Raw genomic sequence first — 269,061 nt, forward strand, 5'->3', positions numbered from 1 at the left:
GGCGCCGAAGGCACTCAGCGCTGTGCGAGGTGGCGAGGGCACGCAGTGCTTTGGCAGGCGCCGAAGGCACTCAGCGCTTTGCCAGGCGCCGAAGGCACGCAGCGCTGTGCGAGGCGGTGAGGGCACACAGTGCTTTGGCAGGCACCGAAGGCACTCAGCGCTTTGCCAGGCGCCCAAGGACGCAGCGCTGTGCGAGGCGGCGAGGGCACGCAGCGCTTTGGCAGGCGCCGAAGGCACTCAGCGCTTTGCCAGGCGCCGAAGGCACGCAGCGCTGTGCGAGGCGGTGAGGGCACACAGTGCTTTGCTAGGCGGCGAGCCGACGTGGAGCTTTGCTAGGCGGCGAAGGCACGAGGCGATTGGGGAGGCGGCGAAGGCACACGGCGCTTTGCTAGGCGGCGAGGGCGAGAAGGCACGCAGCGCTCTCTTAGGCGGCGAGGCAGCGAAGGCACGCGCTGCTTTGCTAGGCGCCGAAGGCACGCAGCGCTTCCTTCGTTTGCGAGGCAGCGAAGAGATGGAGCGCTTTGCTTGTTGGCCAGGCAGCGAACAGGCGCTGTGCTTTGCTTTCTGCCACTCAGCGAATACACGCAGCGCTCTGCTTTTTGGCGAGGCACTGAACAGATGCAGCGTTTAGTTTGCGAGGCGGCCAAGACACGCGGCGCTTTGCATGCTGGCGAGGCGGCGAGCAGATCGAGTGGTTTGCTTTTTGGCGAGGCAGTGAACAGATGCAGCGTTTAGTTTGCGAGGCGGCCAAGAGACGCGGCGCTTTGCATGCTGGCGAGGCGGCGAGCAGATCGAGTGCTTTGCTTGTTGGCGAGGCAGCGAAGAGATTCAGCAGTCTCCTTGTTTGTGACACAGCCAACATGCACAGTGCTTGCTCCTTGTGCGAGGCAGCGAAGAGATGCAGCACTTTGCTTGTGCACCAGGTGGCGCAGTGGCATCGCGGATGGCTTTTTGGCGTGGAGGCGAAGCGAGGCAGCACTTTGCTAGTTGGCGAGGCAGCGAAGAGACGCAGCAGTCTGCTTGTTTGTGAGACAGCCAACATGCCCAGTGGTTAGCTACTGTGCGAGGCAGCGAATGACCGCCGAGCAAATGGCTTTGTGCGTTCGCCGCCTCGCTGCCTAGCAAAGCGTCGTCTGCCTTGGGCGCCTAGCAAAGCTGCGCGTGCCGTCGCCGTCAGGCAAAGCGCCGTGTTCCTTGGGCGCCTAGCAAGGAACTGCCTGCGTTCGGCGCCTCGCCGCATCGCAGCCTAGCAAAGCGCTGCGTGCCTTCGGCGGCTGGCAAAGCCGTGCGTGCCTTCGCCGCCTCACACACCGCGGCGTGCCTTCGCCGCCTGGCAGAGCAGCGCGTGCCTTCGCCGCCTCGCCGCCTGAGAAAGCGCTGCGTGCCTTCTCGCCCTCGCCGCCTAGCAAAGCGCCGTGTCCCTTCACCGCCTCGCCGCCTAGCAAAGCTGCGCGTGCCGTCGCCGCCTAGCAAAGCGCCGTGTTCCTTCGGCGCCTAGCAAAGCAGCGCGTGCCTTCGCCGCCTCGCCGCCTAAGAAAGCGCTGCGTCCCTTGGGCCCTCGCCGCCCAACAAAGCGCCCTGTCCCTTCACCGCCTCCCCAATCGCTTCGGCCCTTCGCCGCCTCGCCGCCCAGCAAAGCGCTGCTTGCCTTCGCCGCCTCACACACTGCTGCGTCCCTTCGCCGCCTCGCCGCTTAGCAAACGCCGTAGTAGCGCCGAAGGCACACGGCGCTTTTGTAGGCGCCCAAGGCACGTGGCGCTTTGCTAAGCACCGAGGCAGCGAAGGCACGCAGCGATCTGATCGTGGTGGACGGGCTAGGGCGCCTTGCTAGGCGGCGAGGCGGCGAAGGCACGCAGCGCTTTGCCAGGCGCCCAAGGACGCAGCGCTGTGCGAGGCGGCGAGGGCACGCAGTGCTTTGGCAGGCGCCGAAGGCACTCAGCGCTTTGCCAGGCGCCCAAGGACGCAGCGCTGTGCGAGGTGGCGAGGGCACGCAGCGCTTTGGCAGGCGCCGAAGGCACTCAGCGCTGTGCGAGGTGGCGAGGGCACGCAGTGCTTTGGCAGGCGCCGAAGGCACTCAGCGCTTTGCCAGGCGCCGAAGGCACGCAGCGCTGTGCGAGGCGGTGAGGGCACACAGCGCTGTGCTAGGCGGCGAGCCGACGTGGAGCTTTGCTAGGCAGCGAAGGCTGAGGACGCTTTGCTAGGCGCTTTGCTAGGCGGCGAAGGCACGAGGCGATTGGGGAGGCGGCGAAGGCACACGGCGCTTTGCTAGGCGGCGAGGGCGAGAAGGCACGCAGCGCTCTCTTAGGCGGCGAGGCAGCGAAGGCACGCGCTGCTTTGCTAGGCGCCGAAGGCACGCAGCGCTTCCTTCGTTTGCGAGGCAGCGAAGAGATGGAGCGGTTTGCTTGTTGGCCAGGCAGCGAACAGGCGCTGTGCTTTGCTTTCTGCCACTCAGCGAATACACGCAGCGCTCTGCTTTTTGGCGAGGCACTGAACAGATGCAGCGTTTAGTTTGCGAGGCGGCCAAGACACGCGGCGCTTTGCATGCTGGCGAGGCGGCGAGCAGATCGAGTGCTTTGCTTGTTGGTGAGGCAGCGAAGAGATGCAGCGGTTTGCTTGTTGGCGAGGCAGCGAAGAGATTCAGCAGTCTCCTTGTTTGTGACACAGCCAACATGCACAGTGCTTGCTCCTTGTGCGAGGCAGCGAAGAGATGCAGCACTTTGCTTGTGCACCAGGTGGCGCAGTGGCATCGCGGATGGCTTTTTGGCGTGGAGGCGAAGCGAGGCAGCACTTTGCTAGTTGGCGAGGCAGCGAAGAGACGCAGCAGGCTGCTTGTTTGTGAGACAGCCAACATGCCCAGTGGTTAGCTCTTGTGCGAGGCAGCGAATGACCGCCGAGCAAATGGCTTTGTGCGTTCGCCGCCTCGCTGCCTAGCAAAGCGTCGTCTGCCTTGGGCGCCTAGCAAAGCTGCGCGTGCCGTCGCCGTCAGGCAAAGCGCCGTGTTCCTTGGGCGCCTAGCAAGGAACTGCCTGCGTTGGGCGCCTCGCCGCATCGCAGCCTAGCAAAGCGCTGCGTGCCTTCGGCGGCTGGCAAAGCCGTGCGTGCCTTCGCCGCCTCACACACCGCGGCGTGCCTTCGCCGCCTCGCCGCCTGAGAAAGCGCTGCGTGCCTTCTCGCCCTCGCCGCCTAGCAAAGCGCCGTGTCCCTTCACCGCCTCGCCGCCTAGCAAAGCTGCGCGTGCCGTCGCCGCCTAGCAAAGCGCCGTGTTCCTTCGGCGCCTAGCAAAGCAGCGCGTGCCTTCGCCGCCTCGCCGCCTAAGAAAGCGCTGCGTCCCTTTCGCCCTCGCCGCCCAACAAAGCGCCCTGTCCCTTCACCGCCTCCCCAATCGCTTCGGCCCTTCGCCGCCTCGCCGCCCAGCAAAGCGCTGCTTGCCTTCGCCGCCTCACACACCGCTGCGTCCCTTCGCCGCCTCGCCGCTTAGCAAACGCCGTAGTAGCGCCGAAGGCACACGGCGCTTTTGTAGGCGCCCAAGGCACGTGGCGCTTTGCTAAGCAGCGAGGCAGCGAAGGCACGCAGCGATCTGATCGTGGTGGACGGGCTAGGGCGCCTTGCTAGGCGGCGAGGCGGCGAAGGCACGCAGCGCTTTGCCAGGCGCCGAAGGCACGCAGCGCTGTGCGAGGTGGCGAGGGCACGCAGTGCTTTGGCAGGCGCCGAAGGCACTCAGCGCTGTGCGAGGTCGCGAGGGCACGCAGTGCTTTGGCAGGCGCCGAAGGCACTCAGCGCTTTGCCAGGCGCCCAAGGACGCAGCGCTGTGCGAGGCGGTGAGGGCACACAGCGCTGTGCTAGGCGGCGAGCCGACGTGGAGCTTTGCTAGGCAGCGAAGGCTGAGGACGCTTTGCTAGGCGCTTTGCTAGGCGGCGAAGGCACGAGGCGATTGGGGAGGCGGCGAAGGCACACGGCGCTTTGCTAGGCGGCGAGGGCGAGAAGGCACGCAGCGCTCTCTTAGGCGGCGAGGCAGCGAAGGCACGCGCTGCTTTGCTAGGCGCCGAAGGCACGCAGCGCTTCCTTCGTTTGCGAGGCAGCGAAGAGATGGAGCGGTTTGCTTGTTGGCCAGGCAGCGAACAGGCGCTGTGCTTTGCTTTCTGCCACTCAGCGAATACACGCAGCGCTCTGCTTTTTGGCGAGGCACTGAACAGATGCAGCGTTTAGTTTGCGAGGCGGCCAAGACACGCGGCGCTTTGCATGCTGGCGAGGCGGCGAGCAGATCGAGTGGTTTGCTTTTTGGCGAGGCACTGAACAGATGCAGCGTTTAGTTTGCGAGGCGGCCAAGAGACGCGGCGCTTTGCATGCTGGCGAGGCGGCGAGCAGATCGAGTGTTTTGCTTGTTGGCGAGGCAGCGAAGAGATTCAGCAGTCTCCTTGTTTGTGACACAGCCATCATGCACAGTGCTTGCTCCTTGTGCGAGGCAGCGAAGAGATGCAGCACTTTGCTTGTGCACCAGGTGGCGCAGTGGCTTCGCGGATGGCTTTTTGGCGTGGAGGCGAAGCGAGGCAGCACTTTGCTAGTTGGCGAGGCAGCGAAGAGACGCAGCAGGCTGCTTGTTTGTGAGACAGCCAACATGCCCAGTGGTTAGCTCTTGTGCGAGGCAGCGAATGACCGCCGAGCAAATGGCTTTGTGCGTTCGCCGCCTCGCTGCCTAGCAAAGCGTCGTCTGCCTTGGGCGCCTAGCAAAGCTGCGCGTGCCGTCGCCGTCAGGCAAAGCGCCGTGTTCCTTGGGCGCCTAGCAAGGAACTGCCTGCGTTCGGCGCCTCGCCGCATCGCAGCCTAGCAAAGCGCTGCGTGCCTTCGGCGGCTGGCAAAGCCGTGCGTGCCTTCGCCGCCTCACACACCGCGGCGTGCCTTCGCCGCCTGGCAGAGCAGCGCGTGCCTTCGCCGCCTCGCCGCCTGAGAAAGCGCTGCGTGCCTTCTCGCCCTCGCCGCCTAGCAAAGCGCCGTGTCCCTTCACCGCCTCGCCGCCTAGCAAAGCTGCGCGTGCCGTCGCCGCCTAGCAAAGCGCCGTGTTCCTTCGGCGCCTAGCAAAGCAGCGCGTGCCTTCGCCGCCTCGCCGCCTAAGAAAGCGCTGCGTCCCTTTCGCCCTCGCCGCCCAACAAAGCGCCCTGTCCCTTCACCGCCTCCCCAATCGCTTCGGCCCTTCGCCGCCTCGCCGCCCAGCAAAGCGCTGCTTGCCTTCGCCGCCTCACACACCGCTGCGTCCCTTCGCCGCCTCGCCGCTTAGCAAACGCCGTAGTAGCGCCGAAGGCACACGGCGCTTTTGTAGGCGCCCAAGGCACGTGGCGCTTTGCTAAGCAGCGAGGCAGCGAAGGCACGCAGCGATCTGATCGTGGTGGACGGGCTAGGGCGCCTTGCTAGGCGGCGAGGCGGCGAAGGCACGCAGCGCTTTGCCAGGCGCCCAAGGACGCAGCGCTGTGCGAGGCGGCGAGGGCACGCAGTGCTTTGGCAGGCGCCGAAGGAACACGGCGCTTTGCCAGGCGCCCAAGGACGCAGCGCTGTGCGAGGTGGCGAGGGCACGCAGTGCTTTGGCAGGCGCCGAAGGCACTCAGCGCTGTGCGAGGTGGCGAGGGCACGCAGTGCTTTGGCAGGCGCCGAAGGCACTCAGCGCTTTGCCAGGCGCCGAAGGCACGCAGCGCTGTGCGAGGCGGTGAGGGCACACAGCGCTGTGCTAGGCGGCGAGCCGACGTGGAGCTTTGCTAGGCAGCGAAGGCTGAGGACGCTTTGCTAGGCGCTTTGCTAGGCGGCGAAGGCACGAGGCGATTGGGGAGGCGGCGAAGGCACACGGCGCTTTGCTAGGCGGCGAGGGCGAGAAGGCACGCAGCGCTCTCTTAGGCGGCGAGGCAGCGAAGGCACGCGCTGCTTTGCTAGGCGCCGAAGGCACGCAGCGCTTCCTTCGTTTGCGAGGCAGCGAAGAGATGGAGCGCTTTGCTTGTTGGCCAGGCAGCGAACAGGCGCTGTGCTTTGCTTTCTGCCACTCAGCGAATACACGCAGCGCTCTGCTTTTTGGCGAGGCACTGAACAGATGCAGCGTTTAGTTTGCGAGGCGGCCAAGACACGCGGCGCTTTGCATGCTGGCGAGGCGGCGAGCAGATCGAGTGGTTTGCTTGTTGGCGAGGCAGCGAAGAGATTCAGCAGTCTCCTTGTTTGTGACACAGCCAACATGCACAGTGCTTGCTCCTTGTGCGAGGCAGCGAAGAGATGCAGCACTTTGCTTGTGCACCAGGTGGCGCAGTGGCATCGCGGATGGCTTTTTGGCGTGGAGGCGAAGCGAGGCAGCACTTTGCTAGTTGGCGAGGCAGCGAAGAGACGCAGCAGTCTGCTTGTTTGTGAGACAGCCAACATTCCCAGTGGTTAGCTACTGTGCGAGGCAGCGAATGACCGCCGAGCAAATGGCTTTGTGCGTTCGCCGCCTCGCTGCCTAGCAAAGCGTCGTCTGCCTTGGGCGCCTAGCAAAGCTGCGCGTGCCGTCGCCGTCAGGCAAAGCGCCGTGTTCCTTGGGCGCCTAGCAAGGAACTGCCTGCGTTCGGCGCCTCGCCGCATCGCAGCCTAGCAAAGCGCTGCGTGCCTTCGGCGGCTGGCAAAGCCGTGCGTGCCTTCGCCGCCTCACACACCGCGGCGTGCCTTCGCCGCCTGGCAGAGCAGCGCGTGCCTTCGCCGCCTCGCCGCCTGAGAAAGCGCTGCGTGCCTTCTCGCCCTCGCCGCCTAGCAAAGCGCCGTGTCCCTTCACCGCCTCGCCGCCTAGCAAAGCTGCGCGTGCCGTCGCCGCCTAGCAAAGCGCCGTGTTCCTTCGGCGCCTAGCAAAGCAGCGCGTGCCTTCGCCGCCTCGCCGCCTAAGAAAGCGCTGCGTCCCTTTCGCCCTCGCCGCCCAACAAAGCGCCCTGTCCCTTCACCGCCTCCCCAATCGCTTCGGCCCTTCGCCGCCTCGCCGCCCAGCAAAGCGCTGCTTGCCTTCGCCGCCTCACACACTGCTGCGTCCCTTCGCCGCCTCGCCGCTTAGCAAACGCCGTAGTAGTGCCGAAGGCACACGGCGCTTTTGTAGGCGCCCAAGGCACGTGGCGCTTTGCTAAGCACCGAGGCAGCGAAGGCACGCAGCGATCTGATCGTGGTGGACGGGCTAGGGCGCCTTGCTAGGCGGCGAGGCGGCGAAGGCACGCAGCGCTTTGCCAGGCGCCCAAGGACGCAGCGCTGTGCGAGGCGGCGAGGGCACGCAGTGCTTTGGCAGGCGCCGAAGGCACTCAGCGCTTTGCCAGGCGCCCAAGGACGCAGCGCTGTGCGAGGTGGCGAGGGCACGCAGCGCTTTGGCAGGCGCCGAAGGCACTCAGCGCTGTGCGAGGTGGCGAGGGCACGCAGTGCTTTGGCAGGCGCCGAAGGCACTCAGCGCTTTGGCAGGCGCCCAAGGACGCAGCGCTGTGCGAGGCGGTGAGGGCACACAGCGCTGTGCTAGGCGGCGAGCCGACGTGGAGCTTTGCTAGGCAGCGAAGGCTGAGGACGCTTTGCTAGGCGCTTTGCTAGGCGGCGAAGGCACGAGGCGATTGGGGAGGCGGCGAAGGCACACGGCGCTTTGCTAGGCGGCGAGGGCGAGAAGGCACGCAGCGCTCTCTTAGGCGGCGAGGCAGCGAAGGCACGCGCTGCTTTGCTAGGCGCCGAAGGCACGCAGCGCTTCCTTCGTTTGCGAGGCAGCGAAGAGATGGAGCGCTTTGCTTGTTGGCCAGGCAGCGAACAGGCGCTGTGCTTTGCTTTCTGCCACTCAGCGAATACACGCAGCGCTCTGCTTTTTGGCGAGGCACTGAACAGATGCAGCGTTTAGTTTGCGAGGCGGCCAAGACACGCGGCGCTTTGCATGCTGGCGAGGCGGCGAGCAGATCGAGTGGTTTGCTTGTTGGCGAGGCAGCGAAGAGATTCAGCAGTCTCCTTGTTTGTGACACAGCCAACATGCACAGTGCTTGCTCCTTGTGCGAGGCAGCGAAGAGATGCAGCACTTTGCTTGTGCACCAGGTGGCGCAGTGGCATCGCGGATGGCTTTTTGGCGTGGAGGCGAAGCGAGGCAGCACTTTGCTAGTTGGCGAGGCAGCGAAGAGACGCAGCAGGCTGCTTGTTTGTGAGACAGCCAACATTCCCAGTGGTTAGCTACTGTGCGAGGCAGCGAATGACCGCCGAGCAAATGGCTTTGTGCGTTCGCCGCCTCGCTGCCTAGCAAAGCGTCGTCTGCCTTGGGCGCCTAGCAAAGCTGCGCGTGCCGTCGCCGTCAGGCAAAGCGCCGTGTTCCTTGGGCGCCTAGCAAGGAACTGCCTGCGTTCGGCGCCTCGCCGCATCGCAGCCTAGCAAAGCGCTGCGTGCCTTCGGCGGCTGGCAAAGCCGTGCGTGCCTTCGCCGCCTCACACACCGCGGCGTGCCTTCGCCGCCTGGCAGAGCAGCGCGTGCCTTCGCCGCCTCGCCGCCTGAGAAAGCGCTGCGTGCCTTCTCGCCCTCGCCGCCTAGCAAAGCACCGTGTCCCTTCACCGCCTCGCCGCCTAGCAAAGCTGCGCGTGCCGTCGCCGCCTAGCAAAGCGCCGTGTTCCTTCGGCGCCTAGCAAAGCAGCGCGTGCCTTCGCCGCCTCGCCGCCTAAGAAAGCGCTGCGTCCCTTTCGCCCTCGCCGCCCAACAAAGCGCCCTGTCCCTTCACCGCCTCCCCAATCGCTCCGGCCCTTCGCCGCCTCGCCGCCCAGCAAAGCGCTGCTTGCCTTCGCCGCCTCACACACTGCTGCGTCCCTTCGCCGCCTCGCCGCTTAGCAAACGCCGTAGTAGCGCCGAAGGCACACGGCGCTTTTGTAGGCGCCCAAGGCACGTGGCGCTTTGCTAAGCACCGAGGCAGCGAAGGCACGCAGCGATCTGATCGTGGTGGACGGGCTAGGGCGCCTTGCTAGGCGGCGAGGCGGCGAAGGCACGCAGCGCTTTGCCAGGCGCCCAAGGACGCAGCGCTGTGCGAGGCGGCGAGGGCACGCAGTGCTTTGGCAGGCGCCGAAGGCACTCAGCGCTTTGCCAGGCGCCCAAGGACGCAGCGCTGTGCGAGGTGGCGAGGGCACGCAGCGCTTTGGCAGGCGCCGAAGGCACTCAGCGCTGTGCGAGGTGGCGAGGGCACGCAGTGCTTTGGCAGGCGCCGAAGGCACTCAGCGCTTTGGCAGGCGCCCAAGGACGCAGCGCTGTGCGAGGCGGTGAGGGCACACAGCGCTGTGCTAGGCGGCGAGCCGACGTGGAGCTTTGCTAGGCAGCGAAGGCTGAGGACGCTTTGCTAGGCGCTTTGCTAGGCGGCGAAGGCACGAGGCGATTGGGGAGGCGGCGAAGGCACACGGCGCTTTGCTAGGCGGCGAGGGCGAGAAGGCACGCAGCGCTCTCTTAGGCGGCGAGGCAGCGAAGGCACGCGCTGCTTTGCTAGGCGCCGAAGGCACGCAGCGCTTCCTTCGTTTGCGAGGCAGCGAAGAGATGGAGCGCTTTGCTTGTTGGCCAGGCAGCGAACAGGCGCTGTGCTTTGCTTTCTGCCACTCAGCGAATACACGCAGCGCTCTGCTTTTTGGCGAGGCACTGAACAGATGCAGCGTTTAGTTTGCGAGGCGGCCAAGACACGCGGCGCTTTGCATGCTGGCGAGGCGGCGAGCAGATCGAGTGGTTTGCTTTTTGGCGAGGCACTGAACAGATGCAGCGTTTAGTTTGCGAGGCGGCCAAGAGACGCGGCGCTTTGCATGATGGCGAGGCGGCGAGCAGATCGAGTGGTTTGCTTGTTGGCGAGGCAGCGAAGAGATTCAGCAGTCTCCTTGTTTGTGACACAGCCAACATGCACAGTGCTTGCTCCTTGTGCGAGGCAGCGAAGAGATGCAGCACTTTGCTTGTGCACCAGGTGGCGCAGTGGCATCGCGGATGGCTTTTTGGCGTGGAGGCGAAGCGAGGCAGCACTTTGCTAGTTGGCGAGGCAGCGAAGAGACGCAGCAGGCTGCTTGTTTGTGAGACAGCCAACATGCCCAGTGGTTAGCTCTTGTGCGAGGCAGCGAATGACCGCCGAGCAAATGGCTTTGTGCGTTCGCCGCCTCGCTGCCTAGCAAAGCGTCGTCTGCCTTGGGCGCCTAGCAAAGCTGCGCGTGCCGTCGCCGTCAGGCAAAGCGCCGTGTTCCTTGGGCGCCTAGCAAGGAACTGCCTGCGTTGGGCGCCTCGCCGCATCGCAGCCTAGCAAAGCGCTGCGTGCCTTCGGCGGCTGGCAAAGCCGTGCGTGCCTTCGCCGCCTCACACACCGCGGCGTGCCTTCGCCGCCTGGCAGAGCAGCGCGTGCCTTCGCCGCCTCGCCGCCTGAGAAAGCGCTGCGTGCCTTCTCGCCCTCGCCGCCTAGCAAAGCGCCGTGTCCCTTCACCGCCTCGCCGCCTAGCAAAGCTGCGCGTGCCGTCGCCGCCTAGCAAAGCGCCGTGTTCCTTCGGCGCCTAGCAAAGCAGCGCGTGCCTTCGCCGCCTCGCCGCCTAAGAAAGCGCTGCGTCCCTTTCGCCCTCGCCGCCCAGCAAAGCGCCCTGTCCCTTCACCGCCTCCCCAATCGCTTCGGCCCTTCGCCGCCTCGCCGCCCAGCAAAGCGCTGCTTGCCTTCGCCGCCTCACACACCGCTGCGTCCCTTCGCCGCCTCGCCGCTTAGCAAACGCCGTAGTAGCGCCGAAGGCACACGGCGCTTTTGTAGGCGCCCAAGGCACGTGGCGCTTTGCTAAGCAGCGAGGCAGCGAAGGCACGCAGCGATCTGATGGTGGTGGACGGGCTAGGGCGCCTTGCTAGGCGGCGAGGCGGCGAAGGCACGCAGCGCTGTGCGAGGTGGCGAGGGCACGCAGTGCTTTGGCAGGCGCCGAAGGCACTCAGCGCTTTGCCAGGCGCCGAAGGCACGCAGCGCTGTGCGAGGCGGTGAGGGCACACAGCGCTGTGCTAGGCGGCGAGCCGACGTGGAGCTTTGCTAGGCAGCGAAGGCTGAGGACGCTTTGCTAGGCGCTTTGCTAGGCGGCGAAGGCACGAGGCGATTGGGGAGGCGGCGAAGGCACACGGCGCTTTGCTAGGCGGCGAGGGCGAGAAGGCACGCAGCGCTCTCTTAGGCGGCGAGGCAGCGAAGGCACGCGCTGCTTTGCTAGGCGCCGAAGGCACGCAGCGCTTCCTTCGTTTGCGAGGCAGCGAAGAGATGGAGCGGTTTGCTTGTTGGCCAGGCAGCGAACAGGCGCTGTGCTTTGCTTTCTGCCACTCAGCGAATACACGCAGCGCTCTGCTTTTTGGCGAGGCACTGAACAGATGCAGCGTTTAGTTTGCGAGGCGGCCAAGACACGCGGCGCTTTGCATGCTGGCGAGGCGGCGAGCAGATCGAGTGCTTTGCTTGTTGGTGAGGCAGCGAAGAGATGCAGCGGTTTGCTTGTTGGCGAGGCAGCGAAGAGATTCAGCAGTCTCCTTGTTTGTGACACAGCCAACATGCACAGTGCTTGCTCCTTGTGCGAGGCAGCGAAGAGATGCAGCACTTTGCTTGTGCACCAGGTGGCGCAGTGGCATCGCGGATGGCTTTTTGGCGTGGAGGCGAAGCGAGGCAGCACTTTGCTAGTTGGCGAGGCAGCGAAGAGACGCAGCAGGCTGCTTGTTTGTGAGACAGCCAACATGCCCAGTGGTTAGCTCTTGTGCGAGGCAGCGAATGACCGCCGAGCAAATGGCTTTGTGCGTTCGCCGCCTCGCTGCCTAGCAAAGCGTCGTCTGCCTTGGGCGCCTAGCAAAGCTGCGCGTGCCGTCGCCGTCAGGCAAAGCGCCGTGTTCCTTGGGCGCCTAGCAAGGAACTGCCTGCGTTCGGCGCCTCGCCGCATCGCAGCCTAGCAAAGCGCTGCGTGCCTTCGGCGGCTGGCAAAGCCATGCGTGCCTTCGCCGCCTCACACACCGCGGCGTGCCTTCGCCGCCTCGCCGCCTGAGAAAGCGCTGCGTGCCTTCTCGCCCTCGCCGCCTAGCAAAGCGCCGTGTCCCTTCACCGCCTCGCCGCCTAGCAAAGCTGCGCGTGCCGTCGCCGCCTAGCAAAGCGCCGTGTTCCTTCGGCGCCTAGCAAAGCAGCGCGTGCCTTCGCCGCCTCGCCGCCTAAGAAAGCGCTGCGTCCCTTTCGCCCTCGCCGCCCAACAAAGCGCCCTGTCCCTTCACCGCCTCCCCAATCGCTTCGGCCCTTCGCCGCCTCGCCGCCCAGCAAAGCGCTGCTTGCCTTCGCCGCCTCACACACCGCTGCGTCCCTTCGCCGCCTCGCCGCTTAGCAAACGCCGTAGTAGCGCCGAAGGCACACGGCGCTTTTGTAGGCGCCCAAGGCACGTGGCGCTTTGCTAAGCAGCGAGGCAGCGAAGGCACGCAGCGATCTGATCGTGGTGGACGGGCTAGGGCGCCTTGCTAGGCGGCGAGGCGGCGAAGGCACGCAGCGCTTTGCCAGGCGCCCAAGGACGCAGCGCTGTGCGAGGCGGTGAGGGCACACAGCGCTGTGCTAGGCGGCGAGCCGACGTGGAGCTTTGCTAGGCAGCGAAGGCTGAGGACGCTTTGCTAGGCGCTTTGCTAGGCGGCGAAGGCACGAGGCGATTGGGGAGGCGGCGAAGGCACACGGCGCTTTGCTAGGCGGCGAGGGCGAGAAGGCACGCAGCGCTCTCTTAGGCGGCGAGGCAGCGAAGGCACGCGCTGCTTTGCTAGGCGCCGAAGGCACGCAGCGCTTCCTTCGTTTGCGAGGCAGCGAAGAGATGGAGCGGTTTGCTTGTTGGCCAGGCAGCGAACAGGCGCTGTGCTTTGCTTTCTGCCACTCAGCGAATACACGCAGCGCTCTGCTTTTTGGCGAGGCACTGAACAGATGCAGCGTTTAGTTTGCGAGGCGGCCAAGACACGCGGCGCTTTGCATGCTGGCGAGGCGGCGAGCAGATCGAGTGGTTTGCTTTTTGGCGAGGCAGTGAACAGATGCAGCGTTTAGTTTGCGAGGCGGCCAAGAGACGCGGCGCTTTGCATGCTGGCGAGGCGGCGAGCAGATCGAGTGCTTTGCTTGTTGGCGAGGCAGCGAAGAGATTCAGCAGTCTCCTTGTTTGTGACACAGCCAACATGCACAGTGCTTGCTCCTTGTGCGAGGCAGCGAAGAGATGCAGCACTTTGCTTGTGCACCAGGTGGCGCAGTGGCATCGCGGATGGCTTTTTGGCGTGGAGGCGAAGCGAGGCAGCACTTTGCTAGTTGGCGAGGCAGCGAAGAGACGCAGCAGGCTGCTTGTTTGTGAGACAGCCAACATGCCCAGTGGTTAGCTCTTGTGCGAGGCAGCGAATGACCGCCGAGCAAATGGCTTTGTGCGTTCGCCGCCTCGCTGCCTAGCAAAGCGTCGTCTGCCTTGGGCGCCTAGCAAAGCTGCGCGTGCCGTCGCCGTCAGGCAAAGCGCCGTGTTCCTTGGGCGCCTAGCAAGGAACTGCCTGCGTTCGGCGCCTCGCCGCATCGCAGCCTAGCAAAGCGCTGCGTGCCTTCGGCGGCTGGCAAAGCCGTGCGTGCCTTCGCCGCCTCACACACCGCGGCGTGCCTTCGCCGCCTCGCCGCCTGAGAAAGCGCTGCGTGCCTTCTCGCCCTCGCCGCCTAGCAAAGCGCCGTGTCCCTTCACCGCCTCGCCGCCTAGCAAAGCTGCGCGTGCCGTCGCCGCCTAGCAAAGCGCCGTGTTCCTTCGGCGCCTAGCAAAGCAGCGCGTGCCTTCGCCGCCTCGCCGCCTAAGAAAGCGCTGCGTCCCTTTCGCCCTCGCCGCCCAACAAAGCGCCCTGTCCCTTCACCGCCTCCCCAATCGCTTCGGCCCTTCGCCGCCTCGCCGCCCAGCAAAGCGCTGCTTGCCTTCGCCGCCTCACACACCGCTGCGTCCCTTCGCCGCCTCGCCGCTTAGCAAACGCCGTAGTAGCGCCGAAGGCACACGGCGCTTTTGTAGGCGCCCAAGGCACGTGGCGCTTTGCTAAGCAGCGAGGCAGCGAAGGCACGCAGCGATCTGATCGTGGTGGACGGGCTAGGGCGCCTTGCTAGGCGGCGAGGCGGCGAAGGCACGCAGCGCTTTGCCAGGCGCCCAAGGACGCAGCGCTGTGCGAGGCGGCGAGGGCACGCAGTGCTTTGGCAGGCGCCGAAGGCACTCAGCGCTTTGCCAGGCGCCGAAGGCACGCAGCGCTGTGCGAGGTGGCGAGGGCACGCAGTGCTTTGGCAGGCGCCGAAGGCACTCAGCGCTGTGCGAGGTGGCGAGGGCACGCAGTGCTTTGGCAGGCGCCGAAGGCACTCAGCGCTTTGGCAGGCGCCGAAGGCACGCAGCGCTGTGCGAGGCGGTGAGGGCACACAGCGCTGTGCTAGGCGGCGAGCCGACGTGGAGCTTTGCTAGGCAGCGAAGGCTGAGGACGCTTTGCTAGGCGCTTTGCTAGGCGGCGAAGGCACGAGGCGATTGGGGAGGCGGCGAAGGCACACGGCGCTTTGCTAGGCGGCGAGGGCGAGAAGGCACGCAGCGCTCTCTTAGGCGGCGAGGCAGCGAAGGCACGCGCTGCTTTGCTAGGCGCCGAAGGCACGCAGCGCTTCCTTCGTTTGCGAGGCAGCGAAGAGATGGAGCGGTTTGCTTGTTGGCCAGGCAGCGAACAGGCGCTGTGCTTTGCTTTCTGCCACTCAGCGAATACACGCAGCGCTCTGCTTTTTGGCGAGGCACTGAACAGATGCAGCGTTTAGTTTGCGAGGCGGCCAAGACACGCGGCGCTTTGCATGCTGGCGAGGCGGCGAGCAGATCGAGTGCTTTGCTTGTTGGCGAGGCAGCGAAGAGATGCAGCGGTTTGCTTGTTGGCGAGGCAGCGAAGAGATTCAGCAGTCTCCTTGTTTGTGAGACAGCCAACATGCACAGTGCTTGCTCCTTGTGCGAGGCAGCGAAGAGATGCAGCACTTTGCTTGTGCACCAGGTGGCGCAGTGGCATCGCGGATGGCTTTTTGGCGTGGAGGCGAAGCGAGGCAGCACTTTGCTAGTTGGCGAGGCAGCGAAGAGACGCAGCAGGCTGCTTGTTTGTGAGACAGCCAACATGCCCAGTGGTTAGCTATTGTGCGAGGCAGCGAATGACCGCCGAGCAAATGGCTTTGTGCGTTCGCCGCCTCGCTGCCTAGCAAAGCGTCGTCTGCCTTGGGCGCCTAGCAAAGCTGCGCGTGCCGTCGCCGTCAGGCAAAGCGCCGTGTTCCTTGGGCGCCTAGCAAGGAACTGCCTGCGTTCGGCGCCTCGCCGCATCGCAGCCTAGCAAAGCGCTGCGTGCCTTCGGCGGCTGGCAAAGCCGTGCGTGCCTTCGCCGCCTCACACACCGCGGCGTGCCTTCGCCGCCTGGCAGAGCAGCGCGTGCCTTCGCCGCCTCGCCGCCTGAGAAAGCGCTGCGTGCCTTCTCGCCCTCGCCGCCTAGCAAAGCGCCCTGTCCCTTCACCGCCTCGCCGCCTAGCAAAGCTGCGCGTGCCGTCGCCGCCTAGCAAAGCGCCGTGTTCCTTCGGCGCCTAGCAAAGCAGCGCGTGCCTTCGCCGCCTCGCCGCCTAAGAAAGCGCTGCGTCCCTTTCGCCCTCGCCGCCCAACAAAGCGCCCTGTCCCTTCACCGCCTCCCCAATCGCTTCGGCCCTTCGCCGCCTCGCCGCCCAGCAAAGCGCTGCTTGCCTTCGCCGCCTCACACACCGCTGCGTCCCTTCGCCGCCTCGCCGCTTAGCAAACGCCGTAGTAGCGCCGAAGGCACACGGCGCTTTTGTAGGCGCCCAAGGCACGTGGCGCTTTGCTAAGCACCGAGGCAGCGAAGGCACGCAGCGATCTGATGGTGGTGGACGGGCTAGGGCGCCTTGCTAGGCGGCGAGGCGGCGAAGGCACGCAGCGCTGTGCGAGGTGGCGAGGGCACGCAGTGCTTTGGCAGGCGCCGAAGGCACTCAGCGCTTTGCCAGGCGCCCAAGGACGCAGCGCTGTGCGAGGCGGCGAGGGCACGCAGTGCTTTGGCAGGCGCCGAAGGCACTCAGCGCTTTGGCAGGCGCCGAAGGCACGCAGCGCTGTGCGAGGCGGTGAGGGCACACAGCGCTGTGCTAGGCGGCGAGCCGACGTGGAGCTTTGCTAGGCAGCGAAGGGTGAGGACGCTTTGCTAGGCGCTTTGCTAGGCGGCGAAGGCACGAGGCGATTGGGGAGGCGGCGAAGGCACACGGCGCTTTGCTAGGCGGCGAGGGCGAGAAGGCACGCAGCGCTCTCTTAGGCGGCGAGGCAGCGAAGGCACGCGCTGCTTTGCTAGGCGCCGAAGGCACGCAGCGCTTCCTTCGTTTGCGAGGCAGCGAAGAGATGGAGCGGTTTGCTTGTTGGCCAGGCAGCGAACAGGCGCTGTGCTTTGCTTTCTGCCACTCAGCGAATACACGCAGCGCTCTGCTTTTTGGCGAGGCACTGAACAGATGCAGCGTTTAGTTTGCGAGGCGGCCAAGACACGCGGCGCTTTGCATGCTGGCGAGGCGGCGAGCAGATCGAGTGGTTTGCTTGTTGGCGAGGCAGCGAAGAGATTCAGCAGTCTCCTTGTTTGTGACACAGCCAACATGCACAGTGCTTGCTCCTTGTGCGAGGCAGCGAAGAGATGCAGCACTTTGCTTGTGCACCAGGTGGCGCAGTGGCTTCGCGGATGGCTTTTTGGCGTGGAGGCGAAGCGAGGCAGCACTTTGCTAGTTGGCGAGGCAGCGAAGAGACGCAGCAGGCTGCTTGTTTGTGAGACAGCCAACATGCCCAGTGGTTAGCTCTTGTGCGAGGCAGCGAATGACCGCCGAGCAAATGGCTTTGTGCGTTCGCCGCCTCGCTGCCTAGCAAAGCGTCGTCTGCCTTGGGCGCCTAGCAAAGCTGCGCGTGCCGTCGCCGTCAGGCAAAGCGCCGTGTTCCTTGGGCGCCTAGCAAGGAACTGCCTGCGTTCGGCGCCTCGCCGCATCGCAGCCTAGCAAAGCGCTGCGTGCCTTCGGCGGCTGGCAAAGCCGTGCGTGCCTTCGCCGCCTCACACACCGCGGCGTGCCTTCGCCGCCTGGCAGAGCAGCGCGTGCCTTCGCCGCCTCGCCGCCTGAGAAAGCGCTGCGTGCCTTCTCGCCCTCGCCGCCTAGCAAAGCGCCGTGTCCCTTCACCGCCTCGCCGCCTAGCAAAGCTGCGCGTGCCGTCGCCGCCTAGCAAAGCGCCGTGTTCCTTCGGCGCCTAGCAAAGCAGCGCGTGCCTTCGCCGCCTCGCCGCCTAAGAAAGCGCTGCGTCCCTTGGGCCCTCGCCGCCCAACAAAGCGCCCTGTCCCTTCACCGCCTCCCCAATCGCTTCGGCCCTTCGCCGCCTCGCCGCCCAGCAAAGCGCTGCTTGCCTTCGCCGCCTCACACACCGCTGCGTCCCTTCGCCGCCTCGCCGCTTAGCAAACGCCGTAGTAGCGCCGAAGGCACACGGCGCTTTTGTAGGCGCCCAAGGCACGTGGCGCTTTGCTAAGCAGCGAGGCAGCGAAGGCACGCAGCGATCTGATGGTGGTGGACGGGCTAGGGCGCCTTGCTAGGCGGCGAGGCGGCGAAGGCACGCAGCGCTGTGCGAGGTGGCGAGGGCACGCAGTGCTTTGGCAGGCGCCGAAGGCACTCAGCGCTTTGCCAGGCGCCGAAGGCACGCAGCGCTGTGCGAGGCGGTGAGGGCACACAGCGCTGTGCTAGGCGGCGAGCCGACGTGGAGCTTTGCTAGGCAGCGAAGGGTGAGGACGCTTTGCTAGGCGCTTTGCTAGGCGGCGAAGGCACGAGGCGATTGGGGAGGCGGCGAAGGCACACGGCGCTTTGCTAGGCGGCGAGGGCGAGAAGGCACGCAGCGCTCTCTTAGGCGGCGAGGCAGCGAAGGCACGCGCTGCTTTGCTAGGCGCCGAAGGCACGCAGCGCTTCCTTCGTTTGCGAGGCAGCGAAGAGATGGAGCGCTTTGCTTGTTGGCCAGGCAGCGAACAGGCGCTGTGCTTTGCTTTCTGCCACTCAGCGAATACACGCAGCGCTCTGCTTTTTGGCGAGGCACTGAACAGATGCAGCGTTTAGTTTGCGAGGCGGCCAAGACACGCGGCGCTTTGCATGCTGGCGAGGCGGCGAGCAGATCGAGTGGTTTGCTTGTTGGCGAGGCAGCGAAGAGATTCAGCAGTCTCCTTGTTTGTGACACAGCCAACATGCACAGTGCTTGCTCCTTGTGCGAGGCAGCGAAGAGATGCAGCACTTTGCTTGTGCACCAGGTGGCGCAGTGGCATCGCGGATGGCTTTTTGGCGTGGAGGCGAAGCGAGGCAGCACTTTGCTAGTTGGCGAGGCAGCGAAGAGACGCAGCAGGCTGCTTGTTTGTGAGACAGCCAACATGCCCAGTGGTTAGCTCTTGTGCGAGGCAGCGAATGACCGCAGAGCAAATCGCTTTGTGCGTTCGCCGCCTCGCTGCCTAGGAAAGCGTCGTCTGCCTTGGGCGCCTAGCAAAGCTGCGCGTGCCGTCGCCGTCAGGCAAAGCGCCGTGTTCCTTGGGCGCCTAGCAAGGAACTGCCTGCGTTCGGCGCCTCGCCGCATCGCAGCCTAGCAAAGCGCTGCGTGCCTTCGGCGGCTGGCAAAGCCGTGCGTGCCTTCGCCGCCTCACACACCGCGGCGTGCCTTCGCCGCCTGGCAGAGCAGCGCGTGCCTTCGCCGCCTCGCCGCCTGAGAAAGCGCTGCGTGCCTTCTCGCCCTCGCCGCCTAGCAAAGCGCCGTGTCCCTTCACCGCCTCGCCGCCTAGCAAAGCTGCGCGTGCCGTCGCCGCCTAGCAAAGCGCCGTGTTCCTTCGGCGCCTAGCAAAGCAGCGCGTGCCTTCGCCGCCTCGCCGCCTAAGAAAGCGCTGCGTCCCTTTCGCCCTCGCCGCCCAACAAAGCGCCCTGTCCCTTCACCGCCTCCCCAATCGCTTCGGCCCTTCGCCGCCTCGCCGCCCAGCAAAGCGCTGCTTGCCTTCGCCGCCTCACACACCGCTGCGTCCCTTCGCCGCCTCGCCGCTTAGCAAACGCCGTAGTAGCGCCGAAGGCACACGGCGCTTTTGTAGGCGCCCAAGGCACGTGGCGCTTTGCTAAGCAGCGAGGCAGCGAAGGCACGCAGCGATCTGATGGTGGTGGACGGGCTAGGGCGCCTTGCTAGGCGGCGAGGCGGCGAAGGCACGCAGCGCTGTGCGAGGTGGCGAGGGCACGCAGTGCTTTGGCAGGCGCCGAAGGCACTCAGCGCTTTGCCAGGCGCCCAAGGACGCAGCGCTGTGCGAGGCGGCGAGGGCACGCAGCGCTTTGGCAGGCGCCGAAGGCACTCAGCGCTGTGCGAGGTGGCGAGGGCACGCAGTGCTTTGGCAGGCGCCGAAGGCACTCAGCGCTTTGCCAGGCGCCGAAGGCACGCAGCGCTGTGCGAGGCGGTGAGGGCACACAGTGCTTTGCTAGGCGGCGAGCCGACGTGGAGCTTTGCTAGGCGGCGAAGGCACGAGGCGATTGGGGAGGCGGCGAAGGCACACGGCGCTTTGCTAGGCGGCGAGGGCGAGAAGGCACGCAGCGCTCTCTTAGGCGGCGAGGCAGCGAAGGCACGCGCTGCTTTGCTAGGCGCCGAAGGCACGCAGCGCTTCCTTCGTTTGCGAGGCAGCGAAGAGATGGAGCGGTTTGCTTGTTGGCCAGGCAGCGAACAGGCGCTGTGCTTTGCTTTCTGCCACTCAGCGAATACACGCAGCGCTCTGCTTTTTGGCGAGGCACTGAACAGATGCAGCGTTTAGTTTGCGAGGCGGCCAAGACACGCGGCGCTTTGCATGCTGGCGAGGCGGCGAGCAGATCGAGTGGTTTGCTTTTTGGCGAGGCACTGAACAGATGCAGCGTTTAGTTTGCGAGGCGGCCAAGAGACGCGGCGCTTTGCATGCTGGCGAGGCGGCGAGCAGATCGAGTGCTTTGCTTGTTGGCGAGGCAGCGAAGAGATTCAGCAGTCTCCTTGTTTGTGACACAGCCAACATGCACAGTGCTTGCTCCTTGTGCGAGGCAGCGAAGAGATGCAGCACTTTGCTTGTGCACCAGGTGGCGCAGTGGCTTCGCGGATGGCTTTTTGGCGTGGAGGCGAAGCGAGGCAGCACTTTGCTAGTTGGCGAGGCAGCGAAGAGACGCAGCAGGCTGCTTGTTTGTGAGACAGCCAACATGCCCAGTGGTTAGCTCTTGTGCGAGGCAGCGAATGACCGCCGAGCAAATGGCTTTGTGCGTTCGCCGCCTCGCTGCCTAGCAAAGCGTCGTCTGCCTTGGGCGCCTAGCAAAGCTGCGCGTGCCGTCGCCGTCAGGCAAAGCGCCGTGTTCCTTGGGCGCCTAGCAAGGAACTGCCTGCGTTCGGCGCCTCGCCGCATCGCAGCCTAGCAAAGCGCTGCGTGCCTTCGGCGGCTGGCAAAGCCGTGCGTGCCTTCGCCGCCTCACACACCGCGGCGTGCCTTCGCCGCCTGGCAGAGCAGCGCGTGCCTTCGCCGCCTCGCCGCCTGAGAAAGCGCTGCGTGCCTTCTCGCCCTCGCCGCCTAGCAAAGCGCCGTGTCCCTTCACCGCCTCGCCGCCTAGCAAAGCTGCGCGTGCCGTCGCCGCCTAGCAAAGCGCCGTGTTCCTTCGGCGCCTAGCAAAGCAGCGCGTGCCTTCGCCGCCTCGCCGCCTAAGAAAGCGCTGCGTCCCTTTCGCCCTCGCCGCCCAACAAAGCGCCCTGTCCCTTCACCGCCTCCCCAATCGCTTCGGCCCTTCGCCGCCTCGCCGCCCAGCAAAGCGCTGCTTGCCTTCGCCGCCTCACACACCGCTGCGTCCCTTCGCCGCCTCGCCGCTTAGCAAACGCCGTAGTAGCGCCGAAGGCACACGGCGCTTTTGTAGGCGCCCAAGGCACGTGGCGCTTTGCTAAGCACCGAGGCAGCGAAGGCACGCAGCGATCTGATGGTGGTGGACGGGCTAGGGCGCCTTGCTAGGCGGCGAGGCGGCGAAGGCACGCAGCGCTGTGCGAGGTGGCGAGGGCACGCAGTGCTTTGGCAGGCGCCGAAGGCACTCAGCGCTTTGCCAGGCGCCCAAGGACGCAGCGCTGTGCGAGGCGGCGAGGGCACGCAGTGCTTTGGCAGGCGCCGAAGGCACTCAGCGCTTTGGCAGGCGCCGAAGGCACGCAGCGCTGTGCGAGGCGGTGAGGGCACACAGCGCTGTGCTAGGCGGCGAGCCGACGTGGAGCTTTGCTAGGCAGCGAAGGGTGAGGACGCTTTGCTAGGCGCTTTGCTAGGCGGCGAAGGCACGAGGCGATTGGGGAGGCGGCGAAGGCACACGGCGCTTTGCTAGGCGGCGAGGGCGAGAAGGCACGCAGCGCTCTCTTAGGCGGCGAGGCAGCGAAGGCACGCGCTGCTTTGCTAGGCGCCGAAGGCACGCAGCGCTTCCTTCGTTTGCGAGGCAGCGAAGAGATGGAGCGGTTTGCTTGTTGGCCAGGCAGCGAACAGGCGCTGTGCTTTGCTTTCTGCCACTCAGCGAATACACGCAGCGCTCTGCTTTTTGGCGAGGCACTGAACAGATGCAGCGTTTAGTTTGCGAGGCGGCCAAGACACGCGGCGCTTTGCATGCTGGCGAGGCGGCGAGCAGATCGAGTGGTTTGCTTGTTGGCGAGGCAGCAAAGAGATTCAGCAGTCTCCTTGTTTGTGACACAGCCAACATGCACAGTGCTTGCTCCTTGTGCGAGGCAGCGAAGAGATGCAGCACTTTGCTTGTGCACCAGGTGGCGCAGTGGCTTCGCGGATGGCTTTTTGGCGTGGAGGCGAAGCGAGGCAGCACTTTGCTAGTTGGCGAGGCAGCGAAGAGACGCAGCAGGCTGCTTGTTTGTGAGACAGCCAACATGCCCAGTGGTTAGCTCTTGTGCGAGGCAGCGAATGACCGCCGAGCAAATGGCTTTGTGCGTTCGCCGCCTCGCTGCCTAGCAAAGCGTCGTCTGCCTTGGGCGCCTAGCAAAGCTGCGCGTGCCGTCGCCGTCAGGCAAAGCGCCGTGTTCCTTGGGCGCCTAGCAAGGAACTGCCTGCGTTCGGCGCCTCGCCGCATCGCAGCCTAGCAAAGCGCTGCGTGCCTTCGGCGGCTGGCAAAGCCGTGCGTGCCTTCGCCGCCTCACACACCGCGGCGTGCCTTCGCCGCCTGGCAGAGCAGCGCGTGCCTTCGCCGCCTCGCCGCCTGAGAAAGCGCTGCGTGCCTTCTCGCCCTCGCCGCCTAGCAAAGCGCCGTGTCCCTTCACCGCCTCGCCGCCTAGCAAAGCTGCGCGTGCCGTCGCCGCCTAGCAAAGCGCCGTGTTCCTTCGGCGCCTAGCAAAGCAGCGCGTGCCTTCGCCGCCTCGCCGCCTAAGAAAGCGCTGCGTCCCTTGGGCCCTCGCCGCCCAACAAAGCGCCCTGTCCCTTCACCGCCTCCCCAATCGCTTCGGCCCTTCGCCGCCTCGCCGCCCAGCAAAGCGCTGCTTGCCTTCGCCGCCTCACACACCGCTGCGTCCCTTCGCCGCCTCGCCGCTTAGCAAACGCCGTAGTAGCGCCGAAGGCACACGGCGCTTTTGTAGGCGCCCAAGGCACGTGGCGCTTTGCTAAGCAGCGAGGCAGCGAAGGCACGCAGCGATCTGATGGTGGTGGACGGGCTAGGGCGCCTTGCTAGGCGGCGAGGCGGCGAAGGCACGCAGCGCTGTGCGAGGTGGCGAGGGCACGCAGTGCTTTGGCAGGCGCCGAAGGCACTCAGCGCTTTGCCAGGCGCCGAAGGCACGCAGCGCTGTGCGAGGCGGTGAGGGCACACAGCGCTGTGCTAGGCGGCGAGCCGACGTGGAGCTTTGCTAGGCAGCGAAGGGTGAGGACGCTTTGCTAGGCGCTTTGCTAGGCGGCGAAGGCACGAGGCGATTGGGGAGGCGGCGAAGGCACACGGCGCTTTGCTAGGCGGCGAGGGCGAGAAGGCACGCAGCGCTCTCTTAGGCGGCGAGGCAGCGAAGGCACGCGCTGCTTTGCTAGGCGCCGAAGGCACGCAGCGCTTCCTTCGTTTGCGAGGCAGCGAAGAGATGGAGCGCTTTGCTTGTTGGCCAGGCAGCGAACAGGCGCTGTGCTTTGCTTTCTGCCACTCAGCGAATACACGCAGCGCTCTGCTTTTTGGCGAGGCACTGAACAGATGCAGCGTTTAGTTTGCGAGGCGGCCAAGACACGCGGCGCTTTGCATGCTGGCGAGGCGGCGAGCAGATCGAGTGGTTTGCTTGTTGGCGAGGCAGCGAAGAGATTCAGCAGTCTCCTTGTTTGTGACACAGCCAACATGCACAGTGCTTGCTCCTTGTGCGAGGCAGCGAAGAGATGCAGCACTTTGCTTGTGCACCAGGTGGCGCAGTGGCATCGCGGATGGCTTTTTGGCGTGGAGGCGAAGCGAGGCAGCACTTTGCTAGTTGGCGAGGCAGCGAAGAGACGCAGCAGGCTGCTTGTTTGTGAGACAGCCAACATGCCCAGTGGTTAGCTCTTGTGCGAGGCAGCGAATGACCGCAGAGCAAATCGCTTTGTGCGTTCGCCGCCTCGCTGCCTAGGAAAGCGTCGTCTGCCTTGGGCGCCTAGCAAAGCTGCGCGTGCCGTCGCCGTCAGGCAAAGCGCCGTGTTCCTTGGGCGCCTAGCAAGGAACTGCCTGCGTTCGGCGCCTCGCCGCATCGCAGCCTAGCAAAGCGCTGCGTGCCTTCGGCGGCTGGCAAAGCCGTGCGTGCCTTCGCCGCCTCACACACCGCGGCGTGCCTTCGCCGCCTGGCAGAGCAGCGCGTGCCTTCGCCGCCTCGCCGCCTGAGAAAGCGCTGCGTGCCTTCTCGCCCTCGCCGCCTAGCAAAGCGCCGTGTCCCTTCACCGCCTCGCCGCCTAGCAAAGCTGCGCGTGCCGTCGCCGCCTAGCAAAGCGCCGTGTTCCTTCGGCGCCTAGCAAAGCAGCGCGTGCCTTCGCCGCCTCGCCGCCTAAGAAAGCGCTGCGTCCCTTTCGCCCTCGCCGCCCAACAAAGCGCCCTGTCCCTTCACCGCCTCCCCAATCGCTTCGGCCCTTCGCCGCCTCGCCGCCCAGCAAAGCGCTGCTTGCCTTCGCCGCCTCACACACCGCTGCGTCCCTTCGCCGCCTCGCCGCTTAGCAAACGCCGTAGTAGCGCCGAAGGCACACGGCGCTTTTGTAGGCGCCCAAGGCACGTGGCGCTTTGCTAAGCACCGAGGCAGCGAAGGCACGCAGCGATCTGATGGTGGTGGACGGGCTAGGGCGCCTTGCTAGGCGGCGAGGCGGCGAAGGCACGCAGCGCTGTGCGAGGTGGCGAGGGCACGCAGTGCTTTGGCAGGCGCCGAAGGCACTCAGCGCTTTGCCAGGCGCCCAAGGACGCAGCGCTGTGCGAGGCGGCGAGGGCACGCAGCGCTTTGGCAGGCGCCGAAGGCACTCAGCGCTGTGCGAGGTGGCGAGGGCACGCAGTGCTTTGGCAGGCGCCGAAGGCACTCAGCGCTTTGCCAGGCGCCGAAGGCACGCAGCGCTGTGCGAGGCGGTGAGGGCACACAGTGCTTTGCTAGGCGGCGAGCCGACGTGGAGCTTTGCTAGGCGGCGAAGGCACGAGGCGATTGGGGAGGCGGCGAAGGCACACGGCGCTTTGCTAGGCGGCGAGGGCGAGAAGGCACGCAGCGCTCTCTTAGGCGGCGAGGCAGCGAAGGCACGCGCTGCTTTGCTAGGCGCCGAAGGCACGCAGCGCTTCCTTCGTTTGCGAGGCAGCGAAGAGATGGAGCGGTTTGCTTGTTGGCCAGGCAGCGAACAGGCGCTGTGCTTTGCTTTCTGCCACTCAGCGAATACACGCAGCGCTCTGCTTTTTGGCGAGGCACTGAACAGATGCAGCGTTTAGTTTGCGAGGCGGCCAAGACACGCGGCGCTTTGCATGCTGGCGAGGCGGCGAGCAGATCGAGTGGTTTGCTTTTTGGCGAGGCACTGAACAGATGCAGCGTTTAGTTTGCGAGGCGGCCAAGAGACGCGGCGCTTTGCATGCTGGCGAGGCGGCGAGCAGATCGAGTGCTTTGCTTGTTGGCGAGGCAGCGAAGAGATTCAGCAGTCTCCTTGTTTGTGACACAGCCAACATGCACAGTGCTTGCTCCTTGTGCGAGGCAGCGAAGAGATGCAGCACTTTGCTTGTGCACCAGGTGGCGCAGTGGCTTCGCGGATGGCTTTTTGGCGTGGAGGCGAAGCGAGGCAGCACTTTGCTAGTTGGCGAGGCAGCGAAGAGACGCAGCAGGCTGCTTGTTTGTGAGACAGCCAACATGCCCAGTGGTTAGCTCTTGTGCGAGGCAGCGAATGACCGCCGAGCAAATGGCTTTGTGCGTTCGCCGCCTCGCTGCCTAGCAAAGCGTCGTCTGCCTTGGGCGCCTAGCAAAGCTGCGCGTGCCGTCGCCGTCAGGCAAAGCGCCGTGTTCCTTGGGCGCCTAGCAAGGAACTGCCTGCGTTCGGCGCCTCGCCGCATCGCAGCCTAGCAAAGCGCTGCGTGCCTTCGGCGGCTGGCAAAGCCGTGCGTGCCTTCGCCGCCTCACACACCGCGGCGTGCCTTCGCCGCCTGGCAGAGCAGCGCGTGCCTTCGCCGCCTCGCCGCCTGAGAAAGCGCTGCGTGCCTTCTCGCCCTCGCCGCCTAGCAAAGCGCCGTGTCCCTTCACCGCCTCGCCGCCTAGCAAAGCTGCGCGTGCCGTCGCCGCCTAGCAAAGCGCCGTGTTCCTTCGGCGCCTAGCAAAGCAGCGCGTGCCTTCGCCGCCTCGCCGCCTAAGAAAGCGCTGCGTCCCTTTCGCCCTCGCCGCCCAACAAAGCGCCCTGTCCCTTCACCGCCTCCCCAATCGCTTCGGCCCTTCGCCGCCTCGCCGCCCAGCAAAGCGCTGCTTGCCTTCGCCGCCTCACACACCGCTGCGTCCCTTCGCCGCCTCGCCGCTTAGCAAACGCCGTAGTAGCGCCGAAGGCACACGGCGCTTTTGTAGGCGCCCAAGGCACGTGGCGCTTTGCTAAGCAGCGAGGCAGCGAAGGCACGCAGCGATCTGATGGTGGTGGACGGGCTAGGGCGCCTTGCTAGGCGGCGAGGCGGCGAAGGCACGCAGCGCTGTGCGAGGTGGCGAGGGCACGCAGTGCTTTGGCAGGCGCCGAAGGCACTCAGCGCTTTGCCAGGCGCCGAAGGCACGCAGCGCTGTGCGAGGCGGTGAGGGCACACAGCGCTGTGCTAGGCGGCGAGCCGACGTGGAGCTTTGCTAGGCAGCGAAGGGTGAGGACGCTTTGCTAGGCGCTTTGCTAGGCGGCGAAGGCACGAGGCGATTGGGGAGGCGGCGAAGGCACACGGCGCTTTGCTAGGCGGCGAGGGCGAGAAGGCACGCAGCGCTCTCTTAGGCGGCGAGGCAGCGAAGGCACGCGCTGCTTTGCTAGGCGCCGAAGGCACGCAGCGCTTCCTTCGTTTGCGAGGCAGCGAAGAGATGGAGCGCTTTGCTTGTTGGCCAGGCAGCGAACAGGCGCTGTGCTTTGCTTTCTGCCACTCAGCGAATACACGCAGCGCTCTGCTTTTTGGCGAGGCACTGAACAGATGCAGCGTTTAGTTTGCGAGGCGGCCAAGACACGCGGCGCTTTGCATGCTGGCGAGGCGGCGAGCAGATCGAGTGGTTTGCTTGTTGGCGAGGCAGCGAAGAGATTCAGCAGTCTCCTTGTTTGTGACACAGCCAACATGCACAGTGCTTGCTCCTTGTGCGAGGCAGCGAAGAGATGCAGCACTTTGCTTGTGCACCAGGTGGCGCAGTGGCATCGCGGATGGCTTTTTGGCGTGGAGGCGAAGCGAGGCAGCACTTTGCTAGTTGGCGAGGCAGCGAAGAGACGCAGCAGGCTGCTTGTTTGTGAGACAGCCAACATGCCCAGTGGTTAGCTCTTGTGCGAGGCAGCGAATGACCGCAGAGCAAATCGCTTTGTGCGTTCGCCGCCTCGCTGCCTAGGAAAGCGTCGTCTGCCTTGGGCGCCTAGCAAAGCTGCGCGTGCCGTCGCCGTCAGGCAAAGCGCCGTGTTCCTTGGGCGCCTAGCAAGGAACTGCCTGCGTTCGGCGCCTCGCCGCATCGCAGCCTAGCAAAGCGCTGCGTGCCTTCGGCGGCTGGCAAAGCCGTGCGTGCCTTCGCCGCCTCACACACCGCGGCGTGCCTTCGCCGCCTGGCAGAGCAGCGCGTGCCTTCGCCGCCTCGCCGCCTGAGAAAGCGCTGCGTGCCTTCTCGCCCTCGCCGCCTAGCAAAGCGCCGTGTCCCTTCACCGCCTCGCCGCCTAGCAAAGCTGCGCGTGCCGTCGCCGCCTAGCAAAGCGCCGTGTTCCTTCGGCGCCTAGCAAAGCAGCGCGTGCCTTCGCCGCCTCGCCGCCTAAGAAAGCGCTGCGTCCCTTTCGCCCTCGCCGCCCAACAAAGCGCCCTGTCCCTTCACCGCCTCCCCAATCGCTTCGGCCCTTCGCCGCCTCGCCGCCCAGCAAAGCGCTGCTTGCCTTCGCCGCCTCACACACCGCTGCGTCCCTTCGCCGCCTCGCCGCTTAGCAAACGCCGTAGTAGCGCCGAAGGCACACGGCGCTTTTGTAGGCGCCCAAGGCACGTGGCGCTTTGCTAAGCACCGAGGCAGCGAAGGCACGCAGCGATCTGATGGTGGTGGACGGGCTAGGGCGCCTTGCTAGGCGGCGAGGCGGCGAAGGCACGCAGCGCTGTGCGAGGTGGCGAGGGCACGCAGTGCTTTGGCAGGCGCCGAAGGCACTCAGCGCTTTGCCAGGCGCCCAAGGACGCAGCGCTGTGCGAGGCGGCGAGGGCACGCAGCGCTTTGGCAGGCGCCGAAGGCACTCAGCGCTGTGCGAGGTGGCGAGGGCACGCAGTGCTTTGGCAGGCGCCGAAGGCACTCAGCGCTTTGCCAGGCGCCGAAGGCACGCAGCGCTGTGCGAGGCGGTGAGGGCACACAGTGCTTTGCTAGGCGGCGAGCCGACGTGGAGCTTTGCTAGGCGGCGAAGGCACGAGGCGATTTGGGAGGCGGCGAAGGCACACGGCGCTTTGCTAGGCGGCGAGGGCGAGAAGGCACGCAGCGCTCTCTTAGGCGGCGAGGCAGCGAAGGCACGCGCTGCTTTGCTAGGCGCCGAAGGCACGCAGCGCTTCCTTCGTTTGCGAGGCAGCGAAGAGATGGAGCGGTTTGCTTGTTGGCCAGGCAGCGAACAGGCGCTGTGCTTTGCTTTCTGCCACTCAGCGAATACACGCAGCGCTCTGCTTTTTGGCGAGGCACTGAACAGATGCAGCGTTTAGTTTGCGAGGCGGCCAAGACACGCGGCGCTTTGCATGCTGGCGAGGCGGCGAGCAGATCGAGTGGTTTGCTTTTTGGCGAGGCAGTGAACAGATGCAGCGTTTAGTTTGCGAGGCGGCCAAGAGACGCGGCGCTTTGCATGCTGGCGAGGCGGCGAGCAGATCGAGTGCTTTGCTTGTTGGCGAGGCAGCGAAGAGATTCAGCAGTCTCCTTGTTTGTGACACAGCCAACATGCACAGTGCTTGCTCCTTGTGCGAGGCAGCGAAGAGATGCAGCACTTTGCTTGTGCACCAGGTGGCGCAGTGGCTTCGCGGATGGCTTTTTGGCGTGGAGGCGAAGCGAGGCAGCACTTTGCTAGTTGGCGAGGCAGCGAAGAGACGCAGCAGGCTGCTTGTTTGTGAGACAGCCAACATGCCCAGTGGTTAGCTCTTGTGCGAGGCAGCGAATGACCGCCGAGCAAATGGCTTTGTGCGTTCGCCGCCTCGCTGCCTAGCAAAGCGTCGTCTGCCTTGGGCGCCTAGCAAAGCTGCGCGTGCCGTCGCCGTCAGGCAAAGCGCCGTGTTCCTTGGGCGCCTAGCAAGGAACTGCCTGCGTTCGGCGCCTCGCCGCATCGCAGCCTAGCAAAGCGCTGCGTGCCTTCGGCGGCTGGCAAAGCCGTGCGTGCCTTCGCCGCCTCACACACCGCGGCGTGCCTTCGCCGCCTGGCAGAGCAGCGCGTGCCTTCGCCGCCTCGCCGCCTGAGAAAGCGCTGCGTGCCTTCTCGCCCTCGCCGCCTAGCAAAGCGCCGTGTCCCTTCACCGCCTCGCCGCCTAGCAAAGCTGCGCGTGCCGTCGCCGCCTAGCAAAGCGCCGTGTTCCTTCGGCGCCTAGCAAAGCAGCGCGTGCCTTCGCCGCCTCGCCGCCTAAGAAAGCGCTGCGTCCCTTTCGCCCTCGCCGCCCAACAAAGCGCCCTGTCCCTTCACCGCCTCCCCAATCGCTTCGGCCCTTCGCCGCCTCGCCGCCCAGCAAAGCGCTGCTTGCCTTCGCCGCCTCACACACCGCTGCGTCCCTTCGCCGCCTCGCCGCTTAGCAAACGCCGTAGTAGCGCCGAAGGCACACGGCGCTTTTGTAGGCGCCCAAGGCACGTGGCGCTTTGCTAAGCAGCGAGGCAGCGAAGGCACGCAGCGATCTGATCGTGGTGGACGGGCTAGGGCGCCTTGCTAGGCGGCGAGGCGGCGAAGGCACGCAGCGCTTTGCCAGGCGCCCAAGGACGCAGCGCTGTGCGAGGCGGCGAGGGCACGCAGTGCTTTGGCAGGCGCCGAAGGCACTCAGCGCTTTGCCAGGCGCCGAAGGCACGCAGCGCTGTGCGAGGTGGCGAGGGCACGCAGTGCTTTGGCAGGCGCCGAAGGCACTCAGCGCTGTGCGAGGTCGCGAGGGCACGCAGTGCTTTGGCAGGCGCCGAAGGCACTCAGCGCTTTGCCAGGCGCCCAAGGACGCAGCGCTGTGCGAGGCGGTGAGGGCACACAGCGCTGTGCTAGGCGGCGAGCCGACGTGGAGCTTTGCTAGGCAGCGAAGGCTGAGGACGCTTTGCTAGGCGCTTTGCTAGGCGGCGAAGGCACGAGGCGATTGGGGAGGCGGCGAAGGCACACGGCGCTTTGCTAGGCGGCGAGGGCGAGAAGGCACGCAGCGCTCTCTTAGGCGGCGAGGCAGCGAAGGCACGCGCTGCTTTGCTAGGCGCCGAAGGCACGCAGCGCTTCCTTCGTTTGCGAGGCAGCGAAGAGATGGAGCGGTTTGCTTGTTGGCCAGGCAGCGAACAGGCGCTGTGCTTTGCTTTCTGCCACTCAGCGAATACACGCAGCGCTCTGCTTTTTGGCGAGGCACTGAACAGATGCAGCGTTTAGTTTGCGAGGCGGCCAAGACACGCGGCGCTTTGCATGCTGGCGAGGCGGCGAGCAGATCGAGTGGTTTGCTTTTTGGCGAGGCAGTGAACAGATGCAGCGTTTAGTTTGCGAGGCGGCCAAGAGACGCGGCGCTTTGCATGCTGGCGAGGCAGCGAGCAGATCGAGTGGTTTGCTTGTTGGCGAGGCAGCGAAGAGATTCAGCAGTCTCCTTGTTTGTGACACAGCCAACATGCACAGTGCTTGCTCCTTGTGCGAGGCAGCGAAGAGATGCAGCACTTTGCTTGTGCACCAGGTGGCGCAGTGGCATCGCGGATGGCTTTTTGGCGTGGAGGCGAAGCGAGGCAGCACTTTGCTAGTTGGCGAGGCAGCGAAGAGACGCAGCAGGCTGCTTGTTTGTGAGACAGCCAACATGCCCAGTGGTTAGCTCTTGTGCGAGGCAGCGAATGACCGCCGAGCAAATGGCTTTGTGCGTTCGCCGCCTCGCTGCCTAGCAAAGCGTCGTCTGCCTTGGGCGCCTAGCAAAGCTGCGCGTGCCGTCGCCGTCAGGCAAAGCGCCGTGTTCCTTGGGCGCCTAGCAAGGAACTGCCTGCGTTCGGCGCCTCGCCGCATCGCAGCCTAGCAAAGCGCTGCGTGCCTTCGGCGGCTGGCAAAGCCGTGCGTACCTTCGCCGCCTCACACAGCGCTGCGTGCCTTCGCCGCCTGGCAGAGCAGCGCGTGCCTTCGCCGCCTCGCCGCCTGAGAAAGCGCTGCGTGCCTTCTCGCCCTCGCCGCCTAGCAAAGCGCCGTGTCCCTTCACCGCCTCGCCGCCTAGCAAAGCTGCGCGTGCCGTCGCCGCCTAGCAAAGCGCCGTGTTCCTTCGGCGCCTAGCAAAGCAGCGCGTGCCTTCGCCGCCTCGCCGCCTAAGAAAGCGCTGCGTCCCTTTCGCCCTCGCCGCCCAACAAAGCGCCCTGTCCCTTCACCGCCTCCCCAATCGCTTCGGCCCTTCGCCGCCTCGCCGCCCAGCAAAGCGCTGCTTGCCTTCGCCGCCTCACACACCGCTGCGTCCCTTCGCCGCCTCGCCGCTTAGCAAACGCCGTAGTAGCGCCGAAGGCACACGGCGCTTTTGTAGGCGCCCAAGGCACGTGGCGCTTTGCTAAGCAGCGAGGCAGCGAAGGCACGCAGCGATCTGATCGTGGTGGACGGGCTAGGGCGCCTTGCTAGGCGGCGAGGCGGCGAAGGCACGCAGCGCTTTGCCAGGCGCCCAAGGACGCAGCGCTGTGCGAGGCGGCGAGGGCACGCAGTGCTTTGGCAGGCGCCGAAGGCACTCAGCGCTTTGCCAGGCGCCGAAGGCACGCAGCGCTGTGCGAGGTGGCGAGGGCACGCAGTGCTTTGGCAGGCGCCGAAGGCACTCAGCGCTGTGCGAGGTCGCGAGGGCACGCAGTGCTTTGGCAGGCGCCGAAGGCACTCAGCGCTTTGCCAGGCGCCCAAGGACGCAGCGCTGTGCGAGGTGGCGAGGGCACGCAGTGCTTTGGCAGGCGCCGAAGGCACTCAGCGCTGTGCGAGGTCGCGAGGGCACGCAGTGCTTTGGCAGGCGCCGAAGGCACTCAGCGCTTTGCCAGGCGCCGAAGGCACGCAGCGCTGTGCGAGGCGGTGAGGGCACACAGCGCTGTGCTAGGCGGCGAGCCGACGTGGAGCTTTGCTAGGCAGCGAAGGCTGAGGACGCTTTGCTAGGCGCTTTGCTAGGCGGCGAAGGCACGAGGCGATTGGGGAGGCGGCGAAGGCACACGGCGCTTTGCTAGGCGGCGAGGGCGAGAAGGCACGCAGCGCTCTCTTAGGCGGCGAGGCAGCGAAGGCACGCGCTGCTTTGCTAGGCGCCGAAGGCACGCAGCGCTTCCTTCGTTTGCGAGGCAGCGAAGAGATGGAGCGCTTTGCTTGTTGGCCAGGCAGCGAACAGGCGCTGTGCTTTGCTTTCTGCCACTCAGCGAATACACGCAGCGCTCTGCTTTTTGGCGAGGCACTGAACAGATGCAGCGTTTAGTTTGCGAGGCGGCCAAGAGACGCGGCGCTTTGCATGCTGGCGAGGCGGCGAGCAGATCGAGTGGTTTGCTTTTTGGCGAGGCACTGAACAGATGCAGCGTTTAGTTTGCGAGGCGGCCAAGAGACGCGGCGCTTTGCATGCTGGCGAGGCGGCGAGCAGATCGAGTGTTTTGCTTGTTGGCGAGGCAGCGAAGAGATTCAGCAGTCTCCTTGTTTGTGAGACAGCCAACATGCACAGTGCTTGCTCCTTGTGCGAGGCAGCGAAGAGATGCAGCACTTTGCTTGTGCACCAGGTGGCGCAGTGGCATCGCGGATGGCTTTTTGGCGTGGAGGCGAAGCGAGGCAGCACTTTGCTAGTTGGCGAGGCAGCGAAGAGACGCAGCAGGCTGCTTGTTTGTGAGACAGCCAACATGCCCAGTGGTTAGCTCTTGTGCGAGGCAGCGAATGACCGCCGAGCAAATGGCTTTGTGCGTTCGCCGCCTCGCTGCCTAGCAAAGCGTCGTCTGCCTTGGGCGCCTAGCAAAGCTGCGCGTGCCGTCGCCGTCAGGCAAAGCGCCGTGTTCCTTGGGCGCCTAGCAAGGAACTGCCTGCGTTCGGCGCCTCGCCGCATCGCAGCCTAGCAAAGCGCTGCGTGCCTTCGGCGGCTGGCAAAGCCGTGCGTGCCTTCGCCGCCTCACACACCGCGGCGTGCCTTCGCCGCCTGGCAGAGCAGCGCGTGCCTTCGCCGCCTCGCCGCCTGAGAAAGCGCTGCGTGCCTTCTCGCCCTCGCCGCCTAGCAAAGCGCCGTGTCCCTTCACCGCCTCGCCGCCTAGCAAAGCTGCGCGTGCCGTCGCCGCCTAGCAAAGCGCCGTGTTCCTTCGGCGCCTAGCAAAGCAGCGCGTGCCTTCGCCGCCTCGCCGCCTAAGAAAGCGCTGCGTCCCTTTCGCCCTCGCCGCCCAACAAAGCGCCCTGTCCCTTCACCGCCTCCCCAATCGCTTCGGCCCTTCGCCGCCTCGCCGCCCAGCAAAGCGCTGCTTGCCTTCGCCGCCTCACACACCGCTGCGTCCCTTCGCCGCCTCGCCGCTTAGCAAACGCCGTAGTAGCGCCGAAGGCACACGGCGCTTTTGTAGGCGCCCAAGGCACGTGGCGCTTTGCTAAGCAGCGAGGCAGCGAAGGCACGCAGCGATCTGATCGTGGTGGACGGGCTACGGCGCCTTGCTAGGCGGCGAAGGCACGCAGCGCTTTGCCAGGCGCCGAAGGCACGCAGCGCTGTGCGAGGCGGTGAGGGCACACAGCGCTGTGCTAGGCGGCGAGCCGACGTGGAGCTTTGCTAGGCAGCGAAGGCTGAGGACGCTTTGCTAGGCGCTTTGCTAGGCGGCGAAGGCACGAGGCGATTGGGGAGGCGGCGAAGGCACACGGCGCTTTGCTAGGCGGCGAGGGCGAGAAGGCACGCAGCGCTCTCTTAGGCGGCGAGGCAGCGAAGGCACGCGCTGCTTTGCTAGGCGCCGAAGGCACGCAGCGCTTCCTTCGTTTGCGAGGCAGCGAAGAGATGGAGCGCTTTGCTTGTTGGCCAGGCAGCGAACAGGCGCTGTGCTTTGCTTTCTGCCACTCAGCGAATACACGCAGCGCTCTGCTTTTTGGCGAGGCACTGAACAGATGCAGCGTTTAGTTTGCGAGGCGGCCAAGACACGCGGCGCTTTGCATGCTGGCGAGGCGGCGAGCAGATCGAGTGGTTTGCTTTTTGGCGAGGCAGTGAACAGATGCAGCGTTTAGTTTGCGAGGCGGCCAAGAGACGCGGCGCTTTGCATGCTGGCGAGGCAGCGAGCAGATCGAGTGGTTTGCTTGTTGGCGAGGCAGCGAAGAGATTCAGCAGTCTCCTTGTTTGTGAGACAGCCAACATGCACAGTGCTTGCTCCTTGTGCGAGGCAGCGAAGAGATGCAGCACTTTGCTTGTGCACCAGGTGGCGCAGTGGCATCGCGGATGGCTTTTTGGCGTGGAGGCGAAGCGAGGCAGCACTTTGCTAGTTGGCGAGGCAGCGAAGAGACGCAGCAGGCTGCTTGTTTGTGAGACAGCCAACATGCCCAGTGGTTAGCTATTGTGCGAGGCAGCGAATGACCGCCGAGCAAATGGCTTTGTGCGTTCGCCGCCTCGCTGCCTAGCAAAGCGTCGTCTGCCTTGGGCGCCTAGCAAAGCTGCGCGTGCCGTCGCCGTCAGGCAAAGCGCCGTGTTCCTTGGGCGCCTAGCAAGGAACTGCCTGCGTTCGGCGCCTCGCCGCATCGCAGCCTAGCAAAGCGCTGCGTGCCTTCGGCGGCTGGCAAAGCCGTGCGTACCTTCGCCGCCTCACACAGCGCTGCGTGCCTTCGCCGCCTGGCAGAGCAGCGCGTGCCTTCGCCGCCTCGCCGCCTGAGAAAGCGCTGCGTGCCTTCTCGCCCTCGCCGCCTAGCAAAGCGCCGTGTCCCTTCACCGCCTCGCCGCCTAGCAAAGCTGCGCGTGCCGTCGCCGCCTAGCAAAGCGCCGTGTTCCTTCGGCGCCTAGCAAAGCAGCGCGTGCCTTCGCCGCCTCGCCGCCTAAGAAAGCGCTGCGTCCCTTTCGCCCTCGCCGCCCAACAAAGCGCCCTGTCCCTTCACCGCCTCCCCAATCGCTTCGGCCCTTCGCCGCCTCGCCGCCCAGCAAAGCGCTGCTTGCCTTCGCCGCCTCACACACCGCTGCGTCCCTTCGCCGCCTCGCCGCTTAGCAAACGCCGTAGTAGCGCCGAAGGCACACGGCGCTTTTGTAGGCGCCCAAGGCACGTGGCGCTTTGCTAAGCAGCGAGGCAGCGAAGGCACGCAGCGATCTGATCGTGGTGGACGGGCTAGGGCGCCTTGCTAGGCGGCGAGGCGGCGAAGGCACGCAGCGCTTTGCCAGGCGCCCAAGGACGCAGCGCTGTGCGAGGCGGCGAGGGCACGCAGTGCTTTGGCAGGCGCCGAAGGCACTCAGCGCTTTGCCAGGCGCCCAAGGACGCAGCGCTGTGCGAGGTGGCGAGGGCACGCAGTGCTTTGGCAGGCGCCGAAGGCACTCAGCGCTGTGCGAGGTCGCGAGGGCACGCAGTGCTTTGGCAGGCGCCGAAGGCACTCAGCGCTTTGCCAGGCGCCGAAGGCACGCAGCGCTGTGCGAGGCGGTGAGGGCACACAGCGCTGTGCTAGGCGGCGAGCCGACGTGGAGCTTTGCTAGGCAGCGAAGGCTGAGGACGCTTTGCTAGGCGCTTTGCTAGGCGGCGAAGGCACGAGGCGATTGGGGAGGCGGCGAAGGCACACGGCGCTTTGCTAGGCGGCGAGGGCGAGAAGGCACGCAGCGCTCTCTTAGGCGGCGAGGCAGCGAAGGCACGCGCTGCTTTGCTAGGCGCCGAAGGCACGCAGCGCTTCCTTCGTTTGCGAGGCAGCGAAGAGATGGAGCGGTTTGCTTGTTGGCCAGGCAGCGAACAGGCGCTGTGCTTTGCTTTCTGCCACTCAGCGAATACACGCAGCGCTCTGCTTTTTGGCGAGGCACTGAACAGATGCAGCGTTTAGTTTGCGAGGCGGCCAAGAGACGCGGCGCTTTGCATGCTGGCGAGGCGGCGAGCAGATCGAGTGGTTTGCTTTTTGGCGAGGCACTGAACAGATGCAGCGTTTAGTTTGCGAGGCGGCCAAGAGACGCGGCGCTTTGCATGCTGGCGAGGCGGCGAGCAGATCGAGTGTTTTGCTTGTTGGCGAGGCAGCGAAGAGATTCAGCAGTCTCCTTGTTTGTGACACAGCCATCATGCACAGTGCTTGCTCCTTGTGCGAGGCAGCGAAGAGATGCAGCACTTTGCTTGTGCACCAGGTGGCGCAGTGGCTTCGCGGATGGCTTTTTGGCGTGGAGGCGAAGCGAGGCAGCACTTTGCTAGTTGGCGAGGCAGCGAAGAGACGCAGCAGGCTGCTTGTTTGTGAGACAGCCAACATGCCCAGTGGTTAGCTCTTGTGCGAGGCAGCGAATGACCGCCGAGCAAATGGCTTTGTGCGTTCGCCGCCTCGCTGCCTAGCAAAGCGTCGTCTGCCTTGGGCGCCTAGCAAAGCTGCGCGTGCCGTCGCCGTCAGGCAAAGCGCCGTGTTCCTTGGGCGCCTAGCAAGGAACTGCCTGCGTTCGGCGCCTCGCCGCATCGCAGCCTAGCAAAGCGCTGCGTGCCTTCGGCGGCTGGCAAAGCCGTGCGTGCCTTCGCCGCCTCACACACCGCGGCGTGCCTTCGCCGCCTGGCAGAGCAGCGCGTGCCTTCGCCGCCTCGCCGCCTGAGAAAGCGCTGCGTGCCTTCTCGCCCTCGCCGCCTAGCAAAGCGCCCTGTCCCTTCACCGCCTCGCCGCCTAGCAAAGCTGCGCGTGCCGTCGCCGCCTAGCAAAGCGCCGTGTTCCTTTGGCGCCTAGCAAAGCAGCGCGTGCCTTCGCCGCCTCGCCGCCTAAGAAAGCGCTGCGTCCCTTGGGCCCTCGCCGCCCAACAAAGCGCCCTGTCCCTTCACCGCCTCCCCAATCGCTTCGGCCCTTCGCCGCCTCGCCGCCCAGCAAAGCGCTGCTTGCCTTCGCCGCCTCACACACCGCTGCATCCCTTCGCCGCCTCGCCGCTTAGCAAACGCCGTAGTAGCGCCGAAGGCACACGGCGCTTTTGTAGGCGCCCAAGGCACGTGGCGCTTTGCTAAGCAGCGAGGCAGCGAAGGCACGCAGCGATCTGATCGTGGTGGACGGGCTAGGGCGCCTTGCTAGGCGGCGAGGCGGCGAAGGCACGCAGCGCTTTGCCAGGCGCCCAAGGACGCAGCGCTGTGCGAGGCGGCGAGGGCACGCAGTGCTTTGGCAGGCGCCGAAGGCACTCAGCGCTTTGCCAGGCGCCCAAGGACGCAGCGCTGTGCGAGGTGGCGAGGGCACGCAGCGCTTTGGCAGGCGCCGAAGGCACTCAGCGCTGTGCGAGGTGGCGAGGGCACGCAGTGCTTTGGCAGGCGCCGAAGGCACTCAGCCCTTTGGCAGGCGCCCAAGGACGCAGCGCTGTGCGAGGCGGTGAGGGCACACAGCGCTGTGCTAGGCGGCGAGCCGACGTGGAGCTTTGCTAGGCAGCGAAGGCTGAGGACGCTTTGCTAGGCGCTTTGCTAGGCGGCGAAGGCACGAGGCGATTGGGGAGGCGGCGAAGGCACACGGCGCTTTGCTAGGCGGCGAGGGCGAGAAGGCACGCAGCGCTCTCTTAGGCGGCGAGGCAGCGAAGGCACGCGCTGCTTTGCTAGGCGCCGAAGGCACGCAGCGCTTCCTTCGTTTGCGAGGCAGCGAAGAGATGGAGCGCTTTGCTTGTTGGCCAGGCAGCGAACAGGCGCTGTGCTTTGCTTTCTGCCACTCAGCGAATACACGCAGCGCTCTGCTTTTTGGCGAGGCACTGAACAGATGCAGCGTTTAGTTTGCGAGGCGGCCAAGAGACGCGGCGCTTTGCATGCTGGCGAGGCGGCGAGCAGATCGAGTGGTTTGCTTGTTGGCGAGGCACTGAACAGATGCAGCGTTTAGTTTGCGAGGCGGCCAAGAGACGCGGCGCTTTGCATGATGGCGAGGCGGCGAGCAGATCGAGTGGTTTGCTTGTTGGCGAGGCAGCGAAGAGATTCAGCAGTCTCCTTGTTTGTGACACAGCCAACATGCACAGTGCTTGCTCCTTGTGCGAGGCAGCGAAGAGATGCAGCACTTTGCTTGTGCACCAGGTGGCGCAGTGGCATCGCGGATGGCTTTTTGGCGTGGAGGCGAAGCGAGGCAGCACTTTGCTAGTTGGCGAGGCAGCGAAGAGACGCAGCAGGCTGCTTGTTTGTGAGACAGCCAACATGCCCAGTGGTTAGCTCTTGTGCGAGGCAGCGAATGACCGCCGAGCAAATGGCTTTGTGCGTTCGCCGCCTCGCTGCCTAGCAAAGCGTCGTCTGCCTTGGGCGCCTAGCAAAGCTGCGCGTGCCGTCGCCGTCAGGCAAAGCGCCGTGTTCCTTGGGCGCCTAGCAAGGAACTGCCTGCGTTGGGCGCCTCGCCGCATCGCAGCCTAGCAAAGCGCTGCGTGCCTTCGGCGGCTGGCAAAGCCGTGCGTGCCTTCGCCGCCTCACACACCGCGGCGTGCCTTCGCCGCCTGGCAGAGCAGCGCGTGCCTTCGCCGCCTCGCCGCCTGAGAAAGCGCTGCGTGCCTTCTCGCCCTCGCCGCCTAGCAAAGCGCCGTGTCCCTTCACCGCCTCGCCGCCTAGCAAAGCTGCGCGTGCCGTCGCCGCCTAGCAAAGCGCCGTGTTCCTTCGGCGCCTAGCAAAGCAGCGCGTGCCTTCGCCGCCTCGCCGCCTAAGAAAGCGCTGCGTCCCTTTCGCCCTCGCCGCCCAACAAAGCGCCCTGTCCCTTCACCGCCTCCCCAATCGCTTCGGCCCTTCGCCGCCTCGCCGCCCAGCAAAGCGCTGCTTGCCTTCGCCGCCTCACACACCGCTGCGTCCCTTCGCCGCCTCGCCGCTTAGCAAACGCCGTAGTAGCGCCGAAGGCACACGGCGCTTTTGTAGGCGCCCAAGGCACGTGGCGCTTTGCTAAGCAGCAAGGCAGCGAAGGCACGCAGCGATCTGATCGTGGTGGACGGGCTAGGGCGCCTTGCTAGGCGGCGAGGCGGCGAAGGCACGCAGCGCTGTGCGAGGTGGCGAGGGCACGCAGTGCTTTGGCAGGCGCCGAAGGCACTCAGCGCTTTGCCAGGCGCCGAAGGCACGCAGCGCTGTGCGAGGCGGTGAGGGCACACAGCGCTGTGCTAGGCGGCGAGCCGACGTGGAGCTTTGCTAGGCAGCGAAGGCTGAGGACGCTTTGCTAGGCGCTTTGCTAGGCGGCGAAGGCACGAGGCGATTGGGGAGGCGGCGAAGGCACACGGCGCTTTGCTAGGCGGCGAGGGCGAGAAGGCACGCAGCGCTCTCTTAGGCGGCGAGGCAGCGAAGGCACGCGCTGCTTTGCTAGGCGCCGAAGGCACGCAGCGCTTCCTTCGTTTGCGAGGCAGCGAAGAGATGGAGCGGTTTGCTTGTTGGCCAGGCAGCGAACAGGCGCTGTGCTTTGCTTTCTGCCACTCAGCGAATACACGCAGCGCTCTGCTTTTTGGCGAGGCACTGAACAGATGCAGCGTTTAGTTTGCGAGGCGGCCAAGACACGCGGCGCTTTGCATGCTGGCGAGGCGGCGAGCAGATCGAGTGGTTTGCTTTTTGGCGAGGCAGTGAACAGATGCAGCGTTTAGTTTGCGAGGCGGCCAAGAGACGCGGCGCTTTGCATGCTGGCGAGGCGGCGAGCAGATCGAGTGCTTTGCTTGTTGGCGAGGCAGCGAAGAGATTCAGCAGTCTCCTTGTTTGTGACACAGCCAACATGCACAGTGCTTGCTCCTTGTGCGAGGCAGCGAAGAGATGCAGCACTTTGCTTGTGCACCAGGTGGCGCAGTGGCATCGCGGATGGCTTTTTGGCGTGGAGGCGAAGCGAGGCAGCACTTTGCTAGTTGGCGAGGCAGCGAAGAGACGCAGCAGTCTGCTTGTTTGTGAGACAGCCAACATGCCCAGTGGTTAGCTACTGTGCGAGGCAGCGAATGACCGCCGAGCAAATGGCTTTGTGCGTTCGCCGCCTCGCTGCCTAGCAAAGCGTCGTCTGCCTTGGGCGCCTAGCAAAGCTGCGCGTGCCGTCGCCGTCAGGCAAAGCGCCGTGTTCCTTGGGCGCCTAGCAAGGAACTGCCTGCGTTCGGCGCCTCGCCGCATCGCAGCCTAGCAAAGCGCTGCGTGCCTTCGGCGGCTGGCAAAGCCGTGCGTGCCTTCGCCGCCTCACACACCGCGGCGTGCCTTCGCCGCCTGGCAGAGCAGCGCGTGCCTTCGCCGCCTCGCCGCCTGAGAAAGCGCTGCGTGCCTTCTCGCCCTCGCCGCCTAGCAAAGCGCCCTGTCCCTTCACCGCCTCGCCGCCTAGCAAAGCTGCGCGTGCCGTCGCCGCCTAGCAAAGCGCCGTGTTCCTTCGGCGCCTAGCAAAGCAGCGCGTGCCTTCGCCGCCTCGCCGCCTAAGAAAGCGCTGCGTCCCTTTCGCCCTCGCCGCCCAACAAAGCGCCCTGTCCCTTCACCGCCTCCCCAATCGCTTCGGCCCTTCGCCGCCTCGCCGCCCAGCAAAGCGCTGCTTGCCTTCGCCGCCTCACACACCGCTGCGTCCCTTCGCCGCCTCGCCGCTTAGCAAACGCCGTAGTAGCGCCGAAGGCACACGGCGCTTTTGTAGGCGCCCAAGGCACGTGGCGCTTTGCTAAGCAGCGAGGCAGCGAAGGCACGCAGCGATCTGATCGTGGTGGACGGGCTAGGGCGCCTTGCTAGGCGGCGAGGCGGCGAAGGCACGCAGCGCTTTGCCAGGCGCCCAAGGACGCAGCGCTGTGCGAGGCGGCGAGGGCACGCAGTGCTTTGGCAGGCGCCGAAGGCACTCAGCGCTTTGGCAGGCGCCGAAGGCACACAGCGCTGTGCGAGGTGGCGAGGGCACGCAGTGCTTTGGCAGGCGCCGAAGGCACTCAGCGCTGTGCGAGGTGGCGAGGGCACGCAGTGCTTTGGCAGGCGCCGAAGGCACTCAGCGCTTTGCCAGGCGCCCAAGGACGCAGCGCTGTGCGAGGCGGTGAGGGCACACAGCGCTGTGCTAGGCGGCGAGCCGACGTGGAGCTTTGCTAGGCAGCGAAGGCTGAGGACGCTTTGCTAGGCGCTTTGCTAGGCGGCGAAGGCACGAGGCGATTGGGGAGGCGGCGAAGGCACACGGCGCTTTGCTAGGCGGCGAGGGCGAGAAGGCACGCAGCGCTCTCTTAGGCGGCGAGGCAGCGAAGGCACGCGCTGCTTTGCTAGGCGCCGAAGGCACGCAGCGCTTCCTTCGTTTGCGAGGCAGCGAAGAGATGGAGCGCTTTGCTTGTTGGCCAGGCAGCGAACAGGCGCTGTGCTTTGCTTTCTGCCACTCAGCGAATACACGCAGCGCTCTGCTTTTTGGCGAGGCACTGAACAGATGCAGCGTTTAGTTTGCGAGGCGGCCAAGACACGCGGCGCTTTGCATGCTGGCGAGGCGGCGAGCAGATCGAGTGGTTTGCTTTTTGGCGAGGCAGTGAACAGATGCAGTGTTTAGTTTGCGAGGCGGCCAAGAGACGCGGCGCTTTGCATGCTGGCGAGGCAGCGAGCAGATCGAGTGGTTTGCTTGTTGGCGAGGCAGCGAAGAGATTCAGCAGTCTCCTTGTTTGTGACACAGCCAACATGCACAGTGCTTGCTCCTTGTGCGAGGCAGCGAAGAGATGCAGCACTTTGCTTGTGCACCAGGTGGCGCAGTGGCATCGCGGATGGCTTTTTGGCGTGGAGGCGAAGCGAGGCAGCACTTTGCTAGTTGGCGAGGCAGCGAAGAGACGCAGCAGGCTGCTTGTTTGTGAGACAGCCAACATGCCCAGTGGTTAGCTCTTGTGCGAGGCAGCGAATGACCGCCGAGCAAATGGCTTTGTGCGTTCGCCGCCTCGCTGCCTAGCAAAGCGTCGTCTGCCTTGGGCGCCTAGCAAAGCTGCGCGTGCCGTCGCCGTCAGGCAAAGCGCCGTGTTCCTTGGGCGCCTAGCAAGGAACTGCCTGCGTTGGGCGCCTCGCCGCATCGCAGCCTAGCAAAGCGCTGCATGCCTTCGGCGGCTGGCAAAGCCGTGCGTGCCTTCGCCGCCTCACACACCGCGGCGTGCCTTCGCCGCCTGGCAGAGCAGCGCGTGCCTTCGCCGCCTCGCCGCCTGAGAAAGCGCTGCGTGCCTTCTCGCCCTCGCCGCCTAGCAAAGCGCCGTGTCCCTTCACCGCCTCGCCGCCTAGCAAAGCTGCGCGTGCCGTCGCCGCCTAGCAAAGCGCCGTGTTCCTTCGGCGCCTAGCAAAGCAGCGCGTGCCTTCGCCGCCTCGCCGCCTAAGAAAGCGCTGCGTCCCTTTCGCCCTCGCCGCCCAACAAAGCGCCCTGTCCCTTCACCGCCTCCCCAATCGCTTCGGCCCTTCGCCGCCTCGCCGCCCAGCAAAGCGCTGCTTGCCTTCGCCGCCTCACACACCGCTGCGTCCCTTCGCCGCCTCGCCGCTTAGCAAACGCCGTAGTAGCGCCGAAGGCACACGGCGCTTTTGTAGGCGCCCAAGGCACGTGGCGCTTTGCTAAGCAGCGAGGCAGCGAAGGCACGCAGCGATCTGATCGTGGTGGACGGGCTAGGGCGCCTTGCTAGGCGGCGAGGCGGCGAAGGCACGCAGCGCTTTGCCAGGCGCCCAAGGACGCAGCGCTGTGCGAGGCGGCGAGGGCACGCAGTGCTTTGGCAGGCGCCGAAGGCACTCAGCGCTTTGCCAGGCGCCGAAGGCACGCAGCGCTGTGCGAGGTGGCGAGGGCACGCAGTGCTTTGGCAGGCGCCGAAGGCACTCAGCGCTGTGCGAGGTGGCGAGGGCACGCAGTGCTTTGGCAGGCGCCGAAGGCACTCAGCGCTTTGCCAGGCGCCCAAGGACGCAGCGCTGTGCGAGGCGGTGAGGGCACACAGCGCTGTGCTAGGCGGCGAGCCGACGTGGAGCTTTGCTAGGCAGCGAAGGCTGAGGACGCTTTGCTAGGCGCTTTGCTAGGCGGCGAAGGCACGAGGCGATTGGGGAGGCGGCGAAGGCACACGGCGCTTTGCTAGGCGGCGAGGGCGAGAAGGCACGCAGCGCTCTCTTAGGCGGCGAGGCAGCGAAGGCACGCGCTGCTTTGCTAGGCGCCGAAGGCACGCAGCGCTTCCTTCGTTTGCGAGGCAGCGAAGAGATGGAGCGCTTTGCTTGTTGGCCAGGCAGCGAACAGGCGCTGTGCTTTGCTTTCTGCCACTCAGCGAATACACGCAGCGCTCTGCTTTTTGGCGAGGCACTGAACAGATGCAGCGTTTAGTTTGCGAGGCGGCCAAGAGACGCGGCGCTTTGCATGCTGGCGAGGCGGCGAGCAGATCGAGTGGTTTGCTTTTTGGCGAGGCAGTGAACAGATGCAGCGTTTAGTTTGCGAGGCGGCCAAGAGACGCGGCGCTTTGCATGCTGGCGAGGCAGCGAGCAGATCGAGTGGTTTGCTTGTTGGCGAGGCAGCGAAGAGATTCAGCAGTCTCCTTGTTTGTGAGACAGCCAACATGCACAGTGCTTGCTCCTTGTGCGAGGCAGCGAAGAGATGCAGCACTTTGCTTGTGCACCAGGTGGCGCAGTGGCATCGCGGATGGCTTTTTGGCGTGGAGGCGAAGCGAGGCAGCACTTTGCTAGTTGGCGAGGCAGCGAAGAGACGCAGCAGGCTGCTTGTTTGTGAGACAGCCAACATGCCCAGTGGTTAGCTATTGTGCGAGGCAGCGAATGACCGCCGAGCAAATGGCTTTGTGCGTTCGCCGCCTCGCTGCCTAGCAAAGCGTCGTCTGCCTTGGGCGCCTAGCAAAGCTGCGCGTGCCGTCGCCGTCAGGCAAAGCGCCGTGTTCCTTGGGCGCCTAGCAAGGAACTGCCTGCGTTCGGCGCCTCGCCGCATCGCAGCCTAGCAAAGCGCTGCGTGCCTTCGGCGGCTGGCAAAGCCGTGCGTACCTTCGCCGCCTCACACAGCGCTGCGTGCCTTCGCCGCCTGGCAGAGCAGCGCGTGCCTTCGCCGCCTCGCCGCCTGAGAAAGCGCTGCGTGCCTTCTCGCCCTCGCCGCCTAGCAAAGCGCCGTGTCCCTTCACCGCCTCGCCGCCTAGCAAAGCTGCGCGTGCCGTCGCCGCCTAGCAAAGCGCCGTGTTCCTTCGGCGCCTAGCAAAGCAGCGCGTGCCTTCGCCGCCTCGCCGCCTAAGAAAGCGCTGCGTCCCTTTCGCCCTCGCCGCCCAACAAAGCGCCCTGTCCCTTCACCGCCTCCCCAATCGCTTCGGCCCTTCGCCGCCTCGCCGCCCAGCAAAGCGCTGCTTGCCTTCGCCGCCTCACACACCGCTGCGTCCCTTCGCCGCCTCGCCGCTTAGCAAACGCCGTAGTAGCGCCGAAGGCACACGGCGCTTTTGTAGGCGCCCAAGGCACGTGGCGCTTTGCTAAGCAGCGAGGCAGCGAAGGCACGCAGCGATCTGATCGTGGTGGACGGGCTAGGGCGCCTTGCTAGGCGGCGAGGCGGCGAAGGCACGCAGCGCTTTGCCAGGCGCCCAAGGACGCAGCGCTGTGCGAGGCGGCGAGGGCACGCAGTGCTTTGGCAGGCGCCGAAGGCACTCAGCGCTTTGCCAGGCGCCGAAGGCACGCAGCGCTGTGCGAGGTGGCGAGGGCACGCAGTGCTTTGGCAGGCGCCGAAGGCACTCAGCGCTGTGCGAGGTCGCGAGGGCACGCAGTGCTTTGGCAGGCGCCGAAGGCACTCAGCGCTTTGCCAGGCGCCGAAGGCACGCAGCGCTGTGCGAGGCGGTGAGGGCACACAGCGCTGTGCTAGGCGGCGAGCCGACGTGGAGCTTTGCTAGGCAGCGAAGGCTGAGGACGCTTTGCTAGGCGCTTTGCTAGGCGGCGAAGGCACGAGGCGATTGGGGAGGCGGCGAAGGCACACGGCGCTTTGCTAGGCGGCGAGGGCGAGAAGGCACGCAGCGCTCTCTTAGGCGGCGAGGCAGCGAAGGCACGCGCTGCTTTGCTAGGCGCCGAAGGCACGCAGCGCTTCCTTCGTTTGCGAGGCAGCGAAGAGATGGAGCGGTTTGCTTGTTGGCCAGGCAGCGAACAGGCGCTGTGCTTTGCTTTCTGCCACTCAGCGAATACACGCAGCGCTCTGCTTTTTGGCGAGGCACTGAACAGATGCAGCGTTTAGTTTGCGAGGCGGCCAAGAGACGCGGCGCTTTGCATGCTGGCGAGGCGGCGAGCAGATCGAGTGGTTTGCTTTTTGGCGAGGCACTGAACAGATGCAGCGTTTAGTTTGCGAGGCGGCCAAGAGACGCGGCGCTTTGCATGCTGGCGAGGCGGCGAGCAGATCGAGTGTTTTGCTTGTTGGCGAGGCAGCGAAGAGATTCAGCAGTCTCCTTGTTTGTGACACAGCCATCATGCACAGTGCTTGCTCCTTGTGCGAGGCAGCGAAGAGATGCAGCACTTTGCTTGTGCACCAGGTGGCGCAGTGGCTTCGCGGATGGCTTTTTGGCGTGGAGGCGAAGCGAGGCAGCACTTTGCTAGTTGGCGAGGCAGCGAAGAGACGCAGCAGGCTGCTTGTTTGTGAGACAGCCAACATGCCCAGTGGTTAGCTCTTGTGCGAGGCAGCGAATGACCGCCGAGCAAATGGCTTTGTGCGTTCGCCGCCTCGCTGCCTAGCAAAGCGTCGTCTGCCTTGGGCGCCTAGCAAAGCTGCGCGTGCCGTCGCCGTCAGGCAAAGCGCCGTGTTCCTTGGGCGCCTAGCAAGGAACTGCCTGCGTTCGGCGCCTCGCCGCATCGCAGCCTAGCAAAGCGCTGCGTGCCTTCGGCGGCTGGCAAAGCCGTGCGTGCCTTCGCCGCCTCACACACCGCGGCGTGCCTTCGCCGCCTGGCAGAGCAGCGCGTGCCTTCGCCGCCTCGCCGCCTGAGAAAGCGCTGCGTGCCTTCTCGCCCTCGCCGCCTAGCAAAGCGCCCTGTCCCTTCACCGCCTCGCCGCCTAGCAAAGCTGCGCGTGCCGTCGCCGCCTAGCAAAGCGCCGTGTTCCTTTGGCGCCTAGCAAAGCAGCGCGTGCCTTCGCCGCCTCGCCGCCTAAGAAAGCGCTGCGTCCCTTGGGCCCTCGCCGCCCAACAAAGCGCCCTGTCCCTTCACCGCCTCCCCAATCGCTTCGGCCCTTCGCCGCCTCGCCGCCCAGCAAAGCGCTGCTTGCCTTCGCCGCCTCACACACCGCTGCGTCCCTTCGCCGCCTCGCCGCTTAGCAAACGCCGTAGTAGCGCCGAAGGCACACGGCGCTTTTGTAGGCGCCCAAGGCACGTGGCGCTTTGCTAAGCAGCGAGGCAGCGAAGGCACGCAGCGATCTGATCGTGGTGGACGGGCTAGGGCGCCTTGCTAGGCGGCGAGGCGGCGAAGGCACGCAGCGCTTTGCCAGGCGCCCAAGGACGCAGCGCTGTGCGAGGCGGCGAGGGCACGCAGTGCTTTGGCAGGCGCCGAAGGCACTCAGCGCTTTGCCAGGCGCCCAAGGACGCAGCGCTGTGCGAGGTGGCGAGGGCACGCAGCGCTTTGGCAGGCGCCGAAGGCACTCAGCGCTGTGCGAGGTGGCGAGGGCACGCAGTGCTTTGGCAGGCGCCGAAGGCACTCAGCCCTTTGGCAGGCGCCCAAGGACGCAGCGCTGTGCGAGGCGGTGAGGGCACACAGCGCTGTGCTAGGCGGCGAGCCGACGTGGAGCTTTGCTAGGCAGCGAAGGCTGAGGACGCTTTGCTAGGCGCTTTGCTAGGCGGCGAAGGCACGAGGCGATTGGGGAGGCGGCGAAGGCACACGGCGCTTTGCTAGGCGGCGAGGGCGAGAAGGCACGCAGCGCTCTCTTAGGCGGCGAGGCAGCGAAGGCACGCGCTGCTTTGCTAGGCGCCGAAGGCACGCAGCGCTTCCTTCGTTTGCGAGGCAGCGAAGAGATGGAGCGCTTTGCTTGTTGGCCAGGCAGCGAACAGGCGCTGTGCTTTGCTTTCTGCCACTCAGCGAATACACGCAGCGCTCTGCTTTTTGGCGAGGCACTGAACAGATGCAGCGTTTAGTTTGCGAGGCGGCCAAGAGACGCGGCGCTTTGCATGCTGGCGAGGCGGCGAGCAGATCGAGTGGTTTGCTTGTTGGCGAGGCACTGAACAGATGCAGCGTTTAGTTTGCGAGGCGGCCAAGAGACGCGGCGCTTTGCATGATGGCGAGGCGGCGAGCAGATCGAGTGGTTTGCTTGTTGGCGAGGCAGCGAAGAGATTCAGCAGTCTCCTTGTTTGTGACACAGCCAACATGCACAGTGCTTGCTCCTTGTGCGAGGCAGCGAAGAGATGCAGCACTTTGCTTGTGCACCAGGTGGCGCAGTGGCATCGCGGATGGCTTTTTGGCGTGGAGGCGAAGCGAGGCAGCACTTTGCTAGTTGGCGAGGCAGCGAAGAGACGCAGCAGGCTGCTTGTTTGTGAGACAGCCAACATGCCCAGTGGTTAGCTCTTGTGCGAGGCAGCGAATGACCGCCGAGCAAATGGCTTTGTGCGTTCGCCGCCTCGCTGCCTAGCAAAGCGTCGTCTGCCTTGGGCGCCTAGCAAAGCTGCGCGTGCCGTCGCCGTCAGGCAAAGCGCCGTGTTCCTTGGGCGCCTAGCAAGGAACTGCCTGCGTTGGGCGCCTCGCCGCATCGCAGCCTAGCAAAGCGCTGCGTGCCTTCGGCGGCTGGCAAAGCCGTGCGTGCCTTCGCCGCCTCACACACCGCGGCGTGCCTTCGCCGCCTGGCAGAGCAGCGCGTGCCTTCGCCGCCTCGCCGCCTGAGAAAGCGCTGCGTGCCTTCTCGCCCTCGCCGCCTAGCAAAGCGCCGTGTCCCTTCACCGCCTCGCCGCCTAGCAAAGCTGCGCGTGCCGTCGCCGCCTAGCAAAGCGCCGTGTTCCTTCGGCGCCTAGCAAAGCAGCGCGTGCCTTCGCCGCCTCGCCGCCTAAGAAAGCGCTGCGTCCCTTTCGCCCTCGCCGCCCAACAAAGCGCCCTGTCCCTTCACCGCCTCCCCAATCGCTTCGGCCCTTCGCCGCCTCGCCGCCCAGCAAAGCGCTGCTTGCCTTCGCCGCCTCACACACCGCTGCGTCCCTTCGCCGCCTCGCCGCTTAGCAAACGCCGTAGTAGCGCCGAAGGCACACGGCGCTTTTGTAGGCGCCCAAGGCACGTGGCGCTTTGCTAAGCAGCGAGGCAGCGAAGGCACGCAGCGATCTGATCGTGGTGGACGGGCTAGGGCGCCTTGCTAGGCGGCGAGGCGGCGAAGGCACGCAGCGCTGTGCGAGGTGGCGAGGGCACGCAGTGCTTTGGCAGGCGCCGAAGGCACTCAGCGCTTTGCCAGGCGCCGAAGGCACGCAGCGCTGTGCGAGGCGGTGAGGGCACACAGCGCTGTGCTAGGCGGCGAGCCGACGTGGAGCTTTGCTAGGCAGCGAAGGCTGAGGACGCTTTGCTAGGCGCTTTGCTAGGCGGCGAAGGCACGAGGCGATTGGGGAGGCGGCGAAGGCACACGGCGCTTTGCTAGGCGGCGAGGGCGAGAAGGCACGCAGCGCTCTCTTAGGCGGCGAGGCAGCGAAGGCACGCGCTGCTTTGCTAGGCGCCGAAGGCACGCAGCGCTTCCTTCGTTTGCGAGGCAGCGAAGAGATGGAGCGGTTTGCTTGTTGGCCAGGCAGCGAACAGGCGCTGTGCTTTGCTTTCTGCCACTCAGCGAATACACGCAGCGCTCTGCTTTTTGGCGAGGCACTGAACAGATGCAGCGTTTAGTTTGCGAGGCGGCCAAGACACGCGGCGCTTTGCATGCTGGCGAGGCGGCGAGCAGATCGAGTGGTTTGCTTTTTGGCGAGGCAGTGAACAGATGCAGCGTTTAGTTTGCGAGGCGGCCAAGAGACGCGGCGCTTTGCATGCTGGCGAGGCGGCGAGCAGATCGAGTGCTTTGCTTGTTGGCGAGGCAGCGAAGAGATTCAGCAGTCTCCTTGTTTGTGACACAGCCAACATGCACAGTGCTTGCTCCTTGTGCGAGGCAGCGAAGAGATGCAGCACTTTGCTTGTGCACCAGGTGGCGCAGTGGCATCGCGGATGGCTTTTTGGCGTGGAGGCGAAGCGAGGCAGCACTTTGCTAGTTGGCGAGGCAGCGAAGAGACGCAGCAGTCTGCTTGTTTGTGAGACAGCCAACATGCCCAGTGGTTAGCTACTGTGCGAGGCAGCGAATGACCGCCGAGCAAATGGCTTTGTGCGTTCGCCGCCTCGCTGCCTAGCAAAGCGTCGTCTGCCTTGGGCGCCTAGCAAAGCTGCGCGTGCCGTCGCCGTCAGGCAAAGCGCCGTGTTCCTTGGGCGCCTAGCAAGGAACTGCCTGCGTTCGGCGCCTCGCCGCATCGCAGCCTAGCAAAGCGCTGCGTGCCTTCGGCGGCTGGCAAAGCCGTGCGTGCCTTCGCCGCCTCACACACCGCGGCGTGCCTTCGCCGCCTGGCAGAGCAGCGCGTGCCTTCGCCGCCTCGCCGCCTGAGAAAGCGCTGCGTGCCTTCTCGCCCTCGCCGCCTAGCAAAGCGCCGTGTCCCTTCACCGCCTCGCCGCCTAGCAAAGCTGCGCGTGCCGTCGCCGCCTAGCAAAGCGCCGTGTTCCTTCGGCGCCTAGCAAAGCAGCGCGTGCCTTCGCCGCCTCGCCGCCTAAGAAAGCGCTGCGTCCCTTTCGCCCTCGCCGCCCAACAAAGCGCCCTGTCCCTTCACCGCCTCCCCAATCGCTTCGGCCCTTCGCCGCCTCGCCGCCCAGCAAAGCGCTGCTTGCCTTCGCCGCCTCACACACTGCTGCGTCCCTTCGCCGCCTCGCCGCTTAGCAAACGCCGTAGTAGCGCCGAAGGCACACGGCGCTTTTGTAGGCGCCCAAGGCACGTGGCGCTTTGCTAAGCACCGAGGCAGCGAAGGCACGCAGCGATCTGATCGTGGTGGACGGGCTAGGGCGCCTTGCTAGGCGGCGAGGCGGCGAAGGCACGCAGCGCTTTGCCAGGCGCCCAAGGACGCAGCGCTGTGCGAGGCGGCGAGGGCACGCAGTGCTTTGGCAGGCGCCGAAGGCACTCAGCGCTTTGCCAGGCGCCCAAGGACGCAGCGCTGTGCGAGGTGGCGAGGGCACGCAGCGCTTTGGCAGGCGCCGAAGGCACTCAGCGCTGTGCGAGGTGGCGAGGGCACGCAGTGCTTTGGCAGGCGCCGAAGGCACTCAGCGCTTTGCCAGGCGCCGAAGGCACGCAGCGCTGTGCGAGGCGGTGAGGGCACACAGCGCTGTGCTAGGCGGCGAGCCGACGTGGAGCTTTGCTAGGCAGCGAAGGCTGAGGACGCTTTGCTAGGCGCTTTGCTAGGCGGCGAAGGCACGAGGCGATTGGGGAGGCGGCGAAGGCACACGGCGCTTTGCTAGGCGGCGAGGGCGAGAAGGCACGCAGCGCTCTCTTAGGCGGCGAGGCAGCGAAGGCACGCGCTGCTTTGCTAGGCGCCGAAGGCACGCAGCGCTTCCTTCGTTTGCGAGGCAGCGAAGAGATGGAGCGGTTTGCTTGTTGGCCAGGCAGCGAACAGGCGCTGTGCTTTGCTTTCTGCCACTCAGCGAATACACGCAGCGCTCTGCTTTTTGGCGAGGCACTGAACAGATGCAGCGTTTAGTTTGCGAGGCGGCCAAGACACGCGGCGCTTTGCATGCTGGCGAGGCGGCGAGCAGATCGAGTGGTTTGCTTGTTGGTGAGGCAGCGAAGAGATGCAGCGGTTTGCTTGTTGGCGAGGCAGCGAAGAGATTCAGCAGTCTCCTTGTTTGTGACACAGCCAACATGCACAGTGCTTGCTCCTTGTGCGAGGCAGCGAAGAGATGCAGCACTTTGCTTGTGCACCAGGTGGCGCAGTGGCATCGCGGATGGCTTTTTGGCGTGGAGGCGAAGCGAGGCAGCACTTTGCTAGTTGGCGAGGCAGCGAAGAGACGCAGCAGGCTGCTTGTTTGTGAGACAGCCAACATGCCCAGTGGTTAGCTCTTGTGCGAGGCAGCGAATGACCGCCGAGCAAATGGCTTTGTGCGTTCGCCGCCTCGCTGCCTAGCAAAGCGTCGTCTGCCTTGGGCGCCTAGCAAAGCTGCGCGTGCCGTCGCCGTCAGGCAAAGCGCCGTGTTCCTTGGGCGCCTAGCAAGGAACTGCCTGCGTTCGGCGCCTCGCCGCATCGCAGCCTAGCAAAGCGCTGCGTGCCTTCGGCGGCTGGCAAAGCCGTGCGTGCCTTCGCCGCCTCACACACCGCGGCGTGCCTTCGCCGCCTCGCCGCCTGAGAAAGCGCTGCGTGCCTTCTCGCCCTCGCCGCCTAGCAAAGCGCCGTGTCCCTTCACCGCCTCGCCGCCTAGCAAAGCTGCGCGTGCCGTCGCCGCCTAGCAAAGCGCCGTGTTCCTTCGGCGCCTAGCAAAGCAGCGCGTGCCTTCGCCGCCTCGCCGCCTAAGAAAGCGCTGCGTCCCTTTCGCCCTCGCCGCCCAACAAAGCGCCCTGTCCCTTCACCGCCTCCCCAATCGCTTCGGCCCTTCGCCGCCTCGCCGCCCAGCAAAGCGCTGCTTGCCTTCGCCGCCTCACACACCGCTGCGTCCCTTCGCCGCCTCGCCGCTTAGCAAACGCCGTAGTAGCGCCGAAGGCACACGGCGCTTTTGTAGGCGCCCAAGGCACGTGGCGCTTTGCTAAGCAGCGAGGCAGCGAAGGCACGCAGCGATCTGATCGTGGTGGACGGGCTAGGGCGCCTTGCTAGGCGGCGAGGCGGCGAAGGCACGCAGCGCTTTGCCAGGCGCCCAAGGACGCAGCGCTGTGCGAGGCGGCGAGGGCACGCAGTGCTTTGGCAGGCGCCGAAGGCACTCAGCGCTTTGCCAGGCGCCGAAGGCACGCAGCGCTGTGCGAGGTGGCGAGGGCACGCAGTGCTTTGGCAGGCGCCGAAGGCACTCAGCGCTGTGCGAGGTGGCGAGGGCACGCAGTGCTTTGGCAGGCGCCGAAGGCACTCAGCGCTTTGGCAGGCGCCGAAGGCACGCAGCGCTGTGCGAGGCGGTGAGGGCACACAGCGCTGTGCTAGGCGGCGAGCCGACGTGGAGCTTTGCTAGGCAGCGAAGGCTGAGGACGCTTTGCTAGGCGCTTTGCTAGGCGGCGAAGGCACGAGGCGATTGGGGAGGCGGCGAAGGCACACGGCGCTTTGCTAGGCGGCGAGGGCGAGAAGGCACGCAGCGCTCTCTTAGGCGGCGAGGCAGCGAAGGCACGCGCTGCTTTGCTAGGCGCCGAAGGCACGCAGCGCTTCCTTCGTTTGCGAGGCAGCGAAGAGATGGAGCGGTTTGCTTGTTGGCCAGGCAGCGAACAGGCGCTGTGCTTTGCTTTCTGCCACTCAGCGAATACACGCAGCGCTCTGCTTTTTGGCGAGGCACTGAACAGATGCAGCGTTTAGTTTGCGAGGCGGCCAAGACACGCGGCGCTTTGCATGCTGGCGAGGCGGCGAGCAGATCGAGTGGTTTGCTTGTTGGCGAGGCAGCAAAGAGATTCAGCAGTCTCCTTGTTTGTGACACAGCCAACATGCACAGTGCTTGCTCCTTGTGCGAGGCAGCGAAGAGATGCAGCACTTTGCTTGTGCACCAGGTGGCGCAGTGGCTTCGCGGATGGCTTTTTGGCGTGGAGGCGAAGCGAGGCAGCACTTTGCTAGTTGGCGAGGCAGCGAAGAGACGCAGCAGGCTGCTTGTTTGTGAGACAGCCAACATGCCCAGTGGTTAGCTCTTGTGCGAGGCAGCGAATGACCGCCGAGCAAATGGCTTTGTGCGTTCGCCGCCTCGCTGCCTAGCAAAGCGTCGTCTGCCTTGGGCGCCTAGCAAAGCTGCGCGTGCCGTCGCCGTCAGGCAAAGCGCCGTGTTCCTTGGGCGCCTAGCAAGGAACTGCCTGCGTTCGGCGCCTCGCCGCATCGCAGCCTAGCAAAGCGCTGCGTGCCTTCGGCGGCTGGCAAAGCCGTGCGTGCCTTCGCCGCCTCACACACCGCGGCGTGCCTTCGCCGCCTGGCAGAGCAGCGCGTGCCTTCGCCGCCTCGCCGCCTGAGAAAGCGCTGCGTGCCTTCTCGCCCTCGCCGCCTAGCAAAGCGCCGTGTCCCTTCACCGCCTCGCCGCCTAGCAAAGCTGCGCGTGCCGTCGCCGCCTAGCAAAGCGCCGTGTTCCTTCGGCGCCTAGCAAAGCAGCGCGTGCCTTCGCCGCCTCGCCGCCTAAGAAAGCGCTGCGTCCCTTTCGCCCTCGCCGCCCAACAAAGCGCCCTGTCCCTTCACCGCCTCCCCAATCGCTTCGGCCCTTCGCCGCCTCGCCGCCCAGCAAAGCGCTGCTTGCCTTCGCCGCCTCACACACCGCTGCGTCCCTTCGCCGCCTCGCCGCTTAGCAAACGCCGTAGTAGCGCCGAAGGCACACGGCGCTTTTGTAGGCGCCCAAGGCACGTGGCGCTTTGCTAAGCAGCGAGGCAGCGAAGGCACGCAGCGATCTGATGGTGGTGGACGGGCTAGGGCGCCTTGCTAGGCGGCGAGGCGGCGAAGGCACGCAGCGCTGTGCGAGGTGGCGAGGGCACGCAGTGCTTTGGCAGGCGCCGAAGGCACTCAGCGCTTTGCCAGGCGCCGAAGGCACGCAGCGCTGTGCGAGGCGGTGAGGGCACACAGCGCTGTGCTAGGCGGCGAGCCGACGTGGAGCTTTGCTAGGCAGCGAAGGGTGAGGACGCTTTGCTAGGCGCTTTGCTAGGCGGCGAAGGCACGAGGCGATTGGGGAGGCGGCGAAGGCACACGGCGCTTTGCTAGGCGGCGAGGGCGAGAAGGCACGCAGCGCTCTCTTAGGCGGCGAGGCAGCGAAGGCACGCGCTGCTTTGCTAGGCGCCGAAGGCACGCAGCGCTTCCTTCGTTTGCGAGGCAGCGAAGAGATGGAGCGCTTTGCTTGTTGGCCAGGCAGCGAACAGGCGCTGTGCTTTGCTTTCTGCCACTCAGCGAATACACGCAGCGCTCTGCTTTTTGGCGAGGCACTGAACAGATGCAGCGTTTAGTTTGCGAGGCGGCCAAGAGACGCGGCGCTTTGCATGCTGGCGAGGCGGCGAGCAGATCGAGTGGTTTGCTTTTTGGCGAGGCACTGAACAGATGCAGCGTTTAGTTTGCGAGGCGGCCAAGAGACGCGGCGCTTTGCATGCTGGCGAGGCAGCGAGCAGATCGAGTGGTTTGCTTGTTGGCGAGGCAGCGAAGAGATTCAGCAGTCTCCTTGTTTGTGAGACAGCCAACATGCACAGTGCTTGCTCCTTGTGCGAGGCAGCGAAGAGATGCAGCACTTTGCTTGTGCACCAGGTGGCGCAGTGGCATCGCGGATGGCTTTTTGGCGTGGAGGCGAAGCGAGGCAGCACTTTGCTAGTTGGCGAGGCAGCGAAGAGACGCAGCAGGCTGCTTGTTTGTGAGACAGCCAACATGCCCAGTGGTTAGCTATTGTGCGAGGCAGCGAATGACCGCCGAGCAAATGGCTTTGTGCGTTCGCCGCCTCGCTGCCTAGCAAAGCGTCGTCTGCCTTGGGCGCCTAGCAAAGCTGCGCGTGCCGTCGCCGTCAGGCAAAGCGCCGTGTTCCTTGGGCGCCTAGCAAGGAACTGCCTGCGTTCGGCGCCTCGCCGCATCGCAGCCTAGCAAAGCGCTGCGTGCCTTCGGCGGCTGGCAAAGCCGTGCGTACCTTCGCCGCCTCACACAGCGCTGCGTGCCTTCGCCGCCTGGCAGAGCAGCGCGTGCCTTCGCCGCCTCGCCGCCTGAGAAAGCGCTGCGTGCCTTCTCGCCCTCGCCGCCTAGCAAAGCGCCGTGTCCCTTCACCGCCTCGCCGCCTAGCAAAGCTGCGCGTGCCGTCGCCGCCTAGCAAAGCGCCGTGTTCCTTCGGCGCCTAGCAAAGCAGCGCGTGCCTTCGCCGCCTCGCCGCCTAAGAAAGCGCTGCGTCCCTTTCGCCCTCGCCGCCCAACAAAGCGCCCTGTCCCTTCACCGCCTCCCCAATCGCTTCGGCCCTTCGCCGCCTCGCCGCCCAGCAAAGCGCTGCTTGCCTTCGCCGCCTCACACACCGCTGCGTCCCTTCGCCGCCTCGCCGCTTAGCAAACGCCGTAGTAGCGCCGAAGGCACACGGCGCTTTTGTAGGCGCCCAAGGCACGTGGCGCTTTGCTAAGCAGCGAGGCAGCGAAGGCACGCAGCGATCTGATCGTGGTGGACGGGCTAGGGCGCCTTGCTAGGCGGCGAGGCGGCGAAGGCACGCAGCGCTTTGCCAGGCGCCCAAGGACGCAGCGCTGTGCGAGGCGGCGAGGGCACGCAGTGCTTTGGCAGGCGCCGAAGGCACTCAGCGCTTTGCCAGGCGCCGAAGGCACGCAGCGCTGTGCGAGGTGGCGAGGGCACGCAGTGCTTTGGCAGGCGCCGAAGGCACTCAGCGCTGTGCGAGGTCGCGAGGGCACGCAGTGCTTTGGCAGGCGCCGAAGGCACTCAGCGCTTTGCCAGGCGCCGAAGGCACGCAGCGCTGTGCGAGGCGGTGAGGGCACACAGCGCTGTGCTAGGCGGCGAGCCGACGTGGAGCTTTGCTAGGCAGCGAAGGCTGAGGACGCTTTGCTAGGCGCTTTGCTAGGCGGCGAAGGCACGAGGCGATTGGGGAGGCGGCGAAGGCACACGGCGCTTTGCTAGGCGGCGAGGGCGAGAAGGCACGCAGCGCTCTCTTAGGCGGCGAGGCAGCGAAGGCACGCGCTGCTTTGCTAGGCGCCGAAGGCACGCAGCGCTTCCTTCGTTTGCGAGGCAGCGAAGAGATGGAGCGGTTTGCTTGTTGGCCAGGCAGCGAACAGGCGCTGTGCTTTGCTTTCTGCCACTCAGCGAATACACGCAGCGCTCTGCTTTTTGGCGAGGCACTGAACAGATGCAGCGTTTAGTTTGCGAGGCGGCCAAGAGACGCGGCGCTTTGCATGCTGGCGAGGCGGCGAGCAGATCGAGTGGTTTGCTTTTTGGCGAGGCACTGAACAGATGCAGCGTTTAGTTTGCGAGGCGGCCAAGAGACGCGGCGCTTTGCATGCTGGCGAGGCGGCGAGCAGATCGAGTGTTTTGCTTGTTGGCGAGGCAGCGAAGAGATTCAGCAGTCTCCTTGTTTGTGACACAGCCATCATGCACAGTGCTTGCTCCTTGTGCGAGGCAGCGAAGAGATGCAGCACTTTGCTTGTGCACCAGGTGGCGCAGTGGCTTCGCGGATGGCTTTTTGGCGTGGAGGCGAAGCGAGGCAGCACTTTGCTAGTTGGCGAGGCAGCGAAGAGACGCAGCAGGCTGCTTGTTTGTGAGACAGCCAACATGCCCAGTGGTTAGCTCTTGTGCGAGGCAGCGAATGACCGCCGAGCAAATGGCTTTGTGCGTTCGCCGCCTCGCTGCCTAGCAAAGCGTCGTCTGCCTTGGGCGCCTAGCAAAGCTGCGCGTGCCGTCGCCGTCAGGCAAAGCGCCGTGTTCCTTGGGCGCCTAGCAAGGAACTGCCTGCGTTCGGCGCCTCGCCGCATCGCAGCCTAGCAAAGCGCTGCGTGCCTTCGGCGGCTGGCAAAGCCGTGCGTGCCTTCGCCGCCTCACACACCGCGGCGTGCCTTCGCCGCCTGGCAGAGCAGCGCGTGCCTTCGCCGCCTCGCCGCCTGAGAAAGCGCTGCGTGCCTTCTCGCCCTCGCCGCCTAGCAAAGCGCCCTGTCCCTTCACCGCCTCGCCGCCTAGCAAAGCTGCGCGTGCCGTCGCCGCCTAGCAAAGCGCCGTGTTCCTTCGGCGCCTAGCAAAGCAGCGCGTGCCTTCGCCGCCTCGCCGCCTAAGAAAGCGCTGCGTCCCTTGGGCCCTCGCCGCCCAACAAAGCGCCCTGTCCCTTCACCGCCTCCCCAATCGCTTCGGCCCTTCGCCGCCTCGCCGCCCAGCAAAGCGCTGCTTGCCTTCGCCGCCTCACACACCGCTGCGTCCCTTCGCCGCCTCGCCGCTTAGCAAACGCCGTAGTAGCGCCGAAGGCACACGGCGCTTTTGTAGGCGCCCAAGGCACGTGGCGCTTTGCTAAGCAGCGAGGCAGCGAAGGCACGCAGCGATCTGATCGTGGTGGACGGGCTAGGGCGCCTTGCTAGGCGGCGAGGCGGCGAAGGCACGCAGCGCTTTGCCAGGCGCCCAAGGACGCAGCGCTGTGCGAGGCGGCGAGGGCACGCAGTGCTTTGGCAGGCGCCGAAGGCACTCAGCGCTTTGCCAGGCGCCCAAGGACGCAGCGCTGTGCGAGGTGGCGAGGGCACGCAGCGCTTTGGCAGGCGCCGAAGGCACTCAGCGCTGTGCGAGGTGGCGAGGGCACGCAGTGCTTTGGCAGGCGCCGAAGGCACTCAGCGCTTTGGCAGGCGCCCAAGGACGCAGCGCTGTGCGAGGCGGTGAGGGCACACAGCGCTGTGCTAGGCGGCGAGCCGACGTGGAGCTTTGCTAGGCAGCGAAGGCTGAGGACGCTTTGCTAGGCGCTTTGCTAGGCGGCGAAGGCACGAGGCGATTGGGGAGGCGGCGAAGGCACACGGCGCTTTGCTAGGCGGCGAGGGCGAGAAGGCACGCAGCGCTCTCTTAGGCGGCGAGGCAGCGAAGGCACGCGCTGCTTTGCTAGGCGCCGAAGGCACGCAGCGCTTCCTTCGTTTGCGAGGCAGCGAAGAGATGGAGCGCTTTGCTTGTTGGCCAGGCAGCGAACAGGCGCTGTGCTTTGCTTTCTGCCACTCAGCGAATACACGCAGCGCTCTGCTTTTTGGCGAGGCACTGAACAGATGCAGCGTTTAGTTTGCGAGGCGGCCAAGAGACGCGGCGCTTTGCATGCTGGCGAGGCGGCGAGCAGATCGAGTGGTTTGCTTGTTGGCGAGGCACTGAACAGATGCAGCGTTTAGTTTGCGAGGCGGCCAAGAGACGCGGCGCTTTGCATGCTGGCGAGGCGGCGAGCAGATCGAGTGGTTTGCTTGTTGGCGAGGCAGCGAAGAGATTCAGCAGTCTCCTTGTTTGTGACACAGCCAACATGCACAGTGCTTGCTCCTTGTGCGAGGCAGCGAAGAGATGCAGCACTTTGCTTGTGCACCAGGTGGCGCAGTGGCATCGCGGATGGCTTTTTGGCGTGGAGGCGAAGCGAGGCAGCACTTTGCTAGTTGGCGAGGCAGCGAAGAGACGCAGCAGGCTGCTTGTTTGTGAGACAGCCAACATGCCCAGTGGTTAGCTCTTGTGCGAGGCAGCGAATGACCGCCGAGCAAATGGCTTTGTGCGTTCGCCGCCTCGCTGCCTAGCAAAGCGTCGTCTGCCTTGGGCGCCTAGCAAAGCTGCGCGTGCCGTCGCCGTCAGGCAAAGCGCCGTGTTCCTTGGGCGCCTAGCAAGGAACTGCCTGCGTTGGGCGCCTCGCCGCATCGCAGCCTAGCAAAGCGCTGCGTGCCTTCGGCGGCTGGCAAAGCCGTGCGTGCCTTCGCCGCCTCACACACCGCGGCGTGCCTTCGCCGCCTGGCAGAGCAGCGCGTGCCTTCGCCGCCTCGCCGCCTGAGAAAGCGCTGCGTGCCTTCTCGCCCTCGCCGCCTAGCAAAGCGCCGTGTCCCTTCACCGCCTCGCCGCCTAGCAAAGCTGCGCGTGCCGTCGCCGCCTAGCAAAGCGCCGTGTTCCTTCGGCGCCTAGCAAAGCAGCGCGTGCCTTCGCCGCCTCGCCGCCTAAGAAAGCGCTGCGTCCCTTTCGCCCTCGCCGCCCAACAAAGCGCCCTGTCCCTTCACCGCCTCCCCAATCGCTTCGGCCCTTCGCCGCCTCGCCGCCCAGCAAAGCGCTGCTTGCCTTCGCCGCCTCACACACCGCTGCGTCCCTTCGCCGCCTCGCCGCTTAGCAAACGCCGTAGTAGCGCCGAAGGCACACGGCGCTTTTGTAGGCGCCCAAGGCACGTGGCGCTTTGCTAAGCAGCGAGGCAGCGAAGGCACGCAGCGATCTGATCGTGGTGGACGGGCTAGGGCGCCTTGCTAGGCGGCGAGGCGGCGAAGGCACGCAGCGCTGTGCGAGGTGGCGAGGGCACGCAGTGCTTTGGCAGGCGCCGAAGGCACTCAGCGCTTTGCCAGGCGCCGAAGGCACGCAGCGCTGTGCGAGGCGGTGAGGGCACACAGCGCTGTGCTAGGCGGCGAGCCGACGTGGAGCTTTGCTAGGCAGCGAAGGCTGAGGACGCTTTGCTAGGCGCTTTGCTAGGCGGCGAAGGCACGAGGCGATTGGGGAGGCGGCGAAGGCACACGGCGCTTTGCTAGGCGGCGAGGGCGAGAAGGCACGCAGCGCTCTCTTAGGCGGCGAGGCAGCGAAGGCACGCGCTGCTTTGCTAGGCGCCGAAGGCACGCAGCGCTTCCTTCGTTTGCGAGGCAGCGAAGAGATGGAGCGGTTTGCTTGTTGGCCAGGCAGCGAACAGGCGCTGTGCTTTGCTTTCTGCCACTCAGCGAATACACGCAGCGCTCTGCTTTTTGGCGAGGCACTGAACAGATGCAGCGTTTAGTTTGCGAGGCGGCCAAGACACGCGGCGCTTTGCATGCTGGCGAGGCGGCGAGCAGATCGAGTGGTTTGCTTTTTGGCGAGGCAGTGAACAGATGCAGCGTTTAGTTTGCGAGGCGGCCAAGAGACGCGGCGCTTTGCATGCTGGCGAGGCGGCGAGCAGATCGAGTGCTTTGCTTGTTGGCGAGGCAGCGAAGAGATTCAGCAGTCTCCTTGTTTGTGACACAGCCAACATGCACAGTGCTTGCTCCTTGTGCGAGGCAGCGAAGAGATGCAGCACTTTGCTTGTGCACCAGGTGGCGCAGTGGCATCGCGGATGGCTTTTTGGCGTGGAGGCGAAGCGAGGCAGCACTTTGCTAGTTGGCGAGGCAGCGAAGAGACGCAGCAGTCTGCTTGTTTGTGAGACAGCCAACATGCCCAGTGGTTAGCTACTGTGCGAGGCAGCGAATGACCGCCGAGCAAATGGCTTTGTGCGTTCGCCGCCTCGCTGCCTAGCAAAGCGTCGTCTGCCTTGGGCGCCTAGCAAAGCTGCGCGTGCCGTCGCCGTCAGGCAAAGCGCCGTGTTCCTTGGGCGCCTAGCAAGGAACTGCCTGCGTTCGGCGCCTCGCCGCATCGCAGCCTAGCAAAGCGCTGCGTGCCTTCGGCGGCTGGCAAAGCCGTGCGTGCCTTCGCCGCCTCACACACCGCGGCGTGCCTTCGCCGCCTGGCAGAGCAGCGCGTGCCTTCGCCGCCTCGCCGCCTGAGAAAGCGCTGCGTGCCTTCTCGCCCTCGCCGCCTAGCAAAGCGCCGTGTCCCTTCACCGCCTCGCCGCCTAGCAAAGCTGCGCGTGCCGTCGCCGCCTAGCAAAGCGCCGTGTTCCTTCGGCGCCTAGCAAAGCAGCGCGTGCCTTCGCCGCCTCGCCGCCTAAGAAAGCGCTGCGTCCCTTGGGCCCTCGCCGCCCAACAAAGCGCCCTGTCCCTTCACCGCCTCCCCAATCGCTTCGGCCCTTCGCCGCCTCGCCGCCCAGCAAAGCGCTGCTTGCCTTCGCCGCCTCACACACTGCTGCGTCCCTTCGCCGCCTCGCCGCTTAGCAAACGCCGTAGTAGCGCCGAAGGCACACGGCGCTTTTGTAGGCGCCCAAGGCACGTGGCGCTTTGCTAAGCACCGAGGCAGCGAAGGCACGCAGCGATCTGATCGTGGTGGACGGGCTAGGGCGCCTTGCTAGGCGGCGAGGCGGCGAAGGCACGCAGCGCTTTGCCAGGCGCCCAAGGACGCAGCGCTGTGCGAGGCGGCGAGGGCACGCAGTGCTTTGGCAGGCGCCGAAGGCACTCAGCGCTTTGCCAGGCGCCCAAGGACGCAGCGCTGTGCGAGGTGGCGAGGGCACGCAGCGCTTTGGCAGGCGCCGAAGGCACTCAGCGCTGTGCGAGGTGGCGAGGGCACGCAGTGCTTTGGCAGGCGCCGAAGGCACTCAGCGCTTTGCCAGGCGCCGAAGGCACGCAGCGCTGTGCGAGGCGGTGAGGGCACACAGCGCTGTGCTAGGCGGCGAGCCGACGTGGAGCTTTGCTAGGCAGCGAAGGCTGAGGACGCTTTGCTAGGCGCTTTGCTAGGCGGCGAAGGCACGAGGCGATTGGGGAGGCGGCGAAGGCACACGGCGCTTTGCTAGGCGGCGAGGGCGAGAAGGCACGCAGCGCTCTCTTAGGCGGCGAGGCAGCGAAGGCACGCGCTGCTTTGCTAGGCGCCGAAGGCACGCAGCGCTTCCTTCGTTTGCGAGGCAGCGAAGAGATGGAGCGGTTTGCTTGTTGGCCAGGCAGCGAACAGGCGCTGTGCTTTGCTTTCTGCCACTCAGCGAATACACGCAGCGCTCTGCTTTTTGGCGAGGCACTGAACAGATGCAGCGTTTAGTTTGCGAGGCGGCCAAGACACGCGGCGCTTTGCATGCTGGCGAGGCGGCGAGCAGATCGAGTGCTTTGCTTGTTGGTGAGGCAGCGAAGAGATGCAGCGGTTTGCTTGTTGGCGAGGCAGCGAAGAGATTCAGCAGTCTCCTTGTTTGTGACACAGCCAACATGCACAGTGCTTGCTCCTTGTGCGAGGCAGCGAAGAGATGCAGCACTTTGCTTGTGCACCAGGTGGCGCAGTGGCATCGCGGATGGCTTTTTGGCGTGGAGGCGAAGCGAGGCAGCACTTTGCTAGTTGGCGAGGCAGCGAAGAGACGCAGCAGGCTGCTTGTTTGTGAGACAGCCAACATGCCCAGTGGTTAGCTCTTGTGCGAGGCAGCGAATGACCGCCGAGCAAATGGCTTTGTGCGTTCGCCGCCTCGCTGCCTAGCAAAGCGTCGTCTGCCTTGGGCGCCTAGCAAAGCTGCGCGTGCCGTCGCCGTCAGGCAAAGCGCCGTGTTCCTTGGGCGCCTAGCAAGGAACTGCCTGCGTTCGGCGCCTCGCCGCATCGCAGCCTAGCAAAGCGCTGCGTGCCTTCGGCGGCTGGCAAAGCCGTGCGTGCCTTCGCCGCCTCACACACCGCGGCGTGCCTTCGCCGCCTCGCCGCCTGAGAAAGCGCTGCGTGCCTTCTCGCCCTCGCCGCCTAGCAAAGCGCCGTGTCCCTTCACCGCCTCGCCGCCTAGCAAAGCTGCGCGTGCCGTCGCCGCCTAGCAAAGCGCCGTGTTCCTTCGGTGCCTAGCAAAGCAGCGCGTGCCTTCGCCGCCTCGCCGCCTAAGAAAGCGCTGCGTCCCTTTCGCCCTCGCCGCCCAACAAAGCGCCCTGTCCCTTCACCGCCTCCCCAATCGCTTCGGCCCTTCGCCGCCTCGCCGCCCAGCAAAGCGCTGCTTGCCTTCGCCGCCTCACACACCGCTGCGTCCCTTCGCCGCCTCGCCGCTTAGCAAACGCCGTAGTAGCGCCGAAGGCACACGGCGCTTTTGTAGGCGCCCAAGGCACGTGGCGCTTTGCTAAGCAGCGAGGCAGCGAAGGCACGCAGCGATCTGATCGTGGTGGACGGGCTAGGGCGCCTTGCTAGGCGGCGAGGCGGCGAAGGCACGCAGCGCTTTGCCAGGCGCCCAAGGACGCAGCGCTGTGCGAGGCGGCGAGGGCACGCAGTGCTTTGGCAGGCGCCGAAGGCACTCAGCGCTTTGCCAGGCGCCGAAGGCACGCAGCGCTGTGCGAGGTGGCGAGGGCACGCAGTGCTTTGGCAGGCGCCGAAGGCACTCAGCGCTGTGCGAGGTGGCGAGGGCACGCAGTGCTTTGGCAGGCGCCGAAGGCACTCAGCGCTTTGGCAGGCGCCGAAGGCACGCAGCGCTGTGCGAGGCGGTGAGGGCACACAGCGCTGTGCTAGGCGGCGAGCCGACGTGGAGCTTTGCTAGGCAGCGAAGGCTGAGGACGCTTTGCTAGGCGCTTTGCTAGGCGGCGAAGGCACGAGGCGATTGGGGAGGCGGCGAAGGCACACGGCGCTTTGCTAGGCGGCGAGGGCGAGAAGGCACGCAGCGCTCTCTTAGGCGGCGAGGCAGCGAAGGCACGCGCTGCTTTGCTAGGCGCCGAAGGCACGCAGCGCTTCCTTCGTTTGCGAGGCAGCGAAGAGATGGAGCGGTTTGCTTGTTGGCCAGGCAGCGAACAGGCGCTGTGCTTTGCTTTCTGCCACTCAGCGAATACACGCAGCGCTCTGCTTTTTGGCGAGGCACTGAACAGATGCAGCGTTTAGTTTGCGAGGCGGCCAAGACACGCGGCGCTTTGCATGCTGGCGAGGCGGCGAGCAGATCGAGTGGTTTGCTTGTTGGCGAGGCAGCAAAGAGATTCAGCAGTCTCCTTGTTTGTGACACAGCCAACATGCACAGTGCTTGCTCCTTGTGCGAGGCAGCGAAGAGATGCAGCACTTTGCTTGTGCACCAGGTGGCGCAGTGGCTTCGCGGATGGCTTTTTGGCGTGGAGGCGAAGCGAGGCAGCACTTTGCTAGTTGGCGAGGCAGCGAAGAGACGCAGCAGGCTGCTTGTTTGTGAGACAGCCAACATGCCCAGTGGTTAGCTCTTGTGCGAGGCAGCGAATGACCGCCGAGCAAATGGCTTTGTGCGTTCGCCGCCTCGCTGCCTAGCAAAGCGTCGTCTGCCTTGGGCGCCTAGCAAAGCTGCGCGTGCCGTCGCCGTCAGGCAAAGCGCCGTGTTCCTTGGGCGCCTAGCAAGGAACTGCCTGCGTTCGGCGCCTCGCCGCATCGCAGCCTAGCAAAGCGCTGCGTGCCTTCGGCGGCTGGCAAAGCCGTGCGTGCCTTCGCCGCCTCACACACCGCGGCGTGCCTTCGCCGCCTGGCAGAGCAGCGCGTGCCTTCGCCGCCTCGCCGCCTGAGAAAGCGCTGCGTGCCTTCTCGCCCTCGCCGCCTAGCAAAGCGCCGTGTCCCTTCACCGCCTCGCCGCCTAGCAAAGCTGCGCGTGCCGTCGCCGCCTAGCAAAGCGCCGTGTTCCTTCGGCGCCTAGCAAAGCAGCGCGTGCCTTCGCCGCCTCGCCGCCTAAGAAAGCGCTGCGTCCCTTGGGCCCTCGCCGCCCAACAAAGCGCCCTGTCCCTTCACCGCCTCCCCAATCGCTTCGGCCCTTCGCCGCCTCGCCGCCCAGCAAAGCGCTGCTTGCCTTCGCCGCCTCACACACCGCTGCGTCCCTTCGCCGCCTCGCCGCTTAGCAAACGCCGTAGTAGCGCCGAAGGCACACGGCGCTTTTGTAGGCGCCCAAGGCACGTGGCGCTTTGCTAAGCAGCGAGGCAGCGAAGGCACGCAGCGATCTGATGGTGGTGGACGGGCTAGGGCGCCTTGCTAGGCGGCGAGGCGGCGAAGGCACGCAGCGCTGTGCGAGGTGGCGAGGGCACGCAGTGCTTTGGCAGGCGCCGAAGGCACTCAGCGCTTTGCCAGGCGCCGAAGGCACGCAGCGCTGTGCGAGGCGGTGAGGGCACACAGCGCTGTGCTAGGCGGCGAGCCGACGTGGAGCTTTGCTAGGCAGCGAAGGGTGAGGACGCTTTGCTAGGCGCTTTGCTAGGCGGCGAAGGCACGAGGCGATTGGGGAGGCGGCGAAGGCACACGGCGCTTTGCTAGGCGGCGAGGGCGAGAAGGCACGCAGCGCTCTCTTAGGCGGCGAGGCAGCGAAGGCACGCGCTGCTTTGCTAGGCGCCGAAGGCACGCAGCGCTTCCTTCGTTTGCGAGGCAGCGAAGAGATGGAGCGCTTTGCTTGTTGGCCAGGCAGCGAACAGGCGCTGTGCTTTGCTTTCTGCCACTCAGCGAATACACGCAGCGCTCTGCTTTTTGGCGAGGCACTGAACAGATGCAGCGTTTAGTTTGCGAGGCGGCCAAGACACGCGGCGCTTTGCATGCTGGCGAGGCGGCGAGCAGATCGAGTGGTTTGCTTGTTGGCGAGGCAGCGAAGAGATTCAGCAGTCTCCTTGTTTGTGACACAGCCAACATGCACAGTGCTTGCTCCTTGTGCGAGGCAGCGAAGAGATGCAGCACTTTGCTTGTGCACCAGGTGGCGCAGTGGCATCGCGGATGGCTTTTTGGCGTGGAGGCGAAGCGAGGCAGCACTTTGCTAGTTGGCGAGGCAGCGAAGAGACGCAGCAGGCTGCTTGTTTGTGAGACAGCCAACATGCCCAGTGGTTAGCTCTTGTGCGAGGCAGCGAATGACCGCCGAGCAAATGGCTTTGTGCGTTCGCCGCCTCGCTGCCTAGGAAAGCGTCGTCTGCCTTGGGCGCCTAGCAAAGCTGCGCGTGCCGTCGCCGTCAGGCAAAGCGCCGTGTTCCTTGGGCGCCTAGCAAGGAACTGCCTGCGTTCGGCGCCTCGCCGCATCGCAGCCTAGCAAAGCGCTGCGTGCCTTCGGCGGCTGGCAAAGCCGTGCGTGCCTTCGCCGCCTCACACACCGCGGCGTGCCTTCGCCGCCTGGCAGAGCAGCGCGTGCCTTCGCCGCCTCGCCGCCTGAGAAAGCGCTGCGTGCCTTCTCGCCCTCGCCGCCTAGCAAAGCGCCGTGTCCCTTCACCGCCTCGCCGCCTAGCAAAGCTGCGCGTGCCGTCGCCGCCTAGCAAAGCGCCGTGTTCCTTCGGCGCCTAGCAAAGCAGCGCGTGCCTTCGCCGCCTCGCCGCCTAAGAAAGCGCTGCGTCCCTTTCGCCCTCGCCGCCCAACAAAGCGCCCTGTCCCTTCACCGCCTCCCCAATCGCTTCGGCCCTTCGCCGCCTCGCCGCCCAGCAAAGCGCTGCTTGCCTTCGCCGCCTCACACACCGCTGCGTCCCTTCGCCGCCTCGCCGCTTAGCAAACGCCGTAGTAGCGCCGAAGGCACACGGCGCTTTTGTAGGCGCCCAAGGCACGTGGCGCTTTGCTAAGCAGCGAGGCAGCGAAGGCACGCAGCGATCTGATGGTGGTGGACGGGCTAGGGCGCCTTGCTAGGCGGCGAGGCGGCGAAGGCACGCAGCGCTGTGCGAGGTGGCGAGGGCACGCAGTGCTTTGGCAGGCGCCGAAGGCACTCAGCGCTTTGCCAGGCGCCCAAGGACGCAGCGCTGTGCGAGGCGGCGAGGGCACGCAGCGCTTTGGCAGGCGCCGAAGGCACTCAGCGCTGTGCGAGGTGGCGAGGGCACGCAGTGCTTTGGCAGGCGCCGAAGGCACTCAGCGCTTTGCCAGGCGCCGAAGGCACGCAGCGCTGTGCGAGGCGGTGAGGGCACACAGTGCTTTGCTAGGCGGCGAGCCGACGTGGAGCTTTGCTAGGCGGCGAAGGCACGAGGCGATTGGGGAGGCGGCGAAGGCACACGGCGCTTTGCTAGGCGGCGAGGGCGAGAAGGCACGCAGCGCTCTCTTAGGCGGCGAGGCAGCGAAGGCACGCGCTGCTTTGCTAGGCGCCGAAGGCACGCAGCGCTTCCTTCGTTTGCGAGGCAGCGAAGAGATGGAGCGGTTTGCTTGTTGGCCAGGCAGCGAACAGGCGCTGTGCTTTGCTTTCTGCCACTCAGCGAATACACGCAGCGCTCTGCTTTTTGGCGAGGCACTGAACAGATGCAGCGTTTAGTTTGCGAGGCGGCCAAGACACGCGGCGCTTTGCATGCTGGCGAGGCGGCGAGCAGATCGAGTGGTTTGCTTTTTGGCGAGGCACTGAACAGATGCAGCGTTTAGTTTGCGAGGCGGCCAAGAGACGCGGCGCTTTGCATGCTGGCGAGGCGGCGAGCAGATCGAGTGGTTTGCTTGTTGGCGAGGCAGCGAAGAGATTCAGCAGTCTCCTTGTTTGTGACACAGCCAACATGCACAGTGCTTGCTCCTTGTGCGAGGCAGCGAAGAGATGCAGCACTTTGCTTGTGCACCAGGTGGCGCAGTGGCTTCGCGGATGGCTTTTTGGCGTGGAGGCGAAGCGAGGCAGCACTTTGCTAGTTGGCGAGGCAGCGAAGAGACGCAGCAGGCTGCTTGTTTGTGAGACAGCCAACATGCCCAGTGGTTAGCTCTTGTGCGAGGCAGCGAATGACCGCCGAGCAAATGGCTTTGTGCGTTCGCCGCCTCGCTGCCTAGCAAAGCGTCGTCTGCCTTGGGCGCCTAGCAAAGCTGCGCGTGCCGTCGCCGTCAGGCAAAGCGCCGTGTTCCTTGGGCGCCTAGCAAGGAACTGCCTGCGTTCGGCGCCTCGCCGCATCGCAGCCTAGCAAAGCGCTGCGTGCCTTCGGCGGCTGGCAAAGCCGTGCGTGCCTTCGCCGCCTCACACACCGCGGCGTGCCTTCGCCGCCTGGCAGAGCAGCGCGTGCCTTCGCCGCCTCGCCGCCTGAGAAAGCGTTGCGTGCCTTCTCGCCCTCGCCGCCTAGCAAAGCGCCGTGTCCCTTCACCGCCTCGCCGCCTAGCAAAGCTCCGCGTGCCGTCGCCGCCTAGCAAAGCGCCGTGTTCCTTCGGCGCCTAGCAAAGCAGCGCGTGCCTTCGCCGCCTCGCCGCCTAAGAAAGCGCTGCGTCCCTTTCGCCCTCGCCGCCCAACAAAGCGCCCTGTCCCTTCACCGCCTCCCCAATCGCTTCGGCCCTTCGCCGCCTCGCCGCCCAGCAAAGCGCTGCTTGCCTTCGCCGCCTCACACACCGCTGCGTCCCTTCGCCGCCTCGCCGCTTAGCAAACGCCGTAGTAGCGCCGAAGGCACACGGCGCTTTTGTAGGCGCCCAAGGCACGTGGCGCTTTGCTAAGCACCGAGGCAGCGAAGGCACGCAGCGATCTGATGGTGGTGGACGGGCTAGGGCGCCTTGCTAGGCGGCGAGGCGGCGAAGGCACGCAGCGCTGTGCGAGGTGGCGAGGGCACGCAGTGCTTTGGCAGGCGCCGAAGGCACTCAGCGCTTTGCCAGGCGCCCAAGGACGCAGCGCTGTGCGAGGCGGCGAGGGCACGCAGTGCTTTGGCAGGCGCCGAAGGCACTCAGCGCTTTGGCAGGCGCCGAAGGCACGCAGCGCTGTGCGAGGCGGTGAGGGCACACAGCGCTGTGCTAGGCGGCGAGCCGACGTGGAGCTTTGCTAGGCAGCGAAGGCTGAGGACGCTTTGCTAGGCGCTTTGCTAGGCGGCGAAGGCACGAGGCGATTGGGGAGGCGGCGAAGGCACACGGCGCTTTGCTAGGCGGCGAGGGCGAGAAGGCACGCAGCGCTCTCTTAGGCGGCGAGGCAGCGAAGGCACGCGCTGCTTTGCTAGGCGCCGAAGGCACGCAGCGCTTCCTTCGTTTGTGAGGCAGCGAAGAGATGGAGCGGTTTGCTTGTTGGCCAGGCAGCGAACAGGCGCTGTGCTTTGCTTTCTGCCACTCAGCGAATACACGCAGCGCTCTGCTTTTTGGCGAGGCACTGAACAGATGCAGCGTTTAGTTTGCGAGGCGGCCAAGACACGCGGCGCTTTGCATGCTGGCGAGGCGGCGAGCAGATCGAGTGGTTTGCTTGTTGGCGAGGCAGCAAAGAGATTCAGCAGTCTCCTTGTTTGTGACACAGCCAACATGCACAGTGCTTGCTCCTTGTGCGAGGCAGCGAAGAGATGCAGCACTTTGCTTGTGCACCAGGTGGCGCAGTGGCTTCGCGGATGGCTTTTTGGCGTGGAGGCGAAGCGAGGCAGCACTTTGCTAGTTGGCGAGGCAGCGAAGAGACGCAGCAGGCTGCTTGTTTGTGAGACAGCCAACATGCCCAGTGGTTAGCTCTTGTGCGAGGCAGCGAATGACCGCCGAGCAAATGGCTTTGTGCGTTCGCCGCCTCGCTGCCTAGCAAAGCGTCGTCTGCCTTGGGCGCCTAGCAAAGCTGCGCGTGCCGTCGCCGTCAGGCAAAGCGCCGTGTTCCTTGGGCGCCTAGCAAGGAACTGCCTGCGTTCGGCGCCTCGCCGCATCGCAGCCTAGCAAAGCGCTGCGTGCCTTCGGCGGCTGGCAAAGCCGTGCGTGCCTTCGCCGCCTCACACACCGCGGCGTGCCTTCGCCGCCTGGCAGAGCAGCGCGTGCCTTCGCCGCCTCGCCGCCTGAGAAAGCGCTGCGTGCCTTCTCGCCCTCGCCGCCTAGCAAAGCGCCGTGTCCCTTCACCGCCTCGCCGCCTAGCAAAGCTGCGCGTGCCGTCGCCGCCTAGCAAAGCGCCGTGTTCCTTCGGCGCCTAGCAAAGCAGCGCGTGCCTTCGCCGCCTCGCCGCCTAAGAAAGCGCTGCGTCCCTTGGGCCCTCGCCGCCCAACAAAGCGCCCTGTCCCTTCACCGCCTCCCCAATCGCTTCGTCCCTTCGCCGCCTCGCCGCCCAGCAAAGCGCTGCTTGCCTTCGCCGCCTCACACACCGCTGCGTCCCTTCGCCGCCTCGCCGCTTAGCAAACGCCGTAGTAGCGCCGAAGGCACACGGCGCTTTTGTAGGCGCCCAAGGCACGTGGCGCTTTGCTAAGCAGCGAGGCAGCGAAGGCACGCAGCGATCTGATGGTGGTGGACGGGCTAGGGCGCCTTGCTAGGCGGCGAGGCGGCGAAGGCACGCAGCGCTGTGCGAGGTGGCGAGGGCACGCAGTGCTTTGGCAGGCGCCGAAGGCACTCAGCGCTTTGCCAGGCGCCGAAGGCACGCAGCGCTGTGCGAGGCGGTGAGGGCACACAGCGCTGTGCTAGGCGGCGAGCCGACGTGGAGCTTTGCTAGGCAGCGAAGGGTGAGGACGCTTTGCTAGGCGCTTTGCTAGGCGGCGAAGGCACGAGGCGATTGGGGAGGCGGCGAAGGCACACGGCGCTTTGCTAGGCGGCGAGGGCGAGAAGGCACGCAGCGCTCTCTCAGGCGGCGAGGCAGCGAAGGCACGCGCTGCTTTGCTAGGCGCCGAAGGCACGCAGCGCTTCCTTCGTTTGCGAGGCAGCGAAGAGATGGAGCGCTTTGCTTGTTGGCCAGGCAGCGAACAGGCGCTGTGCTTTGCTTTCTGCCACTCAGCGAATACACGCAGCGCTCTGCTTTTTGGCGAGGCACTGAACAGATGCAGCGTTTAGTTTGCGAGGCGGCCAAGACACGCGGCGCTTTGCATGCTGGCGAGGCGGCGAGCAGATCGAGTGGTTTGCTTGTTGGCGAGGCAGCGAAGAGATTCAGCAGTCTCCTTGTTTGTGACACAGCCAACATGCACAGTGCTTGCTCCTTGTGCGAGGCAGCGAAGAGATGCAGCACTTTGCTTGTGCACCAGGTGGCGCAGTGGCATCGCGGATGGCTTTTTGGCGTGGAGGCGAAGCGAGGCAGCACTTTGCTAGTTGGCGAGGCAGCGAAGAGACGCAGCAGGCTGCTTGTTTGTGAGACAGCCAACATGCCCAGTGGTTAGCTCTTGTGCGAGGCAGCGAATGACCGCCGAGCAAATGGCTTTGTGCGTTCGCCGCCTCGCTGCCTAGCAAAGCGTCGTCTGCCTTGGGCGCCTAGCAAAGCTGCGCGTGCCGTCGCCGTCAGGCAAAGCGCCGTGTTCCTTGGGCGCCTAGCAAGGAACTGCCTGCGTTCGGCGCCTCGCCGCATCGCAGCCTAGCAAAGCGCTGCGTGCCTTCGGCGGCTGGCAAAGCCGTGCGTGCCTTCGCCGCCTCACACACCGCGGCGTGCCTTCGCCGCCTGGCAGAGCAGCGCGTGCCTTCGCCGCCTCGCCGCCTGAGAAAGCGCTGCGTGCCTTCTCGCCCTCGCCGCCTAGCAAAGCGCCGTGTCCCTTCACCGCCTCGCCGCCTAGCAAAGCTGCGCGTGCCGTCGCCGCCTAGCAAAGCGCCGTGTTCCTTCGGCGCCTAGCAAAGCAGCGCGTGCCTTCGCCGCCTCGCCGCCTAAGAAAGCGCTGCGTCCCTTTCGCCCTCGCCGCCCAACAAAGCGCCCTGTCCCTTCACCGCCTCCCCAATCGCTTCGGCCCTTCGCCGCCTCGCCGCCCAGCAAAGCGCTGCTTGCCTTCGCCGCCTCACACACCGCTGCGTCCCTTCGCCGCCTCGCCGCTTAGCAAACGCCGTAGTAGCGCCGAAGGCACACGGCGCTTTTGTAGGCGCCCAAGGCACGTGGCGCTTTGCTAAGCACCGAGGCAGCGAAGGCACGCAGCGATCTGATGGTGGTGGACGGGCTAGGGCGCCTTGCTAGGCGGCGAGGCGGCGAAGGCACGCAGCGCTGTGCGAGGTGGCGAGGGCACGCAGTGCTTTGGCAGGCGCCGAAGGCACTCAGCGCTTTGCCAGGCGCCCAAGGACGCAGCGCTGTGCGAGGCGGCGAGGGCACGCAGCGCTTTGGCAGGCGCCGAAGGCACTCAGCGCTGTGCGAGGTGGCGAGGGCACGCAGTGCTTTGGCAGGCGCCGAAGGCACTCAGCGCTTTGCCAGGCGCCGAAGGCACGCAGCGCTGTGCGAGGCGGTGAGGGCACACAGTGCTTTGCTAGGCGGCGAGCCGACGTGGAGCTTTGCTAGGCGGCGAAGGCACGAGGCGATTGGGGAGGCGGCGAAGGCACACGGCGCTTTGCTAGGCGGCGAGGGCGAGAAGGCACGCAGCGCTCTCTTAGGCGGCGAGGCAGCGAAGGCACGCGCTGCTTTGCTAGGCGCCGAAGGCACGCAGCGCTTCCTTCGTTTGCGAGGCAGCGAAGAGATGGAGCGGTTTGCTTGTTGGCCAGGCAGCGAACAGGCGCTGTGCTTTGCTTTCTGCCACTCAGCGAATACACGCAGCGCTCTGCTTTTTGGCGAGGCACTGAACAGATGCAGCGTTTAGTTTGCGAGGCGGCCAAGACACGCGGCGCTTTGCATGCTGGCGAGGCGGCGAGCAGATCGAGTGGTTTGCTTTTTGGCGAGGCACTGAACAGATGCAGCGTTTAGTTTGCGAGGCGGCCAAGAGACGCGGCGCTTTGCATGCTGGCGAGGCGGCGAGCAGATCGAGTGCTTTGCTTGTTGGCGAGGCAGCGAAGAGATTCAGCAGTCTCCTTGTTTGTGACACAGCCAACATGCACAGTGCTTGCTCCTTGTGCGAGGCAGCGAAGAGATGCAGCACTTTGCTTGTGCACCAGGTGGCGCAGTGGCTTCGCGGATGGCTTTTTGGCGTGGAGGCGAAGCGAGGCAGCACTTTGCTAGTTGACGAGGCAGCGAAGAGACGCAGCAGGCTGCTTGTTTGTGAGACAGCCAACATGCCCAGTGGTTAGCTCTTGTGCGAGGCAGCGAATGACCGCCGAGCAAATGGCTTTGTGCGTTCGCCGCCTCGCTGCCTAGCAAAGCGTCGTCTGCCTTGGGCGCCTAGCAAAGCTGCGCGTGCCGTCGCCGTCAGGCAAAGCGCCGTGTTCCTTGGGCGCCTAGCAAGGAACTGCCTGCGTTCGGCGCCTCGCCGCATCGCAGCCTAGCAAAGCGCTGCGTGCCTTCGGCGGCTGGCAAAGCCGTGCGTGCCTTCGCCGCCTCACACACCGCGGCGTGCCTTCGCCGCCTGGCAGAGCAGCGCGTGCCTTCGCCGCCTCGCCGCCTGAGAAAGCGTTGCGTGCCTTCTCGCCCTCGCCGCCTAGCAAAGCGCCGTGTCCCTTCACCGCCTCGCCGCCTAGCAAAGCTGCGCGTGCCGTCGCCGCCTAGCAAAGCGCCGTGTTCCTTCGGCGCCTAGCAAAGCAGCGCGTGCCTTCGCCGCCTCGCCGCCTAAGAAAGCGCTGCGTCCCTTTCGCCCTCGCCGCCCAACAAAGCGCCCTGTCCCTTCACCGCCTCCCCAATCGCTTCGGCCCTTCGCCGCCTCGCCGCCCAGCAAAGCGCTGCTTGCCTTCGCCGCCTCACACACCGCTGCGTCCCTTCGCCGCCTCGCCGCTTAGCAAACGCCGTAGTAGCGCCGAAGGCACACGGCGCTTTTGTAGGCGCCCAAGGCACGTGGCGCTTTGCTAAGCAGCGAGGCAGCGAAGGCACGCAGCGATCTGATGGTGGTGGACGGGCTAGGGCGCCTTGCTAGGCGGCGAGGCGGCGAAGGCACGCAGCGCTGTGCGAGGTGGCGAGGGCACGCAGTGCTTTGGCAGGCGCCGAAGGCACTCAGCGCTTTGCCAGGCGCCCAAGGACGCAGCGCTGTGCGAGGCGGCGAGGGCACGCAGCGCTTTGGCAGGCGCCGAAGGCACTCAGCGCTGTGCGAGGTGGCGAGGGCACGCAGTGCTTTGGCAGGCGCCGAAGGCACTCAGCGCTTTGCCAGGCGCCGAAGGCACGCAGCGCTGTGCGAGGCGGTGAGGGCACACAGTGCTTTGCTAGGCGGCGAGCCGACGTGGAGCTTTGCTAGGCGGCGAAGGCACGAGGCGATTGGGGAGGCGGCGAAGGCACACGGCGCTTTGCTAGGCGGCGAGGGCGAGAAGGCACGCAGCGCTCTCTTAGGCGGCGAGGCAGCGAAGGCACGCGCTGCTTTGCTAGGCGCCGAAGGCACGCAGCGCTTCCTTCGTTTGCGAGGCAGCGAAGAGATGGAGCGCTTTGCTTGTTGGCCAGGCAGCGAACAGGCGCTGTGCTTTGCTTTCTGCCACTCAGCGAATACACGCAGCGCTCTGCTTTTTGGCGAGGCACTGAACAGATGCAGCGTTTAGTTTGCGAGGCGGCCAAGACACGCGGCGCTTTGCATGCTGGCGAGGCGGCGAGCAGATCGAGTGGTTTGCTTGTTGGCGAGGCAGCGAAGAGATTCAGCAGTCTCCTTGTTTGTGACACAGCCAACATGCACAGTGCTTGCTCCTTGTGCGAGGCAGCGAAGAGATGCAGCACTTTGCTTGTGCACCAGGTGGCGCAGTGGCATCGCGGATGGCTTTTTGGCGTGGAGGCGAAGCGAGGCAGCACTTTGCTAGTTGGCGAGGCAGCGAAGAGACGCAGCAGGCTGCTTGTTTGTGAGACAGCCAACATGCCCAGTGGTTAGCTCTTGTGCGAGGCAGCGAATGACCGCCGAGCAAATGGCTTTGTGCGTTCGCCGCCTCGCTGCCTAGGAAAGCGTCGTCTGCCTTGGGCGCCTAGCAAAGCTGCGCGTGCCGTCGCCGTCAGGCAAAGCGCCGTGTTCCTTGGGCGCCTAGCAAGGAACTGCCTGCGTTCGGCGCCTCGCCGCATCGCAGCCTAGCAAAGCGCTGCGTGCCTTCGGCGGCTGGCAAAGCCGTGCGTGCCTTCGCCGCCTCACACACCGCGGCGTGCCTTCGCCGCCTGGCAGAGCAGCGCGTGCCTTCGCCGCCTCGCCGCCTAGCAAAGCGCCGTGTCCCTTCACCGCCTCGCCGCCTAGCAAAGCTGCGCGTGCCGTCGCCGCCTAGCAAAGCGCCGTGTTCCTTCGGCGCCTAGCAAAGCAGCGCGTGCCTTCGCCGCCTCGCCGCCTAAGAAAGCGCTGCGTCCCTTGGGCCCTCGCCGCCCAACAAAGCGCCCTGTCCCTTCACCGCCTCCCCAATCGCTTCGGCCCTTCGCCGCCTCGCCGCCCAGCAAAGCGCTGCTTGCCTTCGCCGCCTCACACACCGCTGCGTCCCTTCGCCGCCTCGCCGCTTAGCAAACGCCGTAGTAGCGCCGAAGGCACACGGCGCTTTTGTAGGCGCCCAAGGCACGTGGCGCTTTGCTAAGCACCGAGGCAGCGAAGGCACGCAGCGATCTGATGGTGGTGGACGGGCTAGGGCGCCTTGCTAGGCGGCGAGGCGGCGAAGGCACGCAGCGCTGTGCGAGGTGGCGAGGGCACGCAGTGCTTTGGCAGGCGCCGAAGGCACTCAGCGCTTTGCCAGGCGCCCAAGGACGCAGCGCTGTGCGAGGCGGCGAGGGCACGCAGCGCTTTGGCAGGCGCCGAAGGCACTCAGCGCTGTGCGAGGTGGCGAGGGCACGCAGTGCTTTGGCAGGCGCCGAAGGCACTCAGCGCTTTGCCAGGCGCCGAAGGCACGCAGCGCTGTGCGAGGCGGTGAGGGCACACAGTGCTTTGCTAGGCGGCGAGCCGACGTGGAGCTTTGCTAGGCGGCGAAGGCACGAGGCGATTGGGGAGGCGGCGAAGGCACACGGCGCTTTGCTAGGCGGCGAGGGCGAGAAGGCACGCAGCGCTCTCTTAGGCGGCGAGGCAGCGAAGGCACGCGCTGCTTTGCTAGGCGCCGAAGGCACGCAGCGCTTCCTTCGTTTGCGAGGCAGCGAAGAGATGGAGCGGTTTGCTTGTTGGCCAGGCAGCGAACAGGCGCTGTGCTTTGCTTTCTGCCACTCAGCGAATACACGCAGCGCTCTGCTTTTTGGCGAGGCACTGAACAGATGCAGCGTTTAGTTTGCGAGGCGGCCAAGACACGCGGCGCTTTGCATGCTGGCGAGGCGGCGAGCAGATCGAGTGGTTTGCTTTTTGGCGAGGCACTGAACAGATGCAGCGTTTAGTTTGCGAGGCGGCCAAGAGACGCGGCGCTTTGCATGCTGGCGAGGCGGCGAGCAGATCGAGTGCTTTGCTTGTTGGCGAGGCAGCGAAGAGATTCAGCAGTCTCCTTGTTTGTGACACAGCCAACATGCACAGTGCTTGCTCCTTGTGCGAGGCAGCGAAGAGATGCAGCACTTTGCTTGTGCACCAGGTGGCGCAGTGGCTTCGCGGATGGCTTTTTGGCGTGGAGGCGAAGCGGGGCAGCACTTTGCTAGTTGACGAGGCAGCGAAGAGACGCAGCAGGCTGCTTGTTTGTGAGACAGCCAACATGCCCAGTGGTTAGCTCTTGTGCGAGGCAGCGAATGACCGCCGAGCAAATGGCTTTGTGCGTTCGCCGCCTCGCTGCCTAGCAAAGCGTCGTCTGCCTTGGGCGCCTAGCAAAGCTGCGCGTGCCGTCGCCGTCAGGCAAAGCGCCGTGTTCCTTGGGCGCCTAGCAAGGAACTGCCTGCGTTCGGCGCCTCGCCGCATCGCAGCCTAGCAAAGCGCTGCGTGCCTTCGGCGGCTGGCAAAGCCGTGCGTGCCTTCGCCGCCTCACACACCGCGGCGTGCCTTCGCCGCCTGGCAGAGCAGCGCGTGCCTTCGCCGCCTCGCCGCCTGAGAAAGCGCTGCGTGCCTTCTCGCCCTCGCCGCCTAGCAAAGCGCCGTGTCCCTTCACCGCCTCGCCGCCTAGCAAAGCTGCGCGTGCCGTCGCCGCCTAGCAAAGCGCCGTGTTCCTTCGGCGCCTAGCAAAGCAGCGCGTGCCTTCGCCGCCTCGCCGCCTAAGAAAGCGCTGCGTCCCTTTCGCCCTCGCCGCCCAACAAAGCGCCCTGTCCCTTCACCGCCTCCCCAATCGCTTCGGCCCTTCGCCGCCTCGCCGCCCAGCAAAGCGCTGCTTGCCTTCGCCGCCTCACACACCGCTGCGTCCCTTCGCCGCCTCGCCGCTTAGCAAACGCCGTAGTAGCGCCGAAGGCACACGGCGCTTTTGTAGGCGCCCAAGGCACGTGGCGCTTTGCTAAGCAGCGAGGCAGCGAAGGCACGCAGCGATCTGATGGTGGTGGACGGGCTAGGGCGCCTTGCTAGGCGGCGAGGCGGCGAAGGCACGCAGCGCTGTGCGAGGTGGCGAGGGCACGCAGTGCTTTGGCAGGCGCCGAAGGCACTCAGCGCTTTGCCAGGCGCCCAAGGACGCAGCGCTGTGCGAGGCGGCGAGGGCACGCAGCGCTTTGGCAGGCGCCGAAGGCACTCAGCGCTGTGCGAGGTGGCGAGGGCACGCAGTGCTTTGGCAGGCGCCGAAGGCACTCAGCGCTTTGCCAGGCGCCGAAGGCACGCAGCGCTGTGCGAGGCGGTGAGGGCACACAGTGCTTTGCTAGGCGGCGAGCCGACGTGGAGCTTTGCTAGGCGGCGAAGGCACGAGGCGATTGGGGAGGCGGCGAAGGCACACGGCGCTTTGCTAGGCGGCGAGGGCGAGAAGGCACGCAGCGCTCTCTTAGGCGGCGAGGCAGCGAAGGCACGCGCTGCTTTGCTAGGCGCCGAAGGCACGCAGCGCTTCCTTCGTTTGCGAGGCAGCGAAGAGATGGAGCGGTTTGCTTGTTGGCCAGGCAGCGAACAGGCGCTGTGCTTTGCTTTCTGCCACTCAGCGAATACACGCAGCGCTCTGCTTTTTGGCGAGGCACTGAACAGATGCAGCGTTTAGTTTGCGAGGCGGCCAAGACACGCGGCGCTTTGCATGCTGGCGAGGCGGCGAGCAGATCGAGTGGTTTGCTTTTTGGCGAGGCACTGAACAGATGCAGCGTTTAGTTTGCGAGGCGGCCAAGAGACGCGGCGCTTTGCATGCTGGCGAGGCGGCGAGCAGATCGAGTGCTTTGCTTGTTGGCGAGGCAGCGAAGAGATTCAGCAGTCTCCTTGTTTGTGACACAGCCAACATGCACAGTGCTTGCTCCTTGTGCGAGGCAGCGAAGAGATGCAGCACTTTGCTTGTGCACCAGGTGGCGCAGTGGCTTCGCGGATGGCTTTTTGGCGTGGAGGCGAAGCGAGGCAGCACTTTGCTAGTTGACGAGGCAGCGAAGAGACGCAGCAGGCTGCTTGTTTGTGAGACAGCCAACATGCCCAGTGGTTAGCTCTTGTGCGAGGCAGCGAATGACCGCCGAGCAAATGGCTTTGTGCGTTCGCCGCCTCGCTGCCTAGCAAAGCGTCGTCTGCCTTGGGCGCCTAGCAAAGCTGCGCGTGCCGTCGCCGTCAGGCAAAGCGCCGTGTTCCTTGGGCGCCTAGCAAGGAACTGCCTGCGTTCGGCGCCTCGCCGCATCGCAGCCTAGCAAAGCGCTGCGTGCCTTCGGCGGCTGGCAAAGCCGTGCGTGCCTTCGCCGCCTCACACACCGCGGCGTGCCTTCGCCGCCTGGCAGAGCAGCGCGTGCCTTCGCCGCCTCGCCGCCTGAGAAAGCGCTGCGTGCCTTCTCGCCCTCGCCGCCTAGCAAAGCGCCGTGTCCCTTCACCGCCTCGCCGCCTAGCAAAGCTGCGCGTGCCGTCGCCGCCTAGCAAAGCGCCGTGTTCCTTCGGCGCCTAGCAAAGCAGCGCGTGCCTTCGCCGCCTCGCCGCCTAAGAAAGCGCTGCGTCCCTTTCGCCCTCGCCGCCCAACAAAGCGCCCTGTCCCTTCACCGCCTCCCCAATCGCTTCGGCCCTTCGCCGCCTCGCCGCCCAGCAAAGCGCTGCTTGCCTTCGCCGCCTCACACACCGCTGCGTCCCTTCGCCGCCTCGCCGCTTAGCAAACGCCGTAGTAGCGCCGAAGGCACACGGCGCTTTTGTAGGCGCCCAAGGCACGTGGCGCTTTGCTAAGCACCGAGGCAGCGAAGGCACGCAGCGATCTGATGGTGGTGGACGGGCTAGGGCGCCTTGCTAGGCGGCGAGGCGGCGAAGGCACGCAGCGCTGTGCGAGGTGGCGAGGGCACGCAGTGCTTTGGCAGGCGCCGAAGGCACTCAGCGCTTTGCCAGGCGCCCAAGGACGCAGCGCTGTGCGAGGCGGCGAGGGCACGCAGCGCTTTGGCAGGCGCCGAAGGCACTCAGCGCTGTGCGAGGTGGCGAGGGCACGCAGTGCTTTGGCAGGCGCCGAAGGCACTCAGCGCTTTGCCAGGCGCCGAAGGCACGCAGCGCTGTGCGAGGCGGTGAGGGCACACAGTGCTTTGCTAGGCGGCGAGCCGACGTGGAGCTTTGCTAGGCGGCGAAGGCACGAGGCGATTGGGGAGGCGGCGAAGGCACACGGCGCTTTGCTAGGCGGCGAGGGCGAGAAGGCACGCAGCGCTCTCTTAGGCGGCGAGGCAGCGAAGGCACGCGCTGCTTTGCTAGGCGCCGAAGGCACGCAGCGCTTCCTTCGTTTGCGAGGCAGCGAAGAGATGGAGCGGTTTGCTTGTTGGCCAGGCAGCGAACAGGCGCTGTGCTTTGCTTTCTGCCACTCAGCGAATACACGCAGCGCTCTGCTTTTTGGCGAGGCACTGAACAGATGCAGCGTTTAGTTTGCGAGGCGGCCAAGACACGCGGCGCTTTGCATGCTGGCGAGGCGGCGAGCAGATCGAGTGGTTTGCTTTTTGGCGAGGCACTGAACAGATGCAGCGTTTAGTTTGCGAGGCGGCCAAGAGACGCGGCGCTTTGCATGCTGGCGAGGCGGCGAGCAGATCGAGTGCTTTGCTTGTTGGCGAGGCAGCGAAGAGATTCAGCAGTCTCCTTGTTTGTGACACAGCCAACATGCACAGTGCTTGCTCCTTGTGCGAGGCAGCGAAGAGATGCAGCACTTTGCTTGTGCACCAGGTGGCGCAGTGGCTTCGCGGATGGCTTTTTGGCGTGGAGGCGAAGCGAGGCAGCACTTTGCTAGTTGGCGAGGCAGCGAAGAGACGCAGCAGGCTGCTTGTTTGTGAGACAGCCAACATGCCCAGTGGTTAGCTCTTGTGCGAGGCAGCGAATGACCGCCGAGCAAATGGCTTTGTGCGTTCGCCGCCTCGCTGCCTAGCAAAGCGTCGTCTGCCTTGGGCGCCTAGCAAAGCTGCGCGTGCCGTCGCCGTCAGGCAAAGCGCCGTGTTCCTTGGGCGCCTAGCAAGGAACTGCCTGCGTTCGGCGCCTCGCCGCATCGCAGCCTAGCAAAGCGCTGCGTGCCTTCGGCGGCTGGCAAAGCCGTGCGTGCCTTCGCCGCCTCACACACCGCGGCGTGCCTTCGCCGCCTGGCAGAGCAGCGCGTGCCTTCGCCGCCTCGCCGCCTGAGAAAGCGTTGCGTGCCTTCTCGCCCTCGCCGCCTAGCAAAGCGCCGTGTCCCTTCACCGCCTCGCCGCCTAGCAAAGCTGCGCGTGCCGTCGCCGCCTAGCAAAGCGCCGTGTTCCTTCGGCGCCTAGCAAAGCAGCGCGTGCCTTCGCCGCCTCGCCGCCTAAGAAAGCGCTGCGTCCCTTGGGCCCTCGCCGCCCAACAAAGCGCCCTGTCCCTTCACCGCCTCCCCAATCGCTTCGGCCCTTCGCCGCCTCGCCGCCCAGCAAAGCGCTGCTTGCCTTCGCCGCCTCACACACCGCTGCGTCCCTTCGCCGCCTCGCCGCTTAGCAAACGCCGTAGTAGCGCCGAAGGCACACGGCGCTTTTGTAGGCGCCCAAGGCACGTGGCGCTTTGCTAAGCACCGAGGCAGCGAAGGCACGCAGCGATCTGATGGTGGTGGACGGGCTAGGGCGCCTTGCTAGGCGGCGAGGCGGCGAAGGCACGCAGCGCTGTGCGAGGTGGCGAGGGCACGCAGTGCTTTGGCAGGCGCCGAAGGCACTCAGCGCTTTGCCAGGCGCCCAAGGACGCAGCGCTGTGCGAGGCGGCGAGGGCACGCAGCGCTTTGGCAGGCGCCGAAGGCACTCAGCGCTGTGCGAGGTGGCGAGGGCACGCAGTGCTTTGGCAGGCGCCGAAGGCACTCAGCGCTTTGCCAGGCGCCGAAGGCACGCAGCGCTGTGCGAGGCGGTGAGGGCACACAGTGCTTTGCTAGGCGGCGAGCCGACGTGGAGCTTTGCTAGGCGGCGAAGGCACGAGGCGATTGGGGAGGCGGCGAAGGCACACGGCGCTTTGCTAGGCGGCGAGGGCGAGAAGGCACGCAGCGCTCTCTTAGGCGGCGAGGCAGCGAAGGCACGCGCTGCTTTGCTAGGCGCCGAAGGCACGCAGCGCTTCCTTCGTTTGCGAGGCAGCGAAGAGATGGAGCGGTTTGCTTGTTGGCCAGGCAGCGAACAGGCGCTGTGCTTTGCTTTCTGCCACTCAGCGAATACACGCAGCGCTCTGCTTTTTGGCGAGGCACTGAACAGATGCAGCGTTTAGTTTGCGAGGCGGCCAAGACACGCGGCGCTTTGCATGCTGGCGAGGCGGCGAGCAGATCGAGTGGTTTGCTTTTTGGCGAGGCACTGAACAGATGCAGCGTTTAGTTTGCGAGGCGGCCAAGAGACGCGGCGCTTTGCATGCTGGCGAGGCAGCGAGCAGATCGAGTGCTTTGCTTGTTGGCGAGGCAGCGAAGAGATTCAGCAGTCTCCTTGTTTGTGACACAGCCAACATGCACAGTGCTTGCTCCTTGTGCGAGGCAGCGAAGAGATGCAGCACTTTGCTTGTGCACCAGGTGGCGCAGTGGCTTCGCGGATGGCTTTTTGGCGTGGAGGCGAAGCGAGGCAGCACTTTGCTAGTTGGTGAGGCAGCGAAGAGACGCAGCAGGCTGCTTGTTTGTGAGACAGCCAACATGCCCAGTGGTTAGCTCTTGTGCGAGGCAGCGAATGACCGCCGAGCAAATGGCTTTGTGCGTTCGCCGCCTCGCTGCCTAGCAAAGCGTCGTCTGCCTTGGGCGCCTAGCAAAGCTGCGCGTGCCGTCGCCGTCAGGCAAAGCGCCGTGTTCCTTGGGCGCCTAGCAAGGAACTGCCTGCGTTCGGCGCCTCGCCGCATCGCAGCCTAGCAAAGCGCTGCGTGCCTTCGGCGGCTGGCAAAGCCGTGCGTGCCTTCGCCGCCTCACACACCGCGGCGTGCCTTCGCCGCCTGGCAGAGCAGCGCGTGCCTTCGCCGCCTCGCCGCCTGAGAAAGCGTTGCGTGCCTTCTCGCCCTCGCCGCCTAGCAAAGCGCCGTGTCCCTTCACCGCCTCGCCGCCTAGCAAAGCTGCGCGTGCCGTCGCCGCCTAGCAAAGCGCCGTGTTCCTTCGGCGCCTAGCAAAGCAGCACGTGCCTTCGCCGCCTCGCCGCCTAAGAAAGCGCTGCGTCCCTTTCGCCCTCGCCGCCCAACAAAGCGCCCTGTCCCTTCACCGCCTCCCCAATCGCTTCGGCCCTTCGCCGCCTCGCCGCCCAGCAAAGCGCTGCTTGCCTTCGCCGCCTCACACACCGCTGCGTCCCTTCGCCGCCTCGCCGCTTAGCAAACGCCGTAGTAGCGCCGAAGGCACACGGCGCTTTTGTAGGCGCCCAAGGCACGTGGCGCTTTGCTAAGCACCGAGGCAGCGAAGGCACGCAGCGATCTGATGGTGGTGGACGGGCTAGGGCGCCTTGCTAGGCGGCGAGGCGGCGAAGGCACGCAGCGCTGTGCGAGGTGGCGAGGGCACGCAGTGCTTTGGCAGGCGCCGAAGGCACTCAGCGCTTTGCCAGGCGCCCAAGGACGCAGCGCTGTGCGAGGCGGCGAGGGCACGCAGCGCTTTGGCAGGCGCCGAAGGCACTCAGCGCTGTGCGAGGTGGCGAGGGCACGCAGTGCTTTGGCAGGCGCCGAAGGCACTCAGCGCTTTGCCAGGCGCCGAAGGCACGCAGCGCTGTGCGAGGCGGTGAGGGCACACAGTGCTTTGCTAGGCGGCGAGCCGACGTGGAGCTTTGCTAGGCGGCGAAGGCACGAGGCGATTGGGGAGGCGGCGAAGGCACACGGCGCTTTGCTAGGCGGCGAGGGCGAGAAGGCACGCAGCGCTCTCTTAGGCGGCGAGGCAGCGAAGGCACGCGCTGCTTTGCTAGGCGCCGAAGGCACGCAGCGCTTCCTTCGTTTGCGAGGCAGCGAAGAGATGGAGCGGTTTGCTTGTTGGCCAGGCAGCGAACAGGCGCTGTGCTTTGCTTTCTGCCACTCAGCGAATACACGCAGCGCTCTGCTTTTTGGCGAGGCACTGAACAGATGCAGCGTTTAGTTTGCGAGGCGGCCAAGACACGCGGCGCTTTGCATGCTGGCGAGGCGGCGAGCAGATCGAGTGGTTTGCTTTTTGGCGAGGCAGTGAACAGATGCAGCGTTTAGTTTGCGAGGCGGCCAAGAGACGCGGCGCTTTGCATGCTGGCGAGGCGGCGAGCAGATCGAGTGGTTTGCTTGTTGGCGAGGCAGCGAAGAGATTCAGCAGTCTCCTTGTTTGTGACACAGCCAACATGCACAGTGCTTGCTCCTTGTGCGAGGCAGCGAAGAGATGCAGCACTTTGCTTGTGCACCAGGTGGCGCAGTGGCTTCGCGGATGGCTTTTTGGCGTGGAGGCGAAGCGAGGCAGCACTTTGCTAGTTGGCGAGGCAGCGAAGAGACGCAGCAGGCTGCTTGTTTGTGAGACAGCCAACATGCCCAGTGGTTAGCTCTTGTGCGAGGCAGCGAATGACCGCCGAGCAAATGGCTTTGTGCGTTCGCCGCCTCGCTGCCTAGCAAAGCGTCGTCTGCCTTGGGCGCCTAGCAAAGCTGCGCGTGCCGTCGCCGTCAGGCAAAGCGCCGTGTTCCTTGGGCGCCTAGCAAGGAACTGCCTGCGTTCGGCGCCTCGCCGCATCGCAGCCTAGCAAAGCGCTGCGTGCCTTCGGCGGCTGGCAAAGCCGTGCGTGCCTTCGCCGCCTCACACACCGCGGCGTGCCTTCGCCGCCTGGCAGAGCAGCGCGTGCCTTCGCCGCCTCGCCGCCTGAGAAAGCGCTGCGTGCCTTCTCGCCCTCGCCGCCTAGCAAAGCGCCGTGTCCCTTCACCGCCTCGCCGCCTAGCAAAGCTCCGCGTGCCGTCGCCGCCTAGCAAAGCGCCGTGTTCCTTCGGCGCCTAGCAAAGCAGCGCGTGCCTTCGCCGCCTCGCCGCCTAAGAAAGCGCTGCGTCCCTTTCGCCCTCGCCGCCCAACAAAGCGCCCTGTCCCTTCACCGCCTCCCCAATCGCTTCGGCCCTTCGCCGCCTCGCCGCCCAGCAAAGCGCTGCTTGCCTTCGCCGCCTCACACACCGCTGCGTCCCTTCGCCGCCTCGCCGCTTAGCAAACGCCGTAGTAGCGCCGAAGGCACACGGCGCTTTTGTAGGCGCCCAAGGCACGTGGCGCTTTGCTAAGCACCGAGGCAGCGAAGGCACGCAGCGATCTGATGGTGGTGGACGGGCTAGGGCGCCTTGCTAGGCGGCGAGGCGGCGAAGGCACGCAGCGCTGTGCGAGGTGGCGAGGGCACGCAGTGCTTTGGCAGGCGCCGAAGGCACTCAGCGCTTTGCCAGGCGCCCAAGGACGCAGCGCTGTGCGAGGCGGCGAGGGCACGCAGTGCTTTGGCAGGCGCCGAAGGCACTCAGCGCTTTGGCAGGCGCCGAAGGCACGCAGCGCTGTGCGAGGCGGTGAGGGCACACAGCGCTGTGCTAGGCGGCGAGCCGACGTGGAGCTTTGCTAGGCAGCGAAGGGTGAGGACGCTTTGCTAGGCGCTTTGCTAGGCGGCGAAGGCACGAGGCGATTGGGGAGGCGGCGAAGGCACACGGCGCTTTGCTAGGCGGCGAGGGCGAGAAGGCACGCAGCGCTCTCTCAGGCGGCGAGGCAGCGAAGGCACGCGCTGCTTTGCTAGGCGCCGAAGGCACGCAGCGCTTCCTTCGTTTGCGAGGCAGCGAAGAGATGGAGCGCTTTGCTTGTTGGCCAGGCAGCGAACAGGCGCTGTGCTTTGCTTTCTGCCACTCAGCGAATACACGCAGCGCTCTGCTTTTTGGCGAGGCACTGAACAGATGCAGCGTTTAGTTTGCGAGGCGGCCAAGACACGCGGCGCTTTGCATGCTGGCGAGGCGGCGAGCAGATCGAGTGGTTTGCTTGTTGGCGAGGCAGCGAAGAGATTCAGCAGTCTCCTTGTTTGTGACACAGCCAACATGCACAGTGCTTGCTCCTTGTGCGAGGCAGCGAAGAGATGCAGCACTTTGCTTGTGCACCAGGTGGCGCAGTGGCATCGCGGATGGCTTTTTGGCGTGGAGGCGAAGCGAGGCAGCACTTTGCTAGTTGGCGAGGCAGCGAAGAGACGCAGCAGGCTGCTTGTTTGTGAGACAGCCAACATGCCCAGTGGTTAGCTCTTGTGCGAGGCAGCGAATGACCGCCGAGCAAATGGCTTTGTGCGTTCGCCGCCTCGCTGCCTAGCAAAGCGTCGTCTGCCTTGGGCGCCTAGCAAAGCTGCGCGTGCCGTCGCCGTCAGGCAAAGCGCCGTGTTCCTTGGGCGCCTAGCAAGGAACTGCCTGCGTTCGGCGCCTCGCCGCATCGCAGCCTAGCAAAGCGCTGCGTGCCTTCGGCGGCTGGCAAAGCCGTGCGTGCCTTCGCCGCCTCACACACCGCGGCGTGCCTTCGCCGCCTGGCAGAGCAGCGCGTGCCTTCGCCGCCTCGCCGCCTGAGAAAGCGCTGCGTGCCTTCTCGCCCTCGCCGCCTAGCAAAGCGCCGTGTCCCTTCACCGCCTCGCCGCCTAGCAAAGCTGCGCGTGCCGTCGCCGCCTAGCAAAGCGCCGTGTTCCTTCGGCGCCTAGCAAAGCAGCGCGTGCCTTCGCCGCCTCGCCGCCTAAGAAAGCGCTGCGTCCCTTTCGCCCTCGCCGCCCAACAAAGCGCCCTGTCCCTTCACCGCCTCCCCAATCGCTTCGGCCCTTCGCCGCCTCGCCGCCCAGCAAAGCGCTGCTTGCCTTCGCCGCCTCACACACCGCTGCGTCCCTTCGCCGCCTCGCCGCTTAGCAAACGCCGTAGTAGCGCCGAAGGCACACGGCGCTTTTGTAGGCGCCCAAGGCACGTGGCGCTTTGCTAAGCAGCGAGGCAGCGAAGGCACGCAGCGATCTGATCGTGGTGGACGGGCTAGGGCGCCTTGCTAGGCGGCGAGGCGGCGAAGGCAGGCAGCGCTGTGCGAGGTGGCGAGGGCACGCAGTGCTTTGGCAGGCGCCGAAGGCACTCAGCGCTTTGCCAGGCGCCCAAGGACGCAGCGCTGTGCGAGGCGGCGAGGGCACGCAGCGCTTTGGCAGGCGCCGAAGGCACTCAGCGCTGTGCGAGGTGGCGAGGGCACGCAGTGCTTTGGCAGGCGCCGAAGGCACTCAGCGCTTTGCCAGGCGCCGAAGGCACGCAGCGCTGTGCGAGGCGGTGAGGGCACACAGTGCTTTGCTAGGCGGCGAGCCGACGTGGAGCTTTGCTAGGCGGCGAAGGCACGAGGCGATTGGGGAGGCGGCGAAGGCACACGGCGCTTTGCTAGGCGGCGAGGGCGAGAAGGCACGCAGCGCTCTCTTAGGCGGCGAGGCAGCGAAGGCACGCGCTGCTTTGCTAGGCGCCGAAGGCACGCAGCGCTTCCTTCGTTTGCGAGGCAGCGAAGAGATGGAGCGGTTTGCTTGTTGGCCAGGCAGCGAACAGGCGCTGTGCTTTGCTTTCTGCCACTCAGCGAATACACGCAGCGCTCTGCTTTTTGGCGAGGCACTGAACAGATGCAGCGTTTAGTTTGCGAGGCGGCCAAGACACGCGGCGCTTTGCATGCTGGCGAGGCGGCGAGCAGATCGAGTGGTTTGCTTTTTGGCGAGGCACTGAACAGATGCAGCGTTTAGTTTGCGAGGCGGCCAAGAGACGCGGCGCTTTGCATGCTGGCGAGGCGGCGAGCAGATCGAGTGCTTTGCTTGTTGGCGAGGCAGCGAAGAGATTCAGCAGTCTCCTTGTTTGTGACACAGCCAACATGCACAGTGCTTGCTCCTTGTGCGAGGCAGCGAAGAGATGCAGCACTTTGCTTGTGCACCAGGTGGCGCAGTGGCTTCGCGGATGGCTTTTTGGCGTGGAGGCGAAGCGAGGCAGCACTTTGCTAGTTGGCGAGGCAGCGAAGAGACGCAGCAGGCTGCTTGTTTGTGAGACAGCCAACATGCCCAGTGGTTAGCTCTTGTGCGAGGCAGCGAATGACCGCCGAGCAAATGGCTTTGTGCGTTCGCCGCCTCGCTGCCTAGCAAAGCGTCGTCTGCCTTGGGCGCCTAGCAAAGCTGCGCGTGCCGTCGCCGTCAGGCAAAGCGCCGTGTTCCTTGGGCGCCTAGCAAGGAACTGCCTGCGTTCGGCGCCTCGCCGCATCGCAGCCTAGCAAAGCGCTGCGTGCCTTCGGCGGCTGGCAAAGCCGTGCGTGCCTTCGCCGCCTCACACACCGCGGCGTGCCTTCGCCGCCTGGCAGAGCAGCGCGTGCCTTCGCCGCCTCGCCGCCTGAGAAAGCGTTGCGTGCCTTCTCGCCCTCGCCGCCTAGCAAAGCGCCGTGTCCCTTCACCGCCTCGCCGCCTAGCAAAGCTGCGCGTGCCGTCGCCGCCTAGCAAAGCGCCGTGTTCCTTCGGCGCCTAGCAAAGCAGCGCGTGCCTTCGCCGCCTCGCCGCCTAAGAAAGCGCTGCGTCCCTTTCGCCCTCGCCGCCCAACAAAGCGCCCTGTCCCTTCACCGCCTCCCCAATCGCTTCGGCCCTTCGCCGCCTCGCCGCCCAGCAAAGCGCTGCTTGCCTTCGCCGCCTCACACACCGCTGCGTCCCTTCGCCGCCTCGCCGCTTAGCAAACGCCGTAGTAGCGCCGAAGGCACACGGCGCTTTTGTAGGCGCCCAAGGCACGTGGCGCTTTGCTAAGCACCGAGGCAGCGAAGGCACGCAGCGATCTGATGGTGGTGGACGGGCTAGGGCGCCTTGCTAGGCGGCGAGGCGGCGAAGGCACGCAGCGCTGTGCGAGGTGGCGAGGGCACGCAGTGCTTTGGCAGGCGCCGAAGGCACTCAGCGCTTTGCCAGGCGCCCAAGGACGCAGCGCTGTGCGAGGCGGCGAGGGCACGCAGCGCTTTGGCAGGCGCCGAAGGCACTCAGCGCTGTGCGAGGTGGCGAGGGCACGCAGTGCTTTGGCAGGCGCCGAAGGCACTCAGCGCTTTGCCAGGCGCCGAAGGCACGCAGCGCTGTGCGAGGCGGTGAGGGCACACAGTGCTTTGCTAGGCGGCGAGCCGACGTGGAGCTTTGCTAGGCGGCGAAGGCACGAGGCGATTGGGGAGGCGGCGAAGGCACACGGCGCTTTGCTAGGCGGCGAGGGCGAGAAGGCACGCAGCGCTCTCTTAGGCGGCGAGGCAGCGAAGGCACGCGCTGCTTTGCTAGGCGCCGAAGGCACGCAGCGCTTCCTTCGTTTGCGAGGCAGCGAAGAGATGGAGCGCTTTGCTTGTTGGCCAGGCAGCGAACAGGCGCTGTGCTTTGCTTTCTGCCACTCAGCGAATACACGCAGCGCTCTGCTTTTTGGCGAGGCACTGAACAGATGCAGCGTTTAGTTTGCGAGGCGGCCAAGACACGCGGCGCTTTGCATGCTGGCGAGGCGGCGAGCAGATCGAGTGGTTTGCTTTTTGGCGAGGCAGTGAACAGATGCAGCGTTTAGTTTGCGAGGCGGCCAAGAGACGCGGCGCTTTGCATGCTGGCGAGGCGGCGAGCAGATCGAGTGGTTTGCTTGTTGGCGAGGCAGCGAAGAGATTCAGCAGTCTCCTTGTTTGTGACACAGCCAACATGCACAGTGCTTGCTCCTTGTGCGAGGCAGCGAAGAGATGCAGCACTTTGCTTGTGCACCAGGTGGCGCAGTGGCATCGCGGATGGCTTTTTGGCGTGGAGGCGAAGCGAGGCAGCACTTTGCTAGTTGGCGAGGCAGCGAAGAGACGCAGCAGGCTGCTTGTTTGTGAGACAGCCAACATGCCCAGTGGTTAGCTCTTGTGCGAGGCAGCGAATGACCGCCGAGCAAATGGCTTTGTGCGTTCGCCGCCTCGCTGCCTAGCAAAGCGTCGTCTGCCTTGGGCGCCTAGCAAAGCTGCGCGTGCCGTCGCCGTCAGGCAAAGCGCCGTGTTCCTTGGGCGCCTAGCAAGGAACTGCCTGCGTTCGGCGCCTCGCCGCATCGCAGCCTAGCAAAGCGCTGCGTGCCTTCGGCGGCTGGCAAAGCCGTGCGTGCCTTCGCCGCCTCACACACCGCGGCGTGCCTTCGCCGCCTGGCAGAGCAGCGCGTGCCTTCGCCGCCTCGCCGCCTGAGAAAGCGCTGCGTGCCTTCTCGCCCTCGCCGCCTAGCAAAGCGCCGTGTCCCTTCACCGCCTCGCCGCCTAGCAAAGCTGCGCGTGCCGTCGCCGCCTAGCAAAGCGCCGTGTTCCTTCGGCGCCTAGCAAAGCAGCGCGTGCCTTCGCCGCCTCGCCGCCTAAGAAAGCGCTGCGTCCCTTTCGCCCTCGCCGCCCAACAAAGCGCCCTGTCCCTTCACCGCCTCCCCAATCGCTTCGGCCCTTCGCCGCCTCGCCGCCCAGCAAAGCGCTGCTTGCCTTCGCCGCCTCACACACCGCTGCGTCCCTTCGCCGCCTCGCCGCTTAGCAAACGCCGTAGTAGCGCCGAAGGCACACGGCGCTTTTGTAGGCGCCCAAGGCACGTGGCGCTTTGCTAAGCAGCGAGGCAGCGAAGGCACGCAGCGATCTGATGGTGGTGGACGGGCTAGGGCGCCTTGCTAGGCGGCGAGGCGGCGAAGGCACGCAGCGCTGTGCGAGGTGGCGAGGGCACGCAGTGCTTTGGCAGGCGCCGAAGGCACTCAGCGCTTTGCCAGGCGCCGAAGGCACGCAGCGCTGTGCGAGGCGGTGAGGGCACACAGCGCTGTGCTAGGCGGCGAGCCGACGTGGAGCTTTGCTAGGCAGCGAAGGGTGAGGACGCTTTGCTAGGCGCTTTGCTAGGCGGCGAAGGCACGAGGCGATTGGGGAGGCGGCGAAGGCACACGGCGCTTTGCTAGGCGGCGAGGGCGAGAAGGCACGCAGCGCTCTCTTAGGCGGCGAGGCAGCGAAGGCACGCGCTGCTTTGCTAGGCGCCGAAGGCACGCAGCGCTTCCTTCGTTTGCGAGGCAGCGAAGAGATGGAGCGGTTTGCTTGTTGGCCAGGCAGCGAACAGGCGCTGTGCTTTGCTTTCTGCCACTCAGCGAATACACGCAGCGCTCTGCTTTTTGGCGAGGCACTGAACAGATGCAGCGTTTAGTTTGCGAGGCGGCCAAGAGACGCGGCGCTTTGCATGCTGGCGAGGCGGCGAGCAGATCGAGTGGTTTGCTTGTTGGCGAGGCAGCGAAGAGATTCAGCAGTCTCCTTGTTTGTGACACAGCCAACATGCACAGTGCTTGCTCCTTGTGCGAGGCAGCGAAGAGATGCAGCACTTTGCTTGTGCACCAGGTGGCGCAGTGGCTTCGCGGATGGCTTTTTGGCGTGGAGGCGAAGCGAGGCAGCACTTTGCTAGTTGGCGAGGCAGCGAAGAGACGCAGCAGGCTGCTTGTTTGTGAGACAGCCAACATGCCCAGTGGTTAGCTCTTGTGCGAGGCAGCGAATGACCGCCGAGCAAATGGCTTTGTGCGTTCGCCGCCTCGCTGCCTAGCAAAGCGTCGTCTGCCTTGGGCGCCTAGCAAAGCTGCGCGTGCCGTCGCCGTCAGGCAAAGCGCCGTGTTCCTTGGGCGCCTAGCAAGGAACTGCCTGCGTTCGGCGCCTCGCCGCATCGCAGCCTAGCAAAGCGCTGCGTGCCTTCGGCGGCTGGCAAAGCCGTGCGTGCCTTCGCCGCCTCACACACCGCGGCGTGCCTTCGCCGCCTGGCAGAGCAGCGCGTGCCTTCGCCGCCTCGCCGCCTGAGAAAGCGCTGCGTGCCTTCTCGCCCTCGCCGCCTAGCAAAGCGCCGTGTCCCTTCACCGCCTCGCCGCCTAGCAAAGCTGCGCGTGCCGTCGCCGCCTAGCAAAGCGCCGTGTTCCTTCGGCGCCTAGCAAAGCAGCGCGTGCCTTCGCCGCCTCGCCGCCTAAGAAAGCGCTGCGTCCCTTGGGCCCTCGCCGCCCAACAAAGCGCCCTGTCCCTTCACCGCCTCCCCAATCGCTTCGGCCCTTCGCCGCCTCGCCGCCTAGCAAAGCGCTGCTTGCCTTCGCCGCCTCACACACTGCTGCGTCCCTTCGCCGCCTCGCCGCTTAGCAAACGCCGTAGTAGCGCCGAAGGCACACGGCGCTTTTGTAGGCGCCCAAGGCACGTGGCGCTTTGCTAAGCAGCGAGGCAGCGAAGGCACGCAGCGATCTGATGGTGGTGGACGGGCTAGGGCGCCTTGCTAGGCGGCGAGGCGGCGAAGGCACGCAGCGCTTTGCCAGGCGCCCAAGGACGCAGCGCTGTGCGAGGCGGCGAGGGCACGCAGTGCTTTGGCAGGCGCCGAAGGCACTCAGCGCTGTGCGAGGTCGCGAGGGCACGCAGTGCTTTGGCAGGCGCCGAAGGCACTCAGCGCTTTGCCAGGCGCCGAAGGCACGCAGCGCTGTGCGAGGCGGTGACGGCACACAGCGCTGTGCTAGGCGGCGAGCCGACGTGGAGCTTTGCTAGGCAGCGAAGGCTGAGGACGCTTTGCTAGGCGCTTTGCTAGGCGGCGAAGGCACGAGGCGATTGGGGAGGCGGCGAAGGCACACGGCGCTTTGCTAGGCGGCGAGGGCGAGAAGGCACGCAGCGCTCTCTTAGGCGGCGAGGCAGCGAAGGCACGCGCTGCTTTGCTAGGCGCCGAAGGCACGCAGCGCTTCCTTCGTTTGCGAGGCAGCGAAGAGATGGAGCGCTTTGCTTGTTGGCCAGGCAGCGAACAGGCGCTGTGCTTTGCTTTCTGCCACTCAGCGAATACACGCAGCGCTCTGCTTTTTGGCGAGGCACTGAAAAGATGCAGCGTTTAGTTTGCGAGGCGGCCAAGACACGCGACGCTTTGCATGCTGGCGAGGCGGCGAGCAGATCGAGTGGTTTGCTTTTTGGCGATGCAGTGAACAGATGCAGCGTTTAGTTTGCGAGGCGGCCAAGAGACGCGGCGCTTTGCATGCTGGCGAGGCGGCGAGCAGACCGAGCGGTTTGCTAGTTGGCGAGGCAGCGAAGAGACGCAGCAGGCTGCTTGTTTGTGAGACAGCCAACATGCCCAGTGGTTAGCTCTTGTGCGAGGCAGCGAATGACCGCCGAGCAAATGGCTTTGTGCGTTCGCCGCCTCGCTGCCTAGCAAAGCGTCGTCTGCCTTGGGCGCCTAGCAAAGCTGCGCGTGCCGTCGCCGTCAGGCAAAGCGCCGTGTTCCTTGGGCGCCTAGCAAGGAACTGCCTGCGTTCGGCGCCTCGCCGCATCGCAGCCTAGCAAAGCGCTGCGTGCCTTCGGCGGCTGGCAAAGCCGTGCGTGCCTTCGCCGCCTCACACACCGCGGCGTGCCTTCGCCGCCTGGCAGAGCAGCGCGTGCCTTCGCCGCCTCGCCGCCTGAGAAAGCGTTGCGTGCCTTCTCGCCCTCGCCGCCTAGCAAAGCGCCGTGTCCCTTCACCGCCTTGCCGCCTAGCAAAGCTGCGCGTGCCGTCGCCGCCTAGCAAAGCGCCGTGTTCCTTCGGCGCCTAGCAAAGCAGCGCGTGCCTTCGCCGCCTCGCCGCCTAAGAAAGCGCTGCGTCCCTTTCGCCCTCGCCGCCCAACAAAGCGCCCTGTCCCTTCACCGCCTCCCCAATCGCTTCGGCCCTTCGCCGCCTCGCCGCCCAGCAAAGCGCTGCTTGCCTTCGCCGCCTCACACACCGCTGCGTCCCTTCGCCGCCTCGCCGCTTAGCAAACGCCGTAGTAGCGCCGAAGGCACACGGCGCTTTTGTAGGCGCCCAAGGCACGTGGCGCTTTGCTAAGCACCGAGGCAGCGAAGGCACGCAGCGATCTGATGGTGGTGGACGGGCTAGGGCGCCTTGCTAGGCGGCGAGGCGGCGAAGGCACGCAGCGCTGTGCGAGGTGGCGAGGGCACGCAGTGCTTTGGCAGGCGCCGAAGGCACTCAGCGCTTTGCCAGGCGCCCAAGGACGCAGCGCTGTGCGAGGTGCCGAGGGCACGCAGCGCTTTGGCAGGCGCCGAAGGCACTCAGCGCTGTGCGAGGTGGCGAGGGCACGCAGTGCTTTGGCAGGCGCCGAAGGCACTCAGCGCTTTGCCAGGCGCCGAAGGCACGCAGCGCTGTGCGAGGCGGTGAGGGCACACAGTGCTTTGCTAGGCGGCGAGCCGACGTGGAGCTTTGCTAGGCGGCGAAGGCACGAGGCGATTGGGGAGGCGGCGAAGGCACACGGCGCTTTGCTAGGCGGCGAGGGCGAGAAGGCACGCAGCGCTCTCTTAGGCGGCGAGGCAGCGAAGGCACGCGCTGCTTTGCTAGGCGCCGAAGGCACGCAGCGCTTCCTTCGTTTGCGAGGCAGCGAAGAGATGGAGCGGTTTGCTTGTTGGCCAGGCAGCGAACAGGCGCTGTGCTTTGCTTTCTGCCACTCAGCGAATACACGCAGCGCTCTGCTTTTTGGCGAGGCACTGAACAGATGCAGCGTTTAGTTTGCGAGGCGGCCAAGACACGCGGCGCTTTGCATGCTGGCGAGGCGGCGAGCAGATCGAGTGGTTTGCTTTTTGGCGAGGCACTGAACAGATGCAGCGTTTAGTTTGCGAGGCGGCCAAGAGACGCGGCGCTTTGCATGCTGGCGAGGCGGCGAGCAGATCGAGTGGTTTGCTTGTTGGCGAGGCAGCGAAGAGATTCAGCAGTCTCCTTGTTTGTGACACAGCCAACATGCACAGTGCTTGCTCCTTGTGCGAGGCAGCGAAGAGATGCAGCACTTTGCTTGTGCACCAGGTGGCGCAGTGGCTTCGCGGATGGCTTTTTGGCGTGGAGGCGAAGCGAGGCAGCACTTTGCTAGTTGGCGAGGCAGCGAAGAGACGCAGCAGGCTGCTTGTTTGTGAGACAGCCAACATGCCCAGTGGTTAGCTCTTGTGCGAGGCAGCGAATGACCGCCGAGCAAATGGCTTTGTGCGTTCGCCGCCTCGCTGCCTAGCAAAGCGTCGTCTGCCTTGGGCGCCTAGCAAAGCTGCGCGTGCCGTCGCCGTCAGGCAAAGCGCCGTGTTCCTTGGGCGCCTAGCAAGGAACTGCCTGCGTTCGGCGCCTCGCCGCATCGCAGCCTAGCAAAGCGCTGCGTGCCTTCGGCGGCTGGCAAAGCCGTGCGTGCCTTCGCCGCCTCACACACCGCGGCGTGCCTTCGCCGCCTGGCAGAGCAGCGCGTGCCTTCGCCGCCTCGCCGCCTGAGAAAGCGCTGCGTGCCTTCTCGCCCTCGCCGCCTAGCAAAGCGCCGTGTCCCTTCACCGCCTCGCCGCCTAGCAAAGCTGCGCGTGCCGTCGCCGCCTAGCAAAGCGCCGTGTTCCTTCGGCGCCTAGCAAAGCAGCGCGTGCCTTCGCCGCCTCGCCGCCTAAGAAAGCGCTGCGTCCCTTTCGCCCTCGCCGCCCAACAAAGCGCCCTGTCCCTTCACCGCCTCCCCAATCGCTTCGGCCCTTCGCCGCCTCGCCGCCCAGCAAAGCGCTGCTTGCCTTTGCCGCCTCACACACCGCTGCGTCCCTTCGCCGCCTCGCCGCTTAGCAAACGCCGTAGTAGCGCCGAAGGCACACGGCGCTTTTGTAGGCGCCCAAGGCACGTGGCGCTTTGCTAAGCAGCGAGGCAGCGAAGGCACGCAGCGATCTGATGGTGGTGGACGGGCTAGGGCGCCTTGCTAGGCGGCGAGGCGGCGAAGGCACGCAGCGCTGTGCGAGGTGGCGAGGGCACGCAGTGCTTTGGCAGGCGCCGAAGGCACTCAGCGCTTTGCCAGGCGCCGAAGGCACGCAGCGCTGTGCGAGGCGGTGAGGGCACACAGCGCTGTGCTAGGCGGCGAGCCGACGTGGAGCTTTGCTAGGCAGCGAAGGGTGAGGACGCTTTGCTAGGCGCTTTGCTAGGCGGCGAAGGCACGAGGCGATTGGGGAGGCGGCGAAGGCACACGGCGCTTTGCTAGGCGGCGAGGGCGAGAAGGCACGCAGCGCTCTCTTAGGCGGCGAGGCAGCGAAGGCACGCGCTGCTTTGCTAGGCGCCGAAGGCACGCAGCGCTTCCTTCGTTTGCGAGGCAGCGAAGAGATGGAGCGGTTTGCTTGTTGGCCAGGCAGCGAACAGGCGCTGTGCTTTGCTTTCTGCCACTCAGCGAATACACGCAGCGCTCTGCTTTTTGGCGAGGCACTGAACAGATGCAGCGTTTAGTTTGCGAGGCGGCCAAGAGACGCGGCGCTTTGCATGCTGGCGAGGCGGCGAGCAGATCGAGTGGTTTGCTTGTTGGCGAGGCAGCGAAGAGATTCAGCAGTCTCCTTGTTTGTGACACAGCCAACATGCACAGTGCTTGCTCCTTGTGCGAGGCAGCGAAGAGATGCAGCACTTTGCTTGTGCACCAGGTGGCGCAGTGGCATCGCGGATGGCTTTTTGGCGTGGAGGCGAAGCGAGGCAGCACTTTGCTAGTTGGCGAGGCAGCGAAGAGACGCAGCAGGCTGCTTGTTTGTGAGACAGCCAACATTCCCAGTGGTTAGCTACTGTGCGAGGCAGCGAATGACCGCCGAGCAAATGGCTTTGTGCGTTCGCCGCCTCGCTGCCTAGCAAAGCGTCGTCTGCCTTGGGCGCCTAGCAAAGCTGCGCGTGCCGTCGCCGTCAGGCAAAGCGCCGTGTTCCTTGGGCGCCTAGCAAGGAACTGCCTGCGTTCGGCGCCTCGCCGCATCGCAGCCTAGCAAAGCGCTGCGTGCCTTCGGCGGCTGGCAAAGCCGTGCGTGCCTTCGCCGCCTCACACACCGCGGCGTGCCTTCGCCGCCTGGCAGAGCAGCGCGTGCCTTCGCCGCCTCGCCGCCTGAGAAAGCGCTGCGTGCCTTCTCGCCCTCGCCGCCTAGCAAAGCGCCGTGTCCCTTCACCGCCTCGCCGCCTAGCAAAGCTGCGCGTGCCGTCGCCGCCTAGCAAAGCGCCGTGTTCCTTCGGCGCCTAGCAAAGCAGCGCGTGCCTTCGCCGCCTCGCCGCCTAAGAAAGCGCTGCGTCCCTTTCGCCCTCGCCGCCCAACAAAGCGCCCTGTCCCTTCACCGCCTCCCCAATCGCTTCGGCCCTTCGCCGCCTCGCCGCCTAGCAAAGCGCTGCTTGCCTTCGCCGCCTCACACACTGCTGCGTCCCTTCGCCGCCTCGCCGCTTAGCAAACGCCGTAGTAGCGCCGAAGGCACACGGCGCTTTTGTAGGCGCCCAAGGCACGTGGCGCTTTGCTAAGCAGCGAGGCAGCGAAGGCACGCAGCGATCTGATGGTGGTGGACGGGCTAGGGCGCCTTGCTAGGCGGCGAGGCGGCGAAGGCACGCAGCGCTGTGCGAGGTGGCGAGCCGACGTGGAGCTTTGCTAGGCAGCGAAGGGTGAGGACGCTTTGCTAGGCGCTTTGCTAGGCGGCGAAGGCACGAGGCGATTGGGGAGGCGGCGAAGGCACACGGCGCTTTGCTAGGCGGCGAGGGCGAGAAGGCACGCAGCGCTCTCTTAGGCGGCGAGGCAGCGAAGGCACGCGCTGCTTTGCTAGGCGCCGAAGGCACGCAGCGCTTCCTTCGTTTGCGAGGCAGCGAAGAGATGGAGCGGTTTGCTTGTTGGCCAGGCAGCGAACAGGCGCTGTGCTTTGCTTTCTGCCACTCAGCGAATACACGCAGCGCTCTGCTTTTTGGCGAGGCACTGAACAGATGCAGCGTTTAGTTTGCGAGGCGGCCAAGACACGCGGCGCTTTGCATGCTGGCGAGGCGGCGAGCAGATCGAGTGGTTTGCTTTTTGGCGAGGCACTGAACAGATGCAGCGTTTAGTTTGCAAGGCGGCCAAGAGACGCGGCGCTTTGCATGCTGGCGAGGCGGCGAGCAGATCGAGTGGTTTGCTTGTTGGCGAGGCAGCGAAGAGATTCAGCAGTCTCCTTGTTTGTGACACAGCCAACATGCACAGTGCTTGCTCCTTGTGCGAGGCAGCGAAGAGATGCAGCACTTTGCTTGTGCACCAGGTGGCGCAGTGGCATCGCGGATGGCTTTTTGGCGTGGAGGCGAAGCGAGGCAGCACTTTGCTAGTTGGCGAGGCAGCGAAGAGACGCAGCAGGCTGCTTGTTTGTGAGACAGCCAACATGCCCAGTGGTTAGCTCTTGTGCGAGGCAGCGAATGACCGCCGAGCAAATGGCTTTGTGCGTTCGCCGCCTCGCTGCCTAGCAAAGCGTCGTCTGCCTTGGGCGCCTAGCAAAGCTGCGCGTGCCGTCGCCGTCAGGCAAAGCGCCGTGTTCCTTGGGCGCCTAGCAAGGAACTGCCTGCGTTCGGCGCCTCGCCGCATCGCAGCCTAGCAAAGCGCTGCGTGCCTTCGGCGGCTGGCAAAGCCGTGCGTGCCTTCGCCGCCTCACACACCGCGGCGTGCCTTCGCCGCCTGGCAGAGCAGCGCGTGCCTTCGCCGCCTCGCCGCCTGAGAAAGCGCTGCGTGCCTTCTCGCCCTCGCCGCCTAGCAAAGCGCCGTGTCCCTTCACCGCCTCGCCGCCTAGCAAAGCTGCGCGTGCCGTCGCCGCCTAGCAAAGCGCCGTGTTCCTTCGGCGCCTAGCAAAGCAGCGCGTGCCTTCGCCGCCTCGCCGCCTAAGAAAGCGCTGCGTCCCTTTCGCCCTCGCCGCCCAACAAAGCGCCCTGTCCCTTCACCGCCTCCCCAATCGCTTCGGCCCTTCGCCGCCTCGCCGCCCAGCAAAGCGCTGCTTGCCTTCGCCGCCTCACACACCGCTGCGTCCCTTCGCCGCCTCGCCGCTTAGCAAACGCCGTAGTAGCGCCGAAGGCACACGGCGCTTTTGTAGGCGCCCAAGGCACGTGGCGCTTTGCTAAGCAGCGAGGCAGCGAAGGCACGCAGCGATCTGATGGTGGTGGACGGGCTAGGGCGCCTTGCTAGGCGGCAAGGCGGCGAAGGCACGCAGCGCTGTGCGAGGTGGCGAGCCGACGTGGAGCTTTGCTAGGCAGCGAAGGGTGAGGACGCTTTGCTAGGCGCTTTGCTAGGCGGCGAAGGCACGAGGCGATTGGGGAGGCGGCAAAGGCACACGGCGCTTTGCTAGGCGGCGAGGGCGAGAAGGCACGCAGCGCTCTCTTAGGCGGCGAGGCAGCGAAGGCACGCGCTGCTTTGCTCGGCGCCGAAGGCACGCAGCGCTTCCTTCGTTTGCGAGGCAGCGAAGAGATGGAGCGGTTTGCTTGTTGGCCAGGCAGCGAACAGGCGCTGTGCTTTGCTTTCTGCCACTCAGCGAATACACGCAGCGCTCTGCTTTTTGGCGAGGCACTGAACAGATGCAGCGTTTAGTTTGCGAGGCGGCCAAGACACGCGGCGCTTTGCATGCTGGCGAGGCGGCGAGCAGATCGAGTGGTTTGCTTTTTGGCGAGGCACTGAACAGATGCAGCGTTTAGTTTGCGAGGCGGCCAAGAGACGCGGCGCTTTGCATGCTGGCGAGGCGGCGAGCAGATCGAGTGGTTTGCTTGTTGGCGAGGCAGCGAAGAGATTCAGCAGTCTCCTTGTTTGTGACACAGCCAACATGCACAGTGCTTGCTCCTTGTGCGAGGCAGCGAAGAGATGCAGCACTTTGCTTGTGCACCAGGTGGCGCAGTGGCATCGCGGATGGCTTTTTGGCGTGGAGGCGAAGCGAGGCAGCACTTTGCTAGTTGGCGAGGCAGCGAAGAGACGCAGCAGGCTGCTTGTTTGTGAGACAGCCAACATGCCCAGTGGTTAGCTCTTGCGCGAGGCAGCGAATGACCGCCGAGCAAATGGCTTTGTGCGTTCGCCGCCTCGCTGCCTAGCAAAGCGTCGTCTGCCTTGGGCGCCTAGCAAAGCTGCGCGTGCCGTCGCCGTCAGGCAAAGCGCCGTGTTCCTTGGGCGCCTAGCAAGGAACTGCCTGCGTTCGGCGCCTCGCCGCATCGCAGCCTAGCAAAGCGCTGCGTGCCTTCGGCGGCTGGCAAAGCCGTGCGTGCCTTCGCCGCCTCACACACCGCGGCGTGCCTTCGCCGCCTGGCAGAGCAGCGCGTGCCTTCGCCGCCTCGCCGCCTGAGAAAGCGCTGCGTGCCTTCTCGCCCTCGCCGCCTAGCAAAGCGCCGTGTCCCTTCACCGCCTCGCCGCCTAGCAAAGCTGCGCGTGCCGTCGCCGCCTAGCAAAGCGCCGTGTTCCTTCGGCGCCTAGCAAAGCAGCGCGTGCCTTCGCCGCCTCGCCGCCTAAGAAAGCGCTGCGTCCCTTGGGCCCTCGCCGCCCAACAAAGCGCCCTGTCCCTTCACCGCCTCCCCAATCGCTTCGGCCCTTCGCCGCCTCGCCGCCCAGCAAAGCGCTGCTTGCCTTCGCCGCCTCACACACCGCTGCGTCCCTTCGCCGCCTCGCCGCTTAGCAAACGCCGTAGTAGCGCCGAAGGCACACGGCGCTTTTGTAGGCGCCCAAGGCACGTGGCGCTTTGCTAAGCACCGAGGCAGCGAAGGCACGCAGCGATCTGATGGTGGTGGACGGGCTAGGGCGCCTTGCTAGGCGGCGAGGCGGCGAAGGCACGCAGCGCTGTGCGAGGTGGCGAGGGCACGCAGTGCTTTGGCAGGCGCCGAAGGCACTCAGCGCTTTGCCAGGCGCCCAAGGACGCAGCGCTGTGCGAGGCGGCGAGGGCACGCAGCGCTTTGGCAGGCGCCGAAGGCACTCAGCGCTGTGCGAGGTGGCGAGGGCACGCAGTGCTTTGGCAGGCGCCGAAGGCACTCAGCGCTTTGCCAGGCGCCGAAGGCACGCAGCGCTGTGCGAGGCGGTGAGGGCACACAGTGCTTTGCTAGGCGGCGAGCCGACGTGGAGCTTTGCTAGGCGGCGAAGGCACGAGGCGATTGGGGAGGCGGCGAAGGCACACGGCGCTTTGCTAGGCGGCGAGGGCGAGAAGGCACGCAGCGCTCTCTTAGGCGGCGAGGCAGCGAAGGCACGCGCTGCTTTGCTAGGCGCCGAAGGCACGCAGCGCTTCCTTCGTTTGCGAGGCAGCGAAGAGATGGAGCGGTTTGCTTGTTGGCCAGGCAGCGAACAGGCGCTGTGCTTTGCTTTCTGCCACTCAGCGAATACACGCAGCGCTCTGCTTTTTGGCGAGGCACTGAACAGATGCAGCGTTTAGTTTGCGAGGCGGCCAAGAGACGCGGCGCTTTGCATGCTGGCGAGGCGGCGAGCAGATCGAGTGGTTTGCTTTTTGGCGAGGCACTGAACAGATGCAGCGTTTAGTTTGCGAGGCGGCCAAGAGACGCGGCGCTTTGCATGCTGGCGAGGCGGCGAGCAGATCGAGTGGTTTGCTTGTTGGCGAGGCAGCGAAGAGATTCAGCAGTCTCCTTGTTTGTGACACAGCCAACATGCACAGTGCTTGCTCCTTGTGCGAGGCAGCGAAGAGATGCAGCACTTTGCTTGTGCACCAGGTGGCGCAGTGGCTTCGCGGATGGCTTTTTGGCGTGGAGGCGAAGCGAGGCAGCACTTTGCTAGTTGGCGAGGCAGCGAAGAGACGCAGCAGGCTGCTTGTTTGTGAGACAGCCAACATGCCCAGTGGTTAGCTCTTGTGCGAGGCAGCGAATGACCGCCGAGCAAATGGCTTTGTGCGTTCGCCGCCTCGCTGCCTAGCAAAGCGTCGTCTGCCTTGGGCGCCTAGCAAAGCTGCGCGTGCCGTCGCCGTCAGGCAAAGCGCCGTGTTCCTTGGGCGCCTAGCAAGGAACTGCCTGTGTTCGGCGCCTCGCCGCATCGCAGCCTAGCAAAGCGCTGCGTGCCTTCGGCGGCTGGCAAAGCCGTGCGTGCCTTCGCCGCCTCACACACCGCGGCGTGCCTTCGCCGCCTGGCAGAGCAGCGCGTGCCTTCGCCGCCTCGCCGCCTGAGAAAGCGCTGCGTGCCTTCTCGCCCTCGCCGCCTAGCAAAGCGCCGTGTCCCTTCACCGCCTCGCCGCCTAGCAAAGCTGCGCGTGCCGTCGCCGCCTAGCAAAGCGCCGTGTTCCTTCGGCGCCTAGCAAAGCAGCGCGTGCCTTCGCCGCCTCGCCGCCTAAGAAAGCGCTGCGTCCCTTGGGCCCTCGCCGCCCAACAAAGCGCCCTGTCCCTTCACCGCCTCCCCAATCGCTTCGGCCCTTCGCCGCCTCGCCGCCCAGCAAAGCGCTGCTTGCCTTCGCCGCCTCACACACCGCTGCGTCCCTTCGCCGCCTCGCCGCTTAGCAAACGCCGTAGTAGCGCCGAAGGCACACGGCGCTTTTGTAGGCGCCCAAGGCACGTGGCGCTTTGCTAAGCAGCGAGGCAGCGAAGGCACGCAGCGATCTGATGGTGGTGGACGGGCTAGGGCGCCTTGCTAGGCGGCGAGGCGGCGAAGGCACGCAGCGCTGTGCGAGGTGGCGAGGGCACGCAGTGCTTTGGCAGGCGCCGAAGGCACTCAGCGCTTTGCCAGGCGCCCAAGGACGCAGCGCTGTGCGAGGTGGCGAGGGCACGCAGTGCTTTGGCAGGCGCCGAAGGCACTCAGCGCTGTGCGAGGTCGCGAGGGCACGCAGTGCTTTGGCAGGCGCCGAAGGCACTCAGCGCTTTGCCAGGCGCCGAAGGCACGCAGCGCTGTGCGAGGCGGTGAGGGCACACAGCGCTGTGCTAGGCGGCGAGCCGACGTGGAGCTTTGCTAGGCAGCGAAGGCTGAGGACGCTTTGCTAGGCGCTTTGCTAGGCGGCGAAGGCACGAGGCGATTGGGGAGGCGGCGAAGGCACACGGCGCTTTGCTAGGCGGCGAGGGCGAGAAGGCACGCAGCGCTCTCTTAGGCGGCGAGGCAGCGAAGGCACGCGCTGCTTTGCTAGGCGCCGAAGGCACGCAGCGCTTCCTTCGTTTGCGAGGCAGCGAAGAGATGGAGCGCTTTGCTTGTTGGCCAGGCAGCGAACAGGCGCTGTGCTTTGCTTTCTGCCACTCAGCGAATACACGCAGCGCTCTGCTTTTTGGCGAGGCACTGAACAGATGCAGCGTTTAGTTTGCGAGGCGGCCAAGACACGCGGCGCTTTGCATGCTGGCGAGGCGGCGAGCAGATCGAGTGGTTTGCTTGTTGGCGAGGCAGCGAAGAGATTCAGCAGTCTCCTTGTTTGTGACACAGCCAACATGCACAGTGCTTGCTCCTTGTGCGAGGCAGCGAAGAGATGCAGCACTTTGCTTGTGCACCAGGTGGCGCAGTGGCTTCGCGGATGGCTTTTTGGCGTGGAGGCGAAGCGAGGCAGCACTTTGCTAGTTGGCGAGGCAGCGAAGAGACGCAGCAGGCTGCTTGTTTGTGAGACAGCCAACATGCCCAGTGGTTAGCTCTTGTGCGAGGCAGCGAATGACCGCCGAGCAAATGGCTTTGTGCGTTCGCCGCCTCGCTGCCTAGCAAAGCGTCGTCTGCCTTGGGCGCATAGCAAAGCTGCGCGTGCCGTCGCCGTCAGGCAAAGCGCCGTGTTCCTTGGGCGCCTAGCAAGGAACTGCCTGCGTTCGGCGCCTCGCCGCATCGCAGCCTAGCAAAGCGCTGCGTGCCTTCGGCGGCTGGCAAAGCCGTGCGTGCCTTCGCCGCCTCACACACCGCGGCGTGCCTTCGCCGCCTGGCAGAGCAGCGCGTGCCTTCGCCGCCTCGCCGCCTGAGAAAGCGCTGCGTGCCTTCTCGCCCTCGCCGCCTAGCAAAGCGCCGTGTCCCTTCACCGCCTCGCCGCCTAGCAAAGCTGCGCGTGCCGTCGCCGCCTAGCAAAGCGCCGTGTTCCTTCGGCGCCTAGCAAAGCAGCGCGTGCCTTCGCCGCCTCGCCGCCTAAGAAAGCGCTGCGTCCCTTTCGCCCTCGCCGCCCAACAAAGCGCCCTGTCCCTTCACCGCCTCCCCAAACGCTTCGGCCCTTCGCCGCCTCGCCGCCTAGCAAAGCGCTGCTTGCCTTCGCCGCCTCACACACTGCTGCGTCCCTTCGCCGCCTCGCCGCTTAGCAAACGCCGTAGTAGCGCCGAAGGCACACGGCGCTTTTGTAGGCGCCCAAGGCACGTGGCGCTTTGCTAAGCAGCGAGGCAGCGAAGGCACGCAGCGATCTGATCGTGGTGGACGGGCTAGGGCGCCTTGCTAGGCGGCGAGGCGGCGAAGGCACGCAGCGCTTTGCCAGGCGCCCAAGGACGCAGCGCTGTGCGAGGCGGCGAGGGCACGCAGTGCTTTGGCAGGCGCCGAAGGCACTCAGCGCTTTGCCAGGCGCCGAAGGCACGCAGCGCTGTGCGAGGTGGCGAGGGCACGCAGTGCTTTGGCAGGCGCCGAAGGCACTCAGCGCTGTGCGAGGTCGCGAGGGCACGCAGTGCTTTGGCAGGCGCCGAAGGCACTCAGCGCTTTGCCAGGCGCCGAAGGCACGCAGCGCTGTGCGAGGCGGTGAGGGCACACAGCGCTGTGCTAGGCGGCGAGCCGACGTGGAGCTTTGCTAGGCAGCGAAGGGTGAGGACGCTTTGCTAGGCGCTTTGCTAGGCGGCGAAGGCACGAGGCGATTGGGGAGGCGGCGAAGGCACACGGCGCTTTGCTAGGCGGCGAGGGCGAGAAGGCACGCAGCGCTCTCTTAGGCGGCGAGGCAGCGAAGGCACGCGCTGCTTTGCTAGGCGCCGAAGGCACGCAGCGCTTCCTTCGTTTGCGAGGCAGCGAAGAGATGGAGCGGTTTGCTTGTTGGCCAGGCAGCGAACAGGCGCTGTGCTTTGCTTTCTGCCACTCAGCGAATACACGCAGCGCTCTGCTTTTTGGCGAGGCACTGAACAGATGCAGCGTTTAGTTTGCGAGGCGGCCAAGAGACGCGGCGCTTTGCATGCTGGCGAGGCGGCGAGCAGATCGAGTGGTTTGCTTTTTGGCGAGGCACTGAACAGATGCAGCGTTTAGTTTGCGAGGCGGCCAAGAGACGCGGCGCTTTGCATGCTGGCGAGGCGGCGAGCAGATCGAGCGGTTTGCTAGTTGGCGAGGCAGCGAAGAGACGCAGCAGGCTGCTTGTTTGTGAGACAGCCAACATGCCCAGTGGTTAGCTCTTGTGCGAGGCAGCGAATGACCGCCGAGCAAATGGCTTTGTGCGTTCGCCGCCTCGCTGCCTAGCAAAGCGTCGTCTGCCTTGGGCGCCTAGCAAAGCTGCGCGTGCCGTCGCCGTCAGGCAAAGCGCCGTGTTCCTTGGGCGCCTAGCAAGGAACTGCCTGCGTTCGGCGCCTCGCCGCATCGCAGCCTAGCAAAGCGCTGCGTGCCTTCGGCGGCTGGCAAAGCCGTGCGTGCCTTCGCCGCCTCACACACCGCGGCGTGCCTTCGCCGCCTGGCAGAGCAGCGCGTGCCTTCGCCGCCTCGCCGCCTGAGAAAGCGCTGCGTGCCTTCTCGCCCTCGCCGCCTAGCAAAGCGCCGTGTCCCTTCACCGCCTCGCCGCCTAGCAAAGCTCCGCGTGCCGTCGCCGCCTAGCAAAGCGCCGTGTTCCTTCGGCGCCTAGCAAAGCAGCGCGTGCCTTCGCCGCCTCGCCGCCTAAGAAAGCGCTGCGTCCCTTTCGCCCTCGCCGCCCAACAAAGCGCCCTGTCCCTTCACCGCCTCCCCAATCGCTTCGGCCCTTCGCCGCCTCGCCGCCCAGCAAAGCGCTGCTTGCCTTCGCCGCCTCACACACCGCTGCGTCCCTTCGCCGCCTCGCCGCTTAGCAAACGCCGTAGTAGCGCCGAAGGCACACGGCGCTTTTGTAGGCGCCCAAGGCACGTGGCGCTTTGCTAAGCACCGAGGCAGCGAAGGCACGCAGCGATCTGATGGTGGTGGACGGGCTAGGGCGCCTTGCTAGGCGGCGAGGCGGCGAAGGCACGCAGCGCTGTGCGAGGTGGCGAGGGCACGCAGTGCTTTGGCAGGCGCCGAAGGCACTCAGCGCTTTGCCAGGCGCCCAAGGACGCAGCGCTGTGCGAGGTGGCGAGGGCACGCAGTGCTTTGGCAGGCGCCGAAGGCACTCAGCGCTGTGCGAGGTCGCGAGGGCACGCAGTGCTTTGGCAGGCGCCGAAGGCACTCAGCGCTTTGCCAGGCGCCGAAGGCACGCAGCGCTGTGCGAGGCGGTGAGGGCACACAGCGCTGTGCTAGGCGGCGAGCCGACGTGGAGCTTTGCTAGGCAGCGAAGGCTGAGGACGCTTTGCTAGGCGCTTTGCTAGGCGGCGAAGGCACGAGGCGATTGGGGAGGCGGCGAAGGCACACGGCGCTTTGCTAGGCGGCGAGGGCGAGAAGGCACGCAGCGCTCTCTTAGGCGGCGAGGCAGCGAAGGCACGCGCTGCTTTGCTAGGCGCCGAAGGCACGCAGCGCTTCCTTCGTTTGCGAGGCAGCGAAGAGATGGAGCGGTTTGCTTGTTGGCCAGGCAGCGAACAGGCGCTGTGCTTTGCTTTCTGCCACTCAGCGAATACACGCAGCGCTCTGCTTTTTGGCGAGGCACTGAACAGATGCAGCGTTTAGTTTGCGAGGCGGCCAAGACACGCGGCGCTTTGCATGCTGGCGAGGCGGCGAGCAGATCGAGTGGTTTGCTTTTTGGCGAGGCACTGAACAGATGCAGCGTTTAGTTTGCGAGGCGGCCAAGAGACGCGGCGCTTTGCATGCTGGCGAGGCGGCGAGCAGATCGAGTGGTTTGCTTGTTGGCGAGGCAGCGAAGAGATTCAGCAGTCTCCTTGTTTGTGAGACAGCCAACATGCACAGTGCTTGCTCCTTGTGCGAGGCAGCGAAGAGATGCAGCACTTTGCTTGTGCACCAGGTGGCGCAGTGGCATCGCGGATGGCTTTTTGGCGTGGAGGCGAAGCGAGGCAGCACTTTGCTAGTTGGCGAGGCAGCGAAGAGACGCAGCAGGCTGCTTGTTTGTGAGACAGCCAACATGCCCAGTGGTTAGCTCTTGTGCGAGGCAGCGAATGACCGCCGAGCAAATGGCTTTGTGCGTTCGCCGCCTCGCTGCCTAGCAAAGCGTCGTCTGCCTTGGGCGCCTAGCAAAGCTGCGCGTGCCGTCGCCGTCAGGCAAAGCGCCGTGTTCCTTGGGCGCCTAGCAAGGAACTGCCTGCGTTCGGCGCCTCGCCGCATCGCAGCCTAGCAAAGCGCTGCGTGCCTTCGGCGGCTGGCAAAGCCGTGCGTGCCTTCGCCGCCTCACACACCGCGGCGTGCCTTCGCCGCCTGGCAGAGCAGCGCGTGCCTTCGCCGCCTCGCCGCCTGAGAAAGCGCTGCGTGCCTTCTCGCCCTCGCCGCCTAGCAAAGCGCCGTGTCCCTTCACCGCCTCGCCGCCTAGCAAAGCTGCGCGTGCCGTCGCCGCCTAGCAAAGCGCCGTGTTCCTTCGGCGCCTAGCAAAGCAGCGCGTGCCTTCGCCGCCTCGCCGCCTAAGAAAGCGCTGCGTCCCTTTCGCCCTCGCCGCCCAACAAAGCGCCCTGTCCCTTCACCGCCTCCCCAAACGCTTCGGCCCTTCGCCGCCTCGCCGCCTAGCAAAGCGCTGCTTGCCTTCGCCGCCTCACACACTGCTGCGTCCCTTCGCCGCCTCGCCGCTTAGCAAACGCCGTAGTAGCGCCGAAGGCACACGGCGCTTTTGTAGGCGCCCAAGGCACGTGGCGCTTTGCTAAGCAGCGAGGCAGCGAAGGCACGCAGCGATCTGATGGTGGTGGACGGGCTAGGGCGCCTTGCTAGGCGGCGAGGCGGCGAAGGCACGCAGCGCTTTGCCAGGCGCCCAAGGACGCAGCGCTGTGCGAGGCGGCGAGGGCACGCAGTGCTTTGGCAGGCGCCGAAGGCACTCAGCGCTTTGCCAGGCGCCGAAGGCACGCAGCGCTGTGCGAGGTGGCGAGGGCACGCAGTGCTTTGGCAGGCGCCGAAGGCACTCAGCGCTGTGCGAGGTCGCGAGGGCACGCAGTGCTTTGGCAGGCGCCGAAGGCACTCAGCGCTTTGCCAGGCGCCGAAGGCACGCAGCGCTGTGCGAGGCGGTGAGGGCACACAGCGCTGTGCTAGGCGGCGAGCCGACGTGGAGCTTTGCTAGGCAGCGAAGGGTGAGGACGCTTTGCTAGGCGCTTTGCTAGGCGGCGAAGGCACGAGGCGATTGGGGAGGCGGCGAAGGCACACGGCGCTTTGCTAGGCGGCGAGGGCGAGAAGGCACGCAGCGCTCTCTTAGGCGGCGAGGCAGCGAAGGCACGCGCTGCTTTGCTAGGCGCCGAAGGCACGCAGCGCTTCCTTCGTTTGCGAGGCAGCGAAGAGATGGAGCGCTTTGCTTGTTGGCCAGGCAGCGAACAGGCGCTGTGCTTTGCTTTCTGCCACTCAGCGAATACACGCAGCGCTCTGCTTTTTGGCGAGGCACTGAACAGATGCAGCGTTTAGTTTGCGAGGCGGCCAAGACACGCGGCGCTTTGCATGCTGGCGAGGCGGCGAGCAGATCGAGTGGTTTGCTTTTTGGCGAGGCACTGAACAGATGCAGCGTTTAGTTTGCGAGGCGGCCAAGAGACGCGGCGCTTTGCATGCTGGCGAGGCGGCGAGCAGATCGAGCGGTTTGCTAGTTGGCGAGGCAGCGAAGAGACGCAGCAGGCTGCTTGTTTGTGAGACAGCCAACATGCCCAGTGGTTAGCTCTTGCGCGAGGCAGCGAATGACCGCCGAGCAAATGGCTTTGTGCGTTCGCCGCCTCGCTGCCTAGCAAAGCGTCGTCTGCCTTGGGCGCCTAGCAAAGCTGCGCGTGCCGTCGCCGTCAGGCAAAGCGCCGTGTTCCTTGGGCGCCTAGCAAGGAACTGCCTGCGTTCGGCGCCTCGCCGCATCGCAGCCTAGCAAAGCGCTGCGTGCCTTCGGCGGCTGGCAAAGCCGTGCGTGCCTTCGCCGCCTCACACACCGCGGCGTGCCTTCGCCGCCTGGCAGAGCAGCGCGTGCCTTCGCCGCCTCGCCGCCTGAGAAAGCGCTGCGTGCCTTCTCGCCCTCGCCGCCTAGCAAAGCGCCGTGTCCCTTCACCGCCTCGCCGCCTAGCAAAGCTGCGCGTGCCGTCGCCGCCTAGCAAAGCGCCGTGTTCCTTCGGCGCCTAGCAAAGCAGCGCGTGCCTTCGCCGCCTCGCCGCCTAAGAAAGCGCTGCGTCCCTTTCGCCCTCGCCGCCCAACAAAGCGCCCTGTCCCTTCACCGCCTCCCCAATCGCTTCGGCCCTTCGCCGCCTCGCCGCCCAGCAAAGCGCTGCTTGCCTTCGCCGCCTCACACACCGCTGCGTCCCTTCGCCGCCTCGCCGCTTAGCAAACGCCGTAGTAGCGCCGAAGGCACACGGCGCTTTTGTAGGCGCCCAAGGCACGTGGCGCTTTGCTAAGCACCGAGGCAGCGAAGGCACGCAGCGATCTGATGGTGGTGGACGGGCTAGGGCGCCTTGCTAGGCGGCGAGGCGGCGAAGGCACGCAGCGCTGTGCGAGGTGGCGAGGGCACGCAGTGCTTTGGCAGGCGCCGAAGGCACTCAGCGCTTTGCCAGGCGCCCAAGGACGCAGCGCTGTGCGAGGTGGCGAGGGCACGCAGTGCTTTGGCAGGCGCCGAAGGCACTCAGCGCTGTGCGAGGTCGCGAGGGCACGCAGTGCTTTGGCAGGCGCCGAAGGCACTCAGCGCTTTGCCAGGCGCCGAAGGCACGCAGCGCTGTGCGAGGCGGTGAGGGCACACAGCGCTGTGCTAGGCGGCGAGCCGACGTGGAGCTTTGCTAGGCAGCGAAGGCTGAGGACGCTTTGCTAGGCGCTTTGCTAGGCGGCGAAGGCACGAGGCGATTGGGGAGGCGGCGAAGGCACACGGCGCTTTGCTAGGCGGCGAGGGCGAGAAGGCACGCAGCGCTCTCTTAGGCGGCGAGGCAGCGAAGGCACGCGCTGCTTTGCTAGGCGCCGAAGGCACGCAGCGCTTCCTTCGTTTGCGAGGCAGCGAAGAGATGGAGCGCTTTGCTTGTTGGCCAGGCAGCGAACAGGCGCTGTGCTTTGCTTTCTGCCACTCAGCGAATACACGCAGCGCTCTGCTTTTTGGCGAGGCACTGAACAGATGCAGCGTTTAGTTTGCGAGGCGGCCAAGACACGCGGCGCTTTGCATGCTGGCGAGGCGGCGAGCAGATCGAGTGGTTTGCTTTTTGGCGAGGCACTGAACAGATGCAGCGTTTAGTTTGCGAGGCGGCCAAGAGACGCGGCGCTTTGCATGCTGGCGAGGCGGCGAGCAGATCGAGTGGTTTGCTTGTTGGCGAGGCAGCGAAGAGATTCAGCAGTCTCCTTGTTTGTGACACAGCCAACATGCACAGTGCTTGCTCCTTGTGCGAGGCAGCGAAGAGATGCAGCACTTTGCTTGTGCACCAGGTGGCGCAGTGGCATCGCGGATGGCTTTTTGGCGTGGAGGCGAAGCGAGGCAGCACTTTGCTAGTTGGCGAGGCAGCGAAGAGACGCAGCAGGCTGCTTGTTTGTGAGACAGCCAACATGCCCAGTGGTTAGCTCTTGTGCGAGGCAGCGAATGACCGCCGAGCAAATGGCTTTGTGCGTTCGCCGCCTCGCTGCCTAGCAAAGCGTCGTCTGCCTTGGGCGCCTAGCAAAGCTGCGCGTGCCGTCGCCGTCAGGCAAAGCGCCGTGTTCCTTGGGCGCCTAGCAAGGAACTGCCTGCGTTCGGCGCCTCGCCGCATCGCAGCCTAGCAAAGCGCTGCGTGCCTTCGGCGGCTGGCAAAGCCGTGCGTGCCTTCGCCGCCTCACACACCGCGGCGTGCCTTCGCCGCCTGGCAGAGCAGCGCGTGCCTTCGCCGCCTCGCCGCCTGAGAAAGCGCTGCGTGCCTTCTCGCCCTCGCCGCCTAGCAAAGCGCCGTGTCCCTTCACCGCCTCGCCGCCTAGCAAAGCTGCGCGTGCCGTCGCCGCCTAGCAAAGCGCCGTGTTCCTTCGGCGCCTAGCAAAGCAGCGCGTGCCTTCGCCGCCTCGCCGCCTAAGAAAGCGCTGCGTCCCTTTCGCCCTCGCCGCCCAACAAAGCGCCCTGTCCCTTCACCGCCTCCCCAAACGCTTCGGCCCTTCGCCGCCTCGCCGCCTAGCAAAGCGCTGCTTGCCTTCGCCGCCTCACACACTGCTGCGTCCCTTCGCCGCCTCGCCGCTTAGCAAACGCCGTAGTAGCGCCGAAGGCACACGGCGCTTTTGTAGGCGCCCAAGGCACGTGGCGCTTTGCTAAGCAGCGAGGCAGCGAAGGCACGCAGCGATCTGATCGTGGTGGACGGGCTAGGGCGCCTTGCTAGGCGGCGAGGCGGCGAAGGCACGCAGCGCTTTGCCAGGCGCCCAAGGACGCAGCGCTGTGCGAGGCGGCGAGGGCACGCAGTGCTTTGGCAGGCGCCGAAGGCACTCAGCGCTTTGCCAGGCGCCGAACGCACGCAGCGCTGTGCGAGGTGGCGAGGGCACGCAGTGCTTTGGCAGGCGCCGAAGGCACTCAGCGCTGTGCGAGGTCGCGAGGGCACGCAGTGCTTTGGCAGGCGCCGAAGGCACTCAGCGCTTTGCCAGGCGCCGAAGGCACGCAGCGCTGTGCGAGGCGGTGAGGGCACACAGCGCTGTGCTAGGCGGCGAGCCGACGTGGAGCTTTGCTAGGCAGCGAAGGCTGAGGACGCTTTGCTAGGCGCTTTGCTAGGCGGCGAAGGCACGAGGCGATTGGGGAGGCGGCGAAGGCACACGGCGCTTTGCTAGGCGGCGAGGGCGAGAAGGCACGCAGCGCTCTCTTAGGCGGCGAGGCAGCGAAGGCACGCGCTGCTTTGCTAGGCGCCGAAGGCACGCAGCGCTTCCTTCGTTTGCGAGGCAGCGAAGAGATGGAGCGCTTTGCTTGTTGGCCAGGCAGCGAACAGGCGCTGTGCTTTGCTTTCTGCCACTCAGCGAATACACGCAGCGCTCTGCTTTTTGGCGAGGCACTGAACAGATGCAGCGTTTAGTTTGCGAGGCGGCCAAGACACGCGGCGCTTTGCATGCTGGCGAGGCGGCGAGCAGATCGAGTGGTTTGCTTTTTGGCGAGGCAGTGAACAGATGCAGCGTTTAGTTTGCGAGGCGGCCAAGAGACGCGGCGCTTTGCATGCTGGCGAGGCGGCGAGCAGATCGAGTGGTTTGCTTGTTGGCGAGGCAGCGAAGAGACGCAGCAGGCTGCTTGTTTGTGAGACAGCCAACATGCCCAGTGGTTAGCTCTTGTGCGAGGCAGCGAATGACCGCCGAGCAAATGGCTTTGTGCGTTCGCCGCCTCGCTGCCTAGCAAAGCGTCGTCTGCCTTGGGCGCCTAGCAAAGCTGCGCGTGCCGTCGCCGTCAGGCAAAGCGCCGTGTTCCTTGGGCGCCTAGCAAGGAACTGCCTGCGTTCGGCGCCTCGCCGCATCGCAGCCTAGCAAAGCGCTGCGTGCCTTCGGCGGCTGGCAAAGCCGTGCGTGCCTTCGCCGCCTCACACACCGCGGCGTGCCTTCGCCGCCTGGCAGAGCAGCGCGTGCCTTCGCCGCCTCGCCGCCTGAGAAAGCGCTGCGTGCCTTCTCGCCCTCGCCGCCTAGCAAAGCGCCGTGTCCCTTCACCGCCTCGCCGCCTAGCAAAGCTGCGCGTGCCGTCGCCGCCTAGCAAAGCGCCGTGTTCCTTCGGCGCCTAGCAAAGCAGCGCGTGCCTTCGCCGCCTCGCCGCCTAAGAAAGCGCTGCGTCCCTTTCGCCCTCGCCGCCCAACAAAGCGCCCTGTCCCTTCACCGCCTCCCCAAACGCTTCGGCCCTTCGCCGCCTCGCCGCCTAGCAAAGCGCTGCTTGCCTTCGCCGCCTCACACACTGCTGCGTCCCTTCGCCGCCTCGCCGCTTAGCAAACGCCGTAGTAGCGCCGAAGGCACACGGCGCTTTTGTAGGCGCCCAAGGCACGTGGCGCTTTGCTAAGCAGCGAGGCAGCGAAGGCACGCAGCGATCTGATCGTGGTGGACGGGCTAGGGCGCCTTGCTAGGCGGCGAGGCGGCGAAGGCACGCAGCGCTTTGCCAGGCGCCCAAGGACGCAGCGCTGTGCGAGGCGGCGAGGGCACGCAGTGCTTTGGCAGGCGCCGAAGGCACTCAGCGCTTTGCCAGGCGCCGAAGGCACGCAGCGCTGTGCGAGGTGGCGAGGGCACGCAGTGCTTTGGCAGGCGCCGAAGGCACTCAGCGCTGTGCGAGGTCGCGAGGGCACGCAGTGCTTTGGCAGGCGCCGAAGGCACTCAGCGCTTTGCCAGGCGCCGAAGGCACGCAGCGTTGTGCGAGGCGGTGAGGGCACACAGTGCTTTGCTAGGCGGCGAGCCGACGTGGAGCTTTGCTAGGCGGCGAAGGCACGAGGCGATTGGGGAGGCGGCGAAGGCACACGGCGCTTTGCTAGGCGGCGAGGGCGAGAAGGCACGCAGCGCTCTCTTAGGCGGCGAGGCAGCGAAGGCACGCGCTGCTTTGCTAGGCGCCGAAGGCACGCAGCGCTTCCTTCGTTTGCGAGGCAGCGAAGAGATGGAGCGGTTTGCTTGTTGGCCAGGCAGCGAACAGGCGCTGTGCTTTGCTTTCTGCCACTCAGCGAATACACGCAGCGCTCTGCTTTTTGGCGAGGCACTGAACAGATGCAGCGTTTAGTTTGCGAGGCGGCCAAGACACGCGGCGCTTTGCATGCTGGCGAGGCGGCGAGCAGATCGAGTGGTTTGCTTTTTGGCGAGGCACTGAACAGATGCAGCGTTTAGTTTGCGAGGCGGCCAAGAGACGCGGCGCTTTGCATGCTGGCGAGGCGGCGAGCAGATCGAGTGGTTTGCTTGTTGGCGAGGCAGCGAAGAGATTCAGCAGTCTCCTTGTTTGTGACACAGCCAACATGCACAGTGCTTGCTCCTTGTGCGAGGCAGCGAAGAGATGCAGCACTTTGCTTGTGCACCAGGTGGCGCAGTGGCATCGCGGATGGCTTTTTGGCGTGGAGGCGAAGCGAGGCAGCACTTTGCTAGTTGGCGAGGCAGCGAAGAGACGCAGCAGGCTGCTTGTTTGTGAGACAGCCAACATGCCCAGTGGTTAGCTCTTGTGCGAGGCAGCGAATGACCGCCGAGCAAATGGCTTTGTGCGTTCGCCGCCTCGCTGCCTAGCAAAGCGTCGTCTGCCTTGGGCGCCTAGCAAAGCTGCGCGTGCCGTCGCCGTCAGGCAAAGCGCCGTGTTCCTTGGGCGCCTAGCAAGGAACTGCCTGCGTTCGGCGCCTCGCCGCATCGCAGCCTAGCAAAGCGCTGCGTGCCTTCGGCGGCTGGCAAAGCCGTGCGTGCCTTCGCCGCCTCACACACCGCGGCGTGCCTTCGCCGCCTGGCAGAGCAGCGCGTGCCTTCGCCGCCTCGCCGCCTGAGAAAGCGCTGCGTGCCTTCTCGCCCTCGCCGCCTAGCAAAGCGCCGTGTCCCTTCACCGCCTCGCCGCCTAGCAAAGCTGCGCGTGCCGTCGCCGCCTAGCAAAGCGCCGTGTTCCTTCGGCGCCTAGCAAAGCAGCGCGTGCCTTCGCCGCCTCGCCGCCTAAGAAAGCGCTGCGTCCCTTTCGCCCTCGCCGCCCAACAAAGCGCCCTGTCCCTTCACCGCCTCCCCAAACGCTTCGGCCCTTCGCCGCCTCGCCGCCTAGCAAAGCGCTGCTTGCCTTCGCCGCCTCACACACTGCTGCGTCCCTTCGCCGCCTCGCCGCTTAGCAAACGCCGTAGTAGCGCCGAAGGCACACGGCGCTTTTGTAGGCGCCCAAGGCACGTGGCGCTTTGCTAAGCAGCGAGGCAGCGAAGGCACGCAGCGATCTGATCGTGGTGGACGGGCTAGGGCGCCTTGCTAGGCGGCGAGGCGGCGAAGGCACGCAGCGCTTTGCCAGGCGCCCAAGGACGCAGCGCTGTGCGAGGCGGCGAGGGCACGCAGTGCTTTGGCAGGCGCCGAAGGCACTCAGCGCTTTGCCAGGCGCCGAAGGCACGCAGCGCTGTGCGAGGTGGCGAGGGCACGCAGTGCTTTGGCAGGCGCCGAAGGCACTCAGCGCTGTGCGAGGTCGCGAGGGCACGCAGTGCTTTGGCAGGCGCCGAAGGCACTCAGCGCTTTGCCAGGCGCCGAAGGCACGCAGCGCTGTGCGAGGCGGTGAGGGCACACAGCGCTGTGCTAGGCGGCGAGCCGACGTGGAGCTTTGCTAGGCAGCGAAGGCTGAGGACGCTTTGCTAGGCGCTTTGCTAGGCGGCGAAGGCACGAGGCGATTGGGGAGGCGGCGAAGGCACACGGCGCTTTGCTAGGCGGCGAGGGCGAGAAGGCACGCAGCGCTCTCTTAGGCGGCGAGGCAGCGAAGGCACGCGCTGCTTTGCTAGGCGCCGAAGGCACGCAGCGCTTCCTTCGTTTGCGAGGCAGCGAAGAGATGGAGCGCTTTGCTTGTTGGCCAGGCAGCGAACAGGCGCTGTGCTTTGCTTTCTGCCACTCAGCGAATACACGCAGCGCTCTGCTTTTTGGCGAGGCACTGAACAGATGCAGCGTTTAGTTTGCGAGGCGGCCAAGACACGCGGCGCTTTGCATGCTGGCGAGGCGGCGAGCAGATCGAGTGGTTTGCTTTTTGGCGAGGCACTGAACAGATGCAGCGTTTAGTTTGCGAGGCGGCCAAGAGACGCGGCGCTTTGCATGCTGGCGAGGCGGCGAGCAGATCGAGCGGTTTGCTAGTTGGCGAGGCAGCGAAGAGACGCAGCAGGCTGCTTGTTTGTGAGACAGCCAACATGCCCAGTGGTTAGCTCTTGTGCGAGGCAGCGAATGACCGCCGAGCAAATGGCTTTGTGCGTTCGCCGCCTCGCTGCCTAGCAAAGCGTCGTCTGCCTTGGGCGCCTAGCAAAGCTGCGCGTGCCGTCGCCGTCAGGCAAAGCGCCGTGTTCCTTGGGCGCCTAGCAAGGAACTGCCTGCGTTCGGCGCCTCGCCGCATCGCAGCCTAGCAAAGCGCTGCGTGCCTTCGGCGGCTGGCAAAGCCGTGCGTGCCTTCGCCGCCTCACACACCGCGGCGTGCCTTCGCCGCCTGGCAGAGCAGCGCGTGCCTTCGCCGCCTCGCCGCCTGAGAAAGCGCTGCGTGCCTTCTCGCCCTCGCCGCCTAGCAAAGCGCCGTGTCCCTTCACCGCCTCGCCGCCTAGCAAAGCTGCGCGTGCCGTCGCCGCCTAGCAAAGCGCCGTGTTCCTTCGGCGCCTAGCAAAGCAGCGCGTGCCTTCGCCGCCTCGCCGCCTAAGAAAGCGCTGCGTCCCTTTCGCCCTCGCCGCCCAACAAAGCGCCCTGTCCCTTCACCGCCTCCCCAATCGCTTCGGCCCTTCGCCGCCTCGCCGCCCAGCAAAGCGCTGCTTGCCTTCGCCGCCTCACACACCGCTGCGTCCCTTCGCCGCCTCGCCGCTTAGCAAACGCCGTAGTAGCGCCGAAGGCACACGGCGCTTTTGTAGGCGCCCAAGGCACGTGGCGCTTTGCTAAGCAGCGAGGCAGCGAAGGCACGCAGCGATCTGATGGTGGTGGACGGGCTAGGGCGCCTTGCTAGGCGGCGAGGCGGCGAAGGCACGCAGCGCTGTGCGAGGTGGCGAGGGCACGCAGTGCTTTGGCAGGCGCCGAAGGCACTCAGCGCTTTGCCAGGCGCCCAAGGACGCAGCGCTGTGCGAGGTGGCGAGGGCACGCAGTGCTTTGGCAGGCGCCGAAGGCACTCAGCGCTGTGCGAGGTCGCGAGGGCACGCAGTGCTTTGGCAGGCGCCGAAGGCACTCAGCGCTTTGCCAGGCGCCGAAGGCACGCAGCGCTGTGCGAGGCGGTGAGGGCACACAGCGCTGTGCTAGGCGGCGAGCCGACGTGGAGCTTTGCTAGGCAGCGAAGGCTGAGGACGCTTTGCTAGGCGCTTTGCTAGGCGGCGAAGGCACGAGGCGATTGGGGAGGCGGCGAAGGCACACGGCGCTTTGCTAGGCGGCGAGGGCGAGAAGGCACGCAGCGCTCTCTTAGGCGGCGAGGCAGCGAAGGCACGCGCTGCTTTGCTAGGCGCCGAAGGCACGCAGCGCTTCCTTCGTTTGCGAGGCAGCGAAGAGATGGAGCGCTTTGCTTGTTGGCCAGGCAGCGAACAGGCGCTGTGCTTTGCTTTCTGCCACTCAGCGAATACACGCAGCGCTCTGCTTTTTGGCGAGGCACTGAACAGATGCAGCGTTTAGTTTGCGAGGCGGCCAAGACACGCGGCGCTTTGCATGCTGGCGAGGCGGCGAGCAGATCGAGTGGTTTGCTTTTTGGCGAGGCACTGAACAGATGCAGCGTTTAGTTTGCGAGGCGGCCAAGAGACGCGGCGCTTTGCATGCTGGCGAGGCGGCGAGCAGATCGAGTGGTTTGCTTGTTGGCGAGGCAGCGAAGAGATTCAGCAGTCTCCTTGTTTGTGACACAGCCAACAGCACAGTGCTTGCTCCTTGTGCGAGGCAGCGAAGAGATGCAGCACTTTGCTTGTGCACCAGGTGGCGCAGTGGCATCGCGGATGGCTTTTTGGCGTGGAGGCGAAGCGAGGCAGCACTTTGCTAGTTGGCGAGGCAGCGAAGAGACGCAGCAGGCTGCTTGTTTGTGAGACAGCCAACATGCCCAGTGGTTAGCTCTTGTGCGAGGCAGCGAATGACCGCCGAGCAAATGGCTTTGTGCGTTCGCCGCCTCGCTGCCTAGCAAAGCGTCGTCTGCCTTGGGCGCCTAGCAAAGCTGCGCGTGCCGTCGCCGTCAGGCAAAGCGCCGTGTTCCTTGGGCGCCTAGCAAGGAACTGCCTGCGTTCGGCGCCTCGCCGCATCGCAGCCTAGCAAAGCGCTGCGTGCCTTCGGCGGCTGGCAAAGCCGTGCGTGCCTTCGCCGCCTCACACACCGCGGCGTGCCTTCGCCGCCTGGCAGAGCAGCGCGTGCCTTCGCCGCCTCGCCGCCTGAGAAAGCGCTGCGTGCCTTCTCGCCCTCGCCGCCTAGCAAAGCGCCGTGTCCCTTCACCGCCTCGCCGCCTAGCAAAGCTGCGCGTGCCGTCGCCGCCTAGCAAAGCGCCGTGTTCCTTCGGCGCCTAGCAAAGCAGCGCGTGCCTTCGCCGCCTCGCCGCCTAAGAAAGCGCTGCGTCCCTTTCGCCCTCGCCGCCCAACAAAGCGCCCTGTCCCTTCACCGCCTCCCCAAACGCTTCGGCCCTTCGCCGCCTCGCCGCCTAGCAAAGCGCTGCTTGCCTTCGCCGCCTCACACACTGCTGCGTCCCTTCGCCGCCTCGCCGCTTAGCAAACGCCGTAGTAGCGCCGAAGGCACACGGCGCTTTTGTAGGCGCCCAAGGCATGTGGCGCTTTGCTAAGCAGCGAGGCAGCGAAGGCACGCAGCGATCTGATGGTGGTGGACGGGCTAGGGCGCCTTGCTAGGCGGCGAGGCGGCGAAGGCACGCAGCGCTTTGCCAGGCGCCCAAGGACGCAGCGCTGTGCGAGGCGGCGAGGGCACGCAGTGCTTTGGCAGGCGCCGAAGGCACTCAGCGCTTTGCCAGGCGCCGAAGGCACGCAGCGCTGTGCGAGGTGGCGAGGGCACGCAGTGCTTTGGCAGGCGCCGAAGGCACTCAGCGCTGTGCGAGGTCGCGAGGGCACGCAGTGCTTTGGCAGGCGCCGAAGGCACTCAGCGCTTTGCCAGGCGCCGAAGGCACGCAGCGCTGTGCGAGGCGGTGAGGGCACACAGCGCTGTGCTAGGCGGCGAGCCGACGTGGAGCTTTGCTAGGCAGCGAAGGCTGAGGACGCTTTGCTAGGCGCTTTGCTAGGCGGCGAAGGCACGAGGCGATTGGGGAGGCGGCGAAGGCACACGGCGCTTTGCTAGGCGGCGAGGGCGAGAAGGCACGCAGCGCTCTCTTAGGCGGCGAGGCAGCGAAGGCACGCGCTGCTTTGCTAGGCGCCGAAGGCACGCAGCGCTTCCTTCGTTTGCGAGGCAGCGAAGAGATGGAGCGCTTTGCTTGTTGGCCAGGCAGCGAACAGGCGCTGTGCTTTGCTTTCTGCCACTCAGCGAATACACGCAGCGCTCTGCTTTTTGGCGAGGCACTGAACAGATGCAGCGTTTAGTTTGCGAGGCGGCCAAGACACGCGGCGCTTTGCATGCTGGCGAGGCGGCGAGCAGATCGAGTGGTTTGCTTTTTGGCGAGGCACTGAACAGATGCAGCGTTTAGTTTGCGAGGCGGCCAAGAGACGCGGCGCTTTGCATGCTGGCGAGGCGGCGAGCAGATCGAGTGGTTTGCTTGTTGGTGAGGCAGCGAAGAGACGCAGCAGGCTGCTTGTTTGTGAGACAGCCAACATGCCCAGTGGTTAGCTCTTGTGCGAGGCAGCGAATGACCGCCGAGCAAATGGCTTTGTGCGTTCGCCGCCTCGCTGCCTAGCAAAGCGTCGTCTGCCTTGGGCGCCTAGCAAAGCTGCGCGTGCCGTCGCCGTCAGGCAAAGCGCCGTGTTCCTTGGGCGCCTAGCAAGGAACTGCCTGCGTTCGGCGCCTCGCCGCATCGCAGCCTAGCAAAGCGCTGCGTGCCTTCGGCGGCTGGCAAAGCCGTGCGTGCCTTCGCCGCCTCACACACCGCGGCGTGCCTTCGCCGCCTGGCAGAGCAGCGCGTGCCTTCGCCGCCTCGCCGCCTGAGAAAGCGCTGCGTGCCTTCTCGCCCTCGCCGCCTAGCAAAGCGCCGTGTCCCTTCACCGCCTCGCCGCCTAGCAAAGCTGCGCGTGCCGTCGCCGCCTAGCAAAGCGCCGTGTTCCTTCGGCGCCTAGCAAAGCAGCGCGTGCCTTCGCCGCCTCGCCGCCTAAGAAAGCGCTGCGTCCCTTTCGCCCTCGCCGCCCAACAAAGCGCCCTGTCCCTTCACCGCCTCCCCAATCGCTTCGGCCCTTCGCCGCCTCGCCGCCCAGCAAAGCGCTGCTTGCCTTCGCCGCCTCACACACCGCTGCGTCCCTTCGCCGCCTCGCCGCTTAGCAAACGCCGTAGTAGCGCCGAAGGCACACGGCGCTTTTGTAGGCGCCCAAGGCACGTGGCGCTTTGCTAAGCACCGAGGCAGCGAAGGCACGCAGCGATCTGATGGTGGTGGACGGGCTAGGGCGCCTTGCTAGGCGGCGAGGCGGCGAAGGCACGCAGCGCTGTGCGAGGTGGCGAGGGCACGCAGTGCTTTGGCAGGCGCCGAAGGCACTCAGCGCTTTGCCAGGCGCCCAAGGACGCAGCGCTGTGCGAGGCGGCGAGGGCACGCAGCGCTTTGGCAGGCGCCGAAGGCACTCAGCGCTGTGCGAGGTGGCGAGGGCACGCAGTGCTTTGGCAGGCGCCGAAGGCACTCAGCGCTTTGCCAGGCGCCGAAGGCACGCAGCGCTGTGCGAGGCGGTGAGGGCACACAGTGCTTTGCTAGGCGGCGAGCCGACGTGGAGCTTTGCTAGGCGGCGAAGGCACGAGGCGATTGGGGAGGCGGCGAAGGCACACGGCGCTTTGCTAGGCGGCGAGGGCGAGAAGGCACGCAGCGCTCTCTTAGGCGGCGAGGCAGCGAAGGCACGCGCTGCTTTGCTAGGCGCCGAAGGCACGCAGCGCTTCCTTCGTTTGCGAGGCAGCGAAGAGATGGAGCGGTTTGCTTGTTGGCCAGGCAGCGAACAGGCGCTGTGCTTTGCTTTCTGCCACTCAGCGAATACACGCAGCGCTCTGCTTTTTGGCGAGGCACTGAACAGATGCAGCGTTTAGTTTGCGAGGCGGCCAAGACACGCGGCGCTTTGCATGCTGGCGAGGCGGCGAGCAGATCGAGTGGTTTGCTTTTTGGCGAGGCACTGAACAGATGCAGCGTTTAGTTTGCGAGGCGGCCAAGAGACGCGGCGCTTTGCATGCTGGCGAGGCGGCGAGCAGATCGAGTGGTTTGCTTGTTGGCGAGGCAGCGAAGAGATTCAGCAGTCTCCTTGTTTGTGACACAGCCAACATGCACAGTGCTTGCTCCTTGTGCGAGGCAGCGAAGAGATGCAGCACTTTGCTTGTGCACCAGGTGGCGCAGTGGCATCGCGGATGGCTTTTTGGCGTGGAGGCGAAGCGAGGCAGCACTTTGCTAGTTGGCGAGGCAGCGAAGAGACGCAGCAGGCTGCTTGTTTGTGAGACAGCCAACATGCCCAGTGGTTAGCTCTTGTGCGAGGCAGCGAATGACCGCCGAGCAAATGGCTTTGTGCGTTCGCCGCCTCGCTGCCTAGCAAAGCGTCGTCTGCCTTGGGCGCCTAGCAAAGCTGCGCGTGCCGTCGCCGTCAGGCAAAGCGCCGTGTTCCTTGGGCGCCTAGCAAGGAACTGCCTGCGTTCGGCGCCTCGCCGCATCGCAGCCTAGCAAAGCGCTGCGTGCCTTCGGCGGCTGGCAAAGCCGTGCGTGCCTTCGCCGCCTCACACACCGCGGCGTGCCTTCGCCGCCTGGCAGAGCAGCGCGTGCCTTCGCCGCCTCGCCGCCTGAGAAAGCGCTGCGTGCCTTCTCGCCCTCGCCGCCTAGCAAAGCGCCGTGTCCCTTCACCGCCTCGCCGCCTAGCAAAGCTGCGCGTGCCGTCGCCGCCTAGCAAAGCGCCGTGTTCCTTCGGCGCCTAGCAAAGCAGCGCGTGCCTTCGCCGCCTCGCCGCCTAAGAAAGCGCTGCGTCCCTTTCGCCCTCGCCGCCCAACAAAGCGCCCTGTCCCTTCACCGCCTCCCCAAACGCTTCGGCCCTTCGCCGCCTCGCCGCCTAGCAAAGCGCTGCTTGCCTTCGCCGCCTCACACACTGCTGCGTCCCTTCGCCGCCTCGCCGCTTAGCAAACGCCGTAGTAGCGCCGAAGGCACACGGCGCTTTTGTAGGCGCCCAAGGCACGTGGCGCTTTGCTAAGCAGCGAGGCAGCGAAGGCACGCAGCGATCTGATGGTGGTGGACGGGCTAGGGCGCCTTGCTAGGCGGCGAGGCGGCGAAGGCACGCAGCGCTTTGCCAGGCGCCCAAGGACGCAGCGCTGTGCGAGGCGGCGAGGGCACGCAGTGCTTTGGCAGGCGCCGAAGGCACTCAGCGCTTTGCCAGGCGCCGAAGGCACGCAGCGCTGTGCGAGGTGGCGAGGGCACGCAGTGCTTTGGCAGGCGCCGAAGGCACTCAGCGCTGTGCGAGGTCGCGAGGGCACGCAGTGCTTTGGCAGGCGCCGAAGGCACTCAGCGCTTTGCCAGGCGCCGAAGGCACGCAGCGCTGTGCGAGGCGGTGAGGGCACACAGCGCTGTGCTAGGCGGCGAGCCGACGTGGAGCTTTGCTAGGCAGCGAAGGCTGAGGACGCTTTGCTAGGCGCTTTGCTAGGCGGCGAAGGCACGAGGCGATTGGGGAGGCGGCGAAGGCACACGGCGCTTTGCTAGGCGGCGAGGGCGAGAAGGCACGCAGCGCTCTCTTAGGCGGCGAGGCAGCGAAGGCACGCGCTGCTTTGCTAGGCGCCGAAGGCACGCAGCGCTTCCTTCGTTTGCGAGGCAGCGAAGAGATGGAGCGCTTTGCTTGTTGGCCAGGCAGCGAACAGGCGCTGTGCTTTGCTTTCTGCCACTCAGCGAATACACGCAGCGCTCTGCTTTTTGGCGAGGCACTGAACAGATGCAGCGTTTAGTTTGCGAGGCGGCCAAGACACGCGGCGCTTTGCATGCTGGCGAGGCGGCGAGCAGAACGAGTGCTTTGCTTTTTGGCGAGGCAGTGAACAGATGCAGCGTTTAGTTTGCGAGGCGGCCAAGAGACGCGGCGCTTTGCATGCTGGCGAGGCGGCGAGCAGATCGAGTGGTTTGCTTGTTGGTGAGGCAGCGAAGAGACGCAGCAGGCTGCTTGTTTGTGAGACAGCCAACATGCCCAGTGGTTAGCTCTTGTGCGAGGCAGCGAATGACCGCCGAGCAAATGGCTTTGTGCGTTCGCCGCCTCGCTGCCTAGCAAAGCGTCGTCTGCCTTGGGCGCCTAGCAAAGCTGCGCGTGCCGTCGCCGTCAGGCAAAGCGCCGTGTTCCTTGGGCGCCTAGCAAGGAACTGCCTGCGTTCGGCGCCTCGCCGCATCGCAGCCTAGCAAAGCGCTGCGTGCCTTCGGCGGCTGGCAAAGCCGTGCGTGCCTTCGCCGCCTCACACACCGCGGCGTGCCTTCGCCGCCTGGCAGAGCAGCGCGTGCCTTCGCCGCCTCGCCGCCTGAGAAAGCGCTGCGTGCCTTCTCGCCCTCGCAGCCTAGCAAAGCGCCGTGTCCCTTCACCGCCTCGCCGCCTAGCAAAGCTGCGCGTGCCGTCGCCGCCTAGCAAAGCGCCGTGTTCCTTCGGCGCCTAGCAAAGCAGCGCGTGCCTTCGCCGCCTCGCCGCCTAAGAAAGCGCTGCGTCCCTTTCGCCCTCGCCGCCCAACAAAGCGCCCTGTCCCTTCACCGCCTCCCCAATCGCTTCGGCCCTTCGCCGCCTCGCCGCCCAGCAAAGCGCTGCTTGCCTTCGCCGCCTCACACACCGCTGCGTCCCTTCGCCGCCTCGCCACTTAGCAAACGCCGTAGTAGCGCCGAAGGCACACGGCGCTTTTGTAGGCGCCCAAGGCACGTGGCGCTTTGCTAAGCAGCGAGGCAGCGAAGGCACGCAGCGATCTGATGGTGGTGGACGGGCTAGGGCGCCTTGCTAGGCGGCGAGGCGGCGAAGGCACGCAGCGCTGTGCGAGGTGGCGAGGGCACGCAGTGCTTTGGCAGGCGCCGAAGGCACTCAGCGCTTTGCCAGGCGCCGAACGCACGCAGCGCTGTGCGAGGTGGCGAGGGCACGCAGTGCTTTGGCAGGCGCCGAAGGCACTCAGCGCTGTGCGAGGTCGCGAGGGCACGCAGTGCTTTGGCAGGCGCCGAAGGCACTCAGCGCTTTGCCAGGCGCCGAAGGCACGCAGCGCTGTGCGAGGCGGTGAGGGCACACAGCGCTGTGCTAGGCGGCGAGCCGACGTGGAGCTTTGCTAGGCAGCGAAGGGTGAGGACGCTTTGCTAGGCGCTTTGCTAGGCGGCGAAGGCACGAGGCGATTGGGGAGGCGGCGAAGGCACACGGCGCTTTGCTAGGCGGCGAGGGCGAGAAGGCACGCAGCGCTCTCTTAGGCGGCGAGGCAGCGAAGGCACGCGCTGCTTTGCTAGGCGCCGAAGGCACGCAGCGCTTCCTTCGTTTGCGAGGCAGCGAAGAGATGGAGCGGTTTGCTTGTTGGCCAGGCAGCGAACAGGCGCTGTGCTTTGCTTTCTGCCACTCAGCGAATACACGCAGCGCTCTGCTTTTTGGCGAGGCACTGAACAGATGCAGCGTTTAGTTTGCGAGGCGGCCAAGAGACGCGGCGCTTTGCATGCTGGCGAGGCGGCGAGCAGATCGAGTGGTTTGCTTTTTGGCGAGGCACTGAACAGATGCAGCGTTTAGTTTGCGAGGCGGCCAAGAGACGCGGCGCTTTGCATGCTGGCGAGGCGGCGAGCAGATCGAGTGGTTTGCTTGTTGGCGAGGCAGCGAAGAGATTCAGCAGTCTCCTTGTTTGTGAGACAGCCAACATGCACAGTGCTTGCTCCTTGTGCGAGGCAGCGAAGAGATGCAGCACTTTGCTTGTGCACCAGGTGGCGCAGTGGCATCGCGGATGGCTTTTTGGCGTGGAGGCGAAGCGAGGCAGCACTTTGCTAGTTGGCGAGGCAGCGAAGAGACGCAGCAGGCTGCTTGTTTGTGAGACAGCCAACATGCCCAGTGGTTAGCTCTTGTGCGAGGCAGCGAATGACCGCCGAGCAAATGGCTTTGTGCGTTCGCCGCCTCGCTGCCTAGCAAAGCGTCGTCTGCCTTGGGCGCCTAGCAAAGCTGCGCGTGCCGTCGCCGTCAGGCAAAGCGCCGTGTTCCTTGGGCGCCTAGCAAGGAACTGCCTGCGTTCGGCGCCTCGCCGCATCGCAGCCTAGCAAAGCGCTGCGTGCCTTCGGCGGCTGGCAAAGCCGTGCGTGCCTTCGCCGCCTCACACACCGCGGCGTGCCTTCGCCGCCTGGCAGAGCAGCGCGTGCCTTCGCCGCCTCGCCGCCTGAGAAAGCGCTGCGTGCCTTCTCGCCCTCGCCGCCTAGCAAAGCGCCGTGTCCCTTCACCGCCTCGCCGCCTAGCAAAGCTGCGCGTGCCGTCGCCGCCTAGCAAAGCGCCGTGTTCCTTCGGCGCCTAGCAAAGCAGCGCGTGCCTTCGCCGCCTCGCCGCCTAAGAAAGCGCTGCGTCCCTTTCGCCCTCGCCGCCCAACAAAGCGCCCTGTCCCTTCACCGCCTCCCCAATCGCTTCGGCCCTTCGCCGCCTCGCCGCCCAGCAAAGCGCTGCTTGCCTTCGCCGCCTCACACACCGCTGCGTCCCTTCGCCGCCTCGCCGCTTAGCAAACGCCGTAGTAGCGCCGAAGGCACACGGCGCTTTTGTAGGCGCCCAAGGCACGTGGCGCTTTGCTAAGCACCGAGGCAGCGAAGGCACGCAGCGATCTGATGGTGGTGGACGGGCTAGGGCGCCTTGCTAGGCGGCGAGGCGGCGAAGGCACGCAGCGCTGTGCGAGGTGGCGAGGGCACGCAGTGCTTTGGCAGGCACCGAAGGCACTCAGCGCTTTGCCAGGCGCCCAAGGACGCAGCGCTGTGCGAGGCGGCGAGGGCACGCAGCGCTTTGGCAGGCGCCGAAGGCACTCAGCGCTGTGCGAGGTCGCGAGGGCACGCAGTGCTTTGGCAGGCGCCGAAGGCACTCAGCGCTTTGCCAGGCGCCGAAGGCACGCAGCGCTGTGCGAGGCGGTGAGGGCACACAGTGCTTTGCTAGGCGGCGAGCCGACGTGGAGCTTTGCTAGGCGGCGAAGGCACGAGGCGATTGGGGAGGCGGCGAAGGCACACGGCGCTTTGCTAGGCGGCGAGGGCGAGAAGGCACGCAGCGCTCTCTTAGGCGGCGAGGCAGCGAAGGCACGCGCTGCTTTGCTAGGCGCCGAAGGCACGCAGCGCTTCCTTCGTTTGCGAGGCAGCGAAGAGATGGAGCGGTTTGCTTGTTGGCCAGGCAGCGAACAGGCGCTGTGCTTTGCTTTCTGCCACTCAGCGAATACACGCAGCGCTCTGCTTTTTGGCGAGGCACTGAACAGATGCAGCGTTTAGTTTGCGAGGCGGCCAAGACACGCGGCGCTTTGCATGCTGGCGAGGCGGCGAGCAGATCGAGTGGTTTGCTTTTTGGCGAGGCACTGAACAGATGCAGCGTTTAGTTTGCGAGGCGGCCAAGAGACGCGGCGCTTTGCATGCTGGCGAGGCGGCGAGCAGATCGAGTGGTTTGCTTGTTGGCGCGGCAGCGAAGAGATTCAGCAGTCTCCTTGTTTGTGACACAGCCAACATGCACAGTGCTTGCTCCTTGTGCGAGGCAGCGAAGAGATGCAGCACTTTGCTTGTGCACCAGGTGGCGCAGTGGCATCGCGGATGGCTTTTTGGCGTGGAGGCGAAGCGAGGCAGCACTTTGCTAGTTGGCGAGGCAGCGAAGAGACGCAGCAGGCTGCTTGTTTGTGAGACAGCCAACATGCCCAGTGGTTAGCTCTTGTGCGAGGCAGCGAATGACCGCCGAGCAAATGGCTTTGTGCGTTCGCCGCCTCGCTGCCTAGCAAAGCGTCGTCTGCCTTGGGCGCCTAGCAAAGCTGCGCGTGCCGTCGCCGTCAGGCAAAGCGCCGTGTTCCTTGGGCGCCTAGCAAGGAACTGCCTGCGTTCGGCGCCTCGCCGCATCGCAGCCTAGCAAAGCGCTGCGTGCCTTCGGCGGCTGGCAAAGCCGTGCGTGCCTTCGCCGCCTCACACACCGCGGCGTGCCTTCGCCGCCTCGCCGCCTGAGAAAGCGCTGCGTGCCTTCTCGCCCTCGCCGCCTAGCAAAGCGCCGTGTCCCTTCACCGCCTCGCCGCCTAGCAAAGCTGCGCGTGCCGTCGCCGCCTAGCAAAGCGCCGTGTTCCTTCGGCGCCTAGCAAAGCAGCGCGTGCCTTCGCCGCCTCGCCGCCTAAGAAAGCGCTGCGTCCCTTTCGCCCTCGCCGCCCAACAAAGCGCCCTGTCCCTTCACCGCCTCCCCAATCGCTTCGGCCCTTCGCCGCCTCGCCGCCCAGCAAAGCACTGCTTGCCTTCGCCGCCTCACACACCGCTGCGTCCCTTCGCCGCCTCGCCGCTTAGCAAACGCCGTAGTAGCGCCGAAGGCACACGGCGCTTTTGTAGGCGCCCAAGGCACGTGGCGCTTTGCTAAGCAGCGAGGCAGCGAAGGCACGCAGCGATCTGATCGTGGTGGACGGGCTAGGGCGCCTTGCTAGGCGGCGAGGCGGCGAAGGCACGCAGCGCTTTGCCAGGCGCCCAAGGACGCAGCGCTGTGCGAGGCGGCGAGGGCACGCAGTGCTTTGGCAGGCGCCGAAGGCACTCAGCGCTTTGCCAGGCGCCGAAGGCACGCAGCGCTGTGCGAGGTGGCGAGGGCACGCAGTGCTTTGGCAGGCGCCGAAGGCACTCAGCGCTGTGCGAGGTGGCGAGGGCACGCAGTGCTTTGGCAGGCGCCGAAGGCACTCAGCGCTTTGCCAGGCGCCCAAGGACGCAGCGCTGTGCGAGGCGGTGAGGGCACACAGCGCTGTGCTAGGCGGCGAGCCGACGTGGAGCTTTGCTAGGCAGCGAAGGCTGAGGACGCTTTGCTAGGCGCTTTGCTAGGCGGCGAAGGCACGAGGCGATTGGGGAGGCGGCGAAGGCACACGGCGCTTTGCTAGGCGGCGAGGGCGAGAAGGCACGCAGCGCTCTCTTAGGCGGCGAGGCAGCGAAGGCACGCGCTGCTTTGCTAGGCGCCGAAGGCACGCAGCGCTTCCTTCGTTTGCGAGGCAGCGAAGAGATGGAGCGGTTTGCTTGTTGGCCAGGCAGCGAACAGGCGCTGTGCTTTGCTTTCTGCCACTCAGCGAATACACGCAGCGCTCTGCTTTTTGGCGAGGCACTGAACAGATGCAGCGTTTAGTTTGCGAGGCGGCCAAGACACGCGGCGCTTTGCATGCTGGCGAGGCGGCGAGCAGATCGAGTGGTTTGCTTTTTGGCGAGGCAGTGAACAGATGCAGCGTTTAGTTTGCGAGGCGGCCAAGAGACGCGGCGCTTTGCATGCTGGCGAGGCAGCGAGCAGATCGAGTGGTTTGCTTGTTGGCGAGGCAGCGAAGAGATTCAGCAGTCTCCTTGTTTGTGACACAGCCAACATGCACAGTGCTTGCTCCTTGTGCGAGGCAGCGAAGAGATGCAGCACTTTGCTTGTGCACCAGGTGGCACCGCGGATTGCTTTTTGGCGTGGAGGCGAAGCGAGGCAGCACTTTGCTAGTTGGCGAGGCAGCGAAGAGACGCAGCAGGCTGCTTGTTTGTGAGACAGCCAACATGCCCAGTGGTTAGCTCTTGTGCGAGGCAGCGAATGACCGCCGAGCAAATGGCTTTGTGCGTTCGCCGCCTCGCTGCCTAGCAAAGCGTCGTCTGCCTTGGGCGCCTAGCAAAGCTGCGCGTGCCGTCGCCGTCAGGCAAAGCGCCGTGTTCCTTGGGCGCCTAGCAAGGAACTGCCTGCGTTCGGCGCCTCGCCGCATCGCAGCCTAGCAAAGCGCTGCGTGCCTTCGGCGGCTGGCAAAGCCGTGCGTGCCTTCGCCGCCTCACACACCGCGGCGTGCCTTCGCCGCCTGGCAGAGCAGCGCGTGCCTTCGCCGCCTCGCCGCCTGAGAAAGCGCTGCGTGCCTTCTCGCCCTCGCCGCCTAGCAAAGCGCCGTGTCCCTTCACCGCCTCGCCGCCTAGCAAAGCTGCGCGTGCCGTCGCCGCCTAGCAAAGCGCCGTGTTCCTTCGGCGCCTAGCAAAGCAGCGCGTGCCTTCGCCGCCTCGCCGCCTAAGAAAGCGCTGCGTCCCTTTCGCCCTCGCCGCCCAACAAAGCGCCCTGTCCCTTCACCGCCTCCCCAATCGCTTCGGCCCTTCGCCGCCTCGCCGCCCAGCAAAGCGCTGCTTGCCTTCGCCGCCTCACACACTGCTGCGTCCCTTCGCCGCCTCGCCGCTTAGCAAACGCCGTAGTAGCGCCGAAGGCACACGGCGCTTTTGTAGGCGCCCAAGGCACGTGGCGCTTTGCTAAGCAGCGAGGCAGCGAAGGCACGCAGCGATCTGATCGTGGTGGACGGGCTAGGGCGCCTTGCTAGGCGGCGAGGCGGCGAAGGCACGCAGCGCTTTGCCAGGCGCCCAAGGACGCAGCGCTGTGCGAGGCGGCGAGGGCACGCAGTGCTTTGGCAGGCGCCGAAGGCACTCAGTGCTTTGCCAGGCGCCCAAGGACGCAGCGCTGTGCGAGGTGGCGAGGGCACGCAGCGCTTTGGCAGGCGCCGAAGGCACTCAGCGCTGTGCGAGGTGGCGAGGGCACGCAGTGCTTTGGCAGGCGCCGAAGGCACTCAGCGCTTTGCCAGGCGCCGAAGGCACGCAGCGCTGTGCGAGGCGGTGAGGGCACACAGCGCTGTGCTAGGCGGCGAGCCGACGTGGAGCTTTGCTAGGCAGCGAAGGGTGAGGACGCTTTGCTAGGCGCTTTGCTAGGCGGCGAAGGCACGAGGCGATTGGGGAGGCGGCGAAGGCACACGGCGCTTTGCTAGGCGGCGAGGGCGAGAAGGCACGCAGCGCTCTCTTAGGCGGCGAGGCAGCGAAGGCACGCGCTGCTTTGCTAGGCGCCGAAGGCACGCAGCGCTTCCTTCGTTTGCGAGGCAGCGAAGAGATGGAGCGCTTTGCTTGTTGGCCAGGCAGCGAACAGGCGCTGTGCTTTGCTTTCTGCCACTCAGCGAATACACGCAGCGCTCTGCTTTTTGGCGAGGCACTGAACAGATGCAGCGTTTAGTTTGCGAGGCGGCCAAGACACGCGGCACTTTGCATGCTGGCGAGGCGGCGAGCAGATCGAGTGGTTTGCTTGTTGGTGAGGCAGCGAAGAGATGCAGCGGTTTGCTTGTTGGCGAGGCAGCGAAGAGATTCAGCAGTCTCCTTGTTTGTGACACAGCCAACATGCACAGTGCTTGCTCCTTGTGCGAGGCAGCGAAGAGATGCAGCACTTTGCTTGTGCACCAGGTGGCGCAGTGGCATCGCGGATGGCTTTTTGGCGTGGAGGCGAAGCGAGGCAGCACTTTGCTAGTTGGCGAGGCAGCGAAGAGACGCAGCAGGCTGCTTGTTTGTGAGACAGCCAACATGCCCAGTGGTTAGCTCTTGTGCGAGGCAGCGAATGACCGCCGAGCAAATGGCTTTGTGCGTTCGCCGCCTCGCTGCCTAGCAAAGCGTCGTCTGCCTTGGGCGCCTAGCAAAGCTGCGCGTGCCGTCGCCGTCAGGCAAAGCGCCGTGTTCCTTGGGCGCCTAGCAAGGAACTGCCTGCGTTCGGCGCCTCGCCGCATCGCAGCCTAGCAAAGCGCTGCGTGCCTTCGGCGGCTGGCAAAGCCGTGCGTGCCTTCGCCGCCTCACACACCGCGGCGTGCCTTCGCCGCCTGGCAGAGCAGCGCGTGCCTTCGCCGCCTCGCCGCCTGAGAAAGCGCTGCGTGCCTTCTCGCCCTCGCCGCCTAGCAAAGCGCCGTGTCCCTTCACCGCCTCGCCGCCTAGCAAAGCTGCGCGTGCCGTCGCCGCCTAGCAAAGCGCCGTGTTCCTTCGGCGCCTAGCAAAGCAGCGCGTGCCTTCGCCGCCTCGCCGCCTAAGAAAGCGCTGCGTCCCTTTCGCCCTCGCCGCCCAACAAAGCGCCCTGTCCCTTCACCGCCTCCCCAATCGCTTCGGCCCTTCGCCGCCTCGCCGCCCAGCAAAGCGCTGCTTGCCTTCGCCGCCTCACACACTGCTGCGTCCCTTCGCCGCCTCGCCGCTTAGCAAACGCCGTAGTAGCGCCGAAGGCACACGGCGCTTTTGTAGGCGCCCAAGGCACGTGGCGCTTTGCTAAGCACCGAGGCAGCGAAGGCACGCAGCGATCTGATCGTGGTGGACGGGCTAGGGCGCCTTGCTAGGCGGCGAGGCGGCGAAGGCACGCAGCGCTTTGCCAGGCGCCCAAGGACGCAGCGCTGTGCGAGGCGGCGAGGGCACGCAGTGCTTTGGCAGGCGCCGAAGGCACTCAGCGCTTTGCCAGGCGCCCAAGGACGCAGCGCTGTGCGAGGTGGCGAGGGCACGCAGCGCTTTGGCAGGCGCCGAAGGCACTCAGCGCTGTGCGAGGTGGCGAGGGCACGCAGTGCTTTGGCAGGCGCCGAAGGCACTCAGCGCTTTGCCAGGCGCCGAAGGCACGCAGCGCTGTGCGAGGCGGTGAGGGCACACAGCGCTGTGCTAGGCGGCGAGCCGACGTGGAGCTTTGCTAGGCAGCGAAGGGTGAGGACGCTTTGCTAGGCGCTTTGCTAGGCGGCGAAGGCACGAGGCGATTGGGGAGGCGGCGAAGGCACACGGCGCTTTGCTAGGCGGCGAGGGCGAGAAGGCACGCAGCGCTCTCTTAGGCGGCGAGGCAGCGAAGGCACGCGCTGCTTTGCTAGGCGCCGAAGGCACGCAGCGCTTCCTTCGTTTGCGAGGCAGCGAAGAGATGGAGCGGTTTGCTTGTTGGCCAGGCAGCGAACAGGCGCTGTGCTTTGCTTTCTGCCACTCAGCGAATACACGCAGCGCTCTGCTTTTTGGCGAGGCACTGAACAGATGCAGCGTTTAGTTTGCGAGGCGGCCAAGACACGCGGCGCTTTGCATGCTGGCGAGGCGGCGAGCAGATCGAGTGGTTTGCTTGTTGGTGAGGCAGCGAAGAGATGCAGCGGTTTGCTTGTTGGCGAGGCAGCGAAGAGATTCAGCAGTCTCCTTGTTTGTGACACAGCCAACATGCACAGTGCTTGCTCCTTGTGCGAGGCAGCGAAGAGATGCAGCACTTTGCTTGTGCACCAGGTGGCGCAGTGGCATCGCGGATGGCTTTTTGGCGTGGAGGCGAAGCGAGGCAGCACTTTGCTAGTTGGCGAGGCAGCGAAGAGACGCAGCAGGCTGCTTGTTTGTGAGACAGCCAACATGCCCAGTGGTTAGCTCTTGTGCGAGGCAGCGAATGACCGCCGAGCAAATGGCTTTGTGCGTTCGCCGCCTCGCTGCCTAGCAAAGCGTCGTCTGCCTTGGGCGCCTAGCAAAGCTGCGCGTGCCGTCGCCGTCAGGCAAAGCGCCGTGTTCCTTGGGCGCCTAGCAAGGAACTGCCTGCGTTCGGCGCCTCGCCGCATCGCAGCCTAGCAAAGCGCTGCGTGCCTTCGGCGGCTGGCAAAGCCGTGCGTGCCTTCGCCGCCTCACACACCGCGGCGTGCCTTCGCCGCCTCGCCGCCTGAGAAAGCGCTGCGTGCCTTCTCGCCCTCGCCGCCTAGCAAAGCGCCGTGTCCCTTCACCGCCTCGCCGCCTAGCAAAGCTGCGCGTGCCGTCGCCGCCTAGCAAAGCGCCGTGTTCCTTCGGCGCCTAGCAAAGCAGCGCGTGCCTTCGCCGCCTCGCCGCCTAAGAAAGCGCTGCGTCCCTTGGGCCCTCGCCGCCCAACAAAGCGCCCTGTCCCTTCACCGCCTCCCCAATCGCTTCGGCCCTTCGCCGCCTCGCCGCCCAGCAAAGCGCTGCTTGCCTTCGCCGCCTCACACACCGCTGCGTCCCTTCGCCGCCTCGCCGCTTAGCAAACGCCGTAGTAGCGCCGAAGGCACACGGCGCTTTTGTAGGCGCCCAAGGCACGTGGCGCTTTGCTAAGCAGCGAGGCAGCGAAGGCACGCAGCGATCTGATCGTGGTGGACGGGCTAGGGCGCCTTGCTAGGCGGCGAGGCGGCGAAGGCACGCAGCGCTTTGCCAGGCGCCCAAGGACGCAGCGCTGTGCGAGGCGGCGAGGGCACGCAGTGCTTTGGCAGGCGCCGAAGGCACTCAGCGCTTTGCCAGGCGCCGAAGGCACACAGCGCTGTGCGAGGTGGCGAGGGCACGCAGTGCTTTGGCAGGCGCCGAAGGCACTCAGCGCTGTGCGAGGTGGCGAGGGCACACAGCGCTGTGCTAGGCGCCGAAGGCACGCAGCGCTGTGCGAGGCGGTGAGGGCACACAGCGCTGTGCTAGGCGGCGAGCCGACGTGGAGCTTTGCTAGGCAGCGAAGGCTGAGGACGCTTTGCTAGGCGCTTTGCTAGGCGGCGAAGGCACGAGGCGATTGGGGAGGCGGCGAAGGCACACGGCGCTTTGCTAGGCGGCGAGGGCGAGAAGGCACGCAGCGCTCTCTTAGGCGGCGAGGCAGCGAAGGCACGCGCTGCTTTGCTAGGCGCCGAAGGCACGCAGCGCTTCCTTCGTTTGCGAGGCAGCGAAGAGATGGAGCGGTTTGCTTGTTGGCCAGGCAGCGAACAGGCGCTGTGCTTTGCTTTCTGCCACTCAGCGAATACACGCAGCGCTCTGCTTTTTGGCGAGGCACTGAACAGATGCAGCGTTTAGTTTGCGAGGCGGCCAAGACACGCGGCGCTTTGCATGCTGGCGAGGCGGCGAGCAGATCGAGTGGTTTGCTTTTTGGCGAGGCACTGAACAGATGCAGCGTTTAGTTTGCGAGGCGGCCAAGAGACGCGGCGCTTTGCATACTGGCGAGGCAGCGAGCAGATCGAGTGGTTTGCTTGTTGGCGAGGCAGCGAAGAGATTCAGCAGTCTCCTTGTTTGTGACACAGCCAACATGCACAGTGCTTGCTCCTTGTGCGAGGCAGCGAAGAGATGCAGCACTTTGCTTGTGCACCAGGTGGCGCAGTGGCATCGCGGATGGCTTTTTGGCGTGGAGGCGAAGCGAGGCAGCACTTTGCTAGTTGGCGAGGCAGCGAAGAGACGCAGCAGGCTGCTTGTTTGTGAGACAGCCAACATGCCCAGTGGTTAGCTCTTGTGCGAGGCAGCGAATGACCGCCGAGCAAATGGCTTTGTGCGTTCGCCGCCTCGCTGCCTAGCAAAGCGTCGTCTGCCTTGGGCGCCTAGCAAAGCTGCGCGTGCCGTCGCCGTCAGGCAAAGCGCCGTGTTCCTTGGGCGCCTAGCAAGGAACTGCCTGCGTTCGGCGCCTCGCCGCATCGCAGCCTAGCAAAGCGCTGCGTGCCTTCGGCGGCTGGCAAAGCCGTGCGTGCCTTCGCCGCCTCACACACCGCGGCGTGCCTTCGCCGCCTGGCAGAGCAGCGCGTGCCTTCGCCGCCTCGCCGCCTGAGAAAGCGCTGCGTGCCTTCTCGCCCTCGCCGCCTAGCAAAGCGCCGTGTCCCTTCACCGCCTCGCCGCCTAGCAAAGCTGCGCGTGCCGTCGCCGCCTAGCAAAGCGCCGTGTTCCTTCGGCGCCTAGCAAAGCAGCGCGTGCCTTCGCCGCCTCGCCGCCTAAGAAAGCGCTGCGTCCCTTTCGCCCTCGCCGCCCAACAAAGCGCCCTGTCCCTTCACCGCCTCCCCAATCGCTTCGGCCCTTCGCCGCCTCGCCGCCCAGCAAAGCGCTGCTTGCCTTCGCCGCCTCACACACTGCTGCGTCCCTTCGCCGCCTCGCCGCTTAGCAAACGCCGTAGTAGCGCCGAAGGCACACGGCGCTTTTGTAGGCGCCCAAGGCACGTGGCGCTTTGCTAAGCACCGAGGCAGCGAAGGCACGCAGCGATCTGATCGTGGTGGACGGGCTAGGGCGCCTTGCTAGGCGGCGAGGCGGCGAAGGCACGCAGCGCTTTGCCAGGCGCCCAAGGACGCAGCGCTGTGCGAGGCGGCGAGGGCACGCAGTGCTTTGGCAGGCGCCGAAGGCACTCAGCGCTTTGCCAGGCGCCCAAGGACGCAGCGCTGTGCGAGGTGGCGAGGGCACGCAGTGCTTTGGCAGGCGCCGAAGGCACTCAGCGCTGTGCGAGGTCGCGAGGGCACGCAGTGCTTTGGCAGGCGCCGAAGGCACTCAGCGCTTTGCCAGGCGCCCAAGGACGCAGCGCTGTGCGAGGCGGTGAGGGCACACAGCGCTGTGCTAGGCGGCGAGCCGACGTGGAGCTTTGCTAGGCAGCGAAGGCTGAGGACGCTTTGCTAGGCGCTTTGCTAGGCGGCGAAGGCACGAGGCGATTGGGGAGGCGGCGAAGGCACACGGCGCTTTGCTAGGCGGCGAGGGCGAGAAGGCACGCAGCGCTCTCTTAGGCGGCGAGGCAGCGAAGGCACGCGCTGCTTTGCTAGGCGCCGAAGGCACGCAGCGCTTCCTTCGTTTGCGAGGCAGCGAAGAGATGGAGCGGTTTGCTTGTTGGCCAGGCAGCGAGCAGGCGCTGTGCTTTGCTTTCTGCCACTCAGCGAATACACGCAGCGCTCTGCTTTTTGGCGAGGCACTGAACAGATGCAGCGTTTAGTTTGCGAGGCGGCCAAGACACGCGGCGCTTTGCATGCTGGCGAGGCGGCGAGCAGATCGAGTGGTTTGCTTGTTGGTGAGGCAGCGAAGAGATGCAGCGGTTTGCTTGTTGGCGAGGCAGCGAAGAGATTCAGCAGTCTCCTTGTTTGTGAGACAGCCAACATGCACAGTGCTTGCTCCTTGTGCGAGGCAGCGAAGAGATGCAGCACTTTGCTTGTGCACCAGGTGGCGCAGTGGCATCGCGGATGGCTTTTTGGCGTGGAGGCGAAGCGAGGCAGCACTTTGCTAGTTGGCGAGGCAGCGAAGAGACGCAGCAGGCTGCTTGTTTGTGAGACAGCCAACATGCCCAGTGGTTAGCTCTTGTGCGAGGCAGCGAATGACCGCCGAGCAAATGGCTTTGTGCGTTCGCCGCCTCGCTGCCTAGCAAAGCGTCGTCTGCCTTGGGCGCCTAGCAAAGCTGCGCGTGCCGTCGCCGTCAGGCAAAGCGCCGTGTTCCTTGGGCGCCTAGCAAGGAACTGCCTGCGTTCGGCGCCTCGCCGCATCGCAGCCTAGCAAAGCGCTGCGTGCCTTCGGCGGCTGGCAAAGCCGTGCGTGCCTTCGCCGCCTCACACACCGCGGCGTGCCTTCGCCGCCTGGCAGAGCAGCGCGTGCCTTCGCCGCCTCGCCGCCTGAGAAAGCGCTGCGTGCCTTCTCGCCCTCGCCGCCTAGCAAAGCGCCGTGTCCCTTCACCGCCTCGCCGCCTAGCAAAGCTGCGCGTGCCGTCGCCGCCTAGCAAAGCGCCGTGTTCCTTCGGCGCCTAGCAAAGCAGCGCGTGCCTTCGCCGCCTCGCCGCCTAAGAAAGCGCTGCGTCCCTTTCGCCCTCGCCGCCCAACAAAGCGCCCTGTCCCTTCACCGCCTCCCCAATCGCTTCGGCCCTTCGCCGCCTCGCCGCCCAGCAAAGCGCTGCTTGCCTTCGCCGCCTCACACACCGCTGCGTCCCTTCGCCGCCTCGCCGCTTAGCAAACGCCGTAGTAGCGCCGAAGGCACACGGCGCTTTTGTAGGCGCCCAAGGCACGTGGCGCTTTGCTAAGCACCGAGGCAGCGAAGGCACGCAGCGATCTGATGGTGGTGGACGGGCTAGGGCGCCTTGCTAGGCGGCGAGGCGGCGAAGGCACGCAGCGCTGTGCGAGGTGGCGAGGGCACGCAGTGCTTTGGCAGGCACCGAAGGCACTCAGCGCTTTGCCAGGCGCCCAAGGACGCAGCGCTGTGCGAGGCGGCGAGGGCACGCAGCGCTTTGGCAGGCGCCGAAGGCACTCAGCGCTGTGCGAGGTCGCGAGGGCACGCAGTGCTTTGGCAGGCGCCGAAGGCACTCAGCGCTTTGCCAGGCGCCGAAGGCACGCAGCGCTGTGCGAGGCGGTGAGGGCACACAGTGCTTTGCTAGGCGGCGAGCCGACGTGGAGCTTTGCTAGGCGGCGAAGGCACGAGGCGATTGGGGAGGCGGCGAAGGCACACGGCGCTTTGCTAGGCGGCGAGGGCGAGAAGGCACGCAGCGCTCTCTTAGGCGGCGAGGCAGCGAAGGCACGCGCTGCTTTGCTAGGCGCCGAAGGCACGCAGCGCTTCCTTCGTTTGCGAGGCAGCGAAGAGATGGAGCGGTTTGCTTGTTGGCCAGGCAGCGAACAGGCGCTGTGCTTTGCTTTCTGCCACTCAGCGAATACACGCAGCGCTCTGCTTTTTGGCGAGGCACTGAACAGATGCAGCGTTTAGTTTGCGAGGCGGCCAAGAGACGCGGCGCTTTGCATGCTGGCGAGGCGGCGAGCAGATCGAGTGGTTTGCTTTTTGGCGAGGCACTGAACAGATGCAGCGTTTAGTTTGCGAGGCGGCCAAGAGACGCGGCGCTTTGCATGCTGGCGAGGCGGCGAGCAGATCGAGTGGTTTGCTTGTTGGCGAGGCAGCGAAGAGATTCAGCAGTCTCCTTGTTTGTGAGACAGCCAACATGCACAGTGCTTGCTCCTTGTGCGAGGCAGCGAAGAGATGCAGCACTTTGCTTGTGCACCAGGTGGCGCAGTGGCATCGCGGATGGCTTTTTGGCGTGGAGGCGAAGCGAGGCAGCACTTTGCTAGTTGGCGAGGCAGCGAAGAGACGCAGCAGGCTGCTTGTTTGTGAGACAGCCAACATGCCCAGTGGTTAGCTCTTGTGCGAGGCAGCGAATGACCGCCGAGCAAATGGCTTTGTGCGTTCGCCGCCTCGCTGCCTAGCAAAGCGTCGTCTGCCTTGGGCGCCTAGCAAAGCTGCGCGTGCCGTCGCCGTCAGGCAAAGCGCCGTGTTCCTTGGGCGCCTAGCAAGGAACTGCCTGCGTTCGGCGCCTCGCCGCATCGCAGCCTAGCAAAGCGCTGCGTGCCTTCGGCGGCTGGCAAAGCCGTGCGTGCCTTCGCCGCCTCACACACCGCGGCGTGCCTTCGCCGCCTCGCGGCCTGAGAAAGCGCTGCGTGCCTTCTCGCCCTCGCCGCCTAGCAAAGCGCCGTGTCCCTTCACCGCCTCGCCGCCTAGCAAAGCTGCGCGTGCCGTCGCCGCCTAGCAAAGCGCCGTGTTCCTTCGGCGCCTAGCAAAGCAGCGCGTGCCTTCGCCGCCTCGCCGCCTAAGAAAGCGCTGCGTCCCTTTCGCCCTCGCCGCCCAACAAAGCGCCCTGTCCCTTCACCGCCTCCCCAATCGCTTCGGCCCTTCGCCGCCTCGCCGCCCAGCAAAGCGCTGCTTGCCTTCGCCGCCTCACACACCGCTGCGTCCCTTCGCCGCCTCGCCGCTTAGCAAACGCCGTAGTAGCGCCGAAGGCACACGGCGCTTTTGTAGGCGCCCAAGGCACGTGGCGCTTTGCTAAGCACCGAGGCAGCGAAGGCACGCAGCGATCTGATCGTGGTGGACGGGCTAGGGCGCCTTGCTAGGCGGCGAGGCGGCGAAGGCACGCAGCGCTTTGCCAGGCGCCCAAGGACGCAGCGCTGTGCGAGGCGGCGAGGGCACGCAGTGCTTTGGCAGGCGCCGAAGGCACTCAGCGCTTTGCCAGGCGCCGAAGGCACGCAGCGCTGTGCGAGGTGGCGAGGGCACGCAGTGCTTTGGCAGGCGCCGAAGGCACTCAGCGCTGTGCGAGGTGGCGAGGGCACGCAGTGCTTTGGCAGGCGCCGAAGGCACTCAGCGCTTTGCCAGGCGCCGAAGGCACGCAGCGCTGTGCGAGGCGGTGAGGGCACACAGCGCTGTGCTAGGCGGCGAGCCGACGTGGAGCTTTGCTAGGCAGCGAAGGGTGAGGACGCTTTGCTAGGCGCTTTGCTAGGCGGCGAAGGCACGAGGCGATTGGGGAGGCGGCGAAGGCACACGGCGCTTTGCTAGGCGGCGAGGGCGAGAAGGCACGCAGCGCTCTCTTAGGCGGCGAGGCAGCGAAGGCACGCGCTGCTTTGCTAGGCGCCGAAGGCACGCAGCGCTTCCTTCGTTTGCGAGGCAGCGAAGAGATGGAGCGCTTTGCTTGTTGGCCAGGCAGCGAACAGGCGCTGTGCTTTGCTTTCTGCCACTCAGCGAATACACGCAGCGCTCTGCTTTTTGGCGAGGCACTGAACAGATGCAGCGTTTAGTTTGCGAGGCGGCCAAGACACGCGGCGCTTTGCATGCTGGCGAGGCGGCGAGCAGATCGAGTGGTTTGCTTGTTGGTGAGGCAGCGAAGAGATGCAGCGGTTTGCTTGTTGGCGAGGCAGCGAAGAGATTCAGCAGTCTCCTTGTTTGTGACACAGCCAACATGCACAGTGCTTGCTCCTTGTGCGAGGCAGCGAAGAGATGCAGCACTTTGCTTGTGCACCAGGTGGCGCAGTGGCATCGCGGATGGCTTTTTGGCGTGGAGGCGAAGCGAGGCAGCACTTTGCTAGTTGGCGAGGCAGCGAAGAGACGCAGCAGGCTGCTTGTTTGTGAGACAGCCAACATGCCCAGTGGTTAGCTCTTGTGCGAGGCAGCGAATGACCGCCGAGCAAATGGCTTTGTGCGTTCGCCGCCTCGCTGCCTAGCAAAGCGTCGTCTGCCTTGGGCGCCTAGCAAAGCTGCGCGTGCCGTCGCCGTCAGGCAAAGCGCCGTGTTCCTTGGGCGCCTAGCAAGGAACTGCCTGCGTTCGGCGCCTCGCCGCATCGCAGCCTAGCAAAGCGCTGCGTGCCTTCGGCGGCTGGCAAAGCCGTGCGTGCCTTCGCCGCCTCACACACCGCGGCGTGCCTTCGCCGCCTCGCGGCCTGAGAAAGCGCTGCGTGCCTTCTCGCCCTCGCCGCCTAGCAAAGCGCCGTGTCCCTTCACCGCCTCGCCGCCTAGCAAAGCTGCGCGTGCCGTCGCCGCCTAGCAAAGCGCCGTGTTCCTTCGGCGCCTAGCAAAGCAGCGCGTGCCTTCGCCGCCTCGCCGCCTAAGAAAGCGCTGCGTCCCTTTCGCCCTCGCCGCCCAACAAAGCGCCCTGTCCCTTCACCGCCTCCCCAATCGCTTCGGCCCTTCGCCGCCTCGCCGCCCAGCAAAGCGCTGCTTGCCTTCGCCGCCTCACACACCGCTGCGTCCCTTCGCCGCCTCGCCGCTTAGCAAACGCCGTAGTAGCGCCGAAGGCACACGGCGCTTTTGTAGGCGCCCAAGGCACGTGGCGCTTTGCTAAGCACCGAGGCAGCGAAGGCACGCAGCGATCTGATCGTGGTGGACGGGCTAGGGCGCCTTGCTAGGCGGCGAGGCGGCGAAGGCACGCAGCGCTTTGCCAGGCGCCCAAGGACGCAGCGCTGTGCGAGGCGGCGAGGGCACGCAGTGCTTTGGCAGGCGCCGAAGGCACTCAGCGCTTTGCCAGGCGCCGAAGGCACGCAGCGCTGTGCGAGGTGGCGAGGGCACGCAGTGCTTTGGCAGGCGCCGAAGGCACTCAGCGCTGTGCGAGGTGGCGAGGGCACGCAGTGCTTTGGCAGGCGCCGAAGGCACTCAGCGCTTTGCCAGGCGCCGAAGGCACGCAGCGCTGTGCGAGGCGGTGAGGGCACACAGCGCTGTGCTAGGCGGCGAGCCGACGTGGAGCTTTGCTAGGCAGCGAAGGGTGAGGACGCTTTGCTAGGCGCTTTGCTAGGCGGCGAAGGCACGAGGCGATTGGGGAGGCGGCGAAGGCACACGGCGCTTTGCTAGGCGGCGAGGGCGAGAAGGCACGCAGCGCTCTCTTAGGCGGCGAGGCAGCGAAGGCACGCGCTGCTTTGCTAGGCGCCGAAGGCACGCAGCGCTTCCTTCGTTTGCGAGGCAGCGAAGAGATGGAGCGCTTTGCTTGTTGGCCAGGCAGCGAACAGGCGCTGTGCTTTGCTTTCTGCCACTCAGCGAATACACGCAGCGCTCTGCTTTTTGGCGAGGCACTGAACAGATGCAGCGTTTAGTTTGCGAGGCGGCCAAGACACGCGGCGCTTTGCATGCTGGCGAGGCGGCGAGCAGATCGAGTGGTTTGCTTGTTGGTGAGGCAGCGAAGAGATGCAGCGGTTTGCTTGTTGGCGAGGCAGCGAAGAGATTCAGCAGTCTCCTTGTTTGTGACACAGCCAACATGCACAGTGCTTGCTCCTTGTGCGAGGCAGCGAAGAGATGCAGCACTTTGCTTGTGCACCAGGTGGCGCAGTGGCATCGCGGATGGCTTTTTGGCGTGGAGGCGAAGCGAGGCAGCACTTTGCTAGTTGGCGAGGCAGCGAAGAGACGCAGCAGGCTGCTTGTTTGTGAGACAGCCAACATGCCCAGTGGTTAGCTCTTGTGCGAGGCAGCGAATGACCGCCGAGCAAATGGCTTTGTGCGTTCGCCGCCTCGCTGCCTAGCAAAGCGTCGTCTGCCTTGGGCGCCTAGCAAAGCTGCGCGTGCCGTCGCCGTCAGGCAAAGCGCCGTGTTCCTTGGGCGCCTAGCAAGGAACTGCCTGCGTTCGGCGCCTCGCCGCATCGCAGCCTAGCAAAGCGCTGCGTGCCTTCGGCGGCTGGCAAAGCCGTGCGTGCCTTCGCCGCCTCACACACCGCGGCGTGCCTTCGCCGCCTGGCAGAGCAGCGCGTGCCTTCGCCGCCTCGCCGCCTGAGAAAGCGCTGCGTGCCTTCTCGCCCTCGCCGCCTAGCAAAGCGCCGTGTCCCTTCACCGCCTCGCCGCCTAGCAAAGCTGCGCGTGCCGTCGCCGCCTAGCAAAGCGCCGTGTTCCTTCGGCGCCTAGCAAAGCAGCGCGTGCCTTCGCCGCCTCGCCGCCTAAGAAAGCGCTGCGTCCCTTTCGCCCTCGCCGCCCAACAAAGCGCCCTGTCCCTTCACCGCCTCCCCAATCGCTTCGGCCCTTCGCCGCCTCGCCGCCCAGCAAAGCGCTGCTTGCCTTCGCCGCCTCACACACTGCTGCGTCCCTTCGCCGCCTCGCCGCTTAGCAAACGCCGTAGTAGCGCCGAAGGCACACGGCGCTTTTGTAGGCGCCCAAGGCACGTGGCGCTTTGCTAAGCACCGAGGCAGCGAAGGCACGCAGCGATCTGATCGTGGTGGACGGGCTAGGGCGCCTTGCTAGGCGGCGAGGCGGCGAAGGCACGCAGCGCTTTGCCAGGCGCCCAAGGACGCAGCGCTGTGCGAGGCGGCGAGGGCACGCAGTGCTTTGGCAGGCGCCGAAGGCACTCAGCGCTTTGCCAGGCGCCCAAGGACGCAGCGCTGTGCGAGGTGGCGAGGGCACGCAGCGCTTTGGCAGGCGCCGAAGGCACTCAGCGCTGTGCGAGGTGGCGAGGGCACGCAGTGCTTTGGCAGGCGCCGAAGGCACTCAGCGCTTTGCCAGGCGCCGAAGGCACGCAGCGCTGTGCGAGGCGGTGAGGGCACACAGCGCTGTGCTAGGCGGCGAGCCGACGTGGAGCTTTGCTAGGCAGCGAAGGGTGAGGACGCTTTGCTAGGCGCTTTGCTAGGCGGCGAAGGCACGAGGCGATTGGGGAGGCGGCGAAGGCACACGGCGCTTTGCTAGGCGGCGAGGGCGAGAAGGCACGCAGCGCTCTCTTAGGCGGCGAGGCAGCGAAGGCACGCGCTGCTTTGCTAGGCGCCGAAGGCACGCAGCGCTTCCTTCGTTTGCGAGGCAGCGAAGAGATGGAGCGCTTTGCTTGTTGGCCAGGCAGCGAACAGGCGCTGTGCTTTGCTTTCTGCCACTCAGCGAATACACGCAGCGCTCTGCTTTTTGGCGAGGCACTGAACAGATGCAGCGTTTAGTTTGCGAGGCGGCCAAGACACGCGGCGCTTTGCATGCTGGCGAGGCGGCGAGCAGATCGAGTGGTTTGCTTGTTGGTGAGGCAGCGAAGAGATGCAGCGGTTTGCTTGTTGGCGAGGCAGCGAAGAGATTCAGCAGTCTCCTTGTTTGTGACACAGCCAACATGCACAGTGCTTGCTCCTTGTGCGAGGCAGCGAAGAGATGCAGCACTTTGCTTGTGCACCAGGTGGCGCAGTGGCATCGCGGATGGCTTTTTGGCGTGGAGGCGAAGCGAGGCAGCACTTTGCTAGTTGGCGAGGCAGCGAAGAGACGCAGCAGGCTGCTTGTTTGTGAGACAGCCAACATGCCCAGTGGTTAGCTCTTGTGCGAGGCAGCGAATGACCGCCGAGCAAATGGCTTTGTGCGTTCGCCGCCTCGCTGCCTAGCAAAGCGTCGTCTGCCTTGGGCGCCTAGCAAAGCTGCGCGTGCCGTCGCCGTCAGGCAAAGCGCCGTGTTCCTTGGGCGCCTAGCAAGGAACTGCCTGCGTTCGGCGCCTCGCCGCATCGCAGCCTAGCAAAGCGCTGGGTGCCTTCGGCGGCTGGCAAAGCCGTGCGTGCCTTCGCCGCCTCACACACCGCGGCGTGCCTTCGCCGCCTGGCAGAGCAGCGCGTGCCTTCGCCGCCTCGCCGCCTGAGAAAGCGCTGCGTGCCTTCTCGCCCTCGCCGCCTAGCAAAGCGCCGTGTCCCTTCACCGCCTCGCCGCCTAGCAAAGCTGCGCGTGCCGTCGCCGCCTAGCAAAGCGCCGTGTTCCTTCGGCGCCTAGCAAAGCAGCGCGTGCCTTCGCCGCCTCGCCGCCTAAGAAAGCGCTGCGTCCCTTTCGCCCTCACCGCCCAACAAAGCGCCCTGTCCCTTCACCGCCTCCCCAATCGCTTCGGCCCTTCGCCGCCTCGCCGCCCAGCAAAGCGCTGCTTGCCTTCGCCGCCTCACACACCGCTGCGTCCCTTCGCCGCCTCGCCGCTTAGCAAACGCCGTAGTAGCGCCGAAGGCACACGGCGCTTTTGTAGGCGCCCAAGGCACGTGGCGCTTTGCTAAGCAGCGAGGCAGCGAAGGCACGCAGCGATCTGATGGTGGTGGACGGGCTAGGGCGCCTTGCTAGGCGGCGAGGCGGCGAAGGCACGCAGCGCTGTGCGAGGTGGCGAGGGCACGCAGTGCTTTGGCAGGCACCGAAGGCACTCAGCGCTTTGCCAGGCGCCCAAGGACGCAGCGCTGTGCGAGGCGGCGAGGGCACGCAGCGCTTTGGCAGGCGCCGAAGGCACTCAGCGCTGTGCGAGGTCGCGAGGGCACGCAGTGCTTTGGCAGGCGCCGAAGGCACTCAGCGCTTTGCCAGGCGCCGAAGGCACGCAGCGCTGTGCGAGGCGGTGAGGGCACACAGTGCTTTGCTAGGCGGCGAGCCGACGTGGAGCTTTGCTAGGCGGCGAAGGCACGAGGCGATTGGGGAGGCGGCGAAGGCACACGGCGCTTTGCTAGGCGGCGAGGGCGAGAAGGCACGCAGCGCTCTCTTAGGCGGCGAGGCAGCGAAGGCACGCGCTGCTTTGCTAGGCGCCGAAGGCACGCAGCGCTTCCTTCGTTTGCGAGGCAGCGAAGAGATGGAGCGGTTTGCTTGTTGGCCAGGCAGCGAACAGGCGCTGTGCTTTGCTTTCTGCCACTCAGCGAATACACGCAGCGCTCTGCTTTTTGGCGAGGCACTGAACAGATGCAGCGTTTAGTTTGCGAGGCGGCCAAGACACGCGGCGCTTTGCATGCTGGCGAGGCGGCGAGCAGATCGAGTGGTTTGCTTTTTGGCGAGGCACTGAACAGATGCAGCGTTTAGTTTGCGAGGCGGCCAAGAGACGCGGCGCTTTGCATGCTGGCGAGGCGGCGAGCAGATCGAGTGGTTTGCTTGTTGGCGAGGCAGCGAAGAGATTCAGCAGTCTCCTTGTTTGTGAGACAGCCAACATGCACAGTGCTTGCTCCTTGTGCGAGGCAGCGAAGAGATGCAGCACTTTGCTTGTGCACCAGGTGGCGCAGTGGAATCGCGGATGGCTTTTTGGCGTGGAGGCGAAGCGAGGCAGCACTTTGCTAGTTGGCGAGGCAGCGAAGAGACGCAGCAGGCTGCTTGTTTGTGAGACAGCCAACATGCCCAGTGGTTAGCTCTTGTGCGAGGCAGCGAATGACCGCCGAGCAAATGGCTTTGTGCGTTCGCCGCCTCGCTGCCTAGCAAAGCGTCGTCTGCCTTGGGCGCCTAGCAAAGCTGCGCGTGCCGTCGCCGTCAGGCAAAGCGCCGTGTTCCTTGGGCGCCTAGCAAGGAACTGCCTGCGTTCGGCGCCTCGCCGCATCGCAGCCTAGCAAAGCGCTGCGTGCCTTCGGCGGCTGGCAAAGCCGTGCGTGCCTTCGCCGCCTCACACACCGCGGCGTGCCTTCGCCGCCTCGCCGCCTGAGAAAGCGCTGCGTGCCTTCTCGCCCTCGCCGCCTAGCAAAGCGCCGTGTCCCTTCACCGCCTCGCCGCCTAGCAAAGCTGCGCGTGCCGTCGCCGCCTAGCAAAGCGCCGTGTTCCTTCGGCGCCTAGCAAAGCAGCGCGTGCCTTCGCCGCCTCGCCGCCTAAGAAAGCGCTGCGTCCCTTTCGCCCTCGCCGCCCAACAAAGCGCCCTGTCCCTTCACCGCCTCCCCAATCGCTTCGGCCCTTCGCCGCCTCGCCGCCCAGCAAAGCGCTGCTTGCCTTCGCCGCCTCACACACCGCTGCGTCCCTTCGCCGCCTCGCCGCTTAGCAAACGCCGTAGTAGCGCCGAAGGCACACGGCGCTTTTGTAGGCGCCCAAGGCACGTGGCGCTTTGCTAAGCAGCGAGGCAGCGAAGGCACGCAGCGATCTGATCGTGGTGGACGGGCTAGGGCGCCTTGCTAGGCGGCGAGGCGGCGAAGGCACGCAGCGCTTTGCCAGGCGCCCAAGGACGCAGCGCTGTGCGAGGCGGCGAGGGCACGCAGTGCTTTGGCAGGCGCCGAAGGCACTCAGCGCTTTGCCAGGCGCCGAAGGCACGCAGCGCTGTGCGAGGTGGCGAGGGCACGCAGTGCTTTGGCAGGCGCCGAAGGCACTCAGCGCTGTGCGAGGTGGCGAGGGCACGCAGTGCTTTGGCAGGCGCCGAAGGCACTCAGCGCTTTGCCAGGCGCCCAAGGACGCAGCGCTGTGCGAGGCGGTGAGGGCACACAGCGCTGTGCTAGGCGGCGAGCCGACGTGGAGCTTTGCTAGGCAGCGAAGGCTGAGGACGCTTTGCTAGGCGCTTTGCTAGGCGGCGAAGGCACGAGGCGATTGGGGAGGCGGCGAAGGCACACGGCGCTTTGCTAGGCGGCGAGGGCGAGAAGGCACGCAGCGCTCTCTTAGGCGGCGAGGCAGCGAAGGCACGCGCTGCTTTGCTAGGCGCCGAAGGCACGCAGCGCTTCCTTCGTTTGCGAGGCAGCGAAGAGATGGAGCGGTTTGCTTGTTGGCCAGGCAGCGAACAGGCGCTGTGCTTTGCTTTCTGCCACTCAGCGAATACACGCAGCGCTCTGCTTTTTGGCGAGGCACTGAACAGATGCAGCGTTTAGTTTGCGAGGCGGCCAAGACACGCGGCGCTTTGCATGCTGGCGAGGCGGCGAGCAGATCGAGTGGTTTGCTTTTTGGCGAGGCAGTGAACAGATGCAGCGTTTAGTTTGCGAGGCGGCCAAGAGACGCGGCGCTTTGCATGCTGGCGAGGCAGCGAGCAGATCGAGTGGTTTGCTTGTTGGCGAGGCAGCGAAGAGATTCAGCAGTCTCCTTGTTTGTGACACAGCCAACATGCACAGTGCTTGCTCCTTGTGCGAGGCAGCGAAGAGATGCAGCACTTTGCTTGTGCACCAGGTGGCACCGCGGATTGCTTTTTGGCGTGGAGGCGAAGCGAGGCAGCACTTTGCTAGTTGGCGAGGCAGCGAAGAGACGCAGCAGGCTGCTTGTTTGTGAGACAGCCAACATGCCCAGTGGTTAGCTCTTGTGCGAGGCAGCGAATGACCGCCGAGCAAATGGCTTTGTGCGTTCGCCGCCTCGCTGCCTAGCAAAGCGTCGTCTGCCTTGGGCGCCTAGCAAAGCTGCGCGTGCCGTCGCCGTCAGGCAAAGCGCCGTGTTCCTTGGGCGCCTAGCAAGGAACTGCCTGCGTTCGGCGCCTCGCCGCATCGCAGCCTAGCAAAGCGCTGCGTGCCTTCGGCGGCTGGCAAAGCCGTGCGTGCCTTCGCCGCCTCACACACCGCGGCGTGCCTTCGCCGCCTGGCAGAGCAGCGCGTGCCTTCGCCGCCTCGCCGCCTGAGAAAGCGCTGCGTGCCTTCTCGCCCTCGCCGCCTAGCAAAGCGCCGTGTCCCTTCACCGCCTCGCCGCCTAGCAAAGCTGCGCGTGCCGTCGCCGCCTAGCAAAGCGCCGTGTTCCTTCGGCGCCTAGCAAAGCAGCGCGTGCCTTCGCCGCCTCGCCGCCTAAGAAAGCGCTGCGTCCCTTTCGCCCTCGCCGCCCAACAAAGCGCCCTGTCCCTTCACCGCCTCCCCAATCGCTTCGGCCCTTCGCCGCCTCGCCGCCCAGCAAAGCGCTGCTTGCCTTCGCCGCCTCACACACCGCTGCGTCCCTTCGCCGCCTCGCCGCTTAGCAAACGCCGTAGTAGCGCCGAAGGCACACGGCGCTTTTGTAGGCGCCCAAGGCACGTGGCGCTTTGCTAAGCAGCGAGGCAGCGAAGGCACGCAGCGATCTGATCGTGGTGGACGGGCTAGGGCGCCTTGCTAGGCGGCGAGGCGGCGAAGGCACGCAGCGCTTTGCCAGGCGCCCAAGGACGCAGCGCTGTGCGAGGCGGCGAGGGCACGCAGTGCTTTGGCAGGCGCCGAAGGCACTCAGCGCTTTGCCAGGCGCCCAAGGACGCAGCGCTGTGCGAGGTGGCGAGGGCACGCAGCGCTTTGGCAGGCGCCGAAGGCACTCAGCGCTGTGCGAGGTGGCGAGGGCACGCAGTGCTTTGGCAGGCGCCGAAGGCACTCAGCGCTTTGCCAGGCGCCGAAGGCACGCAGCGCTGTGCGAGGCGGTGAGGGCACACAGCGCTGTGCTAGGCGGCGAGCCGACGTGGAGCTTTGCTAGGCAGCGAAGGGTGAGGACGCTTTGCTAGGCGCTTTGCTAGGCGGCGAAGGCACGAGGCGATTGGGGAGGCGGCGAAGGCACACGGCGCTTTGCTAGGCGGCGAGGGCGAGAAGGCACGCAGCGCTCTCTTAGGCGGCGAGGCAGCGAAGGCACGCGCTGCTTTGCTAGGCGCCGAAGGCACGCAGCGCTTCCTTCGTTTGCGAGGCAGCGAAGAGATGGAGCGGTTTGCTTGTTGGCCAGGCAGCGAACAGGCGCTGTGCTTTGCTTTCTGCCACTCAGCGAATACACGCAGCGCTCTGCTTTTTGGCGAGGCACTGAACAGATGCAGCGTTTAGTTTGCGAGGCGGCCAAGACACGCGGCACTTTGCATGCTGGCGAGGCGGCGAGCAGATCGAGTGGTTTGCTTGTTGGTGAGGCAGCGAAGAGATGCAGCGGTTTGCTTGTTGGCGAGGCAGCGAAGAGATTCAGCAGTCTCCTTGTTTGTGACACAGCCAACATGCACAGTGCTTGCTCCTTGTGCGAGGCAGCGAAGAGATGCAGCACTTTGCTTGTGCACCAGGTGGCGCAGTGGCATCGCGGATGGCTTTTTGGCGTGGAGGCGAAGCGAGGCAGCACTTTGCTAGTTGGCGAGGCAGCGAAGAGACGCAGCAGGCTGCTTGTTTGTGAGACAGCCAACATGCCCAGTGGTTAGCTCTTGTGCGAGGCAGCGAATGACCGCCGAGCAAATGGCTTTGTGCGTTCGCCGCCTCGCTGCCTAGCAAAGCGTCGTCTGCCTTGGGCGCCTAGCAAAGCTGCGCGTGCCGTCGCCGTCAGGCAAAGCGCCGTGTTCCTTGGGCGCCTAGCAAGGAACTGCCTGCGTTCGGCGCCTCGCCGCATCGCAGCCTAGCAAAGCGCTGCGTGCCTTCGGCGGCTGGCAAAGCCGTGCGTGCCTTCGCCGCCTCACACACCGCGGCGTGCCTTCGCCGCCTGGCAGAGCAGCGCGTGCCTTCGCCGCCTCGCCGCCTGAGAAAGCGCTGCGTGCCTTCTCGCCCTCGCCGCCTAGCAAAGCGCCGTGTCCCTTCACCGCCTCGCCGCCTAGCAAAGCTGCGCGTGCCGTCGCCGCCTAGCAAAGCGCCGTGTTCCTTCGGCGCCTAGCAAAGCAGCGCGTGCCTTCGCCGCCTCGCCGCCTAAGAAAGCGCTGCGTCCCTTTCGCCCTCGCCGCCCAACAAAGCGCCCTGTCCCTTCACCGCCTCCCCAATCGCTTCGGCCCTTCGCCGCCTCGCCGCCCAGCAAAGCGCTGCTTGCCTTCGCCGCCTCACACACTGCTGCGTCCCTTCGCCGCCTCGCCGCTTAGCAAACGCCGTAGTAGCGCCGAAGGCACACGGCGCTTTTGTAGGCGCCCAAGGCACGTGGCGCTTTGCTAAGCAGCGAGGCAGCGAAGGCACGCAGCGATCTGATCGTGGTGGACGGGCTAGGGCGCCTTGCTAGGCGGCGAGGCGGCGAAGGCACGCAGCGCTTTGCCAGGCGCCCAAGGACGCAGCGCTGTGCGAGGCGGCGAGGGCACGCAGTGCTTTGGCAGGCGCCGAAGGCACTCAGCGCTTTGCCAGGCGCCCAAGGACGCAGCGCTGTGCGAGGTGGCGAGGGCACGCAGCGCTTTGGCAGGCGCCGAAGGCACTCAGCGCTGTGCGAGGTGGCGAGGGCACGCAGTGCTTTGGCAGGCGCCGAAGGCACTCAGCGCTTTGCCAGGCGCCGAAGGCACGCAGCGCTGTGCGAGGCGGTGAGGGCACACAGCGCTGTGCTAGGCGGCGAGCCGACGTGGAGCTTTGCTAGGCAGCGAAGGGTGAGGACGCTTTGCTAGGCGCTTTGCTAGGCGGCGAAGGCACGAGGCGATTGGGGAGGCGGCGAAGGCACACGGCGCTTTGCTAGGCGGCGAGGGCGAGAAGGCACGCAGCGCTCTCTTAGGCGGCGAGGCAGCGAAGGCACGCGCTGCTTTGCTAGGCGCCGAAGGCACGCAGCGCTTCCTTCGTTTGCGAGGCAGCGAAGAGATGGAGCGCTTTGCTTGTTGGCCAGGCAGCGAACAGGCGCTGTGCTTTGCTTTCTGCCACTCAGCGAATACACGCAGCGCTCTGCTTTTTGGCGAGGCACTGAACAGATGCAGCGTTTAGTTTGCGAGGCGGCCAAGACACGCGGCGCTTTGCATGCTGGCGAGGCGGCGAGCAGATCGAGTGGTTTGCTTGTTGGTGAGGCAGCGAAGAGATGCAGCGGTTTGCTTGTTGGCGAGGCAGCGAAGAGATTCAGCAGTCTCCTTGTTTGTGAGACAGCCAACATGCACAGTGCTTGCTCCTTGTGCGAGGCAGCGAAGAGATGCAGCACTTTGCTTGTGCACCAGGTGGCGCAGTGGCATCGCGGATGGCTTTTTGGCGTGGAGGCGAAGCGAGGCAGCACTTTGCTAGTTGGCGAGGCAGCGAAGAGACGCAGCAGGCTGCTTGTTTGTGAGACAGCCAACATGCCCAGTGGTTAGCTCTTGTGCGAGGCAGCGAATGACCGCCGAGCAAATGGCTTTGTGCGTTCGCCGCCTCGCTGCCTAGCAAAGCGTCGTCTGCCTTGGGCGCCTAGCAAAGCTGCGCGTGCCGTCGCCGTCAGGCAAAGCGCCGTGTTCCTTGGGCGCCTAGCAAGGAACTGCCTGCGTTCGGCGCCTCGCCGCATCGCAGCCTAGCAAAGCGCTGCGTGCCTTCGGCGGCTGGCAAAGCCGTGCGTGCCTTCGCCGCCTCACACACCGCGGCGTGCCTTCGCCGCCTGGCAGAGCAGCGCGTGCCTTCGCCGCCTCGCCGCCTGAGAAAGCGCTGCGTGCCTTCTCGCCCTCGCCGCCTAGCAAAGCGCCGTGTCCCTTCACCGCCTCGCCGCCTAGCAAAGCTGCGCGTGCCGTCGCCGCCTAGCAAAGCGCCGTGTTCCTTCGGCGCCTAGCAAAGCAGCGCGTGCCTTCGCCGCCTCGCCGCCTAAGAAAGCGCTGCGTCCCTTTCGCCCTCGCCGCCCAACAAAGCGCCCTGTCCCTTCACCGCCTCCCCAATCGCTTCGGCCCTTCGCCGCCTCGCCGCCCAGCAAAGCGCTGCTTGCCTTCGCCGCCTCACACACCGCTGCGTCCCTTCGCCGCCTCGCCGCTTAGCAAACGCCGTAGTAGCGCCGAAGGCACACGGCGCTTTTGTAGGCGCCCAAGGCACGTGGCGCTTTGCTAAGCACCGAGGCAGCGAAGGCACGCAGCGATCTGATGGTGGTGGACGGGCTAGGGCGCCTTGCTAGGCGGCGAGGCGGCGAAGGCACGCAGCGCTTTGCCAGGCGCCCAAGGACGCAGCGCTGTGCGAGGCGGCGAGGGCACGCAGTGCTTTGGCAGGCGCCGAAGGCACTCAGCGCTTTGCCAGGCGCCCAAGGACGCAGCGCTGTGCGAGGTGGCGAGGGCACGCAGCGCTTTGGCAGGCGCCGAAGGCACTCAGCGCTGTGCGAGGTGGCGAGGGCACGCAGTGCTTTGGCAGGCGCCGAAGGCACTCAGCGCTTTGCCAGGCGCCGAAGGCACGCAGCGCTGTGCGAGGCGGTGAGGGCACACAGCGCTGTGCTAGGCGGCGAGCCGACGTGGAGCTTTGCTAGGCAGCGAAGGGTGAGGACGCTTTGCTAGGCGCTTTGCTAGGCGGCGAAGGCACGAGGCGATTGGGGAGGCGGCGAAGGCACACGGCGCTTTGCTAGGCGGCGAGGGCGAGAAGGCACGCAGCGCTCTCTTAGGCGGCGAGGCAGCGAAGGCACGCGCTGCTTTGCTAGGCGCCGAAGGCACGCAGCGCTTCCTTCGTTTGCGAGGCAGCGAAGAGATGGAGCGCTTTGCTTGTTGGCCAGGCAGCGAACAGGCGCTGTGCTTTGCTTTCTGCCACTCAGCGAATACACGCAGCGCTCTGCTTTTTGGCGAGGCACTGAACAGATGCAGCGTTTAGTTTGCGAGGCGGCCAAGACACGCGGCGCTTTGCATGCTGGCGAGGCGGCGAGCAGATCGAGTGGTTTGCTTGTTGGTGAGGCAGCGAAGAGATGCAGCGGTTTGCTTGTTGGCGAGGCAGCGAAGAGATTCAGCAGTCTCCTTGTTTGTGACACAGCCAACATGCACAGTGCTTGCTCCTTGTGCGAGGCAGCGAAGAGATGCAGCACTTTGCTTGTGCACCAGGTGGCGCAGTGGAATCGCGGATGGCTTTTTGGCGTGGAGGCGAAGCGAGGCAGCACTTTGCTAGTTGGCGAGGCAGCGAAGAGACGCAGCAGGCTGCTTGTTTGTGAGACAGCCAACATGCCCAGTGGTTAGCTCTTGTGCGAGGCAGCGAATGACCGCCGAGCAAATGGCTTTGTGCGTTCGCCGCCTCGCTGCCTAGCAAAGCGTCGTCTGCCTTGGGCGCCTAGCAAAGCTGCGCGTGCCGTCGCCGTCAGGCAAAGCGCCGTGTTCCTTGGGCGCCTAGCAAGGAACTGCCTGCGTTCGGCGCCTCGCCGCATCGCAGCCTAGCAAAGCGCTGCGTGCCTTCGGCGGCTGGCAAAGCCGTGCGTGCCTTCGCCGCCTCACACACCGCGGCGTGCCTTCGCCGCCTGGCAGAGCAGCGCGTGCCTTCGCCGCCTCGCCGCCTGAGAAAGCGCTGCGTGCCTTCTCGCCCTCGCCGCCTAGCAAAGCGCCGTGTCCCTTCACCGCCTCGCCGCCTAGCAAAGCTGCGCGTGCCGTCGCCGCCTAGCAAAGCGCCGTGTTCCTTCGGCGCCTAGCAAAGCAGCGCGTGCCTTCGCCGCCTCGCCGCCTAAGAAAGCGCTGCGTCCCTTTCGCCCTCGCCGCCCAACAAAGCGCCCTGTCCCTTCACCGCCTCCCCAATCGCTTCGGCCCTTCGCCGCCTCGCCGCCCAGCAAAGCGCTGCTTGCCTTCGCCGCCTCACACACCGCTGCGTCCCTTCGCCGCCTCGCCGCTTAGCAAACGCCGTAGTAGCGCCGAAGGCACACGGCGCTTTTGTAGGCGCCCAAGGCACGTGGCGCTTTGCTAAGCAGCGAGGCAGCGAAGGCACGCAGCGATCTGATGGTGGTGGACGGGCTAGGGCGCCTTGCTAGGCGGCGAGGCGGCGAAGGCACGCAGCGCTGTGCGAGGTGGCGAGGGCACGCAGTGCTTTGGCAGGCACCGAAGGCACTCAGCGCTTTGCCAGGCGCCCAAGGACGCAGCGCTGTGCGAGGCGGCGAGGGCACGCAGCGCTTTGGCAGGCGCCGAAGGCACTCAGCGCTGTGCGAGGTCGCGAGGGCACGCAGTGCTTTGGCAGGCGCCGAAGGCACTCAGCGCTTTGCCAGGCGCCGAAGGCACGCAGCGCTGTGCGAGGCGGTGAGGGCACACAGTGCTTTGCTAGGCGGCGAGCCGACGTGGAGCTTTGCTAGGCGGCGAAGGCACGAGGCGATTGGGGAGGCGGCGAAGGCACACGGCGCTTTGCTAGGCGGCGAGGGCGAGAAGGCACGCAGCGCTCTCTTAGGCGGCGAGGCAGCGAAGGCACGCGCTGCTTTGCTAGGCGCCGAAGGCACGCAGCGCTTCCTTCGTTTGCGAGGCAGCGAAGAGATGGAGCGGTTTGCTTGTTGGCCAGGCAGCGAACAGGCGCTGTGCTTTGCTTTCTGCCACTCAGCGAATACACGCAGCGCTCTGCTTTTTGGCGAGGCACTGAACAGATGCAGCGTTTAGTTTGCGAGGCGGCCAAGACACGCGGCGCTTTGCATGCTGGCGAGGCGGCGAGCAGATCGAGTGGTTTGCTTTTTGGCGAGGCACTGAACAGATGCAGCGTTTAGTTTGCGAGGCGGCCAAGAGACGCGGCGCTTTGCATGCTGGCGAGGCGGCGAGCAGATCGAGTGGTTTGCTTGTTGGCGAGGCAGCGAAGAGATTCAGCAGTCTCCTTGTTTGTGAGACAGCCAACATGCACAGTGCTTGCTCCTTGTGCGAGGCAGCGAAGAGATGCAGCACTTTGCTTGTGCACCAGGTGGCGCAGTGGAATCGCGGATGGCTTTTTGGCGTGGAGGCGAAGCGAGGCAGCACTTTGCTAGTTGGCGAGGCAGCGAAGAGACGCAGCAGGCTGCTTGTTTGTGAGACAGCCAACATGCCCAGTGGTTAGCTCTTGTGCGAGGCAGCGAATGACCGCCGAGCAAATGGCTTTGTGCGTTCGCCGCCTCGCTGCCTAGCAAAGCGTCGTCTGCCTTGGGCGCCTAGCAAAGCTGCGCGTGCCGTCGCCGTCAGGCAAAGCGCCGTGTTCCTTGGGCGCCTAGCAAGGAACTGCCTGCGTTCGGCGCCTCGCCGCATCGCAGCCTAGCAAAGCGCTGCGTGCCTTCGGCGGCTGGCAAAGCCGTGCGTGCCTTCGCCGCCTCACACACCGCGGCGTGCCTTCGCCGCCTCGCCGCCTGAGAAAGCGCTGCGTGCCTTCTCGCCCTCGCCGCCTAGCAAAGCGCCGTGTCCCTTCACCGCCTCGCCGCCTAGCAAAGCTGCGCGTGCCGTCGCCGCCTAGCAAAGCGCCGTGTTCCTTCGGCGCCTAGCAAAGCAGCGCGTGCCTTCGCCGCCTCGCCGCCTAAGAAAGCGCTGCGTCCCTTTCGCCCTCGCCGCCCAACAAAGCGCCCTGTCCCTTCACCGCCTCCCCAATCGCTTCGGCCCTTCGCCGCCTCGCCGCCCAGCAAAGCGCTGCTTGCCTTCGCCGCCTCACACACTGCTGCGTCCCTTCGCCGCCTCGCCGCTTAGCAAACGCCGTAGTAGCGCCGAAGGCACACGGCGCTTTTGTAGGCGCCCAAGGCACGTGGCGCTTTGCTAAGCACCGAGGCAGCGAAGGCACGCAGCGATCTGATCGTGGTGGACGGGCTAGGGCGCCTTGCTAGGCGGCGAGGCGGCGAAGGCACGCAGCGCTTTGCCAGGCGCCCAAGGACGCAGCGCTGTGCGAGGCGGCGAGGGCACGCAGTGCTTTGGCAGGCGCCGAAGGCACTCAGCGCTTTGCCAGGCGCCCAAGGACGCAGCGCTGTGCGAGGTGGCGAGGGCACGCAGCGCTTTGGCAGGCGCCGAAGGCACTCAGCGCTGTGCGAGGTGGCGAGGGCACGCAGTGCTTTGGCAGGCGCCGAAGGCACTCAGCGCTTTGCCAGGCGCCGAAGGCACGCAGCGCTGTGCGAGGCGGTGAGGGCACACAGCGCTGTGCTAGGCGGCGAGCCGACGTGGAGCTTTGCTAGGCAGCGAAGGGTGAGGACGCTTTGCTAGGCGCTTTGCTAGGCGGCGAAGGCACGAGGCGATTGGGGAGGCGGCGAAGGCACACGGCGCTTTGCTAGGCGGCGAGGGCGAGAAGGCACGCAGCGCTCTCTTAGGCGGCGAGGCAGCGAAGGCACGCGCTGCTTTGCTAGGCGCCGAAGGCACGCAGCGCTTCCTTCGTTTGCGAGGCAGCGAAGAGATGGAGCGCTTTGCTTGTTGGCCAGGCAGCGAACAGGCGCTGTGCTTTGCTTTCTGCCACTCAGCGAATACACGCAGCGCTCTGCTTTTTGGCGAGGCACTGAACAGATGCAGCGTTTAGTTTGCGAGGCGGCCAAGACACGCGGCGCTTTGCATGCTGGCGAGGCGGCGAGCAGATCGAGTGGTTTGCTTGTTGGTGAGGCAGCGAAGAGATGCAGCGGTTTGCTTGTTGGCGAGGCAGCGAAGAGATTCAGCAGTCTCCTTGTTTGTGAGACAGCCAACATGCACAGTGCTTGCTCCTTGTGCGAGGCAGCGAAGAGATGCAGCACTTTGCTTGTGCACCAGGTGGCGCAGTGGCATCGCGGATGGCTTTTTGGCGTGGAGGCGAAGCGAGGCAGCACTTTGCTAGTTGGCGAGGCAGCGAAGAGACGCAGCAGGCTGCTTGTTTGTGAGACAGCCAACATGCCCAGTGGTTAGCTCTTGTGCGAGGCAGCGAATGACCGCCGAGCAAATGGCTTTGTGCGTTCGCCGCCTCGCTGCCTAGCAAAGCGTCGTCTGCCTTGGGCGCCTAGCAAAGCTGCGCGTGCCGTCGCCGTCAGGCAAAGCGCCGTGTTCCTTGGGCGCCTAGCAAGGAACTGCCTGCGTTCGGCGCCTCGCCGCATCGCAGCCTAGCAAAGCGCTGCGTGCCTTCGGCGGCTGGCAAAGCCGTGCGTGCCTTCGCCGCCTCACACACCGCGGCGTGCCTTCGCCGCCTCGCCGCCTGAGAAAGCGCTGCGTGCCTTCTCGCCCTCGCCGCCTAGCAAAGCGCCGTGTCCCTTCACCGCCTCGCCGCCTAGCAAAGCTGCGCGTGCCGTCGCCGCCTAGCAAAGCGCCGTGTTCCTTCGGCGCCTAGCAAAGCAGCGCGTGCCTTCGCCGCCTCGCCGCCTAAGAAAGCGCTGCGTCCCTTTCGCCCTCGCCGCCCAACAAAGCGCCCTGTCCCTTCACCGCCTCCCCAATCGCTTCGGCCCTTCGCCGCCTCGCCGCCCAGCAAAGCGCTGCTTGCCTTCGCCGCCTCACACACCGCTGCGTCCCTTCGCCGCCTCGCCGCTTAGCAAACGCCGTAGTAGCGCCGAAGGCACACGGCGCTTTTGTAGGCGCCCAAGGCACGTGGCGCTTTGCTAAGCAGCGAGGCAGCGAAGGCACGCAGCGATCTGATCGTGGTGGACGGGCTAGGGCGCCTTGCTAGGCGGCGAGGCGGCGAAGGCACGCAGCGCTTTGCCAGGCGCCCAAGGACGCAGCGCTGTGCGAGGCGGCGAGGGCACGCAGTGCTTTGGCAGGCGCCGAAGGCACTCAGCGCTTTGCCAGGCGCCGAAGGCACGCAGCGCTGTGCGAGGTGGCGAGGGCACGCAGTGCTTTGGCAGGCGCCGAAGGCACTCAGCGCTGTGCGAGGTGGCGAGGGCACGCAGTGCTTTGGCAGGCGCCGAAGGCACTCAGCGCTTTGCCAGGCGCCCAAGGACGCAGCGCTGTGCGAGGCGGTGAGGGCACACAGCGCTGTGCTAGGCGGCGAGCCGACGTGGAGCTTTGCTAGGCAGCGAAGGCTGAGGACGCTTTGCTAGGCGCTTTGCTAGGCGGCGAAGGCACGAGGCGATTGGGGAGGCGGCGAAGGCACACGGCGCTTTGCTAGGCGGCGAGGGCGAGAAGGCACGCAGCGCTCTCTTAGGCGGCGAGGCAGCGAAGGCACGCGCTGCTTTGCTAGGCGCCGAAGGCACGCAGCGCTTCCTTCGTTTGCGAGGCAGCGAAGAGATGGAGCGGTTTGCTTGTTGGCCAGGCAGCGAACAGGCGCTGTGCTTTGCTTTCTGCCACTCAGCGAATACACGCAGCGCTCTGCTTTTTGGCGAGGCACTGAACAGATGCAGCGTTTAGTTTGCGAGGCGGCCAAGACACGCGGCGCTTTGCATGCTGGCGAGGCGGCGAGCAGATCGAGTGGTTTGCTTTTTGGCGAGGCACTGAACAGATGCAGCGTTTAGTTTGCGAGGCGGCCAAGAGACGCGGCGCTTTGCATGCTGGCGAGGCAGCGAGCAGATCGAGTGGTTTGCTTGTTGGCGAGGCAGCGAAGAGATTCAGCAGTCTCCTTGTTTGTGACACAGCCAACATGCACAGTGCTTGCTCCTTGTGCGAGGCAGCGAAGAGATGCAGCACTTTGCTTGTGCACCAGGTGGCACCGCGGATTGCTTTTTGGCGTGGAGGCGAAGCGAGGCAGCACTTTGCTAGTTGGCGAGGCAGCGAAGAGACGCAGCAGGCTGCTTGTTTGTGAGACAGCCAACATGCCCAGTGGTTAGCTCTTGTGCGAGGCAGCGAATGACCGCCGAGCAAATGGCTTTGTGCGTTCGCCGCCTCGCTGCCTAGCAAAGCGTCGTCTGCCTTGGGCGCCTAGCAAAGCTGCGCGTGCCGTCGCCGTCAGGCAAAGCGCCGTGTTCCTTGGGCGCCTAGCAAGGAACTGCCTGCGTTCGGCGCCTCGCCGCATCGCAGCCTAGCAAAGCGCTGCGTGCCTTCGGCGGCTGGCAAAGCCGTGCGTGCCTTCGCCGCCTCACACACCGCGGCGTGCCTTCGCCGCCTGGCAGAGCAGCGCGTGCCTTCGCCGCCTCGCCGCCTGAGAAAGCGCTGCGTGCCTTCTCGCCCTCGCCGCCTAGCAAAGCGCCGTGTCCCTTCACCGCCTCGCCGCCTAGCAAAGCTGCGCGTGCCGTCGCCGCCTAGCAAAGCGCCGTGTTCCTTCGGCGCCTAGCAAAGCAGCGCGTGCCTTCGCCGCCTCGCCGCCTAAGAAAGCGCTGCGTCCCTTTCGCCCTCGCCGCCCAACAAAGCGCCCTGTCCCTTCACCGCCTCCCCAATCGCTTCGGCCCTTCGCCGCCTCGCCGCCCAGCAAAGCGCTGCTTGCCTTCGCCGCCTCACACACTGCTGCGTCCCTTCGCCGCCTCGCCGCTTAGCAAACGCCGTAGTAGCGCCGAAGGCACACGGCGCTTTTGTAGGCGCCCAAGGCACGTGGCGCTTTGCTAAGCACCGAGGCAGCGAAGGCACGCAGCGATCTGATCGTGGTGGACGGGCTAGGGCGCCTTGCTAGGCGGCGAGGCGGCGAAGGCACGCAGCGCTTTGCCAGGCGCCCAAGGACGCAGCGCTGTGCGAGGCGGCGAGGGCACGCAGTGCTTTGGCAGGCGCCGAAGGCACTCAGCGCTTTGCCAGGCGCCCAAGGACGCAGCGCTGTGCGAGGTGGCGAGGGCACGCAGCGCTTTGGCAGGCGCCGAAGGCACTCAGCGCTGTGCGAGGTGGCGAGGGCACGCAGTGCTTTGGCAGGCGCCGAAGGCACTCAGCGCTTTGCCAGGCGCCGAAGGCACGCAGCGCTGTGCGAGGCGGTGAGGGCACACAGCGCTGTGCTAGGCGGCGAGCCGACGTGGAGCTTTGCTAGGCAGCGAAGGGTGAGGACGCTTTGCTAGGCGCTTTGCTAGGCGGCGAAGGCACGAGGCGATTGGGGAGGCGGCGAAGGCACACGGCGCTTTGCTAGGCGGCGAGGGCGAGAAGGCACGCAGCGCTCTCTTAGGCGGCGAGGCAGCGAAGGCACGCGCTGCTTTGCTAGGCGCCGAAGGCACGCAGCGCTTCCTTCGTTTGCGAGGCAGCGAAGAGATGGAGCGCTTTGCTTGTTGGCCAGGCAGCGAACAGGCGCTGTGCTTTGCTTTCTGCCACTCAGCGAATACACGCAGCGCTCTGCTTTTTGGCGAGGCACTGAACAGATGCAGCGTTTAGTTTGCGAGGCGGCCAAGACACGCGGCGCTTTGCATGCTGGCGAGGCGGCGAGCAGATCGAGTGGTTTGCTTGTTGGTGAGGCAGCGAAGAGATGCAGCGGTTTGCTTGTTGGCGAGGCAGCGAAGAGATTCAGCAGTCTCCTTGTTTGTGAAACAGCCAACATGCACAGTGCTTGCTCCTTGTGCGAGGCAGCGAAGAGATGCAGCACTTTGCTTGTGCACCAGGTGGCGCAGTGGCATCGCGGATGGCTTTTTGGCGTGGAGGCGAAGCGAGGCAGCACTTTGCTAGTTGGCGAGGCAGCGAAGAGACGCAGCAGGCTGCTTGTTTGTGAGACAGCCAACATGCCCAGTGGTTAGCTCTTGTGCGAGGCAGCGAATGACCGCCGAGCAAATGGCTTTGTGCGTTCGCCGCCTCGCTGCCTAGCAAAGCGTCGTCTGCCTTGGGCGCCTAGCAAAGCTGCGCGTGCCGTCGCCGTCAGGCAAAGCGCCGTGTTCCTTGGGCGCCTAGCAAGGAACTGCCTGCGTTCGGCGCCTCGCCGCATCGCAGCCTAGCAAAGCGCTGCGTGCCTTCGGCGGCTGGCAAAGCCGTGCGTGCCTTCGCCGCCTCACACACCGCGGCGTGCCTTCGCCGCCTGGCAGAGCAGCGCGTGCCTTCGCCGCCTCGCCGCCTGAGAAAGCGCTGCGTGCCTTCTCGCCCTCGCCGCCTAGCAAAGCGCCGTGTCCCTTCACCGCCTCGCCGCCTAGCAAAGCTGCGCGTGCCGTCGCCGCCTAGCAAAGCGCCGTGTTCCTTCGGCGCCTAGCAAAGCAGCGCGTGCCTTCGCCGCCTCGCCGCCTAAGAAAGCGCTGCGTCCCTTTCGCCCTCGCCGCCCAACAAAGCGCCCTGTCCCTTCACCGCCTCCCCAATCGCTTCGGCCCTTCGCCGCCTCGCCGCCCAGCAAAGCGCTGCTTGCCTTCGCCGCCTCACACACCGCTGCGTCCCTTCGCCGCCTCGCCGCTTAGCAAACGCCGTAGTAGCGCCGAAGGCACACGGCGCTTTTGTAGGCGCCCAAGGCACGTGGCGCTTTGCTAAGCACCGAGGCAGCGAAGGCACGCAGCGATCTGATGGTGGTGGACGGGCTAGGGCGCCTTGCTAGGCGGCGAGGCGGCGAAGGCACGCAGCGCTGTGCGAGGTGGCGAGGGCACGCAGTGCTTTGGCAGGCACCGAAGGCACTCAGCGCTTTGCCAGGCGCCCAAGGACGCAGCGCTGTGCGAGGCGGCGAGGGCACGCAGCGCTTTGGCAGGCGCCGAAGGCACTCAGCGCTGTGCGAGGTCGCGAGGGCACGCAGTGCTTTGGCAGGCGCCGAAGGCACTCAGCGCTTTGCCAGGCGCCGAAGGCACGCAGCGCTGTGCGAGGCGGTGAGGGCACACAGTGCTTTGCTAGGCGGCGAGCCGACGTGGAGCTTTGCTAGGCGGCGAAGGCACGAGGCGATTGGGGAGGCGGCGAAGGCACACGGCGCTTTGCTAGGCGGCGAGGGCGAGAAGGCACGCAGCGCTCTCTTAGGCGGCGAGGCAGCGAAGGCACGCGCTGCTTTGCTAGGCGCCGAAGGCACGCAGCGCTTCCTTCGTTTGCGAGGCAGCGAAGAGATGGAGCGGTTTGCTTGTTGGCCAGGCAGCGAACAGGCGCTGTGCTTTGCTTTCTGCCACTCAGCGAATACACGCAGCGCTCTGCTTTTTGGCGAGGCACTGAACAGATGCAGCGTTTAGTTTGCGAGGCGGCCAAGAGACGCGGCGCTTTGCATGCTGGCGAGGCGGCGAGCAGATCGAGTGGTTTGCTTTTTGGCGAGGCACTGAACAGATGCAGCGTTTAGTTTGCGAGGCGGCCAAGAGACGCGGCGCTTTGCATGCTGGCGAGGCGGCGAGCAGATCGAGTGGTTTGCTTGTTGGCGAGGCAGCGAAGAGATTCAGCAGTCTCCTTGTTTGTGAGACAGCCAACATGCACAGTGCTTGCTCCTTGTGCGAGGCAGCGAAGAGATGCAGCACTTTGCTTGTGCACCAGGTGGCGCAGTGGCATCGCGGATGGCTTTTTGGCGTGGAGGCGAAGCGAGGCAGCACTTTGCTAGTTGGCGAGGCAGCGAAGAGACGCAGCAGGCTGCTTGTTTGTGAGACAGCCAACATGCCCAGTGGTTAGCTCTTGTGCGAGGCAGCGAATGACCGCCGAGCAAATGGCTTTGTGCGTTCGCCGCCTCGCTGCCTAGCAAAGCGTCGTCTGCCTTGGGCGCCTAGCAAAGCTGCGCGTGCCGTCGCCGTCAGGCAAAGCGCCGTGTTCCTTGGGCGCCTAGCAAGGAACTGCCTGCGTTCGGCGCCTCGCCGCATCGCAGCCTAGCAAAGCGCTGCGTGCCTTCGGCGGCTGGCAAAGCCGTGCGTGCCTTCGCCGCCTCACACACCGCGGCGTGCCTTCGCCGCCTCGCCGCCTGAGAAAGCGCTGCGTGCCTTCTCGCCCTCGCCGCCTAGCAAAGCGCCGTGTCCCTTCACCGCCTCGCCGCCTAGCAAAGCTGCGCGTGCCGTCGCCGCCTAGCAAAGCGCCGTGTTCCTTCGGCGCCTAGCAAAGCAGCGCGTGCCTTCGCCGCCTCGCCGCCTAAGAAAGCGCTGCGTCCCTTTCGCCCTCGCCGCCCAACAAAGCGCCCTGTCCCTTCACCGCCTCCCCAATCGCTTCGGCCCTTCGCCGCCTCGCCGCCCAGCAAAGCGCTGCTTGCCTTCGCCGCCTCACACACCGCTGCGTCCCTTCGCCGCCTCGCCGCTTAGCAAACGCCGTAGTAGCGCCGAAGGCACACGGCGCTTTTGTAGGCGCCCAAGGCACGTGGCGCTTTGCTAAGCAGCGAGGCAGCGAAGGCACGCAGCGATCTGATCGTGGTGGACGGGCTAGGGCGCCTTGCTAGGCGGCGAGGCGGCGAAGGCACGCAGCGCTTTGCCAGGCGCCCAAGGACGCAGCGCTGTGCGAGGCGGCGAGGGCACGCAGTGCTTTGGCAGGCGCCGAAGGCACTCAGCGCTTTGCCAGGCGCCGAAGGCACGCAGCGCTGTGCGAGGTGGCGAGGGCACGCAGTGCTTTGGCAGGCGCCGAAGGCACTCAGCGCTGTGCGAGGTGGCGAGGGCACGCAGTGCTTTGGCAGGCGCCGAAGGCACTCAGCGCTTTGCCAGGCGCCCAAGGACGCAGCGCTGTGCGAGGCGGTGAGGGCACACAGCGCTGTGCTAGGCGGCGAGCCGACGTGGAGCTTTGCTAGGCAGCGAAGGCTGAGGACGCTTTGCTAGGCGCTTTGCTAGGCGGCGAAGGCACGAGGCGATTGGGGAGGCGGCGAAGGCACACGGCGCTTTGCTAGGCGGCGAGGGCGAGAAGGCACGCAGCGCTCTCTTAGGCGGCGAGGCAGCGAAGGCACGCGCTGCTTTGCTAGGCGCCGAAGGCACGCAGCGCTTCCTTCGTTTGCGAGGCAGCGAAGAGATGGAGCGGTTTGCTTGTTGGACAGGCAGCGAACAGGCGCTGTGCTTTGCTTTCTGCCACTCAGCGAATACACGCAGCGCTCTGCTTTTTGGCGAGGCACTGAACAGATGCAGCGTTTAGTTTGCGAGGCGGCCAAGACACGCGGCGCTTTGCATGCTGGCGAGGCGGCGAGCAGATCGAGTGGTTTGCTTGTTGGTGAGGCAGCGAAGAGATGCAGCGGTTTGCTTGTTGGCGAGGCAGCGAAGAGATTCAGCAGTCTCCTTGTTTGTGACACAGCCAACATGCACAGTGCTTGCTCCTTGTGCGAGGCAGCGAAGAGATGCAGCACTTTGCTTGTGCACCAGGTGGCGCAGTGGCATCGCGGATGGCTTTTTGGCGTGGAGGCGAAGCGAGGCAGCACTTTGCTAGTTGGCGAGGCAGCGAAGAGACGCAGCAGGCTGCTTGTTTGTGAGACAGCCAACATGCCCAGTGGTTAGCTCTTGTGCGAGGCAGCGAATGACCGCCGAGCAAATGGCTTTGTGCGTTCGCCGCCTCGCTGCCTAGCAAAGCGTCGTCTGCCTTGGGCGCCTAGCAAAGCTGCGCGTGCCGTCGCCGTCAGGCAAAGCGCCGTGTTCCTTGGGCGCCTAGCAAGGAACTGCCTGCGTTCGGCGCCTCGCCGCATCGCAGCCTAGCAAAGCGCTGCGTGCCTTCGGCGGCTGGCAAAGCCGTGCGTGCCTTCGCCGCCTCACACACCGCGGCGTGCCTTCGCCGCCTGGCAGAGCAGCGCGTGCCTTCGCCGCCTCGCCGCCTGAGAAAGCGCTGCGTGCCTTCTCGCCCTCGCCGCCTAGCAAAGCGCCGTGTCCCTTCACCGCCTCGCCGCCTAGCAAAGCTGCGCGTGCCGTCGCCGCCTAGCAAAGCGCCGTGTTCCTTCGGCGCCTAGCAAAGCAGCGCGTGCCTTCGCCGCCTCGCCGCCTAAGAAAGCGCTGCGTCCCTTTCGCCCTCGCCGCCCAACAAAGCGCCCTGTCCCTTCACCGCCTCCCCAATCGCTTCGGCCCTTCGCCGCCTCGCCGCCCAGCAAAGCGCTGCTTGCCTTCGCCGCCTCACACACTGCTGCGTCCCTTCGCCGCCTCGCCGCTTAGCAAACGCCGTAGTAGCGCCGAAGGCACACGGCGCTTTTGTAGGCGCCCAAGGCACGTGGCGCTTTGCTAAGCACCGAGGCAGCGAAGGCACGCAGCGATCTGATCGTGGTGGACGGGCTAGGGCGCCTTGCTAGGCGGCGAGGCGGCGAAGGCACGCAGCGCTTTGCCAGGCGCCCAAGGACGCAGCGCTGTGCGAGGCGGCGAGGGCACGCAGTGCTTTGGCAGGCGCCGAAGGCACTCAGCGCTTTGCCAGGCGCCCAAGGACGCAGCGCTGTGCGAGGTGGCGAGGGCACGCAGTGCTTTGGCAGGCGCCGAAGGCACTCAGCGCTGTGCGAGGTCGCGAGGGCACGCAGTGCTTTGGCAGGCGCCGAAGGCACTCAGCGCTTTGCCAGGCGCCCAAGGACGCAGCGCTGTGCGAGGCGGTGAGGGCACACAGCGCTGTGCTAGGCGGCGAGCCGACGTGGAGCTTTGCTAGGCAGCGAAGGCTGAGGACGCTTTGCTAGGCGCTTTGCTAGGCGGCGAAGGCACGAGGCGATTGGGGAGGCGGCGAAGGCACACGGCGCTTTGCTAGGCGGCGAGGGCGAGAAGGCACGCAGCGCTCTCTTAGGCGGCGAGGCAGCGAAGGCACGCGCTGCTTTGCTAGGCGCCGAAGGCACGCAGCGCTTCCTTCGTTTGCGAGGCAGCGAAGAGATGGAGCGGTTTGCTTGTTGGCCAGGCAGCGAACAGGCGCTGTGCTTTGCTTTCTGCCACTCAGCGAATACACGCAGCGCTCTGCTTTTTGGCGAGGCACTGAACAGATGCAGCGTTTAGTTTGCGAGGCGGCCAAGACACGCGGCGCTTTGCATGCTGGCGAGGCGGCGAGCAGATCGAGTGGTTTGCTTGTTGGTGAGGCAGCGAAGAGATGCAGCGGTTTGCTTGTTGGCGAGGCAGCGAAGAGATTCAGCAGTCTCCTTGTTTGTGAGACAGCCAACATGCACAGTGCTTGCTCCTTGTGCGAGGCAGCGAAGAGATGCAGCACTTTGCTTGTGCACCAGGTGGCGCAGTGGCATCGCGGATGGCTTTTTGGCGTGGAGGCGAAGCGAGGCAGCACTTTGCTAGTTGGCGAGGCAGCGAAGAGACGCAGCAGGCTGCTTGTTTGTGAGACAGCCAACATGCCCAGTGGTTAGCTCTTGTGCGAGGCAGCGAATGACCGCCGAGCAAATGGCTTTGTGCGTTCGCCGCCTCGCTGCCTAGCAAAGCGTCGTCTGCCTTGGGCGCCTAGCAAAGCTGCGCGTGCCGTCGCCGTCAGGCAAAGCGCCGTGTTCCTTGGGCGCCTAGCAAGGAACTGCCTGCGTTCGGCGCCTCGCCGCATCGCAGCCTAGCAAAGCGCTGCGTGCCTTCGGCGGCTGGCAAAGCCGTGCGTGCCTTCGCCGCCTCACACACCGCGGCGTGCCTTCGCCGCCTGGCAGAGCAGCGCGTGCCTTCGCCGCCTCGCCGCCTGAGAAAGCGCTGCGTGCCTTCTCGCCCTCGCCGCCTAGCAAAGCGCCGTGTCCCTTCACCGCCTCGCCGCCTAGCAAAGCTGCGCGTGCCGTCGCCGCCTAGCAAAGCGCCGTGTTCCTTCGGCGCCTAGCAAAGCAGCGCGTGCCTTCGCCGCCTCGCCGCCTAAGAAAGCGCTGCGTCCCTTTCGCCCTCGCCGCCCAACAAAGCGCCCTGTCCCTTCACCGCCTCCCCAATCGCTTCGGCCCTTCGCCGCCTCGCCGCCCAGCAAAGCGCTGCTTGCCTTCGCCGCCTCACACACCGCTGCGTCCCTTCGCCGCCTCGCCGCTTAGCAAACGCCGTAGTAGCGCCGAAGGCACACGGCGCTTTTGTAGGCGCCCAAGGCACGTGGCGCTTTGCTAAGCAGCGAGGCAGCGAAGGCACGCAGCGATCTGATGGTGGTGGACGGGCTAGGGCGCCTTGCTAGGCGGCGAGGCGGCGAAGGCACGCAGCGCTGTGCGAGGTGGCGAGGGCACGCAGTGCTTTGGCAGGCACCGAAGGCACTCAGCGCTTTGCCAGGCGCCCAAGGACGCAGCGCTGTGCGAGGCGGCGAGGGCACGCAGCGCTTTGGCAGGCGCCGAAGGCACTCAGCGCTGTGCGAGGTCGCGAGGGCACGCAGTGCTTTGGCAGGCGCCGAAGGCACTCAGCGCTTTGCCAGGCGCCGAAGGCACGCAGCGCTGTGCGAGGCGGTGAGGGCACACAGTGCTTTGCTAGGCGGCGAGCCGACGTGGAGCTTTGCTAGGCGGCGAAGGCACGAGGCGATTGGGGAGGCGGCGAAGGCACACGGCGCTTTGCTAGGCGGCGAGGGCGAGAAGGCACGCAGCGCTCTCTTAGGCGGCGAGGCAGCGAAGGCACGCGCTGCTTTGCTAGGCGCCGAAGGCACGCAGCGCTTCCTTCGTTTGCGAGGCAGCGAAGAGATGGAGCGGTTTGCTTGTTGGCCAGGCAGCGAACAGGCGCTGTGCTTTGCTTTCTGCCACTCAGCGAATACACGCAGCGCTCTGCTTTTTGGCGAGGCACTGAACAGATGCAGCGTTTAGTTTGCGAGGCGGCCAAGAGACGCGGCGCTTTGCATGCTGGCGAGGCGGCGAGCAGATCGAGTGGTTTGCTTTTTGGCGAGGCACTGAACAGATGCAGCGTTTAGTTTGCGAGGCGGCCAAGAGACGCGGCGCTTTGCATGCTGGCGAGGCGGCGAGCAGATCGAGTGGTTTGCTTGTTGGCGAGGCAGCGAAGAGATTCAGCAGTCTCCTTGTTTGTGAGACAGCCAACATGCACAGTGCTTGCTCCTTGTGCGAGGCAGCGAAGAGATGCAGCACTTTGCTTGTGCACCAGGTGGCGCAGTGGCATCGCGGATGGCTTTTTGGCGTGGAGGCGAAGCGAGGCAGCACTTTGCTAGTTGGCGAGGCAGCGAAGAGACGCAGCAGGCTGCTTGTTTGTGAGACAGCCAACATGCCCAGTGGTTAGCTCTTGTGCGAGGCAGCGAATGACCGCCGAGCAAATGGCTTTGTGCGTTCGCCGCCTCGCTGCCTAGCAAAGCGTCGTCTGCCTTGGGCGCCTAGCAAAGCTGCGCGTGCCGTCGCCGTCAGGCAAAGCGCCGTGTTCCTTGGGCGCCTAGCAAGGAACTGCCTGCGTTCGGCGCCTCGCCGCATCGCAGCCTAGCAAAGCGCTGCGTGCCTTCGGCGGCTGGCAAAGCCGTGCGTGCCTTCGCCGCCTCACACACCGCGGCGTGCCTTCGCCGCCTCGCCGCCTGAGAAAGCGCTGCGTGCCTTCTCGCCCTCGCCGCCTAGCAAAGCGCCGTGTCCCTTCACCGCCTCGCCGCCTAGCAAAGCTGCGCGTGCCGTCGCCGCCTAGCAAAGCGCCGTGTTCCTTCGGCGCCTAGCAAAGCAGCGCGTGCCTTCGCCGCCTCGCCGCCTAAGAAAGCGCTGCGTCCCTTTCGCCCTCGCCGCCCAACAAAGCGCCCTGTCCCTTCACCGCCTCCCCAATCGCTTCGGCCCTTCGCCGCCTCGCCGCCCAGCAAAGCGCTGCTTGCCTTCGCCGCCTCACACACCGCTGCGTCCCTTCGCCGCCTCGCCGCTTAGCAAACGCCGTAGTAGCGCCGAAGGCACACGGCGCTTTTGTAGGCGCCCAAGGCACGTGGCGCTTTGCTAAGCACCGAGGCAGCGAAGGCACGCAGCGATCTGATCGTGGTGGACGGGCTAGGGCGCCTTGCTAGGCGGCGAGGCGGCGAAGGCACGCAGCGCTTTGCCAGGCGCCCAAGGACGCAGCGCTGTGCGAGGCGGCGAGGGCACGCAGTGCTTTGGCAGGCGCCGAAGGCACTCAGCGCTTTGCCAGGCGCCGAAGGCACGCAGCGCTGTGCGAGGTGGCGAGGGCACGCAGTGCTTTGGCAGGCGCCGAAGGCACTCAGCGCTGTGCGAGGTGGCGAGGGCACGCAGTGCTTTGGCAGGCGCCGAAGGCACTCAGCGCTTTGCCAGGCGCCCAAGGACGCAGCGCTGTGCGAGGCGGTGAGGGCACACAGCGCTGTGCTAGGCGGCGAGCCGACGTGGAGCTTTGCTAGGCAGCGAAGGCTGAGGACGCTTTGCTAGGCGCTTTGCTAGGCGGCGAAGGCACGAGGCGATTGGGGAGGCGGCGAAGGCACACGGCGCTTTGCTAGGCGGCGAGGGCGAGAAGGCACGCAGCGCTCTCTTAGGCGGCGAGGCAGCGAAGGCACGCGCTGCTTTGCTAGGCGCCGAAGGCACGCAGCGCTTCCTTCGTTTGCGAGGCAGCGAAGAGATGGAGCGGTTTGCTTGTTGGCCAGGCAGCGAACAGGCGCTGTGCTTTGCTTTCTGCCACTCAGCGAATACACGCAGCGCTCTGCTTTTTGGCGAGGCACTGAACAGATGCAGCGTTTAGTTTGCGAGGCGGCCAAGACACGCGGCGCTTTGCATGCTGGCGAGGCGGCGAGCAGATCGAGTGGTTTGCTTTTTGGCGAGGCACTGAACAGATGCAGCGTTTAGTTTGCGAGGCGGCCAAGAGACGCGGCGCTTTGCATGCTGGCGAGGCAGCGAGCAGATCGAGTGGTTTGCTTGTTGGCGAGGCAGCGAAGAGATTCAGCAGTCTCCTTGTTTGTGACACAGCCAACATGCACAGTGCTTGCTCCTTGTGCGAGGCAGCGAAGAGATGCAGCACTTTGCTTGTGCACCAGGTGGCACCGCGGATTGCTTTTTGGCGTGGAGGCGAAGCGAGGCAGCACTTTGCTAGTTGGCGAGGCAGCGAAGAGACGCAGCAGGCTGCTTGTTTGTGAGACAGCCAACATGCCCAGTGGTTAGCTCTTGTGCGAGGCAGCGAATGACCGCCGAGCAAATGGCTTTGTGCGTTCGCCGCCTCGCTGCCTAGCAAAGCGTCGTCTGCCTTGGGCGCCTAGCAAAGCTGCGCGTGCCGTCGCCGTCAGGCAAAGCGCCGTGTTCCTTGGGCGCCTAGCAAGGAACTGCCTGCGTTCGGCGCCTCGCCGCATCGCAGCCTAGCAAAGCGCTGCGTGCCTTCGGCGGCTGGCAAAGCCGTGCGTGCCTTCGCCGCCTCACACACCGCGGCGTGCCTTCGCCGCCTGGCAGAGCAGCGCGTGCCTTCGCCGCCTCGCCGCCTGAGAAAGCGCTGCGTGCCTTCTCGCCCTCGCCGCCTAGCAAAGCGCCGTGTCCCTTCACCGCCTCGCCGCCTAGCAAAGCTGCGCGTGCCGTCGCCGCCTAGCAAAGCGCCGTGTTCCTTCGGCGCCTAGCAAAGCAGCGCGTGCCTTCGCCGCCTCGCCGCCTAAGAAAGCGCTGCGTCCCTTTCGCCCTCGCCGCCCAACAAAGCGCCCTGTCCCTTCACCGCCTCCCCAATCGCTTCGGCCCTTCGCCGCCTCGCCGCCCAGCAAAGCGCTGCTTGCCTTCGCCGCCTCACACACTGCTGCGTCCCTTCGCCGCCTCGCCGCTTAGCAAACGCCGTAGTAGCGCCGAAGGCACACGGCGCTTTTGTAGGCGCCCAAGGCACGTGGCGCTTTGCTAAGCAGCGAGGCAGCGAAGGCACGCAGCGATCTGATCGTGGTGGACGGGCTAGGGCGCCTTGCTAGGCGGCGAGGCGGCGAAGGCACGCAGCGCTTTGCCAGGCGCCCAAGGACGCAGCGCTGTGCGAGGCGGCGAGGGCACGCAGTGCTTTGGCAGGCGCCGAAGGCACTCAGCGCTTTGCCAGGCGCCCAAGGACGCAGCGCTGTGCGAGGTGGCGAGGGCACGCAGCGCTTTGGCAGGCGCCGAAGGCACTCAGCGCTGTGCGAGGTGGCGAGGGCACGCAGTGCTTTGGCAGGCGCCGAAGGCACTCAGCGCTTTGCCAGGCGCCGAAGGCACGCAGCGCTGTGCGAGGCGGTGAGGGCACACAGCGCTGTGCTAGGCGGCGAGCCGACGTGGAGCTTTGCTAGGCAGCGAAGGGTGAGGACGCTTTGCTAGGCGCTTTGCTAGGCGGCGAAGGCACGAGGCGATTGGGGAGGCGGCGAAGGCACACGGCGCTTTGCTAGGCGGCGAGGGCGAGAAGGCACGCAGCGCTCTCTTAGGCGGCGAGGCAGCGAAGGCACGCGCTGCTTTGCTAGGCGCCGAAGGCACGCAGCGCTTCCTTCGTTTGCGAGGCAGCGAAGAGATGGAGCGCTTTGCTTGTTGGCCAGGCAGCGAACAGGCGCTGTGCTTTGCTTTCTGCCACTCAGCGAATACACGCAGCGCTCTGCTTTTTGGCGAGGCACTGAACAGATGCAGCGTTTAGTTTGCGAGGCGGCCAAGACACGCGGCGCTTTGCATGCTGGCGAGGCGGCGAGCAGATCGAGTGGTTTGCTTGTTGGTGAGGCAGCGAAGAGATGCAGCGGTTTGCTTGTTGGCGAGGCAGCGAAGAGATTCAGCAGTCTCCTTGTTTGTGACACAGCCAACATGCACAGTGCTTGCTCCTTGTGCGAGGCAGCGAAGAGATGCAGCACTTTGCTTGTGCACCAGGTGGCGCAGTGGCATCGCGGATGGCTTTTTGGCGTGGAGGCGAAGCGAGGCAGCACTTTGCTAGTTGGCGAGGCAGCGAAGAGACGCAGCAGGCTGCTTGTTTGTGAGACAGCCAACATGCCCAGTGGTTAGCTCTTGTGCGAGGCAGCGAATGACCGCCGAGCAAATGGCTTTGTGCGTTCGCCGCCTCGCTGCCTAGCAAAGCGTCGTCTGCCTTGGGCGCCTAGCAAAGCTGCGCGTGCCGTCGCCGTCAGGCAAAGCGCCGTGTTCCTTGGGCGCCTAGCAAGGAACTGCCTGCGTTCGGCGCCTCGCCGCATCGCAGCCTAGCAAAGCGCTGCGTGCCTTCGGCGGCTGGCAAAGCCGTGCGTGCCTTCGCCGCCTCACACACCGCGGCGTGCCTTCGCCGCCTGGCAGAGCAGCGCGTGCCTTCGCCGCCTCGCCGCCTGAGAAAGCGCTGCGTGCCTTCTCGCCCTCGCCGCCTAGCAAAGCGCCGTGTCCCTTCACCGCCTCGCCGCCTAGCAAAGCTGCGCGTGCCGTCGCCGCCTAGCAAAGCGCCGTGTTCCTTCGGCGCCTAGCAAAGCAGCGCGTGCCTTCGCCGCCTCGCCGCCTAAGAAAGCGCTGCGTCCCTTTCGCCCTCGCCGCCCAACAAAGCGCCCTGTCCCTTCACCGCCTCCCCAATCGCTTCGGCCCTTCGCCGCCTCGCCGCCCAGCAAAGCGCTGCTTGCCTTCGCCGCCTCACACACTGCTGCGTCCCTTCGCCGCCTCGCCGCTTAGCAAACGCCGTAGTAGCGCCGAAGGCACACGGCGCTTTTGTAGGCGCCCAAGGCACGTGGCGCTTTGCTAAGCACCGAGGCAGCGAAGGCACGCAGCGATCTGATCGTGGTGGACGGGCTAGGGCGCCTTGCTAGGCGGCGAGGCGGCGAAGGCACGCAGCGCTTTGCCAGGCGCCCAAGGACGCAGCGCTGTGCGAGGCGGCGAGGGCACGCAGTGCTTTGGCAGGCGCCGAAGGCACTCAGCGCTTTGCCAGGCGCCCAAGGACGCAGCGCTGTGCGAGGTGGCGAGGGCACGCAGCGCTTTGGCAGGCGCCGAAGGCACTCAGCGCTGTGCGAGGTGGCGAGGGCACGCAGTGCTTTGGCAGGCGCCGAAGGCACTCAGCGCTTTGCCAGGCACCGAAGGCACGCAGCGCTGTGCGAGGCGGTGAGGGCACACAGCGCTGTGCTAGGCGGCGAGCCGACGTGGAGCTTTGCTAGGCAGCGAAGGGTGAGGACGCTTTGCTAGGCGCTTTGCTAGGCGGCGAAGGCACGAGGCGATTGGGGAGGCGGCGAAGGCACACGGCGCTTTGCTAGGCGGCGAGGGCGAGAAGGCACGCAGCGCTCTCTTAGGCGGCGAGGCAGCGAAGGCACGCGCTGCTTTGCTAGGCGCCGAAGGCACGCAGCGCTTCCTTCGTTTGCGAGGCAGCGAAGAGATGGAGCGCTTTGCTTGTTGGCCAGGCAGCGAACAGGCGCTGTGCTTTGCTTTCTGCCACTCAGCGAATACACGCAGCGCTCTGCTTTTTGGCGAGGCACTGAACAGATGCAGCGTTTAGTTTGCGAGGCGGCCAAGAGACGCGGCGCTTTGCATGCTGGCGAGGCGGCGAGCAGATCGAGTGGTTTGCTTGTTGGTGAGGCAGCGAAGAGATGCAGCGGTTTGCTTGTTGGCGAGGCAGCGAAGAGATTCAGCAGTCTCCTTGTTTGTGACACAGCCAACATGCACAGTGCTTGCTCCTTGTGCGAGGCAGCGAAGAGATGCAGCACTTTGCTTGTGCACCAGGTGGCGCAGTGGCATCGCGGATGGCTTTTTGGCGTGGAGGCGAAGCGAGGCAGCACTTTGCTAGTTGGCGAGGCAGCGAAGAGACGCAGCAGGCTGCTTGTTTGTGAGACAGCCAACATGCCCAGTGGTTAGCTCTTGTGCGAGGCAGCGAATGACCGCCGAGCAAATGGCTTTGTGCGTTCGCCGCCTCGCTGCCTAGCAAAGCGTCGTCTGCCTTGGGCGCCTAGCAAAGCTGCGCGTGCCGTCGCCGTCAGGCAAAGCGCCGTGTTCCTTGGGCGCCTAGCAAGGAACTGCCTGCGTTCGGCGCCTCGCCGCATCGCAGCCTAGCAAAGCGCTGCGTGCCTTCGGCGGCTGGCAAAGCCGTGCGTGCCTTCGCCGCCTCACACACCGCGGCGTGCCTTCGCCGCCTGGCAGAGCAGCGCGTGCCTTCGCCGCCTCGCCGCCTGAGAAAGCGCTGCGTGCCTTCTCGCCCTCGCCGCCTAGCAAAGCGCCGTGTCCCTTCACCGCCTCGCCGCCTAGCAAAGCTGCGCGTGCCGTCGCCGCCTAGCAAAGCGCCGTGTTCCTTCGGCGCCTAGCAAAGCAGCGCGTGCCTTCGCCGCCTCGCCGACTAAGAAAGCGCTGCGTCCCTTTCGCCCTCGCCGCCCAACAAAGCGCCCTGTCCCTTCACCGCCTCCCCAATCGCTTCGGCCCTTCGCCGCCTCGCCGCCCAGCAAAGCGCTGCTTGCCTTCGCCGCCTCACACACTGCTGCGTCCCTTCGCCGCCTCGCCGCTTAGCAAACGCCGTAGTAGCGCCGAAGGCACACGGCGCTTTTGTAGGCGCCCAAGGCACGTGGCGCTTTGCTAAGCACCGAGGCAGCGAAGGCACGCAGCGATCTGATCGTGGTGGACGGGCTAGGGCGCCTTGCTAGGCGGCGAGGCGGCGAAGGCACGCAGCGCTTTGCCAGGCGCCCAAGGACGCAGCGCTGTGCGAGGCGGCGAGGGCACGCAGTGCTTTGGCAGGCGCCGAAGGCACTCAGCGCTTTGCCAGGCGCCCAAGGACGCAGCGCTGTGCGAGGTGGCGAGGGCACGCAGTGCTTTGGCAGGCGCCGAAGGCACTCAGCGCTGTGCGAGGTGGCGAGGGCACGCAGTGCTTTGGCAGGCGCCGAAGGCACTCAGCGCTTTGCCAGGCGCCCAAGGACGCAGCGCTGTGCGAGGCGGTGAGGGCACACAGCGCTGTGCTAGGCGGCGAGCCGACGTGGAGCTTTGCTAGGCAGCGAAGGCTGAGGACGCTTTGCTAGGCGCTTTGCTAGGCGGCGAAGGCACGAGGCGATTGGGGAGGCGGCGAAGGCACACGGCGCTTTGCTAGGCGGCGAGGGCGAGAAGGCACGCAGCGCTCTCTTAGGCGGCGAGGCAGCGAAGGCACGCGCTGCTTTGCTAGGCGCCGAAGGCACGCAGCGCTTCCTTCGTTTGCGAGGCAGCGAAGAGATGGAGCGGTTTGCTTGTTGACCAGGCAGCGAACAGGCGCTGTGCTTTGCTTTCTGCCACTCAGCGAATACACGCAGCGCTCTGCTTTTTGGCGAGGCACTGAACAGATGCAGCGTTTAGTTTGCGAGGCGGCCAAGACACGCGGCGCTTTGCATGCTGGCGAGGCGGCGAGCAGATCGAGTGGTTTGCTTGTTGGTGAGGCAGCGAAGAGATGCAGCGGTTTGCTTGTTGGCGAGGCAGCGAAGAGATTCAGCAGTCTCCTTGTTTGTGAGACAGCCAACATGCACAGTGCTTGCTCCTTGTGCGAGGCAGCGAAGAGATGCAGCACTTTGCTTGTGCACCAGGTGGCGCAGTGGCATCGCGGATGGCTTTTTGGCGTGGAGGCGAAGCGAGGCAGCACTTTGCTAGTTGGCGAGGCAGCGAAGAGACGCAGCAGGCTGCTTGTTTGTGAGACAGCCAACATGCCCAGTGGTTAGCTCTTGTGCGAGGCAGCGAATGACCGCCGAGCAAATGGCTTTGTGCGTTCGCCGCCTCGCTGCCTAGCAAAGCGTCGTCTGCCTTGGGCGCCTAGCAAAGCTGCGCGTGCCGTCGCCGTCAGGCAAAGCGCCGTGTTCCTTGGGCGCCTAGCAAGGAACTGCCTGCGTTCGGCGCCTCGCCGCATCGCAGCCTAGCAAAGCGCTGCGTGCCTTCGGCGGCTGGCAAAGCCGTGCGTGCCTTCGCCGCCTCACACACCGCGGCGTGCCTTCGCCGCCTGGCAGAGCAGCGCGTGCCTTCGCCGCCTCGCCGCCTGAGAAAGCGCTGCGTGCCTTCTCGCCCTCGCCGCCTAGCAAAGCGCCGTGTCCCTTCACCGCCTCGCCGCCTAGCAAAGCTGCGCGTGCCGTCGCCGCCTAGCAAAGCGCCGTGTTCCTTCGGCGCCTAGCAAAGCAGCGCGTGCCTTCGCCGCCTCGCCGCCTAAGAAAGCGCTGCGTCCCTTTCGCCCTCGCCGCCCAACAAAGCGCCCTGTCCCTTCACCGCCTCCCCAATCGCTTCGGCCCTTCGCCGCCTCGCCGCCCAGCAAAGCGCTGCTTGCCTTCGCCGCCTCACACACTGCTGCGTCCCTTCGCCGCCTCGCCGCTTAGCAAACGCCGTAGTAGCGCCGAAGGCACACGGCGCTTTTGTAGGCGCCCAAGGCACGTGGCGCTTTGCTAAGCACCGAGGCAGCGAAGGCACGCAGCGATCTGATCGTGGTGGACGGGCTAGGGCGCCTTGCTAGGCGGCGAGGCGGCGAAGGCACGCAGCGCTTTGCCAGGCGCCCAAGGACGCAGCGCTGTGCGAGGCGGCGAGGGCACGCAGTGCTTTGGCAGGCGCCGAAGGCACTCAGCGCTTTGCCAGGCGCCCAAGGACGCAGCGCTGTGCGAGGTGGCGAGGGCACGCAGCGCTTTGGCAGGCGCCGAAGGCACTCAGCGCTGTGCGAGGTGGCGAGGGCACGCAGTGCTTTGGCAGGCGCCGAAGGCACTCAGCGCTTTGCCAGGCGCCGAAGGCACGCAGCGCTGTGCGAGGCGGTGAGGGCACACAGCGCTGTGCTAGGCGGCGAGCCGACGTGGAGCTTTGCTAGGCAGCGAAGGGTGAGGACGCTTTGCTAGGCGCTTTGCTAGGCGGCGAAGGCACGAGGCGATTGGGGAGGCGGCGAAGGCACACGGCGCTTTGCTAGGCGGCGAGGGCGAGAAGGCACGCAGCGCTCTCTTAGGCGGCGAGGCAGCGAAGGCACGCGCTGCTTTGCTAGGCGCCGAAGGCACGCAGCGCTTCCTTCGTTTGCGAGGCAGCGAAGAGATGGAGCGGTTTGCTTGTTGGCCAGGCAGCGAACAGGCGCTGTGCTTTGCTTTCTGCCACTCAGCGAATACACGCAGCGCTCTGCTTTTTGGCGAGGCACTGAACAGATGCAGCGTTTAGTTTGCGAGGCGGCCAAGACACGCGGCGCTTTGCATGCTGGCGAGGCGGCGAGCAGATCGAGTGGTTTGCTTGTTGGTGAGGCAGCGAAGAGATGCAGCGGTTTGCTTGTTGGCGAGGCAGCGAAGAGATTCAGCAGTCTCCTTGTTTGTGACACAGCCAACATGCACAGTGCTTGCTCCTTGTGCGAGGCAGCGAAGAGATGCAGCACTTTGCTTGTGCACCAGGTGGCGCAGTGGCATCGCGGATGGCTTTTTGGCGTGGAGGCGAAGCGAGGCAGCACTTTGCTAGTTGGCGAGGCAGCGAAGAGACGCAGCAGGCTGCTTGTTTGTGAGACAGCCAACATGCCCAGTGGTTAGCTCTTGTGCGAGGCAGCGAATGACCGCCGAGCAAATGGCTTTGTGCGTTCGCCGCCTCGCTGCCTAGCAAAGCGTCGTCTGCCTTGGGCGCCTAGCAAAGCTGCGCGTGCCGTCGCCGTCAGGCAAAGCGCCGTGTTCCTTGGGCGCCTAGCAAGGAACTGCCTGCGTTCGGCGCCTCGCCGCATCGCAGCCTAGCAAAGCGCTGCGTGCCTTCGGCGGCTGGCAAAGCCGTGCGTGCCTTCGCCGCCTCACACACCGCGGCGTGCCTTCGCCGCCTCGCCGCCTGAGAAAGCGCTGCGTGCCTTCTCGCCCTCGCCGCCTAGCAAAGCGCCGTGTCCCTTCACCGCCTCGCCGCCTAGCAAAGCTGCGCGTGCCGTCGCCGCCTAGCAAAGCGCCGTGTTCCTTCGGCGCCTAGCAAAGCAGCGCGTGCCTTCGCCGCCTCGCCGCCTAAGAAAGCGCTGCGTCCCTTGGGCCCTCGCCGCCCAACAAAGCGCCCTGTCCCTTCACCGCCTCCCCAATCGCTTCGGCCCTTCGCCGCCTCGCCGCCCAGCAAAGCGCTGCTTGCCTTCGCCGCCTCACACACCGCTGCGTCCCTTCGCCGCCTCGCCGCTTAGCAAACGCCGTAGTAGCGCCGAAGGCACACGGCGCTTTTGTAGGCGCCCAAGGCACGTGGCGCTTTGCTAAGCAGCGAGGCAGCGAAGGCACGCAGCGATCTGATCGTGGTGGACGGGCTAGGGCGCCTTGCTAGGCGGCGAGGCGGCGAAGGCACGCAGCGCTTTGCCAGGCGCCCAAGGACGCAGCGCTGTGCGAGGCGGCGAGGGCACGCAGTGCTTTGGCAGGCGCCGAAGGCACTCAGCGCTTTGCCAGGCGCCGAAGGCACACAGCGCTGTGCGAGGTGGCGAGGGCACGCAGTGCTTTGGCAGGCGCCGAAGGCACTCAGCGCTGTGCGAGGTGGCGAGGGCACACAGCGCTGTGCTAGGCGCCGAAGGCACGCAGCGCTGTGCGAGGCGGTGAGGGCACACAGCGCTGTGCTAGGCGGCGAGCCGACGTGGAGCTTTGCTAGGCAGCGAAGGGTGAGGACGCTTTGCTAGGCGCTTTGCTAGGCGGCGAAGGCACGAGGCGATTGGGGAGGCGGCGAAGGCACACGGCGCTTTGCTAGGCGGCGAGGGCGAGAAGGCACGCAGCGCTCTCTTAGGCGGCGAGGCAGCGAAGGCACGCGCTGCTTTGCTAGGCGCCGAAGGCACGCAGCGCTTCCTTCGTTTGCGAGGCAGCGAAGAGATGGAGCGGTTTGCTTGTTGGCCAGGCAGCGAACAGGCGCTGTGCTTTGCTTTCTGCCACTCAGCGAATACACGCAGCGCTCTGCTTTTTGGCGAGGCACTGAACAGATGCAGCGTTTAGTTTGCGAGGCGGCCAAGACACGCGGCGCTTTGCATGCTGGCGAGGCGGCGAGCAGATCGAGTGGTTTGCTTTTTGGCGAGGCAGTGAACAGATGCAGCGTTTAGTTTGCGAGGCGGCCAAGAGACGCGGCGCTTTGCATACTGGCGAGGCAGCGAGCAGATCGAGTGGTTTGCTTGTTGGCGAGGCAGCGAAGAGATTCAGCAGTCTCCTTGTTTGTGACACAGCCAACATGCACAGTGCTTGCTCCTTGTGCGAGGCAGCGAAGAGATGCAGCACTTTGCTTGTGCACCAGGTGGCGCAGTGGCATCGCGGATGGCTTTTTGGCGTGGAGGCGAAGCGAGGCAGCACTTTGCTAGTTGGCGAGGCAGCGAAGAGACGCAGCAGGCTGCTTGTTTGTGAGACAGCCAACATGCCCAGTGGTTAGCTCTTGTGCGAGGCAGCGAATGACCGCCGAGCAAATGGCTTTGTGCGTTCGCCGCCTCGCTGCCTAGCAAAGCGTCGTCTGCCTTGGGCGCCTAGCAAAGCTGCGCGTGCCGTCGCCGTCAGGCAAAGCGCCGTGTTCCTTGGGCGCCTAGCAAGGAACTGCCTGCGTTCGGCGCCTCGCCGCATCGCAGCCTAGCAAAGCGCTGCGTGCCTTCGGCGGCTGGCAAAGCCGTGCGTGCCTTCGCCGCCTCACACACCGCGGCGTGCCTTCGCCGCCTGGCAGAGCAGCGCGTGCCTTCGCCGCCTCGCCGCCTGAGAAAGCGCTGCGTGCCTTCTCGCCCTCGCCGCCTAGCAAAGCGCCGTGTCCCTTCACCGCCTCGCCGCCTAGCAAAGCTGCGCGTGCCGTCGCCGCCTAGCAAAGCGCCGTGTTCCTTCGGCGCCTAGCAAAGCAGCGCGTGCCTTCGCCGCCTCGCCGCCTAAGAAAGCGCTGCGTCCCTTTCGCCCTCGCCGCCCAACAAAGCGCCCTGTCCCTTCACCGCCTCCCCAATCGCTTCGGCCCTTCGCCGCCTCGCCGCCCAGCAAAGCGCTGCTTGCCTTCGCCGCCTCACACACCGCTGCGTCCCTTCGCCGCCTCGCCGCTTAGCAAACGCCGTAGTAGCGCCGAAGGCACACGGCGCTTTTGTAGGCGCCCAAGGCACGTGGCGCTTTGCTAAGCAGCGAGGCAGCGAAGGCACGCAGCGATCTGATCGTGGTGGACGGGCTAGGGCGCCTTGCTAGGCGGCGAGGCGGCGAAGGCACGCAGCGCTTTGCCAGGCGCCCAAGGACGCAGCGCTGTGCGAGGCGGCGAGGGCACGCAGTGCTTTGGCAGGCGCCGAAGGCACTCAGCGCTTTGCCAGGCGCCCAAGGACGCAGCGCTGTGCGAGGTGGCGAGGGCACGCAGCGCTTTGGCAGGCGCCGAAGGCACTCAGCGCTGTGCGAGGTGGCGAGGGCACGCAGTGCTTTGGCAGGCGCCGAAGGCACTCAGCGCTTTGCCAGGCGCCCAAGGACGCAGCGCTGTGCGAGGCGGTGAGGGCACACAGCGCTGTGCTAGGCGGCGAGCCGACGTGGAGCTTTGCTAGGCAGCGAAGGCTGAGGACGCTTTGCTAGGCGCTTTGCTAGGCGGCGAAGGCACGAGGCGATTGGGGAGGCGGCGAAGGCACACGGCGCTTTGCTAGGCGGCGAGGGCGAGAAGGCACGCAGCGCTCTCTTAGGCGGCGAGGCAGCGAAGGCACGCGCTGCTTTGCTAGGCGCCGAAGGCACGCAGCGCTTCCTTCGTTTGCGAGGCAGCGAAGAGATGGAGCGGTTTGCTTGTTGGCCAGGCAGCGAACAGGCGCTGTGCTTTGCTTTCTGCCACTCAGCGAATACACGCAGCGCTCTGCTTTTTGGCGAGGCACTGAACAGATGCAGCGTTTAGTTTGCGAGGCGGCCAAGACACGCGGCGCTTTGCATGCTGGCGAGGCGGCGAGCAGATCGAGTGGTTTGCTTGTTGGTGAGGCAGCGAAGAGATGCAGCGGTTTGCTTGTTGGCGAGGCAGCGAAGAGATTCAGCAGTCTCCTTGTTTGTGACACAGCCAACATGCACAGTGCTTGCTCCTTGTGCGAGGCAGCGAAGAGATGCAGCACTTTGCTTGTGCACCAGGTGGCGCAGTGGCATCGCGGATGGCTTTTTGGCGTGGAGGCGAAGCGAGGCAGCACTTTGCTAGTTGGCGAGGCAGCGAAGAGACGCAGCAGGCTGCTTGTTTGTGAGACAGCCAACATGCCCAGTGGTTAGCTCTTGTGCGAGGCAGCGAATGACCGCCGAGCAAATGGCTTTGTGCGTTCGCCGCCTCGCTGCCTAGCAAAGCGTCGTCTGCCTTGGGCGCCTAGCAAAGCTGCGCGTGCCGTCGCCGTCAGGCAAAGCGCCGTGTTCCTTGGGCGCCTAGCAAGGAACTGCCTGCGTTCGGCGCCTCGCCGCATCGCAGCCTAGCAAAGCGCTGCGTGCCTTCGGCGGCTGGCAAAGCCGTGCGTGCCTTCGCCGCCTCACACACCGCGGCGTGCCTTCGCCGCCTGGCAGAGCAGCGCGTGCCTTCGCCGCCTCGCCGCCTGAGAAAGCGCTGCGTGCCTTCTCGCCCTCGCCGCCTAGCAAAGCGCCGTGTCCCTTCACCGCCTCGCCGCCTAGCAAAGCTGCGCGTGCCGTCGCCGCCTAGCAAAGCGCCGTGTTCCTTCGGCGCCTAGCAAAGCAGCGCGTGCCTTCGCCGCCTCGCCGCCTAAGAAAGCGCTGCGTCCCTTTCGCCCTCGCCGCCCAACAAAGCGCCCTGTCCCTTCACCGCCTCCCCAATCGCTTCGGCCCTTCGCCGCCTCGCCGCCCAGCAAAGCGCTGCTTGCCTTCGCCGCCTCACACACCGCTGCGTCCCTTCGCCGCCTCGCCGCTTAGCAAACGCCGTAGTAGCGCCGAAGGCACACGGCGCTTTTGTAGGCGCCCAAGGCACGTGGCGCTTTGCTAAGCACCGAGGCAGCGAAGGCACGCAGCGATCTGATGGTGGTGGACGGGCTAGGGCGCCTTGCTAGGCGGCGAGGCGGCGAAGGCACGCAGCGCTGTGCGAGGTGGCGAGGGCACGCAGTGCTTTGGCAGGCACCGAAGGCACTCAGCGCTTTGCCAGGCGCCCAAGGACGCAGCGCTGTGCGAGGCGGCGAGGGCACGCAGCGCTTTGGCAGGCGCCGAAGGCACTCAGCGCTGTGCGAGGTCGCGAGGGCACGCAGTGCTTTGGCAGGCGCCGAAGGCACTCAGCGCTTTGCCAGGCGCCGAAGGCACGCAGCGCTGTGCGAGGCGGTGAGGGCACACAGTGCTTTGCTAGGCGGCGAGCCGACGTGGAGCTTTGCTAGGCGGCGAAGGCACGAGGCGATTGGGGAGGCGGCGAAGGCACACGGCGCTTTGCTAGGCGGCGAGGGCGAGAAGGCACGCAGCGCTCTCTTAGGCGGCGAGGCAGCGAAGGCACGCGCTGCTTTGCTAGGCGCCGAAGGCACGCAGCGCTTCCTTCGTTTGCGAGGCAGCGAAGAGATGGAGCGGTTTGCTTGTTGGCCAGGCAGCGAACAGGCGCTGTGCTTTGCTTTCTGCCACTCAGCGAATACACGCAGCGCTCTGCTTTTTGGCGAGGCACTGAACAGATGCAGCGTTTAGTTTGCGAGGCGGCCAAGACACGCGGCGCTTTGCATGCTGGCGAGGCGGCGAGCAGATCGAGTGGTTTGCTTTTTGGCGAGGCACTGAACAGATGCAGCGTTTAGTTTGCGAGGCGGCCAAGAGACGCGGCGCTTTGCATGCTGGCGAGGCGGCGAGCAGATCGAGTGGTTTGCTTGTTGGCGAGGCAGCGAAGAGATTCAGCAGTCTCCTTGTTTGTGACACAGCCAACATGCACAGTGCTTGCTCCTTGTGCGAGGCAGCGAAGAGATGCAGCACTTTGCTTGTGCACCAGGTGGCGCAGTGGCATCGCGGATGGCTTTTTGGCGTGGAGGCGAAGCGAGGCAGCACTTTGCTAGTTGGCGAGGCAGCGAAGAGACGCAGCAGGCTGCTTGTTTGTGAGACAGCCAACATGCCCAGTGGTTAGCTCTTGTGCGAGGCAGCGAATGACCGCCGAGCAAATGGCTTTGTGCGTTCGCCGCCTCGCTGCCTAGCAAAGCGTCGTCTGCCTTGGGCGCCTAGCAAAGCTGCGCGTGCCGTCGCCGTCAGGCAAAGCGCCGTGTTCCTTGGGCGCCTAGCAAGGAACTGCCTGCGTTCGGCGCCTCGCCGCATCGCAGCCTAGCAAAGCGCTGCGTGCCTTCGGCGGCTGGCAAAGCCGTGCGTGCCTTCGCCGCCTCACACACCGCGGCGTGCCTTCGCCGCCTGGCAGAGCAGCGCGTGCCTTCGCCGCCTCGCCGCCTGAGAAAGCGCTGCGTGCCTTCTCGCCCTCGCCGCCTAGCAAAGCGCCGTGTCCCTTCACCGCCTCGCCGCCTAGCAAAGCTGCGCGTGCCGTCGCCGCCTAGCAAAGCGCCGTGTTCCTTCGGCGCCTAGCAAAGCAGCGCGTGCCTTCGCCGCCTCGCCGCCTAAGAAAGCGCTGCGTCCCTTTCGCCCTCGCCGCCCAACAAAGCGCCCTGTCCCTTCACCGCCTCCCCAATCGCTTCGGCCCTTCGCCGCCTCGCCGCCCAGCAAAGCGCTGCTTGCCTTCGCCGCCTCACACACCGCTGCGTCCCTTCGCCGCCTCGCCGCTTAGCAAACGCCGTAGTAGCGCCGAAGGCACACGGCGCTTTTGTAGGCGCCCAAGGCACGTGGCGCTTTGCTAAGCAGCGAGGCAGCGAAGGCACGCAGCGATCTGATCGTGGTGGACGGGCTAGGGCGCCTTGCTAGGCGGCGAGGCGGCGAAGGCACGCAGCGCTTTGCCAGGCGCCCAAGGACGCAGCGCTGTGCGAGGCGGCGAGGGCACGCAGTGCTTTGGCAGGCGCCGAAGGCACTCAGCGCTTTGCCAGGCGCCGAAGGCACGCAGCGCTGTGCGAGGTGGCGAGGGCACGCAGTGCTTTGGCAGGCGCCGAAGGCACTCAGCGCTGTGCGAGGTGGCGAGGGCACGCAGTGCTTTGGCAGGCGCCGAAGGCACTCAGCGCTTTGCCAGGCGCCGAAGGCACGCAGCGCTGTGCGAGGCGGTGAGGGCACACAGCGCTGTGCTAGGCGGCGAGCCGACGTGGAGCTTTGCTAGGCAGCGAAGGCTGAGGACGCTTTGCTAGGCGCTTTGCTAGGCGGCGAAGGCACGAGGCGATTGGGGAGGCGGCGAAGGCACACGGCGCTTTGCTAGGCGGCGAGGGCGAGAAGGCACGCAGCGCTCTCTTAGGCGGCGAGGCAGCGAAGGCACGCGCTGCTTTGCTAGGCGCCGAAGGCACGCAGCGCTTCCTTCGTTTGCGAGGCAGCGAAGAGATGGAGCGGTTTGCTTGTTGGCCAGGCAGCGAACAGGCGCTGTGCTTTGCTTTCTGCCACTCAGCGAATACACGCAGCGCTCTGCTTTTTGGCGAGGCACTGAACAGATGCAGCGTTTAGTTTGCGAGGCGGCCAAGACACGCGGCGCTTTGCATGCTGGCGAGGCGGCGAGCAGATCGAGTGGTTTGCTTGTTGGTGAGGCAGCGAAGAGATGCAGCGGTTTGCTTGTTGGCGAGGCAGCGAAGAGATTCAGCAGTCTCCTTGTTTGTGACACAGCCAACATGCACAGTGCTTGCTCCTTGTGCGAGGCAGCGAAGAGATGCAGCACTTTGCTTGTGCACCAGGTGGCGCAGTGGCATCGCGGATGGCTTTTTGGCGTGGAGGCGAAGCGAGGCAGCACTTTGCTAGTTGGCGAGGCAGTGAAGAGACGCAGCAGGCTGCTTGTTTGTGAGACAGCCAACATGCCCAGTGGTTAGCTCTTGTGCGAGGCAGCGAATGACCGCCGAGCAAATGGCTTTGTGCGTTCGCCGCCTCGCTGCCTAGCAAAGCGTCGTCTGCCTTGGGCGCCTAGCAAAGCTGCGCGTGCCGTCGCCGTCAGGCAAAGCGCCGTGTTCCTTGGGCGCCTAGCAAGGAACTGCCTGCGTTCGGCGCCTCGCCGCATCGCAGCCTAGCAAAGCGCTGCGTGCCTTCGGCGGCTGGCAAAGCCGTGCGTGCCTTCGCCGCCTCACACACCGCGGCGTGCCTTCGCCGCCTGGCAGAGCAGCGCGTGCCTTCGCCGCCTCGCCGCCTAAGAAAGCGCTGCGTCCCTTTCGCCCTCGCCGCCCAACAAAGCGCCCTGTCCCTTCACCGCCTCCCCAATCGCTTCGGCCCTTCGCCGCCTCGCCGCCCAGCAAAGCGCTGCTTGCCTTCGCCGCCTCACACACTGCTGCGTCCCTTCGCCGCCTCGCCGCTTAGCAAACGCCGTAGTAGCGCCGAAGGCACACGGCGCTTTTGTAGGCGCCCAAGGCACGTGGCGCTTTGCTAAGCAGCGAGGCAGCGAAGGCACGCAGCGATCTGATCGTGGTGGACGGGCTAGGGCGCCTTGCTAGGCGGCGAGGCGGCGAAGGCACGCAGCGCTTTGCCAGGCGCCCAAGGACGCAGCGCTGTGCGAGGCGGCGAGGGCACGCAGTGCTTTGGCAGGCGCCGAAGGCACTCAGCGCTTTGCCAGGCGCCCAAGGACGCAGCGCTGTGCGAGGTGGCGAGGGCACGCAGCGCTTTGGCAGGCGCCGAAGGCACTCAGCGCTGTGCGAGGTGGCGAGGGCACGCAGTGCTTTGGCAGGCGCCGAAGGCACTCAGCGCTTTGCCAGGCGCCGAAGGCACGCAGCGCTGTGCGAGGCGGTGAGGGCACACAGCGCTGTGCTAGGCAGCGAGCCGACGTGGAGCTTTGCTAGGCAGCGAAGGGTGAGGACGCTTTGCTAGGCGCTTTGCTAGGCGGCGAAGGCACGAGGCGATTGGGGAGGCGGCGAAGGCACACGGCGCTTTGCTAGGCGGCGAGGGCGAGAAGGCACGCAGCGCTCTCTTAGGCGGCGAGGCAGCGAAGGCACGCGCTGCTTTGCTAGGCGCCGAAGGCACGCAGCGCTTCCTTCGTTTGCGAGGCAGCGAAGAGATGGAGCGGTTTGCTTGTTGGCCAGGCAGCGAACAGGCGCTGTGCTTTGCTTTCTGCCACTCAGCGAATACACGCAGCGCTCTGCTTTTTGGCGAGGCACTGAACAGATGCAGCGTTTAGTTTGCGAGGCGGCCAAGAGACGCGGCGCTTTGCATGCTGGCGAGGCGGCGAGCAGATCGAGTGGTTTGCTTTTTGGCGAGGCACTGAACAGATGCAGCGTTTAGTTTGCGAGGCGGCCAAGAGACGCGGCGCTTTGCATGCTGGCGAGGCGGCGAGCAGATCGAGCGGTTTGCTAGTTGGCGAGGCAGCGAAGAGACGCAGCAGGCTGCTTGTTTGTGAGACAGCCAACATGCCCAGTGGTTAGCTCTTGTGCGAGGCAGCGAATGACCGCCGAGCAAATGGCTTTGTGCGTTCGCCGCCTCGCTGCCTAGCAAAGCGTCGTCTGCCTTGGGCGCCTAGCAAAGCTGCGCGTGCCGTCGCCGTCAGGCAAAGCGCCGTGTTCCTTGGGCGCCTAGCAAGGAACTGCCTGCGTTCGGCGCCTCGCCGCATCGCAGCCTAGCAAAGCGCTGCGTGCCTTCGGCGGCTGGCAAAGCCGTGCGTGCCTTCGCCGCCTCACACACCGCGGCGTGCCTTCGCCGCCTGGCAGAGCAGCGCGTGCCTTCGCCGCCTCGCCGCCTGAGAAAGCGCTGCGTGCCTTCTCGCCCTCGCCGCCTAGCAAAGCGCCGTGTCCCTTCACCGCCTCGCCGCCTAGCAAAGCTGCGCGTGCCGTCGCCGCCTAGCAAAGCGCCGTGTTCCTTCGGCGCCTAGCAAAGCAGCGCGTGCCTTCGCCGCCTCGCCGCCTAAGAAAGCGCTGCGTCCCTTTCGCCCTCGCCGCCCAACAAAGCGCCCTGTCCCTTCACCGCCTCCCCAATCGCTTCGGCCCTTCGCCGCCTCGCCGCCCAGCAAAGCGCTGCTTGCCTTCGCCGCCTCACACACCGCTGCGTCCCTTCGCCGCCTCGCCGCTTAGCAAACGCCGTAGTAGCGCCGAAGGCACACGGCGCTTTTGTAGGCGCCCAAGGCACGTGGCGCTTTGCTAAGCAGCGAGGCAGCGAAGGCACGCAGCGATCTGATCGTGGTGGACGGGCTAGGGCGCCTTGCTAGGCGGCGAGGCGGCGAAGGCACGCAGCGCTTTGCCAGGCGCCCAAGGACGCAGCGCTGTGCGAGGCGGCGAGGGCACGCAGTGCTTTGGCAGGCGCCGAAGGCACTCAGCGCTTTGCCAGGCGCCCAAGGACGCAGCGCTGTGCGAGGTGGCGAGGGCACGCAGCGCTTTGGCAGGCGCCGAAGGCACTCAGCGCTGTGCGAGGTGGCGAGGGCACGCAGTGCTTTGGCAGGCGCCGAAGGCACTCAGCGCTTTGCCAGGCGCCGAAGGCACTCAGCGCTGTGCGAGGCGGTGAGGGCACACAGCGCTGTGCTAGGCGGCGAGCCGACGTGGAGCTTTGCTAGGCAGCGAAGGGTGAGGACGCTTTGCTAGGCGCTTTGCTAGGCGGCGAAGGCACGAGGCGATTGGGGAGGCGGCGAAGGCACACGGCGCTTTGCTAGGCGGCGAGGGCGAGAAGGCACGCAGCGCTCTCTTAGGCGGCGAGGCAGCGAAGGCACGCGCTGCTTTGCTAGGCGCCGAAGGCACGCAGCGCTTCCTTCGTTTGCGAGGCAGCGAAGAGATGGAGCGGTTTGCTTGTTGGCCAGGCAGCGAACAGGCGCTGTGCTTTGCTTTCTGCCACTCAGCGAATACACGCAGCGCTCTGCTTTTTGGCGAGGCACTGAACAGATGCAGCGTTTAGTTTGCGAGGCGGCCAAGACACGCGGCGCTTTGCATGCTGGCGAGGCGGCGAGCAGATCGAGTGGTTTGCTTGTTGGTGAGGCAGCGAAGAGATGCAGCGGTTTGCTTGTTGGCGAGGCAGCGAAGAGATTCAGCAGTCTCCTTGTTTGTGACACAGCCAACATGCACAGTGCTTGCTCCTTGTGCGAGGCAGCGAAGAGATGCAGCACTTTGCTTGTGCACCAGGTGGCGCAGTGGCATCGCGGATGGCTTTTTGGCGTGGAGGCGAAGCGAGGCAGCACTTTGCTAGTTGGCGAGGCAGCGAAGAGACGCAGCAGGCTGCTTGTTTGTGAGACAGCCAACATGCCCAGTGGTTAGCTCTTGTGCGAGGCAGCGAATGACCGCCGAGCAAATGGCTTTGTGCGTTCGCCGCCTCGCTGCCTAGCAAAGCGTCGTCTGCCTTGGGCGCATAGCAAAGCTGCGCGTGCCGTCGCCGTCAGGCAAAGCGCCGTGTTCCTTGGGCGCCTAGCAAGGAACTGCCTGCGTTCGGCGCCTCGCCGCATCGCAGCCTAGCAAAGCGCTGCGTGCCTTCGGCGGCTGGCAAAGCCGTGCGTGCCTTCGCCGCCTCACACACCGCGGCGTGCCTTCGCCGCCTGGCAGAGCAGCGCGTGCCTTCGCCGCCTCGCCGCCTGAGAAAGCGCTGCGTGCCTTCTCGCCCTCGCCGCCTAGCAAAGCGCCGTGTCCCTTCACCGCCTCGCCGCCTAGCAAAGCTGCGCGTGCCGTCGCCGCCTAGCAAAGCGCCGTGTTCCTTCGGCGCCTAGCAAAGCAGCGCGTGCCTTCGCCGCCTCGCCGCCTAAGAAAGCGCTGCGTCCCTTTCGCCCTCGCCACCCAACAAAGCGCCCTGTCCCTTCACCGCCTCCCCAATCGCTTCGGCCCTTCGCCGCCTCGCCGCCCAGCAAAGCGCTGCTTGCCTTCGCCGCCTCACACACCGCTGCGTCCCTTCGCCGCCTCGCCGCTTAGCAAACGCCGTAGTAGCGCCGAAGGCACACGGCGCTTTTGTAGGCGCCCAAGGCACGTGGCGCTTTGCTAAGCAGCGAGGCAGCGAAGGCACGCAGCGATCTGATCGTGGTGGACGGGCTAGGGCGCCTTGCTAGGCGGCGAGGCGGCGAAGGCACGCAGCGCTTTGCCAGGCGCCCAAGGACGCAGCGCTGTGCGAGGCGGCGAGGGCACGCAGTGCTTTGGCAGGCGCCGAAGGCACTCAGCGCTTTGCCAGGCGCCGAAGGCACGCAGCGCTGTGCGAGGTGGCGAGGGCACGCAGTGCTTTGGCAGGCGCCGAAGGCACTCAGCGCTGTGCGAGGTGGCGAGGGCACGCAGTGCTTTGGCAGGCGCCGAAGGCACTCAGCGCTTTGCCAGGCGCCCAAGGACGCAGCGCTGTGCGAGGCGGTGAGGGCACACAGCGCTGTGCTAGGCGGCGAGCCGACGTGGAGCTTTGCTAGGCAGCGAAGGCTGAGGACGCTTTGCTAGGCGCTTTGCTAGGCGGCGAAGGCACGAGGCGATTGGGGAGGCGGCGAAGGCACACGGCGCTTTGCTAGGCGGCGAGGGCGAGAAGGCACGCAGCGCTCTCTTAGGCGGCGAGGCAGCGAAGGCACGCGCTGCTTTGCTAGGCGCCGAAGGCACGCAGCGCTTCCTTCGTTTGCGAGGCAGCGAAGAGATGGAGCGGTTTGCTTGTTGGCCAGGCAGCGAACAGGCGCTGTGCTTTGCTTTCTGCCACTCAGCGAATACACGCAGCGCTCTGCTTTTTGGCGAGGCACTGAACAGATGCAGCGTTTAGTTTGCGAGGCGGCCAAGACACGCGGCGCTTTGCATGCTGGCGAGGCGGCGAGCAGATCGAGTGGTTTGCTTTTTGGCGAGGCAGTGAACAGATGCAGCGTTTAGTTTGCGAGGCGGCCAAGAGACGCGGCGCTTTGCATACTGGCGAGGCAGCGAGCAGATCGAGTGGTTTGCTTGTTGGCGAGGCAGCGAAGAGATTCAGCAGTCTCCTTGTTTGTGACACAGCCAACATGCACAGTGCTTGCTCCTTGTGCGAGGCAGCGAAGAGATGCAGCACTTTGCTTGTGCACCAGGTGGCGCAGTGGCATCGCGGATGGCTTTTTGGCGTGGAGGCGAAGCGAGGCAGCACTTTGCTAGTTGGCGAGGCAGCGAAGAGACGCAGCAGGCTGCTTGTTTGTGAGACAGCCAACATGCCCAGTGGTTAGCTCTTGTGCGAGGCAGCGAATGACCGCCGAGCAAATGGCTTTGTGCGTTCGCCGCCTCGCTGCCTAGCAAAGCGTCGTCTGCCTTGGGCGCATAGCAAAGCTGCGCGTGCCGTCGCCGTCAGGCAAAGCGCCGTGTTCCTTGGGCGCCTAGCAAGGAACTGCCTGCGTTCGGCGCCTCGCCGCATCGCAGCCTAGCAAAGCGCTGCGTGCCTTCGGCGGCTGGCAAAGCCGTGCGTGCCTTCGCCGCCTCACACACCGCGGCGTGCCTTCGCCGCCTGGCAGAGCAGCGCGTGCCTTCGCCGCCTCGCCGCCTGAGAAAGCGCTGCGTGCCTTCTCGCCCTCGCCGCCTAGCAAAGCGCCGTGTCCCTTCACCGCCTCGCCGCCTAGCAAAGCTGCGCGTGCCGTCGCCGCCTAGCAAAGCGCCGTGTTCCTTCGGCGCCTAGCAAAGCAGCGCGTGCCTTCGCCGCCTCGCCGCCTAAGAAAGCGCTGCGTCCCTTTCGCCCTCGCCACCCAACAAAGCGCCCTGTCCCTTCACCGCCTCCCCAATCGCTTCGGCCCTTCGCCGCCTCGCCGCCCAGCAAAGCGCTGCTTGCCTTCGCCGCCTCACACACCGCTGCGTCCCTTCGCCGCCTCGCCGCTTAGCAAACGCCGTAGTAGCGCCGAAGGCACACGGCGCTTTTGTAGGCGCCCAAGGCACGTGGCGCTTTGCTAAGCAGCGAGGCAGCGAAGGCACGCAGCGATCTGATGGTGGTGGACGGGCTAGGGCGCCTTGCTAGGCGGCGAGGCGGCGAAGGCACGCAGCGCTGTGCGAGGTGGCGAGGGCACGCAGTGCTTTGGCAGGCACCGAAGGCACTCAGCGCTTTGCCAGGCGCCCAAGGACGCAGCGCTGTGCGAGGCGGCGAGGGCACGCAGCGCTTTGGCAGGCGCCGAAGGCACTCAGCGCTGTGCGAGGTCGCGAGGGCACGCAGTGCTTTGGCAGGCGCCGAAGGCACTCAGCGCTTTGCCAGGCGCCGAAGGCACGCAGCGCTGTGCGAGGCGGTGAGGGCACACAGTGCTTTGCTAGGCGGCGAGCCGACGTGGAGCTTTGCTAGGCGGCGAAGGCACGAGGCGATTGGGGAGGCGGCGAAGGCACACGGCGCTTTGCTAGGCGGCGAGGGCGAGAAGGCACGCAGCGCTCTCTTAGGCGGCGAGGCAGCGAAGGCACGCGCTGCTTTGCTAGGCGCCGAAGGCACGCAGCGCTTCCTTCGTTTGCGAGGCAGCGAAGAGATGGAGCGGTTTGCTTGTTGGCCAGGCAGCGAACAGGCGCTGTGCTTTGCTTTCTGCCACTCAGCGAATACACGCAGCGCTCTGCTTTTTGGCGAGGCACTGAACAGATGCAGCGTTTAGTTTGCGAGGCGGCCAAGACACGCGGCGCTTTGCATGCTGGCGAGGCGGCGAGCAGATCGAGTGGTTTGCTTTTTGGCGAGGCACTGAACAGATGCAGCGTTTAGTTTGCGAGGCGGCCAAGAGACGCGGCGCTTTGCATGCTGGCGAGGCGGCGAGCAGATCGAGTGGTTTGCTTGTTGGCGAGGCAGCGAAGAGATTCAGCAGTCTCCTTGTTTGTGAGACAGCCAACATGCACAGTGCTTGCTCCTTGTGCGAGGCAGCGAAGAGATGCAGCACTTTGCTTGTGCACCAGGTGGCGCAGTGGCATCGCGGATGGCTTTTTGGCGTGGAGGCGAAGCGAGGCAGCACTTTGCTAGTTGGCGAGGCAGCGAAGAGACGCAGCAGGCTGCTTGTTTGTGAGACAGCCAACATGCCCAGTGGTTAGCTCTTGTGCGAGGCAGCGAATGACCGCCGAGCAAATGGCTTTGTGCGTTCGCCGCCTCGCTGCCTAGCAAAGCGTCGTCTGCCTTGGGCGCCTAGCAAAGCTGCGCGTGCCGTCGCCGTCAGGCAAAGCGCCGTGTTCCTTGGGCGCCTAGCAAGGAACTGCCTGCGTTCGGCGCCTCGCCGCATCGCAGCCTAGCAAAGCGCTGCGTGCCTTCGGCGGCTGGCAAAGCCGTGCGTGCCTTCGCCGCCTCACACACCGCGGCGTGCCTTCGCCGCCTCGCCGCCTGAGAAAGCGCTGCGTGCCTTCTCGCCCTCGCCGCCTAGCAAAGCGCCGTGTCCCTTCACCGCCTCGCCGCCTAGCAAAGCTGCGCGTGCCGTCGCCGCCTAGCAAAGCGCCGTGTTCCTTCGGCGCCTAGCAAAGCAGCGCGTGCCTTCGCCGCCTCGCCGCCTAAGAAAGCGCTGCGTCCCTTGGGCCCTCGCCGCCCAACAAAGTGCCCTGTCCCTTCACCGCCTCCCCAATCGCTTCGGCCCTTCGCCGCCTCGCCGCCCAGCAAAGCGCTGCTTGCCTTCGCCGCCTCACACACCGCTGCGTCCCTTCGCCGCCTCGCCGCTTAGCAAACGCCGTAGTAGCGCCGAAGGCACACGGCGCTTTTGTAGGCGCCCAAGGCACGTGGCGCTTTGCTAAGCAGCGAGGCAGCGAAGGCACGCAGCGATCTGATCGTGGTGGACGGGCTAGGGCGCCTTGCTAGGCGGCGAGGCGGCGAAGGCACGCAGCGCTTTGCCAGGCGCCCAAGGACGCAGCGCTGTGCGAGGCGGCGAGGGCACGCAGTGCTTTGGCAGGCGCCGAAGGCACTCAGCGCTTTGCCAGGCGCCGAAGGCACGCAGCGCTGTGCGAGGTGGCGAGGGCACGCAGTGCTTTGGCAGGCGCCGAAGGCACTCAGCGCTGTGCGAGGTGGCGAGGGCACGCAGTGCTTTGGCAGGCGCCGAAGGCACTCAGCGCTTTGCCAGGCGCCCAAGGACGCAGCGCTGTGCGAGGCGGTGAGGGCACACAGCGCTGTGCTAGGCGGCGAGCCGACGTGGAGCTTTGCTAGGCAGCGAAGGCTGAGGACGCTTTGCTAGGCGCTTTGCTAGGCGGCGAAGGCACGAGGCGATTGGGGAGGCGGCGAAGGCACACGGCGCTTTGCTAGGCGGCGAGGGCGAGAAGGCACGCAGCGCTCTCTTAGGCGGCGAGGCAGCGAAGGCACGCGCTGCTTTGCTAGGCGCCGAAGGCACGCAGCGCTTCCTTCGTTTGCGAGGCAGCGAAGAGATGGAGCGGTTTGCTTGTTGGCCAGGCAGCGAACAGGCGCTGTGCTTTGCTTTCTGCCACTCAGCGAATACACGCAGCGCTCTGCTTTTTGGCGAGGCACTGAACAGATGCAGCGTTTAGTTTGCGAGGCGGCCAAGACACGCGGCGCTTTGCATGCTGGCGAGGCGGCGAGCAGATCGAGTGGTTTGCTTTTTGGCGAGGCAGTGAACAGATGCAGCGTTTAGTTTGCGAGGCGGCCAAGAGACGCGGCGCTTTGCATACTGGCGAGGCAGCGAGCAGATCGAGTGGTTTGCTTGTTGGCGAGGCAGCGAAGAGATTCAGCAGTCTCCTTGTTTGTGACACAGCCAACATGCACAGTGCTTGCTCCTTGTGCGAGGCAGCGAAGAGATGCAGCACTTTGCTTGTGCACCAGGTGGCGCAGTGGCATCGCGGATGGCTTTTTGGCGTGGAGGCGAAGCGAGGCAGCACTTTGCTAGTTGGCGAGGCAGCGAAGAGACGCAGCAGGCTGCTTGTTTGTGAGACAGCCAACATGCCCAGTGGTTAGCTCTTGTGCGAGGCAGCGAATGACCGCCGAGCAAATGGCTTTGTGCGTTCGCCGCCTCGCTGCCTAGCAAAGCGTCGTCTGCCTTGGGCGCATAGCAAAGCTGCGCGTGCCGTCGCCGTCAGGCAAAGCGCCGTGTTCCTTGGGCGCCTAGCAAGGAACTGCCTGCGTTCGGCGCCTCGCCGCATCGCAGCCTAGCAAAGCGCTGCGTGCCTTCGGCGGCTGGCAAAGCCGTGCGTGCCTTCGCCGCCTCACACACCGCGGCGTGCCTTCGCCGCCTGGCAGAGCAGCGCGTGCCTTCGCCGCCTCGCCGCCTGAGAAAGCGCTGCGTGCCTTCTCGCCCTCGCCGCCTAGCAAAGCGCCGTGTCCCTTCACCGCCTCGCCGCCTAGCAAAGCTGCGCGTGCCGTCGCCGCCTAGCAAAGCGCCGTGTTCCTTCGGCGCCTAGCAAAGCAGCGCGTGCCTTCGCCGCCTCGCCGCCTAAGAAAGCGCTGCGTCCCTTTCGCCCTCGCCACCCAACAAAGCGCCCTGTCCCTTCACCGCCTCCCCAATCGCTTCGGCCCTTCGCCGCCTCGCCGCCCAGCAAAGCGCTGCTTGCCTTCGCCGCCTCACACACCGCTGCGTCCCTTCGCCGCCTCGCCGCTTAGCAAACGCCGTAGTAGCGCCGAAGGCACACGGCGCTTTTGTAGGCGCCCAAGGCACGTGGCGCTTTGCTAAGCAGCGAGGCAGCGAAGGCACGCAGCGATCTGATCGTGGTGGACGGGCTAGGGCGCCTTGCTAGGCGGCGAGGCGGCGAAGGCACGCAGCGCTTTGCCAGGCGCCCAAGGACGCAGCGCTGTGCGAGGCGGCGAGGGCACGCAGTGCTTTGGCAGGCGCCGAAGGCACTCAGCGCTTTGCCAGGCGCCGAAGGCACGCAGCGCTGTGCGAGGTGGCGAGGGCACGCAGTGCTTTGGCAGGCGCCGAAGGCACTCAGCGCTGTGCGAGGTGGCGAGGGCACGCAGTGCTTTGGCAGGCGCCGAAGGCACTCAGCGCTTTGCCAGGCGCCCAAGGACGCAGCGCTGTGCGAGGCGGTGAGGGCACACAGCGCTGTGCTAGGCGGCGAGCCGACGTGGAGCTTTGCTAGGCAGCGAAGGCTGAGGACGCTTTGCTAGGCGCTTTGCTAGGCGGCGAAGGCACGAGGCGATTGGGGAGGCGGCGAAGGCACACGGCGCTTTGCTAGGCGGCGAGGGCGAGAAGGCACGCAGCGCTCTCTTAGGCGGCGAGGCAGCGAAGGCACGCGCTGCTTTGCTAGGCGCCGAAGGCACGCAGCGCTTCCTTCGTTTGCGAGGCAGCGAAGAGATGGAGCGGTTTGCTTGTTGGCCAGGCAGCGAACAGGCGCTGTGCTTTGCTTTCTGCCACTCAGCGAATACACGCAGCGCTCTGCTTTTTGGCGAGGCACTGAACAGATGCAGCGTTTAGTTTGCGAGGCGGCCAAGACACGCGGCGCTTTGCATGCTGGCGAGGCGGCGAGCAGATCGAGTGGTTTGCTTTTTGGCGAGGCACTGAACAGATGCAGCGTTTAGTTTGCGAGGCGGCCAAGAGACGCGGCGCTTTGCATGCTGGCGAGGCAGCGAGCAGATCGAGTGGTTTGCTTGTTGGCGAGGCAGCGAAGAGATTCAGCAGTCTCCTTGTTTGTGACACAGCCAACATGCACAGTGCTTGCTCCTTGTGCGAGGCAGCGAAGAGATGCAGCACTTTGCTTGTGCACCAGGTGGCGCAGTGGCATCGCGGATGGCTTTTTGGCGTGGAGGCGAAGCGAGGCAGCACTTTGCTAGTTGGCGAGGCAGCGAAGAGACGCAGCAGGCTGCTTGTTTGTGAGACAGCCAACATGCCCAGTGGTTAGCTCTTGTGCGAGGCAGCGAATGACCGCCGAGCAAATGGCTTTGTGCGTTCGCCGCCTCGCTGCCTAGCAAAGCGTCGTCTGCCTTGGGCGCCTAGCAAAGCTGCGCGTGCCGTCGCCGTCAGGCAAAGCGCCGTGTTCCTTGGGCGCCTAGCAAGGAACTGCCTGCGTTCGGCGCCTCGCCGCATCGCAGCCTAGCAAAGCGCTGCGTGCCTTCGGCGGCTGGCAAAGCCGTGCGTGCCTTCGCCGCCTCACACACCGCGGCGTGCCTTCGCCGCCTGGCAGAGCAGCGCGTGCCTTCGCCGCCTCGCCGCCTGAGAAAGCGCTGCGTGCCTTCTCGCCCTCGCCGCCTAGCAAAGCGCCGTGTCCCTTCACCGCCTCGCCGCCTAGCAAAGCTGCGCGTGCCGTCGCCGCCTAGCAAAGCGCCGTGTTCCTTCGGCGCCTAGCAAAGCAGCGCGTGCCTTCGCCGCCTCGCCGCCTAAGAAAGCGCTGCGTCCCTTTCGCCCTCGCCGCCCAACAAAGCGCCCTGTCCCTTCACCGCCTCCCCAATCGCTTCGGCCCTTCGCCGCCTCGCCGCCCAGCAAAGCGCTGCTTGCCTTCGCCGCCTCACACACCGCTGCGTCCCTTCGCCGCCTCGCCGCTTAGCAAACGCCGTAGTAGCGCCGAAGGCACACGGCGCTTTTGTAGGCGCCCAAGGCACGTGGCGCTTTGCTAAGCAGCGAGGCAGCGAAGGCACGCAGCGATCTGATCGTGGTGGACGGGCTAGGGCGCCTTGCTAGGCGGCGAGGCGGCGAAGGCACGCAGCGCTTTGCCAGGCGCCCAAGGACGCAGCGCTGTGCGAGGCGGCGAGGGCACGCAGTGCTTTGGCAGGCGCCGAAGGCACTCAGCGCTTTGCCAGGCGCCCAAGGACGCAGCGCTGTGCGAGGTGGCGAGGGCACGCAGCGCTTTGGCAGGCGCCGAAGGCACTCAGCGCTGTGCGAGGTGGCGAGGGCACGCAGTGCTTTGGCAGGCGCCGAAGGCACTCAGCGCTTTGCCAGGCGCCGAAGGCACGCAGCGCTGTGCGAGGCGGTGAGGGCACACAGCGCTGTGCTAGGCAGCGAGCCGACGTGGAGCTTTGCTAGGCAGCGAAGGGTGAGGACGCTTTGCTAGGCGCTTTGCTAGGCGGCGAAGGCACGAGGCGATTGGGGAGGCGGCGAAGGCACACGGCGCTTTGCTAGGCGGCGAGGGCGAGAAGGCACGCAGCGCTCTCTTAGGCGGCGAGGCAGCGAAGGCACGCGCTGCTTTGCTAGGCGCCGAAGGCACGCAGCGCTTCCTTCGTTTGCGAGGCAGCGAAGAGATGGAGCGGTTTGCTTGTTGGCCAGGCAGCGAACAGGCGCTGTGCTTTGCTTTCTGCCACTCAGCGAATACACGCAGCGCTCTGCTTTTTGGCGAGGCACTGAACAGATGCAGCGTTTAGTTTGCGAGGCGGCCAAGACACGCGGCGCTTTGCATGCTGGCGAGGCGGCGAGCAGATCGAGTGGTTTGCTTGTTGGTGAGGCAGCGAAGAGATGCAGCGGTTTGCTTGTTGGCGAGGCAGCGAAGAGATTCAGCAGTCTCCTTGTTTGTGACACAGCCAACATGCACAGTGCTTGCTCCTTGTGCGAGGCAGCGAAGAGATGCAGCACTTTGCTTGTGCACCAGGTGGCGCAGTGGCATCGCGGATGGCTTTTTGGCGTGGAGGCGAAGCGAGGCAGCACTTTGCTAGTTGGCGAGGCAGCGAAGAGACGCAGCAGGCTGCTTGTTTGTGAGACAGCCAACATGCCCAGTGGTTAGCTCTTGTGCGAGGCAGCGAATGACCGCCGAGCAAATGGCTTTGTGCGTTCGCCGCCTCGCTGCCTAGCAAAGCGTCGTCTGCCTTGGGCGCCTAGCAAAGCTGCGCGTGCCGTCGCCGTCAGGCAAAGCGCCGTGTTCCTTGGGCGCCTAGCAAGGAACTGCCTGCGTTCGGCGCCTCGCCGCATCGCAGCCTAGCAAAGCGCTGCGTGCCTTCGGCGGCTGGCAAAGCCGTGCGTGCCTTCGCCGCCTCACACACCGCGGCGTGCCTTCGCCGCCTGGCAGAGCAGCGCGTGCCTTCGCCGCCTCGCCGCCTGAGAAAGCGCTGCGTGCCTTCTCGCCCTCGCCGCCTAGCAAAGCGCCGTGTCCCTTCACCGCCTCGCCGCCTAGCAAAGCTGCGCGTGCCGTCGCCGCCTAGCAAAGCGCCGTGTTCCTTCGGCGCCTAGCAAAGCAGCGCGTGCCTTCGCCGCCTCGCCGCCTAAGAAAGCGCTGCGTCCCTTTCGCCCTCGCCGCCCAACAAAGCGCCCTGTCCCTTCACCGCCTCCCCAATCGCTTCGGCCCTTCGCCGCCTCGCCGCCCAGCAAAGCGCTGCTTGCCTTCGCCGCCTCACACACCGCTGCGTCCCTTCGCCGCCTCGCCGCTTAGCAAACGCCGTAGTAGCGCCGAAGGCACACGGCGCTTTTGTAGGCGCCCAAGGCACGTGGCGCTTTGCTAAGCACCGAGGCAGCGAAGGCACGCAGCGATCTGATGGTGGTGGACGGGCTAGGGCGCCTTGCTAGGCGGCGAGGCGGCGAAGGCACGCAGCGCTGTGCGAGGTGGCGAGGGCACGCAGTGCTTTGGCAGGCACCGAAGGCACTCAGCGCTTTGCCAGGCGCCCAAGGACGCAGCGCTGTGCGAGGCGGCGAGGGCACGCAGCGCTTTGGCAGGCGCCGAAGGCACTCAGCGCTGTGCGAGGTGGCGAGGGCACGCAGTGCTTTGGCAGGCGCCGAAGGCACTCAGCGCTTTGCCAGGCGCCGAAGGCACGCAGCGCTGTGCGAGGCGGTGAGGGCACACAGTGCTTTGCTAGGCGGCGAGCCGACGTGGAGCTTTGCTAGGCGGCGAAGGCACGAGGCGATTGGGGAGGCGGCGAAGGCACACGGCGCTTTGCTAGGCGGCGAGGGCGAGAAGGCACGCAGCGCTCTCTTAGGCGGCGAGGCAGCGAAGGCACGCGCTGCTTTGCTAGGCGCCGAAGGCACGCAGCGCTTCCTTCGTTTGCGAGGCAGCGAAGAGATGGAGCGGTTTGCTTGTTGGCCAGGCAGCGAACAGGCGCTGTGCTTTGCTTTCTGCCACTCAGCGAATACACGCAGCGCTCTGCTTTTTGGCGAGGCACTGAACAGATGCAGCGTTTAGTTTGCGAGGCGGCCAAGACACGCGGCGCTTTGCATGCTGGCGAGGCGGCGAGCAGATCGAGTGGTTTGCTTTTTGGCGAGGCACTGAACAGATGCAGCGTTTAGTTTGCGAGGCGGCCAAGAGACGCGGCGCTTTGCATGCTGGCGAGGCGGCGAGCAGATCGAGTGGTTTGCTTGTTGGCGAGGCAGCGAAGAGATTCAGCAGTCTCCTTGTTTGTGAGACAGCCAACATGCACAGTGCTTGCTCCTTGTGCGAGGCAGCGAAGAGATGCAGCACTTTGCTTGTGCACCAGGTGGCGCAGTGGCATCGCGGATGGCTTTTTGGCGTGGAGGCGAAGCGAGGCAGCACTTTGCTAGTTGGCGAGGCAGCGAAGAGACGCAGCAGGCTGCTTGTTTGTGAGACAGCCAACATGCCCAGTGGTTAGCTCTTGTGCGAGGCAGCGAATGACCGCCGAGCAAATGGCTTTGTGCGTTCGCCGCCTCGCTGCCTAGCAAAGCGTCGTCTGCCTTGGGCGCCTAGCAAAGCTGCGCGTGCCGTCGCCGTCAGGCAAAGCGCCGTGTTCCTTGGGCGCCTAGCAAGGAACTGCCTGCGTTCGGCGCCTCGCCGCATCGCAGCCTAGCAAAGCGCTGCGTGCCTTCGGCGGCTGGCAAAGCCGTGCGTGCCTTCGCCGCCTCACACACCGCGGCGTGCCTTCGCCGCCTGGCAGAGCAGCGCGTGCCTTCGCCGCCTCGCCGCCTGAGAAAGCGCTGCGTGCCTTCTCGCCCTCGCCGCCTAGCAAAGCGCCGTGTCCCTTCACCGCCTCGCCGCCTAGCAAAGCTGCGCGTGCCGTCGCCGCCTAGCAAAGCGCCGTGTTCCTTCGGCGCCTAGCAAAGCAGCGCGTGCCTTCGCCGCCTCGCCGCCTAAGAAAGCGCTGCGTCCCTTTCGCCCTCGCCGCCCAACAAAGCGCCCTGTCCCTTCACCGCCTCCCCAATCGCTTCGGCCCTTCGCCGCCTCGCCGCCCAGCAAAGCGCTGCTTGCCTTCGCCGCCTCACACACTGCTGCGTCCCTTCGCCGCCTCGCCGCTTAGCAAACGCCGTAGTAGCGCCGAAGGCACACGGCGCTTTTGTAGGCGCCCAAGGCACGTGGCGCTTTGCTAAGCACCGAGGCAGCGAAGGCACGCAGCGATCTGATCGTGGTGGACGGGCTAGGGCGCCTTGCTAGGCGGCGAGGCGGCGAAGGCACGCAGCGCTTTGCCAGGCGCCCAAGGACGCAGCGCTGTGCGAGGCGGCGAGGGCACGCAGTGCTTTGGCAGGCGCCGAAGGCACTCAGCGCTTTGCCAGGCGCCCAAGGACGCAGCGCTGTGCGAGGTGGCGAGGGCACGCAGCGCTTTGGCAGGCGCCGAAGGCACTCAGCGCTGTGCGAGGTGGCGAGGGCACGCAGTGCTTTGGCAGGCGCCGAAGGCACTCAGCGCTTTGCCAGGCGCCGAAGGCACGCAGCGCTGTGCGAGGCGGTGAGGGCACACAGCGCTGTGCTAGGCGGCGAGCCGACGTGGAGCTTTGCTAGGCAGCGAAGGGTGAGGACGCTTTGCTAGGCGCTTTGCTAGGCGGCGAAGGCACGAGGCGATTGGGGAGGCGGCGAAGGCACACGGCGCTTTGCTAGGCGGCGAGGGCGAGAAGGCACGCAGCGCTCTCTTAGGCGGCGAGGCAGCGAAGGCACGCGCTGCTTTGCTAGGCGCCGAAGGCACGCAGCGCTTCCTTCGTTTGCGAGGCAGCGAAGAGATGGAGCGGTTTGCTTGTTGGCCAGGCAGCGAACAGGCGCTGTGCTTTGCTTTCTGCCACTCAGCGAATACACGCAGCGCTCTGCTTTTTGGCGAGGCACTGAACAGATGCAGCGTTTAGTTTGCGAGGCGGCCAAGACACGCGGCGCTTTGCATGCTGGCGAGGCGGCGAGCAGATCGAGTGGTTTGCTTGTTGGTGAGGCAGCGAAGAGATGCAGCGGTTTGCTTGTTGGCGAGGCAGCGAAGAGATTCAGCAGTCTCCTTGTTTGTGACACAGCCAACATGCACAGTGCTTGCTCCTTGTGCGAGGCAGCGAAGAGATGCAGCACTTTGCTTGTGCACCAGGTGGCGCAGTGGCATCGCGGATGGCTTTTTGGCGTGGAGGCGAAGCGAGGCAGCACTTTGCTAGTTGGCGAGGCAGCGAAGAGACGCAGCAGGCTGCTTGTTTGTGAGACAGCCAACATGCCCAGTGGTTAGCTCTTGTGCGAGGCAGCGAATGACCGCCGAGCAAATGGCTTTGTGCGTTCGCCGCCTCGCTGCCTAGCAAAGCGTCGTCTGCCTTGGGCGCCTAGCAAAGCTGCGCGTGCCGTCGCCGTCAGGCAAAGCGCCGTGTTCCTTGGGCGCCTAGCAAGGAACTGCCTGCGTTCGGCGCCTCGCCGCATCGCAGCCTAGCAAAGCGCTGCGTGCCTTCGGCGGCTGGCAAAGCCGTGCGTGCCTTCGCCGCCTCACACACCGCGGCGTGCCTTCGCCGCCTGGCAGAGCAGCGCGTGCCTTCGCCGCCTCGCCGCCTGAGAAAGCGCTGCGTGCCTTCTCGCCCTCGCCGCCTAGCAAAGCGCCGTGTCCCTTCACCGCCTCGCCGCCTAGCAAAGCTGCGCGTGCCGTCGCCGCCTAGCAAAGCGCCGTGTTCCTTCGGCGCCTAGCAAAGCAGCGCGTGCCTTCGCCGCCTCGCCGCCTAAGAAAGCGCTGCGTCCCTTTCGCCCTCGCCGCCCAACAAAGCGCCCTGTCCCTTCACCGCCTCCCCAATCGCTTCGGCCCTTCGCCGCCTCGCCGCCCAGCAAAGCGCTGCTTGCCTTCGCCGCCTCACACACCGCTGCGTCCCTTCGCCGCCTCGCCGCTTAGCAAACGCCGTAGTAGCGCCGAAGGCACACGGCGCTTTTGTAGGCGCCCAAGGCACGTGGCGCTTTGCTAAGCACCGAGGCAGCGAAGGCACGCAGCGATCTGATCGTGGTGGACGGGCTAGGGCGCCTTGCTAGGCGGCGAGGCGGCGAAGGCACGCAGCGCTTTGCCAGGCGCCCAAGGACGCAGCGCTGTGCGAGGCGGCGAGGGCACGCAGTGCTTTGGCAGGCGCCGAAGGCACTCAGCGCTTTGCCAGGCGCCCAAGGACGCAGCGCTGTGCGAGGTGGCGAGGGCACGCAGCGCTTTGGCAGGCGCCGAAGGCACTCAGCGCTGTGCGAGGTGGCGAGGGCACGCAGTGCTTTGGCAGGCGCCGAAGGCACTCAGCGCTTTGCCAGGCGCCGAAGGCACGCAGCGCTGTGCGAGGCGGTGAGGGCACACAGCGCTGTGCTAGGCAGCGAGCCGACGTGGAGCTTTGCTAGGCAGCGAAGGGTGAGGACGCTTTGCTAGGCGCTTTGCTAGGCGGCGAAGGCACGAGGCGATTGGGGAGGCGGCGAAGGCACACGGCGCTTTGCTAGGCGGCGAGGGCGAGAAGGCACGCAGCGCTCTCTTAGGCGGCGAGGCAGCGAAGGCACGCGCTGCTTTGCTAGGCGCCGAAGGCACGCAGCGCTTCCTTCGTTTGCGAGGCAGCGAAGAGATGGAGCGGTTTGCTTGTTGGCCAGGCAGCGAACAGGCGCTGTGCTTTGCTTTCTGCCACTCAGCGAATACACGCAGCGCTCTGCTTTTTGGCGAGGCACTGAACAGATGCAGCGTTTAGTTTGCGAGGCGGCCAAGACACGCGGCGCTTTGCATGCTGGCGAGGCGGCGAGCAGATCGAGTGGTTTGCTTTTTGGCGAGGCAGTGAACAGATGCAGCGTTTAGTTTGCGAGGCGGCCAAGAGACGCGGCGCTTTGCATGATGGCGAGGCGGCGAGCAGATCGAGTGGTTTGCTTGTTGGCGAGGCAGCGAAGAGATTCAGCAGTCTCCTTGTTTGTGACACAGCCAACATGCACAGTGCTTGCTCCTTGTGCGAGGCAGCGAAGAGATGCAGCACTTTGCTTGTGCACCAGGTGGCGCAGTGGCATCGCGGATGGCTTTTTGGCGTGGAGGCGAAGCGAGGCAGCACTTTGCTAGTTGGCGAGGCAGCGAAGAGACGCAGCAGGCTGCTTGTTTGTGAGACAGCCAACATGCCCAGTGGTTAGCTCTTGTGCGAGGCAGCGAATGACCGCCGAGCAAATGGCTTTGTGCGTTCGCCGCCTCGCTGCCTAGCAAAGCGTCGTCTGCCTTGGGCGCCTAGCAAAGCTGCGCGTGCCGTCGCCGTCAGGCAAAGCGCCGTGTTCCTTGGGCGCCTAGCAAGGAACTGCCTGCGTTCGGCGCCTCGCCGCATCGCAGCCTAGCAAAGCGCTGCGTGCCTTCGGCGGCTGGCAAAGCCGTGCGTGCCTTCGCCGCCTCACACACCGCGGCGTGCCTTCGCCGCCTGGCAGAGCAGCGCGTGCCTTCGCCGCCTCGCCGCCTGAGAAAGCGCTGCGTGCCTTCTCGCCCTCGCCGCCTAGCAAAGCGCCGTGTCCCTTCACCGCCTCGCCGCCTAGCAAAGCTGCGCGTGCCGTCGCCGCCTAGCAAAGCGCCGTGTTCCTTCGGCGCCTAGCAAAGCAGCGCGTGCCTTCGCCGCCTCGCCGCCTAAGAAAGCGCTGCGTCCCTTGGGCCCTCGCCGCCCAACAAAGCGCCCTGTCCCTTCACCGCCTCCCCAATCGCTTCGGCCCTTCGCCGCCTCGCCGCCCAGCAAAGCGCTGCTTGCCTTCGCCGCCTCACACACCGCTGCGTCCCTTCGCCGCCTCGCCGCTTAGCAAACGCCGTAGTAGCGCCGAAGGCACACGGCGCTTTTGTAGGCGCCCAAGGCACGTGGCGCTTTGATAAGCAGCGAGGCAGCGAAGGCACGCAGCGATCTGATGGTGGTGGACGGGCTAGGGCGCCTTGCTAGGCGGCGAGGCGGCGAAGGCACGCAGCGCTTTGCCAGGCGCCCAAGGACGCAGCGCTGTGCGAGGCGGCGAGGGCACGCAGTGCTTTGGCAGGCGCCGAAGGCACTCAGCGCTTTGCCAGGCGCCGAAGGCACACAGCGCTGTGCGAGGTGGCGAGGGCACGCAGTGCTTTGGCAGGCGCCGAAGGCACTCAGCGCTGTGCGAGGTGGCGAGGGCACGCAGTGCTTTGGCAGGCGCCGAAGGCACTCAGCGCTTTGCCAGGCGCCCAAGGACGCAGCGCTGTGCGAGGCGGTGAGGGCACACAGCGCTGTGCTAGGCGGCGAGCCGACGTGGAGCTTTGCTAGGCAGCGAAGGCTGAGGACGCTTTGCTAGGCGCTTTGCTAGGCGGCGAAGGCACGAGGCGATTGGGGAGGCGGCGAAGGCACACGGCGCTTTGCTAGGCGGCGAGGGCGAGAAGGCACGCAGCGCTCTCTTAGGCGGCGAGGCAGCGAAGGCACGCGCTGCTTTGCTAGGCGCCGAAGGCACGCAGCGCTTCCTTCGTTTGCGAGGCAGCGAAGAGATGGAGCGGTTTGCTTGTTGGCCAGGCAGCGAACAGGCGCTGTGCTTTGCTTTCTGCCACTCAGCGAATACACGCAGCGCTCTGCTTTTTGGCGAGGCACTGAACAGATGCAGCGTTTAGTTTGCGAGGCGGCCAAGAGACGCGGCGCTTTGCATGCTGGCGAGGCGGCGAGCAGATCGAGTGGTTTGCTTTTTGGCGAGGCAGTGAACAGATGCAGCGTTTAGTTTGCGAGGCGGCCAAGAGACGCGGCGCTTTGCATGCTGGCGAGGCAGCGAGCAGATCGAGTGGTTTGCTTGTTGGCGAGGCAGCGAAGAGATTCAGCAGTCTCCTTGTTTGTGACACAGCCAACATGCACAGTGCTTGCTCCTTGTGCGAGGCAGCGAAGAGATGCAGCACTTTGCTTGTGCACCAGGTGGCGCAGTGGCATCGCGGATGGCTTTTTGGCGTGGAGGCGAAGCGAGGCAGCACTTTGCTAGTTGGCGAGGCAGCGAAGAGACGCAGCAGGCTGCTTGTTTGTGAGACAGCCAACATGCCCAGTGGTTAGCTCTTGTGCGAGGCAGCGAATGACCGCCGAGCAAATGGCTTTGTGCGTTCGCCGCCTCGCTGCCTAGCAAAGCGTCGTCTGCCTTGGGCGCCTAGCAAAGCTGCGCGTGCCGTCGCCGTCAGGCAAAGCGCCGTGTTCCTTGGGCGCCTAGCAAGGAACTGCCTGCGTTCGGCGCCTCGCCGCATCGCAGCCTAGCAAAGCGCTGCGTGCCTTCGGCGGCTGGCAAAGCCGTGCGTACCTTCGCCGCCTCACACAGCGCTGCGTGCCTTCGCCGCCTGGCAGAGCAGCGCGTGCCTTCGCCGCCTCGCCGCCTGAGAAAGCGCTGCGTGCCTTCTCGCCCTCGCCGCCTAGCAAAGCGCCGTGTCCCTTCACCGCCTCGCCGCCTAGCAAAGCTGCGCGTGCCGTCGCCGCCTAGCAAAGCGCCGTGTTCCTTCGGCGCCTAGCAAAGCAGCGCGTGCCTTCGCCGCCTCGCCGCCTAAGAAAGCGCTGCGTCCCTTGGGCCCTCGCCGCCCAACAAAGCGCCCTGTCCCTTCACCGCCTCCCCAATCGCTTCGGCCCTTCGCCGCCTCGCCGCCCAGCAAAGCGCTGCTTGCCTTCGCCGCCTCACACACCGCTGCGTCCCTTCGCCGCCTCGCCGCTTAGCAAACGCCGTAGTAGCGCCGAAGGCACACGGCGCTTTTGTAGGCGCCCAAGGCACGTGGCGCTTTCCTAAGCACCGAGGCAGCGAAGGCACGCAGCGATCTGATCGTGGTGGACGGGCTAGGGCGCCTTGCTAGGCGGCGAGGCGGCGAAGGCACGCAGCGCTTTGCCAGGCGCCCAAGGACGCAGCGCTGTGCGAGGCGGCGAGGGCACGCAGTGCTTTGGCAGGCGCCGAAGGCACTCAGCGCTTTGCCAGGCGCCCAAGGACGCAGCGCTGTGCGAGGTGGCGAGGGCACGCAGCGCTTTGGCAGGCGCCGAAGGCACTCAGCGCTGTGCGAGGTGGCGAGGGCACGCAGTGCTTTGGCAGGCGCCGAAGGCACTCAGCGCTTTGCCAGGCGCCGAAGGCACGCAGCGCTGTGCGAGGCGGTGAGGGCACACAGCGCTGTGCTAGGCGGCGAGCCGACGTGGAGCTTTGCTAGGCAGCGAAGGGTGAGGACGCTTTGCTAGGCGCTTTGCTAGGCGGCGAAGGCACGAGGCGATTGGGGAGGCGGCGAAGGCACACGGCGCTTTGCTAGGCGGCGAGGGCGAGAAGGCACGCAGCGCTCTCTTAGGCGGCGAGGCAGCGAAGGCACGCGCTGCTTTGCTAGGCGCCGAAGGCACGCAGCGCTTCCTTCGTTTGCGAGGCAGCGAAGAGATGGAGCGGTTTGCTTGTTGGCCAGGCAGCGAACAGGCGCTGTGCTTTGCTTTCTGCCACTCAGCGAATACACGCAGCGCTCTGCTTTTTGGCGAGGCACTGAACAGATGCAGCGTTTAGTTTGCGAGGCGGCCAAGACACGCGGCGCTTTGCATGCTGGCGAGGCGGCGAGCAGATCGAGTGGTTTGCTTTTTGGCGAGGCACTGAACAGATGCAGCGTTTAGTTTGCGAGGCGGCCAAGAGACGCGGCGCTTTGCATGATGGCGAGGCGGCGAGCAGATCGAGTGGTTTGCTTGTTGGCGAGGCAGCGAAGAGATTCAGCAGTCTCCTTGTTTGTGACACAGCCATCATGCACAGTGCTTGCTCCTTGTGCGAGGCAGCGAAGAGATGCAGCACTTTGCTTGTGCACCAGGTGGCGCAGTGGCTTCGCGGATGGCTTTTTGGCGTGGAGGCGAAGCGAGGCAGCACTTTGCTAGTTGGCGAGGCAGCGAAGAGACGCAGCAGGCTGCTTGTTTGTGAGACAGCCAACATGCCCAGTGGTTAGCTCTTGTGCGAGGCAGCGAATGACCGCCGAGCAAATGGCTTTGTGCGTTCGCCGCCTCGCTGCCTAGCAAAGCGTCGTCTGCCTTGGGCGCCTAGCAAAGCTGCGCGTGCCGTCGCCGTCAGGCAAAGCGCCGTGTTCCTTGGGCGCCTAGCAAGGAACTGCCTGCGTTCGGCGCCTCGCCGCATCGCAGCCTAGCAAAGCGCTGCGTGCCTTCGGCGGCTGGCAAAGCCGTGCGTGCCTTCGCCGCCTCACACACCGCGGCGTGCCTTCGCCGCCTGGCAGAGCAGCGCGTGCCTTCGCCGCCTCGCCGCCTGAGAAAGCGCTGCGTGCCTTCTCGCCCTCGCCGCCTAGCAAAGCGCCGTGTCCCTTCACCGCCTCGCCGCCTAGCAAAGCTGCGCGTGCCGTCGCCGCCTAGCAAAGCGCCGTGTTCCTTCGGCGCCTAGCAAAGCAGCGCGTGCCTTCGCCGCCTCGCCGCCTAAGAAAGCGCTGCGTCCCTTGGGCCCTCGCCGCCCAACAAAGCGCCCTGTCCCTTCACCGCCTCCCCAATCGCTTCGGCCCTTCGCCGCCTCGCCGCCCAGCAAAGCGCTGCTTGCCTTCGCCGCCTCACACACTGCTGCGTCCCTTCGCCGCCTCGCCACTTAGCAAACGCCGTAGTAGCGCCGAAGGCACACGGCGCTTTTGTAGGCGCCCAAGGCACGTGGCGCTTTGCTAAGCAGCGAGGCAGCGAAGGCACGCAGCGATCTGATGGTGGTGGACGGGCTAGGGCGCCTTGCTAGGCGGCGAGGCGGCGAAGGCACGCAGCGCTGTGCGAGGTGGCGAGGGCACGCAGTGCTTTGGCAGGCGCCGAAGGCACGCAGCGCTGTGCGAGGCGGTGAGGGCACACAGCGCTGTGCTAGGCGGCGAGCCGACGTGGAGCTTTGCTAGGCAGCGAAGGGTGAGGACGCTTTGCTAGGCGCTTTGCTAGGCGGCGAAGGCACGAGGCGATTGGGGAGGCGGCGAAGGCACACGGCGCTTTGCTAGGCGGCGAGGGCGAGAAGGCACGCAGCGCTCTCTTAGGCGGCGAGGCAGCGAAGGCACGCGCTGCTTTGCTAGGCGCCGAAGGCACGCAGCGCTTCCTTCGTTTGCGAGGCAGCGAAGAGATGGAGCGGTTTGCTTGTTGGCCAGGCAGCGAACAGGCGCTGTGCTTTGCTTTCTGCCACTCAGCGAATACACGCAGCGCTCTGCTTTTTGGCGAGGCACTGAACAGATGCAGCGTTTAGTTTGCGAGGCGGCCAAGAGACGCGGCGCTTTGCATGCTGGCGAGGCGGCGAGCAGATCGAGTGGTTTGCTTGTTGGCGAGGCAGCGAAGAGATTCAGCAGTCTCCTTGTTTGTGACACAGCCAACATGCACAGTGCTTGCTCCTTGTGCGAGGCAGCGAAGAGATGCAGCACTTTGCTTGTGCACCAGGTGGCGCAGTGGCATCGCGGATGGCTTTTTGGCGTGGAGGCGAAGCGAGGCAGCACTTTGCTAGTTGGCGAGGCAGCGAAGAGACGCAGCAGTCTGCTTGTTTGTGAGACAGCCAACATTCCCAGTGGTTAGCTACTGTGCGAGGCAGCGAATGACCGCCGAGCAAATGGCTTTGTGCGTTCGCCGCCTCGCTGCCTAGCAAAGCGTCGTCTGCCTTGGGCGCCTAGCAAAGCTGCGCGTGCCGTCGCCGTCAGGCAAAGCGCCGTGTTCCTTGGGCGCCTAGCAAGGAACTGCCTGCGTTCGGCGCCTCGCCGCATCGCAGCCTAGCAAAGCGCTGCGTGCCTTCGGCGGCTGGCAAAGCCGTGCGTGCCTTCGCCGCCTCACACACCGCGGCGTGCCTTCGCCGCCTCGCCGCCTGAGAAAGCGCTGCGTGCCTTCTCGCCCTCGCCGCCTAGCAAAGCGCCGTGTCCCTTCACCGCCTCGCCGCCTAGCAAAGCTGCGCGTGCCGTCGCCGCCTAGCAAAGCGCCGTGTTCCTTCGGCGCCTAGCAAAGCAGCGCGTGCCTTCGCCGCCTCGCCGCCTAAGAAAGCGCTGCGTCCCTTTCGCCCTCGCCGCCCAACAAAGCGCCCTGTCCCTTCACCGCCTCCCCAATCGCTTCGGCCCTTCGCCGCCTCGCCGCCCAGCAAAGCGCTGCTTGCCTTCGCCGCCTCACACACTGCTGCGTCCCTTCGCCGCCTCGCCGCTTAGCAAACGCCGTAGTAGCGCCGAAGGCACACGGCGCTTTTGTAGGCGCCCAAGGCACGTGGCGCTTTGCTAAGCACCGAGGCAGCGAAGGCACGCAGCGATCTGATGGTGGTGGACGGGCTAGGGCGCCTTGCTAGGCGGCGAGGCGGCGAAGGCACGCAGCACTTTGCCAGGCGCCCAAGGACGCAGCGCTGTGCGAGGCGGCGAGGGCACGCAGTGCTTTGGCAGGCGCCGAAGGCACTCAGCGCTTTGCCAGGCGCCCAAGGACGCAGCGCTGTGCGAGGTGGCGAGGGCACGCAGCGCTTTGGCAGGCGCCGAAGGCACTCAGCGCTGTGCGAGGTGGCGAGGGCACGCAGTGCTTTGGCAGGCGCCGAAGGCACTCAGCGCTTTGCCAGGCGCCCAAGGACGCAGCGCTGTGCGAGGCGGTGAGGGCACACAGCGCTGTGCTAGGCGGCGAGCCGACGTGGAGCTTTGCTAGGCAGCGAAGGGTGAGGACGCTTTGCTAGGCGCTTTGCTAGGCGGCGAAGGCACGAGGCGATTGGGGAGGCGGCGAAGGCACACGGCGCTTTGCTAGGCGGCGAGGGCGAGAAGGCACGCAGCGCTCTCTTAGGCGGCGAGGCAGCGAAGGCACGCGCTGCTTTGCTAGGCGCCGAAGGCACGCAGCGCTTCCTTCGTTTGCGAGGCAGCGAAGAGATGGAGCGGTTTGCTTGTTGGCCAGGCAGCGAACAGGCGCTGTGCTTTGCTTTCTGCCACTCAGCGAATACACGCAGCGCTCTGCTTTTTGGCGAGGCACTGAACAGATGCAGCGTTTAGTTTCCGAGGCGGCCAAGACACGCGGCGCTTTGCATGCTGGCGAGGCGGCGAGCAGATCGAGTGGTTTGCTTTTTGGCGAGGCAGTGAACAGATGCAGCGTTTAGTTTGCGAGGCGGCCAAGAGACGCGGCGCTTTGCATGATGGCGAGGCGGCGAGCAGATCGAGTGTTTTGCTTGTTGGCGAGGCAGCGAAGAGATTCAGCAGTCTCCTTGTTTGTGACACAGCCAACATGCACAGTGCTTGCTCCTTGTGCGAGGCAGCGAAGAGATGCAGCACTTTGCTTGTGCACCAGGTGGCGCAGTGGCATCGCGGATGGCTTTTTGGCGTGGAGGCGAAGCGAGGCAGCACTTTGCTAGTTGGCGAGGCAGCGAAGAGACGCAGCAGGCTGCTTGTTTGTGAGACAGCCAACATGCCCAGTGGTTAGCTCTTGTGCGAGGCAGCGAATGACCGCCGAGCAAATGGCTTTGTGCGTTCGCCGCCTCGCTGCCTAGCAAAGCGTCGTCTGCCTTGGGCGCCTAGCAAAGCTGCGCGTGCCGTCGCCGTCAGGCAAAGCGCCGTGTTCCTTGGGCGCCTAGCAAGGAACTGCCTGCGTTCGGCGCCTCGCCGCATCGCAGCCTAGCAAAGCGCTGCGTGCCTTCGGCGGCTGGCAAAGCCGTGCGTGCCTTCGCCGCCTCACACACCGCGGCGTGCCTTCGCCGCCTCGCCGCCTGAGAAAGCGCTGCGTGCCTTCTCGCCCTCGCCGCCTAGCAAAGCGCCGTGTCCCTTCACCGCCTCGCCGCCTAGCAAAGCTGCGCGTGCCGTCGCCGCCTAGCAAAGCGCCGTGTTCCTTCGGCGCCTAGCAAAGCAGCGCGTGCCTTCGCCGCCTCGCCGCCTAAGAAAGCGCTGCGTCCCTTTCGCCCTCGCCGCCCAACAAAGCGCCCTGTCCCTTCACCGCCTCCCCAATCGCTTCGGCCCTTCGCCGCCTCGCCGCCCAGCAAAGCGCTGCTTGCCTTCGCCGCCTCACACACTGCTGCGTCCCTTCGCCGCCTCGCCGCTTAGCAAACGCCGTAGTAGCGCCGAAGGCACACGGCGCTTTTGTAGGCGCCCAAGGCACGTGGCGCTTTGCTAAGCACCGAGGCAGCGAAGGCACGCAGCGATCTGATGGTGGTGGACGGGCTAGGGCGCCTTGCTAGGCGGCGAGGCGGCGAAGGCACGCAGCACTTTGCCAGGCGCCCAAGGACGCAGCGCTGTGCGAGGCGGCGAGGGCACGCAGTGCTTTGGCAGGCGCCGAAGGCACTCAGCGCTTTGCCAGGCGCCCAAGGACGCAGCGCTGTGCGAGGTGGCGAGGGCACGCAGCGCTTTGGCAGGCGCCGAAGGCACTCAGCGCTGTGCGAGGTGGCGAGGGCACGCAGTGCTTTGGCAGGCGCCGAAGGCACTCAGCGCTTTGCCAGGCGCCCAAGGACGCAGCGCTGTGCGAGGCGGTGAGGGCACACAGCGCTGTGCTAGGCGGCGAGCCGACGTGGAGCTTTGCTAGGCAGCGAAGGGTGAGGACGCTTTGCTAGGCGCTTTGCTAGGCGGCGAAGGCACGAGGCGATTGGGGAGGCGGCGAAGGCACACGGCGCTTTGCTAGGCGGCGAGGGCGAGAAGGCACGCAGCGCTCTCTTAGGCGGCGAGGCAGCGAAGGCACGCGCTGCTTTGCTAGGCGCCGAAGGCACGCAGCGCTTCCTTCGTTTGCGAGGCAGCGAAGAGATGGAGCGGTTTGCTTGTTGGCCAGGCAGCGAACAGGCGCTGTGCTTTGCTTTCTGCCACTCAGCGAATACACGCAGCGCTCTGCTTTTTGGCGAGGCACTGAACAGATGCAGCGTTTAGTTTCCGAGGCGGCCAAGACACGCGGCGCTTTGCATGCTGGCGAGGCGGCGAGCAGATCGAGTGGTTTGCTTTTTGGCGAGGCAGTGAACAGATGCAGCGTTTAGTTTGCGAGGCGGCCAAGAGACGCGGCGCTTTGCATGATGGCGAGGCGGCGAGCAGATCGAGTGTTTTGCTTGTTGGCGAGGCAGCGAAGAGATTCAGCAGTCTCCTTGTTTGTGACACAGCCAACATGCACAGTGCTTGCTCCTTGTGCGAGGCAGCGAAGAGATGCAGCACTTTGCTTGTGCACCAGGTGGCGCAGTGGCATCGCGGATGGCTTTTTGGCGTGGAGGCGAAGCGAGGCAGCACTTTGCTAGTTGGCGAGGCAGCGAAGAGACGCAGCAGGCTGCTTGTTTGTGAGACAGCCAACATGCCCAGTGGTTAGCTCTTGTGCGAGGCAGCGAATGACCGCCGAGCAAATGGCTTTGTGCGTTCGCCGCCTCGCTGCCTAGCAAAGCGTCGTCTGCCTTGGGCGCCTAGCAAAGCTGCGCGTGCCGTCGCCGTCAGGCAAAGCGCCGTGTTCCTTGGGCGCCTAGCAAGGAACTGCCTGCGTTGGGCGCCTCGCCGCATCGCAGCCTAGCAAAGCGCTGCGTGCCTTCGGCGGCTGGCAAAGCCGTGCGTGCCTTCGCCGCCTCACACAGCGCGGCGTGCCTTCGCCGCCTGGCAGAGCAGCGCGTGCCTTCGCCGCCTCGCCGCCTGAGAAAGCGCTGCGTGCCTTCTCGCCCTCGCCGCCTAGCAAAGCGCCGTGTCCCTTCACCGCCTCGCCGCCTAGCAAAGCTGCGCGTGCCGTCGCCGCCTAGCAAAGCGCCGTGTTCCTTCGGCGCCTAGCAAAGCAGCGCGTGCCTTCGCCGCCTCGCCGCCTAAGAAAGCGCTGCGTCCCTTGGGCCCTCGCCGCCCAACAAAGCGCCCTGTCCCTTCACCGCCTCCCCAATCGCTTCGGCCCTTCGCCGCCTCGCCGCCCAGCAAAGCGCTGCTTGCCTTCGCCGCCTCACACACCGCTGCGTCCCTTCGCCGCCTCGCCGCTTAGCAAACGCCGTAGTAGCGCCGAAGGCACACGGCGCTTTTGTAGGCGCCCAAGGCACGTGGCGCTTTGCTAAGCAGCGAGGCAGCGAAGGCACGCAGTGATCTGATCGTGGTGGACGGGCTAGGGCGCCTTGCTAGGCGGCGAGGCGGCGAAGGCACTCAGCGCTGTGCGAGGTGGCGAGGGCACGCAGTGCTTTGGCAGGCGCCGAAGGCACTCAGCGCTGTGCGAGGTGGCGAGGGCACGCAGTGCTTTGGCAGGCGCCGAAGGCACTCAGCGCTTTGCCAGGCGCCCAAGGACGCAGCGCTGTGCGAGGCGGTGAGGGCACACAGCGCTGTGCTAGGCGGCGAGCTGACGTGGAGCTTTGCTAGGCAGCGAAGGCTGAGGACGCTTTGCTAGGCGCTTTGCTAGGCGGCGAAGGCACGAGGCGATTGGGGAGGCGGCGAAGGCACACGGCGCTTTGCTAGGCGGCGAGGGCGAGAAGGCACGCAGCGCTCTCTTAGGCGGCGAGGCAGCGAAGGCACGCGCTGCTTTGCTAGGCGCCGAAGGCACGCAGCGCTTCCTTCGTTTGCGAGGCAGCGAAGAGATGGAGCGGTTTGCTTGTTGGCCAGGCAGCGAACAGGCGCTGTGCTTTGCTTTCTGCCACTCAGCGAATACACGCAGCGCTCTGCTTTTTGGCGAGGCACTGAACAGATGCAGCGTTTAGTTTGCGAGGCGGCCAAGACACGCGGCGCTTTGCATGCTGGCGAGGCGGCGAGCAGATCGAGTGGTTTGCTTTTTGGCGAGGCAGTGAACAGATGCAGCGTTTAGTTTGCGAGGCGGCCAAGAGACGCGGCGCTTTGCATGCTGGCGAGGCGGCGAGCAGATCGAGTGCTTTGCTTGTTGGCGAGGCAGCGAAGAGATTCAGCAGTCTCCTTGTTTGTGACACAGCCAACATGCACAGTGCTTGCTCCTTGTGCGAGGCAGCGAAGAGATGCAGCACTTTGCTTGTGCACCAGGTGGCGCAGTGGCATCGCGGATGGCTTTTTGGCGTGGAGGCGAAGCGAGGCAGCACTTTGCTAGTTGGCGAGGCAGCGAAGAGACGCAGCAGTCTGCTTGTTTGTGAGACAGCCAACATGCCCAGTGGTTAGCTACTGTGCGAGGCAGCGAATGACCGCCGAGCAAATGGCTTTGTGCGTTCGCCGCCTCGCTGCCTAGCAAAGCGTCGTCTGCCTTGGGCGCCTAGCAAAGCTGCGCGTGCCGTCGCCGTCAGGCAAAGCGCCGTGTTCCTTGGGCGCCTAGCAAGGAACTGCCTGCGTTCGGCGCCTCGCCGCATCGCAGCCTAGCAAAGCGCTGCGTGCCTTCGGCGGCTGGCAAAGCCGTGCGTGCCTTCGCCGCCTCACACACCGCGGCGTGCCTTCGCCGCCTGGCAGAGCAGCGCGTGCCTTCGCCGCCTCGCCGCCTGAGAAAGCGCTGCGTGCCTTCTCGCCCTCGCCGCCTAGCAAAGCGCCGTGTCCCTTCACCGCCTCGCCGCCTAGCAAAGCTGCGCGTGCCGTCGCCGCCTAGCAAAGCGCCGTGTTCCTTCGGCGCCTAGCAAAGCAGCGCGTGCCTTCGCCGCCTCGTCGCCTAAGAAAGCGCTGCGTCCCTTGGGCCCTCGCCGCCCAACAAAGCGCCCTGTCCCTTCACCGCCTCCCCAATCGCTTCGGCCCTTCGCCGCCTCGCCGCCCAGCAAAGCGCTGCTTGCCTTCGCCGCCTCACACACCGCTGCGTCCCTTCGCCGCCTCGCCGCTTAGCAAACGCCGTAGTAGCGCCGAAGGCACACGGCGCTTTTGTAGGCGCCCAAGGCACGTGGCGCTTTGCTAAGCAGCGAGGCAGCGAAGGCACGCAGCGATCTGATCGTGGTGGACGGGCTAGGGCGCCTTGCTAGGCGGCGAGGCGGCGAAGGCACGCAGCGCTGTGCGAGGTGGCGAGGGCACGCAGTGCTTTGGCAGGCGCCGAAGGCACTCAGCGCTTTGCCAGGCGCCGAAGGCACGCAGCGCTGTGCGAGGCGGTGAGGGCACACAGCGCTGTGCTAGGCGGCGAGCCGACGTGGAGCTTTGCTAGGCAGCGAAGGGTGAGGACGCTTTGCTAGGCGCTTTGCTAGGCGGCGAAGGCACGAGGCGATTGGGGAGGCGGCGAAGGCACACGGCGCTTTGCTAGGCGGCGAGGGCGAGAAGGCACGCAGCGCTCTCTTAGGCGGCGAGGCAGCGAAGGCACGCGCTGCTTTGCTAGGCGCCGAAGGCACGCAGCGCTTCCTTCGTTTGCGAGGCAGCGAAGAGATGGAGCGGTTTGCTTGTTGGCCAGGCAGCGAACAGGCGCTGTGCTTTGCTTTCTGCCACTCAGCGAATACACGCAGCGCTCTGCTTTTTGGCGAGGCACTGAACAGATGCAGCGTTTAGTTTGCGAGGCGGCCAAGACACGCGGCGCCTTGCATGCTGGCGAGGCGGCGAGCAGATCGAGTGGTTTGCTTTTTGGCGAGGCAGTGAACAGATGCAGCGTTTAGTTTGCGAGGCGGCCAAGAGACGCGGCGCTTTGCATGCTGGCGAGGCGGCGAGCAGATCGAGTGCTTTGCTTGTTGGCGAGGCAGCGAAGAGATTCAGCAGTCTCCTTGTTTGTGACACAGCCAACATGCACAGTGCTTGCTCCTTGTGCGAGGCAGCGAAGAGATGCAGCACTTTGCTTGTGCACCAGGTGGCGCAGTGGCATCGCGGATGGCTTTTTGGCGTGGAGGCGAAGCGAGGCAGCACTTTGCTAGTTGGCGAGGCAGCGAAGAGACGCAGCAGGCTGCTTGTTTGTGAGACAGCCAACATGCCCAGTGGTTAGCTCTTGTGCGAGGCAGCGAATGACCGCCGAGCAAATGGCTTTGTGCGTTCGCCGCCTCGCTGCCTAGCAAAGCGTCGTCTGCCTTGGGCGCCTAGCAAAGCTGCGCGTGCCGTCGCCGTCAGGCAAAGCGCCGTGTTCCTTGGGCGCCTAGCAAGGAACTGCCTGCGTTCGGCGCCTCGCCGCATCGCAGCCTAGCAAAGCGCTGCGTGCCTTCGGCGGCTGGCAAAGCCGTGCGTGCCTTCGCCGCCTCACACACCGCGGCGTGCCTTCGCCGCCTGGCAGAGCAGCGCGTGCCTTCGCCGCCTCGCCGCCTGAGAAAGCGCTGCGTGCCTTCTCGCCCTCGCCGCCTAGCAAAGCGCCGTGTCCCTTCACCGCCTCGCCGCCTAGCAAAGCTGCGCGTGCCGTCGCCGCCTAGCAAAGCGCCGTGTTCCTTCGGCGCCTAGCAAAGCAGCGCGTGCCTTCGCCGCCTCGCCGCCTAAGAAAGCGCTGCGTCCCTTTCGCCCTCGCCGCCCAACAAAGCGCCCTGTCCCTTCACCGCCTCCCCAATCGCTTCGGCCCTTCGCCGCCTCGCCGCCCAGCAAAGCGCTGCTTGCCTTCGCCGCCTCACACACCGCTGCGTCCCTTCGCCGCCTCGCCGCTTAGCAAACGCCGTAGTAGCGCCGAAGGCACACGGCGCTTTTGTAGGCGCCCAAGGCACGTGGCGCTTTGCTAAGCAGCGAGGCAGCGAAGGCACGCAGCGATCTGATCGTGGTGGACGGGCTAGGGCGCCTTGCTAGGCGGCGAGGCGGCGAAGGCACGCAGCGCTTTGCCAGGCGCCCAAGGACGCAGCGCTGTGCGAGGCGGCGAGGGCACGCAGTGCTTTGGCAGGCGCCGAAGGCACTCAGCGCTTTGCCAGGCGCCGAAGGCACGCAGCGCTGTGCGAGGTGGCGAGGGCACGCAGTGCTTTGGCAGGCGCCGAAGGCACTCAGCGCTTTGCCAGGCGCCGAAGGCACGCAGCGCTGTGCGAGGCGGTGAGGGCACACAGCGCTGTGCTAGGCGGCGAGCCGACGTGGAGCTTTGCTAGGCAGCGAAGGCTGAGGACGCTTTGCTAGGCGCTTTGCTAGGCGGCGAAGGCACGAGGCGATTGGGGAGGCGGCGAAGGCACACGGCGCTTTGCTAGGCGGCGAGGGCGAGAAGGCACGCAGCGCTCTCTTAGGCGGCGAGGCAGCGAAGGCACGCGCTGCTTTGCTAGGCGCCGAAGGCACGCAGCGCTTCCTTCGTTTGCGAGGCAGCGAAGAGATGGAGCGGTTTGCTTGTTGGCCAGGCAGCGAACAGGCGCTGTGCTTTGCTTTCTGCCACTCAGCGAATACACGCAGCGCTCTGCTTTTTGGCGAGGCACTGAACAGATGCAGCGTTTAGTTTGCGAGGCGGCCAAGACACGCGGCGCTTTGCATGCTGGCGAGGCGGCGAGCAGATCGAGTGCTTTGCTTGTTGGTGAGGCAGCGAAGAGATGCAGCGGTTTGCTTGTTGGCGAGGCAGCGAAGAGATTCAGCAGTCTCCTTGTTTGTGAGACAGCCAACATGCACAGTGCTTGCTCCTTGTGCGAGGCAGCGAAGAGATGCAGCACTTTGCTTGTGCACCAGGTGGCGCAGTGGCATCGCGGATGGCTTTTTGGCGTGGAGGCGAAGCGAGGCAGCACTTTGCTAGTTGGCGAGGCAGCGAAGAGACGCAGCAGGCTGCTTGTTTGTGAGACAGCCAACATGCCCAGTGGTTAGCTCTTGTGCGAGGCAGCGAATGACCGCCGAGCAAATGGCTTTGTGCGTTCGCCGCCTCGCTGCCTAGCAAAGCGTCGTCTGCCTTGGGCGCCTAGCAAAGCTGCGCGTGCCGTCGCCGTCAGGCAAAGCGCCGTGTTCCTTGGGCGCCTAGCAAGGAACTGCCTGCGTTCGGCGCCTCGCCGCATCGCAGCCTAGCAAAGCGCTGCGTGCCTTCGGCGGCTGGCAAAGCCGTGCGTGCCTTCGCCGCCTCACACACCGCGGCGTGCCTTCGCCGCCTCGCCGCCTGAGAAAGCGCTGCGTGCCTTCTCGCCCTCGCCGCCTAGCAAAGCGCCGTGTCCCTTCACCGCCTCGCCGCCTAGCAAAGCTGCGCGTGCCGTCGCCGCCTAGCAAAGCGCCGTGTTCCTTCGGCGCCTAGCAAAGCAGCGCGTGCCTTCGCCGCCTCGCCGCCTAAGAAAGCGCTGCGTCCCTTTCGCCCTCGCCGCCCAACAAAGCGCCCTGTCCCTTCACCGCCTCCCCAATCGCTTCGGCCCTTCGCCGCCTCGCCGCCCAGCAAAGCGCTGCTTGCCTTCGCCGCCTCACACACCGCTGCGTCCCTTCGCCGCCTCGCCGCTTAGCAAACGCCGTAGTAGCGCCGAAGGCACACGGCGCTTTTGTAGGCGCCCAAGGCACGTGGCGCTTTGCTAAGCAGCGAGGCAGCGAAGGCACGCAGCGATCTGATCGTGGTGGACGGGCTAGGGCGCCTTGCTAGGCGGCGAGGCGGCGAAGGCACGCAGCGCTTTGCCAGGCGCCCAAGGACGCAGCGCTGTGCGAGGCGGCGAGGGCACGCAGTGCTTTGGCAGGCGCCGAAGGCACTCAGCGCTTTGCCAGGCGCCGAAGGCACGCAGCGCTGTGCGAGGTGGCGAGGGCACGCAGTGCTTTGGCAGGCGCCGAAGGCACTCAGCGCTGTGCGAGGTGGCGAGGGCACGCAGTGCTTTGGCAGGCGCCGAAGGCACTCAGCGCTTTGCCAGGCGCCCAAGGACGCAGCGCTGTGCGAGGCGGTGAGGGCACACAGCGCTGTGCTAGGCGGCGAGCCGACGTGGAGCTTTGCTAGGCAGCGAAGGCTGAGGACGCTTTGCTAGGCGCTTTGCTAGGCGGCGAAGGCACGAGGCGATTGGGGAGGCGGCGAAGGCACACGGCGCTTTGCTAGGCGGCGAGGGCGAGAAGGCACGCAGCGCTCTCTTAGGCGGCGAGGCAGCGAAGGCACGCGCTGCTTTGCTAGGCGCCGAAGGCACGCAGCGCTTCCTTCGTTTGCGAGGCAGCGAAGAGATGGAGCGGTTTGCTTGTTGGCCAGGCAGCGAACAGGCGCTGTGCTTTGCTTTCTGCCACTCAGCGAATACACGCAGCGCTCTGCTTTTTGGCGAGGCACTGAACAGATGCAGCGTTTAGTTTGCGAGGCGGCCAAGAGACGCGGCGCTTTGCATGCTGGCGAGGCGGCGAGCAGATCGAGTGGTTTGCTTGTTGGCGAGGCAGCGAAGAGATTCAACAGTCTCCTTGTTTGTGACACAGCCAACATGCACAGTGCTTGCTCCTTGTGCGAGGCAGCGAAGAGATGCAGCACTTTGCTTGTGCACCAGGTGGCGCAGTGGCATGGCGGATGGCTTTTTGGCGTGGAGGCGAAGCGAGGCAGCACTTTGCTAGTTGGCGAGGCAGCGAAGAGACGCAGCAGGCTGCTTGTTTGTGAGACAGCCAACATGCCCAGTGGTTAGCTCTTGTGCGAGGCAGCGAATGACCGCCGAGCAAATGGTTTGTGCGTTCGCCGCCTCGCTGCCTAGCAAAGCGTCGTCTGCCTTGGGCGCCTAGCAAAGCTGCGCGTGCCGTCGCCGTCAGGCAAAGCGCCGTGTTCCTTGGGCGCCTAGCAAGGAACTGCCTGCGTTCGGCGCCTCGCCGCATCGCAGCCTAGCAAAGCGCTGCGTGCCTTCGGCGGCTGGCAAAGCCGTGCGTGCCTTCGCCGCCTCACACACCGCGGCGTGCCTTCGCCGCCTGGCAGAGCAGCGCGTGCCTTCGCCGCCTCGCCGCCTGAGAAAGCGCTGCGTGCCTTCTCGCCCTCGCCGCCTAGCAAAGCGCCGTGTCCCTTCACCGCCTCGCCGCCTAGCAAAGCTGCGCGTGCCGTCGCCGCCTAGCAAAGCGCCGTGTTCCTTCGGCGCCTAGCAAAGCAGCGCGTGCCTTCGCCGCCTCGCCGCCTAAGAAAGCGCTGCGTCCCTTTCGCCCTCGCCGCCCAACAAAGCGCCCTGTCCCTTCACCGCCTCCCCAATCGCTTCGGCCCTTCGCCGCCTCGCCGCCCAGCAAAGCGCTGCTTGCCTTCGCCGCCTCACACACCGCTGCGTCCCTTCGCCGCCTCGCCGCTTAGCAAACGCCGTAGTAGCGCCAAAGGCACACGGCACTTTTGTAGGCGCCCAAGGCACGTGGCGCTTTGCTAAGCACCGAGGCAGCGAAGGCACGCAGCGATCTGATGGTGGTGGACGGGCTAGGGCGCCTTGCTAGGCGGCGAGGCGGCGAGGGCACGCAGTGCTTTGGCAGGCGCCGAAGGCACTCAGCGCTTTGCCAGGCGCCGAAGGCACTCAGCGCTGTGCGAGGTGGCGAGGGCACGCAGCGCTTTGGCAGGCGCCGAAGGCACTCAGCGCTGTGCGAGGTGGCGAGGGCACGCAGTGCTTTGGCAGGCGCCGAAGGCACTCAGCGCTTTGCCAGGCGCCCAAGGACGCAGCGCTGTGCGAGGCGGTGAGGGCACACAGCGCTGTGCTAGGCGGCGAGCCGACGTGGAGCTTTGCTAGGCAGCGAAGGCTGAGGACGCTTTGCTAGGCGCTTTGCTAGGCGGCGAAGGCACGAGGCGATTGGGGAGGCGGCGAAGGCACACGGCGCTTTGCTAGGCGGCGAGGGCGAGAAGGCACGCAGCGCTCTCTTAGGCGGCGAGGCAGCGAAGGCACGCGCTGCTTTGCTAGGCGCCGAAGGCACGCAGCGCTTCCTTCGTTTGCGAGGCAGCGAAGAGATGGAGCGGTTTGCTTGTTGGCCAGGCAGCGAACAGGCGCTGTGCTTTGCTTTCTGCCACTCAGCGAATACACGCAGCGCTCTGCTTTGGCGAGGCACTGAACAGATGCAGCGTTTAGTTTGCGAGGCGGCCAAGAGACGCGGCGCTTTGCATGCTGGCGAGGCGGCGAGCAGATCGAGTGGTTTGCTTGTTGGTGAGGCAGCGAAGAGATGCAGCGGTTTGCTTGTTGGCGAGGCAGCGAAGAGATTCAGCAGTCTCCTTGTTTGTGACACAGCCAACATGCACAGTGCTTGCTCCTTGTGCGAGGCAGCGAAGAGATGCAGCACTTTGCTTGTGCACCAGGTGGCGCAGTGGCATGGCGGATGGCGTTTTGGCGTGGAGGCGAAGCGAGGCAGCACTTTGCTAGTTGGCGAGGCAGCGAAGAGACGCAGCAGTCTGCTTGTTTGTGAGACAGCCAACATGCCCAGTGGTTAGCTATTGTGCGAGGCAGCGAATGACCGCCGAGCAAATGGCTTTGTGCGTTCGCCGCCTCGCTGCCTAGCAAAGCGTCGTCTGCCTTGGGCGCCTAGCAAAGCTGCGCGTGCCGTCGCCGTCAGGCAAAGCGCCGTGTTCCTTGGGCGCCTAGCAAGGAACTGCCTGCGTTCGGCGCCTCGCCGCATCGCAGCCTAGCAAAGCGCTGCGTGCCTTCGGCGGCTGGCAAAGCCGTGCGTGCCTTCGCCGCCTCACACACCGCGGCGTGCCTTCGCCGCCTGGCAGAGCAGCGCGTGCCTTCGCCGCCTCGCCGCCTGAGAAAGCGCTGCGTGCCTTCTCGCCCTCGCCGCCTAGCAAAGCGCCGTGTCCCTTCACCGCCTCGCCGCCTAGCAAAGCTGCGCGTGCCGTCGCCGCCTAGCAAAGCGCCGTGTTCCTTCGGCGCCTAGCAAAGCAGCGCGTGCCTTCGCCGCCTCGCCGCCTAAGAAAGCGCTGCGTCCCTTTCGCCCTCGCCGCCCAACAAAGCGCCCTGTCCCTTCACCGCCTCCCCAATCGCTTCGGCCCTTCGCCGCCTCGCCGCCCAGCAAAGCGCTGCTTGCCTTCGCCGCCTCACACACCGCTGCGTCCCTTCGCCGCCTCGCCGCTTAGCAAACGCCGTAGTAGCGCCGAAGGCACACGGCGCTTTTGTAGGCGCCCAAGGCACGTGGCGCTTTGCTAAGCAGCGAGGCAGCGAAGGCACGCAGCGATCTGATCGTGGTGGACGGGCTAGGGCGCCTTGCTAGGCGGCGAGGCGGCGAAGGCACGCAGCGCTGTGCGAGGTGGCGAGGGCACGCAGTGCTTTGGCAGGCGCCGAAGGCACTCAGCGCTTTGCCAGGCGCCCAAGGACGCAGCGCTGTGCGAGGCGGTGAGGGCACACAGCGCTGTGCTAGGCGGCGAGCCGACGTGGAGCTTTGCTAGGCAGCGAAGGCTGAGGACGCTTTGCTAGGCGCTTTGCTAGGCGGCGAAGGCACGAGGCGATTGGGGAGGCGGCGAAGGCACACGGCGCTTTGCTAGGCGGCGAGGGCGAGAAGGCACGCAGCGCTCTCTTAGGCGGCGAGGCAGCGAAGGCACGCGCTGCTTTGCTAGGCGCCGAAGGCACGCAGCGCTTCCTTCGTTTGCGAGGCAGCGAAGAGATGGAGCGGTTTGCTTGTTGGCCAGGCAGCGAGCAGGCGCTGTGCTTTGCTTTCTGCCACTCAGCGAATACACGCAGCGCTCTGCTTTTTGGCGAGGCACTGAACAGATGCAGCGTTTAGTTTGCGAGGCGGCCAAGAGACGCGGCGCTTTGCATGCTGGCGAGGCGGCGAGCAGATCGAGTGCTTTGCTTGTTGGCGAGGCAGCGAAGAGATGCAGCGGTTTGCTTGTTGGCAAGGCAGCGAAGAGATTCAGCAGTCTCCTTGTTTGTGAGACAGCCAACATGCACAGTGCTTGCTCCTTGTGCGAGGCAGCGAAGAGATGCAGCACTTTGCTTGTGCACCAGGTGGCGCAGTGGCATCGCGGATGGCTTTTTGGCGTGGAGGCGAAGCGAGGCAGCACTTTGCTAGTTGGCGAGGCAGCGAAGAGACGCAGCAGGCTGCTTGTTTGTGAGACAGCCAACATGCCCAGTGGTTAGCTCTTGTGCGAGGCAGCGAATGACCGCAGAGCAAATGGCTTTGTGCGTTCGCCGCCTCGCTGCCTAGCAAAGCGTCGTCTGCCTTGGGCGCCTAGCAAAGCTGCGCGTGCCGTCGCCGTCAGGCAAAGCGCCGTGTTCCTTGGGCGCCTAGCAAGGAACTGCCTGCGTTCGGCGCCTCGCCGCATCGCAGCCTAGCAAAGCGCTGCGTGCCTTCGGCGGCTGGCAAAGCCGTGCGTGCCTTCGCCGCCTCACACACCGCGGCGTGCCTTCGCCGCCTGGCAGAGCAGCGCGTGCCTTCGCCGCCTGAGAAAGCGCTGCGTGCCTTCTCGCCCTCGCCGCCTAGCAAAGCGCCGTGTCCCTTCACCGCCTCGCCGCCTAGCAAAGCTGCGCGTGCCGTCGCCGCCTAGCAAAGCGCCGTGTTCCTTCGGCGCCTAGCAAAGCAGCGCGTGCCTTCGCCGCCTCGCCGCCTAAGAAAGCGCTGCGTCCCTTTCGCCCTCGCCGCCCAACAAAGCGCCCTGTCCCTTCACCGCCTCCCCAATCGCTTCGGCCCTTCGCCGCCTCGCCGCCCAGCAAAGCGCTGCTTGCCTTCGCCGCCTCACACACCGCTGCGTCCCTTCGCCGCCTCGCCGCTTAGCAAACGCCGTAGTAGCGCCGAAGGCACACGGCGCTTTTGTAGGCGCCCAAGGCACGTGGCGCTTTGCTAAGCACCGAGGCAGCGAAGGCACGCAGCGATCTGATCGTGGTGGACGGGCTAGGGCGCCTTGCTAGGCGGCGAGGCGGCGAAGGCACGCAGCGCTTTGCCAGGCGCCCAAGGACGCAGCGCTGTGCGAGGCGGCGAGGGCACGCAGTGCTTTGCCAGGCGCCGAAGGCACTCAGCGCTTTGCCAGGCGCCGAAGGCACGCAGCGCTGTGCGAGGTGGCGAGGGCACGCAGTGCTTTGGCAGGCGCCGAAGGCACTCAGCGCTTTGCCAGGCGCCGAAGGCACGCAGCGCTGTGCGAGGTGGCGAGGGCACGCAGCGCTGTGCTAGGCGGCGAGCCGACGTGGAGCTTTGCTAGGCAGCGAAGGCTGAGGACGCTTTGCTAGGCGCTTTGCTAGGCGGCGAAGGCACGAGGCGATTGGGGAGGCGGCGAAGGCACACGGCGCTTTGCTAGGTGGCGAGGGCGAGAAGGCACGCAGCGCTCTCTTAGGCGGCGAGGCAGCGAAGGCACGCGCTGCTTTGCTAGGCGCCGAAGGCACGCAGCGCTTCCTTCGTTTGCGAGGCAGCGAAGAGATGGAGCGGTTTGCTTGTTGGCCAGGCAGCGAACAGGCGCTGTGCTTTGCTTTCTGCCACTCAGCGAATACACGCAGCGCTCTGCTTTTTGGCGAGGCACTGAACAGATGCAGCGTTTAGTTTGCGAGGCGGCCAAGAGACGCGGCGCTTTGCATGCTGGCGAGGCGGCGAGCAGATCGAGTGCTTTGCTTGTTGGCGAGGCAGCGAAGAGATGCAGCGGTTTGCTTGTTGGCGAGGCAGCGAAGAGATTCAGCAGTCTCCTTGTTTGTGAGACAGCCAACATGCACAGTGCTTGCTCCTTGTGCGAGGCAGCGAAGAGATGCAGCACTTTGCTTGTGCACCAGGTGGCGCAGTGGCATCGCGGATGGCTTTTTGGCGTGGAGGCGAAGCGAGGCAGCACTTTGCTAGTTGGCGAGGCAGCGAAGAGACGCAGCAGGCTGCTTGTTTGTGAGACAGCCAACATGCCCAGTGGTTAGCTCTTGTGCGAGGCAGCGAATGACCGCCGAGCAAATGGCTTTGTGCGTTCGCCGCCTCGCTGCCTAGCAAAGCGTCGTCTGCCTTGGGCGCCTAGCAAAGCTGCGCGTGCCGTCGCCGTCAGGCAAAGCGCCGTGTTCCTTGGGCGCCTAGCAAGGAACTGCCTGCGTTCGGCGCCTCGCCGCATCGCAGCCTAGCAAAGCGCTGCGTGCCTTCGGCGGCTGGCAAAGCCGTGCGTGCCTTCGCCGCCTCACACACCGCGGCGTGCCTTCGCCGCCTGGCAGAGCAGCGCGTGCCTTCGCCGCCTCGCCGCCTGAGAAAGCGCTGCGTGCCTTCTCGCCCTCGCCGCCTAGCAAAGCGCCGTGTCCCTTCACCGCCTCGCCGCCTAGCAAAGCTGCGCGTGCCGTCGCCGCCTAGCAAAGCGCCGTGTTCCTTCGGCGCCTAGCAAAGCAGCGCGTGCCTTCGCCGCCTCGCCGCCTAAGAAAGCGCTGCGTCCCTTTCGCCCTCGCCGCCCAACAAAGCGCCCTGTCCCTTCACCGCCTCCCCAATCGCTTCGGCCCTTCGCCGCCTCGCCGCCCAGCAAAGCGCTGCTTGCCTTCGCCGCCTCACACACCGCTGCGTCCCTTCGCCGCCTCGCCGCTTAGCAAACGCCGTAGTAGCGCCGAAGGCACACGGCGCTTTTGTAGGCGCCCAAGGCACGTGGCGCTTTGCTAAGCACCGAGGCAGCGAAGGCACGCAGCGATCTGATGGTGGTGGACGGGCTAGGGCGCCTTGCTAGGCGGCGAGGCGGCGAAGGCACGCAGCGCTTTGCCAGGCGCCCAAGGACGCAGCGCTGTGCGAGGCGGCGAGGGCACGCAGTGCTTTGGCAGGCGCCGAAGGCACTCAGCGCTTTGCCAGGCGCCGAAGGCACTCAGCGCTGTGCGAGGTGGCGAGGGCACGCAGTGCTTTGGCAGGCGCCGAAGGCACTCAGCGCTGTGCGAGGTGGCGAGGGCACGCAGTGCTTTGGCAGGCGCCGAAGGCACTCAGCGCTTTGCCAGGCGCCCAAGGACGCAGCGCTGTGCGAGGCGGTGAGGGCACACAGCGCTGTGCTAGGCGGCGAGCCGACGTGGAGCTTTGCTAGGCAGCGAAGGCTGAGGACGCTTTGCTAGGCGCTTTGCTAGGCGGCGAAGGCACGAGGCGATTGGGGAGGCGGCGAAGGCACACGGCGCTTTGCTAGGCGGCGAGGGCGAGAAGGCACGCAGCGCTCTCTTAGGCGGCGAGGCAGCGAAGGCACGCGCTGCTTTGCTAGGCGCCGAAGGCACGCAGCGCTTCCTTCGTTTGCGAGGCAGCGAAGAGATGGAGCGGTTTGCTTGTTGGCCAGGCAGCGAACAGGCGCTGTGCTTTGCTTTCTGCCACTCAGCGAATACACGCAGCGCTCTGCTTTTTTGGCGAGGCACTGAACAGATGCAGCGTTTAGTTTCCGAGGCGGCCAAGAGACGCGGCGCTTTGCATGCTGGCGAGGCGGCGATCAGATCGAGTGGTTTGCTTGTTGGCGAGGCAGCGAAGAGATTCAACAGTCTCCTTGTTTGTGACACAGCCAACATGCACAGTGCTTGCTCCTTGTGCGAGGCAGCGAAGAGATGCAGCACTTTGCTTGTGCACCAGGTGGCGCAGTGGCATGGCGGATGGCTTTTTGGCGTGGAGGCGAAGCGAGGCAGCACTTTGCTAGTTGGCGAGGCAGCGAAGAGACGCAGCAGGCTGCTTGTTTGTGAGACAGCCAACATGCCCAGTGGTTAGCTCTTGTGCGAGGCAGCGAATGACCGCCGAGCAAATGGCTTTGTGCGTTCGCCGCCTCGCTGCCTAGCAAAGCGTCGTCTGCCTTGGGCGCCTAGCAAAGCTGCGCGTGCCGTCGCCGTCAGGCAAAGCGCCGTGTTCCTTGGGCGCCTAGCAAGGAACTGCCTGCGTTCGGCGCCTCGCCGCATCGCAGCCTAGCAAAGCGCTGCGTGCCTTCGGCGGCTGGCAAAGCCGTGCGTGCCTTCGCCGCCTCACACACCGCGGCGTGCCTTCGCCGCCTGGCAGAGCAGCGCGTGCCTTCGCCGCCTCGCCGCCTGAGAAAGCGCTGCGTGCCTTCTCGCCCTCGCCGCCTAGCAAAGCGCCGTGTCCCTTCACCGCCTCGCCGCCTAGCAAAGCTGCGCGTGCCGTCGCCGCCTAGCAAAGCGCCGTGTTCCTTCGGCGCCTAGCAAAGCAGCGCGTGCCTTCGCCGCCTCGCCGCCTAAGAAAGCGCTGCGTCCCTTTCGCCCTCGCCGCCCAACAAAGCGCCCTGTCCCTTCATCGCCTCCCCAATCGCTTCGGCCCTTCGCCGCCTCGCCGCCCAGCAAAGCGCTGCTTGCCTTCGCCGCCTCACACACCGCTGCGTCCCTTCGCCGCCTCGCCGCTTAGCAAACGCCGTAGTAGCGCCGAAGGCACACGGCGCTTTTGTAGGCGCCCAAGGCACGTGGCGCTTTGCTAAGCAGCGAGGCAGCGAAGGCACGCAGCGATCTGATCGTGGTGGACGGGCTAGGGCGCCTTGCTAGGCGGCGAGGCGGCGAAGGCACGCAGCGCTTTGCCAGGCGCCCAAGGACGCAGCGCTGTGCGAGGCGGCGAGGGCACGCAGTGCTTTGCCAGGCGCCGAAGGCACTCAGCGCTTTGCCAGGCGCCGAAGGCACGCAGCGCTGTGCGAGGTGGCGAGGGCACGCAGCGCTTTGGCAGGCGCCGAAGGCACTCAGCGCTGTGCGAGGTGGCGAGGGCACGCAGTGCTTTGGCAGGCGCCGAAGGCACTCAGCGCTTTGCCAGGCGCCCAAGGACGCAGCGCTGTGCGAGGCGGTGAGGGCACACAGCGCTGTGCTAGGCGGCGAGCCGACGTGGAGCTTTGCTAGGCAGCGAAGGCTGAGGACGCTTTGCTAGGCGCTTTGCTAGGCGGCGAAGGCACGAGGCGATTGGGGAGGCGGCGAAGGCACACGGCGCTTTGCTAGGCGGCGAGGGCGAGAAGGCACGCAGCGCTCTCTTAGGCGGCGAGGCAGCGAAGGCACGCGCTGCTTTGCTAGGCGCCGAAGGCACGCAGCGCTTCCTTCGTTTGCGAGGCAGCGAAGAGATGGAGCGGTTTGCTTGTTGGCCAGGCAGCGAACAGGCGCTGTGCTTTGCTTTCTGCCACTCAGCGAATACACGCAGCGCTCTGCTTTTTGGCGAGGCACTGAACAGATGCAGCGTTTAGTTTGCGAGGCGGCCAAGACACGCGGCGCTTTGCATGCTGGCGAGGCGGCGAGCAGATCGAGTGGTTTGCTTGTTGGTGAGGCAGCGAAGAGATGCAGCGGTTTGCTTGTTGGCGAGGCAGCGAAGAGATTCAGCAGTCTCCTTGTTTGTGACACAGCCAACATGCACAGTGCTTGCTCCTTGTGCGAGGCAGCGAAGAGATGCAGCACTTTGCTTGTGCACCAGGTGGCGCAGTGGCATCGCGGATGGCTTTTTGGCGTGGAGGCGAAGCGAGGCAGCACTTTGCTAGTTGGCGAGGCAGCGAAGAGACGCAGCAGGCTGCTTGTTTGTGAGACAGCCAACATGCCCAGTGGTTAGCTATTGTGCGAGGCAGCGAATGACCGCCGAGCAAATGGCTTTGTGCGTTCGCCGCCTCGCTGCCTAGCAAAGCGTCGTCTGCCTTGGGCGCCTAGCAAAGCTGCGCGTGCCGTCGCCGTCAGGCAAAGCGCCGTGTTCCTTGGGCGCCTAGCAAGGAACTGCCTGCGTTCGGCGCCTCGCCGCATCGCAGCCTAGCAAAGCGCTGCGTGCCTTCGGCGGCTGGCAAAGCCGTGCGTGCCTTCGCCGCCTCACACACCGCGGCGTGCCTTCGCCGCCTGGCAGAGCAGCGCGTGCCTTCGCCGCCTCGCCGCCTGAGAAAGCGCTGCGTGCCTTCTCGCCCTCGCCGCCTAGCAAAGCGCCGTGTCCCTTCACCGCCTCGCCGCCTAGCAAAGCTGCGCGTGCCGTCGCCGCCTAGCAAAGCGCCGTGTTCCTTCGGCGCCTAGCAAAGCAGCGCGTGCCTTCGCCGCCTCGCCGCCTAAGAAAGCGCTGCGTCCCTTTCGCCCTCGCCGCCCAACAAAGCGCCCTGTCCCTTCACCGCCTCCCCAATCGCTTCGGCCCTTCGCCGCCTCGCCGCCCAGCAAAGCGCTGCTTGCCTTCGCCGCCTCACACACCGCTGCGTCCCTTCGCCGCCTCGCCGCTTAGCAAACGCCGTAGTAGCGCCGAAGGTACACGGCGCTTTTGTAGGCGCCCAAGGCACGTGGCGCTTTGCTAAGCAGCGAGGCAGCGAAGGCACGCAGCGATCTGATCGTGGTGGATGGGCTAGGGCGCCTTGCTAGGCGGCGAGGCGGCGAAGGCACGCAGCGCTTTGCCAGGCGCCCAAGGACGCAGCGCTGTGCGAGGCGGCGAGGGCACGCAGTGCTTTGCCAGGCGCCGAAGGCACTCAGCGCTTTGCCACTCGCCGAAGGCAAGCAGCGCTGTGCGAGGTGGCGAGGGCACGCAGTGCTTTGGCAGGCGCCGAAGGCACTCAGCGCTTTGCCAGGCGCCCAAGGACGCAGCGCTGTGCGAGGCGGTGAGGGCACACAGCGCTGTGCTAGGCGGCGAGCCGACGTGGAGCTTTGCTAGGCAGCGAAGGCTGAGGACGCTTTGCTAGGCGCTTTGCTAGGCGGCGAAGGCACGAGGCGATTGGGGAGGCGGCGAAGGCACACGGCGCTTTGCTAGGCGGCGAGGGCGAGAAGGCACGCAGCGCTCTCTTAGGCGGCGAGGCAGCGAAGGCACGCGCTGCTTTGCTAGGCGCCGAAGGCACGCAGCGCTTCCTTCGTTTGCGAGGCAGCGAAGAGATGGAGCGGTTTGCTTGTTGGCCAGGCAGCGAGCAGGCGCTGTGCTTTGCTTTCTGCCACTCAGCGAATACACGCAGCGCTCTGCTTTTTGGCGAGGCACTGAACAGATGCAGCGTTTAGTTTGCGAGGCGGCCAAGACACGCGGCGCTTTGCATGCTGGCGAGGCGGCGAGCAGATCGAGTGCTTTGCTTGTTGGCGAGGCAGCGAAGAGATGCAGCGGTTTGCTTGTTGGCAAGGCAGCGAAGAGATTCAGCAGTCTCCTTGTTTGTGAGACAGCCAACATGCACAGTGCTTGCTCCTTGTGCGAGGCAGCGAAGAGATGCAGCACTTTGCTTGTGCACCAGGTGGCGCAGTGGCATCGCGGATGGCTTTTTGGCGTGGAGGCGAAGCGAGGCAGCACTTTGCTAGTTGGCGAGGCAGCGAAGAGACGCAGCAGGCTGCTTGTTTGTGAGACAGCCAACATGCACAGTGGTTAGCTCTTGTGCGAGGCAGCGAATGACCGCAGAGCAAATGGCTTTGTGCGTTCGCCGCCTCGCTGCCTAGCAAAGCGTCGTCTGCCTTGGGCGCCTAGCAAAGCTGCGCGTGCCGTCGCCGTCAGGCAAAGCGCCGTGTTCCTTGGGCGCCTAGCAAGGAACTGCCTGCATTCGGCGCCTCGCCGCATCGCAGCCTAGCAAAGCGCTGCGTGCCTTCGGCGGCTGGCAAAGCCGTGCGTGCCTTCGCCGCCTCACACACCGCGGCGTGCCTTCGCCGCCTGGCAGAGCAGCGCGTGCCTTCGCCGCCTCGCCGCCTAAGAAAGCGCTGCGTCCCTTTCGCCCTCGCCGCCCAACAAAGCGCCCTGTCCCTTCACCGCCTCCCCAATCGCTTCGGCCCTTCGCCGCCTCGCCGCCCAGCAAAGCGCTGCTTGCCTTCGCCGCCTCACACACCGCTGCGTCCCTTCGCCGCCTCGCCGCTTAGCAAACGCCGTAGTAGCGCCGAAGGCACACGGCGCTTTTGTAGGCGCCCAAGGCACGTGGCGCTTTGCTAAGCAGCGAGGCAGCGAAGGCACGCAGCGATCTGATCGTGGTGGACGGGCTAGGGCGCCTTGCTAGGCGGCGAGGCGGCGAAGGCACGCAGCGCTTTGCCAGGCGCCCAAGGACGCAGCGCTGTGCGAGGCGGCGAGGGCACGCAGTGCTTTGCCAGGCGCCGAAGGCACTCAGCGCTTTGCCACTCGCCGAAGGCAAGCAGCGCTGTGCGAGGCGGTGAGGGCACACAGCGCTGTGCTAGGCGGCGAGCCGACGTGGAGCTTTGCTAGGCAGCGAAGGCTGAGGACGCTTTGCTAGGCGCTTTGCTAGGCGGCGAAGGCACGAGGCGATTGGGGAGGCGGCGAAGGCACACGGCGCTTTGCTAGGCGGCGAGGGCGAGAAGGCACGCAGCGCTCTCTTAGGCGGCGAGGCAGCGAAGGCACGCGCTGCTTTGCTAGGCGCCGAAGGCACGCAGCGCTTCCTTCGTTTGCGAGGCAGCGAAGAGATGGAGCGGTTTGCTTGTTGGCCAGGCAGCGAACAGGCGCTGTGCTTTGCTTTCTGCCACTCAGCGAATACACGCAGCGCTCTGCTTTTTTGGCGAGGCACTGAACAGATGCAGCGTTTAGTTTCCGAGGCGGCCAAGAGACGCGGCGCTTTGCATGCTGGCGAGGCGGCGAGCAGATCGAGTGGTTTGCTTGTTGGTGAGGCAGCGAAGAGATGCAGCGGTTTGCTTGTTGGCGAGGCAGCGAAGAGATTCAGCAGTCTGCTTGTTTGTGAGACAGCCAACATGCACAGTGCTTGCTCCTTGTGCGAGGCAGCGAAGAGATGCAGCACTTTGCTTGTGCACCAGGTGGCGCAGTGGCATCGCGGATGGCTTTTTGGCGTGGAGGCGAAGCGAGGCAGCACTTTGCTAGTTGGCGAGGCAGCGAAGAGACGCAGCAGGCTGCTTGTTTGTGAGACAGCCAACATGCCCAGTGGTTAGCTCTTGTGCGAGGCAGCGAATGACCGCCGAGCAAATGGCTTTGTGCGTTCGCCGCCTCGCTGCCTAGCAAAGCGTCGTCTGCCTTGGGCGCCTAGCAAAGCTGCGCGTGCCGTCGCCGTCAGGCAAAGCGCCGTGTTCCTTGGGCGCCTAGCAAGGAACTGCCTGCGTTCGGCGCCTCGCCGCATCGCAGCCTAGCAAAGCGCTGCGTGCCTTCGGCGGCTGGCAAAGCCGTGCGTGCCTTCGCCGCCTCACACACCGCGGCGTGCCTTCGCCGCCTGGCAGAGCAGCGCGTGCCTTCGCCGCCTCGCCGCCTGAGAAAGCGCTGCGTGCCTTCTCGCCCTCGCCGCCTAGCAAAGCGCCCTGTCCCTTCACCGCCTCGCCGCCTAGCAAAGCTGCGCGTGCCGTCGCCGCCTAGCAAAGCGCCGTGTTCCTTCGGCGCCTAGCAAAGCAGCGCGTGCCTTCGCCGCCTCGCCGCCTAAGAAAGCGCTGCGTCCCTTTTGCCCTCGCCGCCCAACAAAGCGCCCTGTCCCTTCACCGCCTCCCCAATCGCTTCGGCCCTTCGCCGCCTCGCCGCCCAGCAAAGCGCTGCTTGCCTTCGCCGCCTCACACACCGCTGCGTCCCTTCGCCGCCTCGCCGCTTAGCAAACGCCGTAGTAGCGCCGAAGGCACACGGCGCTTTTGTAGGCGCCCAAGGCACGTGGCGCTTTGCTAAGCACCGAGGCAGCGAAGGCACGCAGCGATCTGATGGTGGTGGACGGGCTAGGGCGCCTTGCTAGGCGGCGAGGCGGCGAAGGCACGCAGCGCTTTGCCAGGCGCCCAAGGACGCAGCGCTGTGCGAGGCGGCGAGGGCACGCAGTGCTTTGGCAGGCGCCGAAGGCACTCAGCGCTTTGCCAGGCGCCGAAGGCACTCAGCGCTGTGCGAGGTGGCGAGGGCACGCAGTGCTTTGGCAGGCGCCGAAGGCACTCAGCGCTGTGCGAGGTGGCGAGGGCACGCAGTGCTTTGGCAGGCGCCGAAGGCACTCAGCGCTTTGCCAGGCGCCCAAGGACGCAGCGCTGTGCGAGGCGGTGAGGGCACACAGCGCTGTGCTAGGCGGCGAGCCGACGTGGAGCTTTGCTAGGCAGCGAAGGCTGAGGACGCTTTGCTAGGCGCTTTGCTAGGCGGCGAAGGCACGAGGCGATTGGGGAGGCGGCGAAGGCACACGGCGCTTTGCTAGGCGGCGAGGGCGAGAAGGCACGCAGCGCTCTCTTAGGCGGCGAGGCAGCGAAGGCACGCGCTGCTTTGCTAGGCGCCGAAGGCACGCAGCGCTTCCTTCGTTTGCGAGGCAGCGAAGAGATGGAGCGGTTTGCTTGTTGGCCAGGCAGCGAACAGGCGCTGTGCTTTGCTTTCTGCCACTCAGCGAATACACGCAGCGCTCTGCTTTTTGGCGAGGCACTGAACAGATGCAGCGTTTAGTTTGCGAGGCGGCCAAGAGACGCGGCGCTTTGCATGCTGGCGAGGCGGCGAGCAGATCGAGTGGTTTGCTTTTTGGCGAGGCAGTGAACAGATGCAGCGTTTAGTTTGCGAGGCGGCCAAGAGACGCGGCGCTTTGCATGCTGGCGAGGCGGCGATCAGATCGAGTGGTTTGCTTGTTGGCGAGGCAGCGAAGAGATTCAACAGTCTCCTTGTTTGTGACACAGCCAACATGCACAGTGCTTGCTCCTTGTGCGAGGCAGCGAAGAGATGCAGCACTTTGCTTGTGCACCAGGTGGCGCAGTGGCATGGCGGATGGCTTTTTGGCGTGGAGGCGAAGCGAGGCAGCACTTTGCTAGTTGGCGAGGCAGCGAAGAGACGCAGCAGGCTGCTTGTTTGTGAGACAGCCAACATGCCCAGTGGTTAGCTATTGTGCGAGGCAGCGAATGACCGCCGAGCAAATGGCTTTGTGCGTTCGCCGCCTCGCTGCCTAGCAAAGCGTCGTCTGCCTTGGGCGCCTAGCAAAGCTGCGCGTGCCGTCGCCGTCAGGCAAAGCGCCGTGTTCCTTGGGCGCCTAGCAAGGAACTGCCTGCGTTCGGCGCCTCGCCGCATCGCAGCCTAGCAAAGCGCTGCGTGCCTTCGGCGGCTGGCAAAGCCGTGCGTGCCTTCGCCGCCTCACACACCGCGGCGTGCCTTCGCCGCCTGGCAGAGCAGCGCGTGCCTTCGCCGCCTCGCCGCCTGAGAAAGCGCTGCGTGCCTTCTCGCCCTCGCCGCCTAGCAAAGCGCCGTGTCCCTTCACCGCCTCGCCGCCTAGCAAAGCTGCGCGTGCCGTCGCCGCCTAGCAAAGCGCCGTGTTCCTTCGGCGCCTAGCAAAGCAGCGCGTGCCTTCGCCGCCTCGCCGCCTAAGAAAGCGCTGCGTCCCTTTCGCCCTCGCCGCCCAACAAAGCGCCCTGTCCCTTCACCGCCTCCCCAATCGCTTCGGCCCTTCGCCGCCTCGCCGCCCAGCAAAGCGCTGCTTGCCTTCGCCGCCTCACACACCGCTGCGTCCCTTCGCCGCCTCGCCGCTTAGCAAACGCCGTAGTAGCGCCGAAGGCACACGGCGCTTTTGTAGGCGCCCAAGGCACGTGGCGCTTTGCTAAGCAGCGAGGCAGCGAAGGCACGCAGCGATCTGATCGTGGTGGACGGGCTAGGGCGCCTTGCTAGGCGGCGAGGCGGCGAAGGCACGCAGCGCTTTGCCAGGCGCCCAAGGACGCAGCGCTGTGCGAGGCGGCGAGGGCACGCAGTGCTTTGCCAGGCGCCGAAGGCACTCAGCGCTTTGCCACTCGCCGAAGGCAAGCAGCGCTGTGCGAGGCGGTGAGGGCACACAGCGCTGTGCTAGGCGGCGAGCCGACGTGGAGCTTTGCTAGGCAGCGAAGGCTGAGGACGCTTTGCTAGGCGCTTTGCTAGGCGGCGAAGGCACGAGGCGATTGGGGAGGCGGCGAAGGCACACGGCGCTTTGCTAGGCGGCGAGGGCGAGAAGGCACGCAGCGCTCTCTTAGGCGGCGAGGCAGCGAAGGCACGCGCTGCTTTGCTAGGCGCCGAAGGCACGCAGCGCTTCCTTCGTTTGCGAGGCAGCGAAGAGATGGAGCGGTTTGCTTGTTGGCCAGGCAGCGAACAGGCGCTGTGCTTTGCTTTCTGCCACTCAGCGAATACACGCAGCGCTCTGCTTTTTGGCGAGGCACTGAACAGATGCAGCGTTTAGTTTGCGAGGCGGCCAAGAGACGCGGCGCTTTGCATGCTGGCGAGGCGGCGAGCAGATCGAGTGGTTTGCTTTTTGGCGAGGCAGTGAACAGATGCAGCGTTTAGTTTGCGAGGCGGCCAAGAGACGCGGCGCTTTGCATGCTGGCGAGGCGGCGATCAGATCGAGTGGTTTGCTTGTTGGCGAGGCAGCGAAGAGATTCAACAGTCTCCTTGTTTGTGAGACAGCCAACATGCACAGTGCTTGCTCCTTGTGCGAGGCAGCGAAGAGATGCAGCACTTTGCTTGTGCACCAGGTGGCGCAGTGGCATGGCGGATGGCTTTTTGGCGTGGAGGCGAAGCGAGGCAGCACTTTGCTAGTTGGCGAGGCAGCGAAGAGACGCAGCAGGCTGCTTGTTTGTGAGACAGCCAACATGCCCAGTGGTTAGCTCTTGTGCGAGGCAGCGAATGACCGCCGAGCAAATGGCTTTGTGCGTTCGCCGCCTCGCTGCCTAGCAAAGCGTCGTCTGCCTTGGGCGCCTAGCAAAGCTGCGCGTGCCGTCGCCGTCAGGCAAAGCGCCGTGTTCCTTGGGCGCCTAGCAAGGAACTGCCTGCGTTCGGCGCCTCGCCGCATCGCAGCCTAGCAAAGCGCTGCGTGCCTTCGGCGGCTGGCAAAGCCGTGCGTGCCTTCGCCGCCTCACACACCGCGGCGTGCCTTCGCCGCCTGGCAGAGCAGCGCGTGCCTTCGCCGCCTCGCCGCCTGAGAAAGCGCTGCGTGCCTTCTCGCCCTCGCCGCCTAGCAAAGCGCCGTGTCCCTTCACCGCCTCGCCGCCTAGCAAAGCTGCGCGTGCCGTCGCCGCCTAGCAAAGCGCCGTGTTCCTTCGGCGCCTAGCAAAGCAGCGCGTGCCTTCGCCGCCTCGCCGCCTAAGAAAGCGCTGCGTCCCTTTCGCCCTCGCCGCCCAACAAAGCGCCCTGTCCCTTCATCGCCTCCCCAATCGCTTCGGCCCTTCGCCGCCTCGCCGCCCAGCAAAGCGCTGCTTGCCTTCGCCGCCTCACACACCGCTGCGTCCCTTCGCCGCCTCGCCGCTTAGCAAACGCCGTAGTAGCGCCGAAGGCACACGGCGCTTTTGTAGGCGCCCAAGGCACGTGGCGCTTTGCTAAGCAGCGAGGCAGCGAAGGCACGCAGCGATCTGATCGTGGTGGACGGGCTAGGGCGCCTTGCTAGGCGGCGAGGCGGCGAAGGCACGCAGCGCTTTGCCAGGCGCCCAAGGACGCAGCGCTGTGCGAGGCGGCGAGGGCACGCAGTGCTTTGCCAGGCGCCGAAGGCACTCAGCGCTTTGCCAGGCGCCGAAGGCACGCAGCGCTGTGCGAGGTGGCGAGGGCACGCAGCGCTTTGGCAGGCGCCGAAGGCACTCAGCGCTGTGCGAGGTGGCGAGGGCACGCAGTGCTTTGGCAGGCGCCGAAGGCACTCAGCGCTTTGCCAGGCGCCCAAGGACGCAGCGCTGTGCGAGGCGGTGAGGGCACACAGCGCTGTGCTAGGCGGCGAGCCGACGTGGAGCTTTGCTAGGCAGCGAAGGCTGAGGACGCTTTGCTAGGCGCTTTGCTAGGCGGCGAAGGCACGAGGCGATTGGGGAGGCGGCGAAGGCACACGGCGCTTTGCTAGGCGGCGAGGGCGAGAAGGCACGCAGCGCTCTCTTAGGCGGCGAGGCAGCGAAGGCACGCGCTGCTTTGCTAGGCGCCGAAGGCACGCAGCGCTTCCTTCGTTTGCGAGGCAGCGAAGAGATGGAGCGGTTTGCTTGTTGGCCAGGCAGCGAACAGGCGCTGTGCTTTGCTTTCTGCCACTCAGCGAATACACGCAGCGCTCTGCTTTTTTGGCGAGGCACTGAACAGATGCAGCGTTTAGTTTCCGAGGCGGCCAAGAGACGCGGCGCTTTGCATGCTGGCGAGGCGGCGAGCAGATCGAGTGGTTTGCTTGTTGGTGAGGCAGCGAAGAGATGCAGCGGTTTGCTTGTTGGCGAGGCAGCGAAGAGATTCAGCAGTCTCCTTGTTTGTGACACAGCCAACATGCACAGTGCTTGCTCCTTGTGCGAGGCAGCGAAGAGATGCAGCACTTTGCTTGTGCACCAGGTGGCGCAGTGGCATGGCGGATGGCTTTTTGGCGTGGAGGCGAAGCGAGGCAGCACTTTGCTAGTTGGCGAGGCAGCGAAGAGACGCAGCAGGCTGCTTGTTTGTGAGACAGCCAACATGCCCAGTGGTTAGCTATTGTGCGAGGCAGCGAATGACCGCCGAGCAAATGGCTTTGTGCGTTCGCCGCCTCGCTGCCTAGCAAAGCGTCGTCTGCCTTGGGCGCCTAGCAAAGCTGCGCGTGCCGTCGCCGTCAGGCAAAGCGCCGTGTTCCTTGGGCGCCTAGCAAGGAACTGCCTGCGTTCGGCGCCTCGCCGCATCGCAGCCTAGCAAAGCGCTGCGTGCCTTCGGCGGCTGGCAAAGCCGTGCGTGCCTTCGCCGCCTCACACACCGCGGCGTGCCTTCGCCGCCTGGCAGAGCAGCGCGTGCCTTCGCCGCCTCGCCGCCTGAGAAAGCGCTGCGTGCCTTCTCGCCCTCGCCGCCTAGCAAAGCGCCGTGTCCCTTCACCGCCTCGCCGCCTAGCAAAGCTGCGCGTGCCGTCGCCGCCTAGCAAAGCGCCGTGTTCCTTCGGCGCCTAGCAAAGCAGCGCGTGCCTTCGCCGCCTCGCCGCCTAAGAAAGCGCTGCGTCCCTTGGGCCCTCGCCGCCCAACAAAGCGCCCTGTCCCTTCACCGCCTCCCCAATCGCTTCGGCCCTTCGCCACCTCGCCGCCCAGCAAAGCGCTGCTTGCCTTCGCCGCCTCACACACCGCTGCGTCCCTTCGCCGCCTCGCCGCTTAGCAAACGCCGTAGTAGCGCCGAAGGTACACGGCGCTTTTGTAGGCGCCCAAGGCACGTGGCGCTTTGCTAAGCAGCGAGGCAGCGAAGGCACGCAGCGATCTGATCGTGGTGGATGGGCTAGGGCGCCTTGCTAGGCGGCGAGGCGGCGAAGGCACGCAGCGCTTTGCCAGGCGCCCAAGGACGCAGCGCTGTGCGAGGCGGCGAGGGCACGCAGTGCTTTGGCAGGCGCCGAAGGCACTCAGCGCTTTGCCACTCGCCGAAGGCAAGCAGCGCTGTGCGAGGTGGCGAGGGCACGCAGTGCTTTGGCAGGCGCCGAAGGCACTCAGCGCTTTGCCAGGCGCCCAAGGACGCAGCGCTGTGCGAGGCGGTGAGGGCACACAGCGCTGTGCTAGGCGGCGAGCCGACGTGGAGCTTTGCTAGGCAGCGAAGGCTGAGGACGCTTTGCTAGGCGCTTTGCTAGGCGGCGAAGGCACGAGGCGATTGGGGAGGCGGCGAAGGCACACGGCGCTTTGCTAGGCGGCGAGGGCGAGAAGGCACGCAGCGCTCTCTTAGGCGGCGAGGCAGCGAAGGCACGCGCTGCTTTGCTAGGCGCCGAAGGCACGCAGCGCTTCCTTCGTTTGCGAGGCAGCGAAGAGATGGAGCGGTTTGCTTGTTGGCCAGGCAGCGAGCAGGCGCTGTGCTTTGCTTTCTGCCACTCAGCGAATACACGCAGCGCTCTGCTTTTTGGCGAGGCACTGAACAGATGCAGCGTTTAGTTTGCGAGGCGGCCAAGAGACGCGGCGCTTTGCATGCTGGCGAGGCGGCGAGCAGATCGAGTGCTTTGCTTGTTGGCGAGGCAGCGAAGAGATGCAGCGGTTTGCTTGTTGGCAAGGCAGCGAAGAGATTCAGCAGTCTCCTTGTTTGTGAGACAGCCAACATGCACAGTGCTTGCTCCTTGTGCGAGGCAGCGAAGAGATGCAGCACTTTGCTTGTGCACCAGGTGGCGCAGTGGCATCGCGGATGGCTTTTTGGCGTGGAGGCGAAGCGAGGCAGCACTTTGCTAGTTGGCGAGGCAGCGAAGAGACGCAGCAGGCTGCTTGTTTGTGAGACAGCCAACATGCCCAGTGGTTAGCTCTTGTGCGAGGCAGCGAATGACCGCAGAGCAAATGGCTTTGTGCGTTCGCCGCCTCGCTGCCTAGCAAAGCGTCGTCTGCCTTGGGCGCCTAGCAAAGCTGCGCGTGCCGTCGCCGTCAGGCAAAGCGCCGTGTTCCTTGGGCGCCTAGCAAGGAACTGCCTGCATTCGGCGCCTCGCCGCATCGCAGCCTAGCAAAGCGCTGCGTGCCTTCGGCGGCTGGCAAAGCCGTGCGTGCCTTCGCCGCCTCACACACCGCGGCGTGCCTTCGCCGCCTGGCAGAGCAGCGCGTGCCTTCGCCGCCTCGCCGCCTAAGAAAGCGCTGCGTCCCTTTCGCCCTCGCCGCCCAACAAAGCGCCCTGTCCCTTCACCGCCTCCCCAATCGCTTCGGCCCTTCGCCGCCTCGCCGCCCAGCAAAGCGCTGCTTGCCTTCGCCGCCTCACACACCGCTGCGTCCCTTCGCCGCCTCGCCGCTTAGCAAACGCCGTAGTAGCGCCGAAGGCACACGGCGCTTTTGTAGGCGCCCAAGGCACGTGGCGCTTTGCTAAGCAGCGAGGCAGCGAAGGCACGCAGCGATCTGATCGTGGTGGACGGGCTAGGGCGCCTTGCTAGGCGGCGAGGCGGCGAAGGCACGCAGCGCTTTGCCAGGCGCCCAAGGACGCAGCGCTGTGCGAGGCGGCGAGGGCACGCAGTGCTTTGCCAGGCGCCGAAGGCACTCAGCGCTTTGCCAGGCGCCGAAGGCAAGCAGCGCTGTGCGAGGCGGTGAGGGCACACAGCGCTGTGCTAGGCGGCGAGCCGACGTGGAGCTTTGCTAGGCAGCGAAGGCTGAGGACGCTTTGCTAGGCGCTTTGCTAGGCGGCGAAGGCACGAGGCGATTGGGGAGGCGGCGAAGGCACACGGCGCTTTGCTAGGCGGCGAGGGCGAGAAGGCACGCAGCGCTCTCTTAGGCGGCGAGGCAGCGAAGGCACGCGCTGCTTTGCTAGGCGCCGAAGGCACGCAGCGCTTCCTTCGTTTGCGAGGCAGCGAAGAGATGGAGCGGTTTGCTTGTTGGCCAGGCAGCGAACAGGCGCTGTGCTTTGCTTTCTGCCACTCAGCGAATACACGCAGCGCTCTGCTTTTTTGGCGAGGCACTGAACAGATGCAGCGTTTAGTTTCCGAGGCGGCCAAGAGACGCGGCGCTTTGCATGCTGGCGAGGCGGCGAGCAGATCGAGTGGTTTGCTTGTTGGCGAGGCAGCGAAGAGATTCAGCAGTCTCCTTGTTTGTGAGACAGCCAACATGCACAGTGCTTGCTCCTTGTGCGAGGCAGCGAAGAGATGCAGCACTTTGCTTGTGCACCAGGTGGCGCAGTGGCATCGCGGATGGCTTTTTGGCGTGGAGGCGAAGCGAGGCAGCACTTTGCTAGTTGGCGAGGCAGCGAAGAGACGCAGCAGGCTGCTTGTTTGTGAGACAGCCAACATGCCCAGTGGTTAGCTCTTGTGCGAGGCAGCGAATGACCGCCGAGCAAATGGCTTTGTGCGTTCGCCGCCTCGCTGCCTAGCAAAGCGTCGTCTGCCTTGGGCGCCTAGCAAAGCTGCGCGTGCCGTCGCCGTCAGGCAAAGCGCCGTGTTCCTTGGGCGCCTAGCAAGGAACTGCCTGCGTTCGGCGCCTCGCCGCATCGCAGCCTAGCAAAGCGCTGCGTGCCTTCGGCGGCTGGCAAAGCCGTGCGTGCCTTCGCCGCCTCACACACCGCGGCGTGCCTTCGCCGCCTGGCAGAGCAGCGCGTGCCTTCGCCGCCTCGCCGCCTGAGAAAGCGCTGCGTCCCTTTCGCCCTCGCCGCCCAACAAAGCGCCCTGTCCCTTCACCGCCTCCCCAATCGCTTCGGCCCTTCGCCGCCTCGCCGCCCAGCAAAGCGCTGCTTGCCTTCGCCGCCTCACACACCGCTGCGTCCCTTCGCCGCCTCGCCGCTTAGCAAACGCCGTAGTAGGGCCGAAGGCACACGGCGCTTTTTTAGGCGCCCAAGGCACGTGGCGCTTTGCTAAGCAGCGAGGCAGCGAAGGCACGCAGCGATCTGATCGTGGTGGACGGGCTAGGGCGCCTTGCTAGGCGGCGAGGCGGCGAAGGCACGCAGCGCTTTGCCAGGCGCCCAAGGACGCAGCGCTGTGCGAGGCGGCGAGGGCACGCAGTGCTTTGCCAGGCGCCGAAGGCACTCAGCGCTTTGCCAGGCGCCGAAGGCACGCAGCGCTGTGCGAGGTGGCGAGGGCACGCAGTGCTTTGGCAGGCGCCGAAGGCACTCAGCGCTTTGCCAGGCGCCGAAGGCACGCAGCGCTGTGCGAGGTGGCGAGGGCACGCAGTGCTTTGGCAGGCGCCGAAGGCACTCAGCGCTGTGCGAGGTGGCGAGGGCACGCAGTGCTTTGGCAGGCGCCGAAGGCACTCAGCGCTTTGCCAGGCGCCCAAGGACGCAGCGCTGTGCGAGGCGGTGAGGGCACACAGCGCTGTGCTAGGCGGCGAGCCGACGTGGAGCTTTGCTAGGCAGCGAAGGCTGAGGACGCTTTGCTAGGCGCTTTGCTAGGCGGCGAAGGCACGAGGCGATTGGGGAGGCGGCGAAGGCACACGGCGCTTTGCTAGGCGGCGAGGGCGAGAAGGCACGCAGCGCTCTCTTAGGCGGCGAGGCAGCGAAGGCACGCGCTGCTTTGCTAGGCGCCGAAGGCACGCAGCGCTTCCTTCGTTTGCGAGGCAGCGAAGAGATGGAGCGGTTTGCTTGTTGGCCAGGCAGCGAACAGGCGCTGTGCTTTGCTTTCTGCCACTCAGCGAATACACGCAGCGCTCTGCTTTTTGGCGAGGCACTGAACAGATGCAGCGTTTAGTTTGCGAGGCGGCCAAGAGACGCGGCGCTTTGCATGCTGGCGAGGCGGCGAGCAGATCGAGTGGTTTGCTTGTTGGTGAGGCAGCGAAGAGATGCAGCGGTTTGCTTGTTGGCGAGGCAGCGAAGAGATTCAGCAGTCTCCTTGTTTGTGACACAGCCAACATGCACAGTGCTTGCTCCTTGTGCGAGGCAGCGAAGAGATGCAGCACTTTGCTTGTGCACCAGGTGGCGCAGTGGCATGGCGGATGGCTTTTTGGCGTGGAGGCGAAGCGAGGCAGCACTTTGCTAGTTGGCGAGGCAGCGAAGAGACGCAGCAGGCTGCTTGTTTGTGAGACAGCCAACATGCCCAGTGGTTAGCTCTTGTGCGAGGCAGCGAATGACCGCCGAGCAAATGGCTTTGTGCGTTCGCCGCCTCGCTGCCTAGCAAAGCGTCGTCTGCCTTGGGCGCCTAGCAAAGCTGCGCGTGCCGTCGCCGTCAGGCAAAGCGCCGTGTTCCTTGGGCGCCTAGCAAGGAACTGCCTGCGTTCGGCGCCTCGCCGCATCGCAGCCTAGCAAAGCGCTGCGTGCCTTCGGCGGCTGGCAAAGCCGTGCGTGCCTTCGCCGCCTCACACACCGCGGCGTGCCTTCGCCGCCTGGCAGAGCAGCGCGTGCCTTCGCCGCCTCGCCGCCTGAGAAAGCGCTGCGTGCCTTCTCGCCCTCGCCGCCTAGCAAAGCGCCGTGTCCCTTCACCGCCTCGCCGCCTAGCAAAGCTGCGCGTGCCGTCGCCGCCTAGCAAAGCGCCGTGTTCCTTCGGCGCCTAGCAAAGCAGCGCGTGCCTTCGCCGCCTCGCCGCCTAAGAAAGCGCTGCGTCCCTTTCGCCCTCGCCGCCCAACAAAGCGCCCTGTCCCTTCACCGCCTCCCCAATCGCTTCGGCCCTTCGCCGCCTCGCCGCCCAGCAAAGCGCTGCTTGCCTTCGCCGCCTCACACACCGCTGCGTCCCTTCGCCGCCTCGCCGCTTAGCAAACGCCGTAGTAGGGCCGAAGGCACACGGCGCATTTTAGGCGCCCAAGGCACGTGGCGCTTTGCTAAGCAGCGAGGCAGCGAAGGCACGCAGCGATCTGATCGTGGTGGACGGGCTAGGGCGCCTTGCTAGGCGGCGAGGCGGCGAAGGCACGCAGCGCTTTGCCAGGCGCCCAAGGACGCAGCGCTGTGCGAGGCGGCGAGGGCACGCAGTGCTTTGCCAGGCGCCGAAGGCACTCAGCGCTTTGCCAGGCGCCGAAGGCACGCAGCGCTGTGCGAGGTGGCGAGGGCACGCAGTGCTTTGGCAGGCGCCGAAGGCACTCAGCGCTTTGCCAGGCGCCGAAGGCACGCAGCGCTGTGCGAGGTGGCGAGGGCACGCAGTGCTTTGGCAGGCGCCGAAGGCACTCAGCGCTGTGCGAGGTGGCGAGGGCACGCAGTGCTTTGGCAGGCGCCGAAGGCACTCAGCGCTTTGCCAGGCGCCGAAGGCACGCAGCGCTGTGCGAGGCGGTGAGGGCACACAGCGCTGTGCTAGGCGGCGAGCCGACGTGGAGCTTTGCTAGGCAGCGAAGGCTGAGGACGCTTTGCTAGGCGCTTTGCTAGGCGGCGAAGGCACGAGGCGATTGGGGAGGCGGCGAAGGCACACGGCGCTTTGCTAGGCGGCGAGGGCGAGAAGGCACGCAGCGCTCTCTTAGGCGGCGAGGCAGCGAAGGCACGCGCTGCTTTGCTAGGCGCCGAAGGCACGCAGCGCTTCCTTCGTTTGCGAGGCAGCGAAGAGATGGAGCGGTTTGCTTGTTGGCCAGGCAGCGAACAGGCGCTGTGCTTTGCTTTCTGCCACTCAGCGAATACACGCAGCGCTCTGCTTTTTGGCGAGGCACTGAACAGATGCAGCGTTTAGTTTGCGAGGCGGCCAAGAGACGCGGCGCTTTGCATGCTGGCGAGGCGGCGAGCAGATCGAGTGGTTTGCTTGTTGGTGAGGCAGCGAAGAGATGCAGCGGTTTGCTTGTTGGCGAGGCAGCGAAGAGATTCAGCAGTCTCCTTGTTTGTGACACAGCCAACATGCACAGTGCTTGCTCCTTGTGCGAGGCAGCGAAGAGATGCAGCACTTTGCTTGTGCACCAGGTGGCGCAGTGGCATGGCGGATGGCTTTTTGGCGTGGAGGCGAAGCGAGGCAGCACTTTGCTAGTTGGCGAGGCAGCGAAGAGACGCAGCAGGCTGCTTGTTTGTGAGACAGCCAACATGCCCAGTGGTTAGCTCTTGTGCGAGGCAGCGAATGACCGCCGAGCAAATGGCTTTGTGCGTTCGCCGCCTCGCTGCCTAGCAAAGCGTCGTCTGCCTTGGGCGCCTAGCAAAGCTGCGCGTGCCGTCGCCGTCAGGCAAAGCGCCGTGTTCCTTGGGCGCCTAGCAAGGAACTGCCTGCGTTCGGCGCCTCGCCGCATCGCAGCCTAGCAAAGCGCTGCGTGCCTTCGGCGGCTGGCAAAGCCGTGCGTGCCTTCGCCGCCTCACACACCGCGGCGTGCCTTCGCCGCCTGGCAGAGCAGCGCGTGCCTTCGCCGCCTCGCCGCCTGAGAAAGCGCTGCGTGCCTTCTCGCCCTCGCCGCCTAGCAAAGCGCCGTGTCCCTTCACCGCCTCGCCGCCTAGCAAAGCTGCGCGTGCCGTCGCCGCCTAGCAAAGCGCCGTGTTCCTTCGGCGCCTAGCAAAGCAGCGCGTGCCTTCGCCGCCTCGCCGCCTAAGAAAGCGCTGCGTCCCTTTCGCCCTCGCCGCCCAACAAAGCGCCCTGTCCCTTCACCGCCTCCCCAATCGCTTCGGCCCTTCGCCGCCTCGCCGCCCAGCAAAGCGCTGCTTGCCTTCGCCGCCTCACACACCGCTGCGTCCCTTCGCCGCCTCGCCGCTTAGCAAACGCCGTAGTAGCGCCGAAGGCACACGGCGCTTTTGTAGGCGCCCAAGGCACGTGGCGCTTTGCTGAGCACCGAGGCAGCGAAGGCACGCAGCGATCTGATCGTGGTGGACGGGCTAGGGCGCCTTGCTAGGCGGCGAGGCGGCGAAGGCACGCAGCGCTTTGCCAGGCGCCCAAGGACGCAGCGCTGTGCGAGGTGGCGAGGGCACGCAGTGCTTTGGCAGGCGCCGAAGGCACTCAGCGCTGTGCGAGGTGGCGAGGGCACGCAGTGCTTTGGCAGGCACCGAAGGCACTCAGCGCTTTGCCAGGCGCCCAAGGACGCAGCGCTGTGCGAGGCGGTGAGGGCACACAGCGCTGTGCTAGGCGGCGAGCCGACGTGGAGCTTTGCTAGGCAGCGAAGGCTGAGGACGCTTTGCTAGGCGCTTTGCTAGGCGGCGAAGGCACGAGGCGATTGGGGAGGCGGCGAAGGCACACGGCGCTTTGCTAGGCGGCGAGGGCGAGAAGGCACGCAGCGCTCTCTTAGGCGGCGAGGCAGCGAAGGCACGCGCTGCTTTGCTAGGCGCCGAAGGCACGCAGCGCTTCCTTCGTTTGCGAGGCAGCGAAGAGATGGAGCGGTTTGCTTGTTGGCCAGGCAGCGAGCAGGCGCTGTGCTTTGCTTTCTGCCACTCAGCGAATACACGCAGCGCTCTGCTTTTTGGCGAGGCACTGAACAGATGCAGCGTTTAGTTTGCGAGGCGGCCAAGAGACGCGGCGCTTTGCATGCTGGCGAGGCGGCGAGCAGATCGAGTGCTTTGCTTGTTGGCGAGGCAGCGAAGAGATGCAGCGGTTTGCTTGTTGGCAAGGCAGCGAAGAGATTCAGCAGTCTCCTTGTTTGTGAGACAGCCAACATGCACAGTGCTTGCTCCTTGTGCGAGGCAGCGAAGAGATGCAGCACTTTGCTTGTGCACCAGGTGGCGCAGTGGCATCGCGGATGGCTTTTTGGCGTGGAGGCGAAGCGAGGCAGCACTTTGCTAGTTGGCGAGGCAGCGAAGAGACGCAGCAGGCTGCTTGTTTGTGAGACAGCCAACATGCACAGTGGTTAGCTCTTGTGCGAGGCAGCGAATGACCGCCGAGCAAATGGCTTTGTGCGTTCGCCGCCTCGCTGCCTAGCAAAGCGTCGTCTGCCTTGGGCGCCTAGCAAAGCTGCGCGTGCCGTCGCCGTCAGGCAAAGCGCCGTGTTCCTTGGGCGCCTAGCAAGGAACTGCCTGCATTCGGCGCCTCGCCGCATCGCAGCCTAGCAAAGCGCTGCGTGCCTTCGGCGGCTGGCAAAGCCGTGCGTGCCTTCGCCGCCTCACACACCGCGGCGTGCCTTCGCCGCCTGGCAGAGCAGCGCGTGCCTTCGCCGCCTCGCCGCCTAAGAAAGCGCTGCGTCCCTTTCGCCCTCGCCGCCCAACAAAGCGCCCTGTCCCTTCACCGCCTCCCCAATCGCTTCGGCCCTTCGCCGCCTCGCCGCCCAGCAAAGCGCTGCTTGCCTTCGCCGCCTCACACACCGCTGCGTCCCTTCGCCGCCTCGCCGCTTAGCAAACGCCGTAGTAGCGCCGAAGGCACACGGCGCTTTTGTAGGCGCCCAAGGCACGTGGCGCTTTGCTAAGCAGCGAGGCAGCGAAGGCACGCAGCGATCTGATCGTGGTGGACGGGCTAGGGCGCCTTGCTAGGCGGCGAGGCGGCGAAGGCACGCAGCGCTTTGCCAGGCGCCCAAGGACGCAGCGCTGTGCGAGGCGGCGAGGGCACGCAGTGCTTTGCCAGGCGCCGAAGGCACTCAGCGCTTTGCCACTCGCCGAAGGCAAGCAGCGCTGTGCGAGGCGGTGAGGGCACACAGCGCTGTGCTAGGCGGCGAGCCGACGTGGAGCTTTGCTAGGCAGCGAAGGCTGAGGACGCTTTGCTAGGCGCTTTGCTAGGCGGCGAAGGCACGAGGCGATTGGGGAGGCGGCGAAGGCACACGGCGCTTTGCTAGGCGGCGAGGGCGAGAAGGCACGCAGCGCTCTCTTAGGCGGCGAGGCAGCGAAGGCACGCGCTGCTTTGCTAGGCGCCGAAGGCACGCAGCGCTTCCTTCGTTTGCGAGGCAGCGAAGAGATGGAGCGGTTTGCTTGTTGGCCAGGCAGCGAACAGGCGCTGTGCTTTGCTTTCTGCCACTCAGCGAATACACGCAGCGCTCTGCTTTTTTGGCGAGGCACTGAACAGATGCAGCGTTTAGTTTCCGAGGCGGCCAAGAGACGCGGCGCTTTGCATGCTGGCGAGGCGGCGAGCAGATCGAGTGGTTTGCTTGTTGGCGAGGCAGCGAAGAGATTCAGCAGTCTCCTTGTTTGTGAGACAGCCAACATGCACAGTGCTTGCTCCTTGTGCGAGGCAGCGAAGAGATGCAGCACTTTGCTTGTGCACCAGGTGGCGCAGTGGCATCGCGGATGGCTTTTTGGCGTGGAGGCGAAGCGAGGCAGCACTTTGCTAGTTGGCGAGGCAGCGAAGAGACGCAGCAGGCTGCTTGTTTGTGAGACAGCCAACATGCCCAGTGGTTAGCTCTTGTGCGAGGCAGCGAATGACCGCCGAGCAAATGGCTTTGTGCGTTCGCCGCCTCGCTGCCTAGCAAAGCGTCGTCTGCCTTGGGCGCCTAGCAAAGCTGCGCGTGCCGTCGCCGTCAGGCAAAGCGCCGTGTTCCTTGGGCGCCTAGCAAGGAACTGCCTGCGTTCGGCGCCTCGCCGCATCGCAGCCTAGCAAAGCGCTGCGTGCCTTCGGCGGCTGGCAAAGCCGTGCGTGCCTTCGCCGCCTCACACACCGCGGCGTGCCTTCGCCGCCTGGCAGAGCAGCGCGTGCCTTCGCCGCCTCGCCGCCTAAGAAAGCGCTGCGTCCCTTTCGCCCTCGCCGCCCAACAAAGCGCCCTGTCCCTTCACCGCCTCCCCAATCGCTTCGGCCCTTCGCCGCCTCGCCGCCCAGCAAAGCGCTGCTTGCCTTCGCCGCCTCACACACCGCTGCGTCCCTTCGCCGCCTCGCCGCTTAGCAAACGCCGTAGTAGCGCCGAAGGCACACGGCGCTTTTGTAGGCGCCCAAGGCACGTGGCGCTTTGCTAAGCAGCGAGGCAGCGAAGGCACGCAGCGATCTGATCGTGGTGGACGGGCTAGGGCGCCTTGCTAGGCGGCGAGGCGGCGAAGGCACGCAGCGCTTTGCCAGGCGCCGAAGGCACTCAGCGCTTTGCCAGGCGCCGAAGGCACGCAGCGCTGTGCGAGGTGGCGAGGGCAGCAGTGCTTTGGCAGGCGCCGAAGGCACTCAGCGCTTTGCCAGGCGCCGAAGGCACGCAGCGCTGTGCGAGGTGGCGAGGGCACGCAGTGCTTTGGCAGGCGCCGAAGGCACTCAGCGCTGTGCGAGGTGGCGAGGGCACGCAGTGCTTTGGCAGGCGCCGAAGGCACTCAGCGCTTTGCCAGGCGCCCAAGGACGCAGCGCTGTGCGAGGCGGTGAGGGCACACAGCGCTGTGCTAGGCGGCGAGCCGACGTGGAGCTTTGCTAGGCAGCGAAGGCTGAGGACGCTTTGCTAGGCGCTTTGCTAGGCGGCGAAGGCACGAGGCGATTGGGGAGGCGGCGAAGGCACACGGCGCTTTGCTAGGCGGCGAGGGCGAGAAGGCACGCAGCGCTCTCTTAGGCGGCGAGGCAGCGAAGGCACGCGCTGCTTTGCTAGGCGCCGAAGGCACGCAGCGCTTCCTTCGTTTGCGAGGCAGCGAAGAGATGGAGCGGTTTGCTTGTTGGCCAGGCAGCGAACAGGCGCTGTGCTTTGCTTTCTGCCACTCAGCGAATACACGCAGCGCTCTGCTTTTTGGCGAGGCACTGAACAGATGCAGCGTTTAGTTTGCGAGGCGGCCAAGAGACGCGGCGCTTTGCATGCTGGCGAGGCGGCGAGCAGATCGAGTGGTTTGCTTGTTGGTGAGGCAGCGAAGAGATGCAGCGGTTTGCTTGTTGGCGAGGCAGCGAAGAGATTCAGCAGTCTCCTTGTTTGTGACACAGCCAACATGCACAGTGCTTGCTCCTTGTGCGAGGCAGCGAAGAGATGCAGCACTTTGCTTGTGCACCAGGTGGCGCAGTGGCATGGCGGATGGCTTTTTGGCGTGGAGGCGAAGCGAGGCAGCACTTTGCTAGTTGGCGAGGCAGCGAAGAGACGCAGCAGGCTGCTTGTTTGTGAGACAGCCAACATGCCCAGTGGTTAGCTCTTGTGCGAGGCAGCGAATGACCGCCGAGCAAATGGCTTTGTGCGTTCGCCGCCTCGCTGCCTAGCAAAGCGTCGTCTGCCTTGGGCGCCTAGCAAAGCTGCGCGTGCCGTCGCCGTCAGGCAAAGCGCCGTGTTCCTTGGGCGCCTAGCAAGGAACTGCCTGCGTTCGGCGCCTCGCCACATCGCAGCCTAGCAAAGCGCTGCGTGCCTTCGGCGGCTGGCAAAGCCGTGCGTGCCTTCGCCGCCTCACACACCGCGGCGTGCCTTCGCCGCCTGGCAGAGCAGCGCGTGCCTTCGCCGCCTCGCCGCCTGAGAAAGCGCTGCGTGCCTTCTCGCCCTCGCCGCCTAGCAAAGCGCCCTGTCCCTTCACCGCCTCGCCGCCTAGCAAAGCTGCGCGTGCCGTCGCCGCCTAGCAAAGCGCCGTGTTCCTTCGGCGCCTAGCAAAGCAGCGCGTGCCTTCGCCGCCTCGCCGCCTAAGAAAGCGCTGCGTCCCTTTCGCCCTCGCCGCCCAACAAAGCGCCCTGTCCCTTCACCGCCTCCCCAATCGCTTCGGCCCTTCGCCGCCTCGCCGCCCAGCAAAGCGCTGCTTGCCTTCGCCGCCTCACACACCGCTGCGTCCCTTCGCCGCCTCGCCGCTTAGCAAACGCCGTAGTAGCGCCGAAGGCACACGGCGCTTTTGTAGGCGCCCAAGGCACGTGGCGCTTTGCTGAGCACCGAGGCAGCGAAGGCACGCAGCGATCTGATCGTGGTGGACGGGCTAGGGCGCCTTGCTAGGCGGCGAGGCGGCGAAGGCACGCAGCGCTTTGCCAGGCGCCCAAGGACGCAGCGCTGTGCGAGGTGGCGAGGGCACGCAGTGCTTTGGCAGGCGCCGAAGGCACTCAGCGCTGTGCGAGGTGGCGAGGGCACGCAGTGCTTTGGCAGGCGCCGAAGGCACTCAGCGCTTTGCCAGGCGCCCAAGGACGCAGCGCTGTGCGAGGCGGTGAGGGCACACAGCGCTGTGCTAGGCGGCGAGCCGACGTGGAGCTTTGCTAGGCAGCGAAGGCTGAGGACGCTTTGCTAGGCGCTTTGCTAGGCGGCGAAGGCACGAGGCGATTGGGGAGGCGGCGAAGGCACACGGCGCTTTGCTAGGCGGCGAGGGCGAGAAGGCACGCAGCGCTCTCTTAGGCGGCGAGGCAGCGAAGGCACGCGCTGCTTTGCTAGGCGCCGAAGGCACGCAGCGCTTCCTTCGTTTGCGAGGCAGCGAAGAGATGGAGCGGTTTGCTTGTTGGCCAGGCAGCGAACAGGCGCTGTGCTTTGCTTTCTGCCACTCAGCGAATACACGCAGCGCTCTGCTTTGGCGAGGCACTGAACAGATGCAGCGTTTAGTTTGCGAGGCGGCCAAGAGACGCGGCGCTTTGCATGCTGGCGAGGCGGCGAGCAGATCGAGTGGTTTGCTTTTTGGCGAGGCACTGAACAGATGCAGCGTTTAGTTTGCGAGGCGGCCAAGAGACGCGGCGCTTTGCATGCTGGCGAGGCGGCGAGCAGATCGAGTGGTTTGCTTGTTGGCGAGGCAGCGAAGAGATTCAACAGTCTCCTTGTTTGTGACACAGCCAACATGCACAGTGCTTGCTCCTTGTGCGAGGCAGCGAAGAGATGCAGCACTTTGCTTGTGCACCAGGTGGCGCAGTGGCATGGCGGATGGCTTTTTGGCGTGGAGGCGAAGCGAGGCAGCACTTTGCTAGTTGGCGAGGCAGCGAAGAGACGCAGCAGGCTGCTTGTTTGTGAGACAGCCAACATGCCCAGTGGTTAGCTATTGTGCGAGGCAGCGAATGACCGCCGAGCAAATGGCTTTGTGCGTTCGCCGCCTCGCTGCCTAGCAAAGCGTCGTCTGCCTTGGGCGCCTAGCAAAGCTGCGCGTGCCGTCGCCGTCAGGCAAAGCGCCGTGTTCCTTGGGCGCCTAGCAAGGAACTGCCTGCGTTCGGCGCCTCGCCGCATCGCAGCCTAGCAAAGCGCTGCGTGCCTTCGGCGGCTGGCAAAGCCGTGCGTGCCTTCGCCGCCTCACACACCGCGGCGTGCCTTCGCCGCCTGGCAGAGCAGCGCGTGCCTTCGCCGCCTCGCCGCCTGAGAAAGCGCTGCGTGCCTTCTCGCCCTCGCCGCCTAGCAAAGCGCCGTGTCCCTTCACCGCCTCGCCGCCTAGCAAAGCTGCGCGTGCCGTCGCCGCCTAGCAAAGCGCCGTGTTCCTTCGGCGCCTAGCAAAGCAGCGCGTGCCTTCGCCGCCTCGCCGCCTAAGAAAGCGCTGCGTCCCTTTCGCCCTCGCCGCCCAACAAAGCGCCCTGTCCCTTCACCGCCTCCCCAATCGCTTCGGCCCTTCGCCGCCTCGCCGCCCAGCAAAGCGCTGCTTGCCTTCGCCGCCTCACACACCGCTGCGTCCCTTCGCCGCCTCGCCGCTTAGCAAACGCCGTAGTAGCGCCGAAGGCACACGGCGCTTTTGTAGGCGCCCAAGGCACGTGGCGCTTTGCTAAGCAGCGAGGCAGCGAAGGCACGCAGCGATCTGATCGTGGTGGACGGGCTAGGGCGCCTTGCTAGGCGGCGAGGCGGCGAAGGCACGCAGCGCTTTGCCAGGCGCCCAAGGACGCAGCGCTGTGCGAGGCGGCGAGGGCACGCAGTGCTTTGCCAGGCGCCGAAGGCACTCAGCGCTTTGCCAGGCGCCCAAGGACGCAGCGCTGTGCGAGGTGGCGAGGGCACGCAGCGCTTTGGCAGGCGCCGAAGGCACTCAGCGCTGTGCGAGGTGGCGAGGGCACGCAGTGCTTTGGCAGGCGCCGAAGGCACTCAGCGCTTTGCCAGGCGCCCAAGGACGCAGCGCTGTGCGAGGCGGTGAGGGCACACAGCGCTGTGCTAGGCGGCGAGCCGACGTGGAGCTTTGCTAGGCAGCGAAGGGTGAGGACGCTTTGCTAGGCGCTTTGCTAGGCGGCGAAGGCACGAGGCGATTGGGGAGGCGGCGAAGGCACACGGCGCTTTGCTAGGCGGCGAGGGCGAGAAGGCACGCAGCGCTCTCTTAGGCGGCGAGGCAGCGAAGGCACGCGCTGCTTTGCTAGGCGCCGAAGGCACGCAGCGCTTCCTTCGTTTGCGAGGCAGCGAAGAGATGGAGCGGTTTGCTTGTTGGCCAGGCAGCGAACAGGCGCTGTGCTTTGCTTTCTGCCACTCAGCGAATACACGCAGCGCTCTGCTTTTTGGCGAGGCACTGAACAGATGCAGCGTTTAGTTTGCGAGGCGGCCAAGAGACGCGGCGCTTTGCATGCTGGCGAGGCGGCGAGCAGATCGAGTGGTTTGCTTGTTGGCGAGGCAGCGAAGAGATTCAGCAGTCTGCTTGTTTGTGAGACAGCCAACATGCACAGTGCTTGCTCCTTGTGCGAGGCAGCGAAGAGATGCAGCACTTTGCTTGTGCACCAGGTGGCGCAGTGGCATCGCGGATGGCTTTTTGGCGTGGAGGCGAAGCGAGGCAGCACTTTGCTAGTTGGCGAGGCAGCGAAGAGACGCAGCAGGCTGCTTGTTTGTGAGACAGCCAACATGCCCAGTGGTTAGCTATTGTGCGAGGCAGCGAATGACCGCCGAGCAAATGGCTTTGTGCGTTCGCCGCCTCGCTGCCTAGCAAAGCGTCGTCTGCCTTGGGCGCCTAGCAAAGCTGCGCGTGCCGTCGCCGTCAGGCAAAGCGCCGTGTTCCTTGGGCGCCTAGCAAGGAACTGCCTGCGTTCGGCGCCTCGCCGCATCGCAGCCTAGCAAAGCGCTGCGTGCCTTCGGCGGCTGGCAAAGCCGTGCGTGCCTTCGCCGCCTCACACACCGCGGCGTGCCTTCAGCGCCTGGCAGAGCAGCGCGTGCCTTCGCCGCCTCGCCGCCTGAGAAAGCGCTGCGTGCCTTCTCGCCCTCGCCGCCTAGCAAAGCGCCCTGTCCCTTCACCGCCTCGCCGCCTAGCAAAGCTGCGCGTGCCGTCGCCGCCTAGCAAAGCGCCGTGTTCCTTCGGCGCCTAGCAAAGCAGCGCGTGCCTTCGCCGCCTCGCCGCCTAAGAAAGCGCTGCGTCCCTTTCGCCCTCGCCGCCCAACAAAGCGCCCTGTCCCTTCACCGCCTCCCCAATCGCTTCGGCCCTTCGCCGCCTCGCCGCCCAGCAAAGCGCTGCTTGCCTTCGCCGCCTCACACACCGCTGCGTCCCTTCGCCGCCTCGCCGCTTAGCAAACGCCGTAGTAGCGCCGAAGGTACACGGCGCTTTTGTAGGCGCCCAAGGCACGTGGCGCTTTGCTAAGCACCGAGGCAGCGAAGGCACGCAGCGATCTGATCGTGGTGGATGGGCTAGGGCGCCTTGCTAGGCGGCGAGGCGGCGAAGGCACGCAGCGCTTTGCCAGGCGCCCAAGGACGCAGCGCTGTGCGAGGCGGCGAGGGCACGCAGTGCTTTGCCAGGCGCCGAAGGCACTCAGCGCTTTGCCACTCGCCGAAGGCAAGCAGCGCTGTGCGAGGTGGCGAGGGCACGCAGTGCTTTGGCAGGCGCCGAAGGCACTCAGCGCTTTGCCAGGCGCCCAAGGACGCAGCGCTGTGCGAGGCGGTGAGGGCACACAGCGCTGTGCTAGGCGGCGAGCCGACGTGGAGCTTTGCTAGGCAGCGAAGGCTGAGGACGCTTTGCTAGGCGCTTTGCTAGGCGGCGAAGGCACGAGGCGATTGGGGAGGCGGCGAAGGCACACGGCGCTTTGCTAGGCGGCGAGGGCGAGAAGGCACGCAGCGCTCTCTTAGGCGGCGAGGCAGCGAAGGCACGCGCTGCTTTGCTAGGCGCCGAAGGCACGCAGCGCTTCCTTCGTTTGCGAGGCAGCGAAGAGATGGAGCGGTTTGCTTGTTGGCCAGGCAGCGAGCAGGCGCTGTGCTTTGCTTTCTGCCACTCAGCGAATACACGCAGCGCTCTGCTTTTTGGCGAGGCAGTGAACAGATGCACCGTTTAGTTTGCGAGGCGGCCAAGAGACGCGGCGCTTTGCATGCTGGCGAGGCGGCGAGCAGATCGAGTGGTTTGCTTGTTGGCGAGGCAGCGAAGAGATGCAGCGGTTTGCTTGTTGGCGAGGCAGCGAAGAGATTCAGCAGTCTCCTTGTTTGTGACACAGCCAACATGCACAGTGCTTGCTCCTTGTGCGAGGCAGCGAAGAGATGCAGCACTTTGCTTGTGCACCAGGTGGCGCAGTGGCATCGCGGATGGCTTTTTGGCGTGGAGGCGAAGCGAGGCAGCACTTTGCTAGTTGGCGAGGCAGCGAAGAGACGCAGCAGGCTGCTTGTTTGTGAGACAGCCAACATGCACAGTGGTTAGCTCTTGTGCGAGGCAGCGAATGACCGCAGAGCAAATGGCTTTGTGCGTTCGCCGCCTCGCTGCCTAGCAAAGCGTCGTCTGCCTTGGGCGCCTAGCAAAGCTGCGCGTGCCGTCGCCGTCAGGCAAAGCGCCGTGTTCCTTGGGCGCCTAGCAAGGAACTGCCTGCATTCGGCGCCTCGCCGCATCGCAGCCTAGCAAAGCGCTGCGTGCCTTCGGCGGCTGGCAAAGCCGTGCGTGCCTTCGCCGCCTCACACACCGCGGCGTGCCTTCGCCGCCTGGCAGAGCAGCGCGTGCCTTCGCCGCCTCGCCGCCTAAGAAAGCGCTGCGTCCCTTTCGCCCTCGCCGCCCAACAAAGCGCCCTGTCCCTTCACCGCCTCCCCAATCGCTTCGGCCCTTCGCCGCCTCGCCGCCCAGCAAAGCGCTGCTTGCCTTCGCCGCCTCACACACCGCTGCGTCCCTTCGCCGCCTCGCCGCTTAGCAAACGCCGTAGTAGCGCCGAAGGCACACGGCGCTTTTGTAGGCGCCCAAGGCACGTGGCGCTTTGCTAAGCAGCGAGGCAGCGAAGGCACGCAGCGATCTGATCGTGGTGGACGGGCTAGGGCGCCTTGCTAGGCGGCGAGGCGGCGAAGGCACGCAGCGCTTTGCCAGGCGCCCAAGGACGCAGCGCTGTGCGAGGCGGCGAGGGCACGCAGTGCTTTGCCAGGCGCCGAAGGCACTCAGCGCTTTGCCACTCGCCGAAGGCAAGCAGCGCTGTGCGAGGCGGTGAGGGCACACAGCGCTGTGCTAGGCGGCGAGCCGACGTGGAGCTTTGCTAGGCAGCGAAGGCTGAGGACGCTTTGCTAGGCGCTTTGCTAGGCGGCGAAGGCACGAGGCGATTGGGGAGGCGGCGAAGGCACACGGCGCTTTGCTAGGCGGCGAGGGCGAAAAGGCACGCAGCGCTCTCTTAGGCGGCGAGGCAGCGAAGGCACGCGCTGCTTTGCTAGGCGCCGAAGGCACGCAGCGCTTCCTTCGTTTGCGAGGCAGCGAAGAGATGGAGCGGTTTGCTTGTTGGCCAGGCAGCGAACAGGCGCTGTGCTTTGCTTTCTGCCACTCAGCGAATACACGCAGCGCTCTGCTTTGGCGAGGCACTGAACAGATGCAGCGTTTAGTTTGCGAGGCGGCCAAGAGACGCGGCGCTTTGCATGCTGGCGAGGCGGCGAGCAGATCGAGTGGTTTGCTTTTTGGCGAGGCACTGAACAGATGCAGCGTTTAGTTTGCGAGGCGGCCAAGAGACGCGGCGCTTTGCATGCTGGCGAGGCGGCGAGCAGATCGAGTGGTTTGCTTGTTGGCGAGGCAGCGAAGAGATGCAGCGGTTTGCTTGTTTGTGACACAGCCAACATGCACAGTGCTTGCTCCTTGTGCGAGGCAGCGAAGAGATGCAGCACTTTGCTTGTGCACCAGGTGGCGCAGTGGCATCGCGGATGGCTTTTTGGCGTGGAGGCGAAGCGAGGCAGCACTTTGCTAGTTGGCGAGGCAGCGAAGAGACGCAGCAGGCTGCTTGTTTGTGAGACAGCCAACATGCCCAGTGGTTAGCTATTGTGCGAGGCAGCGAATGACCGCCGAGCAAATGGCTTTGTGCGTTCGCCGCCTCGCTGCCTAGCAAAGCGTCGTCTGCCTTGGGCGCCTAGCAAAGCTGCGCGTGCCGTCGCCGTCAGGCAAAGCGCCGTGTTCCTTGGGCGCCTAGCAAGGAACTGCCTGCGTTCGGCGCCTCGCCGCATCGCAGCCTAGCAAAGCGCTGCGTGCCTTCGGCGGCTGGCAAAGCCGTGCGTGCCTTCGCCGCCTCACACACCGCGGCGTGCCTTCGCCGCCTGGCAGAGCAGCGCGTGCCTTCGCCGCCTCGCCGCCTGAGAAAGCGCTGCGTGCCTTCTCGCCCTCGCCGCCTAGCAAAGCGCCGTGTCCCTTCACCGCCTCGCCGCCTAGCAAAGCTGCGCGTGCCGTCGCCGCCTAGCAAAGCGCCGTGTTCCTTCGGCGCCTAGCAAAGCAGCGCGTGCCTTCGCCGCCTCGCCGCCTAAGAAAGCGCTGCGTCCCTTTCGCCCTCGCCGCCCAACAAAGCGCCCTGTCCCTTCACCGCCTCCCCAATCGCTTCGGCCCTTCGCCGCCTCGCCGCCCAGCAAAGCGCTGCTTGCCTTCGCCGCCTCACACACCGCTGCGTCCCTTCGCCGCCTCGCCGCTTAGCAAACGCCGTAGTAGCGCCGAAGGCACACGGCGCTTTTGTAGGCGCCCAAGGCACGTGGCGCTTTGCTAAGCACCGAGGCAGCGAAGGCACGCAGCGATCTGATCGTGGTGGACGGGCTAGGGCGCCTTGCTAGGCGGCGAGGCGGCGAAGGCACGCAGCGCTTTGCCAGGCGCCCAAGGACGCAGCGCTGTGCGAGGCGGCGAGGGCACGCAGTGCTTTGCCAGGCGCCGAAGGCACTCAGCGCTTTGCCAGGCGCCCAAGGACGCAGCGCTGTGCGAGGTGGCGAGGGCACGCAGCGCTTTGGCAGGCGCCGAAGGCACTCAGCGCTGTGCGAGGTGGCGAGGGCACGCAGTGCTTTGGCAGGCGCCGAAGGCACTCAGCGCTTTGCCAGGCGCCCAAGGACGCAGCGCTGTGCGAGGCGGTGAGGGCACACAGCGCTGTGCTAGGCGGCGAGCCGACGTGGAGCTTTGCTAGGCAGCGAAGGCTGAGGACGCTTTGCTAGGCGCTTTGCTAGGCGGCGAGGGCGAGAAGGCACGCAGCGCTCTCTTAGGCGGCGAGGCAGCGAAGGCACGCGCTGCTTTGCTAGGCGCCGAAGGCACGCAGCGCTTCCTTCGTTTGCGAGGCAGCGAAGAGATGGAGCGGTTTGCTTGTTGGCCAGGCAGCGAACAGGCGCTGTGCTTTGCTTTCTGCCACTCAGCGAATACACGCAGCGCTCTGCTTTTTGGCGAGGCACTGAACAGATGCAGCGTTTAGTTTGCGAGGCGGCCAAGAGACGCGGCGCTTTGCATGCTGGCGAGGCGGCGAGCAGATCGAGTGCTTTGCTTGTTGGCGAGGCAGCGAAGAGATTCAGCAGTCTCCTTGTTTGTGAGACAGCCAACATGCACAGTGCTTGCTCCTTGTGCGAGGCAGCGAAGAGATGCAGCACTTTGCTTGTGCACCAGGTGGCGCAGTGGCATGGCGGATGGCTTTTTGGCGTGGAGGCGAAGCGAGGCAGCACTTTGCTAGTTGGCGAGGCAGCGAAGAGACGCAGCAGGCTGCTTGTTTGTGAGACAGCCAACATGCCCAGTGGTTAGCTATTGTGCGAGGCAGCGAATGACCGCCGAGCAAATGGCTTTGTGCGTTCGCCGCCTCGCTGCCTAGCAAAGCGTCGTCTGCCTTGGGCGCCTAGCAAAGCTGCGCGTGCCGTCGCCGTCAGGCAAAGCGCCGTGTTCCTTGGGCGCCTAGCAAGGAACTGCCTGCGTTCGGCGCCTCGCCGCATCGCAGCCTAGCAAAGCGCTGCGTGCCTTCGGCGGCTGGCAAAGCCGTGCGTGCCTTCGCCGCCTCACACACCGCGGCGTGCCTTCGCCGCCTGGCAGAGCAGCGCGTGCCTTCGCCGCCTCGCCGCCTGAGAAAGCGCTGCGTGCCTTCTCGCCCTCGCCGCCTAGCAAAGCGCCGTGTCCCTTCACCGCCTCGCCGCCTAGCAAAGCTGCGCGTGCCGTCGCCGCCTAGCAAAGCGCCGTGTTCCTTCGGCGCCTAGCAAAGCAGCGCGTGCCTTCGCCGCCTCGCCGCCTAAGAAAGCGCTGCGTCCCTTTCGCCCTCGCCGCCCAACAAAGCGCCCTGTCCCTTCACCGCCTCCCCAATCGCTTCGGCCCTTCGCCGCCTCGCCGCCCAGCAAAGCGCTGCTTGCCTTCGCCGCCTCACACACCGCTGCGTCCCTTCGCCGCCTCGCCGCTTAGCAAACGCCGTAGTAGCGCCGAAGGCACACGGCGCTTTTGTAGGCGCCCAAGGCACGTGGCGCTTTGCTAAGCAGCGAGGCAGCGAAGGCACGCAGCGATCTGATCGTGGTGGACGGGCTAGGGCGCCTTGCTAGGCGGCGAGGCGGCGAAGGCACGCAGCGCTTTGCCAGGCGCCCAAGGACGCAGCGCTGTGCGAGGCGGCGAGGGCACGCAGTGCTTTGCCAGGCGCCGAAGGCACTCAGCGCTTTGCCAGGCGCCCAAGGACGCAGCGCTGTGCGAGGTGGCGAGGGCACGCAGCGCTTTGGCAGGCGCCGAAGGCACTCAGCGCTTTGCCAGGCGCCCAAGGACGCAGCGCTGTGCGAGGCGGTGAGGGCACACAGCGCTGTGCTAGGCGGCGAGCCGACGTGGAGCTTTGCTAGGCAGCGAAGGCTGAGGACGCTTTGCTAGGCGCTTTGCTAGGCGGCGAAGGCACGAGGCGATTGGGGAGGCGGCGAAGGCACACGGCGCTTTGCTAGGCGGCGAGGGCGAGAAGGCACGCAGCGCTCTCTTAGGCGGCGAGGCAGCGAAGGCACGCGCTGCTTTGCTAGGCGCCGAAGGCACGCAGCGCTTCCTTCGTTTGCGAGGCAGCGAAGAGATGGAGCGGTTTGCTTGTTGGCCAGGCAGCGAACAGGCGCTGTGCTTTGCTTTCTGCCACTCAGCGAATACACGCAGCGCTCTGCTTTTTGGCGAGGCACTGAACAGATGCAGCGTTTAGTTTGCGAGGCGGCCAAGACACGCGGCGCTTTGCATGCTGGCGAGGCGGCGAGCAGATCGAGTGGTTTGCTTGTTGGCGAGGCAGCGAAGAGATTCAGCAGTCTGCTTGTTTGTGAGACAGCCAACATGCACAGTGCTTGCTCCTTGTGCGAGGCAGCGAAGAGATGCAGCACTTTGCTTGTGCACCAGGTGGCGCAGTGGCATCGCGGATGGCTTTTTGGCGTGGAGGCGAAGCGAGGCAGCACTTTGCTAGTTGGCGAGGCAGCGAAGAGACGCAGCAGGCTGCTTGTTTGTGAGACAGCCAACATGCCCAGTGGTTAGCTATTGTGCGAGGCAGCGAATGACCGCCGAGCAAATGGCTTTGTGCGTTCGCCGCCTCGCTGCCTAGCAAAGCGTCGTCTGCCTTGGGCGCCTAGCAAAGCTGCGCGTGCCGTCGCCGTCAGGCAAAGCGCCGTGTTCCTTGGGCGCCTAGCAAGGAACTGCCTGCGTTCGGCGCCTCGCCGCATCGCAGCCTAGCAAAGCGCTGCGTGCCTTCGGCGGCTGGCAAAGCCGTGCGTGCCTTCGCCGCCTCACACACCGCGGCGTGCCTTCGCCGCCTGGCAGAGCAGCGCGTGCCTTCGCCGCCTCGCCGCCTGAGAAAGCGCTGCGTGCCTTCTCGCCCTCGCCGCATAGCAAAGCGCCGTGTCCCTTCACCGCCTCGCCGCCTAGCAAAGCTGCGCGTGCCGTCGCCGCCTAGCAAAGCGCCGTGTTCCTTCGGCGCCCAGCAAAGCGCTGCTTGCCTTCGCCGCCTCACACACCGCTGCGTCCCTTCGCCGCCTCGCCGCTTAGCAAACGCCGTAGTAGCGCCGAAGGCACACGGCGCTTTTGTAGGCGCCCAAGGCACGTGGCGCTTTGCTGAGCACCGAGGCAGCGAAGGCACGCAGCGATCTGATCGTGGTGGACGGGCTAGGGCGCCTTGCTAGGCGGCGAGGCGGCGAAGGCACGCAGCGCTTTGCCAGGCGCCCAAGGACGCAGCGCTGTGCGAGGCGGCGAGGGCACGCAGTGCTTTGGCAGGCGCCGAAGGCACTCAGCGCTTTGCCAGGCGCCGAAGGCACGCAGCGCTGTGCGAGGTGGCGAGGGCACGCAGTGCTTTGGCAGGCGCCGAAGGCACTCAGCGCTGTGCGAGGTGGCGAGGGCACGCAGTGCTTTGGCAGGCGCCGAAGGCACTCAGCGCTTTGCCAGGCGCCCAAGGACGCAGCGCTGTGCGAGGCGGTGAGGGCACACAGCGCTGTGCTAGGCGGCGAGCCGACGTGGAGCTTTGCTAGGCAGCGAAGGCTGAGGACGCTTTGCTAGGCGCTTTGCTAGGCGGCGAAGGCACGAGGCGATTGGGGAGGCGGCGAAGGCACACGGCGCTTTGCTAGGCGGCGAGGGCGAGAAGGCACGCAGCGCTCTCTTAGGCGGCGAGGCAGCGAAGGCACGCGCTGCTTTGCTAGGCGCCGAAGGCACGCAGCGCTTCCTTCGTTTGCGAGGCAGCGAAGAGATGGAGCGGTTTGCTTGTTGGCCAGGCAGCGAACAGGCGCTGTGCTTTGCTTTCTGCCACTCAGCGAATACACGCAGCGCTCTGCTTTGGCGAGGCACTGAACAGATGCAGCGTTTAGTTTGCGAGGCGGCCAAGACACGCGGCGCTTTGCATGCTGGCGAGGCGGCGAGCAGATCGAGTGGTTTGCTTTTTGGCGAGGCACTGAACAGATGCAGCGTTTAGTTTGCGAGGCGGCCAAGAGACGCGGCGCTTTGCATGCTGGCGAGGCGGCGAGCAGATCGAGTGGTTTGCTTGTTAGCGAGGCAGCGAAGAGATTCAACAGTCTCCTTGTTTGTGACACAGCCAACATGCACAGTGCTTGCTCCTTGTGCGAGGCAGCGAAGAGATGCAGCACTTTGCTTGTGCACCAGGTGGCGCAGTGGCATGGCGGATGGCTTTTTGGCGTGGAGGCGAAGCGAGGCAGCACTTTGCTAGTTGGCGAGGCAGCGAAGAGACGCAGCAGGCTGCTTGTTTGTGAGACAGCCAACATGCCCAGTGGTTAGCTATTGTGCGAGGCAGCGAATGACCGCCGAGCAAATGGCTTTGTGCGTTCGCCGCCTCGCTGCCTAGCAAAGCGTCGTCTGCCTTGGGCGCCTAGCAAAGCTGCGCGTGCCGTCGCCGTCAGGCAAAGCGCCGTGTTCCTTGGGCGCCTAGCAAGGAACTGCCTGCGTTCGGCGCCTCGCCGCATCGCAGCCTAGCAAAGCGCTGCGTGCCTTCGGCGGCTGGCAAAGCCGTGCGTGCCTTCGCCGCCTCACACACCGCGGCGTGCCTTCGCCGCCTGGCAGAGCAGCGCGTGCCTTCGCCGCCTCGCCGCCTGAGAAAGCGCTGCGTGCCTTCTCGCCCTCGCCGCCTAGCAAAGCGCCGTGTCCCTTCACCGCCTCGCCGCCTAGCAAAGCTGCGCGTGCCGTCGCCGCCTAGCAAAGCGCCGTGTTCCTTCGGCGCCTAGCAAAGCAGCGCGTGCCTTCGCCGCCTCGCCGCCTAAGAAAGCGCTGCGTCCCTTTCGCCCTCGCCGCCCAACAAAGCGCCCTGTCCCTTCACCGCCTCCCCAATCGCTTCGGCCCTTCGCCGCCTCGCCGCCCAGCAAAGCGCTGCTTGCCTTCGCCGCCTCACACACCGCTGCGTCCCTTCGCCGCCTCGCCGCTTAGCAAACGCCGTAGTAGCGCCGAAGGCACACGGCGCTTTTGTAGGCGCCCAAGGCACGTGGCGCTTTGCTAAGCAGCGAGGCAGCGAAGGCACGCAGCGATCTGATCGTGGTGGACGGGCTAGGGCGCCTTGCTAGGCGGCGAGGCGGCGAAGGCACGCAGCGCTTTGCCAGGCGCCCAAGGACGCAGCGCTGTGCGAGGCGGCGAGGGCACGCAGTGCTTTGGCAGGCGCCGAAGGCACTCAGCGCTTTGCCAGGCGCCGAAGGCACGCAGCGCTGTGCGAGGTGGCGAGGGCACGCAGCGCTGTGCTAGGCGGCGAGCCGACGTGGAGCTTTGCTAGGCAGCGAAGGCTGAGGACGCTTTGCTAGGCGCTTTGCTAGGCGGCGAAGGCACGAGGCGATTGGGGAGGCGGCGAAGGCACACGGCGCTTTGCTAGGCGGCGAGGGCGAGAAGGCACGCAGCGCTCTCTTAGGCGGCGAGGCAGCGAAGGCACGCGCTGCTTTGCTAGGCGCCGAAGGCACGCAGCGCTTCCTTCGTTTGCGAGGCAGCGAAGAGATGGAGCGGTTTGCTTGTTGGCCAGGCAGCGAACAGGCGCTGTGCTTTGCTTTCTGCCACTCAGCGAATACACGCAGCGCTCTGCTTTGGCGAGGCACTGAACAGATGCAGCGTTTAGTTTGCGAGGCGGCCAAGAGACGCGGCGCTTTGCATGCTGGCGAGGCGGCGAGCAGATCGAGTGGTTTGCTTTTTGGCGAGGCACTGAACAGATGCAGCGTTTAGTTTGCGAGGCGGCCAAGAGACGCGGCGCTTTGCATGCTGGCGAGGCGGCGAGCAGATCGAGTGGTTTGCTTGTTGGCGAGGCAGCGAAGAGATTCAACAGTCTCCTTGTTTGTGACACAGCCAACATGCACAGTGCTTGCTCCTTGTGCGAGGCAGCGAAGAGATGCAGCACTTTGCTTGTGCACCAGGTGGCGCAGTGGCATGGCGGATGGCTTTTTGGCGTGGAGGCGAAGCGAGGCAGCACTTTGCTAGTTGGCGAGGCAGCGAAGAGACGCAGCAGGCTGCTTGTTTGTGAGACAGCCAACATGCCCAGTGGTTAGCTATTGTGCGAGGCAGCGAATGACCGCCGAGCAAATGGCTTTGTGCGTTCGCCGCCTCGCTGCCTAGCAAAGCGTCGTCTGCCTTGGGCGCCTAGCAAAGCTGCGCGTGCCGTCGCCGTCAGGCAAAGCGCCGTGTTCCTTGGGCGCCTAGCAAGGAACTGCCTGCGTTCGGCGCCTCGCCGCATCGCAGCCTAGCAAAGCGCTGCGTGCCTTCGGCGGCTGGCAAAGCCGTGCGTGCCTTCGCCGCCTCACACACCGCGGCGTGCCTTCGCCGCCTGGCAGAGCAGCGCGTGCCTTCGCCGCCTCGCCGCCTGAGAAAGCGCTGCGTGCCTTCTCGCCCTCGCCGCCTAGCAAAGCGCCGTGTCCCTTCACCGCCTCGCCGCCTAGCAAAGCTGCGCGTGCCGTCGCCGCCTAGCAAAGCGCCGTGTTCCTTCGGCGCCTAGCAAAGCAGCGCGTGCCTTCGCCGCCTCGCCGCCTAAGAAAGCGCTGCGTCCCTTTCGCCCTCGCCGCCCAACAAAGCGCCCTGTCCCTTCACCGCCTCCCCAATCGCTTCGGCCCTTCGCCGCCTCGCCGCCCAGCAAAGCGCTGCTTGCCTTCGCCGCCTCACACACCGCTGCGTCCCTTCGCCGCCTCGCCGCTTAGCAAACGCCGTAGTAGCGCCGAAGGCACACGGCGCTTTTGTAGGCGCCCAAGGCACGTGGCGCTTTGCTAAGCAGCGAGGCAGCGAAGGCACGCAGCGATCTGATCGTGGTGGACGGGCTAGGGCGCCTTGCTAGGCGGCGAGGCGGCGAAGGCACGCAGCGCTTTGCCAGGCGCCCAAGGACGCAGCGCTGTGCGAGGCGGCGAGGGCACGCAGTGCTTTGCCAGGCGCCGAAGGCACTCAGCGCTTTGCCAGGCGCCCAAGGACGCAGCGCTGTGCGAGGTGGCGAGGGCACGCAGCGCTTTGGCAGGCGCCGAAGGCACTCAGCGCTGTGCGAGGTGGCGAGGGCACGCAGTGCTTTGGCAGGCGCCGAAGGCACTCAGCGCTTTGCCAGGCGCCCAAGGACGCAGCGCTGTGCGAGGCGGTGAGGGCACACAGCGCTGTGCTAGGCGGCGAGCCGACGTGGAGCTTTGCTAGGCAGCGAAGGCTGAGGACGCTTTGCTAGGCGCTTTGCTAGGCGGCGAAGGCACGAGGCGATTGGGGAGGCGGCGAAGGCACACGGCGCTTTGCTAGGCGGCGAGGGCGAGAAGGCACGCAGCGCTCTCTTAGGCGGCGAGGCAGCGAAGGCACGCGCTGCTTTGCTAGGCGCCGAAGGCACGCAGCGCTTCCTTCGTTTGCGAGGCAGCGAAGAGATGGAGCGCTTTGCTTGTTGGCCAGGCAGCGAACAGGCGCTGTGCTTTGCTTTCTGCCACTCAGCGAATACACGCAGCGCTCTGCTTTTTTGGCGAGGCACTGAACAGATGCAGCGTTTAGTTTGCGAGGCGGCCAAGAGACGCGGCGCTTTGCATGCTGGCGAGGCGGCGAGCAGATCGAGTGGTTTGCTTGTTGGCGAGGCAGCGAAGAGATTCAGCAGTCTGCTTGTTTGTGAGACAGCCAACATGCACAGTGCTTGCTCCTTGTGCGAGGCAGCGAAGAGATGCAGCACTTTGCTTGTGCACCAGGTGGCGCAGTGGCATCGCGGATGGCTTTTTGGCGTGGAGGCGAAGCGAGGCAGCACTTTGCTAGTTGGCGAGGCAGCGAAGAGACGCAGCAGGCTGCTTGTTTGTGAGACAGCCAACATGCCCAGTGGTTAGCTATTGTGCGAGGCAGCGAATGACCGCAGAGCAAATGGCTTTGTGCGTTCGCCGCCTCGCTGCCTAGCAAAGCGTCGTCTGCCTTGGGCGCCTAGCAAAGCTGCGCGTGCCGTCGCCGTCAGGCAAAGCGCCGTGTTCCTTGGGCGCCTAGCAAGGAACTGCCTGCGTTCGGCGCCTCGCCGCATCGCAGCCTAGCAAAGCGCTGCGTGCCTTCGGCGGCTGGCAAAGCCGTGCGTGCCTTCGCCGCCTCACACACCGCGGCGTGCCTTCGCCGCCTCGCCGCCTGAGAAAGCGCTGCGTGCCTTCTCGCCCTCGCCGCCTAGCAAAGCGCCGTGTCCCTTCACCGCCTCGCCGCCTAGCAAAGCTGCGCGTGCCGTCGCCGCCTAGCAAAGCGCCGTGTTCCTTCGGCGCCTAGCAAAGCAGCGCGTGCCTTCGCCGCCTCGCCGCCTAAGAAAGCGCTGCGTCCCTTTCGCCCTCGCCGCCCAACAAAGCGCCCTGTCCCTTCACCGCCTCCCCAATCGCTTCGGCCCTTCGCCGCCTCGCCGCCCAGCAAAGCGCTGCTTGCCTTCGCCGCCTCACACACCGCTGCGTCCCTTCGCCGCCTCGCCGCTTAGCAAACGCCGTAGTAGCGCCGAAGGCACACGGCGCTTTTGTAGGCGCCCAAGGCACGTGGCGCTTTGCTAAGCAGCGAGGCAGCGAAGGCACGCAGCGATCTGATCGTGGTGGACGGGCTAGGGCGCCTTGCTAGGCGGCGAGGCGGCGAAGGCACGCAGCGCTTTGCCAGGCGCCCAAGGACGCAGCGCTGTGCGAGGCGGCGAGGGCACGCAGTGCTTTGGCAGGCGCCGAAGGCACTCAGCGCTTTGCCAGGCGCCGAAGGCACGCAGCGCTGTGCGAGGTGGCGAGGGCACGCAGCGCTGTGCTAGGCGGCGAGCCGACGTGGAGCTTTGCTAGGCAGCGAAGGGTGAGGACGCTTTGCTAGGCGCTTTGCTAGGCGGCGAAGGCACGAGGCGATTGGGGAGGCGGCGAAGGCACACGGCGCTTTGCTAGGCGGCGAGGGCGAGAAGGCACGCAGCGCTCTCTTAGGCGGCGAGGCAGCGAAGGCACGCGCTGCTTTGCTAGGCGCCGAAGGCACGCAGCGCTTCCTTCGTTTGCGAGGCAGCGAAGAGATGGAGCGGTTTGCTTGTTGGCCAGGCAGCGAACAGGCGCTGTGCTTTGCTTTCTGCCACTCAGCGAATACACGCAGCGCTCTGCTTTTTGGCGAGGCACTGAACAGATGCAGCGTTTAGTTTGCGAGGCGGCCAAGACACGCGGCGCTTTGCATGCTGGCGAGGCGGCGAGCAGATCGAGTGGTTTGCTTGTTGGCGAGGCAGTGAACAGATGCAGCGTTTAGTTTGCGAGGCGGCCAAGAGACGCGGCGCTTTGCATGATGGCGAGGCGGCGAGCAGATCGAGTGGTTTGCTTGTTGGCGAGGCAGCGAAGAGATTCAGCAGTCTCCTTGTTTGTGACACAGCCAACATGCACAGTGCTTGCTCCTTGTGCGAGGCAGCGAAGAGATGCAGCACTTTGCTTGTGCACCAGGTGGCGCAGTGGCATCGCGGATGGCTTTTTGGCGTGGAGGCGAAGCGAGGCAGCACTTTGCTAGTTGGCGAGGCAGCGAAGAGACGCAGCAGGCTGCTTGTTTGTGAGACAGCCAACATGCCCAGTGGTTAGCTCTTGTGCGAGGCAGCGAATGACCGCAGAGCAAATCGCTTTGTGCGTTCGCCGCCTCGCTGCCTAGCAAAGCGTCGTCTGCCTTGGGCGCCTAGCAAAGCTGCGCGTGCCGTCGCCGTCAGGCAAAGCGCCGTGTTCCTTGGGCGCCTAGCAAGGAACTGCCTGCGTTGGGCGCCTCGCCGCATCGCAGCCTAGCAAAGCGCTGCGTGCCTTCGGCGGCTGGCAAAGCCGTGCGTGCCTTCGCCGCCTCACACACCGCGGCGTGCCTTCGCCGCCTGGCAGAGCAGCGCGTGCCTTCGCCGCCTCGCCGCCTGAGAAAGCGCTGCGTGCCTTCTCGCCCTCGCCGCCTAGCAAAGCGCCGTGTCCCTTCACCGCCTCGCCGCCTAGCAAAGCTGCGCGTGCCGTCGCCGCCTAGCAAAGCGCCGTGTTCCTTCGGCGCCTAGCAAAGCAGCGCGTGCCTTCGCCGCCTCGCCGCCTAAGAAAGCGCTGCGTCCCTTTCGCCCTCGCCGCCCAACAAAGCGCCCTGTCCCTTCACCGCCTCCCCAATCGCTTCGTGCCTTCGGCGCCTAGCAAAGCGCTGCTTGCCTTCGCCGCCTCACACACCGCTGCGTCCCTTCGCCGCCTCGCCGCTTAGCAAACGCCGTAGTAGCGCCGAAGGCACACGGCGCTTTTGTAGGCGCCCAAGGCACGTGGCGCTTTGCTAAGCAGCGAGGCAGCGAAGGCACGCAGCGATCTGATCGTGGTGGACGGGCTAGGGCGCCTTGCTAGGCGGCGAGGCGGCGAAGGCACGCAGCGCTTTGCCAGGCGCCCAAGGACGCAGCGCTGTGCGAGGCGGCGAGGGCACGCAGTGCTTTGGCAGGCGCCGAAGGCACTCAGCGCTTTGCCAGGCGCCCAAGGACGCAGCGCTGTGCGAGGTGGCGAGGGCACGCAGCGCTTTGGCAGGCGCCGAAGGCACTCAGCGCTGTGCGAGGTGGCGAGGGCACGCAGTGCTTTGGCAGGCGCCGAAGGCACTCAGCGCTTTGCCAGGCGCCGAAGGCACGCAGCGCTGTGCGAGGCGGTGAGGGCACACAGCGCTGTGCTAGGCGGCGAGCCGACGTGGAGCTTTGCTAGGCAGCGAAGGCTGAGGACGCTTTGCTAGGCGCTTTGCTAGGCGGCGAAGGCACGAGGCGATTGGGGAGGCGGCGAAGGCACACGGCGCTTTGCTAGGCGGCGAGGGCGAGAAGGCACGCAGCGCTTTCTTAGGCGGCGAGGCAGCGAAGGCACGCGCTGCTTTGCTAGGCGCCGAAGGCACGCAGCGCTTCCTTCGTTTGCGAGGCAGCGAAGAGATGGAGCGGTTTGCTTGTTGGCCAGGCAGCGAACAGGCGCTGTGCTTTGCTTTCTGCCACTCAGCGAATACACGCAGCGCTCTGCTTTTTGGCGAGGCACTGAACAGATGCAGCGTTTAGTTTGCGAGGCGGCCAAGACACGCGGCGCTTTGCATGCTGGCGAGGCGGCGAGCAGATCGAGTGCTTTGCTTGTTGGCGAGGCAGCGAAGAGATGCAGCGGTTTGCTTGTTGGCGAGGCAGCGAAGAGATTCAGCAGTCTCCTTGTTTGTGACACAGCCAACATGCACAGTGCTTGCTCCTTGTGCGAGGCAGCGAAGAGATGCAGCACTTTGCTTGTGCACCAGGTGGCGCAGTGGCATCGCGGATGGCTTTTTGGCGTGGAGGCGAAGCGAGGCAGCACTTTGCTAGTTGGCGAGGCAGCGAAGAGACGCAGCAGGCTGCTTGTTTGTGAGACAGCCAACATGCCCAGTGGTTAGCTCTTGTGCGAGGCAGCGAATGACCGCCGAGCAAATGGCTTTGTGCGTTCGCCGCCTCGCTGCCTAGCAAAGCGTCGTCTGCCTTGGGCGCCTAGCAAAGCTGCGCGTGCCGTCGCCGTCAGGCAAAGCGCCGTGTTCCTTGGGCGCCTAGCAAGGAACTGCCTGCGTTCGGCGCCTCGCCGCATCGCAGCCTAGCAAAGCGCTGCGTGCCTTCGGCGGCTGGCAAAGCCGTGCGTGCCTTCGCCGCCTCACACACCGCGGCGTGCCTTCGCCGCCTGGCAGAGCAGCGCGTGCCTTCGCCGCCTCGCCGCCTGAGAAAGCGCTGCGTGCCTTCTCGCCCTCGCCGCCTAGCAAAGCGCCGTGTCCCTTCACCGCCTCGCCGCCTAGCAAAGCTGCGCGTGCCGTCGCCGCCTAGCAAAGCGCCGTGTTCCTTCGGCGCCTAGCAAAGCAGCGCGTGCCTTCGCCGCCTCGCCGCCTAAGAAAGCGCTGCGTCCCTTTCGCCCTCGCCGCCCAACAAAGCGCCCTGTCCCTTCACCGCCTCCCCAATCGCTTCGTGCCTTCGGCGCCTAGCAAAGCGCTGCTTGCCTTCGCCGCCTCACACAGCGCTGCGTCCCTTCGCCGCCTCGCCGCTTAGCAAACGCCGTAGTAGCGCCGAAGGCACACGGCGCTTTTGTAGGCGCCCAAGGCACGTGGCGCTTTGCTAAGCAGCGAGGCAGCGAAGGCACGCAGCGATCTGATCGTGGTGGACGGGCTAGGGCGCCTTGCTAGGCGGCGAGGCGGCGAAGGCACGCAGCGCTTTGCCAGGCGCCCAAGGACGCAGCGCTGTGCGAGGCGGCGAGGGCACGCAGTGCTTTGGCAGGCGCCGAAGGCACTCAGCGCTTTGCCAGGCGCCCAAGGACGCAGCGCTGTGCGAGGTGGCGAGGGCACGCAGCGCTTTGGCAGGCGCCGAAGGCACTCAGCGCTGTGCGAGGTGGCGAGGGCACGCAGTGCTTTGGCAGGCGCCGAAGGCACTCAGCGCTTTGCCAGGCGCCGAAGGCACGCAGCGCTGTGCGAGGCGGTGAGGGCACACAGCGCTGTGCTAGGCGGCGAGCCGACGTGGAGCTTTGCTAGGCAGCGAAGGCTGAGGACGCTTTGCTAGGCGCTTTGCTAGGCGGCGAAGGCACGAGGCGATTGGGGAGGCGGCGAAGGCACACGGCGCTTTGCTAGGCGGCGAGGGCGAGAAGGCACGCAGCGCTCTCTTAGGCGGCGAGGCAGCGAAGGCACGCGCTGCTTTGCTAGGCGCCGAAGGCACGCAGCGCTTCCTTCGTTTGCGAGGCAGCGAAGAGATGGAGCGGTTTGCTTGTTGGCCAGGCAGCGAACAGGCGCTGTGCTTTGCTTTCTGCCACTCAGCGAATACACGCAGCGCTCTGCTTTTTGGCGAGGCACTGAACAGATGCAGCGTTTAGTTTGCGAGGCGGCCAAGACACGCGGCGCTTTGCATGCTGGCGAGGCGGCGAGCAGATCGAGTGCTTTGCTTGTTGGTGAGGCAGCGAAGAGATGCAGCGGTTTGCTTGTTGGCGAGGCAGCGAAGAGATTCAGCAGTCTCCTTGTTTGTGACACAGCCAACATGCACAGTGCTTGCTCCTTGTGCGAGGCAGCGAAGAGATGCAGCACTTTGCTTGTGCACCAGGTGGCGCAGTGGCATCGCGGATGGCTTTTTGGCGTGGAGGCGAAGCGAGGCAGCACTTTGCTAGTTGGCGAGGCAGCGAAGAGACGCAGCAGGCTGCTTGTTTGTGAGACAGCCAACATGCCCAGTGGTTAGCTCTTGTGCGAGGCAGCGAATGACCGCCGAGCAAATGGCTTTGTGCGTTCGCCGCCTCGCTGCCTAGCAAAGCGTCGTCTGCCTTGGGCGCCTAGCAAAGCTGCGCGTGCCGTCGCCGTCAGGCAAAGCGCCGTGTTCCTTGGGCGCCTAGCAAGGAACTGCCTGCGTTCGGCGCCTCGCCGCATCGCAGCCTAGCAAAGCGCTGCGTGCCTTCGGCGGCTGGCAAAGCCGTGCGTGCCTTCGCCGCCTCACACACCGCGGCGTGCCTTCGCCGCCTGGCAGAGCAGCGCGTGCCTTCGCCGCCTCGCCGCCTGAGAAAGCGCTGCGTGCCTTCTCGCCCTCGCCGCCTAGCAAAGCGCCGTGTCCCTTCACCGCCTCGCCGCCTAGCAAAGCTGCGCGTGCCGTCGCCGCCTAGCAAAGCGCCGTGTTCCTTCGGCGCCTAGCAAAGCAGCGCGTGCCTTCGCCGCCTCGCCGCCTAAGAAAGCGCTGCGTCCCTTTCGCCCTCGCCGCCCAACAAAGCGCCCTGTCCCTTCACCGCCTCCCCAATCGCTTCGGCCCTTCGCCGCCTCGCCGCCCAGCAAAGCGCTGCTTGCCTTCGCCGCCTCACACACCGCTGCGTCCCTTCGCCGCCTCGCCGCTTAGCAAACGCCGTAGTAGCGCCGAAGGCACACGGCGCTTTTGTAGGCGCCCAAGGCACGTGGCGCTTTGCTAAGCAGCGAGGCAGCGAAGGCACGCAGCGATCTGATCGTGGTGGACGGGCTAGGGCGCCTTGCTAGGCGGCGAGGCGGCGAAGGCACGCAGCGCTTTGCCAGGCGCCCAAGGACGCAGCGCTGTGCGAGGCGGCGAGGGCACGCAGTGCTTTGGCAGGCGCCGAAGGCACTCAGCGCTTTGCCAGGCGCCGAAGGCACGCAGCGCTGTGCGAGGTGGCGAGGGCACGCAGTGCTTTGGCAGGCGCCGAAGGCACTCAGCGCTGTGCGAGGTGGCGAGGGCACGCAGTGCTTTGGCAGGCGCCGAAGGCACTCAGCGCTTTGGCAGGCGCCGAAGGCACGCAGCGCTGTGCGAGGCGGTGAGGGCACACAGCGCTGTGCTAGGCGGCGAGCCGACGTGGAGCTTTGCTAGGCAGCGAAGGCTGAGGACGCTTTGCTAGGCGCTTTGCTAGGCGGCGAAGGCACGAGGCGATTGGGGAGGCGGCGAAGGCACACGGCGCTTTGCTAGGCGGCGAGGGCGAGAAGGCACGCAGCGCTCTCTTAGGCGGCGAGGCAGCGAAGGCACGCGCTGCTTTGCTAGGCGCCGAAGGCACGCAGCGCTTCCTTCGTTTGCGAGGCAGCGAAGAGATGGAGCGGTTTGCTTGTTGGCCAGGCAGCGAACAGGCGCTGTGCTTTGCTTTCTGCCACTCAGCGAATACACGCAGCGCTCTGCTTTTTGGCGAGGCACTGAACAGATGCAGCGTTTAGTTTGCGAGGCGGCCAAGAGACGCGGCGCTTTGCATGCTGGCGAGGCGGCGAGCAGATCGAGTGGTTTGCTTGTTGGTGAGGCAGCGAAGAGATGCAGCGGTTTGCTTGTTGGCGAGGCAGCGAAGAGATTCAGCAGTCTCCTTGTTTGTGAGACAGCCAACATGCACAGTGCTTGCTCCTTGTGCGAGGCAGCGAAGAGATGCAGCACTTTGCTTGTGCACCAGGTGGCGCAGTGGCATCGCGGATGGCTTTTTGGCGTGGAGGCGAAGCGAGGCAGCACTTTGCTAGTTGGCGAGGCAGCGAAGAGACGCAGCAGGCTGCTTGTTTGTGAGACAGCCAACATGCCCAGTGGTTAGCTCTTGTGCGAGGCAGCGAATGACCGCCGAGCAAATGGCTTTGTGCGTTCGCCGCCTCGCTGCCTAGCAAAGCGTCGTCTGCCTTGGGCGCCTAGCAAAGCTGCGCGTGCCGTCGCCGTCAGGCAAAGCGCCGTGTTCCTTGGGCGCCTAGCAAGGAACTGCCTGCGTTCGGCGCCTCGCCGCATCGCAGCCTAGCAAAGCGCTGCGTGCCTTCGGCGGCTGGCAAAGCCGTGCGTGCCTTCGCCGCCTCACACACCGCGGCGTGCCTTCGCCGCCTGGCAGAGCAGCGCGTGCCTTCGCCGCCTCGCCGCCTGAGAAAGCGCTGCGTGCCTTCTCGCCCTCGCCGCCTAGCAAAGCGCCGTGTCCCTTCACCGCCTCGCCGCCTAGCAAAGCTGCGCGTGCCGTCGCCGCCTAGCAAAGCGCCGTGTTCCTTCGGCGCCTAGCAAAGCAGCGCGTGCCTTCGCCGCCTCGCCGCCTAAGAAAGCGCTGCGTCCCTTTCGCCCTCGCCGCCCAACAAAGCGCCCTGTCCCTTCACCGCCTCCCCAATCGCTTCGGCCCTTCGCCGCCTCGCCGCCCAGCAAAGCGCTGCTTGCCTTCGCCGCCTCACACACCGCTGCGTCCCTTCGCCGCCTCGCCGCTTAGCAAACGCCGTAGTAGCGCCGAAGGTACACGGCGCTTTTGTAGGCGCCCAAGGCACGTGGCGCTTTGCTAAGCACCGAGGCAGCGAAGGCACGCAGCGATCTGATCGTGGTGGATGGGCTAGGGCGCCTTGCTAGGCGGCGAGGCGGCGAAGGCACGCAGCGCTTTGCCAGGCGCCCAAGGACGCAGCGCTGTGCGAGGCGGCGAGGGCACGCAGTGCTTTGGCAGGCGCCGAAGGCACTCAGCGCTTTGCCAGGCGCCGAAGGCACGCAGCGCTGTGCGAGGTGGCGAGGGCACGCAGTGCTTTGGCAGGCGCCGAAGGCACTCAGCGCTGTGCGAGGTGGCGAGGGCACGCAGTGCTTTGGCAGGCGCCGAAGGCACTCAGCGCTTTGCCAGGCGCCGAAGGCACGCAGCGCTGTGCGAGGCGGTGAGGGCACGCAGTGCTTTGGCAGGCGCCGAAGGCACTCAGCGCTTTGCCAGGCGCCCCTGGACGCAGCGCTGTGCGAGGCGGCGAGGGCACGCAGTGCTTTGGCAGGCGCCGAAGGCACTCAGCGCTTTGCCAGGCGCCGAAGGCACTCAGCGCTGTGCGAGGTGGCGAGGGCACGCAGTGCTTTGGCAGGCGCCGAAGGCACTCAGCGCTTTGCCAGGCGCCCAAGGACGCAGCGCTGTGCGAGGCGGTGAGGGCACACAGCGGTGTGCTAGGCGGCGAGCCGACGTGGAGCTTTGCTAGGCAGCGAAGGCTGAGGACGCTTTGCTAGGCGCTTTGCTAGGCGGCGAAGGCACGAGGCGATTGGGGAGGCGGCGAAGGCACACGGCGCTTTGCTAGGCGGCGAGGGCGAGAAGGCACGCAGCGCTCTCTTAGGCGGCGAGGCAGCGAAGGCACGCGCTGCTTTGCTAGGCGCCGAAGGCACGCAGCGCTTCCTTCGTTTGCGAGGCAGCGAAGAGATGGAGCGGTTTGCTTGTTGGCCAGGCAGCGAACAGGCGCTGTGCTTTGCTTTCTGCCACTCAGCGAATACACGCAGCGCTCTGCTTTTTGGCGAGGCACTGAACAGATGCAGCGTTTAGTTTGCGAGGCGGCCAAGAGACGCGGCGCTTTGCATGCTGGCGAGGCGGCGAGCAGATCGAGTGGTTTGCTTTTTGGCGAGGCACTGAACAGATGCAGCGTTTAGTTTGCGAGGCGGCCAAGAGACGCGGCGCTTTGCATGCTGGCGAGGCGGCGAGCAGATCGAGTGTTTTGCTTGTTGGCGAGGCAGCGAAGAGATTCAGCAGTCTCCTTGTTTGTGAGACAGCCAACATGCACAGTGCTTGCTCCTTGTGCGAGGCAGCGAAGAGATGCAGCACTTTGCTTGTGCACCAGGTGGCGCAGTGGCATCGCGGATGGCTTTTTGGCGTGGAGGCGAAGCGAGGCAGCACTTTGCTAGTTGGCGAGGCAGCGAAGAGACGCAGCAGGCTGCTTGTTTGTGAGACAGCCAACATGCCCAGTGGTTAGCTCTTGTGCGAGGCAGCGAATGACCGCCGAGCAAATGGCTTTGTGCGTTCGCCGCCTCGCTGCCTAGCAAAGCGTCGTCTGCCTTGGGCGCCTAGCAAAGCTGCGCGTGCCGTCGCCGTCAGGCAAAGCGCCGTGTTCCTTGGGCGCCTAGCAAGGAACTGCCTGCGTTCGGCGCCTCGCCGCATCGCAGCCTAGCAAAGCGCTGCGTGCCTTCGGCGGCTGGCAAAGCCGTGCGTGCCTTCGCCGCCTCACACACCGCGGCGTGCCTTCGCCGCCTCGCCGCCTGAGAAAGCGCTGCGTGCCTTCTCGCCCTCGCCGCCTAGCAAAGCGCCGTGTCCCTTCACCGCCTCGCCGCCTAGCAAAGCTGCGCGTGCCGTCGCCGCCTAGCAAAGCGCCGTGTTCCTTCGGCGCCTAGCAAAGCAGCGCGTGCCTTCGCCGCCTCGCCGCCTAAGAAAGCGCTGCGTCCCTTTCGCCCTCGCCGCCCAACAAAGCGCCCTGTCCCTTCACCGCCTCCCCAATCGCTTCGGCCCTTCGCCGCCTCGCCGCCCAGCAAAGCGCTGCTTGCCTTCGCCGCCTCACACACCGCTGCGTCCCTTCGCCGCCTCGCTGCTTAGCAAACGCCGTAGTAGCGCCGAAGGCACACGGCGCATTTGTAGGCGCCCAAGGCACGTGGCGCTTTGCTAAGCAGCGAGGC

Source organism: Apteryx mantelli, chromosome 30, assembly GCF_036417845.1.
Source record: "Apteryx mantelli isolate bAptMan1 chromosome 30, bAptMan1.hap1, whole genome shotgun sequence".
Taxonomy (NCBI): Eukaryota; Metazoa; Chordata; class Aves; order Apterygiformes; family Apterygidae; genus Apteryx; species Apteryx mantelli.